The following is a 243,793-nucleotide window of genomic DNA, read 5'->3' as shown; positions in this document are numbered from 1 at the left end:
TGCCTTCGTCAGATCTGACGAAGGCCGGTCCCTCGGCCGAAACGTTATTAAATCTGTTCTCTTTTTTTACCGTGGTCGAAACCATTTTTGTGTGTGTATATATATATATATATATATATATATATATATATATATATATATATATATAGCGAATAAGAATACGAAATGAGTAGCTCGTAGAAATAACACAGAAATAAGGGTTGGCAGTCAAGAAAACCTCGGAAAGCAAAGGGGAGGTTGTGGTAGGTCATTGAAACAGACAAAGAATTTGGAAAGAAAGATAAAAAGTGGAGAAAAAATGCCCGCCAGGTGGGATCCGAACCCACGACCTCGAGAATACCGGTCTGGTGCACAACCTCCCCTTTGCTTTCCGAGGTTTTCTTGACTGCCAACCCTTATATATATATATATATATATATATATATATATATATATATATATATATCCTCTCGCTTTCTTTCTCTTCCTCCCCTCACTTCATCGGAATAACCATGAAGCTTGGCATGTCATGGATTTTTGTGAAATTGAGTACTAGCCTTGTTTTTTGTTCATTTCGTTATGGGTGCCTTTCGTACGTAAAATTCGGCTCCCCGACTCTATTCGCTTGCTGCAGCCGAAACCAGGGCGAGAGCGATCGGCGCGGATGAAAGTACGTGTGTCAGCAAGACTTCAACGTGATGTGCTCACGCAATAGATTCCACCAATGCTCCAATTCATTTGTATTTTTGTCGCGGTGTTGCATTCGCGAAAATTCTGTGGGGTTTTCCGGCCGTTCAAAGTACATATTCTACGTGCTTCTTGGTACAAACACCCTGCTTGCCAGTGTTACGTACAAGTCCAAGGGAAGAAGTTAAGGCTACGCCGTTAAGTTGAACTATTTCGAGCAACTGTGCTGGCTTCATACAGGAAACAGGGCCGCACGTGGCATCAAATGTCAATGCCTTCGCACAGGTTCCTTATTCGCAAAGAGTTTAAAATACGTGAAGGGATGTCAACCTTGAATCTTGAGCTGGGAATCTCTGCTAGCGCTGCTGTTGTAGCTTGCCTGTGTCATGTGGTTTGGATCCCCAGAGTGGATCTGACTTCCGTCGTAGCCTCACCCGCTGGGAAGAAGGCCTCCGTAGAGTTTGTCTAGGTGAGGCGCTCACACCGGCAGGCCCCTGCACCTGGCGTGTATGCTGCCATGCTTCTTTTTCGTACATCTGGCAGTTTTACCCGGCTCCCGTGGTCTGTGCCACGGTTCAGCATTTCATTGAGGCCTGTCCTGCGTCGCCAGACAGTCGGCATAAGTGCCTCCTGCAGTGTGAGCCCACAATAGGGCTCCCACCGGACTACAGTCCTCAGATTTCGGAGCGTCATCACCACCCTCTTATCGCTTTCTTTCGAGAGTCGTGAACCTTAATCTTTAGTTATGCTTTAGAACAAACTTTCGCATTAAAAAAGAAGCTGTATTTCGTCGAAACAAAAAAGATGTTTCACGAAACAGCGGCGTGTTATGGCAATGTAAACAGACGTTTGCACTTGCATAGCTCGAGAGCTGTACTAACTGCCCCACATAGCAGCGCACGCTGTTTTCACCTCGCCGCTCCTTTTTCGGTCGACAAAGTGTATATTTCTTCTTAAATTGAACGTGACCCCAGAGCTGTCCCGTTGTAACGCTAGCACAGTTTTACCAGAAGCAGTTTAGAGTAGGAGTCCAGAACAAGCCTGGATGATGCTCCAAGATGTATGTCTGTTACTTTTGGTAGCAAAATAAACACCGTATTAAAACAAATGCATGCGTACAATGCTTCGTATGGATCCGGATCGGAGCGTGCTATTACCGACTGCAATAACCGCACGCACCAAGGCTGTTGAGCAGAAAGGCGGCCAACAATGTCACCCGAAGTCAGTCCTCAAGCAAACAGGATACGAGACCTATCGGTTTTCTTCATGTAGTAGTTTGTTTACTTCATTTAAATTTGTCTTCTCACCACATATGTAAGCGAACGGACTCCTCACAATCCGGCTGCGATGTTCTAGAAAGGACAAATCTATCGTCCTCACTCGGTTCCCACTCCCCTCTATAGACGAAAACAAACCTCTCCGCGGGCTGATCCAACCACCTCAGTCCCACCCTGTCATTTCCGGTCTGAGCCAGGCGGGGTCCGGAGCACCGGAGCTAAACAAGCAGGTTCCGTCGCCGCCTGCGACACGGCGCCAACCGAGAAGATAACCGTGCCTTCTCCGCTCGAAGACGGACGTAACGGGAACACCTGAGAGGCGTGTACGCAGCCCTGCAGCTTCCATGGCGGCCCAGCCACGGCGGGGCCTCCCCACTCCTCCTTTACGATCTATCAAGGAGCAGGCGGGTAACCCCGAGAGAAAAGAAAAGCAAGAACGTGACTAACCGGTTACCTCGCTTTCTCTTCGTTCACCTTGAGCGGACCCTCCACGCCAGGTGGCTACTCTGGGACGTCGCCTCTCAGGGGAGAGGAAAGCCCTGCACTGCCCTCCACGTCACACTGTTTAAACTGGGTGTAGACTGTACTAATATGCACTTTGATGACGTCTCTCGACCGCGACTTTTAGGAAAAGCGTAAAGGCTGTCATCACGTGACTGAAGCTGCGGAGCCATTATGTGCGGACCTTCCTACCTCGAAGCAGTTTGGTGGGCAGAGACGGCCCGAAGAAGGAAGCCTCATCGTATGCCTTGCGGACGTGCTCGCTTTATTTTACCCTCATTACTAGTCGGGGGCTTTAAAGTGGCGTGGAGAATGGAGATCGTGCCTCTGCAGGTTGGAGCAACGAGAAACAAGATCGAGCTTGGCGTTTCCAAAGTTCAAACGGTGGTGATAAGAATGTTACGTCTGGATGTAGGAATGACTGGATGCCTTCTCGTACTTGTATATGTGTCTCTGCTAAATCAGGGCCGAAGGTAAAAACTTAAATTGTGGTTCGTCCTTTTTTTTTCTTTTTCTTTTAGCCAATGCACACTTTTAACAGCAGAGCTTATTCATTGATTGTAAGTTTCAACGCGCCGACGCAACGCAGATGATGATGCGCGCCGTAGTGGAGGGCTCCGGATTAATTTTGACCACCTGAGGATCTTTAACGTGCGCCGAAATGTCATACACACGGGCGTTTTTGCTTTTGGACTCCATCAGAAAAGCGGCCGCCGCAGCCGGGAATCGAACCCGCGTCCTCGTGCTCAGCAGCACGCCTCAGCCACTGAGCCGCCGAGGCGGGTAACAGCAGAGCTGTTTACGCTTTTAAAAGTGCCGCCACCGAGCGTTCCCAGAAAACTCAGCCCGGCTGAGCGCACATCCACGCGTGCCTCACGAGCGCCCGGTGTCGTCCAGGCTTGCACGTGGGCTTGCGCCACGTGCGGATCTCGCAAAAAATACAAAAAATACCGAGCACACGTGAACGCGCGCCTCGTGAGGAGCGCCCGGCGTCGGCCAGCTTGACCTTCGAAAACACTCTGCCCAGCGTTCGTGCCGTAATCTCTCGTGTGCCCTTCTACTCATCAGTTCACGCGCGTTCGCGCTCCAACTGGGGACCCAAACGCTGAATTGTCGCTGCAGGCGCCGAGTTCGCGAAGCCGGCTGCCGCGGCTTCTAGCGCGTGCTAACGCTGTCCACTTTGGGAGAGATGTGAAAGCCTGCGGTCAAAACGGTCCGGGCCTGCCAGTCATGGAGAATTTTCAGCGGCAAGTTCGGAAATCCATGAGAGGTGCAACAGCCGGGTCTCCGACGAAGGGACAGGGGCCGCCAGCTCTGCTGTTTCTTCCGCCTTGCATCAAAGTGCAAGCTGCGTCTTTTTTTTTTTTTTTTTTTGCGTATGAAGAGATAATGTCTTCATCGGCATTGTCCGAGCTCTGTTACGCGAAAATGTATTCATTGATTCATCAATTTCTTCGAAAAGTTACCGTAACCAGCACCACGCGCAGAAAATTTCACGAGTTATTCAATCGTTTAATTTTCCCTGTTATAAAAGCACTGTCCAGTTTTTGTTAAACGACACACACTTTGTAATGGCATCGGCTTCCCTTGAACACTACAATGCCGTATTTTCTTCGCGTTCAGAGACCATGTGCACGGAAACCCCAAAAGGTATTTTTTTTCCTACTTTTGGGACGGAAAAACTAAGGGGCGTGGGGTGCTAGTTCATTAGGTCATGGCTATAGGTGTGCGCAGTGTAGGTTTAATATTGCTCGCTCAAAAAAAAAATAATAATAATAACACGAGTGACGAAGCTATTAAGTCCCCACCCCATCCTCTTATTTTTGCATTCGCAGCTTGACGAGTGCAGTATTAGCCTACCGAGACGACTTGAACTAGCTTACGTGATTATGCTAGCCATATACTCCGAAAGAATACGTGTTGACCTGCCGCAGCTCTTCCGGGCTCTGTATCATCCATCCAACATTGCGCAACCTGAACCTAAAAAGAAAACCTTTTCTGCGTTTCCGTGCACGGGGTCCCTGAACACGAAGGAACTAGGACACTGAATTCAAAGCTGGTTGTAGCACATCATAGTACGCAAAATGCAATATCGCTTACAATCTCAATGGATGCCGGCTTACGTCAAGCACTGGACGATTGAAATGAAAATTTTGCCTGGAGTTTCACGGGATCAGGTATAACTAACAGATTCGAATTCACTTCAAGCGGCACCAGCTCTTGCTGCTAAAATTATTCCTACCGGCTACGCTACATGAAATTTGGCAGCCTTCATTTCGCTTCCGTGACTTCGACTGGCTGTCCTTGCTTGAGTCACCAGGGTAAGCTGGGTATCCGGGACTCGGCTGGCCAGGAAAGCCCTCCACTGCTCGAAGGTGGGGTCGGGGGGTGATGTCAAATCTGCAATGCGTTGGCATGTGCATACTATGTGGTATAGGGTGCCAAGCTGAAGACAGTAAGCCCAGAGAGAAAATTATTGGGTGGCGAAGATGAGGTGGAGGCGGGTGAGATGGGGGTAGATATTTGTCTGGAGGCGGCGCCAAGCTGTAGCTTCCATTCGGGAGAGGCACCTGTGTGGTGGTGCCATGGCAGGCTGCGGCGAGTGTACCTGTAATGGGCGAAAACTTCTGTGTAGCCACAAGCGTGTGGGTTTGATCTTGGGGTGGGGATGGAAGTTGGGGGGGAAGGGGGGGAGGCGTGTAGAGATTGCCCACCGTGGGGAAGGGCTCGGTGGATCAAATCACGATCCACGATCAAATCACGAGCCGCGGCGTGAGCCGCTTCACTGCCAGGGATGGCGGCGTCTCCATGAGCCCACACGAGGCGGATGTCAAGAGTCGTCGAGCAGTTTTTGAGGATGGGTGGGGCTGATAAAAAGATGCGGCCAATCTGGAAGTTTCGGCAGGCTGTCTGCAAATCGGTGAGAATAGTGACTGCTTCAGGGTAAGAAGTGGCGGCCAGGACAATGTCTATTTCTTCAGCGAAATCGATTGAGGTTGTGGTAGTTGTGGCGGCATTGATGCATTTGCCAGTACGCGTAACTACGCAGGCTACGTGGCCGGCGCGCCCATTGTAGGGTGTAGAATCTGTGTATAGGGTGGTGGGGTCTTTTCCGTATCGCGCAGTAAGGGTTCGAGCACGAGCCGCCCGGCGGCTAAGGTGGTAGTTGGCGTGCATATTGCGAAGGATCGGTGGCACCCGTATGTTCTCTCGCAGGGCTAGAGGGATGCGTTTTTTAAGCAGTGAGGCTGTTTAGCAATTCGTTGATTCCGGCGTTTCACAAAAGTCTGTACAACAGTATAATCACCGGCACCGTCATGGTACAAACCTGTGTCTGGTAGATTAACGGAATTAAAGTCAGTCCTCTACGACCTTTTTTTTATTTATTGCCATATTTTGACACAGCACTTCGACAAAAAAAAACACAATAATGATAAAAAGTGCTAGCCAAAACCTTGCTATCAGAAAGCGGCTAAAGTTGCTTGAGGTTCGTTAGCGTCTCCATCACGGACAGCCACTCCGGAAGGTCAGGCTGAGCCCTCCACACTTCAATCATCAGTCGCAATGGAATCAGCAAAATACTCTTTCGATCGTTTAGCATCAAGGTCATGATGACGTATTGCCATACGTGACTTCCAAAGTACGTGCAGCGCCAGGACCATGACGAGGTCGTGTTGTACCCCGTTGTCACCCTCAATGGGTAGGAACCTGATCCCATGCATGGTGTGTCCAGAGGGAAGTCCGTTTTTAAGGTCCGCTGAAGCACGTCCCAAACACTCGGCTGCGACCGTGAGCTGGTACCCGAGAGTCCAACGGCTTACTCACTAGGCTGTGGCTGAGGGGAGAGGAATCGCGCCACCTGCTCGACACAGAATATGTGACAGGGCACACGTCGCACCTGCGGGCGCCTAGTTTAAGTGTGCGCGTTTCGTTCTTTCGTTCTGCTTCTTCGATCTGCTTCTGCTTCGCCGTTATAGCAACAATGATGGAGTATAGGTCGTTGCGGCAACGAAGAAGAAACAAATCGGCTGCAAAAGTGGACTTCAAACCGTCGTGATGGTCGTGAAGATTGCGTACAGCTTCGCTACCTTCAAGTATTACGTGTTAGTGTGATGTTCCTTCGTTCATTTTTGTTCCATCGGGGGTATCGGGCCGTGTCCTAATGCTGTAAGGACTTGTCGACATGTGGGAGTCAATTGCAGGCGCCGTAGCTGAGGTGAGTGATGGGCTTCTTGCAGCTCTTCCGACGTGTTGTGAACTCCCAAATGTAGTGGTTTTTTGGGTCGCAGTGGCAGTGGGGAGGCCAAGCGCGGTTTTGTACGCTTGGCGAATAATGGTGTTGAACAGCGAACGATGACTGGTCCGCGCAACGTGAGAGGATGTGTCGGCCAAGCAGAGGAGGCCAATGACCGCAAGGTGCCGTGTCCTCGTGGGACGTAAGGGGCTACAGGATCCCAATGAAGGGTGAGGTTGGCCTGGAGGGACTGCGTCCAGCGCTGTTTCTGTAGAAGAGGAAAGAACAAGGTCTGTTGCGATCTTCAGCACTAACATCTGTTTACCGGGCGAACCTTTCCTAAGGCCCCCACACCACTAACAAAATTACGAACAGCAGCCAATCGCTCATTTGATTCCCACTTACTCTGGTTTTAGTATAGTCAAGATGTGGGTTGTTCTGCATCGAGATGGCCTTCCGTCCAACTCAGCGCGCGTAAAATAATTTGCGTGCGCCTCTCTCGTCGCGAGACAGGACGGCAGCTGCATCCGCGCAGTTCGCATGCAGAAGCGTTACCATTGTTCGCAGAGCCGGCTGGCCCTCGATTGCGAGATGCGCCGGAAAGAGGGAAAATGCCGAAGAAGATCGCACCTCCACGAGACCGACGAAACTCGGAAAGAGGGAGGCAAGCGGAAACGCAGTCAACGCCAGGAGGAGCCTGTTCTTTTCCCGCGAAGAGCGCCATCTTTGAAAAAGACACAAACCTGCAGCTCCGAACGCGAACCGGCTCCGAGCGCGGCGGCAGCCTGTCGTCCTCTTTTAACGCTGCCAGCGCCGCCGCCCGGCGGGCCTTTGTGAACAGCTCGCCTCGCGATGGGCAGAGCTCGCGGAGTCGGTCGGCGTTGGAGTTGGTCCCGAGCCTGAGCCAAGCGAAGAAGCTCCGGCGCTGCTCACCGGTCGCCGCGCCAGCCACAGGACGCGCGCGCGTGAACCGCCACCGAAGCAGACGACGTGGTTGCGCTCTCCGCGCGGCCAACAACCAGCCAGCGGGTACCGGCGACGGAGTTGGCAGCGGTGGTCCGGCGGTCATCAACTTGCCTTCGAAATGCATTGACCCGGCTCGGGCGTCAGTCCCTCCGTCGCGGTTGTTGCACCCACTTCCTGCGTCCGCCCGCTCGAGTTTTGAACAAAACTCCGGTGAAAGATTCGGCTCGGGTTCCTCTTCCGCAGTTCCCGAACTGAGTGTGCGCCAAGACAACGACCATCAGCAGGTTTGCTGTGCACCGTCCGTCTCGTACTCGCCCCGGCTGGGGAAATGATGGTAAAACGGAGCTCGACGTTGACGATCTGCGATAGCAACGGAGCAGAGTCAAAGCATCTTGCGTGACAAGTTGTTCACACTTCGCCACTGGGCCTTGTCTGTACCCCCTCCTCTACAAAACAAATCGTAGACGTGTTCTTGTGTGTTATAAGTGCGAACGGTGCTTCTCTGCCACATTACCTACCTTTTGAACAGGAGTTACCCTCTGTCCGCAAAGTGTGGTGTTGCCGCTGTCTTGACAGCAACTTGTGGTTGTTCGCCGCCTTTGGCGAGCAGCTCATTGCGGACTCAGTGCGCGGGAAATTGTATGGCGTCGAGTCCCCGAGTGCTTCTGTCGAACGGTGCGGGCAGCATGGTGGTCTCCCAGGGCAAAGTGCGCTCCGTGAGTCCCTCGAGGGAGGACTCGGGCAACGACTCGGACGGACCAGCTGCCGGGGCCAAGGGAGATGCGACAGGCTCGCCTTACCGCAAGCGCCCCACACTGGAAGACTTTGAGATGATCAAGACGATAGGTAGGTGCGCGTTTGACGAGGCTTCCGAATGCTGCTAGGTTGGCACATTGAAAACTTTCTGCTTCAACAGCGCGCTATCGTAAGTGCAATATCTTAAAAAAATTGTGCAAACGTAGTTATCCTTCTGTTTCGTGCATATCCTGATTGAAAAAAAAGCTTTTTGAGTATGTAAAGAGAGACTTGTGGGCTAGAGAACTCTACCCCACTGAACTCAAGCTATTCGAATTAGTAACCGAACCGTTGTCCAGACCATCTGAGGCCATCAGTTATGTACAAACGTTGTATTACCTAGAGGCCTTATATTCGTAAAGTATTCGTATTCGTATTACCAAGACGCCTTTTCGTATTACCAAGACGCCTTATATTCGTAAAATAGACGCCTTATCCTCGTACGTCTTAGGCTTTCCCCATCCTTCATAAGTCGAAATTCAGAAATACTTTCACACGAGAAATTGCGACACCAGTCCGCTAAAACCAAAACAGAATAGGGGCATATATACTAGCATTCTGCAAGAAGCCTACGATTTTGTTTGCAATGGTACGTTATCATCAGAAATTAAAATTAGCACCCAGCTTCAAAACGATGCTCACCACACGCGCACCAGAGGTCCGGAATGCAAGCGGCACATGCGCAGTTTCTGGACATGGAGGAGACAGCGTGTCAGTTGTGCTGACATATCAAAGTACGCATATATCTTGTTAAAATACATCTAATCTCTTTAACGCACTACAGCTCATTAAGATAATGCACGTGATACATCCATGGAGAAGAGCAGCCGTTTTCACCAATTTTGTCGCAACGACATTGCAACATCTGTGCGCCGATGTTTCTGTTCTGCTGTACCGCGTATGAAGCGTTAGAAGCACCATTCACATAGGATTGCACGTACCAAGCGCTTCCATAAAGTCATGACGTTGCTCAGGGTACCCACCCCACCCGCTGCCTAGCGAAGAATTTTTAAATGTGAGCGTGCCGATCAGAGTAACATGCTCTCTTCAAGAACTCGCGTTTCAGAACCTTTTCCTGGATTTTCCCGGATAAACTAAAAAAAAAAGCATTTAGAATATGTCATTCAGAGTGTCTCTCAACACATCACCACCACGTGGCGATCATTGGCGTAGAGGCGTCGTTCACTTGCCTCGTCTTAGCTAAAGTGAGTGCTTGCAGTGTGATTGGCGGTAATTCAATCTCGTCAGCCTAACTAGCCGCAGTGAAATGTACGAGCATACCCAGAGAAGTTGGTGTGCGCAATGAAATCTGACGCCGTTTTCAAGCAGCGACTAAAATAACGTACGGCGTAACAATCCTTGATTATACTGCATGATTGCGGGATACTTAAAGTGGCAATGTCGTGACGCAATATGTTCCAGAGTTTCCGCTTTAGAATTGTAGCTTCGGCTGCCCTCCAAAGACCTATACATACGCACCGCAGTCAATTCAATTTTGCAGCAGCAAAGCCATTACAACTGCAGCGTCAGCTGAGTTAGCCGGGCCGGCGCTTTACCCTCGATCCCAGCTCGCACGTAAATTCGAAACGACTTTTTGCCCTTTTCTTTCTGTGTCTCGTTTTTAGAAGTTTCTCAGCCGAGATGCGACGGTTGTGGAAGTCTTAAAAGTGGCGCTAATGGATTGCCCACCTCTCCGCGTGACGAGCGCGTGGCCAGCTTGATTGGCCCTCTCGCCGGGCGCATTTCCTTGGAATGAACCAGCCAGCCTGCCTTACACCACTCGTTCAGTTTGGAATGCCGAGCTGGCCGCGGTCAAGGCACAGGCGTTTTACGTTAATTAAGCGTCGTCTTTACATTTCAATGCGTATTCTTGATTAACTAACAACTCCTAACCTCTGTTAGGTACCTGTGTTTTGTCTCGATTGCGCTCAAGGTTTCCTTCGCAATAAAAACTTTACAACCCCTTCCTAAAGAAAGTTGAGAGAAGCGCGGAAGCTATCTAACACAAAACCTGCGTCAAACGTGCGTCAAAGCTTTCGCTAAAAGTGCGTTCAAACTTTGGTGAAAGTGCGTCCAACCGATTGTCGAACTTTCAGAGACCCAAATCGCGAACGAAGAACGAACGCCACGATTTCTCGCGCACTAAGTAAATGCATCTACAGATTATCTAAATGTATGTTACTACGTGGTTTATGAGATAACAGTATACTATTGCACTCCATCTTCGTGATTGATGCGTGTATTCTCTTATCTAGAACCGTTGTTTTTCGCGATTTTTAAAGTAACCGTTTTGACAGAATGGAAGCCCGGTTCCACGCACGCGCCGTGTGTAAAGAGATCTTATCAGAACTCTTCGGTCAACCAACCGGTCTATGGGGAAATTCATTAGCTTTTCTTCGGGACGTCAGCGGTCTCACTAAAAAAAAAAAAAGCTTTCGCTTTAATTAAAAAAAAAAGTTGACGTGTTTGAACTTTCTCACGGATGCTAGCAGCACGAAGATCCTTGCCCCTCTCTTTACAACCTTGTTCATGCACCGTTATTCCATGGGTGCCTTTTGCAACTAAACGGGCCTTATGAGTTAAAACTGGCTTCGGAAATGCTACGTCAAAGAAGCGATTTTAGAAAAACCGGCACAATAAATCTGCCGAGGTCGCCGGAACACGCTTCGCATATAAATGTATAAATACAAAGTACAATCTTAAAAATGTTGACGTGTATGAACCTTTCACCCGTTCTAGAAGCACGATGACCGGTGTCCTCTGTATAAACCCTTATTCATGGGCATTGTTGCTGTTTAGGTGTTTTGGTTTTGTGCTATATCGCTTTCTATGAGGTTTCAAGAATGCTACGACAAAGGAGCGATGCCAGAACAATCGGCGCAATGAACCTCCGGGAGTCGCCGAAATACACTTCGCACATAAAAGTTCAAGCAATGCCTTCTTCCTAACCTTTCCACATGCCGATAGATGGCGAAGAGTAGAAGCGGGACAGCACCTCCCTCCAGTGAACATCAAGCAGTTTGTGTAGATTTTAAAGCACAGCTGCCAGGCACCTGTCATGTTTTTGAATGGAGTCGTAACCAATGTGACTGATAACAGAGGACGTGGGATGAAAAAGAGAACGCGGAGGGTAGCGGGGAATCGGAAAACTGAACGCAAAGAGGAAAACGGAGGAAGCAAGCAGAGGAGAAGCGTCCAATCGTGCTCCGCTTAAGCCCTTATTCGTAGGTTGAGCGACGTCACATCGGCTTCACTGGTGAGAGAGAGAGAGACAAACATTTATTGCTGTAATGAGCAGGATGATGTTCTTAGGTGCTCCACCCAGTGAGAGGCTTCCTTATTCCAAGATGCCTTGGAGCTGGCTGGCCGTCCGGGCCCGTTCCACCAGTCGGGGCTGGTCCGAGAGCTCGGAGCTGGTCAGCTGCTCCACCCACTGCTAATAGGTAGGGTTGGGATTTTCACTGCTGAGGTACGCGTGCCCCGATACCGTAATTGGAAACACAGCGCTTCATGTGCAGAGGCCTCTTCACGGTGGTTATGAGAAGGCGTCAGGGTGATCTGTCACTGTACATACGCGCATGTCTCTCTCAAATTTGCGACATGCCAGTGCATATCGCAAAATTAAAGCACATAAGCAGCTGCGTTCAGATCTAGCATTAGAGAGCATCGTAATCGCCGGGGGTTTTCTTTAAAACTCTCCGTTCCTCCCATTCACGTAGCATTGCAAAGGTATCGGCAGAAATATTCGAGCGTGTCGAATTCAATAGTCCACTCCATTCGCGGCAATGGAAATAGACGGCCCTACAAATGTGCGCCAGTTTGGTTCGCTCACCGGAACGTCAACAGCGATGACACCCGCGCCTGCCAGCTCTCGCCGCAGTTAGGCCGCGTTAGCACACTCGTGCGGGAGGACAAGCACTTATGCCAAGAGTGCAAACTTATTCGAACAGCGTTTTATCGATCAGCGGGTAAACACAGCGCCGACCTTGGCGTTACTTTTGTTGGCCCACATCGTCGCGCTTGCTGGTCGTGCCCCTTCTTCCCCCATCGTCCTCTTTTGTCGCCGCTGCCGCCCCAGGATCGATCGCATCTGTGCCCGCGTCTCCAGGTGATGGGAGACCGCTAAGCCCGCGCGCGTTCGCCCGCTTCACCGCAGAGCATCCAGCGCCGGGTCAAGCACAGCCGCACACCCTCGAAGGTGCACCCGCGCCTCGGGCAGGAGGGGGGAAATTGCGGCCGATAGATTGAGCGCGAGGGGCGGAAGGCAATCGGCAGCAACCATCTTAGGGGAAGTAACGCGGTTTGCCCCCTTCGACATTCCCCGCGTGCGCGAGAGGAGCCGCAATCTTCTCGCTTACTCTAGTTCCGCGCGCCGTATGCGCATAACGTGGGAACATTTCTTCTGGCGCTCGCTCTTGCGCCCACTCGTGCCCTTCATTTGCACCTCCCTGGTTTGCACGCCTTAATGCGGCTGCCCGGTACAACCGGCGAACGAGCGTGCTTGCTGGGGAGGCATCGTTCTAGATTGCGCCGGCTTTTTCTGCCCGGTGCTCGCGCGCCGAGGAGGAGGAGGAGGAGGAAAAAACTTTATTCAAACGCAACATTAAGCGTCGAGAATGTCCCGGGCCAGGTTCACCAACGCCAACTGGTCCGAGAGCTGGTCCGAGGCTAGCCAAGTCCGCCACGTTGAAGGAGGTGGGCGGGGAAAATGTGGGGATTGAATTGCAATAGGAGTTGCAAAGTTTGACTGCGCTAGATTATGCGTCCGTTGTGAGCTTCTACTGCCTAGTCCCGGCTTCTCGAAGAAGCGCGCTAATCCGCTAATTTGGAGGCCCGTGCCTACCAAGTAAAAATGTACTCCCACCTCCTTGCTTAGGCAATGATAAAGTTGTAAGGCTTTGTTTTGTATGTTTAGCTTGGGGTGACCGTTTCGGAAGTGTTCTTCTGAGAGTGTGTCCCCCGTTCGTCCGCTTGCCGGCGCCCTACTGGCGCAAGAGTTTGACTCAAGTTCGGCCTCGAGCGGCGCTCGTTTAAGCTCTGGGATTACGGAGCTGAGGCTTGCGCGTCTGATGAATAGTTAGGAGCACAGGATCCGACATATAGTGCCAGAGATTGCGCAAACTCCATGCTTTCAACTAAAAAGTTCAGCTGGGAGTTGGCTGCACAGCTGTTCTAGTGTCTTTTTGGAGTTTGCGAGCGATAGTATGTTCTTTGCTTACATTTGAGCTCCTGATGGGAGTGCGTGTAGCGTAACGGAGTCAGGCAGTACGGCACGCTGCGCCTGCGGACAACTCGTACACGCACATTGCCGCAGGCGCATTGATCTATGCGACACCCTCTTGGTGTGGTAGGTGTGGAATGGGTTGGCGCAGAAGCTAAAGGAAAGCGGGAATTTTATGTCGTTACGGCACACACACCGTGCCGTTCTAATCATACCCATTGCGATGCCGCTTAAGCCGTCTGGTGTTGCAAGTGGAGCTGCGTTTGAACGTAATTGGCAGGTAGCTGTGCGCTCCCGCAGCAGGTACAAAGTGTCTCTTTGCTTCGCCTGACGGCAGAGACAAACGATGGTCTTCCAATAGGTTGCTCTGGACACTCTTATAACATGAGGAGGCAGTGCGGTGTAACGATACTGCTTCAATGTATCGCCCCATTTTCTTCGTTAAAGCTGAGAGTAAATGAAGTACTACGAAGGTTACCCTGACGCACAAACGAAAGGCCATACAAACATACCAGATTCCTCTCGGGCTCTAAGCAACTTGTTTTGCAGTTCCCCAGAGTGGGTAATCATTTTCGGATCATGTAACGTTTGCTTCGATCAAGCGTCTGGCTGGATTGCGCCACAATGTTGCGCAACGAACGAACGTTGCGCAGCCTAATAGCCCTGTCTACAGCCGGTCGGTTGGTAGTGGTGTTGCTGGATCAGGTGGTGCTAGCCTCGCAAAATATGCTGGAAATTACTCCGACAGAGCGGCCCCTGAAGCGTTAAACACGTGGCTGCTTCAGCATGAGTCCGCGAGTTCAGCGTCCGAAGAAAACTAATCAGGAGGAGTGACACCCCTCTAAGCAAGCAGTATTCAACGCCCGTTTGGGAAGGGGATGGGGTCCAGCGGGGTGTGTGGGGTCGCTAGATTTCGCAGCACGAAAAGCAAGGCCGTTCGCATTGCAGCATGCTCTGGGTAGCCCACCAGGGGGCGTTACACATCTCCTAACATCGCACACGACAACACAGAAGCGATCGCATGAGCGCCGTCTTGAATCGCCACACTGCAGATTTCGCCGACTATGTTTGAATGCAATTGAGTAAACATGCAACTGCTCCGGTTCCGTGCTTTGTGACAAAAATTCTCATGTTAGGGATCACACAGGAAGTTGAAATTGCACACAGAAGCGCTCGTCTGATTACGACCGGGGAATCGAATTTCAGCGCATTCCGGGCCGTCCCATCAGCGGTATCGTCCGGGTTGCTAATTTTTTACGGTCCGCCGATGCCCTGGAAGCAACACGGGCATACGTATGAGGTATAGTGAAAGGAGAGCTGTACGTACAACAACAACAACAAAATTAAACTCAATGAATTGTCAGTCTGATCTATGCGTGTGCACCTACAAATATTATTTGCGCGCGCTTTTGAGCGTGAGCTGCGCTGTGTGCACGAGCCAACTTGAGAGGAGATGCCTGCGAATTATGATCACTTGCTCGCGAGCTTAGACGCTGCGGAATGGGTTCAACACCGAAGGAAAACTTAGTAAACATCATGCAAAACAGGACCCAGGACCCATGCATACCAACACCAAGCTGGCTGGGCCGGTCGGTACGCCCTTTCACTTCACGTCTGCCGTATTTATTTATTTCGGATGTTTTCTGTCGCAGTGCGTATGTGCCAGCCTCTAGAACTGGTCATTATTACCAAGCGCACAACACGCCGACGGTTTGTGCTTGAGCCACGTGCAATAGGAACCCAAGTAGAAAGATCCAGGGGGCGAACGAAGGCCCGAGTTGTAAGCATGGTAATTTTACACGTCGATGCAACCGCGCGGAAACCGTACGCGTAAGAATTAAAAATGAAACTCGGGCGCCTATGAGTATGCGCGCAGCGGCATTTGTGCTGAGTGCACGTGCGTGCGCATACGTGCAGACGCCATACCGATCGCACCTCCCGGCCCAAACGATCCGGGCCGGCAGTCGTAAACAAGAAGGCGTGCGTGCATCCTGCATGCATGCGTTGTGTGTGTACGTAATATCGGTGCTTTGGACTAGTGCTGTGACTTTATGTATACTTATATCCGGATAAAAAAATGGCATGTACCTCGAGGGCAAACGATAGAATTGTGACCCGTATATGTCCTTCGGCATCTTGCAAGCAAGGCTCATTCGCTCGCTTCTTTGTAAACTCGGGAGAGGAAAGCAGGTCAGTGGTATCCGACAATATTGCGCTTTATTTTAATTTTTCTTCCGCTGGGAAGCTGTTAGGCGAACTCGTGCCGCATTTTCGTCCCCTTCATTTGTGCAGTGCCGAGAATAACGAGAATATTCGTTCGTTCATATTTAAAGTACCTCGAACACCGTGTGTCGCGTGCGATCGGCGTAGAGTAGTGCTTAAGTCACTTGTCTGTGATCACCGCGAACCCCAGGGTTCCACTCAGATCTCTGAAACGGTTTTTAAAGAAAAACTGAGGCTGCGCCAGTGATAGGTACCCAAGCGCCGTTTCCCTGTTAGAGACACCGACACCGGCTTTTTCGCTCAGTGGGTGATCTAATGCTCTCGCGTTAAATGAGAACTCCCTACATGGTCCAAACGCCACGCCAGTAGACCAGTGACGTACGTGCGTTATACGCGGGGCGTGCAAAAAAACTGTGCGGAAATTCAGAGGATTTTCTACTGAGGTCCAGCATTCTTAAGCACCGCTTGTCTCATTGCGAGTATTTTATAGCACGATTTGACTATGGGTAACCGACCCGCCGCGGTGGCTCAGTGGCTAAGGCGTTGCGCTGCTGAGCACGAGGTCGCGGGTTCGATTCCCGGCCGCGGCGGCCGCTTTTCTGATGGAGGAGAAAAGCAAAAACGCCCGTGTGTACGAGATTTCGGCGCACGTTAAAGATCCCCAGGTGGTCAAAATTAATCCGGAGCCCTCCACTACGGCGCGCCTCATCGCCTGCGTTGCGTCGGCGCGTTAAACCCCCACAATCAATCAACTATGGGTAACCGAATACCTTAGGTAATTTTATATCTTTTATACTTTTGCTTTGTTTCTTTTGGCCAGCTATGTATATTTACGCTGATATAGCACCAATTCTGCCTATTCTGTACTTTTGTGCAAATGCACGGCGCTGTGCTATTTGTTTGGTTTCAAGACTTTTTACGTTTCCGTCGTTCTTTTTGAGGATCTTTTATTTTTATTTTCCTTTGGGCGGGGGAGGCATATAATATGCACATTTCGGATTTCGTAAGTCCACTTTTACCTTTTTTTTCTATTTTTGTATTTTTGGTTTTTGAAAAAAAATTCGTTCCACCTATTTTTACGCTATCATAACGATCAAATGTGTTACTTCGGCATTTTTTTCTATTTTTTTATATTTTTTGGTTTCTGAAAATTTCGTTCCACCTATCATTACGCTATTATGACGATCAAATTGATTACTTCGGCCCATTATGCATTTTTGTGCAAATGCGGGTCGTTACACAGTTGGGGGTGGAGGGGTGCTGGGCAAATAGTGCCGCGCATTATTGCGAAGTTGGAGGAGAAAGGGCTGGCGCGAACGCGGTGATCCCGAGAACTGCGGGGCGTTTTCCGAGCAGCGCAGCGTGGTCCTGCGGGGCGGCACGCGGCGGCGGTAGCGGCGGCACTATCAGCAGCGAGCGCGCGCCGGCGCGTGCACTGGCGGCCTGCATGCGAGCCGCCCCGCAGTGGTCGCCGGGCCGTTCGCCTCCTCCCGCTATGGTTAGTTATTAAGAGGGAAGGGCAGGGCATTCTTCTCCTCTCGCACGCAGGTCGCCGCCGCACATCACAGACCCGGGCGCGTAATTACGGGCTCAGTCCACCGTCGACGACGACACAAGTAGGCCATCGTTAGGCGCCGAGAGGACGCTTCACCCCGACCCAGCCCTTTTCTCCCAGGCCGCTCCTCGCGCAGACCACCGTAAACAGAAAGAGAACCACGTGGCGGAGCGGACTGACCCCTTTTGCTGCTCGTGCGGTATGCGACGTGCCGAGCAAGGGGCGAGGGAACCTGGAAAGACTGCCTTCCAAGAACCACGTAGTGTCACTAGATAAGGTTACAGAGTATCGACACTCTTTTCTCCTATTTTTCCGTGCCACCGCCGTGATCATTGGTCACTTCGCATCACGTGACACTTGTTTACACTGCGACGGCTCATGGGCGGCGCCATTTTGTTGTTTGTGCGTTTTCTGTCGGTCAACTGTGGTAGTCTCAGCTTGCCCTCGTTGCTCTGCGGCTGTGCGGAACTGGCGTCGTTCCCAACGCGAGTCAAAGATAACGCGCTTCCCAGCATTTCAGCTGCACAAGTATGTCCAAGGATGCCGTTTTGCTGCATCTTCGGCAGTGTTGTTTTACAAACGACCTGGTCGAACTTAGCGGCGAGGCCGTAAAAGGAGCAATCTGGTAACACTGATGAACACCAAAATGGCCACCGCTGCTCACTTGCGTGCCTCAGTGACAGTACTCTGCATCTTATCTAGTGACAGTAGAACCACGTTTACCAATTCGCCAGTTCAACATTTCAGGGGGAAACAGAGTTGTGTTCCTAATGCCTCTACTCCGCAATATGCCGGGGGTTCAAGCTTTATCGTAGTTATCTCAAACCACGAATGATTTTGCATTGATCTGTCATTGCTTCTCAATTTAACCTTTTAACAAACGTTTCTGTGGGGCAGCTTGAAGGCTGAGCGATCGCAAGATGAAAGCACAGCCGACTTTCTCGCAGACCTATAATGTGGAGGGAAAATGGGCTGGGACAAATATCAGTGTAACTGCGATATCAACTGTCAATGTATGCTAATTGTACGTCTTTAGCTTTCACTCAGGACAGGCGGAATTGAACCGATTTGAGCTGCAGCATTCTACTAGAGACTTCGATAATTCGCCGGCCGGCCCGTTCACTGACTGCGCTGTAGTTGTCACCTTACTGACGCCGTCCGGTAGAAAGCACTAGCAATAATTCCAACGCGCTAAGTTTTATGGGTGCGCTGCGCTTGCCTTGCCTTTTCTTCACGCCGGCCCAATTTCTCCCCCAAGGCGCGCACGTCTCCGACCACCAGCGCCCCCACCAGGAGCCGGAACTTTAAACATGCGTGTGATATGAGTGGCTGAACCGCTAATTGGGAGGCCGAACCAGTTACCGGGCGCACCGACCCGTCACAGAAGTGCTGGGCGCGAGGAGGCCGCTGCGGACGGCGCAGCCACCTGAAAAGACCTCGAGTGCGCCACTGAACAAAAATAACGTGCTTTTTAAATTTTCCCTTTCCTCAGCTGTAATTTATTCCCTGTACTACGTATTTTCCTGCTTGCCTTTTTCCTTTTTTTTCTTTTTTTTTTTTTTTGACAAGGCGGCGCACTGCATGAAACATGCCATCTCAACTTTCGAAGGGTGAGACAGACGCGAGTAAAATACCAAGGCTGCACTCGAGCAATATTTTTGGCAAGATTGAAACAGGATAATCCTTCAAGGGTACGTCGACGTGATTGACATCACTGAAAAGAGTTGCGGGCTACAGTGTTCGCAGAAAAGCGGGGCCCTAATGCGGTAATCATTCAGGCAAAGAGTGAGTGAGTGGTTGGGAGGGGGAGGGGACTCTCAGTTTGCAATGCATTTGTGTGTTGCACAAAAGCATTGCACGAAAGTGTGCGCAGAGATCCGTAAATTTTGATGGCCAGCAAACCAAAAAGCAAATGTGGATTCAAGACACCTCCTTCTTTTTTTATATAACGTTTTGGAATAACACCATTTGTAAGTGAGCAACGACTACAGAAAAAATTATCCTTCTAAATAATTTCAATAATTGTATTCTAATTGACTGTCAGCAAAGTGAAATCTCACACTACGTGTCTGCTTTGCAACGCACCTGCAAAATCCGCCACCAGTAGGAGTACTTTTGGAATAATGGCTTTGCTTCTTCGGCCACTGGGCTTTCACGCGTCTTGAACTCTGTGTATAAAGTGCGTCCGTAGTTTTGATCACTCTTTTTACTGGTTAGGACAGAGACCTGTCACCCGCCCGCTGTAAAGGATATAACCGCAAGAACCTCATCTTGATCCCTCAGCTATTCGTGGATTCGTTTGCATCTAAAACAACAAAATTCAGTGGAGAGGTCACCCCTTCATTAAACCTTCGTAAAGCTGCGCACAAGCACTTTATTTGTCTTCTTTTAGCTACTGCACGGTTCTAGTCTTTTTTGTCGATATTCTTTAGACTGTTACAAATAATTGCAATCCGGTCAATTCTTGCCACAGATGGAGTTTGGAATGGGAGGCGGGGTTGTCTACTCATACGCCAGCTTAAAATCGCACAGAAGATTAATATGCGGTCGACTAAGTATGGAGCTCAATGTACCAGGTCATGGAACGAAAAATAAAAGTAGTAAGTTTCCGTTCCGCTTACAACATTTGTTTCGTTAAGAGTTCAACGCAGAAACACTTTCCAACATCGTGTTCTTTACCCGAATCAAACAAGCTGTCGTAACAACTAGGTCTGAAGCATTAGCTAGTGAGTGATAAGAGAGAGAGAGAGAATAAATTTCTTTATTAGCAAAAAAAAAAAAAATTGTGGAGTGGTGTCGGCAGCAGAAGTCTTGATCGTTGTCTATTAACATTGATAGTGGATGCAAACATGAGCGTCTCTTGCGTGATCGCGTCGGACTGCGCCGACCTAGTGGCATTTTCGTGAACACTTCGCTCCACGGGCGGCGCACAGCAGTGCGATGTGTTTTGCCAAGAGAGCTGCCCTTCAGGGAAGGGCAGAAGGACAGGGGCCGGCGCATCACAGTTGCGGTGGTTTTTGTTTTTCCCCGCCGTATACCATCCGATGCTCCTTATCCGCTCTCTCTCTCTCTCTCTCTCTCTCTCTCTCTCTCTCTCTCTCTCTCTCTCTCTCTCTCTCTCTCTCTCTCTCTCTCTCTCTCTCTCTCTCGAGGCCGCGTATACAAAAAATAAGGCGATTCGTCTTTGTCATGGTGAACGTGATTTTTCTCACGATTCCTGCACCTCCATCTGGAGGATAAACAGACAGGAGGGCGGATAGGAACGTGTATGTAGATGCGGAACAGAGATGCGTGCCGTACCGGAGATTCGACCTTCGGAACAAAGGAAAAACGGACGAGGAAGCGGCGGCGATGCTGTGCGCGGTGCTTGGAGTTTGTGCAAACGGTCTATAGCGGCATGTTCTTTTAAGTGCCCTTTGCGATGAAATCCCGGTCATCTATCCCCGTCTGGTGCGGCTGCGCCGGAGATCGAAACGAAGAGAAAAGCGAGACGAGGAAAACGGATCTTAACATAATCTCTCGAAGGGGCTCTTTTTTGTTTTAGTCTTTCCTGTTGCCCGTTTCTCGTCTCACGTGTACCTCGAGGGCCGGATGAAAATAAAAGAAGACAAATTTCCCTTCGCGAGTGACGAAAACGACCGGTAGTCGGTGGGGGCTTACGGTTGTCTCCAGGGCGCCATTAATTAAACCAGTTCGAATCCCTTGGGCCAAGGATACGCCACGATGTAAAACACTTGGGCGACTTATTTGTCTTGGCTGCCGTACGAGGAAGGAAAGCAAGAAGATGCCTCGCTGGGCAATGGAACCTCTCTTCATGCCCTCCTTGTTTCCTCTTCCATTTTTGGGCATCTCTCAAGTGTTGCTCGCAGGATGAAATAATTGCAATACTTCGGCGCCACCAGCCTGTAATTGAAGAAACAATGCTTCAAAGGTGTTGAGATGTCATTGCCAATGAAAAAATAAAGCGGGGGGGGGGGGGGGGGGGGCACAATGGGAATCTCTGAGGTGGTGCACTACTGGCATAGTGCACAGCGAATTCCTCATCCTTAACAGTGACGTAACAAGGGCGACTATGACGGTAGCTATTGAGTTTTTTTATATCACAATGTGGAAAATTTGTTTCCTGCTGCAGCTTCCTTGTTTTCTCTGCCTGTATTTTATAGCCAAATTTATATCCAACTTCACTTTATAACTACAGAAACTTTATGAAGCAATAGGCAGTATGAATTATGAACAGTTTCCCCCAGAACTACATCGAACATTTTGTTAAAGTCATCGCAGAAAGTATCGAGCTGATGTCGTCCACGAGTTGCATCCGGGGCACTGGGCGTATACTGGTAATAATTGTGGCAATTAAGCGACAAGATATAGAACTGCGCTGTTCCGGAAAACGTACGTTGCTAACGCTCTAGACGTTGGCGTTTCGTGCAAAACTGCTTCCAATATTTTTTTTCGTCGAGCGCTAGGGGTGCAATCGACAAGTAGTTTTCGGAATTTCTTTCTACACCAGATCTGGGATCTATAACAACACGTGCAGCTCTCTAAAAGCGTGGAGGTGTAGCGAACCTTGCCTTGCGCGCACCTCTCTGGACAAACCGCTCCAGAAAGAGGAGTTCTCTCTTTTCAAAGCTGCATAACAAAAGAGAAAATATTTCCCGTCTTGAGTCTCATTGCCTTCAATAATAAAGTCTTCAAAATAATGGCATGTTTGATACTCCGAGTTAAAAAGAAAAGAGAAATAATCCTGAGCTCATTAGCTAGTTTTGTTTTTTTAACCGAAAAAATCTTTCGTTTTGTTATTTTTCGTCGCTCAGTTCTCAAGAGCAGCGGGGGCTCACCGAAACTGATGACAGCACAGCTGTCGCTGTCATCATTCTTCCGCAATGCGCTCTTATTCGTGCGCAATGCGATCGTTCACCTGTCAGACGAATATCACGCGATAGAAGAGCGCGGTGGAGCACCGGACGATGCTTTCATATTTTTCGGTTCTCCCACTTATTAGCCTAGTTGACTGTGGATGCAAACTTTTATTTAAAAGGCGACTTAACACCTTAGTCTTGATGCCGCGTGGCTTAATGCGACGGCAGTCTGTTTCCGCTGCCTCGACGTCCTCAATTTGGAGGAGGTCGGGGAAAGAGATCCACGAAAACCACTGGCAAAAAGAAATAGAAAGGACACTTTCGATGTATTGTGAGAAGCGAAAAAAAGCAGATGGAGTGTCTGCTATTACAAACATCGGCGTGTATTAGGGCGTACTTCTTTGAATCGAGCAGACCGGGAGCCCGTACGCTGAAGCCGAAACGAATTATATTATTGCCGGGGGATGTGGGAGCTGTTTCGCGCTATCCTTTTTCCCATCTCCTAACGTCGTTGCTACATCGACGGTCGAATGGGCCGAAGGAAGCGCAGATGTTGATATTTCTCGCTCCACGAGCCTCGTACGGCGCAAGTTATGGAATTCGTTAGAGAAACGGTGGAATAAGGCGTACATTTTCTGCAATTTCGTATTTATTCATTCATCCCTGGGTCTATTTTCGTGCTGCCGCGTAGAATTTATTTATTTAACGTGTAACGAAACACAATGGTTTGATCATTTATGCGGGCGGCCGTGTGGGTTGGACGTGTTCGCTTCGTGAGCGCCAGGCGCGCCATGTGGGCGGGACAGTTTCTTTAGCATATTTCGTGCTCGGCTAAGCAGGACGGAACAAAACTGGCGAGCGTTTCTCGTTTGGTCGTCTTGTTCCTCGTTTCTCGGGCGTGCATGTGAGGGAGAATTATGAACTCGGGCTCCCAGCTTCAGCGTGCGTGATTTGAATTCTTCGCCATCCGCATAACGGGCTGCATCCCGCTACTCGCTGTTCAGCTTGAGCTCACGACAAAGAGAAGAAAAAAGTGGGAAGTGCGGCACAGGGTGAAATTCGGTGAACTGAAACAAGGGCTTTAGCTCGAAGAACCAGGCAGGGAAAACAAGGAATACGCAGCGGGCAACAAAACGTTTACATTGTGACTACGCCGTTTGAGAGCAATTAAGTCGAAAAGCAAAAAAAAAGTGCACCCAATGATCGCGGTAGTACGTGAGTGAGTGAGTGAGTGAGTGAGTGAGTGAGTGAGTGAGTGAGTGAGTGAGTGAGTGAGTGAGTGAGTGAGTGAGTGAGTGAGTGAGTGAGTGAGTGAGTGAGTGAGTGAGTGAGTGAGTGAGTGAGTGAGTGAGTGAGTGAGTGAGTGAGTGAGTGAAGGAGGGAGGGAGGGATAGAGGGAGGGAGGGAAGGAGGGATATAGGGAGGGAGGGAAGGAGGGAGTGCGAAACAGTGACATGTCCATACCACCGACAATGCCGACCTAAAAAGGTCGGCATTTGCTTTGTGAGTTGCGTTCGGTTGTTCCCAGATGTCGCTACACGGAATTTCGGCGAAGCACTCACTGTATACTGAGAAACATTACCCCTAAAATAACAAGCAGTTAATTAAGCCCGAAAGGCAGCCAGAACGGCCTATACAGGCCTTTTAATTGAAACCTCTGTTTTCGCAGCAAGCAAAAAAAAAAAAATGATGCAAAGTGGTATAGCGGAGGCTGCAGGGTAATTTAGGGTAAGTAGCGAACGGCGCCTAGGCTTCTGTCGCTGCCACTGCAACCGGGTCGCAGCCTCGACGTAGCGTTCTAAGTCACGGAGGCGAAATCTGGGCCAACAAACCATCTCGCCGAGTGGCATTTACAGCATCGTGGATTTCTCGAGGAACCCCTTTAAATATTTTTGCCGTGGTTGAACGTGAGTGTGTAAAGTGAAAGCTAAGTTCTCGCGCCACGAGCGTGCAGTGAATGGGCACACAACTGCACCGAATTGCAAAACACAAAATCTGTTCGGCACAGTCAGCGTCAGCAGTCTAGGCAGGAACGCGCGGTGAACTTGTATGCAGCCAGCGCTTCCTTGTATCACTTTATGATGGCATAAACTTTTACCCTTTCTTCCTATCATCCTCAAAGCACCCCCCCCCCCCCCCCCCCCCCACACACACACACACCCCTTCTATAGAAACTATCGAGCGATCAGACGCCTTCACTGTAAACTGCGCGAGGTTTTGCACTTAAAGTTCAGCCAAGGCTTGACCTTGGCTGAGCTTGGTCATATTGACGCTATGAATCATTTTCTAAATTTTTACCATGGAGTAATGGAGCTTTTGATCTAATGAGCCCACGAAGAATCAGGCCGCATGATAGGCTCAGCAAGAGCTGCCCTGTAACAGGAATCATGCCTGCAGCCGGTGAGCCGCTGCGAGGAGCAACGTCTTGCGCTACCAAATGTGCGCGTTCGTAAACGTCTGTCCGTTGCACTGCTTTCGATATGTTGTGCATGTCTCAGAATTTCCATCGATGTTTCGGGGGCTTCTGCTTTAAATTTATCATTTGCATTGACACTTTATGGACCCAAAAATAACATGATACGAGGTGGAACCGAATACGTTGATGTTCGAGCATAAACTTAACAGATATAATTTCACCCTTATTGGGCACTATCGCGACAAAGACAGTGATAAGGCAAGTAGCGGTATGTGCTGCTGTGCGGAAGCGGCGTACGTGTCAGCTGGAGGTGTGCTTCCCGCCTCAATGGCCCGGACATCGTCGGTCGCGGATAAAAGTGCCGCTGAAGACAGTAGACGACGCAGGAGGGAGTGATACTAAAAATATAAGCTTGGTCGCTCTTTTAGCTTCTTGATTCCAGGGCTCACGCTCGCAATGAATACCTTGGGAGGACCAGAAAGGCTTCGGGTGCACGCGCGCTTAATTCGTCGACTATGATCAAAGCAAGCTCTCTAGTTGGAACCAGTTTCTCATTAACCTCGCCCGAAACCCACTGTCTTTGTGGCCGCGCACGTTGGCGATGAGAGCCAATTCCGGTTGTAGCGCGAGATTCACAATCTTATATGCTTTGAGCGTATCTAAAGGCAGCTAAATGAGCCTAACTACGAATTCCCCCTGAAGCGTACGTGCACTGTCACACTGCATAGGGCAGAGTAACGTGGCTGACTTGTTTCTCTTAAAAGCGGGCAGACGGACGAACGCAAAAACGTGATTCTGGCTGTTCAACCTGCCCTCACAAATCAATCGTCTATGGAAAAAAAACTAAAATTGCAAGCTGCCGTCCCTCGAGCTTCTTTTCATCTATGTTTGATTAGTGAGCGGATTAATTGCATTGCAGCGTTTTAGTGGTGCTTGCGGTTAGATTGCAGTAAGGGGCTCCGAAAGCAGTAAAACGTGGAAAAGTGCGCTCGGGGCACTGAAACTCAGCGGGACCAGGTATCATTGCTTGTTGATGCTGGTGCGTTACCACTAACAGACCGTTGTAACGGCACCGCGTGTATAAACCCGAGCAACCGAGCAAACAAACGCCGCATCGCTTCGCCGCTTCATCGTGCGCGGTTTGCTCACTCTCTACGCCTCATAAAGTTTCCCCCAGAAGCAAATAAGGCCAGTCAAAGCTGTAAAATTGGTTTACTGCTCCCGCTCAAAATAACTTCGCTGCACCTCTTTATCTCCTTTTTTACAATACAGCGTCGCGTCCATGTTTCTTTCCTCGACAAAAGATCATTACGTGATTGGTCTATTGTGATGAGTGTGCTGGCGCAATATAGTGGGAGACAGCGCATAGATTAGCAGGTTGCGGTAAGAAAGAGACACAAACACAGTGGGATTTTCCGTCTCCGCCGGTCGTCCTCCATTTAAGGCCTGCTTTTCGTCACATTTTAGTAATTTTGCGGCCTCAGGGAACGCTCAAACCAGAATAGGCAGGCTGTATATTTCCCACTAAGGCGTGCCCTAGCAAACAATCAAATGACTGCTTTGGCCGGTGAATGAGAAACATTTACCGCCTTGAGGGCACGTATGGATGCTGGTTAAGGCACTGGCTCATTATGGTGGTGTCCTACGAATACTGGTAATGGTGGAGATCTGACGCCAGAGACGCCCATCTTACTATGGAGATGCGCCGATGAGGTACCCTCTCTGAGCCATACTTAACCTCTCGCAACGTTACCTTTTCCAATTATGACTCGCGCCACTCTACGGAGTAAGTTATTCTACAACTACTAGTAGCTATTCTACAACTACTACAACTACAAGTTATTCTACAGCTACTAGTAGTTCTAAAATAACTTGTAGAATGACATTCTGGATTCTATAGCGCGTTTATCCCAGCTTTACGGCACAAGGAAAAGAAAAATAAGCTATAAAAGCCTCGCTGTAACATAATCCTAGTGTTTTCGCGTTCAGCTGGCTGTTCGCTCTCGACAAACGAGCCGGTGCTATCGAGTCCGGTTTGAGAGCAGTCATTTGCAATTAGTTCAGTGTTACGCAGTGACCTAGCACCACTGAGGCCCTTTTTTTTCTTTTTCTTTTGCCAAGTGGGTTCGAGGACAGCATGAAGTTCGGCAATGCTGAAATGTCGGTATTTTCGCTACAACTCGCATTCTGTTGAATACTTGTGCCTGAGTGGAAAGTGAAATGGTAGAAACCTTTCAGCGGGCCCAGCCAGAGGGAAATATCTCCGTATGTGCACGTCCGGGATGCGGCTATTCAATGATGCACGAAACACTCCTGCGTGGGTAGTGTATTCCATTTCGGCTTGCTCCCTAATGATCTCGCATGGCGGGATCTCATTATTTAATAATTATCAACGGTACTGAAATGCGTTTTTGTGCTTTTGGCCACAATTACTTCAAATGATGGACTTTTTTGCAACGGTTCTTGAGAAAGAGGGAGTTGTTAAACGAGGCATTTTGCATAGATGTGCATGTTTAAAGAAAACTTGAATCCTTAAAATTACGTCGTATACTGCGCGAAATAAAAGAGGTCACTGGGTTTATTATTTTTTTTCTGAAGCCCTCTCGGAGACGTCTAGTGTATCGTCGAGGAAGTCGGTTCTTTTGAATACACTTTCGGTGAAGTCATTAAATGCTCGGCAAACCCCCGAGACTGAAGATCACGAATGATACGTGTGTGCACTCTGCTGATTGATTGATTGATTGATTGATTGATTGATTGATTGATTGATTGATTGATTGATTGATTGATTGATTGATTGATTGATTGATTGATTGATTGATTGATTGATTGATAAAATTTTACTACAAAGAGCAAGTTCGATGTCAGATAATCTTTTTTAAAAAAAGCACCGCGTACATACACACACACCGCCAACACCCTCATCATCACCACCACCACCAAAACCACCACCACCACCATCATCATCATCATCATCATAATGGCCACTGTAGGGTGAAGGCCTCTAGCATTGACATCCAACTGCTCCTATCTTGGGCTCTGGAAATCCATTCTCTGCCATCATGTTTCTCTACCAGATATGTATGTATGTATGTATGTATGTATGTATGTATGTATGTATGTATGTATGTATGTATGTATGTATGTATGTATGTATGTATGTATGTATGTATGTATGTATGTATGTATGTATGTATGTATGTATGTATGTATGTATGTATGTATAAGAGAGAAAAAAAAGGAGAGGCGTCTGCCTTGATTACCAACATCACCTGTCGTGTGTCTTCTCTGTTACTGGTATTCCGGCACTATGCACCTGTTGTCTCTCCCGCGCGCCGCATTGCCTGTCCACCGTATTTCTGACATTCCGCTTCCTCTTTCTTACCACCCTCTTTCGCCTCGGTCTCCCGCGAATGCATTTCTTTTTACCTCTTTGCGGATCATTATGCGGCGCACAATCCCGCTTTCGAGAACACCACTTCCCGCCTTGCACATTAGCCATCCATGCTTCTATTTCTTTTATTCTTCTCTTTCTCTTGCATTTCCCGTTCCGAGCGCGTCCCTGAGTTCGGCCGAAAGGGGGGTTCCGCCGGCTCATCGCCTTGGCTTCTTCGCCTTGCGCCGGCGTCCGTGACCCAGCAGCGTGACCATTGAAGAGCGAGCGGCTCGCGCGGACGAATCGGCCGTTGTAGCCGCTTTTCGGCGCAAGGGCGTTTTGGCCATAGAGCGCCGAAACAGTGTCACAAGCGCTACGCTGCTAGTGAAAATTGAAAGGGCGTCTATTCGCGTGGAACGGACCATAAAGAGATTGGGGTGAAGTGCCTAGGAAGGCAACCGGCAACCATTATGGTACAAATCTGCACGGAAATGTTTTGGTAAGAGCGTATCGGAGACGAATGCTCGCGTTTGCCAGGGAACCTCAATAATGCCCAGATAGTGCAGCAGACAATATGCTGCGTGCTGTAATGCAGAGTTGGGGTCCTTGGCAAACACCGCAACGGCTGGGATGACAAATGATCAGTAGTCACCATTCTTCGGAAATGACATGAACAACGAGGAACAACGAGGACAAGAAGTACAACGAGGAAAACAAATGATCAGGCGAGAGAGAGCTACGAGAAGCGAGTAATTTTCCTGGGGAAGTAAAACGACCTGTGCAGAGCTCAATTCCGTAACCTTTCGACCTCTTGTTCAGCCCTTCACCGGATCAAGCAGTCGGGAAGGAATTTGAGTGCGCGAAACTAGGAGGAAGACGGCGTGCGATTATTATGCCGTTACGACCGGCTGCGGCCTGCCGTCTCGGAAAAACGCTGCGGCATCGCATAACCGTGGTGCGTTTCCGCCCACTCGTTCAACATGCGCATAACGAGCGGCCATTCAGACGTTTCTGCACATTACGATTCACAGCGCCTTGACCCACATCGGAGCCACAATTAAGTGTTCGCCTGGTGATCATTGCGTGCCCACGATTTCTTGTTGTTTGCTTTCCGCTTTCCTTCTCTCTTCCAAAGTAATGATTAGCTTTTGATGAGTTCCGGGCTAGAAACTAAGAAATATGAGGATCTCCGAAAAAAAAAAAAAGTGAAAAACAGGGGAAGCTTGCACTCATGCGCAAGGCTTGAGTGGCAAAGCTGTAGGTGAACATTGGACTGGCAAAGAGTTAAGTTTCATTGCTTATTCCATAATGCTAGTCGTCGCCGTCGTCGTCGTATGCGTTGTAGAAGTGGTCGTCTCCGCAAGTGGTGGGTGCCAAGTCACTGCGCAGACGCTGCCACGCGAAGGGCTCCTCTACGATACTGAGCGCATGCGCACGACGACACCAAGACTGGCTCTCCCGGGTAGTTTTCTGGAACACCGAACGTACGGCCAGTAATCGCAGCTCCATTGTTAAAAAAAGAAATCAAAAGGGAAGAATAAGAGAAGACGTGGCTGGTACACAGAGAAACCACAACACATGCAGTCAGTAGCGGTCCCAGAGATCGCCCCCCCCCCCAGAGTTTTGGGGGGGGGGGCGATTTTTTTTTTTTGGGGGGGTGGGGGGTGGGGGAGGAGGTGAATAAAGAATCGCTCCCTTCCTTGCGCCAATTCTGCGGAGGTGGTGATAACCATGGAGGCGTGTGCGCGTATGCTGTGCAACCCGCTGGGATTTACCTTCGCGCAAGTGGAATGCTTAAAAAAACTAAAAATAAGAAACTGAGGACCTCTTTGGGGGGGGGGGGGGGGGCGACCGCCCCCTTCGCCCCCCCCTTGGGACCGCCACTGCATGCAGTGAGCGCAATGTATTACCATTGAAGGACTCTGGTATTACATTCATTTAGTTGTCTGTCTGTCTGTCTGTCTGTCTGTTTGTCTGTCTGTCTGTCTGTCTGTCTGTCTGTCTGTCTGTCCATCCGTCCGTCCACCATTACACAAGTCTACGGACGCAGTAACAATAAACGTAGGATTGGGTTTTTTTGTAAAACTGTCCTCACGCGTTAGGGGTATAGCCAGGAACTTAGTTCGGGTGGAAGGGGGCGTATTCGAGAACTTTACAGGAGGAAATAGAGCCATGATATGGATCTACAGAAAAAATTACAAAGTGCTTACAAAGTGCTTTATCATTTTTGGATCTTACCTTGCTTTAGAGAGAAAATGTTTGCCTCTAAGTCTGCGTTCTATAAGTACGATCCTTGTGGCCTTACAGGTGATTTGACTTTCGTTGATGCCAGTTAATGGGGCCGTACACTCTCATCGTCACAGTGGAGTTCTCAACAGTGGCGCAACGATTTCACACGATAACTGCAGCAGTCTGTGTAAAGTAGCGAGCGGTGCACAGTGTTACAGGCTTCCGCAGTGTATACAGGCACAGGCTACGGGCTTCCGTGACGCGTGCATGCTAGATACCATCTCTGCCTACATCTGTATGCATACGTGTATGTAAGCGTCGCAGGAGACGCGCCTAGAAGCTCTCTCTGCCGAACAATGATGGCTTGCGTGCAACGCAGGCCATCATTCACCGACCGAATATGCGTGGGGATCGCGTATGCAGTACAAGAGGAACCGGTCCTGTTGATCCGCGCGTTCCGGTTACACGTCCCGCCCCGTACATGGCCGCTCGTCGTGCCAAGTCGATCGCCTCTTATCCACTGCCGGAGCAACGAGAGCTCCCGACTGTCCTACGTCACGCCCACAGTTAAATAAATTGGATAAAGCTAGCCTCACAAAAATTTTGTTTGTCCCCTGGTGGCTAAGTTGAAGCTCGTGCCGCCATATTACGTTTGAAATTCTAGAATCAGTAATAATTATTATACCATTGCTTAACCCTAACAGCTTGGTGCGAACGCGCAATCAGGGTACCAGCTACAACGTTCCAGACAGAAGGGATAGAAGTGCCAACTGTAGCGCTTTGCCTATTGCATGAAGCATGGCTCCTGACAGCGGGTAATTCACAAATAGAAATTGCAATGTAGTGTGTATTCGTGGGTGGCGCATGTAAATTACGTAAGACACTTCCTCCACCAGACGTCTTTTTTTTAAGACACGCTCTGCCTTCGAGCGCGAACTGTTTGCAGTTATTACTGTCGATTTAGTCCGATCATTTAAGCACGGGGTGTGGCGCCGGACGCCGTCAGTGCTCAGTTTCAACGCGTGCCAGCCGGTTCGTTACGATAAACATCTCTTTGACGTCCTTTGTCTAGCTCAAGCTTCATCATGCTCCCCTTAAGAACAGAGAAATTAGCGACGTTGCTTTCTTTGATTTCAGTGCACAGAGTACTATTCTAAGCATCAACTAATAATGGAACATTTGCCATCGTTGCATAAAACTCACATCTGATTACCTATGACGCGTCATATTCATTGAGAGAAGACTTGGCCAAATAAGGTAATTCCAAGAGGTGATGTTATATAAAGAACAGTGTCCGGATGTATTCCGCCTTTAGCAAGTTTTCAAACTACTATTGCTCGTCATTTGAGCCCTGTACTGGTAGATCTTCTTTCAAATATAGGAGTTTTCAACAGCACTATTCCTAGTCTCACTTTACTATAGCGCTTCTAGGACACCCATTTGCGAAATCATTCTCAAGCCGCAACCTCATAGGAACGAACAGAATAGTGGCAGCCGATCCCTCAAGATGTCGACTTAAGTGTTTCCCGCTATGTGATTTCGCCGGATATATAAAAATGCGCCTACCTTCTTAAGCTGCAGGAAATGTGCCGGTATTAGCGCCCTCCGACGCCATCCAAATAGTATGCTGCACGCTCACCCTCTTTGGTGGGAGAAGAACACTTTCCAGCTTTTGAACCGTCTCGGCACGGCTTCGGCCGACCTCCACACTTGGTGGTGAACTGCTCAAAACTGTCGAACACACGCCACGAGAAGCATCGACTATGACCAGCACATCGAACATCGTTAGGGGAAGCGCAGTAGTCGGATAAACCAGAAAGGAAGTAGACAGGACGGCGCTGCGTACTTTTTTCCTCGTCTATCTGTCTTACCTGCCCCTCAAGATGCTCAACCAATAGCAACTCGCCCAAGTATCGATTCTTCTGCATAACTAGCATGAACTGATCCCTCAGAACAAGCACAGCGGAGTTTTTCCGCTGGTGTTGTGCGCTCATCCCGCACATTCCCTTCGTCAGTGTGAATTAGGCCTTGGTCCGAATCGTATCCACTCCGATTAAATAAGAAAGCCTGCCACATCCCCAATTTGCTCTTAAATCCTTTTTTTTCATTTTTCTTCCCTTCGAATAACTTCACTGCCCAGTCACCGCTACAGTATCGTGCTGACCCATGGAACGGCGCACACGGCTCTCGTCCATCGCTGTTACCCTGCTCGCGGGCTTCGTCTTGTGCGAGGTGTTAATATCCCGTACTCGCGAGGAAAGCGCCTCCGGGCGCCCATCAATGCGGGCAGCGGTGACAGCAGCGGCCTCGGTTAACGTCGCACCCGGGAATCCCGTTACTGCGGGTTCCGTGGCTACAATTGACGATGATGAACGACGGACGGGGGCCGACCATGGCACACTTGCCGCCGCCGCCTTCTGGGTAGGAAGGGAAGGAAGGCATCCAGGGCCGCATCATGATCCGGAGATAAATCGGCCCCGTCTCGTTCCAGTTTGAGCAGCCGACAAGCGTCAGTGTAACATATCTGAAATAGCTGGATGTTTTAAAAAGAAGGATGCCGTAGCGGTAATGGCGACCTTGTATCAGAATGGCGACAGTCGCATTTATTCGCCGTGCACAATTCTCTCGCTGCCGCAGCAAGACCTCCCGTGGCGTCCTTAAACGTCGGGGGATGAAGTTGACATTCCTGGCGTGTGGTCGGCGTGATATAGAAAGATAAATAGCGAGCATGTAGAAACATCATGAGTGGTCGTGACGCAATGTAGTGAGTGCGGTATGAAAAGAACGCCATATTCTTCGGTTCCTTCATAGCCAGCAAGATAACGCTTAAATTGCATGGTAGTCCCTTGAATTTTATTATTCTGCTTCGATCTTTCACAGTAGCAGCAATTCTAGCCTAAGAGATAGAGAGAGATAGATAGATAGATAGATAGATAGAGAGAGAGAGAGAGAGAGAGAGAGAGAGAGAGAGAGAGAGAGAGAGAGAGAGAGAGGAGGAGGAGGAGGAGGAGGAGGAGGAGGAGGAGGAGGAGGAGGAGGAGGAGGAGGAGGAGGAGGAGGAGGAAATTTTGTTTTGTAACCGATATTAAAGAAAAGAAAAGAAAAGAAGAATAGGTGTCATCTTCTTATCTCAGAAAGCCGCGGTCTACCGCTGCTGCTTGGGCCCGGTTGATTAGGAAGTCCTGGTCCTCAAGCCGCGAGCTGCTCAGCCCGCTCTCCCACTGCTCTGGCAAAGAGGACAGTACAGTGTTGGTGGTGGAGGCATTCCCATGCGAGGTGGTATGCATATATTCCCCGGTACGTCACAGGCATGACAGTTGTAGGGGTATGTTGAAGGTGGTGCGTAAATTATTCCCCCAAATGATGAACCTGCCCCATGTATGTGGCCGCTGGGTTACCTCATTGACCGAGGGAGCCACCTGCATGAGGTAGGCAGGCGGTTTCCCAGATAAAGTACACCAGAAACTTCTATTGATGAGGGATGGCTGGTATTGCCATATTTAGTGCGAGGAGAGATGTGTCAGGGCAGGGCTGACCACATTAAAAAGACTCTTGTGGGTTTAAAACAACCCGGAACTGTGTTACAAAAATTGTATATATATATTTTACCAGTTTCCGACCTAAAATCCGTTGGCCCTCACTGGCGTCTTCCGGCCGACTTACACGTAGTTTTTACAAGAGAAAAGCATTTAAAAGACGTGTTTTCCCCTCTTCTTCTCACCCTTTCTCCCCCATTTGCTTATGTCAGCTATAGCGCGCCGCACTGGCAAAACTGCGGAGCAAAATTTACACCCCCTCCTTCCCTTCAAGCGGACTGTTAGCATGTTTCACCCGTACTATTGCGCGTAAACAAAAACTTTTGTTTTTGTTTCGAAGTGGTTGAAAACCATCATTTTAACGTTTGGGTAGTCCACGAAAAATTGTCGTCTTTAAGACTCGGCCTGTACCCGAGCACATTTCGCTAAAAGGCACAGTTAAAATCTGAAGACCCATTTATAATAAATCGATTTAGTAGGGTATGCAGCAATTATTTTCGTGAGGTCGTGTGCACCGTAGTCCCGTACAAGTTATAATGACCCGTTGTATAAGACAGCGATAGGGAATGCTTGTGCGGGATTGCGTGGCGGAGACCGTTAATCCGCCTATGTCGCACGCTGAGTGAAAGAGTTTAACTTGTGGGCTCAAATCAAACTGCCCTATGCTTGGTCATTGTCGCCATTATACATCTTGCCGGGAGAAAAGGGGGGGGGGGGGGGGGGGGGTGCGCGTCATCTACTTGTTCTGGGCTGGATGGAAGCGGAATTACTTTAAAAAGAAAATGAAAGGACTAAAGGCTAAAGGTACCCTTAACTGTCGTTCGGCTAATACCTTAACATATATTGCAATATAAGTCCATTTGTCACAGAGTGGATCCCTAGAGAAGGCAAGCGTTGCACGGGGCGGCAGAAAGTTAGATGGGCAGACGAGATAAAGAAGTTTGCGGGGATAAATCGGTCGCAGTTAGCCCAGGACCGGGGTAATTGGAGATTAATGGGAGAGGCCTTTGCCCTGCAGTGGGAGTAGATATGATGATGATGATGATGATGTCCATTTGTGCGTAGAAGGTGCGATTGAGGAAACACACGTGTTGACTACATTGTTCGATAAGAAATTTCACCGAACGAATATCCAAGCTGGCGGAACAACTTTTTTCTAAGGTATTGTGGTCAGTTCCAAGTAGTATTGTGGTCAGTTCTTAGTACTATCAGAGTCCTTCAATGCTTTTCGACGGTATTAAGGGACTCTGGTACTATTATGAGTTAGCGGACCGGGTACACACACTCCTGGAAACACACACATGAAAACTCACACATATGCATTCGCGCAGACAGACAGACAGACAGACAGACAGACAGACAGACAGACAGACAGACAGACAGACAGACAGACAGACAGACAGACAGACAGACAGACAGACAGACAGACAGACAGACAGACAGACAGACAGACAGACAGACAGACAGACAGACAGACAGACAGACACAAAAAAACACCTGCACCTCCATGTTCCTTTGTCCTGCTTGAAGCGCCCCAATTTTCATTTCAGAGTTATGCACCTACCCGCAAGTCGTACGATCTTACTTTCAAAGCATAAAATCAGGTGCACCGTTTTCTAATTTCATAAACTTGCTGCATAGACTAACTGCTATATATGTGATAGTAGCCGTAAAACGAATTTCTTGCAACGCATTATACCGCTTTAGAAACTTAAAAAAAGCGAGAAGAAAAGCAAAACTTTCTATTACGGTTACAGCGGGCTTGCACTTTTTTTGTACGGTGAATTTATTGCCCGTACAGACGGAAATGCCTGCAAATGTCGCCGTAAAATATCCTGCTATGAAGTGTGCGGGAACACACGCAGATGCGGGAACACGTGTTGGAAGCAGCGGAAACACAGGACCGCTCATTCATATCCTAATCTGCCCCGCGAGCTGCGCCTATAGATGCGGGTGTGCGCGCAAATCAAAAGGAGAGACAGCATGGATGACCAGTACAAGGAAAACGTGGAGGGTTTTGAGAAATGCCCCGTTACACGTGCATAGCGTCTGAGTGCGCCTCCTTGTGCACTCACTGTCAGAACATCAGGGGTTGAAGGGCCTGATTACAGTATATCGTACAGATACTAACGATTTCGCTCTAAGCACGCAACTTGTTTGTAAGGAAGACTCTCTCCGTTTTCTCGTTGTTCACGAGTACGGATTTCTGGGCTAGTTGGTGATGCTTAGACGAAAAATTCATAGCGCATAAAAACAAGGACAGAGAAGAGGAGAGACAACACGGAGCCTCTCCTCTTGTCTCCTCTTGTGTTGTCTCTCCTCTTCTCTGTCCTTGTTTTTATGCGCTATGAATTTCTCGTTGTTGTTTTTTTTTTTACGTCGAAGCTTTCTGTGCTCCACTGATGGCGGTCGATGTCGCTACATAACGCACAGCACGAAAGCCAGCTTTGCAGAATACATTTCACAAAACGATAATGATGATTAGCAAAGGAACATCAAGCTTCTGAAAAATAAATGCTTCTCATGGTCGTAATCGAACCTGGGTCCGCCTCGTTATGAAGAGTCAACGTTCACCCGATTGCGCCGTTACGGCACCCTTTTTATTATTATTATTATTATTATTATTATTATTATTATTATTATTATTATTATTATTATTATTATTATTATTATTATTATTATTATGCCATTCCGACATGGTCGAAATAGTTTGAATTTGTGCTTTGACTTTCACTCAGGTTGCACGGAAGAAAGTCTCGCGTTTTAACCATATTTCTCTTGAGAAAGGGTCTTTAATTGTTCTGGCAAATGGTGCCCGATTCAGAGTAGAAGATCGTTGTTGTCCGGTCAAGAAAATAGCCGCCACTGTTAAGAGAAAATAAATATAAAACGCGTGTGATACGGTGGGATTTAACCCAGGTCGGGGCGTTTATTCCTCCTCCCCCACAGTAGCAGCCCGATTCTCTACCGACTCTGCTATCCCAGCTCGTACCGAGCGGTAGAACAAAAGCTGTTGTTGTTGTTGTTCCTTTCTCCGTAGCACATGTCCACGTGGGGGATTTAACCCGAAAGCCGGAGCTTTGAGGGCCCAATGCCCCGGTTTCACAAAATGGAATTGTTAACGTTAAAGTTGTAGAATAACATGCGCCGCTTGACACCTGAAGGTGATGGTGCTTGAATAGAAGAGGGGCTCACAAGCCGCGCGGAACCCTGATTTGTAATTCACGCAGTAAGACGAAGGAATGAAAGCGAAAAAACAGACGCAAACACGGTGTAACGAAAAAGATCCGGTGGAAGAAATCCGTCCCAAAAGACAAAGGAACGACAGCGAAGAAAGAGACGCAATTGCGCAATTACCGTGTATTTGCGTTACTTACTAACAACATCTTTACTTCTACAGCAGTAAAGAAGTTTTTAATAAGTATCGCCAGGCTTTCGTTATCAAAGCACTTAAGCAAACTTATATGCCCCGAGGAATTTTTTTGAATGTTTCGATGATACCACGTTTATTGTTGAGTTGCTGCAGACTAGTAGGTCGCTGTACTGGCGCGCGTATTCCCTGTGACGTTCAAAGCTCAATATAATTCTGTGGGTTTTACGGGCCCAAGCTGCACCTAGGCAATCAGGCGCGCCCAAGTGGAGGGGATCCGGATTCATGTCGACCACCTGGGGAACTTTAACGTGCGCCGAAATCTCGACTTACCGGAGATCTCGATTTTCACCTCCGTCTGAAAAGCTGCCGCCGCGACCGGGATCGAAGCCGCATCTTTGGCTTATCAGCCTAACGCTTTAGACACTAAGCCACCACGGCTCTTTTTACGGAAGACACAACGCACTAAACCTTGGTCGTACGTTATGAACTACACGGTAAGTCACCTTACCAGCTTCCGACCACCTTGGGACAAAGCGTAAGCGAAATCGCGTTTCTTTGTTCTGATTTCACACATGGAGTATGACCGTGAACGGGGTTCAGCCAAATTTTCACTTTTATGCGGCAATGCTACATCTGGCTATGGATGTGCTGCGGTGATGGGGTATACGGACGAATTAGACGATCGGAGGATGTTTGACATGTCCTGAAATCTCGCAAATACTTTTGCGTTCCTCCTCCATTAGAAATGCAACCCACGAGTCAGGGAATGAAATCCACAACTTCAAGTATAGCAGCATAGCGCCCTTAGAAGAGCACGCAACCGCACTGGTTCACATGGCAAAGAACGTATCCTAAACGTTTTGTGATTCTCTAAAGCACTGCCATTGGGCTGAACAAGTGTACTTTCTTATATTAGCTAAGCGGCTTCGTCGAGAACTGAATGTATTACGTACTGGCCCACAGGAATCCAAATTGGAACTTAACACTCACAAGTTAAACCTCAACTATGAGGACAGAGGTACAGCAAATGGTCATGGAGAAATCTATTTTAGCCAATTATATTGTATACAAAACACGGACCACATTTAAATCTTGGGCTCAGTAGCTATTACAAATTAGCGAAAACCTGAAACAACCTGAAATGAAGGACATATTAATGTCCGTTTTTGAGCGCAAAATAAAACACTACAGTCACTTCATAAATATTTGGCCAGAATGTTCGTGTATTAAACACTGACGTCCTTTTTTAAGAGTCCCTAATGTCATAAAAGCAAATATAAATGGATTATGGGCAGAACAACCACATAGTCGAAGCAGGTCACGTTTTAACCGTGGAAGATTATCCGAAAGGTGCTCTTCGTAAACATGAGTTAGCGCAGCGATTTCGGTGGGTTGGTGTACAGATTCATCTTGCATTACAGCGCAAACGAGCGAGGACACGGGTAACGAGAGACCACACCATCACTGGCCGGTCGCCTCGTTACCTCCATCGTCGTCTGTTTGCGCTGCCATACAGGACCTAGTTATGTGCCCTCAACGACGGGAGTAGGGGGCCATTCATGACGAAACGACTCGTTATTCAACCCTCGAGCCCGCATGTTCATTCCAAAGCCCGGAATGTCCTTGATTTGCAACAATATACTGGGCATCGTCTTTCGGTGTATGCTGGTTGTCACCAACGCTCGTGCTACAGTGAAAAAACTGGTCTTATTTTCAGAGCGACAATTGCAACGGAATGTATTGTTGTCTTTTTCACATATCTTTAGGAACAACTTGTCACATAATTGCAATGGTATCATTTATCTCATTATCGCTAGTTATGCATGGGTGGGTACTTACTTCAATTTTTTGGCTCTCAAATAAACGAAGTCATCTTTCACGAGGTTTATATCTTGCTGCTTGAAATTCCGCTTCATACGACATTTCATCAATCGATGGGCGTTTATTTTGAGTCGAATGAGGAAAAAAGGCGTGAGCAGGGGTTGATTCCGCTCGGTTAGGTCAAGCTAGCGGTGGACACGTACGCTATGGTCATGATTTTAACGTGTGCTGAACTTCAACCGTAATAGGAATTAATTAATAACAGAAAAAATATCTGTGCGCTATTCGGTCATCTTTTATGTGGCAGCGTTCTAGCGTCCTTTAATGCCCTAGAAGAGTACACGTGTTGTTTGTTGCCGGCAGTTTGTGCCAACTGAGCCAGCGCTTTCGCCTGAATAATGTGCTTTAAAAATTTTGGGGTAAAAAAAAATGCCGTTTACGTTCGGGCGTATCTCTATTGGCATCGTAAAATAGTAATACAAACTTCATTGGCGATGACGATGGGATTCGAACCCAGGCGGGCAGAGCCCAATGGATTAGCCGTCCATCGCATTAACCTTTATGGACACTTCACGGCGTAAATCAATTTCCTCGCCACAAAAAGCCAGCTACGGAAGTCCTGTTTTCTTTTAATCATATTTTCAGGGAGAAATCTCCTTCCGAGTAATTTAAAGCAGAGTTTCAAACCCCTTTAATCAGGCCAGGCAGCACGCAATATTTCTAACTCAATGGTCCAACACACGCAGTTAGCGATCTCTTTTAGAAATTAAAAAAAAAAAGCTTCCGACGAGGATGGGATTCGAACCCACGCGGGCAGAGCCCAATGGATTAGCAGTCCATCGCCTTAACCTCTCGGCCAACTCGTCTGCGTGAAATTGGCTCCTGCTGACAGAAAGCCAGTTATAAGCCGGGCTATAGATCGCGAAAATCTGTCTAGGAGTAATCTAAAGCAGAATTTCAAACCCACCTGAAACGGCAATATGCAGTTGAATTATAATACCACTACATGGGCCGGCACATGTAGTTTGAGAACTTCAGAAAAAAAAAGAAACAGTAATAAAAAATTACCGACGAGGATGGGATTCGAACCCACGCGGGCAGAGCCCAATGGATTAGCAGTCCATCGCCTTAACCTCTCGGCCACCTCGTCTGGACGGAGGGAAGAGTTTTGGGCCCGGAGTGGAGTCACGGAGTATTTCCGCATGGAGGCCACCTGCTCGCTAGCTGCGCATTGTTTCTTTCGGCGGAGACATCGATCATGCCGCAACCAGTGCATAAGCCGCGGTCAGGAGAAAGCTCCACGGTTATTCTTATACTTTAGATTGCGCAGGTTTGTTTCCCCCACCCTTGAAATTATTTCCGCTGGCGGCAGACTCGCAGTAATGGAGCTTGAATTAAATTAAAGCAAACCGTCCCAGTGAATGTGGAGAGTTTGCTGAAACTATCGGGGTGATCTGGCGAGCTGCTTTGTGCGGTTGGGCTTAGGTTTGTAATGGCATTTTATTACATTTTCACAGCCGTTGTTCTACGATAGCGCGCACGGTCGTTCGGGCGGTTAGCTTTAATTTTTTCCAGGCCTCGCTTAATTCCCACTCTCGGGCAAACCTACCCGATCCCCCTCGCCCTCAGCTCTTTCCCTCCGTCACTGCGCGGAGCCGTTACGTGGATGTTTTCAAGTCTCCGAAAAGCAAAAACGCCCGTGTGTACGAGATTTCGGCGCACGTTAAAGATCCCCAGGTGGTCAAAATTAATCCGGAGCCCTCCACTACGGCGCGCCTCATCGCCTGCGTTGCGTCGGCGCGTTAAAACCCTACAATCAATCAATTTTCAAGTCTCGCTCCCCCCTCCCCTCTAGCGCTTCGCCGTGCCCTTTCTGCCAGACGGCGTCAACGGGATTTATCATTTTATCCCTGTTATCGCCATTATCCCCGTCCGCGCCGCCGTCCCCACCATTATCGTCATAGACCCAATGTTAGGAAACCAACAGCCACCGTACCAGCGTTTCCCTCCACAGTGGACACCACCGTACGCCTACCATACACTTCCCTTCCGCCCTTTGGCATCCTATCTGCTTGTCGTTCGTGTCTGGTTATAACTTCGGCCAGCAGCGAAAAGCTTTTTCTCATAGTAACTTGATATTGTGTGTGCATGTGTCTGCGGGCGTGTGTAGGGTGGATACATACATACATACATACATACATACATACATACATACATACATACATACATACATACATACATACATACATACATACATACATACATACATACATACATACATACACACTACATACATACATACATGCATACATACATACATACATACATACATACATACATACATACATACATACATACATACATACATACATACATACTTACATACATACATGCAGACAGACAGGGAGAGAGGCAAAACAGACAAAAGAAGATTAAAATAATGCCCTTAACGGCGTTCGCCATTAACTAAGAAACTTCAACAGCAGCTTCCCTGAGACCACCCAGCTTTTCATGCATTTGTTTTATTTATTTATTTATTTATTTATTTATTTATTTATTTATTTATTTATTTATTTATTTATTTGTTTATTTATTTACTGCGAGCCTGAGTGCCGGGCCTTAGGCAGGAGTGGGAATAGAATTTACATTAACCAGGACGCCATATTTGGCCGGATAAATATTAAAAAAACACAACACAGAGAACGCGTACCTACACAGAAATGTACGTGCAGGACACCTTTTAACGCACCACTGCAGAAAATTGGGTCGATAACATCTATTTACAGTTTGAAAAGAACGACATGATGACAAACTTTGCCACGCAAAGAATAAGTCAATAAATAAACGCACATGGAGGCAAGCGTTTCCACATCACAGAAAAAACCGGCAACAATATTCACATCAGAGAGAGCGCCATGCGCCACAACTACGTTTTTAAAAACACGGTTTTGCAGACAAGAGATCCCTACAGCACAAAGAACATAAAAATCTAATACAGCATTTTGCACTCAGCAGTATAAAATATACCCTCAAGGAAGAACAAAGCAACTACAATGAGAGGGAAAGTGAAATTGAGAGTGGTTTCATGAATATTTCAACAGTAGTGCATTCGACTATACTCTGGGGCAGGGAATTCCAACTTGCGACTGTTTGAGGAAAGAAAAAATATTAAATATTATATACATTTGTGCGACAAGAAAAAAAGAATTTCTCGTGATATGAACGCGTCGGGCGCTGGGCGGTCATCTTTGTCTTTATAAAACAAACGGGTACGTTTGTTTTATAACGACAAATGTTTTACAAATAAATAGCATAGGCTTTTTTGTTTTTCAAGAGGAGGTCAATGAGTGGTTTCTTCGTGTCGTGGTAATAGTGGCTCATTTGAGAACAGTTGAAGACACAAGAGACGAAAAAATTGTCAACATTTTTTTCCGCCGCACATGGCACACAACATAAAACCAAGCCTTACACTAATAACAGACACTTAGCGGGCTACGGTTTTTATGGATATATATATTCAGGTGTTCTTCTAGTCCGCATCGGAGCACTAGATACTTCTGATCGGTTTCTGATGGTGTTTACAGCCAGTTCGGCACATTATAATCCCGGACGCGTGCCCTCTTCACGTGCATGTGCGCTGACGCATTGGAGTATTTTTTCGATGTTTTCACTGTTGTTTTTGTTTTATGCTACAACGGTTTCCTGTGTGCGCGCAGAAAGAGGTATTTCCATTAGCCTGTCCGCTGTGCGCGGGCACGGGAGGACGGATTTCGGTTTGCGGCGCCCGTACGTCCCGGAAAGGGGTTGACTACCACGAATTTTGACGGGCTCCCGACCAAGATCTCCGGCTGTGCACCACGACCGATCCAATCTCCTGCGGAGAGGGGCCTCTCGAGAAGCTGAGGTTTCGCTGCGGCGGACATTTCCCATGCGACCGCGGTCGCCGAGGGTCTTTGCCGAGCCGTTCAGTAGGCGTGGACATCCCTGCTATTGCGTCTGGTGCCCGGACTTGATCGGTTTGCTCCTGCGTCTCAACAGTTCCATCGTCCAACGCATGTACACAAAGAAGTGGGCTGGGACGCCGACCCTTGAGAAACAGCCCTCTGTGAAAGGTGCGATAGCTTCAATTAAAGCAAAGGATCTAAAAATACACGAAGCTTTTTCTCGTACATAGAAATGATGAGAGAGTGCAATTAACGTAGCAAGAAGTGGTTTACTTTTTGTGCCATTCACCGGTAATAACTGGTTGGAAGAATTTTTTTTTTCCGTTTTCCATCTTAGAATAAAATGTTCGGAAGCAAACATTTGTGTATTGGTAAGCTTTGACGTACGCCCGTCGGGGCATTCCCATCACCATCGTCATCGTCATAGTCGCCGGAATCATCATCATTATAGTAGTATAAATTACCGCTACCCGCAGCTTGGGTAACATAAAGAGCAAGAATTGCCTGTGATACAAAAAGCACTCTATATGTAGTTTTCAGTACTACTGGCATAAAAAGCCATTTTTTGCGCTTGGACGAACTCATTCTTGTTTCTTTACCTTAATTAAATCACTCTTACGCGGACGCAGAAAAATTTTACATCTACTGCTGTATTAATGACCTATTATTAGAAATCTGCCACCGATACGTGGCAGCCAAGTGCGCTTTTTTTCATCTAATAAGATAAAATTACGTTATTCGCTGGGCTAACCAAAACGCATATTGTTAGGGGTTTGCGTCCGTATAGTGAACGGAATGTCAACGTCCTTCAAATTGCTGGGGAAAAAATGAGCAGAGCAATGGACGACCAAGCAATGAGGGGAAGAACACGGTCCAGGCGATGGTTATTTCTGCCATAAATGGAACTAACCAACTCACCAGCTGCTCCGCTATTTGCTTCCAGACGTCCAACTGGAGTCGTTCTAGTATTAGTAAAATGCTCGGCTGATGCTAGCTGGGGCACCCAATATACGACGCTTCGTACGTTATAATAAAACTTGTTTGCCTTTTATTAAAACACACGACGTCCAAAGCGCCTACACATGCGCATCGTCGCGTGACATATATAGAGCACACTCTGCGCCGCGCGTCCAGCGTTCATCTACCAAGCCTAAGCCTTTGAAACTGCTTCTGCCGCTGAAAGGCGACGAAAGCGGATGCCTGGATCCTGCTGGCTTGCTTCGGCTTAACTTGGATTGGCTTGAATGAAATATTAGACCGATCACAGCGGCGCCATGTGGGTGTCCTTCGACCTTCTGTCCAACGGCTGCTACGTTGGGTTCCAATGCTGAGGGAGCGGCACGGTTCATTGAACCCTGATGGTAAAAGGAACCGTGACCAGCGAGAAAAGTACGTGTGGGATTTGCCGCAGACATGCTTCTTCAGCAAGGAAGAAACGCGGGAGAACACGATACCGAAGGCGAAGAAAAAAGGAGAAGAGAAAATACGAACCACCCAGCTTATGCTGACAAGGGCGGAGTAGGGGCTTCGCGCGGGATTACTAGAAGGGCTTCGGTCATTTTTGTTCCCGTCTGCGCGGAGTATATTATTCGACGTTTAATTACAACCCTCCGGCATTCACTTCACTTCCCCGTATAATCAAAGAGGCATGGTCTGTCTAACGAAAACGCCGGTTCCTAAAGTATCGTGAGATACACCGGTGGCAGCTAAACAAACAAACAAACAAACAAACAAACAAACAAACAAACAAACAAACAAACAAACAAACAAACAAACAAACAAACAAACAAACAAACAAACAAACAAACAAACAAACAAACAAACAAACAAACAAACAAACAAACAAACAAACAAACAAACAAACAAACAAACAAACAAACAAACAAACAAACAAACAAACAAACAAACAAACAAACAAACAAACAAATAAATAAATAAATAAATAAATAAATAAATAAATAAATAAATAAAATTATGTTCATCAAAATTAGTGTCGCTTTGCCTTTGCCATTGCCATTGCCAATGTTTACAAGCGCTGGACCAATACGAGGGACCTAACACAAAGAAGACACACTATGCGCTAAATACACAAAGCGACTCGTGTGTCGTCTTGGGTTTCAGTCTCTCGTCTTTGTTAAACATTGGAAATCGTGAATCAACTCTCCCAAACCGTCATTTTGCTGAGCGCTTCATTCAATAAACACTACGGAAAATCTTATGCGTATTCGTTGTAGGGGCGCAAGTGTGCTTAATTTGGTACATTTGCCCAATTAAGCGGGTCTAAATGGATCTTGTTTTCTCTCTTTAGCGTGCGTGCATCAGACTCAGCACGAATTCCTTCGTTTAAGGCGTTGGGCAATACATCTATCCGAAGAGGAGTTACTCTGTGCTTGGATGCAGAGTATACCCGCCCAGATTTTTTGTGCTGGATCCTTCTAATGCAAGTATGCCTTATAAGGAGGAAATCACGGCTGTTTAAACAGCCGTCGTCAGTGTTGATTTCCGCGTGCGTTGCGGTCTCCAACATCGATATCACAGAAGGCGACGGTAGCCCTTCTATGTTTCTTGAGCGAAACGAATTCGCAAGAAAGATCGTAGTGCCCAAAACGCGACTAGAGAGTGCGCCTTCCCACTCCTATCTCTTCCTTTTCTCCCGCCGCCCTCTCTTTTATCCCCCGAACCCCATTCCCCCAGTGCAGGGTAGCAAACCGGGCTCTACACCTGGTTAACCTCCCGGCCTTTCCGTCCTTTCTTCCTCCTCCTTAAGATTTTAGATTTTCTGATTCGGGAGCACTTGTGGTAGTGCCCCCCTCTCCTTTTTCAGACGATTCGACATTCAGTGAGCAGTGCTCGAAATAGCCCGCTTCCAAAGATGCCCTCGCAAATCAGGCGCGAAACCCGCACATAGTTACCCAAAAAAGAACACCAAGAATCAACGAGTCGCTGGAAGAGGAGTTTGAGGGTAATCGCTGAAGACCCAGTAAATAGGTTGCGACCGATACGTCAGGCCGACCGTGGCCGCACAGCGGCTGTGCCCTTCTCAGTTGGTTTTCTCGGCGCCAGCACGCCTGCTGCGTATCACTGCCGTTGTGTCCGCCTCATTCGGCGTTCACGGCTGTTCACTTCGTCTCCTCTCCGCCTCGTTCCCTTTCATCTGTTCGCGCTTCTTTCTTCTCCGCAAACGACGACCGCACGAGCTGCCCCTAATGGTCTTAACGCTGCGTCGACGCATTAGCGCCGCCTTTGTTTTCCCTCCCGACCCAGCTTGTCGCCCGTTTCTTTGTTTAGCGAGCAGACGACGGCCGCAGCGAGCTATACAGGGAAACTCCGTTAACTGCAGCCTCGGCGCACGATCCGCCGATACTCGCGATCGGGTAGGAACCGCGTTGGCCTCAGTGGTTTTTCAAGAGGCCGTCAAACGACAGGCTGATAGAATGTTGCGCGGGATGTAAGACAATGCTCGAATACAGCAGCACTTCGCGACGTTTGAGTTACCCAACGAAGCAGGAGCCAGGCTTTTGCTTGTAAATAGAGATCTTTCAAAGTCGGCTGCATGGGCCAGTGGGATTCCTCGCGTGTTTTCTTATTTCTCTTCTTTTTTTTTTTTTTTTGCGGTGCAAGCAATTTTGTTAGTCTTTCAGGGGCTGTGTACGTTGAAGTTGAAGTTAAAGGTGAAGTTTATTTTGGCATGTTTTAAAAGTGCGTACAAATAATACTACAGAAGGAGGTCCCGTAGTCAAAAAACTGTCGGAGGGACCTCCTGTGAGAAGGTGCGTAAAAGAACAGCGTTAAAGAGGCAGCAAGTAAACTATACATCAAAAGAAAATGAGAAGGAAAAGGCAGAAAGCAATAGAGTCGATCCCGGATATATCGAACCCGGATATATCGAATTACTGCATATATTGAACAGTGCGAACATCCTCTTGGAAATTCCGTGCAAAAGTACAGCACTTTTGTACGCGTGTATCGTCAAACTCCATACATCGAACGCCGTGATGAAAGTTCGCCTGCAAGTGCGCTTCTCCTGATGGAGGCGTAGGGGATGATGACTATCCGCCCGTCGCACACTTGGGTGGCTGACAATACTTGGCAAGAAGCTCCATGCCTTCAATACCTGCTCGACCTTCTCGATGCGCTAGCACGACCACAGGGTGTGATTGGGAAACCAAGGGGAGGCGTTGCGACCGAGCGGCATGGAGACCGGTGCAGCTTGGTGCGTGTTTCTTTTGTTAGCGGCGGTGTGTCTTCGGAGCCATGGCCGCAGAAAGAATGGAAGAATTCGGACTTAGCAACGAAGGCGGACACCGTAACATGGGTGGAGGCCACTGAAAAGTAGTCCTCGGTTGCAGAGGCGTTTGAAATTCTGAATTCCTCACAGCACGTTTGAGCACGACACTTCGTAGCAAGCTGACGACCTAAGGCGAAGGCAGCGCAGCCCGGAAATTCTGGAGTGTGTCATATGCGTGTTACTACAGCTGGTTCAGAAGGGTGACTTCGTCGCTGCTCTATACGAGAGTTGTGCGGACACAAAAGACGAAGGCGTTGAGTGCATCGAGAGTGAATTAGAGAGCGCTCAACGTTCCCATGCGCCATTCAGGATGCTGCAACAGCACGTGAGTTCGTAAGTATTGACCAAAAGTGTGGCGGATCGCAACTATGTGACGATCGCGGCGTAGATCGTCGTTACCGAAGTAGCCAACCATATTAGCGACCGTGATGACGTTCCCAATCGCCTACGGCAAGCGAGCTTTCGTAATTCGCGGCCTTGCCAGCGCAGTGGACGGCGCCGGGCTTTCTCACTTAAACGCCATTAGTAAGCTGGAGGAAAGTTTGGTGAACTTCCTGACGCAGAATATGCAGCAAGTGAAGCTCACGGACTTTTTTTTTTTTCGACGAGTTTCGTATTTTCCGGGCTTTGAGGGAGAAATGGGTAGCTACTGTTTTCCGCGATCTTGGAAATCTCTCAGTGATGCGCGGAGTTGGCAGATAAGCTTCAGATGGGCACATTTTATATTTCGAATAATCGATATATCGAACTTTTTCGCGATCCCCATGGAGTTCGATATATCCGGGATCGACTGTACATATATGTATACATACGCACACATATATACATCCATTTGTAGGAATACAAACAAATGCACATCAAACACTGCAGTAAAAAAGGATTAGACATAAGAACAGAAACACTGCAAAAAATAGAGCAAGAGCTACAATGAAAACACGTTTATACATTATGCCAAGGTAGATAATAGAAAGCATTGGCGATGTTGGACTTTTCGAAATTTGCAGCTCGGCATAATTCGAGCATTGTGAACAGATGTTATGGGTAACAAATGGTTGAGCGGTGCCGACTTGGTACTGTGGGTGCATTGGGTCGACCACCGCATTTAACTTCCGGTGCGTATACAAGCAAGCGTGTGAGAAACACTCGCACCCAGTCAATTACTACGATCTCTGATGCAAACCTAGGAAAATTTCGCTCAAATTTGGCAAAGAGCCTGTTGCTCTTCGTCGAGTTGAGCGGTTGGATTCGATCAGTAACTTGTGCCAATGACCCGTACGCTTTCGAGACTACCGAATACTTGGCCACTACGTACACGTTGCACTGCACGGACGTGGCGGCCAAGCAAAAATTTCTTCTCTGCAATGCATTAGTGTTTAGAGGTGAAGCCGACTTTGAAAGGATCGGTTTATGCTTAATTTTTGTAAGCTGGCTTTCCTACATTGAGGGTTGCGCAGTGAAGCATGGCCATCCACAGAGGGAGTGTGGTTACAGCCCCACTTTATCCTCTCCGCCGCTGCCGCCTGTTTCCAGTGTCGTGTAAATATACACGAGACGATAAACAGGCGTGTATATAGGTACACACACACACACACACACACACACACACACACACACATATATATATATATATATATATATATATATATATATATATATATATATATATATATATATATATATATATATATATATATATATATATATATATATATATATATATATATTCTTTCTTTCTTTCTATATATTTTTTCTTTCTTTCTCACGTAATTAATAAAAATTAATAATAATGTAACGTCACTAACGGTAAAAAATTGTCTAACCTTCCCCTATGCCTTCTTTGGCGTTGTAGACTGCCGGCATTTCTTTCTGTAAATATATATATATATATATATATATATATATATATATATATATATATATATATATATATATATATATATATATATATATATATATATATATATATATATATATATATATATATATAAAGGCTCAGATTATTTTATTTTTCGCGGTATGTGCCGCCGACATGCGCGTTTTTCTGAACATTTGCTTCGTAGAAACCTGTCTAGGGATGACTATACGGCTTCATGTCATGTTTTGAGCTTTGTTGAAGTTGCGATGATAGAATCCGCCAGCGTCCCAGGTCACCGGTGCAACTATTCTCTCGCCGGATTATGGAACCATTGCGCTCGTTTTGCGAGCTTCGTTTAAGTTCCCCTTATACACCTGTCCCACGGGCACTTTCAATCCGGATTGAAGCGAAGCGTGATTGACTTTTCCAGCGCGCTCGACGCACCGCCGCTGCTACACGGCTCGTTTCGACCCGATTGAGAAGTTAAGCCGCTTCCACTCGCGTACGCCAGACGGCGCCAGAAATGTACTTCACGGCCGGCGTGTGGTGACTTTGTGCGGCCGTAGATATACGTAACTATATTATTGTTACTTCACGCTTTTTTGGGTAAAGTTATTTGATACAATTTGTGGCATTAGTTGAAGTTGTCAACTTCCGTGCCATTAGTCAGCGGAGACGAGGGTATCTCCGCTTTCGTCCGATCGCGCTTGCAGAACGAGGATTGAATTCGAGCGAGACCGGGCCCTATCGCGATTGAAACTGCCGTGTAGCAGCACGCGATCCGGATCGAGCTCGATCCGGATCGACTCAATCGCGTTCGAAAGTGCCCGTGTGACAGGGGTATTACGCAATTTTTCCGCCGTCCGCATATAGCTCAGCTCGTTCAAGTGCCTAAAAATGAGAGAGAGGGGTCACTGACTCCGGTACATGGATGGGCGAGACCCACCTACGCCGTCTCCTGTCATCGGAGTGTGCCTGAGACTAAGCAACAACGAAAAAAAGAAAAAAAGCTGTCACCCGTCGGCTCAACGGACGTCAGCTGAAATTACACACTTCAGTTTGTTTTGAAAGACACGCGTACTAGGCGTAAAAGAAGCAGCAACGGAACCGCCGGCGTCTCGCCCTACAATGTTCGAGCTGTGCCGAAACATAGCTAGCTTTCCGAAAAGCGTGGAACGTTCGTGTGTGCGTGCGCGTGAGGTGGGAATGAATAGGCATCTCTCGCAGCAGGCGAGAAAGTTTGACCACGTCGCTATTTCGGGTCGCAGACAACGCGCATCCGGCGCATCTACTATATTTTAACGCTGCCTTTGTGGGTCGCATACGAACCGGAAGAAGTTGCGTCGGCCTGTTTGACAGCGGACCACGCCTCCCACGACAGTCGAGGTGGAAAGACAATGCCGCGCGTCGCGCTGTTTCGCATGCGTGGGTGTCATGCATGCACGCGAGCGCTTTGCTGCTCTTCGGAGGAGCGCCGTGCGATGTCACGAGTGACGGCGTGCGAGCTATTTCGACATACGATTCTCGCCAGACACGAGCACGCACAAGTCAGGTAATACTTCTATTTAAACAAAACGTACGACCAGACGAGACATGTTTTAAATGGCCGCTATGAATACTTATACTGGAGAGGTCAATGACCTTTAAGCAGGATTTGAGCAGTGTTTGAGCTCCGAGTTTCTTTGAAAGGCGTCAGAGCGATGAAATAATTTTTAGTATCCCTGAATCTGTGCAGTACGCATGGGGGATTCCGTAACTTTCCAAGCTGCAGAGCAGCGCAGTGATAAGGGAGCAGTCGTACGTGTTATGAGCGCGAGCAGAAAATAAGTGAAGCTAATAGAGCTAAACCAAAGTTAGCGTTCGTTAGCTGAAGTAGCAAGTCTTGAACTGTGCTGCAAGTCTTGGACTGTACTGCGTGTGCATTGAATGCACTTGAAATAAAATGTAAAGTGGATCGACCTGTGACAGCTCATCTTCTTCGTCTTCTTCATTGCCTTTTCGCTATAAGCCGCTGTAAGGATATCACAGTATCCGGAGGGGAGGACAAGCAACGACATAAAAGCGTGGTTATATATAGACACGGACATGTATCCCAAATTCCAGTAGAAATAACGTGCATCTCTAGATTCAAAAAAAGAGTGTGTCGAAACAATGAAGTGTCAACTTTGCTGTCTCAAAGCGAATAATGCCGTGATGTCTCAATGTCCACTGTCCAGTGCCAGTTGTCGCATCTTCCACGTAAGGTAGATCCGGCAAGACTCTTCAGGGTAATATATAGCTGGTTTCGGCGTGATTATTTCTCTTTACTTGCTATCGTCATAGAAAGGATTCTTAATTAAGAGTTGGGGCTCGTTTACAAATGGCGGCTTTGTGCGGCGGTCATAACTTCTGGCGACGGGAATTTCGAAACGTGCGCTCAATTGCAGCACCACTCGTTCGCTGAAGCAAACCGCGACGTGCCACGGCGCTCATGCATTGGAGAGCACGGCGGCTCGTCTCCGCGGTAAATGCTCACGCGTACATTGACATGCGCACTCGCAAGCGTCGCATTCAGGAGGCCGGCCCTTTTTAGAAGAGGTCGTGACGCCTGAGATCCGTTCAGGTGGGAAGAGGCCCTGTTGGACAAACTCGACACGGCCGGCTGCATCTGCCTGCACCGCGCCCTATTTCAAGGGTCGGGAAATGGCGCAGAGGGCGCAAGGTTTAGGTGTGTTCGCTCATCGTCAACCGACAGGTTTTTTTTAGAAGCTGTGTTGTTTTGATTACTATTTTAGTTACTTAGGTTAGCTTTAGGTTTTGGAATATTTTGGGCTTGTTGGTTAGGTTGTGTTATGATAGGAATAAGATAAGGTAAGAGGGATTAGGATGGATTAAGATTACGTAAACATTTATTAGTTATTCATAGTAATGCTTAGTAAGGTGGATTGAGAATGGATTAAGAGAGATTAGGATGGATTAAGGTGGATTAATATGGATTTAGGACGGTAAAATTGCATGGCTGCTGTGTCTACGGGTGGACGTGTATATAAAAGGTACTCGTCACAAAAGTAGTCCAGGCTTTCGCCTTCAATGCACGTAAGTAGACTTAAGTTCCCTGAGAAAATTTTCTGCCTTTCTGTAGATGTGCGCAACTTTCAAGCGGTTCTGTGCGGTTGGGCTAACGTGCCAATCCATTCTTTGCAGGCAAACTTCCATTCTTAAGTGGAGTTCAACTGTTAACATTCCTATCTGAGCTACTACTTTATGACCCACGTGCTTAAAAGTCATCGAACACCAATACGAAAAGCTTTATCAAAGTTCAGTACGGCGTACTTTGCATGTTTTAGAGAGATGTCACTTCTGTACTGAAATAATAAAACATGTTTCGCTTGCTAGACTGTTAGCGCCATCTAGTGAAAACTCAATAAACCAAAATACGTTCCTGGTTTATTTTTATCTCAGTAAGGAAGTGGTATATTTATAAAAGAAGCAGACTAGGCCGTCGCAAACATTTCTATGCATTTATAGAACCTTTCGTATCGGTACCCGATGCTTTTTAAGGCCGTGGGTCATGAATTGAATAATTACAAGTACCATAGGAATGGGATCCGGTGAGCCCTCGTTAGACGGCTTAGTCCTTGCACCTTGTCCTGCACCTCTCCAAATACCATGTCAGCAATGCCTCATTGTGCACGATCATCTCTTTCCACTCTTGTCGGAGTTCGGGCTGTGTTACACATCTGTTAACTTTGTCCCGGACACTTTGAGGAGGCCGCTTGGCACATCGGATGTCCTGACTCAGCGGTCATCCCGACGTCCAGCAACTCCCGGCATCCAGAGCGAAGACGTTCTGCTCATTTCATGGATTCCTGGACTAGGGAACCGCTCCCACCTCAGCGGCTCAAATAAACGTCTCTCTCTCTCTCTCTCTCTCTCTCTCTCTCTCTCTCTCTCTCTCTCTCTCTCTCTCTCTCTCTCTCTGAGATAGAGAAGTTGGGTTGGACGTGGACTCACTTCCAGTATCTGGGGCGATTAGTCGATTATCGTCCATCCCCATCGTTTCGTTCCTCCCTCCCTGCGTCGCCTTCGGGACTTTTCAAATTCTCCTAACCCCGGTTTCGCAAAGAACTCGGCGCTCACGTTCGCAATTTATCTCGCTTTCTACACTCTCGCTCTTCTACGCGCACTTGCCTGATTCGATGCCGCGCTGCACTGGTAAAAAAAAAAAATCAGCTTCCTCCTGCAAACAAGTGCAGGCCGAGTGTTCTCGAGCGGCGTTGCGTGGGGGGGGGGGGGGGGGGGGGGGGGGGGGAATTCGCATCTGCTTGCGACGCCACTCCGGAGAGCGGCCCGCAGCGACGGCATCGATTGAGACCGTTGTGCGTCAAGCCGCGCTCGTTTAACGAGGCCAATTAACGGCTCGACGCAGTTACGCCATTTTTTTTTTCCTCCGAGGCTCCGCATCCGACAAAACTGCAGAGCTCCTGTGACGTCAGGTGCACTTAGCTGTCCCCGCAGCCGCACACTTCCCCACACTTCCCTAAGCATCTGTCATGGGAGCTTGGCGTTGCTTGGGGCTGCAAGGAGGAAGTACGAATTGAAAAGGCTGGAGAAGTCGATGAGTTCAGTTGGTGAAAAATACGCCTTTGGTTTCTTGTTCACCTCAGTGAGCAAGCGTGGAAACGGTGGAAATATTCTTAAGGCGTTCAAGAATGGCTGACTTGGTTCGGTCCAGTAAATGGCATAAAACGGTACAACAAGCCTACTTTATGCAATGCGACGCCTTTTAGCATGTGTCTCATACGCCTCCCAACAGTCCTGACCAGAGATGTCAACATTTCAGTCTACGCAGACGACATCTGTATCTGGGCTTCAGGCAGGAACGAACCGTCGAAACATGCGCGCCGCACTCCAGAAGGCATTTCTGTAGATGAGAAAATATCTCAGAGGCTGTGGTCTGATATTTTTCCTGAGAAGTGTACTGCGATAGAATTCACGCGACGTGATGTTTCGCGCTATACACTCACCGTAGAAGGTACTTCAATACCTTATGTCAAGTTCCACAAGTTTCTCGGTGTCACGTTTGACCTTTCAATGTCATAGGCTCCACATATTCGGCGACTGGAAGAGCGGCTTCTGTGTGCTGTGCGCATTCTGTGTATGCTCGGTGGAAATTCCTCGGGCTGTTCTGTATCCTCGCTCTTCCGCCTATTAACGCCCTTTCGTCGGCCTTTTGCGTTACAGCCTGCCGGCCCTACATCAGCCGTCGCCTACAAACCTGAAGGTCAGAGACTCAGTGCGGGCAAGAGCTATGCGCGCCTATGAACATCGATGGATGGAACTCTATGGAGCTACGAAGCTCGGTGTTTTTCCGCCACAGTGCTACAATGCCATGAGGTGTTCCGAACGTCTGTGCGCCATTTCACTCGGTGTCATTTGCATCCTTTGGCAGACATCTCCACACAGCATGTAAGACAAATGCTTGCGGAGCATTTTCAAAGACCTCAAAAGTCGACATTAGCACCGAGAACATTGGCGCCGTGGAAAATAGGCTTCACAATTCCCAGAATCAGCAAAAAGTCTGTCATGCCCGCTGCCGCGCTGAAGTTCTTTGCACTCGATTATATCTGCAGCACTTACAAAGGCTACATACACGTTTATGCTGGTGGCTCGGTTCTCCCGGATTCATCCGCCATTGGCGTGTGGATTCTGTCAGCTCGGAGCATTATAGGGAAAACTAAGCTACGAAGCATGTTCGACTGTTACCGAACTGGCAGCTGCAAGGGCTGCACTTCATTATATAAGCGGACATGATTCCCAGCAATGGGTAATACTCCACGACTTACGTAGCACCTTACAAGCCCTTCAAAAGTTTTCCAACAATTGCAGTCAGCTTTCACGCGAAATTGTCGAAATTGCAGAATGGCAGTACGCGCAGGTCATCACATCATTCTTCAGTGGTTACCTGGTCACTCGGACTTACTAGGCAACATTAGATCCGACGCAGCCGCCAGCTCAGGCCACTTGCTGCGCAAAAGCCCAGCTTCCTTTCTCCGCAAAGGACAGCAACGCCCTTTACGCAGGTGGATTGACTGCACAAACGCTGAAGTGGCAGGACCCTCACCTCGGGTGTCCGCCATGGCCCTCTGCAGGCTATTGACCAGCACTGTTACTTCCACTTTCCACGCGGCCTCTACAAGCGGTGTGAAGGAGTGTTGCACCGACTGCGAAGTTTAAGATAGGTTGGGACGATTCACTCATGTGCCCGACTTGCGCCGTCCGTAAGATTGCAAATCACTTGTTGGGCGTCTGACCTCGATTCGCTGTTGCACGCAAAACTGAGCGACCTCCCTGTCTCGTGTACGTCATGGAGGCAAGCTCGAACTTTGTCACTTTCTTGGGCCTCGGGGCCATTAGTGCTAATTGTACCTTGGGAACAAAAGCCCTGCTCCGGTTCCTGCAAAACTCTGAAGTGGACAAATCCCTGTAGATCATATACAGTGCACATCTGCTAGCACTGCACACGACGAACACAGAGGTGATTGCACGAGGCCCACTTTTAATAGCCAAACTGTGGTCTTCGCCGAGCCCGTTCGGATGCGGTACAGCAAAGTTGCCTCCGATCTTGTAAGTACCTTTGTGACGCAAGGCTGGAGATGGGGGTCTCCGAAGGACTTGAAATAGTCGGCTACTGCCCGCCTGAAGTCGCTCCAGTGATCAGCGAAACCTTAACAGTCGAAGCAAGTGACAACGCATTGCGTGCCATTTGATCATCGGCCTCAATGCCCCTGACGCCAACATGGGATGGAACCACTAAAAACGCGCATTGAAACCCTTGCCGCTGAATTCTTGCACAAGCCGCAAGAAACGCTGACAAATCCTTTTCGTGGGGTCTCACGCTGCAACAGTTGTAGTGTTGCTTTCGAATCAGCCTACAGCTTCCTGCGGCTTGTATGACAAGTTTCCTCAAAGCAGCCGCAACGGCAATGCACTCGGTTTCAGGGGAGTACACTACCGTATCCATGTCGTGCAGCCCAGGAAACTAGCCGGGACTCTGATGCACGGACGTGAGTAAACCTCATTCCTGAGGCGGCTGCGTATCCGCCCTTGTATAGCCACGGTCTGCTGTAAGGACCCTATAGCCACAAGTTTAATATTTCATAATAATATTCTTGTTTTCCTACTCATAGTATCCCCGCGTACTTTTGCCTCTGCCCGACTGGAGCATTTTTCTTGCAACCTAATCTTTCCCTCGTCAGATACGCTGCCCGTTCACATCCTTTGTTTAAGGCTGCACCTGTACACGCGGACATCCGACTCCCGTCCCATGGAGGAAAGGTCTCCTAGCTCAGATTCTGTTCTTTTCCTGTTCAAGCCCGCGCAACCCGAGCCAGAAACGCGACCCAACACGCGCTATTGGAGGCTATTTTTCTCGACGCTTCGCAACACTTCACCCAGCAACAGATCCTCGCTTCGCTTCAGCTCAGCCTTTTCCCCCGGTCGTGCACTCATTCGCTCTTCAAAAAAAAAAAAAAAAAGATGAATAAAGATGGAAACGTTCGTGCATGGTGGAACAAACCGCCCACGGACACCATTTATTTCAGGAGAATGCGAGGGGCGTAGGTCGGGCTTTACCGGCGGCCCGACACAGCGGCAGTGCCAGCAGACGACGTCTTCTTCAGGCCTAAAGCCGAGCCAATTTTGCTTGTTTTCCGTACTTTTCCTACGCTCGTCTGCATGTAGCGCGTCTGCGTCGCTCGCAGTCGCGCGCGGCGCTCAACTGCAATGGGCGTCCGCGCTTTCAGTGTTACTTAGTTCTTTCTTGCCTGCCCTGCCGGCTCCGCTCTCTTGAGCTCTTTCGGGGCTGGTTTCTCTTGCGCCTTCTTTTTTTTTTTTTTTCGGAGTTTCGTCGTTTCGTTTTTGAAGCTTGGCGTCTTGGATCTTCCTTGCCGGTGGTTTCCATCTGCTTGCAGAAACGCTGGACATCTGCTCGTCGCTTCCGGGTGCCAGGTACTATGGGCGAGTGTTGTACGCGTGCGATGAAACACGCGAATAAATATTTCGTTCCGTGCTCTCCGACGAGCTCGCACAGATAAAATTGCATTGCTTGCGCGCGAAAAGGAAATGAAGGGCGTCAGAGGGTAGAAATTGTATTTACAATGTTCACGTTCGTGGGGCTCTAACTGAAAAAGAACGAATGTACTTCGAAAGATCACTGGCGGCTATTCAACGTTCATAGCGCTCGCGGTGGTCGCACGTAACGGCGACTTTTTTTCTAGTGAATGTTCCGCCCTATAAATCATCAAGGGAATGAGTGTTCTTGTTTTAAGAAACAGGAGGAATCTTTTGTTCAATACTTGAGAGTGCTTCATTACATAAGAGCTAATTCTCCGCCAGAATTCTCTCTCGTTGTTTGGGTCAACACTAAAAACTTATCCATTAACGCGGCGCCCACGCACACAGCACGTTCGCAAAGCCGAATAGTCATCGTCACAGAACCGCAAGCCACCTGCATACAATTAATCCTCAATGACCGGCACCAGCGCACAGCCCGGTTCGTCCAAGACGCCCTCGACGACAGCGGGCACCCGTTCCACCAAACCGTGAGTCCTATGCACGAGAGTTTGTGAGGAAACGAGCGGGCACATACGCTTGCCCGAGTGACTGCTTGCAGGGTACCTGACCAGCACCCACCAACCTTAGACGACGGAGAGCCGCTTTCCTTTCGGGCGAAGCGCAAGGTAGACTGGGAAGGTATCATACACTCACAAGGCGGGAGTCCGCCCTGCCATGACAGATGCTAACAGTCTACCCATCAGAAATATTGGCCACCGCTTCCGAAATCTGCCCGACACCCCTATACTTGCTCCTTTTGCGAAGGGTATAGAAACATTTACCGCACGTTATGGGCTTGTGATGGGAACTGTACGTTTACCCGCATCTTCCACCCTACTCAATCATCCCGGGAGGCGGGGCTGCCTGACGGCTACTGGCGTCCAGAGCGGAGAAAACCATTGCCACAACTTCTAAAAAAGCGGCCTTTTTACCAAGGAATCTTGGGAAAAAATAGAGTTAATTCCCTTCGCTCCCTCCTTCCTTCCTTCCTTCCTTCCTTCCTTCCTTCCTTCCTTCCTTCCTTCCTTCCTTCCTTCCTTCCTTCCTTCCTTCCTTTCTTCCTTTCTTTCTTTCATTACCTAGATTGCAGAGGGGCTTTCCGGACGCTTGTCTTTTGTCTGCTCATATTCCTTATCCTTATGACTGAACTTCCTAGGGACAGTTCCGGTCTGAAACTCCTGAACATGATAATGCCGTCCACAGATCACAAGTGGCTCCAATATTTCCCCTTTACTCGTATTCCTGACCTCTCCCAATTGCGCTTTCCAGATGCGAAGGCTCACTTACCCTTCGCGAGTAGACAGGAGCATAGAACAGAAATATGGAGTAAACGGCAATCGATACGTGAAAATAAGTTGGAACTCCCCCCTCCACCCTCCCCCCTCCCAAAAAAAACAAAAAAAAACAAAGAAAAACGCTCGTACTTAGCCAGCGGTGTCTACATGTTTGTACGTTAATACCGCAGACCCCTTGATGCTCGAAAAATTCCCTCTACGGCTCGATTTCTATAAATCGAGACGGAGGTGGAATTACGCTTCATCGTATTGCAAGTTTGCTTTACCACACCCCATAATATTACTTGAACAAATATTGCTGGGTGTGTGTGAAAATCATAACTGTCATGAGGTCAAAAAGAACTCAAGCGGAAAAAAAACTTGGCCGCATTTTCTTGCGAAGACGGAGTGGCGAAAAATTTAGCAGGCTCCTTCATACTCGCCGGCACGTTCCCGAAGGTGGCGGCTGGAAATCCGCCTCTTTCACAACCCCACTGCGCATGCGCAATCCCCTAGCGGCCAAGTCCCTAAGCAGTCCAGTAGGGGCAGCAGACGACATTCCCCACAGCTCCCGCACAAGCGGGAAGGGGTCGTGGTTGTATTTACATCGTTTGATTTTTTGTGTGCGCTCGTTGTGCGCGGAACAATGCCCACAACTTGTGCTGCGTTCCGCTGTAACTCGGAGTGCCGAAAAGGGAACGGTGTCGGCTTCTATCGCTTCCCGTCGGCCGCACGCGATCGGTTACGGCGGCTTGCGTCGCTCGCGTCGGCTCGGGTGATGGGAACTGTAGGCTTAGCATCCTGGCGGATATTTGATCGCTGCTATCTGTGCAACTGCGAATGACAATCCGCAACACAACTTTTCACTACACTATCATACCCTTTCTCGCATGTGGAACTCTATTTAAGTTATAACTGCCGTTTGAGCGATCGGTGACCAAGACATCTGCGTAGCCTGTTTCGATGCTTCCGCGCAGGTATCGCCATCTCTCGGCTGCTCGGCGCACCGCGCGCCGCGGCGAGCGGTCAGCGTAGGCTTGCATCGCGGCAGATATATCTGATCGCCGCTTTTAAAATAAGCCCTGACAACAACCCCTAGCACAATTTTTCACCACACTAACACCTACTTTCTCGCATGTGGAACTTTTTAGCGATCAGATCGATTCAGAAGAGCAGCGACAAGCGAGGTTGCTACCGTGGTCTGCGCCGGTTCGAGCCGCTGAGTGTGCCGAGCTGGCAGGCGCGGCCGGCGTGTGCGCGGACAGTTTCCGAAGGCAGAAAACGCTTCACGATTGCTTGCTTTATCCATTTCTTGCGAACAAACGCGCAGAATCTACAAATTCAGCTCAGCGATCGTCGTAGTTGACCATGGTGCAAAAACTGTGGGCGGAGCGACGCCGACGACGCATCTCATGCGCGCATCGGGCCGTCTCAAATTCACGCGTACGACTAGTGGCGACAGTCGTAACGATCAGTCGCATGCGAATCGCGTGTACCAATCGTACATGTGTCCAGCGCTTAAAGGCATTTTGCGAACTGCCGGCCTTTGTTGAACTGGCGATCGCACTTCATGCCAGACGACTCCAAGTACTGCTCGAGCTGCCACTCGGACGGCACACGGATACGTCCGAGATTTCTCTGCCAGCCCTCGTTCAGTGATAAGAAGCCGCCTGGTATTATGTGATGACCAGGGGCTGTCGTCTTAAGGCGTTAAAACACCAACACAGAAAAAAAAACTTCGGCTGCTCCTCGCCGTAATGTGGGATTGCCGTGCATACAACGAGAACGCAGCCGGAGGAAACGCCGGCAAACCCTACGGCTTCAACTTCCGCTAGGCACGCTAGGTGGCAGCACACCGCAATGAAAGAGGCGGATTGGGAACTCTGAAGATTCGCCGAAAGCACACAAATGACAGCAAGAGCAGCCGAGGGAAATATACCGAGATGAGGATGCCAGGTAAGGAGGGGAATAGCAAAAGCAAGCAAACTGGCGGACAAAGAGGCCACGTGCGCTGTCTTCCACCAGAGAGTCCTTTCGTGAGGTGGCGGCAAGACAGACGTCGTCTCGCCTCGCGGGGGAGTCCTCTCACTCCCGCTCCTCTTCCCTTCCGGCTCCCTTCCACCGACTCAGGTGATTGACGCTCCGCAGCCGCTCTTGGCACAACCCCGCAGGCGCAACCCGCCCTGTTTATTTATCAATTTACGTTTTTCCCTAGGTAGCGTGTTCTCGCTTATTTTTGTTTTCTCCCCCGGAGCGCCCAGTGCCGGCAAAGCCGTGCCGCCGTGTTGCGTCATTTTGTTGCTGAGCGATTGCTTCCAGGGCGGGGGCGTACGTAGGCCTCGTTCAGCGATCTCTGCTTTCGGTGCACGCAGGCAGCGCGTGGTCTTTGAATTCTGGGAACCATCCCGCTGAAACAAGACGCGCGCCCTTTTCTATACCGAGATCCGCTTTTCCTCTACGCTTTTGCTACGCTGTGCTTCACAGTCGGTTTTTCTTTCCCCATTTAATCACTTCTCTGTGTTCATTTCGTCACATTCACGGCACTGTGTGACATTTTCGCGTTTATTCGCCGCCCGAGTGCTATTTATTCTTGCGTGTTTCGTCGCTGCAGGTATGCTCATCTGTGGCCGAACGTTGGCGTAACAAGAAGTTCGTTATGTTCCGGCAGTCGCTTTCGCAAGCGTACGGTTTACCGCTCGTGGGAATGAATGAAACAGGGAACTTGGGACATCACTTATGCGTTGCTCTAAGCGAGCGGGTTTGACGTAGCTTTGAATAAAGCATGCCTACGAGGCGGTGTATGGCCACATCACATTGGCAGTGATCAGATTACGTCGCACACGTAGAGCGAGTTTTTGCAGGTATTATGGTGACAGCTGCGGGAGGAAAGCGGAAGAGGTGAAAGCGACGGGAGAGTAATAGTGTATGATTATTGAGACACTCCTTCCTCACCGTGCTATTGCGGAACCGACCGCTCGATCAACGCCGTGACTACGGTAGCTAATTTTGGGAGAGTTTCGTAGTGATGGTACTGCGGAGCCACTCGTCCGTCAATAATGCCCACGCGCGCCCCACGAAGGAAGTTTCAGTGGTAGGTTTGCCCGAGGGTGCAGGAATTTGTCAGTTGAACACGGTGTTTCAGAAGCAGTTATTGAACGATACACCTTGATTCCAGTTGGAGTTGCCGCTGATTCCAGCTTGATTCCAAGCCGTATATCATTGCAGTAAAACCATCTTGACAGCCGAGCTTGAATTGCAGACATGCAACCTTCGGCGAATAAGATCTTCGGCGAAGTTAAAAGGATTCTTGAAAGAGCAGTTTATGAGGCCAGAACTTCGCAGAACCATTCAATTTGGAAGCATAGTTCTCGCTTGTCAACATTGTTGAGCAAGAAGAAAACGCAGGTATATTTGAGGCAAAACACCAACGCACAACTGGTACTCGCAGTGTTTTTTAATTGAAAATAAATCAGTGCTTGATGTTCGCAATAGAAAATAAAAAAAAATATGCGTCGAAAACAATATTTTGACCCCAAAATGCGATAAGAGCTCGCACGAGCTCAGGACCTCGTGGCAGCGTTCCAAGTTCAAAAGTAACAAAAGATTCCAGTCTAGGGGGCGCGAGCAGCGGAACGCGGGAAAATTGAATTGAATTTGACCTTAGTGTTTATTGGGGGAGAATCGAAAGTGCTGGATGAGCGTGGGAGGTGGGCGGGAGAGAGGATAGAAAAATTTGCGTGGCAGAGGCGACAAAAGACTACCGTCTTTCAACGACATGTGCAGCGAAGTCAGCAGATACGCTGCCAAACTTTTTTTTTTCAGGGCAATATAATCAGTGTGATAAGTAGGAAGACCCTATGGACTTACATTCCCCGCAAGACCCCATGTATCCCCATAAAACGCTACGCATTAAACTTGGTCGGCTTCGCTGCTGTGCGTTTAAGCACTGTTAGAGGACATCTTTCCAGGGGCAGTGTAAGCAGCCTCATATGAAAGTTTGCGTACGGCCTTTCAATAAGAATTTTCATAACGCTCCGTCTATTCCCCAGTAAAGCTACACAGTGAGACCCTGTAAATTCGGCTTCTTTACCAAACAGAAGTGCGTTGCTGGAAATACAATTTCGTATGGGCAATCTCAGCTCTCTGGTGTAAAAGTGTGAAGGCCCTAGAGCCTATTACTATGAGCATTTTATGCTGCAAAATGGTGACACATCGAGAGCTACAGACGGACAGAGTGCGACGTGTCTCCTTGTTGAGTGCACGTGTAAATGCGCTATCATTTAAATGTTTTCGCGCATCCGCTTTCTTCGCTGCAAATGTCGTCGAAAGACGATATTTTTTTCCCACTGCACGTGACACTCTCTTCTCTCTTCTCCTCCCATCCCCCGCACTCCTTCCCTCCTGCTTTGATTTTCCCATAATAAATAAAATTGAGGTTTTGCTCAATTCAATCCTGTTTTCCCGCGTTCGCACTGCCAGCGCGTCATGTTTTGGCACCTGCTGTCTCTTTCGTGCTTGGAGCACCTCGAGCCGACATGTTTTGTTTTAGTGTTTGCTTTTATTTCGCCTGTTCTCCACACCACCTTCAACAAGATTTTTCTAAAATTTGCTGTGGTAATAGCCACCGAATATGCATCCTTAAATAAATGAACACGGATACCTGAAGTTTCGTTTCCACTAAAGCATGTGGACATATATGAGCCACGGCATACTGTTTGGTGCTTTGGAACGGCCTTGGCTATACTCGCCTCGTATTTAAGCCTTCATACACCATGGTACAGTTCAGCGCAGAAGTAGGTAGGAAAAACGTCCCATCCCCGATGAAGATATGCAACTAATACTCGATTTTTGTGAACTTCTTCCGCTTGTAACAAGGTATTGTTCCCCTGCTCAGCGCAAAAATAAATTTTGGGGAGAGAACACAGAATTTCCCACACTCATGTGTTAATGCATTTACCCTTGTGGTTATACCAAATCGCCTTACATTTTTTCAGAGGCTTGACGAAGGTAGAATTCATATTTCAATCAAGATCTTCAATTAAATTAGGTACGTTACAGTTTTGTTCTCGATTTAACCCACAAACATCGCTGTCATAGAGAATACCAGCTTTGTTCTTTTACGTTATTTTACTGACCCCTCTATGCAGTTGAGGTCGACGAACGAAGCTTCTGCAGATGCTGTTAACCTCTCAGAGTAAACGATAAAGAACAGAAACAGACGAGTTTTCTTCCTTTTGTTGCTGTCCATTTCACAGAGAACTTTGAACGATATGCAAGAACATATAGCAAGATTTGGCATTTCTTTTTCCAGGCGCACAGCTTTCGCAAGTTGCCATTTACAGGCAACCAATCCCGGTTTGCTGAACTCGACGACACGTCTTTACAATCCGCCTCAATGGCCTTTACTTAAAACGGTTTAAGTCCCACAGTGAAATAAATGGAAAGCGCTGCGCAGTCGTTTCAACATTGGGGTTCAAAAGCTTTCAAATCGGCCGCCCCTGGAATCGTTTCTCGAGATAACAGTGGGAACGCTAAGCTAGGAACCCATCCAGCGCAACCGACAAATGATGCCACTGTTAGGTAAAGGAACGGCCTCAGAGCGCACCTTTATTTCTCCGTGTCCCTCAACAAAAAAGAGGCAAAATTCACAGAGAAAAACACACTGCCGACCAGACAAGCGAGAGAAAGGCTCAGCGACTGGCAGCGAGGAGATGTCAAATCTGTTACCACCGCCAGCGCACGTCTATCAGGGGCCTTCGACACTTTCCGCCAAGGACGAGTTCTCAGAAGCTGTGACGAACAGTGTGCAAAAATAATAAGAAATGAAGTGAAAAAGACTGAATGCAGTTGTGACGACTCAGGCCAATGTGGCCGTGGAGACGTCTCGTGCGATCGAGGTTGCAGGAATAGAAAATTGGGCGGAGTCCAGAGCCGCCCCCGTGCGTTGCGCAATAGTTGCCTCTCTGGCGACGAAGCGCTTGTTACAATGCCCGAAGCCCTAGAAAACCACGGGCGTAGATAGATGCGCCGTGCGCCCGTTGGGCAAACCGTCCGCTTTCGTTTTGCACGCCGCAAGGGTGAAGGCACGGTTGCGGTCGGCACCGTCGACATGTGGGCGGCAGTACGCGCGCATATTCTCGTCAATATATATATATATATATATATATATATATATATATATATATATATATATATATATATATATATATATATATATATATATATATATATATATATATATATATATATATATATATATATATATAATATATATATATATATATATATATATATATATATATATATATATATATATATATATATATATATATATATATATATATGAAGGTGCATTACTCTTACGTTGTTTCAGAGATTTCGATAGTACGTGGGCTGTGGTCGCAGTCGCACCCACGGTATAAGAAAACAGTAGCGGTGTCACCTGTGATTGAAATGTCGAAGCTCCTCTCTACGAAATTTGGGATTGCGTAAACTCATATATCTACGCTGGCGGGTTTATTTCCAGTGTTTGTTTGGCCAGTGACAGTACATCGGGTGACGAAAGGCAGAGTTTTTCCGCGATAGCGCACTATCCGGGTGGTGAGATTTACGATATGGTTTGGAGAGCTCTGGAAAAAAAACCTTACCATTCCTTCCTAAAGAAAGTTTAGATCAGCCCGAAAGATTTTCTTCAAATCAAAACGGCGTCAAAAGCGCGTCAAAACGTTTGATAACAGTGCGTCGAACATTCGCTAAAAGCGCACCCAATCAACCGTGAAACCTTCAAAGTCCCAAATCACAAATGAAGAACGAATAACCCATGCGATGATTTTTCGCGCACTAAGTAAACGAATCAACGCACGATCTAAAGGTATACCGATGTGTGGTTTATGCGATAAAGGTATACACTATTGCATTCCTTCTTCATGACCGATCTTATTTAGAACCGTACCTTTTTCGAGACTTTCGAATAACCGTGTTGACACAATGCATGCCCCGTTTCACGCACGCGCCGCGTGTCCAAAGATCTTATCAGAGCTTTTCAGTCGACCACCCGGTCTATGTTATGGGGACATGCATTAGTTTTTTTACAGAATTTCTTCGGCCCCACTAAGAAATCGTTCGCTTTAAAATTATACAGGCTGTATCGGGGATGCAGCCGCTGTAGTGGAATCGGATCCCACCAGGCGGGCATTTTTTCTCCACTTTCTTTCTGTCTTTCAAAATTACCTATCTGTTTCAATGACCTACCAGAATTTACCCTTTGCCTTCCGAGGAATTCTTGACTGCCAACCTTTTTTTTCTGTCTTAATTCAACGAGCCCCTCATTGCCCATTCTGATTCGCTACATGTATAGCGAGCGCCTCTCTTCTGGCAGTCTTGGTGCCATACGTAGCTTAAGAGGGCTCAACGCTGGTCGACCACTCTCGACATGTCGTAGACACTCGAGTCACGGCCCGGGGGTTTAAAAGAAGGTCCCCTTCACACTGAGTAGTCGTAGTGGCGCTGGCTACCACCCCCAAGCGCAGGAAACAAAAATACCTAAACATGAATACTGAAGAGAGTGGAGGGAAAAACAGCCCCGCCGGTAGCGTAGTAATCATCGCAGCAGACGCGTATTTTGGAGGTCGTGGGTTCGGATCTCACCCGACGGGCATTTTTTCTCCACTTTCTTCCTGTATTTCAAAATTCTTCATCTGTTTCAATGACCTACCACAAATTACCCTTTGCTTTCCGAGGCATTCTTGACTTCCAACCCTTATTTCTCATTTCTCTCTCTCTTTCTCTCTCTCTCTCTCTCCCTCTCTCTCTCTCTCTCTCTCTCTCTCTCTCTCTCTCTATATATATATATATATATATATATATATATATATATATATAGCGTATGAATGAAGTACGATGGGGCCCGTAAAAAATATACAGTGAAAGAGAAGACTAATGGGTAACGAACGAAAATGTATTAACGTTTCGGCTTCGGAGAAGCCTTCCTCAGAATCGTCAGGTTCTGACGAAGGCTTCTCCGAAGCCGAAACGTTAATACATTTTCGTTCGTTACCCATTAGTCTTCTCTTTCACTGTATGTATATATATATATATATATATATATATATATATATATATATATATATATATATATATATATATATATATATATATATATATATATATATATATATATATATAATGTGTGGGGGAGAGAGAGAGAATGAGAGAGTTAGTAAAGTGTCAGAGGGAAGACCAGCAATACGATAATGTGGAACCACCAGCGGCTACGCGTACGGGTGCACAGCAGAGCCTCTTTAGCCACGTTTCAAGACGAAAATACGAGCTGCGAACCCTTGCACGGATGAAGCGCAGGAGCAACGACCCCGCTGCTGCTGCCGGCAGCCTTCGGGCGGCACGAGCAGCATCGCGTGGAGGTTCGTGCGTGCACAGCGGGCTCAGACAGCCCCAGGAGAGGCGGCCAGGAAAGGGAGGAGGTCGGTGGCGCAGCTGTCCCGAAATAAACAACGTGGACTCCCTTAATTGGGACTCGCGGGAAGCCTTCGCACGTGTCGCTGGATGACGGTCGGCGACGGCTCTTCTCTCTACCTAATATATTGCAGGCGTGACCCGTGGACGTGGCGAATAGTGGTCCTCGCGGCAGCTCACGTCGACCCGATTATACACCCAATAATAAATACCGAGAAATTGTATAATTAGGGCACTCAGAGAAGCGGTTTAGGTACGGCGCCAAGTTCCAGTACAAATATACACGGGCCCAGAGGACTCGTAACCGGTCGTGCGCAGGGTCACGACAGCACTGGACTCCGGACTAGTGACGAGAAAAAACGGGCTTTGTATTACAAGAAAGGACCCGAATGAACTGGGTTCCAGGCCCTTCGTCTTCGTTTCGCTGCCAGAAGACGATTCTACCGCTTCCTTCGTCTTTCCATTGGGAGGAGAAGGAAAAACTTTACTAAGATACAACTTTAAGCGTCGACAATGTCCCGGGCCTGGTTCACCAACGCTAATCGGTCCGTCAAACGGTTCGAGGCTACCCAAGCCCGCCACGTTGAAGGTGGAGGGTGTGGAAAATGGGGGGTCTGAATTTCAATGGCGCAGGAGGAAATACAATGTTCTTGCTCGAACTCCTCATTTGACTGCGGCAGTCAACATAAACCAGGCTCGGTTTCGGCTGCGACCGTGCTTGCTGCAACATAATTACAAGGCTCGTGCACACGGTCTTTCACAATTAAACAACTAGCCTAGCGGCGGTCGCCACACACGCATATATTCTGCATTGTCTACCCCAATTTGAATTAGCTTACGTTCTGCAATGGCCTCCAGGGAACGCTCTCTATTCGCAAAATGTTGCACGCGCTGCGACACCTTAACGACCGCTTAAGAACAAGGGAAAGACTAGTAGAAGCCTAGCACGGACTATGCCCACAGATGACCTCATTCAGGACCTCAGGAACAAATACCTACGACCGGGAAAAAGAGATGCTCCTCCCCTTAATGAAGGTCCGCCTAACCTCGAGTTAGACAAAGACTTCATCTAATCTTGATTATCTTTGATGAAATTTGTAGAACTGATTTGTTAAATTGAAATCGTGTTTTATTTTTGTTTTTCTGTTAGTTATGATTACATCTGTGTTACGTGATCCGTCCTCCATGCCTTGTAACGGCTTCCTGCGCCTTTGTCAAGCTGCTCGAGCAGCTTTTAGCCAGGAAGTCGTCCAGATGCTTCTGGGAATAAACTGAACTGAACATCGAAGTCTACGAGGTCCGAGCCGTCGTTGCAGCCACCAAATGCTCCAGGTCACCAGGGAAAGACTAAATCAGTTTCCCGATCAGCGTACACCTTAATGCAAGTTCTGTGGAAACTCAGGCTCCCTGTATTACGTAGTCAGGGAATGTAACCAAAACCCGGACTTGCCGTCACCTTTCCCTAACCCCAACCTCCAGCAGTGGGAGGCTGCGCTGCCCAGCGAACGCCTCACCGACCGGGTCATGCTGACGGATGGGGGGCAGAACGCGCAAAGATGACACGTGGACTTCTGGACTAAGAAGTGACCCCCACGCATACAAATTCTAAATAAATGTTTTCCTCTCTCGCGTACACGCGCGTAGACGTCAGAGAATCAGTAACGTATACGCACGTACGTTTCGTAAGCGCCTCAGTACTCTCTGACGTATCAGAGGTACGACAAAGTCTCGCCTGTATCATCATCATCGTCGTCGTCGTCGTCATAATTTTCTTATCTCCTGCAGTACAAAGGCCTCTCCAACTGACCTCACCCGGCCGCTAACGCTACGGCGGCGGGTAGCGGGGCGCGACTGGGGAGAGCAAATTCGTCACGGTGGGGTGGATTAGTTCCGGGCGGCCTGCCTTCGCCATGCCCGCTCTTTCCCTCCGCTGAGGGGCAACCTCCTCGCACTCCCCGCGCGCGCATGCGCAGTCCGGTCCCGCTACCAGCTAACCTTAGCGTAGCGTACGGGAGCCGCTATGCTAAAACTCTCTATTTAATCTTCAACAGCGTTGTGGCCCGCTATATCTCTCTACTGCGTGGCTTTCCGGAGAGAGACTGTCGGAACGTTACATAACCGACCTCACGGAGTTTTCCAGTGCTCCCGAAAAATAGTCGGACGTTTCCTGAAACCTTTAGCACTGAAGTAAGCAGTTTCAAATTTTCAAAATTTGTCTTACGTGTTGACCATAACCAAACGTCTCGGTGCACTGAGGGGAAGTTGAAAGCCACGAGAAAAAAAAAATGTTAACAAAAGGCACTTCAGCCTTTGCAGCAGTGTGCTGCCAGATGTTTTGGTATACGCGTGTTAATTTTTTTTTTTTACCTGCGGTATGATCTCATAAGCTGAACGCGTTGCGTGATGCCTACATAAGGAGACAGAATCGTCCCTTTAGCTCACGAAATATCATCATCATCATAATCATAATCACCAGCCTATCTACGCCCACTGCAGGGCAAAAGCCTCTCCCATTAATCTCCAATTATCCCGGTCCTGTGCTAACTGCGACCAGTTTATCCCCGCAAACTTCTTGATCTCATCTGCCCATCTAACTTTTTGCCGCCCCCTGCCACACTTGCCTTCTCTAAGGATCCACTCTGCTACCCTTAATGACCAACGGTTATCTTGCCTTCAACTTAAATTTAGGACGACTCAGCGAGCAATGGAACGGAAGATGATAGGAGTAACATTAAGCGACAAGAATGCAGCGGAGTGAGTCAGGGAACAAACGCGTGTTAAGGACATAGTACAAATTAAGAAGGGCAGGGCATGTAATCAGAAGGCACTAAATATAACTCGTATTTAAAAAATACATACTCCCGTAAATCTGCAACACTATTACTTTGTCACGTTCGCGCACTGGCTTCACACGCGTATGACGTACACTCTTTGTCAAAATTTTCTAGGCCAATCCTAAGCCTTCTCGACCACAAAGAAAACAAAAAATAAGCTTGACCTTTATATGTGATGAAAATGTTTTGCGACACTAAGAAATACACATATTTTCTCTAGCTTTCAAGCATAAAACGTTTCAGCCTCGCTCAGGACGTAAGCTTGTACACGGAATTTTTTTAGGCCTGGGCACTTTCGGCTTGGCCTAGAAAATTTTGACAACGAATGGTTGTGCAGTTATGCTGAACACGACAACTTTCCAACTGCTCAATCGTAACTCCATTTCTATTGACGATAAAAACGTTCCCGCTGGCCAGGAACGCTCCAAGTCTCGTTAACTGTAAGGTGCCCTAGAAAGACTGCTTCAACAACGGATCTTTCGCGTAACGTCGATTTTTTTCCCGATTTCTAGCGAAGCCAAAAGAGCGTACTTTAAATAGCCTTTTATACGTAATAGTCCCCCGACAGCTCACATAAATGCCGCACCGTTTTCTCATTTCTCCCAGTGTCCGAAAAGAGGTGGAAAATGCGTTCGTCCTCTGCCGCAAGATCTCAGAATTGCTGATGTAATCATGGGCGCAATCCCACCAATCTGCCCTTAGGTCTGCGCTGTAACCGCCCATGCCCTTCGCCCTAAAATAAAATGGAACGAAAAAGAACTCCCAGGCAGGATATTTCTTCCTTGGGCAATTGTTTGGGAACGGTCTTGCGCTCGCATTGCCAGGAATATTTTCGCGTTCCACACCTGCATGCCTCCAACCCCGAGCCAGCGTGAGCCTGATGAGGGCTGACGTGTTTGTTTTGCGCGGCAATTTTAAACCTGTTAGTGGCCGCAAACGAAGGCCTATTTATAAGTCAGGCACGGGAGCAGCCTATGAATACCCGAACATTGACGCGTGTCGTTTCGGAAGTCCTCTGACGATGCGAGAAGCTCGCGGTTCATCGGCCAAGCAGAAACCCGATTCCTCGTTCGGAACCCAAGCTCGATGATAAACAACGCTCGTACTGCCCGGTTGACGCAGGCCTCTTATCCCTTGCAGCGCGGGCCGAGGGACAGCGGCTCTTCGAGCGGCCGTTCGGATCCATCCGTTCCTGATTGCATTCTGAAACAGTAGACTCTTTGGTAATGTTTTCGGTCGGCTACGTGCACTGGGTCTTTGAAAACCGAGTAGTAAGGTGCACTTGACGAAGATGTTCAACAAGGAACTTGTCTGGCTGAGTGCAGTGGATGAGTCTTAGGGTTCTATTTCCGGCTGTCTCGCTTGTTTGCGGTTTCGACCCTCGACGGTTTCTATCTACGGAATCGTCGTGATGTTTTCGACGAACGTCACCTTGATGTGGGCCGAAAATAATCAGCTTGATTAGCGGTTGCCCGAAAAGAGAAACGAGAAACGTCTGTTGCACTGTCACTTCAGTCCTATTAACAATATGCATCCAGCCGTTCCATAGCCGCTACATACATACATACATACATACATACATACATACATACATACATACATGCATACATGCATGCATGCATGCATACATACATACATACATACATACATACATACATACATACATACATACATACATACATACATACATACATACATACATACATACATACATACATACATACATACATACATGCATGCATGCATACATACATACATACATACATACATACATACATACATACATACATACATACATACATACATACATACATACATACATACATACATACATACATACATACATACATACATACATACATACATACATACATACATACATACATACATACATACATACATACATACATACATACATACATACATACATACATACATACATACATACATACATACATACATACATACATACATACATACATACATACATACATACATACATACATACATACATACATACATACATACATACATACATACATACATACATACATACATACATACATACATACATACATACATACATACATACATACATACATACATACATACATACATACATACATACATACATACATACATACATACATACATACATACATACATACATACATACATACATACATACATACATACATACATACATGCATGCATGCATGCATGCATGCATGCATGCATGCATGCATGCATGCAGTAGAAGTTTTCATATTTGTCTTGTGTAAAAAAACGCTCACACAGTCGGTTTTTATACCACACCAATATTTTCAGGCGTTGCTCTACGACGCATTGCACCGCAGCTGTCCCGGACGAGGTGGCCGAGAGGTTAAGGCGATGGACTGCTAATCCATTGGGCTCTGCCCGCGTGGGTTCGAATCCCATCCTCGTCGGCAACTTTTTTTCCCCCTGAAAATCGCAAACCGCATGTGCCGTCCCATGTCGTGGGAGTATAATAAAACTGCATGTTTCAGAGGGGTTTGAAACTGCTTTATTGCTCTGAAGAAGATTTTGGAGATCTATGCCTTGATATTAGTGTGAACAGAAAACGGGGCGTCCATAACTGGTTTTTCGTGGCGAGAAGCCGATTTCATCCAGACGAGGTGGCCGAGAGGTTAAGGCGATGGACTGCTAATCCATTGGGCTCTGCCCGCGTGGGTTCGAATCCCATCCTCGTCGTGTTTTCTTTTTCTTGGATTTACACCGCCACGAACAGAGACGGGAAGTAAGCCGAGATCCACAAACGCTAGATTCCAACTGAATTTATATACATTAAAGGATGAGAAGTTATATTTTTCCCTCAAGTATTGTTCAACCTGGGAGAAATGACATAATACCTAGGAACCTTTTAAGAATACATAGGGGATCGATTCGGATTTCGTTTGCTCGTTAGCAGTCGCTGTTCTCCGAAACTACTGCGTGCCTTTTTTTTTTTTTTTTTTTTGGAGAGGCCGTTACCGTGGGTAATCGAAAACAAGTAGCTTGGCCACGTAAAGGTGGCGCGACTCTTGGCACGAAACACTCGGGTATTTCGTTTAAAGAAGTCCACAAAGACATCAATCAATGCGCGCTCTTGCAATTGTCTCTCCATGTGGAAAACGAATCGTAAACACAAAATAAAGAAAAGACGGCGTGACCGAAATTTCGAAGCGATGGTAATCTGCTTACTTTTCGTTGCTACTCTGTGCATTCCAAAACCCATTACCGACGCGCATTTGCAATTTAATTTTTTTTCCCTTTCAAGCGTCTTCTCATTCGTGCTGCCATTGTCTGCGTCTGCATGTTTGCGACCCCTTACATTTGATATGTGTCTGGAAGTTGTATAAAACCAATCTTCACGAAGTATGTAACATAATGCGTTCCTATAAAGCGGTTGGTTGGGCTTCCAACTTGAGCTTAGCGTTTCTTCTGTTTGCGTCATTTTTTTTTTATTACTTCTTCAATATCTCCGCCCGCAATTTTCCTGCCGTGTACACCGGATTCGCGTTTCGAACTTACGTAAAGGCAATCTGCACCAAAATTGGCAGGGCTGTTTGTCCTTTAAAATGGCGGACGATGGAGGGAACTCACGGCAGGTTTTCAGCTATCGACGACAACTGAAGAGCATTACAAAATTCTCCCTAGGCAAGGCATATTTCAAAGTAGCGAAAGACGACGGAGAAGTAACAGAGGGCGGACGACAGGAAAAAAAATTCACCAATTTCCACGAAGGGAATCATTACGAGTGGGCGAAGCACTGGGGATCGTTCGTGGCATCACCCGTGGCATTGCCCACTCGCGCATGTAAATGAGTGACAACGCGTGTGTACAGTATATACAATTCCGATACAATTTAATTTAATCCAATACAATACAATTCAATTCAATCCAATCCAATCCGATCCAATCGAATCCAATCCAATGCTCCTCGCGCATGCCCAACACTGTGTACACGGACGCCAAGCCCCGGACAAAGCCAAGTCCTAACGTGCTTCGCCCCTAAAATTCCACCAATGTCGCCCTCCCCTCCATTTTGGTTCGGCATCATGTATCGCTTCCTAAAATGTGCCATCTTTATACCAAGTAGCTCACTTTTCTGTGCGTTTTGTCAAAACCACCCATTTGTAAATACTGTAGCCCCCTAAGAGAGTACTGAGGAGAGAAAAAGAGCGAGACCGAGAGCGAGAGAGATACAGAGAGCTCTTGGGACAGCCGCACAAGTCTTTTCGTCGGAGGTTTGGGCGCAGAGAGAAGCCGGCGACCGAAGAAGGCTGATCCGTTTTGTCCTTGCAGGCCGCGTATTCGCTTTCCGGATTGACGAGCGCCCTCGCTCGAAACAGGCGCTGTTTGTTTTCGTTGCCGTTTTCATGACGTCTTCGGCGCTCGCCCTCTGGCGTCGGTGACGGATGCGACGCTGGCACACGCACGTCCCCGGTATAGAAAGTGGAAGGCCCCCTCCTCCCTTCCAGCAGGGAAGGGTCCTCCGGTCCGAGCTACTGCAGATTAATCCGCGCGGCGCGCAACTGGATTCTCGGCAAAGCGGATCACGGGGCCCGCAAACATAGGAGCGGCTCCGCGAAGATTTGATTTGCCCCTCGACGGCCAGATTGGAGACAACGCTTGTTGCTCCGTCGGGGGATGCAGAGGAGGGCTCCAAAGCAGGTGGAAAAAGAAAAGTCTTCGCCCCTCATCAGCGGTGCGCACCACCATCGTGCTCATCAAACTCTGCATGAAACTGCGCAAACAAGAACGCAAAAATGTATACTCGAGTGAAATGATAGGAGTGCTGACGACACGGGCAAGCCTTTTTTTAGAGGCCGTCCAGCGGCTTGCGTTCCCATGATATCGGCATCGACGTGGGAACCATACCGAGGAAAACTGAATTTTCTCGCAGCAAAACGCAGGCTGTTACGACGGATGTCAAGGTCTCGTGGCTCTATTCGTCAAAATGCCTGGCTTTCTTTTTATTTTTTACTGTTGCTAATGGGTGCGATTAGATCTGGGACTCATAATAGTACACAGGTGCCCACTGCGTGGCTGAATCGGAAACATGCTCTTTTAGAGAGAGAGAGAGAGAGAGAGAGAGAGAGAGAGAGAGAGAGAGAGAGAGAGAGAGAGAGAGAGAGAGAGAGAGAGAGAGAGAGAGAGAGAGAGAGAGAGAGAGAGAGAGAGAGGAGACGGGCACCAGAATACAGGGTGGCGTGTTTTCTGTCATGAGCGGTCAAGAAATAATTGTGTCTTTTAAATTGCATAGCCGAATACCCTGCTCCGTATACTATAAAAGATTATAATTGAAAGTGGTTTGTTCGAGTCAGATAAGCGCCTCGTGTAATAGTGTGTAGCTGAAAATATTACCTAGCAGGCAACTGACGGATACAGGTTCAACGCTCCGCGGTTAAGCGTGTTGATGCCGAGAGTATTTTTTCAGAGAATCTCCGCAGCCCCATTCATTTCGAGCCCTCCACTCATAGCCAACGTGTAGCTTCAGCGCGTGAATTCCCCAAAATTAGATTTTTTAAAACAGCGAAGCTGTCTACGGCTGGGATCAAAGGAGATCGTCCCCGGTTACAGTCTCCGGCCAACTTCAGCGTGACAAAAAATGATTAAAAAATTAAAAAACGGACCTACGGCCTTTATAGTTTGACATACGGGGGATTATATGGCCCTGAAGAAATGCCTTCGCGGCAATGCATTTGCGTTTAGAGCTGTATCCAACTTTAAGAAGATCGGTGTGAGCCTGGTTTTTGTAAGCTAGCTTTCCCACATTGTGTGTTGCACACTGAAAGCAAGGCCCATTGAGGAACTGGACCCAGGGCCATGGCACCACTCAAACGCCTTTAATTCCACTTCTTCCTCAATGGAAGAAGTGCGGTTACAGCTCCACTTTATACTCCTTTCCGTTGCCGCCGCTTCTTTCCCAAGTCGTGCATACTCTTCGCCACGCGCGGTGTCTCTCTCCCCGCTGACATTGCACAAGGCCGGGCGCTCTTCGGCGACCGCCTGTGCGGCGCACTAGAGCCTGGTAGGTGAAGAGACTGGGAAGGGGTGGTGTGGTAATAAGTATACGTGGGGGGTAGCGGCTGGGGCGTGGCTGCCGGGGCAGTTGTGGGTGAAAGGGCTGGGAAAATGAGGAGCAGGATGGAGCCGTTGTAGTATGATAAGGTTGGAAAAATTGCTAAATGTGGGGTTGTTCGTTGCTGAGTGTGGGGTATAGGTGAAGGAAGAAAAAAATGCATGACGTGTGACGTCATGGTGACGCATAGCGCGAGCGCATGTGATGCTATTGAACGACCTGAAATGCAGTATCTTCCATTGATGACAGCATACCGAAGCTCTCTATGAGAGCTTTAAACAGTGTACAAGCGTGTGTCATTATTCAAAATTGAGGCCTCGAAGAAAATTCAGAGCAGAGCTTCCGTCTCCACGTGGAACTAAGCTTCCCTTCTCAGAATTACTGGCATGGACCGAGAAGTGAAACACTATATCCTTCGCTCACCTCGCTTCGTTTACGCATATTCGTGGAAAATGTTCGCCACTTCTGTCTAGACTGCAAACAGCGGAGTGATGTTGATCACTTAACGTGCACGTAAAAAAAAAAAAAAGAAAACGCCCAAGCACACATAAAAAGAACGACGTCTGCTTACAACTGGGAATAAAGGAAACTAAACAAGGTCATCTCGCCACGAAAGGAACGAGATTGTGATCAAACTTGAAAAAAGAAAGAGTGGGAGGGGGGGACGCCGATACTGTTGCCGTCAGCAACCACCAAAACTTAAAAGTGCGTCGCTTTACGTCACAGAACTTCGGGGCGGCGCTTTCAGCGTAGAAGCAAGACTTCCTTTATCGCAACTTCGGAGCCAGCCGCAACGCTCGGAGCCCGAGCGGAAACGACTTCAGCAAGAAAACCCGCCACGCTAGCAGCCCGTATTCGCCGCGTTCGGTGCCCGCAAAGTGTCTTACAGGTCCAAAAGCGCACGTATTGAAATTCTCGGAAAGCCAACACGAGGTTTTCGCGACAGGGTTAGATGTTGTGTTTTTCTTGAGTTTCTTTTTTGTTAAAGATCACACTTGGCGACCAGCATTTCGATAAAGCGTTCCCGGAAAAGAGAAGGCGTTTTGCTATTGCGGTTTGTTTTTAAAATTTTCCCAGAAGCAGCCGATGGATGATGAAAATTTCCTTTTTTAACTACTCTGACACAGCTCGTTTTATTGGGCTGTAGATTATGCAACACGACAGAATCCGCAGGACATGTGTCAGGCTTCGTTATTTCTCGTAGGCTAGTTTTACGTCGCTTACTTTACCAGGGAGATGTACTAAATGGTCAGGCGGAAGGGGCTAGCTTATGAAAATACTATAAAAAAGCCCCAAAAGAAAAGCTGATTAAATTTGCACCTATAAAAGCTTTATCCCGTCCTTGGCTTAGAAGCACTGTGATGGGTACATTTTGCCACCGCCCTACAGCTGACTAGGTTTTGCGTAGAATCCGTACAAAGGGGGAGTCGGGCCATTCGTTTTAAAGGAGCCATCAAGACAAAATACAAGTTGGGTTCATTAGAAAGACCGCTTAGTCCCAATAACAATGATAGCAATATCATCGCCATCTTCGAACAAAATAACGGAGATATGAAAGAAAGTGTGTGAAGCAGTCGCAACCCGCTAGCCAATTTCCCGCAACTTTTCTATGACGTCACGGAACCTTGTTTGTGCGATTGGCGGCCGCCTAACTGACCTGTCGCGACGACACATGACTGGACGTCTGTAATGGGGCCTTTAGCTCCATTTGACCGCATCACTTGAATGCTAACATGCAGTTAACGCACTGAAAATTATGTTTTATTGTTGGCCCGTATGACATCATTCTTGCTCATAACACGTCACTGTGGCACAAAATTTGAAATTTTTAAATACTTCTCGCTTTTTTTCGTTACAAAAACATCTTTTGTGGCTGTAATGGAGTTGAGTGAGATACTGATTCCTAGTTCTTTCAAATTAAACGAAGTTGTATTTTCTCTTCATGGCTCCTTTAAAGCGAAAGCTTTCTTAGTGGAACCGATGGCATGCTAAAACTAATGCATTTCCCCGTAGACCGGTTGGTCGGCCGAAAAGTTCTGATAAGATCTCCGGTCACACGGCGCGGGCGTGAAACCGGTCTTCCATTGTGTCAAAACTGTTACTTGAATAACAAAAGCTTGATCAGGGCCAGTTGGTTGAACATACTGAATAATTTTGAGGCGCAAACAACGGGCACCAGAAGAAACACGTAGATGCCTTGTCTGTGTCTACGTGTTTCTTCTGGTCTCCGTTGTTTGCGCCTCAAAATTATTCAGTATGTTACTTGAAAATCGCGGAAAATGAACGGTTCTAGATAAGACGATACGCGCATCGATCATGAATAAGGAGTGAAATAGTGTACCTTTATCTTGTACGTTACGTATTGGTATACGTTTAGATCGTGCGTAGATGCGTTCACTTGATGCGCGAAAAATCGTCGCGTGGGTCCGTTCTTCGTTTGCGATTTGGGTCTTTGAAGGTTTCGCGATCAATTGGACGCACTTTTATCGAAGGTTGGACGCAGTTTTAAGGAATGTTTTGACGCACTTTTGACGCAGGTTTGATCGTAGAAAGCTTTAGCGCTCCTCTCAGCTTTCTTTAGGAAGAGATGGTAAAATTTTATCGTTGCGTACTTCTAGCAGTTGCTGACTATTTTTCTTGCTGTTACTGAGGCGAAACCGTAGGAGCGCTGTGCCATCCTCGATGCAAATTAGCCGAATGGCGAGCTATTTTTAGGCCACGACTCGAAGAATTGGAGCAAACGCACGAAAGAGAGAACAACCTTTCGAGCAATTGTTTTCACGTTTGGAGAATGACATGTTTGCGAAGTTACGCTGTAAAGGGGCCGTCGGCCGCGGCGGCTGCTTTTCTGATGGAGGTGAAAAGCAAAAACGCCCGTGTGTACGAGATTTCGGCGCACGATAAAGATCCCCAGGTGGTCAAAATTAATCCGGAGCCCTCCACTACGGCGCGCCTCATCGCCTGCGTTGCGTCGGCGCGTTAAAACCCTACAATCAATCAATCAATATAAAGGGGCCGTGAAGACGCAGTAAAACTTTGTTCAATTCGAAAAAAAAAACAGCCTTTGGTAACTCACTCAGCTCCATTACAACCAGGAAAAACGTTTCAATGCGTAGACTTCTTTGCCGAGTACCCCCGCAGCCAGGATCCAACAGCCAGGACCCTTCATTTCCACAAAAATGCAGATATCGCGGAAGTTCCACCTGTAATCGCTTTGATGGAGTAAATTAAGATAACTGGTCGAACGAAATTCTGAAAAACTAAAAAAAAAGAAAAATGTAAAGTAATTACGGAAAATGGCGAACCCTGTGACGCCCTGCATTTCCCCAATAACGCATATTTCGCGAATGTTCCACTTCGAATCGTTATGATAGCGTAAATGGAGATAATTGGTCGGTCTGGATTTAGAAAAACCAAAAAATGGTTGGGAAAAACTCGCACTCAAGACAAGCGGCATAAGAATGCTACGCATTAGTAGATAATTCTCTGAATTTCTGTAGATTTATTTTAACTAAGAAAACGCATGAAATACCGAAAAACTGTAAAATTTTGCGCCGCAGTGACGTATCATGGGCAGGAGGAATGCAATAGAGGCCAGCACTAAACGCATGGTTATATAGTGTGCTAACTGCCCGTCAGCATTTAAGTGCTACGACGAAACAAAACTCGAGGCCCCACTACAATCGGCCAGTCACGTGTCTTAGCGATGGGTTTGGTCAGCGGCCGCCAACCGCACGAGCAAAATTCTGTGACGTCATAGCGACGTCACAGAGACGTCACAAGTGGCTGGGGAGCCACCAAAGCTTTGTTTTTTTTTCTTTAATATTTTCGCTCTTTGTTTGAGGCTTGCGATGCAACTAGCATTATTGTTATCGAGACAAACCGTTTTTTTTTTTTAATGAACGAATTGTATTTTGTCTTCCTGGCCCCTTCGACAAGCCGGGAGACACGCTTAGCCTTACTGAAACATGTTTTAATTGTAGAGAACTTCAGGGGCTCGCCTTGTCGCCGTAGCTCGCTTGCTGGACCCAGTAGAGCCACACGGCGTCACGTCGTCGCGGCGTAACCCAGAAGCTTTGAAAACCAAGCGGTTTATATAGTCATAAGCGTTCGAAACTCGGGAACCGCTTGCGCTTGTCATACATCTTCCCGTTGTTTAGTGCAAAGAAAACTGCAGGTACATCTAAGGCAAAATTTACGTAATTAACCGGCAGCGCCCGCGTTCATTTAATTCGGAACGCTCGTTTGGTTGGTTTTTAGATAGTAAGCGTAAAAAAGTGGCAGTGCAATGCCGGCACGTGCTGGCGGAAAAGCAAACACACACACACAAAAAAAAACAGTACTCCCGCTGGCGTAGTTTCAGGCAGGGGGCGCGCGAGCACTGGGAAGGCGGGAAATTGCATTGGGAATTGCATTGGGAATTGCATTGGGTGGTAGCAGTGAGCGGATAACGGCGATACAGCCCACTATGGCGAATCACTGCCTTGCACTTCCGACAGCTTTTACATTGAGTGGAACGGCTTTAACTTTTCTTTTAATTTTGGTGATCAAGCAGGCGTGGATTAACTTCACAACGACAACTTCACCTTGGGTGTGAGACCCGGGTGCATCGGACGTCAGTTCTGCGCTTGGTTTCTTCGCACTATTTCATCACTATTTCATCACTATTTCATCATCAACACGCGCGCTTTACTGCAGAAATTAGTGTCTTTCCGCAGTGCCCGCGCCAGACTTGCAAAGTACAAAAATTCGAGCGCCTTTTTCAGGAGGGGCAAAGTGCGTATACTTTCCAAAGCGTGTTTAAACCATGCCACGGAAAATTACACTTTCTTTCTTTGTACTTTTCCGTTCTTCCGACCTAGTCTTGGGTATATTGCGTGAACTGTTTTGTTTGACTCCGCGGGCACTGTATATCTATACTCGCGTGCGATGTAAACGTCCAAATATAACCGTCTTTAAAGCACGGTCTACCCCTGTTTCGTTTGTACTTTTTTTCGTGATAATGTCTACCTTTGTTTCTTATTCTGGCCGCTAAAAAAAAAGGTGGAGCTTTGCGGGAAGCCTGATATGTGCGGAAAGAATAGCCGAACGAAGTCATTTCTTCTGTGCGAGCTTTTCGAAGTCCCTTCCTTTTCCAATGTGTCGTTACGGTGTGCGCAGCCAATCTCCCGCTACACAGCTCCTGGAACCGAATCTCGGCGCTCTTCTGCGCTGTCGTCGTCAACGCCGCCAAGGTCCATTTTCTTTTTCAGATGTTTTTCGCCGCACCGACTGTGTTTGCTCGAAACGGTTCGATTCGCCCCGCACGAATAGCTGCGTATTTTTAGCAAACCGTGCCGCTACACAAAACCGCTTTTGGAGCTTCTCCTAAACGCGAGAAAACTGAGTCCCGGAACGCCTCACAAATGGAGCGGAAATGTACGAGAATGGTAGGTGCAGGGAAGTAAATTAGCAGCACTGAAGTAGTTTTAGTCAAGACAGGTACATATTAGTTCTTCATCTTCTTCTTCATAAAAGTATTCAGGTAGTACTTAGCAAGATGTACACAGCTGTTAATCATCATCATTATTATCATCATCGCTCAAACTTGAGAGGATTAGCCGCAAGCGGGGAAGGATGCTCGGGTATAAACAAGGGCCATAATGGCATAAACGTGGTGTCGTTCTGCAACTCCGTTCACGTTGCGAACTGTCATGGATGACAGTTTGCAGGGGAGGGTGTCAGGTTGTGCCTGCCGGACAATGTTTACGGACGGAAGCAGCGACACAGTATGCTAACTCAGTCGATGCTTCGCATTTAGTAAGTATTTGGGAACATGTTGGGGGCAGCGTAGCAACCTATTCAAATCAAAATTTTGTCGGCTTACCTGATTGCCGATCTTGTATTCTTCGTGTATGAAAAAGTAAACAAGAGAATGGGGCACAATTTTTGTAAACAAAGGTGGACCCCGAATACCTGACTCGCCCTCGTTAATATCGCGTTGCAAAAAAGTTGCTTCCTTATAGGTACGACACGTTCGCGCTCACGTGGGCGCCACCGTTTGTTTTATTGACATGATACAGCACTACGTTCGTTGTCGGGAAGCTGTTTTTCATCGAAGCCCCGGCAATACAGTGGTCTTACGAACTAAACATTAGATGCCAGTTTTGGGCCATTAGAGGAGGTGGCAGAGAAGCAAAATTCTACTGCGTGACATGAGGGCCCGGGAATTTCCGCAGTAGCAGACCACTGTGTCTGGTTCACAAGCTATGTTGCGTTGTGGTGAAAAAAATTTGTTGCTTGTAAGCTTCATCAATACTGGGAAATTACGTCATGCGTTGACCCTCCCGATCCTATAATTTCTAACCCTAAGAAAACATGCGGCAGGATAGCGGGGACTGGTATCACCGCGAGCATTAAGCTACAGTGATGCCAGGCAGCTGATAAGATAGGCGGCAAATGGACAAGCAAAAAAATACTAATTAATGAAGACAAGTAAAAAGAAATAGTACCTCGATGAAAAACGAAGAACAAATTTACTCAAACGTCACCACGAAACGCTCTTCGGTTGGGAAAGGGTGCATTTAATGGCGTTACGTGGCACTACAGCGAAGAGAAGCGCCAGTACGTTTTTTGAAGTCCCTTATCTGTTGATTGATTGATTGATTGATTGATTGATTGATTGATTGATTGATTGATTGATTGATTGATTGATTGATTGATTGATTGATTGATTGATTGATTGATTGATTGATTGATTGATTGTGAGGTTTAATGCGCCTACGCTAGCGATGAGGCGCGCCGTGGTGCAGTGCTCCGGATTAATTTTGACCACCTAAGGATCTTTAACGTGCGCCGAAATCTTGAACACACGGGTGTTTTCGCTCGTCCCTTGTTTGTTGGAGCCCGCGCTCACCGAATGGGAATGTCAAGGAACCGTCGCCCTTTCGGGTTTCTTTACGAGGAACTGTCCCCCTCCAAGCGCTTTTCCTGATCCTTACGTATACTCAAACGTGGAGCTTCGCGCTTTTTGATTTACGCGCTAACCTTCGGCACTCCCACAGGAGCTCTCAATCGGCACACCACTCCTGTGCTGCCCCACGCCACGGCAAGTGTGGCTCGTACCCCCGTCACCGGTGAGGGAGAGTGTCTTCTTCCAGGAACGTCCACTTTTAACGGCGACTCCCGTTGCACGCATGGTGAGAAGTGGCGCGCGGTCCCCGAAGGCTTGAGAAGATACTACCTCGGGACGAGTCGTGCGTCACTGCTGACGTCACACAAGGGCGACGGGATCGGCCCCAGAGCCGCCGACCTGCGGGGCGCGAAAATCAGGTCGAACAGCAGGACGCACGGAAGAGCCGGAGGGAGAGCCGACCTGGATCCATTTTAGAGCTTCAGCCTCCTCTCATCCCCATCGTTGACGCGGGGTTCCCCCCATCGGAGCCTATCGGCCGCCGCCACCGCCGGAGTAGCTGGCGTTCCGAGTCGCTGCCGCTCGGGTCGGTCGCGTGCTGCGCGCCGGGGTCGAGGTCGTGTCGTCTTGAAAGGATGCGAGAGACAAGAGGCCCGGCGTGTTCGACGGGACGCGGGCGCTTGTTGATTCTCGCGCTTGAATGGAGCGAGGACGGGGCGGATCGCGAAGGAGCGACTACGCGCGGTATCCGAAAGGCGATGTCAGAAAAGCGAAGGTCACGTGGTGCCGGTAAGTTGACATTGTAAGAGAGCGAACGCTCTAACGTCCAGAGAAACAGAAAAAAATGCCGCTGCCCACCACGTGTACGCGGTTATCTATATATATCAACGGCGGGTGAAGGCACTGACATCGCTCGTATGTGCACTCGAGCTATGAACGACGCGACGTGGCGACCGGTGGGCATAAACGAGCTGGCGAGCGAGCTTGATTCGCCGAGGTTAGTGTTGGGCACCAGTCAGACGAAAGGTCACGGAATAACAGCGCAGCATTAGCCTGATTGAGGGAAGCCAAGGCGATTGCTAAAGAAAGAGGACGAGCGAAATCAGCTCCGCTGGTGTCTTCAAGAGCAAAGCCGAAAAAATTAGAAATACGACGGGAACAACCCCTCCTCCTTTCGTCCCTTCCCTCCGCATCCCTCTTCCACAAAAGAGAAAGAGAAGGTGCTTGGTCGCTTGTGGATGGCTGTACCAAACGCGTATCAATAGTGAGAACGAACAGTGAAAAAAAAAAACAACAACAAAAAAAAACGAATGACTCAGAATAACTGATGTCAAATGTTCTTGCCATTTCAACTGGAAGCAATCATGCGGTACGCTTACCGAAGTGACTGAAAGAAGGCTGTACATCTCTTTTTTTATTATTTGAGCTGATACTAAGCGTCGTGGTGACCTTGCTCCTGTTACCAGCATTCCGCCATGGCTGCCTTCGCTGCTTCGCAGGGACGGGGTTTTATCACTTGTCTCGCCCCAACATGCCCGGCCTTGCTGCACAGGCATCTAAAAGCCGCCATTGGCAACCCTTACCTTAACTAAAGCGCTAAAACACGCGTTAAGGAAGGTACACGAGTCAGGGCTGTAAGCAATGCATATTATACAATAAAAACAAAGCAAGAGTTTAAAAAATTCAGGGAAGCCTGCACTCGCGCGCAAGACTTGAATGGTGAAACTGTCGCAGGTGAGCAGTGCCGGACACATAGTTAAGTTTCAGTATCGTTGTTTATTGGCATAGTTGCGCTGCCAGTAACCGTCTTCATATGCATCGAAGAGGTCGTCGTCTTCTTCGCGGGGAGTGGTGGAAGCAAAGTAATCCCCAGCATTGTAGACTACCACCAGCTCTTCGTCATCGACTCGAGATAGCGGTGGCGGGATCTGCAAGTCATATCGGGAAGAAGTGGCCCACCCGTATCCTTGTCTCCAATTGTCTAAAATGGCTTCTGGAGAATGCAGTGGCCGCAGTGACCTCACCCAAACGGGGGTCTTCTACGGTACTGAGCGCATGCGCACGACGACACGAGGACGAAAGAACGAGGGCTGTACGCTATGATGCGCTTTTCTCGTTCCGAGCAAGTGTCGCCAAGATTACGGCGAGCGCTGAAGGTTTTTTTTTTTTTTTTTTTTTGCCAACCTTGGGCCAATCTTCCCAAGTGGATATGAGTTCGTGGAGTTCTTTTAACGCGGGAATTAGGGCCAGCAACAATAACTTCGCTGTTAAAAATTATACGAACCGCCGCGGTGGCTCAGTGGATAAGGCGTTGTGCTGCTGAGCACGAGGACGCGGGTTCGATTACCGGCCGTGGCGGCCGCTTTTCTGATGGAGGCGAAAAGCAAGAACACCCGTGTGTACGAGATTTCGACGCACGTTAAAGATCCTCAGGTTGTCAAAATTAATGCGGAGCCCTCCACTACGGCGCGCCTCATCGCCTGCGTTGCGTCGGCGCGTTAAACCTACAATAAATAAATAAAAATTATACGGAACGGAAACGCAAACACACGGACGCTTCGTTTGCTCGAGCGAAGCCCTGGCGAATTGAGCAAGTCGTTCGCCGAGGGAAGGAGCTTTTTTTTTTTTTTAATGTCGAAAGAAAGCAACTTTCGCAAGCTACGTTCAATGAAACGTGACGCAGTAGGGCAGGTCCCCCGTGTTTACAGATACCGTCAACACACGAAAGCTGAAACCTCTATCGATCGCATACAAAGAGCGAATACGCGGATCAGATCCCCACACAGCCGCAACAGCTCGCAACATGCAAAGCGAGAACTCCTGGTCCGAGTATTGTACATCGCGTGGTAGTTATGGCCAAGTCGTGATCAGAGGAAAGAGTAGCGCCAGGAGCGGAATTTCATTTCCTCAACAGTACAAGACAGGTACTTTCGGAGCGATGCAAAGCGTCAATAAAATATAGGGGCAGGCTGCCCAGAGTAGCCTAAGCGACCTAAAACATACCGAACCACCGGTATTTGAAAAATAGAATGTCTACAATCAATTTAGATCACTTTGACGCTAAAAAAATAATTTCGCGGAACAAAAAAAAAGTAGAATTTGGGGGGTTCGACCCAGATTGTTAGACACCACTCCTCAAAGCCTCAAAGTTCAAACGGCGGGTCATTTTTAACATTTGGCTTAAAGAATGTCGCTAGTGTTGAAAGCAATCCAGTGGATGGCACTAGGTTCTTTCAGTTCTGTACCGTCCAGGCAACGGATTGTCGCCGCGTGGCGAAGTCTCGATCGAGAGCCGGGGGCCAAAATTTCATTTTCTCAATAGCATAAAATCGGCTGAGTCCGATGCAGCTAATTTCTCCTGTTCACTAAAGTATTTTTCATCCGCACACTCATCACGTCATAAGACGTATTCGAGCCCCGCTGCGCAAATTCAGTGCGCAAGCTAATCACGTGGCAACGGCTTCCGCTACCTTTGGCGAGCCGGCAAAAATGGCGTGTTCGTAAATTGGTTGCATTCGAATGTATGCAGCACGCTGAACAGCAAGCTCTCTGGTGCTTAGTGGTGTTCTATCACTGAACGACGTCGAGATCACAGCCCCCCCCCGTCGACTAGAACCGTACTCGTGTAGCTCAGGTGTGATTGGTCTGGGATACAGCCTCATATTGCAACGCGTTGTAGCGGCACTGACTTCATTTGGAGGGCACGCCGCTGAAACACAGGAGTGTCCCAACACACCGTGCCTTGAAACTGCGATGGACCGTAAGAGGTGAAACACATCCGACGCGCTATTCGACTCAGGTGCACGTAGTTATTCCCATGAAGGACTCGCTCCTTTCTCCCCTATTTCATCTCTCCCGCCAAACGTTTCTGCTGTGGTGACTTTACCCGCCTTCTTCAAGTGCACGTGCGTGTGTATATATTGTGAGCGTAGGGACGGGACTTCCAGATATTCATCCCCATCCTTGATTAATGTGGATGTCTGAACCTGTTAGCGCATAATTTCTTCATAAACAAACCACTAAAAAAATGCTACACGAAGTGGAGAAACAAAGGCACGAAGAGAGTGTCTTAATCTCGTGCAGTGCCTTAATCACCACTGATGGCACTGCTTTCATCATTATCATCAGCATCTGATCATCATAATCCCCTGGCCCCGCTGCTGAGGAGGTCGGAGCTCGGTTACCGAACAAATGTCTTCTCTCAAAACCCTGTCTTTGAGCGGTTTCCAGCCACTAACGAGCGATCCAATGACGACGATTTATTTCTTCTCCCTCGCCGTCTTCGCTGCGAACAAACGGTCACGTATGCCGAAAAGGAGCCGCCGCGACATCAGGCATAGGAATTATTTCCCTCGATAACTTTTCCTTTCCTTTAGCGGGTTTTTAAAAATGTAGGTGTGGAGGTTCCATAGTTGCGCAAATTAAATATTCCTAAATGTGTGTCTTGTCGCTTTAGGCAGTGAATGAAGATAGCGCAGTGAACATAGAAAAAAATTGAGAGGGGAGAGGGTGAAGAGTGCTGGGCAGGGTTATCAGACATATCCATCCCGACTGGTATGGATATGATCTTTTGCCGGTACGCCTCGTAAATTTTTCCGAACCGCGAACATGCATGTTTCCTTTACTGGCCGCATCTCCACAAAAATTGGCTTCAAAGCAAATCAAACTTCCTTCCCCTGAACTTCTGGAATAAGTTTCACATAATTTTTTTTCTTCGTCAACTCAAAGCGAGCGACCCCATTCGGGCAAGACAGATATACGTCAGGCGATATTTTTCCCGCGAGAGAAAAAGAAGTTGCAACTTAGGAAGTATGACATGTCAACGATGAGCGATATTATGCGTTGGGAGTTCTGCTAAAGAATTATTAAATACTGTCTCAGGAAAACTGGATGGCCACTCAAAAACACTGAACAGACACAAAGCTTATTTTCGTGTTAAAAGAAGTTTGGTTTAACCATTTTTTACACGATTTTTACGCCACATTTATGCCCTAGACAAGGAATGCAGGGGTACCTTTAAAAGGCAACTTTTTAGCGCATGCTAGCTGCTATACTGAAGCGTAACTAAAATTCTGCAATGAGAAAAGTGCTTGACAAAAGTCGTGCGATGATGTAGCGGTACTATGCCACGTCCTCTATCCTTCTTCTCTGTGGTCCCGTACATCTCCACCTTGCCGTTCTTTTTTTTTTTTTTTTTTTGCGATGAAACTAAGCACCGGGTCCTTTTCTTCCTCTTTTTTTCTTCTGCGAGCTGGGACCCCTCTTGGAGAATTCGTACCAGCTCTCATTGCGTAAAGTGCACCCAGCCATTTCCTAAAGCTCCTTCACGTTCATTTAGAAATAAAGAATCCTGTGTGAGAAGCACGCAGCACTGCCTCGTCATCTATTTAATGTTGTGCGTGTGCTTATAAAAGTGTTTTATGAAAATTAAACTCCGCTAAAATGAAGATACGGGAACTATTGAACGGTTCGTTTAGGTTACTGGTGTGTGGTGCTCGTTGCGACTGTCATTGTTGAAAACGCGCACGCAAGCATGCCCCATCCGTCTCTTTCTCCCCTTTCTCTCTCTTTGCCTCTCGTGAGTGAGTGAGTGAGTGAGTGAGTGAGTGAGTGAGTGAGTGAGTGAGTGAGTGAGTGAGTGAGTGAGTGAGTGAGTGAGTGAGTGAGTGAGTGAGTGAGTGAGTGAGTGAGTGAGTGAGTGAGTGAGTGAGTGAGTGAGTGAGTGAGTGAGGATCGGGTCATCCCTGCTTACTGCTATATGCCACGCTATATGTGTGTACAAATGCTATCGCTATAAAAAAGTGGTATGAAAAGTGATGTGGTAGTAATCGATTACTCTAGAGTGATTGTTCGATTAATTTTGCGGCTGTAATTGTAACTGTAACTGGTTATTATATTATTATTATTATTATTATTAGTAGTAGTAGTAGTAGTAGTAGTAGTAGTAGTAGTAGTAGTAGTAGTAGTAGTAATAGTAGTAGTAGTAGTAGTAGTAGTAGTAGTAGTAGTATTTTGAGAAACGTGTAGAACTCGGCCAAAAACACACCCATGCGAGAAAAGGGGCGAATTCTGCCGTGACGACCCCTTTTCACCGCCGTCTGGCGCGGGTTAGTAGGAGGAGTTCGAAACTTGCGGCCGCCGGATGTGACTGACAGGCAAGCACCGGCTTCGGCAGCGGCTATTTTGAGCGTCGCGGCGTCGCGTCCCACGTTGTACGCACAAGGTTTTGTAACCGGCGATCACGTGCTCCCTCACATGAACAGTTACGCTCGCGATGGGCACGTACGGTGCATTGCGAAAAGGGCTCTGGTTGCACGGCCGGCCTTGAAGAGCTAATTGCGGTTTTGCATCAGTGTCAGCGGACGAAAAGGGTGAGGGTTGAGCAAAAAGGAACGAATATAAAGAAAACGTGCCCGCGTAATAAGCGCGCTTACTACAGAGAGAGAGAGAGAGAGAGAGAGAGAGAGAGAGAGAGAGAGAGAGAGAGAGAGAGAGAGAGAGAGAGAGAATAGTCAGTATCATTAAAGACTATTTTCTCTCTCTCTACATTAAGTCTGCGCTTTTCCTACGTAGTTATACCTATTAAACAGAGAGGTAATTTTGGAGTTACCTTGATTTCCTCGTGGTGCATATCGAAAGCAAAAACCAGCAACACAGAAAAACAGCTTACTTTCTCCATCTGTATGATCGTAACGCCTAACATGAGGCTTTCTGCTCCCTCCACTCGATTATTGACGACAAAGGGGCGGATACGAATGTCATGCTTTCTCGTTAAAGGCAAGATGAGCATCCTCCTATAATTCACAAAATGTGATTCAGAGAACGGCGAAACTTTGTTTTCGCACCAGACAACTCAAAGCCCAGTTTAAATTCACAACAGACAACAGAAATACTGCAGAAACCTAACGAGAATTCCTGTCATACGGCAAGAAACTTTGTTGTGACAACAGAGGTTCCGTTGTAACGACAAAGCCATCTGTTGCTACGACACACATTTCTGTCGTAACGAAAAAGTCAATATTCTCAACGACAAACATTCCTGTAGTCACAACGTAACTGCCATTTACGCTACTCTTCACAATGGGCAATGACATTCAAACAAGGTGAAACTACTGATGGACCATCAGGATCAAGACAGGAATCCGGCACGACGGAACAACAAAATAAGGACAGGAATACGACACACGACAGACTATCAGATTCACGACACGACAAGAATACAAGACGACAGTACAACGCACGAAAATACGACAAACTACAGAAATTTTTCTTGTCGTCTTTTTCGCCTGGAAAGGGCTCTTAAGGTATGGCCGTCTGTCACGCCTTCCTCCTATAGCCCCGAACAAACGAAGTCTGTGAAGAGAAAAGCAGACTGCGAATGCTCCTGTGATTTTGTGCCGGTGAAAAGCGAACACAGTTCTGACTTGGGAAGATAAATCGCATAATGAACTGTAAACGTTACGCACTGTGCTGTTCCCAAAAGCAGTCTTCGCAGCTATACTGAAACATGCACTCCTTCAGCGCACATAAACGCAAATCGTAAATTTATTTAAAGCTAGGCCTCATTTTGAATTAGGTAGCATGCATGCTTCCGCAACAATCTACTTAAGGTTAAGTTAGAAATTTTGTTCGATTGGTCAACAGTAACTTGGGTTCGCTCCGATGGGGCTCGCTCCGGTCACATTTCTTTTCATGCCGTACTTACCTGTGCCAGGAATTGTAGAAGGAGGGACACCTTGCGTGTATTGGCCCTTGTTCGTGCCGATAGCACAACGTGTACGGAAAACTACAGCAGATTACGGCTACCCTATTTGCCTTTGCTTCGCTTCCATTATATCTTTCCTTAGACAGCATCACTTAATTAATTACCCCGGAAGGTAGATTAGAGCTCGCGCTGGATCAAATTAAAAACAATAGTAGCGCGGCGCCACTGAAGTTTTAATTCATAATAGAAGGACCTGACTCTTGCGCTTGGCTCCTTCGCTAAACTAATTGTCTTCGCTCAAAGGAACGACCTGAAAAACGACGGAGCCTTGTGCAAATATACGCACTCCGAACGTTTCCCATTTCCCCCTGGGAAACGTCTCGCTAATTATCCAGATGAGTAATGACTTGAGCGACCTGCAATTATTCACATCACAACATGTTTTCCGAGAAACAAGGAACACAGTTCTGAGGTGTATCTCGCTAGAGCATTTGGGGAGTGTTTATTACGGTTTATTCCCCAAGACTTTCCGGAAGTCTCCCAGTGACGGAGGGGGGCAGGCCGCCTCCTGGACCTGCCCAACGCAAGCGCATTATATATAGTAATGCTACCTTTTCTAGTGCGTGCGTGCGTGCGTGCGTGCGTGCGTGCGTGCTTGCGTGTGTGTGTGTGTGTGTGTGTGTGTGTGTGTGAGAGAGAGAGAGAGTAGAGAGAGAGAGAGAGAGAGAGAGAGAGAGAGAGAGAGAGAGAGAGAGAGAGAGAGAGAGAGAGAGAGAGAGACCCAACGCCGCCTGTATAATCATTGACTAACGCGTGAGCGAAAAATGGCCAAACAGCCACTCTCCTGTTGCTCTCTCCTGCCCTTTCCCGCTCCGTAGTCTCCCTGTGTGCTTTAAAGGAGCCATGAAGAGAAAATACAACTTTAATAAATTTGAAAGAACTAGGCTTCAGTAACTCACTCAGCTCCATTAGAGCCACAAAAGATGTCTTTTTAACAAGAAGTATTTAAAAACTTTCAAATTTGGCGCCACAGTGACGTGTTACAAGCAAGAATGATGTCATACGGGCCAACAATAAAACACAATTTTCAGTGCGTTAACTGCACGTTAGCATTCAAGTGATGCGGTCAAATGAAACTAGAGGCCTCATTACAGACGTCCAGTCATGTTGTCGTCGTGACAGGTCAGTTCGGCGGCCGCCAATCGCACAAAAAAGGTTCCGTGACGTCATAGAAAAATTGGGGGAAATTGGCTAAGGGGTAGCGACTGCTTCACACATTTTCTTTCATATCTCCGTTATTTGTTGGAAGATGGCGATGATATTGGTATCATTGTTATCGGGACTAAGCAGTCTTTCTAATAAACCCAACTTGTATTTTGTCTTCATGGCTCCTTTAATGTCCGCCGGCGGGTGCCGCTTCTCGGAAACTATGCAAAATAGTTGAAAGTTTGTTTAGCGTTCCCCAGGCGGCGCCCCTACGCCTTCTTGTTTTCACCATGCCTGTCTGTCTTGGTCTGTCGCGGATAAAACCTCATTTTCCGAGGAGCTAAATCCCTTGTGCTGCCGCAGGCTGATGCCAGCTTTGCGCGCTTATCTACTTGGATCACGGGCCCCGAAATTTTCTGAGTGGGGCATCCCCCCTCTCTGCCCTCCGCATTTCCATCTTGGCCGGGCAGAGTGGCGGAACTCTCAGCAGCTTATCGTTTTGTTTTCTGTAATCTTCTGAAATTTACAAGCACGTGCTATTTTTGGAAAATAACGGTAGAAGTGAGCGCCTGAACAAAAAATGTGCACACAATTTTTTCTTCCCTAAATCGTCCAGAGAGAAAAATATCAGTAAAATAATGGCTGGAAAAATATCAGTAAAATAATGGCTGGAAAAATGGAAAAATATCGTTTTTCTATTCTCTCTTTGTCTACCCGACAATTAATAGGTTCTTACTCTATTTCAGTTCAGCCTCCATCAGTTATCTTTGGAAAAATGCAGCAAGTATGAAGCGGGTGACACGTTAAATGAGATCCCCGGTGTGCCCCAGAACTAGCGCCCCGTCGCGGCTAAGATGTGAGCGAAACGCCTCTTGAAACCCAACAGACAAGCTGACAGAAACACGTCGTAGAAGTGGGTGCAGCGTTCGCCACTTACGAGCAGTGACGTAAGACGAGATGTCCGCCGGCACGCGCCACGTAGCGGATGAGTGCCTGAACTAAGCGTCCCTACCCTTCCCATTGAAAAGCGCGTGACGCGTTAGGGAAGGTTTATACAGGCGGCGTTGGTGGACCAAACATGTATCTAAACCACAAGAAGTGTCAGGTGGTGTTTAGCATGCCTGCAACAAAGTGGTCGTCGCTCATAGGAGCAAATATTTGAGATTACTCGGAAGAATGCAGCAAGACATCTGTATTGCTCGTAAAAAAATATTTTGTCCGCCGCACGACGCAAAACTTCGTAGATTTCAGCACTTGCGCTAACCACAATAAAACCAAAGTATGTTCTTATATTCAATGGGTCAGACCGCTTGCACTCGCGAACAGAGCTTTGCTTTCAAATCGCCCAATGCACGCTGTTGATGCAGAGTTGAAAGTTGAAAAACACTTCAGAGGACAAGTGCAAGCGCAGCTGGTGCAGACGAACCTGATAACTTCCCGTTATTTCCACGCTTGCTGAAACGCTGTTCGAGGATCCACTCAGAGAGGATTCAAATGCCACAAGGTGGAACGTCTGTAGTGGAAACCCACTGTAGTATTAGCAGAGGCGCTTACAGTCGAACTTTAGCTAAGAAAAGCAACTTGCACCAATCCTCGTAACTCATGTGCATCGATGAGTTACGAGCTTAACTGATAGCGTGACTCATTCATGGAGGATGTACAAGGACTCGGATAAAGCAGCGAGGGTATTGCAGCAGCAGTGGCACGATGAGGTCAACAGTCCGGCTCCAACGTTCTTTCTCCGGTGTAGTCAAATAATTACGGAGAAACAGGTTGCATTTTATGCAGCGGAGCTTTAACCTGCCTCATTTATGTTTAAGGTGAATAGACGGCGCGTGATTACGAGGCGCAGTTAGCGGCCGTTCACCAAGCGGTCGCGAACTGCTTTTCAAGTTGCAACAATTTAAGCTCGAGAATTCACACATGCGTGTTCTGCATGCGGCAGTTACGAAATTATGGAATTGTTCTGCGGCATTATGAAAAGGAGGCCTAAAGGAAGCAACGTTGTAAGGGCATGGAAAGATAAGAAAGTAGGAGACGGAAATAAAAAGGAGCGATAAGGTAGCCAGGAGAAAGGCAAGAAGAGCAGTCGTTGGAGCGGCAGGTGAAAGCGCGCAGTCCTGTTAATGCGAACGCATTGTACGGCCACGCGTTTCATAGCGCGCTCTGCGAAGACCACTCTGCGCGCCAGAATACGTACTCTACAGCGGATCCCTTGAAAGCATTGAAGGACTCTGTTTACAGCTATGGACCCTGAAGCGTCTACATTGTCAGCGGCCGCAACCTCGGCCGAAGCTAAAAGTGAACCCGCGGCCAGTACACCGCTGATACTCTGCAGCAAAACCCGAAAACAATACTCTCAGCGCAAAAAAACTGCAATCTGCAATCACCGGCGTTTCATATTCACAACTCATAAGAAGTGCTTAGCTGTCCTCGGAATATTTCGCGCAAGAACTAGAGAAAAGCCTTGGCATATCTGCTGTAGTGCACTCGGCGACCGTGAGTCAAATTGCTCTTGCGATTTAAAATGAACATATTGTAAGCGTAAGCGTGAGTACTCGCATCGCTTTATCGCCCCCTCCCCCCTCCTCCTCCACCTGCACACCATGCCCGAGGGCCGCGCACTAAACAACTCAGTGTCAAGTGATAAAAAAAAAAAATCGGTGTCCCGGAATAGAGGCGGCCTCTTTCAGTAAAGGCGTCATAAAAAGCGCTATGACGCAATAGTCCACTTCATGGACGCCATGTGCACTTGACATCTACCTCTTCCGCTCCTCCTCCCCTCCCATCTCCTCCCCTTCCCTTCTGCGAAGCTCTTGCTCACGGTCTTTTTTCACTTTCCGCCGGTCAGTTTGTATTGGCTCGTCGCGAAATTTCGTCCCCCGGAGCGCCGTGCGTCCGCGGGGCAGCGCGCGCGCAGTGGTGGCCGGTCCAGCGAATCGCTGGCGCTCGACCAACGAAAATAGCTGGGAGTCGGTCTGCGGAGCAGTTATTTCGGTGCCCCCTTATGAGGGACCGGCGCGGCTGCCTGCTATTTTTGCCGCCATATTGTTCGGCCCCGCGTGCGGCCGCACTCTGTTTATTGTCGCCCGGCCGCCGGCTCAGCAGGCAGGAACGCTTATCCCGCGCATAAACCAGCGTGATTTACTGGCGCGACACACGAGGAGGGTTGCACCGACGCGCGTGCGTGCGGGAGTGCGCCTGCCCAGGCGACCTGGTGTTGCGAGTGCATTGACAAAACATCTCGCGCTGAGAGCAGTCGGCTGTCGATTTACGGTTGCACCTACTGCGCGCTCCCTATCCCTGCTAAGGCCAAACTAGGCTGCAGTTTATGTACAAATACAGTGACATTCTGTTCGAGTGTCACACACGCACATAAAGTGCACCCACCTCCGTTCGCCCTCACAGAAAAGCAAAAAAAGTAGAAAACGGGACGTGGGGAGAGAGGAGAAACTCGAAATAGATTTAGTACCTTTTACCGGTCCTATTTCCGCCTGCGCACGCTCAGTGGGAAGCCGGGTGCTCCGCGCACGTGGAGCTGTGTTTCCGCTCTGCTCATCCTGCTCAAGGGAGACGCAAAGGATGCTGAGCTAAAGCACTCCAGTGATAAAGCTGGCACAACACAAACACGGTAATAGTTTTCTTGACTACGTGTAGAGAGGCGTTATGCTGTCAGAGACAGCAAAGATACACGAGCATTCGTTTTGGGTGTTCAGAGAGGTCAGGGCACCCCCAAAATGTCGTTATTTCACCTATTGTCCCTCTCTTTTGGGTACCCGTATCACGCGTGGCTGACAGGTGGGCGGTCGGCTCGGTTGCGAATAGGAGATGCATCTAGAGCATTCGGAGGACATGCAGGTAGTCGACACGACGTTGGAATGAACGAAAAATAATGAATGAATGAATGAATGAATGAATGAATGAATGAATGAATGAATGAAATAGTTAATCAACAACAGCTGCCGCTGTTAGGGCACCCGCCAGGTGGAGAGGATCCTCAGTTCCTGGATCCCCTGGCTGTTTTTGGCTGCGTTCACCAGGTCAAGCTGGATCGCAGGGTGCCTGCTGTCTAACCGCACCCTCCACTGTTGAATGGAGGGAAACGAACTAACAAAGCAGAAAACAGCCGGGTGACATCCTGTAAAACAGTCGCTGGAGAAACAGGTCGACTAGCCAAAGGTGACAACTGTACCAGCGAATGAAACGTGTGCGACGAATGCTGTCTTTACCCTCATCAGTTGGCTGCAGAGAAGCGAGCATAGATGCGAACGTAGTATCAATGAACATCTGTTGACATGAGGTTGAGGATAAAGGGCGTATTCGGCTCCTTAGTCCAGGAGACCGCGAGATGTTCTTTTTTTATTGAGTAATATTCTTCGGTGACTTCTCCCAAAAATCTCTCCAGCCGTGCGTCCGACTGTCTGTCTGTGCGTCCGTAAAGCGTGACACGATGTGCTCCATATGTATGCATGGGCCATATGGGGTACTTGTTAAAACACCATGGAGTCTGATTAGTAAAAGGCATTTATTTCAAGGATGCGTACGCGTACGCTCTTTGTGACAGTTCCCACTCGAGAGTTTCTACAAATTTTGTCTCACCATCTCTCTCTCTCTCTCTCTCTCTCTCTCTCTCTCTCTCTCTCTCTCTCTCTCTCTCTCTCTCTCTCTCTCTCTCTCTCTCTCTCTCTCTCTCTCTCTCTCTCTCTCTCTCTCTCTCTCTCTCTCTCTCTCTCTCTCTCTCTCTCTCTCTGTAGTGTGCGGCCAGTCAGTGGGATGCAGTTGTTCAGTGATATTCCCCTCCGCCTTTCCGCGCCTGTGCACATGCTTCATCCTTCTACTATTTTCAGAACTAAGATTCGAGTAAGCAAGGGAGCCAACAAGCGTGCGCTGAATTGGCACGAAGCATTCGGACAGCCAATTTGGCTCTTGAAGTCATGTTGGGTGCCTCTGGAACGCAGTTGATTATGACATAACAACTCGCCTGGGTATATTTTTAGTATGTTTGCTTCATCACAGTCCTGCTTCTCTTTCACAAACACACACACACACAATTTTTGTAAGCATGATAGAACGGCTTGTTTGCTTGTAAGCATATGTCCTCCCAACAGCGAAGCAGGGAAACTATATTTAATTTCCGCGTGAACGTCGCTAAATGGCGTCTTATATGTCATAAAAGCGGACATTAGCAGGCTTTCGCTTTAGGAACACCATTTTAAATACCAAAGATGCGCTGGAATTCCGTACCCGAAAAGAAGAATAAGTTGCGGTGGTTTTAAGACCTCTCGTGTCCGCCCTACTGGTATACAATGAAGTTCACGCTAGCGTGCACAGGCTCTTATTCGCGGCCGGGCTTGCCTTTGCGCCAAGCTTCAACGTTGCTTACATCAGCATCAAACCTGAGCCACCGCAGCCATAGAGTTTCATACTAATACATACTAGAGGTAAATCTGGCGCCACTGTCTAGGGGAGCCGCGCTTCAGCGAGCGTTCCGTCATGTACCGGCCAGGCACGTTCCACTTGTCCTTGGCATGGCTCATGAGCAGGCTTAAAAGTTGGCTTTGGCTGCAAAAAAGCCACAATATTACTGCAGAAGGTTCATGAAATTTGTTTTGTAATTAAAAAATTGAACCTCCAAAAAGATTAATTTGTCAGTGATTATTTAAAAGCTTTATGTACGATGAACAAGAAAAAATGTTAACTTTTTTTGTTGATTTTGGCTTTGAGACAAAAAAGAAGCCATAAGGCTAGCTAAGCCAAGTAGGCGAGGAATATCGCTAGCGGCAATGGCACCGCCCAAGGCGGCCCGCGACTGCAGCGACAGATTTCCCTCTAGTAGATATTAGTATGAAACTCTATGACCGCAGCTGGTGATCCCGAATTGCTGTAGTGCCTGCAGACTTACGATCCGTTCTCCTCTGACAGGCACGGAAAAAGGAGCGAATACTCGCTACGGCTAAGAATGGCGGCTCATGCAGCTCAGCAACCGCCGGCCAGAAAGAAAACGTCGGCGAATTTAAGACAGAGAACCTGCAGGCTCACAAACCGAGCACTTGTCATCCATTTTAAATACACAACTGCCTGCGTGGCATCAGTTGCTTGCAAACATCACGGAGTCTTGCCAGGAAGAGTAGCAGGTGGGTTTAGTTTTCGGAAGGACTCAGCTCCGAGTTTAATCTCGACGGAGAACGTTTGTTTGCACGTTGGGCTGCTCGCGCAACGGAGAGGTGATTTTTTTTTTTTTTTTTTTTTTTTTGTGCTCTCGGCGGCTGCTGCTGGCTTGGTTGCCCCCGGAGTCGAGGAGAACACAGGGCCCGCTTTTGTTCCGCGCTCTCTTTGAAGAGGGCGCGCTTCCGGGCTCGGGACAGGTTTATTTTGAAGCGGGACACCCGAGCCAGCGGGTTCCCGTGCTCGTCGGACGAAAACTGCACCAAAATAAAGGCAAGACTAGTCGGGCCGTTTTGCTCGCGCACAGAACGTGCTCCGCGATGGAGCACTTTCGGAAATTATTATGAGGAAGTGAGGTTTTCTGAGAGAAAGGAAAACTAATTTTGTAGGGTATTTTACGACAGAATAACAAAATAAAAAAAAGGCCAGGACACCGGAACGAAATAAACTTTCCAGTAGCGGGTATTTTTATACGAAACGTTCTTAGAATAAAAGTCCAACCATTAGTAGGGGCGCTGGGAGTGAGGCCCCACCCACTGAACCTCAGCTGAACCACCTGTGTAACAAAAAGCCTAATAATGCACGTATTAGCTCAGACCGGGGGAATGGAGGACTCGTGGGAGAGGAGAGGGAACGTCGTATAACCAATTCGTTCCGCTGATTGGCCAGTCAAGGCACAAACATTATACAGTCACGCCAAGCCGGCTCTGATTGGTCAATTGGCCAGCGTGACACCACGAACTCAATGCTGATTGGTCAGCCAGGAATATTCACCTCTTTTTTTGAATACTGTCTCTGTTATCTCACACGGCTTAGTGCTGGTGAGGATCAATCTGCAATAATCTGTGGAACATGATTGGAAATAAGACTCTCAGCGTCATATTGGGTAATGCGAATACCTGACTCGCTTTTTGTTGGCAGCTTTAGGAGAAGCTGCAAAACAAACGCGGACTGTATACCTGTCTGAGTTGTCCAACAGAACTTCAAAACAGCTTGCGCTGACAGCCATAGAAATGCTGTGTTCACAGGTCTCTGATCGTCACTGAATGTGTTTTCTTCGCGCGGACAAGCTGTGACAGTTACACTTATTTAAAACGTGCAAGAGTTGATCTGTGCGCTACGAAACCGGCGAGCATCATATAGCACGCCTTATGTCAATGCCTGTCACAGCAGCGGCGTTGCGGCGCTTATTTATTTCGTTCGACGAGGATGACGAAATGCGCTGAGGAGACAAGTTCGTCCGTCAGTTTGATCTCACCCGTGACTTCGGTCCAGCATTCCCGGCGTTGACGCCGGTAACAAAATTAGCAGTGGCTTAGCTCGGCTATGCCAGGATATACGTAGCGTGAGCTAAGATTCAGCTGGTTATTCTTAGGTTTCCTGGTGGTCTAGGATTAGCTGATTATCATGCTTACTGCCTCTAAAATGATTCAATCCAATCTAATTTAATCCAATCCAATCCAGTCGCGGCGGCGGCGGCTCCGGCGTGCCAGCTGTGCGCCGTGAGACGTCACGTACTGCTCCTCGCGCATGCGCACCACGGCTCTCCAGTAGCCACGCGAAACTGTTCAACCTCGGCGAGTGTAGCTCATGCTACAAAACCATTTCACGGCTGCCCTGTCGCTGCCGCCGTCGATGAGGACAATCAACGGCCGCATTGAATTACCTCCGCAGCGTGTGGCCCTGCCGAGTGTCGCGCATGGCCAATGACCTTATTCAGTGGGACTGTGCGGCCGAAATGGGCGGGTAGGGGAGTTGAACGCGAGCGGCGCATAACAATGAGTGCTCCCTGAAAGCGAGACATTACGGATGAGTGAAAGCGCTGGCTTTAACACGTCGCTGGCAGGTGAGACAGCGTGAGAAACGAGAGCGGGGATCCAAAATATGGCCCTTCACTTACAGCTGCCCAATCATTTCGAACATCCCATTTTCAGCATGACACTGCAGATTCTATTATTCCTAAAAGTGACCAAAACGGCTATAGCATTTCCTGAGATCAGCTGGCGCGAAAAAAAAAATAACTTTGGTTGACTCCTCTATCATAGGAATCGGTAAAACACGAAAGTGAAAAGTGCAGCGAAATCTGCAGCTGAGCATGATTTCCGGTTCAGCGGCTGTCTTGTGGCTGTGCTTGGCGAGTGACGTCCTGCTGGTGGGTCGCTTCGGCAAAGGTGTGCTGGCGTCATTTCCTTGACGGATATGACGGGAGTGAAATCTTGGTGTGTCCCGGCATAAAACACTTTCGTGATAAAATATAAAACCCGAAAACGAACTACCCAAGGTATAGCATACTCTTTAGTGCTAAAGGTTGCTTCCCCGCAAGAAGACCCAGTATGCAGGGGTGCACCTTTTACAGGCCGCTTGCTTCGTTGTACTGGCGTCACTTCCGTGACGGATATGACGTAAGTAAAATCTTCGTGAATCCCGGAATAAAACATTTTCGTGTTAATAAAAATAAACATATGGAAATGGTTGGTTTGAGCTACGCAGTGAGATTTCTACGACTTTTAGGACACAGGAGAACAGCCCCGCCCATACACCTTCCCCCATGTACTCCGGACCAAAAAATCTCTTGTAAAAAATTCCAAAGGTTCCCTTATAGCACCCGCAGTTTTCCCATCAAAGCCTCTGGCGAGGACGTCGCGTCACCGCTTCTGACGCTTATCAATGCTGCCTACCCGCCGGAAGATCGTCCGTTAGAATGGGCCTGCGTGCCTGGTTTCGTAAGAGGAGATTTTGCCAAACCACTACCCTGGCGGCGCTGATGGCGTGCCACGTGCGGAGCTTTCAGCCGGGTGCAATAAACCCGTGCTCGCCGGTCAGCAAACACGCTCGTCGGGGCTGTCGCGTGTGTGAGCAGCAGACACAGGGGCCCGTATAAATAGGCCAGCTATGCCGCAGCACGCGCTCAGCTGGCAACAAGTGGCCCGCGGCACCTCCCACGCTATGCTATACGCACGCCAGGAGAGCGTGGCGTGGGCCTTGTCTTCCGGACAACTGGCAGGAAGACAATTTGTTTACGCCCGGCGTCGCTCTCTCTCCACAGCGTTAGTGCATGCGCGGTGCTCTTAATCAGGGCGATACGATAGTCGACTGGCGCCCCTGCCAAGTAAATGCCTCCCTTCGCTTTCCCGCTCCCATCTCATGCTGTTCCTCTCTCGTCTCGTTCCTCCCAAGATAACACACCAGAGGTTTGCTCAAGTCATTTTAAATTTTCCGCGCTCCACTGCTCCAAGTCCTGTGTCTCGATGCCTGCGCTGCCGTACAGCGGAGACTCGCGTGAATTGAAGCACCCTACTGCAACTTTTATAGAACCACGTTGCCCTACTCCACGTGCATTACAAGCGGAATCTTTCGTTGCTATTGCCGTTTGATTTCTTAAATGCCGCCAGGAGGTAGCGCTGGCAACAGCAGGTGACGGTTGTCTGCCGTTATGTAGTATTTCATTTGCTATCGCAAAAACCAAGCATCCGTGATTTTTTTTAATAAAGGAACACTGCAAATATCACTCACGCATTGATTTGCTGCCTTATATTTGCGTAAGGGTTTAATCTTGCTCAGCAATGTTGACAAGTATGAACATTGACACCGGACTTAGATGTTTAGATTTGGCTGAGGGTATATAAGACTATTGCGCAGTTTCTGTTTCACTTTGGTCGGGTGGCTGAATCGAGTCACATACAGACAGACAGACAGACCAAAATTTCTGCGTTAAGTTGCCCAAGAAAGATCGTCGTCTTTAAAAGTATAGTTCAGCTTGCACCCGGAGGACCAGCGACGCCTGATAAACCGGACCACACAGGCTGAGGAAGCGCACAGTTTCCTGAACTGAAGATATCACCCACATTTATTTATATTTTTTTTTGCTCAATACAACCTCCGAGATGTGGCTCGGTAGTGGTTATAGCAAAATGTTTCAGTAGCCGATAGCACTACGTGCGCGTGCTTACCGTGGTTTTCTCCCAGAGATGTTGTCCCGTTTTAGGTTCAAAGATTTATTGAACGACAAAAAGAAATATGAGAAATTGTAAAGAAATATTTTAGTCAAAATACTCAAGGTTCATTGACACAGACCGAGGTATTTATTGTAGAAAAAAATAATAAGAGAGTGCGGACCATACACGGGTGCCGGACGGCTGCGGGGCACGGGAAGGGAAGGGCTGTAGTCCGCTCCCGGTCCGCCGTCGTGCTCCGGAGTAGCTTGATATGCCTCTGTCGCACTTGATTCAGATATGAGTCAACTGCGTCACCGGGGGAGTAGATTTTGCTTTATCTAGCAAAGTCTATTTCTCCGGTGACGGATGTTTCGTAACCGTGATCCGGTTTCTCGTGATATTACCATGAAGGCGTTTCCCCCGACCCTTGTTTCACTAAAGTGTTTTCAAGTTAGTTTCTATAAACAACTGGGATAGGTAAAACAGCCGCAAAAGCACTTCCACCAACCAAAACTTGTCAGCTTTCAAAACAGAATTTACGGACTACAGACTGAAAAAAAATATGGTATTTTTAAATACTTTGTACCCTGTTACATCGCCGTGCGCCCGCTACCTGTGGCCGCACGCACGCCCTCTGAAAACGTAGCGAATTCTTAGAAGATAGTAGTTCTAATTATAACTATTGTGTTTTTCATTCTAAAGTAAAAGCTTCATCGTGGACGTATTAATTATGCTTTGAAAAACGGCGCATCTTGTACTAGTGTTTCAAGGCTGGAGAAACAGCTGAGCTGGGGCTCTATCTAGCTTCTTCCGATTTTGCGAAGTTTTGCTAGGCTTTGCTAATTTGTATTACATTTTGCGATGTTCTTGCTAGGCTAGGCTAAGTGTGGCGAAGACAAGTGTAGCCGGACTTTACAAGGCCGTTCCGAACTAACAGCGGATCCCGGGGGGGGGAGAAGCTATAGATCAACCCCCAACTCCGCTGTTTCTCCAGCCTTGCACCACAAGTGCAAGCTGAGCCGATTTTTTTTTTTTGGCGCTTTAGTAGCCCAAGAAAAACTATCACCTTTAAAGTGGTATAATAAGGGGTGCGCATATAGACACCCTCTGTCCTCACACTCGAGCAGGCGCGAAAGCCGGCTTCACTGCTACAATACTATATCTGCGGTGGTGCACCCCTTACAAGCGGCGCAGTCTCTCTTTTTTCTTTTTTTTTTTTTTTTGCTTACGTCACCGGATTAACGGCTTAAACAGCTCCGCTGTTAAAATTCCGAGGGTGGGACACATTGGTCAAGCAGTCACTGTGTAACTTGTCCCAGCACGCTGAAGATAGACCGCTTCCGTTAGAAAGAGCCGTTCAAATCGCTGCTGTCAGCCTTCACTGCTCTATTCGTGGCAGTCGCATTTGTTTGCTACTACGACAGAGGGAACCGCGGCCATAAGCTCTCGCGTCTTTTCGATTTACCTCGGGGCGCGATAAGGTATGAAACGGGTCACGAACGACGCTCTTTACTGGTCGGTACCACAACCCCGCGCGCGCGCGTCGAGAAGCGCTGCTTCGCTGGCGGCTGGCGGGTGGTGATTAATGGCCGGCTCTCCTCCAAGCGCCCCGTCACCTCGGCGGTGGGTGGAGCCGGCTGCCCTTTGAACCCGGGGCAGCAACAACGTGCCGCACGCGGCACCCGTGCATCGATTTTCCGAGACGCTCGGCGGAATGCCGAACCCGCGTGGGCCTCCGAGACGCGTCGCCGTCGCCGCAGCGTGCCGCTACAGACGCGTCATGCACTCACGGCGCCGGGTAATGCGAAGCTGACGGTATTTTCCTGGGCTGGTGAACACAAGGCGCGCTAATTAGCGTGGTGCAGGGCAACGAATAATAGAAGCATAGTCAGAGTGGTTAAATTTGCAGTCGCGTTCACCATGCTCTAAGTGAGGGATTCCGCCTGACGGAGGAATAGATCAACCATTCCCTTTCGTAGCCGCTGCCGTGGGAAAACAGCGTGACTCATGCGTTAATTGCGACCAAATTCGTGACAAGGGAGAGATGGCAGACGTAATGAGTGATCGGCCGTATAAATTAAATATTCGAGCACTGGAAGCACGTGCGGAAGGACGGATGACGAATGAAGGTCTCCTTTTGAAGGATGAAGAATGGTCCCCCTTTAGCCTTCGTCCTTAGCACAGGTCTGCAAAGAGATTATTACCATCGTGAAACAAAGAGATTATCACCGTCGTGATTACCATCATCAGCGTTATCTAGCGAACTCCCATTCCTCGGCGCCAGTTGCATTTGCTGACGCCGTGTGTGTCGTAGTGAACGTCGGAACGTAATTGCCTTAGCTGACGTCATGGTCAACGCCTTTCTATTCTGGGCCCGTGCGTGGTTTTTCCTTCCGCCTTAAAACGGAAAGAAGCCACAGCCGTTCCTCGGAAATCAAGCCCGAGTTCGCAGTGCGTGTGTGAAACCAACGCACTCGTCGCCAATATTGGTGGAGCGAAGGGGTCCAAATTGGTTCGTTACACGCCTCCGCAGACCCATTCCTTCTGCGCTGTTTCTCTCCCGCGGCTGTTCCGGCCGGGAAGTGTCTTAAGGTGTTTGTCCGCCCGCCTCCCTCTCCCCTGACGTACCGGCAGAGGACAAGGAACCGCGGGGGCGCCGCTTGTTGTCCGTTTTGTTTTCCAGCTGTAGACGAATCGGCCCCCGAGCCAACCCCGTTTTGAGCCTCGCCTGCGGAGTCAGCCTTTCCTATTTTCCTCCCCTCTAGCGTGGGGAGCAGTGATGGGAAACGAAACATGGCGGAGCGTGCGGCGGTAAAAGAAAAGTCTGCCTCGACGGCCTCGAAAGAGAGAAGTTTCGAACCAGAACGGAAACAGGCAGGCGAGAGTGACGATATATTCTTTTTCCGGTAGTCGTAAACACACAACGACCTGTCGCGGCGTCAGCTGGCATAGGCCGCAAGGGCTGGAGAGGAAAACAAGCTAGATAAAAAATTTTAAAAAAAGCTACGTGAGGAGGAGAACGTAACGGCAAGAAAGCGGCCATCTACGAAACACAGACTCTTTGGAGCAATCTTGCGCCATTACAGCCCATTGGTTAACGTGTTCTGCGTATGAATATAACGCTTGAGGGGAAAATTTTCGCACTGCATGTTCTTGCGCACCCGCACACTCGCTGCTTTGAAAACCCTTTTAGCATTACTTTGACGCAAGCTTCAAAGTCATCAAATAACTCGGAGCATGTTCAGAAGCGAAAAGGGAACGGCACGTGCTTTGCAGTACTACTTTGAAGGCGCATTTAGATTACAAGCGCTCAACTGTCATGATATAACCCGCACTAAGTTGCAAATGAAGTGGGTAATTTGACCCATAACTCGAATCAAATAGTTTTTTGTTGCGATAAGCTTGAGCACCTAAAAGTTCTTTCTGTTTGCAAAATCCCTCCCAAAGGTCTCAGACGAAGAGTTCTTTGTCATACAAAGTCGTTAACTTGTAATAAAAACTTGTATTAGATCGGCACTTTGTTTGCTGTAAAGCTTTCACAAGGGGGCCAGGCACCAACCGGTTAAAACCAAAAGGCTCAAATTCAATGCACCAAGTTGAGCGTGATTCAGCGATAACCTGTGGTACCTAAACACCGCGAAATTGATGGCTTTGAGTGATTAGATTCACGGAAGTGCACGACGCGCGGTTATTTCAATGGGAGCAACGATTACCACAGCCGGTGGTCGTGGCATGCGCTCGGCAAACAGGGCCACCCGGGAGGGTGTGAATGGAGAGGCGTTGTTCCACGGCTGAAATATTCCTCCTCTCTTTCTGCCCCTCTCCGCAGGTACGGGCACGTTCGGGCGCGTGTGCCTGTGTCGCGACGGGAGCGGCGCCTTCCACGCCATGAAGATCCTGGAGATCTCGGACGTGATTCGGCTCAAGCAGGTGGAGCACGTCAAGAACGAGAAGGCCATCCTGCTACAAGTGCAGCACCCTTTCATCATACGCATGTGAGTACGCGAAAGAAGGCGACACACACGGAAACGGGTCGTTCGAACCATAGAGTTTCATGCTATACTATATACTAGTATTAAACTTCATGGCTCGAACAGCGTCCCAAGTCTTTAGCTGGGCTTAACCCTAAGTCTGTGCTCAGCTTTCTTCGCCATCGGTGTGGCTATGTCCGGCGCGGAGTCGGAGGACGAGGTTACTTAACGCGAGTACGCCTCCGCTAGCGACGTTTTTGACAGCAGTGCTGTTTCAGCTTTTATACTTCATTCCACCAGCTACTTGCAGCACTGTGGAGGCTAAATTGTTGTCAACAGTCCACCCACTGAACTCACAGTGAAGGGGGCCTTGAAGGACATTTCCTTCTCCCCTCTCGGCAGCTAGAACCGCAAGGCCCCGGCGCCTTTTGTCGCTTTCTTCACGGTGAGTTAGGCGCCCTCAGTGGGCGGACTGTTGACATCAATGTAGCCTCCAAAGTACTGCGCGTAGTTTGTGGAATGAACTATTATAGTTCCGCCGTCGAGCGTTACCTGAAAAAAAAAAAAAATGCCGAGTGCTCGTGAGCATGCGCTTCGTGATGAGCGCCCGGCTTCGGGCAGCTCGACCTTCGAGAACACTCTGCCCAGCGTTGGTGGCGTGACCTCTCGCGTGCTGTTCTCCTCGCAAGTTCACGTGCATTCGCGCCTGAAGTGGGGAGCACAGGCGCCCAATTCGCGAAGCCGGTTGCCACCGGTTCTAACGCGTGCTAACGCGGTCCACTTTCCGAGAGATGTGAAAGCTTGCTGACAAAGCGATTCGGGCCTGCCAGTCATGGAGAACTTTCACTAGCAAGTTCGGAAATCCGTGCGGGGTGCAACAGGCGGGTCTCCGACGAAAGGAGTGGGGCCGCCAGCTCTGCTGTTTCTCCAGCACTCGCACCACTAGTGCAAGCGGCGCCTAGTGTTTTTTTTTCGGAGTAAACAATAAATAAATAAATAAATAAATAAATAAATAAATAAATAAATAAATAAATAAATAAATAAATAAATAAATAAATAAATAAATAAATAAATAAATAAATAAATAAATAAATAAATAAATAAATAAATAAATAAATAAATAAATAAATAAATAAATAAATAAATAAATAAATAAATAAATAAATAAATAAATAAATAAATAAATAAATAAAAGTTGTGAAATAAATGAAGTAATTTATTGTTCGAGCAAATGCAAACAGCAAGAGCCAGCGGATGATAACAAGTTGACAACAAGTCTAAGTCAGCCAGGATCAGTGTTAAGGGAATCAAAAGGCAAACTGCACCCCAGACTCTCAGGATTCGGAAGCAGGCAAGGTCTATGGTTGTGTTGCCAAGTGTTGCTGGCTCGGCTAGCTGGGTGGTGGATGCACTCGATACGCTTTCACTTCGTTGCATTACATAGCTCTTACTTCTATTTTGCTTAGCGCGCCAATAAAACGGACCAAAGCGTGTCCTTTGTGACACTTTACCCGCCCGATGGCTTTCATTTATCGAACAAGCTGAGGCAAAAAGACGCCCATTCCATGTTTCCAAGCACACCTAAAGTATACACGGCTTGCACACCCGCGCACACGCAAACGGAAAGGACAGAAAAAGCAGAAATTCTTTTGGTCTATGTGATCCGAGTTCTCTGTAAAATATTCGCAGAAGCATGGAGAGATCAGCAGGCGCTTTTTTTATATTTATTCTTCTCGCAGGAGAGTTCTTGCAGGAAGGCGCATGTATTGCTTGGTGGCCCAAGAAAAGGATTGCCTTGCTAGTCAAAGAAAAAGCGATAAAGTGTTGTCACTCCAATTACTCTCCCAACACAGGGGGCAACAGAAAATGCAAGAAAGCTCTCCTCGGCCGCTTCATTCGGCCACGTGTCGTATACGGGAATAGAAAAGCGGCAGCTTTTTTTCCTCGCGGTTCGGTGAAAGCGCGAATAACAAGCGCGGACTAAACAGGGTTCTCCCGCGATCTGCGTCCCGAGCTCAGTAACAGGTCGACCAACGGCCGGACCTAGTTCATGGAACCGGAGGAGGACGAATTCACGAAGTAACAGGCAGATTGACCTTTGCTGGATGCAAGCGTGGGCCGCGGCCACACGGACAACCAGCGTCGTTTTTCACAGATGCGTGGGTGGGCTCGACGATACGGCAACTCCCAGCACGGCGCCAAACCGGCTGGGGAAGTGCTATTCCCACCTCATCAGTAATTTACCTTCGGAGGACAGTACCATGTTGCGCGTTGAGTTAGCGAATAATATGAATGTTATCGTAAGTAGTAAGCGTAAATGCTCTGCGCGTAGTAGCAATTAGCGAGGCGTTGATGGGCTGTTCGCATGATCCTGTCACCCCTTCATTCACTGTGTGTCTCCCGGGTGAGCTGTAGCGTAATATAGACGTAATAACAAGCCAACGAACCCACGATCTTCATAAAGAATTCGCGCAGTAATTTACGCGCTGCGCAGCATCATTTCTTTTTTTTTTTAAATTCAAACAACCTGTACGGGCTGAAGCGTCCCTGGATGGAAGCCTTACACTAAAGATCTGCGTTTATCCATCCGTAGCTAGTATACTGACTTATTTAACTCATCAATGGAGTCTGTAGACGCCTATGCCACCTTGAGACTTGCCATCGCCCTGTGAATGGCCCTTTTAGCTCCCACACCGTGGCTCTCATTCTTTTCTACCTGACCCGCATTTTATTTATTCACCAGCATTCTTTCTTTTTCTTCCCTTACCCATGCGTGGTGTTATTTCTGAATGAAGTTGCCGCCCTGTACTGAGATGAGCGAGGAGCTTCATTCCACGGAGCCTAATGAAACAATACGCAAAAGGGGCTGTTTTCTGCTCCATCAAACAAAATTGCTTACGGCAAGATATCAGCTTGAGGTTTCAGTATTTTGTGGTGTGACACGCGTATAGCGGTAAAAGAATTCATGATCGAAGAAAACAAAATGGCGGAAACTCTCATGTGGGAATTGTTTTGGACCCCTGCTACACTTGCGTCCGAATGTCATTCGAACCGAACGCCATTTGACTCAAATGCCATTCGAATGCCATTCGAATGCCGTTCAGAATCCGCCATGCTGCACAACAATTTCGATGGCATTTGAAAGCTTTAGCAATCGCTCGCCGTGCTGCGTGGCGCTGCGGCTGTAGAGTTCTGTTTTTACTCAATAATGCAACAATCAAATTTAGCAGCAGTCCTTGGCATTAGAATGGTATCAAATTATAAATAACTTAACCTCTGACCCAGTTTTTTGGTTAATTCTGAATCGCAATCGAGGTTTTTTGTGCTGTTTTGTGCTGTCTGGCCACACTGGTTTGTCGCTTGCTCGCACTGGTGCTGACAGTGTGGATTAATTACATCTTGATATCACGGTTTAAGTGGACGAGAAGTAAACAAAGTCCCACAATTAAGAATATTTTGTTTGTTTTACGTACGCCATTAACGTATTTGTTTATGCTGACTTGGAACGCTGTGCGTGAGAGTGCAAGAAATGGCGTTTGAGAGCCCCAAATGTCTTTCGGGGTGCTCATTTGGCTCGAATGGCATTTCAAAACCCAGTGGAGCAGCACAACTTCGCGTTTGAGTCAAATCACGTTTGGTTCAAATGACATTCGGAGGCTAGTGTAGCAGGGGTATTACGCTGCGTAACAATTATTCACAAAAGCCTAATTTAAGGTGTACCTTTGCGCACATCTTAAAAGTACACCTTTGCATATGTATGCCTAGGAGTCCCTAGGCCCTAGCGCCTAGGACTTGTTATTACACCTCATATGGTACTTGTATAATTATAGAGCGCATCGCGTTGCGCATTACGGACGCACGGACGGGATCTAGGTAAGTGGTAAGGAAAAGCTTATGCATGGAAAGGACGGAAATACGGCCAAACTCTTCCAAACTCGCGCTCAAAAGACGTTAAGCTTCAAAAAAAAAAAGAAGAAGATCCCTATGCATCCTATTAGCAACACGAAGTTGTCGTGCAACGGAAATTTCCTGCCCCCTATTCCATAGCAGGCGAACAACCGGCAAATAACCTTTTAAATTTATACCTTAAAACCGCAGCCTTTTTGCTTCTGGCCCATGCCAGCCGCGTTAAATGGCTAAGTATCAGTGCGCTGCGTGATTAGGTTCCGCTAGCATCTTTATAGAACTGACATGTTCATACTAGAGAGGGAAACGAAACTTAGACAAAGCAACGTGTACTTTTTGTCCGAATTTCGCTCTTTAGACAATTACCATGGCACCTACATCAGACAATTTCACCCGCCTTACAAGACATGCAGGGTTACTAGAGAGGCGTTGATTATTAGTGGTCTCACAACGCGTGTAACTAAAATGAGCAGCGCCACTCATGAAATACAGACGCTGTCAAGGAAAATACACCTAAGCAACGTCAGTTTCATCAAGATTCAAAGAGTTTCTTCCGCAGGCCTACTCAGCCAGCAGAAAGAAAGATCATAGCGGAGAATTGCCGATTGCTTAGAAATTGGAAAACATTTAGCTGTATTTGTGACCATAACACAACACGTCGGCCGTTTCGCGCAGTTCCAGGGAACTTCATTGCTTGACATAAATAGCAATGTGCTTTGCCTCTCAGAAATGCACCGGTCCGAAGCAACACTGGACGTTTGCATCCATAATATGGAAGCAACGCACAAACGATAAGCACAGAACGACAGAGAGAAGAAACGAAAAAAAAAAACAACTCAATCTTCCGCGAAGTGGATACTGCGTGCAACGCAATATATAGAACACTTGGGAATGCGACCGAGGCGTGCCATCCAATCGTGGTGAAAGCGTAGGCACGAGCCGAGGTCGCTGTCTTCCTGGACTGTGCGCCGGGTTAGCAAGCAAAAGAATTTAGAATAAAATGTATATAGTACGTAACGGGTAGTTGCCGGCACAAAGTGCTTCCCAAAATCTTTCTCGTGCATTTTTTTAGCACCTTGAAATGTTTGTGGGGCTTTGTTACCCTGGTTTATTGAATGGATTGTAACATTTGAGAGCTTGCACGTCTCTCCAAGCTTGTGTAACATGCAGAAGCAAAAAACAAAAATAGTAGACAGAGCATCCATGTCAAATTCGCTGTGTGCGGCTCGTGAAAAGTGCCTGTAAAATTCAAAGATATTTTCTTCACCCAAGGATTTAAAATAGCGCGCGATAATAATAATGTATTCTGAGTTTGTGTACCGGCCGTAAAACGCGCGGCCTTTTAAGATTCCATTACGTTCTAAGTTTTTCGTTTTAGTGTTCAAGCCTCGCCCTTGGTTCTCGGAGTCAAATTCGTCAAAGGTGCTGTAAACATCTGCGTTCGAACGCTACGTCAATAATCGTTCGCGCTTGCCGATACCTAAGGACAGTCTTCAGAGTTTGGTTTCACCACTTAGCGCGTTGGCGTGAGGGGAAAATAAATCAATGACAAAATCATCGTGGTGTGGCTAACTGCATAAAAAAAAAAGAAACCATGTATACTTAGGGGCGATAATTTGCTGCTTAACTCTACTGGAAAACAACAAATTCGTTGAACCGACCGTAGTACTCTAAACAAGTTTTCGACGTATACTTTTACAATATATTCATTCTTTCTAGAAATCGATATTTGACTAACGCCTGCGTCGTTTTTATATCGAAAGCAGTCCTATCTAAATGAGAGTTTTGTACATTGGCGCCGGCCTGTCAGCAAGAAAATAAAATATGCACCGCGCCAAAACTAACTCTTCAGTGAAAGTAAACCGTGGAGCAAAGCCAGCAATGCCCTCTTATGCACAGGATGATGTGACAACCATGTTCGTGCTTTCGCACACGATCTGAACTTGTCGCTTACGTGACTTTGCAGAGTTGCGCTAGAGGCTATATCACAAGGACGATGCAAGATCAATGGTGTGAACAGTCTCCACAACCGACAAGAGGTAGGGGGGGGGGGGGGGGGGATTTTTGATGGCATACGTGAAAACAGCGATAAATGACGTCACTTACGGAAAAGATGACGCCCCAGCGGGTGACGCCACCGCGCGTGACGTCAGTGCATCGCACTGAAGCATTGGTGGGTGCGTAAGCAGTGGACGTGCGGCCGAATAGAGGCAGAGACGAGCAGAAAAGGCACGAACACGCCATGGAAAAACGGCAGGCAGATCGGTGGTACGATTGTGTACGGTATAACAATAGGATTTCTGTCATTGAAGCAATTCCAAAACGGTGTCATTACCATGTAAGTGATTGCACGAACAGAGTAGCTTTTCATTGCGTATACGTCTAATAAACGGGTGTTGGTTGACAGCTGTCGCTGAAGCCATTTTTTACTTAGCAACGTTTCGGTCACATTTTTTTGTTTTGTTATGTTGTTATCAGGGGGCTTAATAATCCGCCGAAACATTTCGTCAGAATGGCTGGATATGAGCATCTTGAAACACTGGCGAGAAGTCGCACTCAAGGTGCGAGCTTCAGCGGAGGGCCGCTGATGTCTCGGCAAGAGCACGTTAATTGAGACACCGGCCGGTACAACCGACACGTGGTCCCCTGCGCGTGAGACGGCTGAAGCGAATGCTGCGCGCCCTTCCCGCAGGTCCTGGACCCACCACGACGCCACGTGCCTGTACATGCTATTCGAGTACGTGTCCGGAGGCGAGCTGTTCACGTACCTGCGCAACGCCGGTCGCTTCACGTCGGCCACGGGCGCCTTCTACGCGGCCGAGATCGTGCTGGCGCTGGAGTACCTGCACCGGATGCACGTCGTCTACCGGGACCTCAAGCCGGAGAACCTGCTGCTCGACCGGGAGGGGCACCTCAAGATCACCGACTTCGGCTTCGCCAAGAAGCTGCACGACAGGTGAGCCGCGCGCTCTTTTTACCTCTCGATCCCTCCCGCCTTGTTTCTTGTAACGACTGCATTGACTTGGCTCGATTTTAAAGCTGATAGCGGAGAAAATGATGTGTTAGAGTGCGAATTTGTTTTTATTTTTCTCATCTGGCTAGTAGCGCCTGTGGAGGCCACACACTGCACTCCCGTATCCTGCACCTTTTCGCACTGAAAAAAAGAGAAGAAAACGCATGTCCTCTGCCGCCAAACTCCTATACTCGTACTTAGTGTTTCTTATTTCTGTTTTAAAGCGCATGTATGTACTTTTTATATTTTTACCGTATGCTTTTTCCGTTACGTCGACAAGGCTCAAATCTGCTCACGTACATAGCGTGAGACTTCGGGACCATGAATTGCCTGTGGTATCGCAGGGATCCATCCGGGTGCACGAGAGACTTAAGTGCAGGCTCACTGATATCTGGCTCACTGGTGTTCTGGCGCCTAGGGCGATGTAAACTAAAAGTTCCAGCGAATGAGGTTAGCTTGTGCGCCATCTTGATAAGAGAGAGAGAGAGAGAGAGAGAGAGAGAGAGAGAGAGAGAGAGAGAGAGAGAGAGAGAGAGAGAGAGAGAGAGAGAGAGAGAGAGAGAGATTAAACTCTATTAAAATGATCCTGTCTTCAGTTTGAGAAGTTCGCGGTCGTTAAAAGAAGAACAGCATGAGCAAAAACTGTGGGAACTCCGTTGTGCGAATTCTCACATTGTGCGTAAGTATTCTTTCCTTGAGTTCATCTTCGAACTTACATCTCTACGTATGTTTGGCTTTGTGGCCTTAGGGGCTCGGGCCTTTTGTTAAAGAGCCTCTTATCAAGGACCCTTTTTCTTTTAAAGACGTCGCAGGGCCTTTTAAAAATAACCGATAGGGCTCGTGTATACGTACGAACAAACAGATAAACAGACGGACTTCCATATTCCTGGAGAGAGTCGCCTGAGAGTTTTAAGAGAACAGTGTTTAGCCGTTTGGGAGTCACAAACGTAAGAATACTTACGCATTGAAAAGCAGCACTAGGCTTTATTTGGTACGTTCTATTGTCGGATAAGCGCAGCTGAGAAGGTATTCCCATGACTATCATGACATTTATTGTGCAGAAGAACGGCCCCGAAAAGTATGTAATACGTTTCTCCGCCTGATTATAGAGCCCATGTCACATTCGGGCGCTGCCCATATCTCTGATCGATTCCTCTAAGCGATCGTTCCTCTCGCATATCGTGCGTCCCAGCGACTGGCCGGTGCTGTTGACGGTGCCATGGCCTGGCGGAGAAACGAGCCAGTCGCCGCCGCGAGAGATTGCCGTAAGGAGGGCATCCTCAGAGTCACTTAGGTGAATCTGTCCCCCCCACCCCAGACAGAGATAGAGTAGATTGCAGTGAGGGTGTGTGACACAACGCACGGAGCGCGGGTCCGCGTAACCCCCTTTTCACTCTTTTATCTTTCCTTCCTTCCTCGGCCATTGTACGCGCAAAACAGGACGTGGACGCTGTGCGGCACTCCCGAGTACCTGGCGCCTGAGATAATACAGAGCAAAGGTCACAACCGCGCCGTCGACTGGTGGGCTCTTGGTGTCCTCATATACGAGATGCTGGCCGGGTACGTCACAACGTCTTGCTCGTTCCTCGTTTCCATTTTGGCCATTTTTGTGTGTTGCCGCAGCCCACGATCATAATTACAATCAACCAAATGATCATTATGATTTCGTCTTTCAGCTACGTTCTCCTGAAACAGTGCCTAAAGATAATGGTTCTGGAGGCAGAGCCAAGCAGACAAACATGCTAGAGCGATATTTCCAACGTACAAGACGTTATTGCTGGAGCACGTGGCGTGTTCTAAAGCAAAGCTGACGCGTTTGTCGCCACCCCCCACACCTCCGCGGACGGTCCATCCACTATCCCAACAAGCGTTTCTGCTGGCCGCCTGTAAAGCGTGCTTTTCTGTACAGATGGAGTGTCTGAGTGAAGAGCCGACAACCAGGGTTAAGAAGACGTGGGGTGTATCCAATACTGGGAATTCCCCCGGCGCATAGGAAGAAAACAAAGGATTTATATTAACCAGTTGTGCGATTTGTCACCTTCATTATCTCAGTGCCGTACCTCCTCCCGCTGGCACGTGCTCAGACGTGCTCGGGCGGCCCATGCGCCATCACAACAAATATTTGGCTGCCGCCTGTAAAGCGCGCTTTTTTGTAAGAATTGCATGTACAAGTGAAAAGCTGACGTAAAGAATTAAGGATACTCGGCAAGTGCCCTATCCTATGAATTACCGCCTACGTATAGGAAGAAAAGCCCGGCACACATTCATCACACTCGGATATCAGTCAGACGAGTGATTCAGCACCTGCACGTCCACACTGGCATACCTCCTCCCATTAGCACGTGCTAAAAGCTTGCAACCTCATCTTTTAAGGAGGCACCGACTGACGCGGCGGCGTTTTTGTCATCTGCAGTGTGGGTAGGACAAATGTAGAGATCAGTAAGTCTCAAGGTAGGGAATGCCATACACGCCGCGAGGACAGGAAACGTCTCATTGATCAAAGTATTCGTAGCTGTACCGCTCCAGCTGCGTTGTTAACGACGCCCATCTAAAACGACTGGCTCGTCAGCATCCAGAATATAATATTGTGCCTACGAAGCAGAAAGGCAGTTGCAGGCGCATTAAAAAACAAAACATATTTAGAGAATTGACAGTTTTGTGTCGTGCCGCCAAAAAGAAAAAAAAACGACAGTGTTTCCAGTATGGTAAACGAAAGCGTAAAGGACGATCTACGGGGTGTTAAGCCTTCAAATTTCCCATACTTAGCGTCCAATCTTGCTTTCAAGTTGAAATTAAACGACAGTTTCAAAATCACCGATGAAAAATTTAAATATTATATTTATGACGTAACCATCAGCGGCGCTGGTAAATTGTCGCATGCGTCAGCACAAATATGATGACAATTGTTTCCTTAGAAGAACTGCCAGGTGGGCATGTTGGTATACGTCCATGATTGGAAAAGCGCTATACAAAAACAAACAGGAAGCAAGAAACACAAAACGAAGCGCTTCTTTTTGCGTTTCTTGCTCCGTCTTCATTTTTGTAAAGCGCGTTTCCTATGATGAATTGTTTTCTCTTTCGTTCAAACCATTTCCAAACGAATCCTTTCGTTGGCGCATGCTAATGAATACGGCGTGTGCACTCACTCTTCCTTTTTAAATTTCGCGCCTTCCTTTTTGTGTCGTTTATTTAATTAAACACACTGCTTGGCTGGATCCAGAAGCGGAATTGGTTGCTTTAGCATAAAATAAAGAATAAAAAGTACTTGGGTGCAGCTAAAAACATTAGTGCTGGGTGCGAGGAAATGAAGGGTAACTACAAAGGAATCAAAGTAATGCCGAGCGAGGAATTGCGAGAAATCATAAGCGGTTTCGACTGGCACAGCGAAAACTTGCTTAAAGATAAAACACTTTCCGGAGAAAGGAGGTTTAATAAGGATACTGGAAATGGCGTTGGTCTGTGTGGAGTTTTCTGCGTTTTGAGTTTCTCATAAGTTCTTTCAGGTTCATACGTATTGTGATCATGGTTGTGTTCGTGAAAGGGTTTAGGATTGTGTTTGGGCGTTCTGTGTAGACATTAAAGGCATTTCCTCTAATTTTTCCGTGTGCGATCATGTAGTAAAACATGCGTTACTAAGAAAGAACAATATAAAAAGCTATCAGACCTGGTGGCGTAAATGAGAATATCTCTACTGTCTTGTTTTCTTAGGTACCCACCGTACTTCGACGACAACCCCTTCGCCATCTATGAGAAAATTTTGGCTGGAAAGGTGGAATGGCCAAGACACATAGATCCCGTTGCAAAGTGAGTTATCTTTCTCAACCGAGGCAAGGCAGGTCACGTCGGAATCTGCTGCACTGACCGCGGAAATAGCGAGTGCTCATACGCATGCATTGTGCTCAATTCTTTTTTGCTGTTTTCGGTTCATGGGTAGCGCAGCTTAGTTACGCCCGAACGAGTTCTAAGAGATTTGAATAAAGCTATGTTGAACTTGTGCCATAATTAGCTTTTTTCTCTCGACATAAGGTCGACACAGAAAAGTTGAATATCATTGAGGAAACCTACGTTGAAGCGCCGTAACCCGGTAATAAGCAGTAAATTAGCCGGTCATTACAAAGGCAACTTCACGTGCTCATGCGTTGGGCTCGCATTACGTAATTAGTTGCAAGCTGGAATTCGCCTTATCTGCATTTCACATTCCGTCAGAACAGCAATGTACATGCGTACCTCTGGCACTTTTACTCGAAGCATGAAGTTGGCGTGGTGTCTATGACACTGTTGGGCCCAAAACGAGTACGCGGTTTTGTTTTACGAACACGGCTAGCGTGTTATAATATGTCCAAATAAACATAAAAGGGTGAGAGATTTTTGTTCGCTTTAATGAAGGCCAGTAAACAAAGTGAATCCGTACAACTCTTTTCCGTACCCTACACTGAATGTTTGGGTTTGCCGTTCATACTATAAGTATTTCTCGCAATGCTTACTACAATAGTTGTGCTCTTGTCTGCGCTTGTGTCCCAGTGCCACGTGTCGTGGTTCTTCCGCCGAAATAGATACTGGGCACGTTAGGAATAGGCGTTCTCTGGATTCCGGCGATTTCGAAGCACGTGCTTATTCTAATACTTTTATTATTCGGAGGCAGGAGCTTACTGATTGGCCCGAAAACTGACAGGCACGGTAGCGCCTCCGTGGTTATCTACGCATCGCGGACACTGCTTTGTCAAGCTGTCCTTGTCAAGTTGCTCCACAGCTTTTAACCGGGGAACCGTCCAGAATTCATACCTGTAAAATTAAGATTTGATTTGATTTGCTCCTGTGCTCGCTGCCTGTTTAACGTCCATTTGGAGGACGCGTTATCTGCATGTCACACCATCGCGAGCCGGAAAAAGTGCCTGTGAAGCAAGCCTTCGTTATACAAGTTTGTTGCGTGGGCGTACTGAATTACGTTAGGGTCACTAGATAAGATACAGAGTACCGTCACTGAGGCACCCAAGTGAGCAACGGCGGCCATCTTGTTGTTAATCAGTGTAGCCAAATTGCCGCTTCTGCGGCATCACCGCTGACTTGGACGAGGTCATTTGTTAACAACACTATCAAAGATGCAGCAAAACACCATCTTTGGGCCCACTTCTTCAGCTGAAATGCTGTGAAGCGCGTTATCTCTGATTCGCATTCGGAACGACCCCAGTCGCGTGCAGCCGCTGAGCAGGGAGGACGAGCTGAGACTGCCACAGTTGACAGACAGAAAATGCATAAACAACAAAATGGCGGCGCCCATGAACCGTCGCAGTGTAAGCAAGTGTCACATGATGCGTACTGGCCAATGATCACGGCGGTAGCACGGAACAATAGGAGAAAAGAGTGTCTATACTCTGTAACCTTATCTAGTGACACCAAATTACGTAACTCGCACGGCATTCCCTGTTATCCACGGGTTCACCCTAGTCCTGCTTTCTGTTTTATCGCAATTCTATAACGCATGACAGCTCAGGTGGCGTCCGAGCACAGCGACGGGAGTCAGAGATGAGGCTTATCACGGCTCAGAGGAGCGTGATTACTCGGCCTGCCAGAATTAAACCGCTTAGTCGACTGGTCTGTTTTGTTTTTCTTCGTTTTTCTTATTTTTATTTATTCGTTTTAAAATCATGAAGAGGCAAAAACAATGAACCGATTTTACTTCTTGTTTGTAAGTGGAGTGTCTTGACGTCGACATTGAAAGGAGGACAGAAGTTGACAACAACTTGTGTGGGGCTTTTTCGGCGTTGTAGGAAGTCGCTTTTTATTTTTACAGCTTTTCTATCTCCCGTTGCAAGCAGCCTCACATTTAAAGGTCACATAAAGCCTTAAAACCAACAAGCTAAGAATAAGGTACGTGCTTTACCGGACATCTGGAAGAGCTTGTCGCCGTGCTTGCTGTTGATGCATTGAGTAGTTCCCTATCTTCGTGTTTTTCCTTTAAGTCTCGCGTATTTGCATGCCTGCAGAATCGGGGCGCTTGAATTGCCTTAAGCAACGAAAAAACAGGAAAATGCTGGGCTCCGGGGCCGAGTTAATTAAGGTTCCGAGTAATGACGGCCATGAATAAAGTGCTTCTGGCTACGGTTTTACGTCTCGGCGATAATTAAGGAGTGATTAGTATTTGCAACTTCCCCTTTTCAGAGACCTGATAAAAAAGCTGCTGGTGAACGACCGGACGAAAAGGCTCGGAAGCATGAAGGTAATTAAGAACGCGCTTTCATTATTAAATATGCGCTCTGCATTTAAAAATGCGATTAATAGTGGCTTCCAGAATAATTTTACAGCGAAGCTGTTAGCCTCTGAGCGGTCGGAAAACTTCGTGTCACAAACAAAAAAACCGAGGCAGGACCGAGCAGTTCTCGCCTAAGACGCCGAGCGCGTGCGTCAGGTTTGTCAGGCATACATCATAGAGCTCAGTATTCATTAGCAAACACGACACAAGCATCAAAACTGCATTATGAATGATAGGGCGCCTGTGAACAATGGCACTCCCCCGCCATGTGTTCCTGGTAAAGATAACGTTTGTAGATTATGTTTGAAGGCTGGGCAGGACTAGTGTCACTAAATAGAGCAGTTCTTGCCCAAGACTCAGAGTGCATGCGCCAGGCTAGGCAGGACCCATCATTTGCCGCCAGAGAAGCCGAGCGCATGTGACAAGCGCGCCGAGACGACGAGAAACATTTCATACCCTGCCCCATCAGCATTTGTAGTGGTTTACAACAGCTTCGCTGGACATCCACTTTCGCAGAGCGGGGTCACGACCATTTTATTATCATTCTTTTTGGCATTGCCACAAGTAAAGGGAACGTACACAGTTAATAGCGACCACCTTGAAGCTGCTTACGTTGATTCACGTATTTTTAAGTGATTATTAACTGTTGGGTAATCATAATCACGACAGCTGCAATGGCCTCAAAGTAAATGTGACGGCGGCGCACACTATTGCTCAGGTCATGGAGCGGCACTCTTCTGCGTTGCCTAAATCCTTCTTGCCTCGAAGCCACATCTGGGATCTAGGCCATATTTCGCGAGGACTGTTTTTACGGTGACCACGCGGCACGCACCGCGATGTCCGTTTTCCAGTGGGGAGCCCGACGGATGGGGGAAAATTGAGATACCGCCGCCACAAAACGCTCGACTACTAGACACAAACGTTTTCCCTTTAAAAGAGGAAGACAGCGCCTGCCTTTCGTTTTCGGCTACAACGGCATGTAATCTCCCGTTGCTCGGACGTCGCCATTCCCGTCTCCCGTTTCAGAATGGCGCCGAGGACGTCAAGCGACACCGGTGGTTCAAGGGAACGAACTGGGACGACGTCCTTGAAAAGAAACTGAAGGTAAGTTGAGAGGCTTTGAGTTCAAAGCTATGTGAGGGTGCTTGGGACATACATACGAGATCTAAAAGAAGATTATAAAAGGGAAAGAAAACGTAAGCCATAAACGCCTCTTTTGTCGCGAGTTCAACGTTTTGCGAATTAAACCAAAAGCAAAAATCAGGAAAATTTCGCAAATGCTCAATTCCGCAGGTATTAAGGAAGGAAGGAATAAAGGTAAAGGAAAGGCAGGAATGTCAACCAGGCTGTGGCCTAGTTTGCTATCCTGCACGCGGGGAAGGGGAACAGTGGGGGAAAAAAAAAGATGAAAGCAGTAAAAGCAGGGGAAGGTAAGGATAGAGCGTAAAGAGGTGCGGCCAGCGTTACGACACTATAGACGATGGAGTTCATTGACTTCATAGAGAGCAGTCTTTTGCACAGCAGTCTTCGGTGCAAGTTCGTTCGTTGTTTTTAGGAAGCACAGGAGCGCTTTTGTCGCTTTGTGCGTAGATGACGGAGAAGGCCAGTGGCCCAGGATTTTCTCCTCAGAAAATGGCCGCCGAGAATCGAGCTTCCGTACAGTTTAGGAGAGTTGCCTTCTTGCCAATGAAAAAATGGTAATAAATTTCGCAACATATAACGCCATAGAAAAAGAAATGTTGGTAAAATTCGTTTTACTGCACTCTTGTAGCCTTTAGGTTCGTGAAAATTTGTTATCTGCTTTCTTGAAAGCCAGGCTAGGCCATGATGGACCGTACGCCTACTTTAAGTGTCCGCCAGAGTGCGGAAAGGGGCGGGGAGCGAAGCCGACCTGAAGAAAGGCTACCGTGACCGCGCACAACTCACACGCGGCTGTAGAGAGTATGAAACACGTTGTGGAGTAGCCAACAGTTGCAGGCATGCTACTGGTTGTCGAGACTTTATGTGCGTTCCGCAAGTGCGATTTTTCCCGCATATCGCAGTCTTGTAATTGCCAAACGCGACAAGGTTTTGAGCTTTGCAGTCCCGCGAGGAGCTGTAAGGGCGAATTTTCATTCTATTTTTGGTCGCTATGAAATAAGAGCGCAAGAATACTTCTGTATTTTTTTAAGCGATGGCCCATCGCTCAACTTCTTCGCTAAATTCTTTTTCACCAGAGGACGGTGAATAAAAAATACGCGAAAATTCGGCCATCGCGAAAAATAAGTGGTTTACAGCGATTATTGGCTACCATCCACAACAGCAGAATGCGGACACCTGTACAAAATGTCGGGTACGGGCACTGGGCTAGTCGCATATGAGTGACAGAATAGCTTTATTACGGAAGATTAAGTTATTAGCTGCGCGAGCCGTAGAAAAATTAAGTTCTATAGGTATTTGAAGTGCACAGGTGTCATGAAGATCAATCCCGAAACGTTTCTGCAAGGATTATGTATGCAATATGCCGATTAAAGCTATACATTTTCGTAAATTTGGGCTACACTATACAAAAGTAAAGAAAACACTGGACATCTTTTTTTCTGGCCCAGGCTTCGTTAAACCCAAACAGTATTTTTAACCAAATCGTGCGAGCTTTACGGTCATAGTTTACACATAGCTACTAACACCATGCATGCGGGTATTTAAAAAAAACAGTTCGTCGGTGCCTTTAAACAAAAACAAGGTTTATTGCAACAGCGCTCTGTATCATTTTTTCGTCAAAAAACCGGAAAGAAATAAAAAATAGCAAATTTTATATTTTCGTAAAGTACCTAAAAACGTTGTTTGGCTTAAACCCTGCGATAGAGAAAGCGCTAAAAATACTAGGAGTTACGTAAACACCGTTTCGGTGAAAATGAAATGCGCTAGACAAACCGCTGGCTTTATCCGCGCTCAAATTACAATCGGAGGCCACCCTAATAAGCGTTAAGTTCACATTACGCCACAATTTAAAGTCGCGTTAAAGTGTTTTTCCCGCAAAAAGAAAACAATGTTATTGAGCAGACGTCTTTTGTAAGGCCTCGCGCATAGAGGTGTCATGTAAGGACAAAACTTCATCGGTGCCTGTAGTCCCATCTGGGGAAAAGGTGGTTTGTGTATGCGGACGAAACCCCATGTAACGCATTGCTAAAAACGCGTTGTGATAGGGGCCTGACACTTCTTGAGTTTATAAATAAAAAATAAATAAATATTTAAATAAATAAATAACTTGTTTATTTATTTATATTGCAATGAAACGACGTTTATGTAATTATCGGTGCCCAAAAGCCTGAGCCGCCAACTGTTGCACCACATGTTTAACCCTCTTTTGACATCACTTCTAATCCCTTCTTCTCTCTTCTTCTCCTCTCTCTACCTATCTTTCCCTTCTTGCACGGGACGTGGTGTAACCCTCTCTCCGTCCGCACTTGGCCACGGGTTCCTCTCACGGCGCTGGCTGCCTCCGACTTCACTGGCCTTGACGCATGCCGGTCGCGCTCTGCAGCCGCCCATAGTGCCCAAGGTGTCGCACGAAGGAGACACGGGGAACTTCGACGACTACCCAGAACGGGACGGCGGTCTCAAGAAGCGACCGACGTCGTCTACGTCGTCGTTCAGCGAGAAAGACGTGGAGACGTTCGACGACTTCTGAGAAGGCCGCTGAGAGAACGAGGCGTTTCCATTCGCTCGCAGCTGTCGCGAAGAATGGCCGGGCGACGTCCGGCGATTAAGTTAGGGAGGAACGAAGGCGACAACGCGCTCTCTCCGAAAAACGTGGTCGCAGTGCGTCGCTCGAACGTCGACAGAGCGTGTCGCCTCGGTCATCGATTGGACACGGCGACAGTCCTGCTATATTGCAGTGGGTGGCCGCGCGCTGGTAACGGTACTGTCCGGAAACTACTCCGCCTGTCCACGAAGATCTTCACGCAGACGCTGCGGCCGGAGCTTGGTGTCACGACAGCATGCGGGAAACAAAGTTTTTTTATTATTATTATTATTACCTTTGCTTGCAAGTTTTGCTGTCTTCAGCCTGAGGATGACTGTGCGAAGTAGGAACAATGCTGCTCTGCCTGCGCTGTGTCCGGTGTCAATCGCGTCGTGCTCGAGTGTTCAGTGATTGTAGACACTGCTTTCTCTAGCTTCGCGAGCCGCCGTTTTGATTGCACTGCACGGGGAATGCGTGGTGAACTGGCCACTTGCGGCTGCGTTGCTCTTGATGAAACTGGTGGGGCTCGTATTTTTGAACGCGCTCGACTCGAGCCTGCCTTCTATGGCTGCTATATATGTTATCAACGCAGGCTGTCGTGGCCGCTCAGAGGTAAACAACGTACGAAATGGCCACTGTCTGAAAAATTGTTGCATCTGTGACAAGCTCATATTAGTCTAGTCACTATAGAGTTGTTCCTGTACTCTAGTCTGTAGCGTTGCTGCTCATTTTGGAAGTCACGATGGCTTTAGATGTGTTGTGTACTCATGTCGTAAAAGGCATTCTGTTCGACGCTACGTAGCTACTCTTGAGAAGGCATTTTCGCAAATTAGAGTGCAGGTTCTATTTTAAGAGAGTTCTACCACGCAACTGTGCCGGTTGGCAACATTTTGGGGGCTTTGAGGCCAAACTGTGTGTTCGGCGGAAAGCCCCCTTGAAAATCCGAGAGTTTCTTCGCAAAAGTGCTTTTGCTGCGGCTTTTCTGATGACAAGCGTAGCAGCGCCAAACTAAGACCATAGCGAGAGGCCCTCTTAAAAATTTATGCCGCTTGTTAGTCCCAGCAGGGTCATATAGTTATGTAGAAAAAGGGCTACAGATAATCAAGTAGAGTACCTTAAGAAGCGGTAATATCAGGGACCACGAGAAACAGGAACTGATTGCAGGTTAAATATCCAAGCCGCTTTACACACAAGGTGAAAAAAAACAGTCATTCTGCATTGAATTACTAACCCGAACAAAGTGTGCGACTACTTCAATGCGAACGATACAAGTTGGCGTTGCTTCATACGCCCGTACGCTTTTCTTACATATCGATTGCTTCGTGGTTTGCCCTAAGAGCAATTTCAAAAAAATATCGCAACACTGACGTGTTGACGTTAATCACGCACTGAAAAAAAGCGCAAAAGAAAGATAAGTCGTAAGCGGTCCATTTCTGCTTATAAACAAGCTACATGCATTCATTGTACACACTGCATAATTATACACAGTACCGTTGATGCCTATTGGCTTTCCCAGGGGAGCCTTATACTGATGTACAAGAACGAACACTCCTCGGGCTTTCGCTCCAGCATTTACAGCTAGCCAGCTATACGGCGTAATCACAGTAGCTGAAGGACATAGGCACGTGCCATTCATCGAACAGGGTCTTACGAGCCGCTATTTTTGTACGCGATAGTGCGCGCCACGCTACGAGGCGAACGTGTATGCCTCGCGATTTGAAGGAATATATCATGGTATACACGAGCCTGCCGCGATATTGATGAGCGGTACGACAGTCCTCTTTCCCCGATACAATCAGACATTTCAATACTCACTCAGTTGTTGTGAACATGCCAAGCAAACAGTCGGACCACCAAGTTGGGGTAAAGCCTCTTTTTAATGGAATAAACAAACAAACAAAAAAGCTTTCTGCGGAGAGTCGCTTGCACACAGCGCATACAAACGTGCTAAAGCAAACGTGCTGAAGCAAGTTGGTGCCAAACTGAGGATGTAAGAGAGCACGTTGAAATCTTGCCACATATACAACTTCTCGATGTCCGTATAGTCGTTGAGTTGTTTTCACGACTGACTACACGCCTCAGGTGCGAGATATTATTGTGACACACAACGCAGTGGCTGATCACTCCTGCTGGTTACGCGAGTAAGCGTGCTGCTGTCACGAAATTTCAAGCTTCTCTACCGTTCGGAATTCTTTTTATATTGGGATGCGCCTTTCGGTACATTCGTCTCAGTCCAGGCCCACAATCAAGCAGCTTTGCTGATGCTCCTGAAAGGTCTCAACGTGGTCGTCATATCAAGAGGTTTTTTTCCATGACACTTGCCGGAGAAATAGTGGGCTTTTCTTGTCGCCTCCACCACTTATCAAACATTTGTTACTTACTGCCCGTTATTTGTATTCGGGTCAATCGAGAGTGGGTGCGCGCGATCACACATTTAGGGTTTACGTAGCGTTGGTAGAACATAAGGTAAAGTTTTCTTCGACCACAATTTAAAGGGAAGCTAAACGGAGTTAAAATATAATATTTTCGATCAAGCTTACACACAATTTATTTGATGGCTTGAAGGTATATAGCGCGAAATCAAGCAGCAAAGAGCTCGTGACCTTTCTTCCTTTTCAAGCTATTGGCGGCTCATACTCCTACGTATCGTAGCACGGCAATCATAAAGAGTAAATTTTACGCAGTGACTGTAAGCACATTACGAGGGTAAATTGCCTGGAAAGCGAAGCTTAAGCAAAAGGTCAAGCGAAACGTGCGCACTCGATGGAAAAAAAATTGCGGATCTTTATATTTGTTACATAATCTCGCATTGGACGTTCGTAACCTAATCACAATTGAATAATATCGCCGACAACCTTCTGTCACAGTGAACTATTTAAACGCATTTTCCGCACATCAAATAACGAGTCAGAGCGCGAGATTTATTCCAAGGCACGCCAAACGTCGTAATTCTTAAGACTTTGCGAAGCAGAGAAGACGTACGCAATGTGACCTAAATAGACGCGTCCGGAGGGCCGAGTTCTCGCCAGCCCGATCGGCCCAGGTGGGATGACGGCTATCGGTGGACACAGATTTTTATTACAGCAGTGCCCTCTTACGTAAGCAACTCACAAAAGGGGGCCTACAAGGCGTCAGATCACACCGACGCTACAAACTGAAAGGTCAAAGGTCGCAGGAGAAACGATATTGGGCGCTGTGACCTAGTCAACGTGCCTCTCGAAATTCTCGATGTCAGGTCACTGGGCCGATTTTATGGAGGAGGAAACGCTTTCAGTGCCAGTCACTTTGTATAAACGGCTATGGCCACTACTTGTATACGCTTCTAAATGTTGTGTATTGTGCTACACTTTCAAAAATAAAAAAAGAACCGAACGCCTCGCTCGAGTTTGGTGGACGTGGCGTACGCGTCAGTATATTGTGTTTTGAAACCGGTTTCCTGTGGATAGAAGTAGTCTGTTTTCAGTTCAAGCGAGAAAAAAAAACGATGTGATAATAAAAGCGCCGTCGCTACTCGCCTCGTGCGGCAGCGAGGAGAAAGTTGGTCGTTGTTTCTTTATTTATTGACATCGTAGCGGCTTTTCTGAAGCTTCGAGCAAAGGACGCGAGTGACCGAGGCTTTGCAAGGACAAGGTGAGACGACGCACTCTACGAAGAAGAGCAGAAATCTTCCAATGTGATCAAAAAGCATGCGGGGATTCTTTTAGCTTTTTTTTCCCTACCATGTGCAAGCCATGTGATCGGTGAATGCGGGCTTCTTCCACTAACTGGTTACCAGTACAATGATAGTTACTTAACACACTCGAACGGCATGACTTGCATGGTTGCTCTGTGTCACGCCCGAGAACACACTGTATTACGTCATTTCATGTGGTGCCTTGCCAATGTCATGAAGAATTTGCCAGTTTTGATTACTATATAGTCGGGTACAACTTAAGAACGACAACGTAAGTTGCCTCTGCGCCTCATCACCGTAGCCACAGGTTCCTCCAAGCGGCGCGAAAAGTGCATAACTACGAATAATTTGAACGTGGCACGAGTAGTTTTTGTGATTCTTTCGGAGTTAATAGGCTTATAAACCACGCCAGCGACGACAAGCAACTTCCGTGGAAAAAAGACGATGTCACGCAGTAGGCACAACCTTCTTTCAAAACGTGCGCGCGTTGACATCCGGGTCCATCGCTTCATCGGAGTGATACACTACATTAGCTATTGCGCTATTGCCGTCCTTAACTTGCACTCGAGTGTAAAAGAAGAACTTAGCTATACGAAAGCACAGGCGGAACAGCGCACTTCCGGCTATGGTTTTGTATAGTACGGTAAACATTTATGCCTCGCACTATAAACTCACTAAGGAGCCGTTCGGGTAAGTGTAGCTGGTCGATACTAGGACGCAGACCTTGAGATATGCGAACATATAGCCACCAGCCATGCGCCTGGGCGATGAGTGACGAACAGTGGTTCACCGCAATAGCATTTATATTTATAAGAGACGAGTAATGCAGAGAGTGGGGCGCTGGTGAGTGTTTGCTTATGCGTTTGTGATGAGATTTGGCGATGCGTTGCTTACACGTGCGCGCGTACCAACGAAGGAGCTGTCCAAACACTCGCAGGCAGCACGCGTGCGCTGTGTTTCTTGCACCCTGGTCTCTCGCAGCCCCCCATCGTGCCGCGGGTGGCCCACGAAGGAGACACCCGCTACTTCGACCGCTGCCCGGAGAGCAAGGCGGTACCCAGCGAGCACGGACTGACGCCGAAAGAGCTGGCACTCTTCGAAGACTTCTAAACGCTCGCGACAACCCATGACTAGTAAATGTCGCCGCAAGCGTCAAGGGGCGGGGAAGGGTATCGTGTCTTTGCTGCTTTACAGAGGATTTTTTTTTTTTTCAGCACAATGTTCCATGCCACGGCTAGCCTCTGCTCCAAAAATCCCACCCCCTTAGATCACTAGCTGGTGAATGCTCGGGGTTAAGTGGCTTTGATACCCTAAGATGCGTCCTAATGGCATTATTTGCAAGGCGATGTTGATATAAAACCCAGGAGGTTGAAGCAGTTGGTGTCACATCAAGCAGAAATTATAGATTTGAGACAAGGCTAGCAGATTGCTATGCTACTTTTTAAAGCGTGCGATATAAACATTTTGTACGAGGTCCGTCGGCTAGACAGTTAATCTTTACGTGTGAGGCTAAACGGTGAAAAAACAGCGGCGCATACATTTATATTCACTTCTATGATAACTGAATGCTTAAAACATCTGCGAAGTGAGTTATCAGTGCACCTCATTTCCTCGTTTGACGCTTGTAAATGTCCGACCGGAACGTGAGCCCTCCATGTTGCTGGAAAGGTCACGTCGCTAGAGTGTTCCCCTGCCTGACGGAAAACCTACAAGAGCCAACAAAAAACACTACATTCATGAGGACCAAATAAATGTGTATTACGAACGTGACAAGTTGAACTTCGAAATAAATGATGAAACACGGCGCCGACGGTCGCTATATCGGTGCAGTGGCTAGTACGGTACAAATCACTGTGTCTCAAGGTTGCAATAAAAAACAAAAAAACAAAAAAACAAATACGCGACCACTTAACACACCAAATAAAAATGGCGATAAAATACCATTTGGCCCAGGTTGAAAGGGCTCGTTGGCAAAGGTGCAGTCAGCGATGAAGAAATCGTGAAAGCAAAAATACGCCGAGTGGAACGCAGTCTCCGTATTTGGTTCTTCTTATAGAACCAGGATGATGACGTCGATCGGACAAAATTAAGAATGAGGTATCTACACTTTACTCTTGTCGATTTTTATACCTAATATATTACATTTTCGGGAACCGACATTTAAAGACGTCTGTGTTCAAGTCCGTAATTTCGCGTTCCCGTTTCATCTATTGCTGGCTGTACATGCCCCTAGTGTTGGCGTGTCTGGGCGACGCGTCGTACGAGTGTCTCATGTCTCATTGCACGGACACGTAGAACATGCACATTTTAACAAAGACAATTTACGTTGCAATGAGGTATCTTGGCTTATCATAAGCAGTTAAGCTACTACAATGTTCTCTTTACCAAGGTCCAAGACACCGACATCATTTTTTTCCAGCAGCTTTAAGCAGGCAACCAGCACATGCAAGAAAATCGCGTCGTTTATTTTCGCAATATGCTACTTCCGGCGAGTTGTTTGGACAGTGCAGTAAGGAGCAGATAGACGACGCAGAGGAGGCTGAAAAGCCTAAGCGTACAGAACGCACTGAAACGCACACTTCAAGTGTAAACCGAAAGTTTAAAGGCGATGGCACTAAACAACTAAGGAAGGTAAATCCCACAAACCCTCCGAGTGATCGATGCGATATTAAGTATCCAAACACGCCTCGGTTAAGAAAACGAACTCAGCTGGCGACTTCGCGTCAAATATATCAATTCCGAATCATATTTAAGCTGGTACATACGACGCAGTTCGAACGACATTCGCTGTGAGCAAACTTTCGGCTATCTTCTGTGTACGTGTGCTGTATAGTCGAAGATGAGGCGTTGGCATGTGACAGCACGCGAAGAAGTTATAGCGGGAAACTATTCTCGGACACCGGTAAGTATAATGAATACAGAAAATGAGACACACGTCGAAAGAGGAATGGTTTAAGGAGTACTGACACCAAAGTTTTATGTTAATGACCTGGCGACCCCGAAACAGCACTTTAAGTACTTGAGCTCGCGATAATTAATTACACTGAAGTGCCTGAAAATCGTTCGTTTTGGTTTCCCGCGCTTCCAGCCCGGAAGGCGCGTCTGACAGAACCACGGAATGACGTCACTGTTTTGTGCGTACGTCAAAACACTGCAAAGGCCGGAGGAGGCACTGTTTCGATCACCCCGCCGCCGGAGCTAAGCGGATGAGCTGCCTGAAGGCGTTAGGCCTACCATCGAGGCGGAAATTTGATGACCGCTTTCATTAAAAGACCTGATGGCGGCTTCTGCTGCGATTCTGGGCTTTATTATCGGCTCCTTTCCCGCGCGTGGAACTTAATTTTTGGCAAGAGTGCCTTTCTGAGCAGCGGTTATGCCTGTAGCTCTGCCTATGTGTATCAGTTCGTGCGCCAGCGCCAATCGCCGCTCGCCGGGCCGCGCGCGTTAAGCGACGTCACGAGTTTCTGACGAGCGTTGGAGGCAGACGGCTACGTCACTCCTTTTCCGTTGACAGAGTGATGTCGCGCTGATGTCCGTTTGCTGCGCACCGCTCTACGTGCTAGCCGTTCCGTCGGCGCGATAAATCAGATCAAATTGAAGTATGTTCCACGCGTCGCAGGGCGCTCATATTTCAGCCATGATATTCTGTTGAGCAAAGGAAGAGAACTGTGTAATAATAGGAACACCAAAAATTGGTGTCAGTACCCCTTTAAAGGAGCCATGAAGAGAAAACACAAGTTTGGTTCATTCAAAAGATTGTCTCGTTAGAATCATACTGACACCACTTTTAACGTAAACTTCGCTCAAATAAGCTACATAATTAGGAAAAACGGGAATGGTCATGCGACCCACCAGCTCATTTCCCGCAACAGAACCTATGTCGTCACATGAGCTAAGCTCTGCGATTGGCGGAGGCTGGCAGAAGCAGACGCAAATTAGGTAGAACTTACAAACTAGACGAACGAGCGATTTGCGCTTAAATTTAGGGCACATTCTTTACAAAGCAATAAGAATGATGGGACAAACAGTGGAAGTTACGAAATCACATGTAAACATAGAAGTACTGATGCGTTCGTACTGCGCACAGCATGCTTGGTTTCGCTGCACAGCACTACGGGGCTTGGGGTTGTCTCAGACGACACTGGCCGATTGACGCAAGCAACGGTGTCTTACGTGACCCCGTTTGTCGAGCGAGCACTGTTTCAGGGAACGAATATTTTCTCCCAGAACAAAAACAAGCCAGGTTTAAATCCGGGCAAAAACAAACCAAACGCTTGCCACGGTATGGTGGCGCCATCTAGGTTACGGAACGTAAAGAAACGCGGGAACAAACCAACACCGCTGTACAGGGTGGAGACAAACTTTGAACGGTCCCGTGCCGCCGCAATTGGGCCAACGGGCTAGACGCGTTATATTTTTCGTTTCCCACGAGACCTAGCAACGCGAAACAGACAATAGAGAGTTTTAGCATAGCGTGCTCCGTCCGCTAACGCTACGGTGGCGGGTAGCGGGGCGCGCCTGGGGAGAGCAAATTCGTCACGGTGGGGTGGATTAGTTCCGCGCGGCCTGCCTTCACCATGCCCGCTCTTTCCCTCCGCTGAGGGGCAACCTCCTCGCACTCCCCGCGCGCGCATGCGCAGTCCGGTCCCGCTACCCGCTAAACTTAGCGTAGCGTACGGGAGCCGCTATGCTAAAACTCTCTAATATGATTCAAACTTCTTCAGTAAACCGCGTTGCGGCGATAATTTTAGCGCGGTTTTGACACAATGACTTGCTTCGGCGGCGAGCGAGCAACCGAAAATGGCGGCGCCAGCGTATACGTGTCTCTACCCTGTACGGCGGATGCGTGAATGAAGGTACTCTAGGCTGCAGAGCTAGCAGAGCGGTCAGTTTCAGTGATGTCACTTGGGACCACGAAAACGCACGATTGAGCGGGAAAATCAAAATTTTAACCTAAATTGTTTAATTTCTCAGTGAATAAAGCGCCGTTTGTATCCGGACAAGCGCTGGGGGCACTATAAAACACGAAATCTTTCGAATAAAACCAACTTGCATTTTCTCTTCATGGCTCCTTTAATGACCAACGGTTATCTTGCCTTCGCATTACATGCCCTGCCCACGTCCATTTCTTTTTCTTAATCTCTACTAATATGTTCTTAACACGTGTTTGTTCCCTGACCCACTCCGCTCTCTTCTTGTCCTTTAATGTTACACCTAACATCTTCCGTTCCATTGCGCGCTGAGTTGTCCTCAATTTAAGTTGAACCCTCTTGGTGAGCCCCCAAGTTTCTGCCCCGTAATTGAGTACCGGTAAGATGCAGCTGTCATACACTTTCTTCTTAAAAGACAATGGTAGGCTGCCATTGATTATCTGAGAATGCCTGCCGAATGCACTCTACCCCATTCTTATCTTTCGAATTATCTCTGCCTCATGGTTGGGATCCGGGGTCACAACTTGACCTAAGTAGATATATTTGCTTACTACTTCCACGGCCTCCCCACCTATCTGAAACCGCTGTGCTGTCCCGAGATTATTGATCATTACTTTAGTTTTCTGCATATTAATTTTCAGGCCCACGGTTCTACTCTGTTTGTCCAGTGCGGTAAGCATGCTTTGCAATTCTTACCCCGGGTTACTTAACGGTGGCGTAGAGGTAGAGCATCCGCCTCACGTGCAGAAGGACCGTGGTTTGAATCCATGTGCTAGACAATTCCCACCGGATTAAAAAAAAAACGCGTATTGATGGAATTGCAGAATGGGGCTTGTGGTGCGGCCTGACCCCGGAGACCATTGCTGGTAACGCACTCCCTCACCAGAGCAGGATTGGCCACCCTAGTGTAGTAACGGCCACATCCTCCCATGAATACGCCAATTCGAGATTTCAGCGCACGTCAAAGATTCCCAGGTGGTCAAAATTAATCCGGAACCCTCCTCTACGGCGCGCCTCATCGCCTGCGTTGCGTCGGCGCGTTAAACCCTACAATCAATCAATCAATCAATCAATCAATCAATCAATCAATCAATCAATCAATCAATCAATCAAGAACAGCCTTGTAAAATCCGGCTAAACTTGGCCTCACCCCTCAGCACTTAGCCTAGCCCAGCAAGAACATTGCAAAACCTAACAAAACTCACCAAAGCCCAGCAAAATTTAGCAAAACTTAGCAACACCAGAAGAAGCTAGGTCAACCACCAGATTCACTGTTTTTTTGCAACTGCACACCATCTCACACCCTTTCAACACCCTACAGAAAGCCAAGCGTGTTGCAGTCGGTAAACACCCTTTTCGCCACAGAAATATAGTATTCTTAATTTTAAAAGTTCAAATTGATGTTTCGCGTGCCAAAGCTAAACTTGGGCAATGAGGCGCACCATGGAAACGAGCGAACATTGCACGGGAATAGTTTTTTTTTTCCTTTTGAACATTCCTTACGAGGTGGAGAGGAAGGTGTGAGGGGATCTCTTGTACTTCGCAGTGTGATTATACATGCATGCATGGTGTTAATCAATCAAGAACTGAACACCTTTTCCACAACCTTTCAACACCCTATGAACAACTAAGGGTCTTGAAGTTTTTTTTCAACACAAAAAGGATGTGCAGCTACGAAAAGGGTGTCGAGATTAAAAAAGAAGGGTGTAATGACCTCTTAACACCCTTTTTCCACTTGTGCTACACCCTTTTTGGACAAAAAGGGTGTAAAAAAGTTTAGTGTGTTCCTTTGGAAATGGAGATATCTCCCAGCAAGTTTGAACAGTAACCGTTCACTATAACATTTTAACTCCATTTTAATGTTGCGCGCACGAGAAAGTTCGAAACGAATACCATTTCGCAATCGGTATCAGCGTGACAACATCTACTACTAGGACCCCAAGCCAGAAGCTGGGGTCTTCTTATAACCCCCCACGACGACATGGATTCCCAGGTGCAGTTTCTTTTCTCCATGGGTGGAGAGACCACGGCCAGTCTGGGCGCGCGAGCGAACGTGCATGAGCGCGCGCGCGTCCGCACCGGCAGTGGTGCGACGAGAACGGTGACGTCACGAGCGTCCTCCTGTCATGGCTGCCGCCTAGCTAGGTGTTCGTTTAGTCGAAACCGAAACTGACAGAGATAAACGAGGCTGTTAATAATTATTTACGCTGCTGTCGACCATCCAATGTGCCATTTTGTCATTAGTAACATCGTAGGCACCGATAGCGACGAAAAAAACTAAACAGGGAAATTTCGTGTCATATACTCCTTTCAAAAAGGGGCTCTGAATTTTTACGCGCCGAAGCTGCTCTTGAGCAACGCCGCCACTTGAGTCATCGATATCTCGACACACAGGCGTTCTTGTTTATTTATTTTTTATTTTCTGATAGGGGAGAGAAACGAGAATGCCCAGACACCCGTGTGGCCGAGTTTACAGTGCATGCGGTGGTCGGGCGGCAACTCGTTGATACGTTACAGGCAGACAGACCAAACCAAAATTTTCGCGTTTGATTGGTTAACCCTAGAATGTCGTGCACTACGAACCGCGCTGGAATAAAACCGGAATCTTTAGGGTCACTCCCGACAACGATCGCGGGAGAGCCTTCACGAGGCGGGGAAAATATCCCTGGATCCCCCGGGGAACACGCCCGGGGATTCAACGTCCTCTTGAACTCCCGTCTTATGCCGGCAGCGGAGCTCATTCACAGCTCACACCCGCGTGGCACGCAGCTTTGTCAAAGTTACGCGAAACTTTCTCGATAAATCCGCATTCCATTCCCAAAATCAGGCCTGCATGCGAAGTCACGGAGCACGTACTAATCGCAAGAACAGTTGCCGCGATTCTACGCGCGCCTTTCACTCGAGCACTCTGGTGGCGCAAATATCGCGTCCTTGGATGATCGTACTTCAACGCGAGGGGCCTCCAGCGGCGACGAATATCGCAGGCTTGGGCGATTTGGAATACGGCTGGTGTCCTTCCACAACATGGTGAAATTTCAATGGGCCGTGATTTATTGCGGAAGGCGTAGTGCGTGCGTGCTGTCCAGCTGTGCTGCTACGTTTCCTCGCCGCAGAGACCTGCGCTATTCTGCCAAGGATATCATTTTACACCTTGCTGTACGCTCGCATGGGCTGAACGGATTGAGGCTCCCCACAGTATGAAAGCCAGTTAAGTATATTTTAATGCATAGCATTCTTTACCGACTGCCTCACCCCCAGCCAGATGACCCTGCATTTCCACAAAAATGCATATTTGGCGAAAGTAACACTTGTAATCGTTATAACAGAGTAAATGGCGTTGATTGGCCTGACGGAATTTAAAAAAAAATAAGAAAAATAGAAAAAAATATATATTTCACAAAAATGATCAGACAGAATAAAAAATAAGCATCTCATACATCTTCCTCCAAAACCGAATAATAAGCGAAAAAAGACCGCAAAAGAACGGTGGAAATTTTTATAAAAATAGCGTGAATGGACAATCTCTCCAGTATACGTCTTTCATCTTCAGGGGAAAAAAAACATAATAAGCGAAGTAAAGACACTTTATCGCTATAATGGTATATATTTACATCATTGACGAAAAGAAACCAAAGAAGAGTAAAAAAATTTCAACGTCTTTCGCTACTCACCAATTGCACCAATTGCCATATTTGGCTGTAAAAAACTCACTCTAGACAGGCAACATAACTGTGCTACGCATCAGTAGAAAATTCTCTGAATTTCTGCATATTTTTTTTTCTAGAATGGCTTCCCTTTTAGTTCTCACGCATTGTTTCTTTTTAGTAAAAGATAATATACTTGCGAATCACAAAAGTTGTAAGAAAAAAAAACGGGCCAGCTCTAAAATCCTAATCAGCTCGCTTTAATTAGGCGATGAACTTCTAATCGAGAAACAAGAAACGCTGTCCACAGAATAAAATCACCCCAGTCACCCCAGTTGTGAAGGGTCTCCGGCTAAATTTTTAGTGCTACCTACCTTTAAAAGAAGAATGTCTGTGTGAACTGCCAGGAAAGTTCAGTATGCTCAAAAGGCTTGGCATTAAAGAAAGCAGAAGGATGCGCTCTGTGCACGCACATCAGGGTACATGGCTCGCGGTAATGTAGTAACCAAGCGCTTACCAGAAAAAAGCAGTGGCCATTGAGCTTCATGCCTTCCCAAGGTACCGGCCCCCTTAGGCCTTTCCCAAATCGTAGGACTTCTCAGCACGTTCATACAAAGCTGCACAAATCAATAAAGACTGCACGCGAATATCCGGGCCTTGAAGAACCTGTGGTTATTGGGTATCAACTTTTATGTGTAGCTGTCTATCACGCTGTATCACGCTCATGAGAAGCGCTGGGCGTTGCACGAGGCCTACGCAGATCGCAGCCGCAACACTGCTGCGGTGAGCTGGCTGACGCTGCATAGTATTGGCGCTCCAGCACAGGAAAGTCGAGCAGATAAAATGTGCGCGCGTCTGAAGCATCAAAGACGCCTGAAGCCTATGCACGTGCGAACAAACGCTGAAGAAACGATAGTTAAGCGCGAGCGCCGATAGGGGGAGAGTGTACGATATATTACGGCGGGAACGAAAGAGAAAGGGTGATGCAAGCAGGCGCCAGACCTGCGCAACGCGGGAGCGCATAGAATGCTTGGCTCGCCGCAAGGGTGACGGTAACTGTGTTAGCGCACGGACTCCGCGACCAGAAACTAAGGTGCAGACAGATCGGTGAAAACGGCAATAGGTGCGGGCAGAAAATGGCCGCTTGCTTGGCTGCCAATGTCGTCGAAAGACGGTAGTCTTCTGCCGCCCCTCCTTCTCATCTCCCCCCTCCTTCCATGAGGAATGCAATGGAGGTCTGTTCAATTTTTCCCGCGTCCGCACTGCTTGCCTGCCATCTGAAGAGACGCTTTTTTTTTTCTTTTGCGCTTGGCACAGCTCGAGCTCCGCTCTAATCTCGCCTCTCCTCGGCAGTCCTTGACGCTTTTTTAACACGAAAGTGTTTTATTCGGGGATTCACGAAGATTTCACTTACGTCATATCCGTCACGGAAATGACACAGTACGACGAAGCAAGAAACCTGTAAAGGGTGCACCCCTGCACACAGGGTCTTCTTGCGGGGAAGCAACCTTTAGTACTAAAGAGTACGTTATAGTTAGGGTTGTTCGTTTTTGGGTTTTATATTTTAACACAAAAGTGTTTGATGCCGGAATTCACCAAGATTTCACCGACGTCAAATCCATCACGAAAATGAGGCCAGAACACCTTTGCCGAAGCGACCCGTCAGCAGGACGTCGCTCGCCAAGTGCACCAAGACAGCCGCCGATCCGCAAATCGTGCTCAGCTGCAGATTACACTGCACATTTCACTTTCGTGTTTTACTGATTGCTATGACAGATGAATCAACCAGTTTTTTTACTTACCATCACAAAAACTCGCTCCATTTGTATTTTCAATTACAAGGCATGCTGCTCTCTGTTGAGTACTCTAGTTTTGCCTCAGATATGCCTGGTGTTTTATTTGTGCTGATCTATACTCGCATATATGAGGCCTGCCACCAGTTTTAAGTTAGGAAAGGCTTTGCCGGTATATACTCAGCGTTCAAGCATTCTTTCAGCTATTCGGTGGCCAGGCTGTTGAATTAAGAAACAAACCAAAATTTTTGCACTCAGGTAGCCCAATAAAAACTGTCACATTGAAAACCGAGGCAACGAGTAAGTGATGTTGCACAGTGCAAAAGCAGCGCACAGCACATTGAAGGTCATCGTGAAGCTGGGGCATAGCCAAGGTTTTTTTTTTTCGTGTCAGAACGACCCCCAAAATTTCCTTAGCGGTGCACTCTCGCCTCTCCCGCTCATTTCGGCCTTTTTTTCGTCCACGCTGTTCACACTAATCGGTTTATTAATATGTAAAAAACACAAAAAATTGCGCCCATCGGGGTACTCGAGTAAATGAGTAGCATAGGGGGTGGGTGTATTGCGTTAACGTTTAGTGTTTGGGGAGTTGGTGGTAGTGAATGCGTTGTATCAGCAGATTCTTGACGTAGTTTGAATGAGTCAAGGATATAAGGCGCGTTCGTAGCATCCCATTCTGTGTCGGCTTTGTGGCGCAGTGGGTAGAGCACCATGTACTGCCCGCAGGGTCGAGGGATCGAAACCAGGCGCCGGATAGATAATTTTTTTTTATATAGTGTAGGGGGAGGGGTGCGGACTACGACTACGGACGTCAACGCGGGTGACATCGTGAGTTACTGAAATGCTCTACATTTAATAAGAAATTGAAAATGAAATGATGTCAGCGCACAGGCTATCTTTCCTTTTAGGTTTGCTTTTTCTCAGGGGCACAACACCCCCGAAAATTATTGCTGGCTACACTACTGCCGTGAAGGTGTGAATAGGGCTTACATGTGGTCTCAAGCACACACACTAAAGACAGGCAAGAACCATTTGGGCCTAGCAAATGAACAAAATTATGAACAAAATTACACATGCTTATGCACATGGAATGCATCTACATCAGATTGCGCTGTAATTTTTCAGCTCTCCCCAAATTCCCTACACCGCACGGCCGCATGTGTTACAGCAATCTATTAAAACAAAAGCTTTCTTAAAGGGATTGAGGGAGACCTGTAAAAAAAAAAAGAATAATGCATTTCCCCATAGACCGGTTGGTCGACTGAAAAGCTCTGGTAAGATCTCAGGACACACGGCACATGCGTGAAACCAAACTTCCATCGTGTCAAAACGGTTACTTCAAAACAGAGAAAAAGGATTGGTTCTAGATGAGACAATACACACATCGATCACGAAGGAGTACCGTAATATACCTTTATCTCATGAACCCCATATTGGTATACATATAGACTGTTCGTAGATGCAGTTACTTAATGCGCGAGAAATTGCATAGGTCCATTCTTCATTTGAGATTTGGGTCTTTGAAGGTTAGACCATCGATTGCGTGCACTTTCAGCGAAGGTTTTGATAGACTGTTGAAGTATTTTTGATGCGAAAAAGCTTTTTAGAAACAGATTGTAAACGTTTTGTAAACATAGGTGGTGCCCCTCACTTCAAGTGCAGGTACACATGGGGTTACATGACTGACACTTCTGAATGCAGTGGTACCAAAATATGTACGTAACATCGTTTCCATCTGCAGAATTGGCTTTGCTGCACAGCATACTTGTTAATGGGGAGGTAGCTGTAACCAAGGGCTTCACCAGCTGTTCAATTAGCAGCTTCTGAAAAATGTGCCTACATAAAATCACGATGTGGTCTTCGGAGGCTCATCAAAGTCTCCCTGTGGGAACAAACGAGATCTTTCCCCCTTCCCCTTGGCCTTTGCATTTTTTTTGTTGAAAGGCCAGGCAAAGGTGTACTGTCAAAATCCCTGCCAACGCCATCGTGTCACACCAACTCGGAATTCAATTGCGGTTGCAACCTGGCACTGAAGTGGAGCACATATCAAGTACATTATGTGTATTTTATCGTCAAACATGTGAGCAGCATGCATAACCATCGCCGATTTTTCGCAGTGGCTCAGTGGCCAAGGTGCTGCGAAACTGAGTGCAAGGACGCGGGTTCGATCCTGGCTGTGGTGGCACCAATGCTGTCAAGGGGCCAAGCAGACAAAGCGCAAGTTTGTTTCATTTGAAAGACTGCCTCGTTAGAACCCTAATGACACCACTTTTAATGTAAGCTTTGCTCAAATAAGCTACATAATTAGGAAAAAAGGGAACGGACATGCAACCCACTAGCTCATTTCCCGCAACAGAACCTAGGATGTCATATGCCCAGCTGTGTGATTGGGCGAGGCCAGCAAAAGGAAACGCAAATTAGGCAGGGCATATAAGCTTGCTGAACGAGCTATTTGCATTTAATTGTAGGGCACATTCTTTTTATAGCAGTAAGAATTGTGGGGTGAACAACTGAAGTAATGAACGAACAGGTGAACACCGAAGCAACTAGTGTGGCACTTTGCCGGCTGACACTGCCTAACAGTTGTCGGACGCGTTGGACTTGTCGGACACAACACTAACCAACTGACATAATTGGCATGGTCACTTACATGGCCATGTTTGTCGACTTAGAGCTTGCATTTTAGGAATTGCATTAGTGTGAACCCTAGTAAAAATACGGCGTGTACCGAAGTCCAGTCAGAAGCAAAGTGCGAACTCTGGCACTTCATGGGTATTGCAGCACCATCTGTGAAAGTGGGCAATAAACAAGATAGCCAAACGGCCGTCTGTGAGATGGGACCAGCCCTGGTTAGCAGGCAATCTTCTTTTTAAGGCCCTGCTCTGGATGCATCATTGCCAATGTCAGGAAAACACACGATTTGGCAGGATAATTTAAATTTCGGCTTAAAATGTCTAATTTCTCAGTGAATAAAGCATCATTTGCTACCAGAAAAGAACTGAGGGCACTATAAAATACTAAATCTTCGAAATAAAACAATGCCCGTGCCAAGATTTCTGCACTAAAAACATTCCTCAATACTACTAAATAAAAAAAATATTGAAAAAGTCCATCATGTCATGCCAAAATTCATTCCTTACCATGAAAATTTCTATTTTGTATCACTGTGCATTGATGTAGTTCAACGACGCCATGCCACCTAGATTGGAAAAGGTAAATCCTGACCATACATCACATGCATACATCACGTGCTCCAAATAAGTTTCTGAAAAGGAAAGGAAATCTACATTATGATGGTCCTAACACAAATTAATGCTAGCATTGGCCTGGAAACAAGTAAAAGTGGCGAGAATAAAATGATGAGATGACCTGAGTATCCAGTTGTGTTGAGCACATTCCCACAGCACTGCAAGGGGTCCGCTCTAATTTTGTCCTGAAAAGCAGTGCAATGGTGCTTCGAGAAACTGACATTACCCAAGCAGATACTCGAAAAATGCAAATGATGCAAACAAAGGTGAAAAATGGGCAACTAAATGGTAGTTGATTGTACGATCATTTAGACAAATGGGGTTCATAAGAAGCCTCGAATATTATTATTTTTGCACATAGGCCTGTTGGTTTTCTGTTTTTAGATTCAGCCCCACACTGCCTAGGATGTTTCTAAAACACATGAATTATCACTGCCAAGAATTTAGGACAAGAAACGAAACTGATGTAACGTTTTTTATCACATATGCGTTGTTACAACACGTGACCTGGGGTTCAAAAATACTTGCCTAAGTAAGGAGAGCACATCAGAACACCAGCACCGTTACCTTAATATTGACCCCAATTATTGTTTGTACAAGAAAACCGGTTTTACGACAACAAAGGAAGAGACAATAAGCTCAACAAACAATGAGCACAAATTATCATACTCTCACAGCATACGAATTCGTGACCATGAGATACTAAGTTGGCGAAACAATCAAGCATACCTCAACGCTGGTGCTTTCTTAGCGAAATAGTACTAATAAATTCACCTCGCAGCAACTTGCATCACAATTTTCGTATCACATAAATAAAGGGTTGTAACCCAAAAAAGACATTTCAGATCACACATGGCGTCGGTCAGGCGCGACGTTTTTTGCAGAATTCCAACTTCACAGGTGTGTACATGAAAGCACGTCGCTTGCAATTAAACAGACGTCAAATATTATCCATGCAATCCACATGTGCACTTAATCTCAAGATAGGCTTAACTCTCAAGCTTTGTTTGAATGCAAACTGCAATACTGCAATGCAAAAAAACACCACTGTACACTGCTGTAAAATGGCAAAGAGGCCCAACAAGATGAGAAGTCCTGGTTAATGAATATAAAGGCAAATAAAAAGTCCCGGTCAGTGGATACTGTAAAAAAAAAAAAAAAAAAGCAGTTGGGCACACTCCAAAATTATGCAACCTTCCATAGTGAAAACTGTTGTACAGCAGAACCTTTAAATTTCGCCGCCCTATTTTTGTTGCACCTTGAACACGAATAAAATAAAGGGTCTTAAAAGTAAGGCTGCTCTGTGCAGAGGTTAGTTTGCAGCTAAATTAAAATGTAATCTACACTAAGCAAACTGTCTCTGAAAATTACTGTCCTCAAGGTTTGTGCAAACAGAAAAAGAAAAAGAAAATAAACGCAACAGTTGTCAATCATAAGGGTTAAAAAAATGCAGATGAAAATTTCGCATTATGCAGAAATGACATTAACTAATTTGCATACATGAGAGTTATTGTGTTGAATAAAATAAATGCATTACACAAGAAACTACAATGCACGCAATTATTCAGCCCTTCATGAGCATTGCATGCCACAGTGGCCTGTGGCACATGAATAACACATTCCGTGCAGCTCTGAGGCATGTCCGGTAAGAGATTTTAAAGGTTTTCTGATGTATAGAATATTTTCCTGTTATTTCGAGCAAGGTGACCAATGGGAAGAGTGGCAAGTTAGGCCTTTTACTTAATGCTGCAGACTGCTCGACAACCAACATACACTGTGCTTATGTGCCCTTCACATAAGAATGTGCAGTAGATTTCGCACTAGAATGCAAACTTTTCATATAAATGTGCATTATTTAAGGGTTCTGGACTGCGATACGAATTTTTCACAAATGACTTGAGAAGACAAACCAAACATTCTTCAACACAACATGGAACATGAAAATCTCTTCAAATTTCTCTTCACACTTCTCCTCTGCACCTGGAAAATGGAATCTGTCACAGAGCTGAAGCAACGTGTTTTCCAATCCAAAGGCTGTCAGCCGCCTGCCTCGTACTCTTCATGATGGAAGCAGCGGTGCCATAAGCACTTGCAAAACATCAACATACCACAAAGTAGCTTAAAAAAAGGGCTTAAGCATACTTAATTTTTAAATGCATCAGTATCAAAGAATACAAAAAAAGGGACAGAATGAAATTCCACAGGTACCTTCACAGTTATCACCACTGAAGAGGACATCACTGAGAATTAGAATAACTTGGAAGACAGGCCATGCTGAGCCTCCAATACAACTGGAGCATCGAAGCTGCAACAAATGCGGATAATTTCAGCAAATTTTCTCCTGGTCCGCAGTCATTACACAAAAAAACATACCCCAAGCCCCTGTGCCCCGGAACTTTACCCAATGATTGTTTGACCTCAATCACCTGCAAATGTTGCAGTTTCAGTGTCCCAGTTAAATACGTTGCACTCGTGTTTCATTTGACGTATACCTTACAAGCACTGCAGATATGACCACACACTTAAAAGGCAGCCCTTCTTGTATATACACATAATTTTACTGGCTTTGAAAAAGTCCCTCCACCACAGTAACTCCCATCACAGGTATTCTCGTGCTTCTTTGCTGCTTATTTTGCATGCAGAAGAAGACAGAGGCGCAGAAATAAATGCTCCGACTGGTGAAAAAAAGCACAAACACAACACAGGCATTGTTGACAACTGAGAATGTTGCAGCAGCTGGAATCAGAGGGGAATGTTGCCGTGCTTCTTTTTCGGGTTCTTTAGCTTCTTGGTCTGCAGCAAATCCAGGTCCTTACAAATCTTCCGGCGCGTGCTGTGCGGTTCGATGATGTCATCAACGAATCCTGTGGGGAAATGCACACACGTTGTGTCATCACAACTGCCTCGACAGCAGCCACCGAAATTGATACAGGGCAGATAAAGCAGTGAAACCCATGTCTGAATTTCTTAATTTCACAAACGAGGGGTGCACCATTGCCATCGAGGGCATGAAGGCTTGCTCCCACAATACGGCCGACCAGGTAGCTTTCTCTCTCTCTCTGGCGACGTGTGTCATGTCCACCGCATACTGTATACCGTATTTATTCGATTATATGGCGAGGGTGCAGTTTGCGTGTGCACACACGCACACACACACGTGCACACACACACGCGCACGCACATGCACACGCACGCACACACACACACACGCACGTACTGAGCTTCAAATATAAGGTGGGGTATGACTGAGACTACGGATTTTCGAGAAAAAAAACCCTCGCTTTATATTCGAAAAAATACAATACTTTTTTTTTTTGGCAAACCACTCGTGCACACCACACCCTTACTCTCAGTGGCAGCTTTAGTTCTGCCGTCAGGGTTCGTACAAACTTCAAAGGCAAAAAATTCAAGGGTTTCCAAGGACTTTCAAGGATCAGAAAATACATTTTGAAGGACCCCATCAAATGTTTCATCTGGGATTATTTATACTGCTAATTTTTCAACACAAAGCAAAAGTTGCCTGCTGCACAATGTTTAAGAACATAAGACACTCTAATTTAAAGAGCTTATGCCTGCTGTCTTCATGTTATTATAGCTTTTTAGCGGTGAGCCTCCCACTGATGAAATGTCAAACATTTTCCCTCATGGTTTGCCTTTTATGAAATTCGGGGTCGTTGGGCCTAAGGAACCCCCCTCTTTATACAGGTCCTTGCTCAGCGCCGACCACTGAAAGGTGCACTTCCAAGGTTTGACAAGCTTCAACTATGTCCACATCCACCATTTGTTGCGTAAAATCAGATGCAAAAGCAGCATGTGAGGCACAGCAAACAAACAATGAGAGTGTGTCCACAGGCTACGATGGAAGAAAGATGCTGGATGACAGAACCCGGATTCCATTGGATTATTTAACAACATGGAATTGTATTGAGAGGTACCTGCTCCCAATGCTGCCTCATGCTAATAAAAAATCCACTGAATGTAATTTTGCATGCTACACTTAAACTTGATTGGTATACGCCTCGAGCGCGGCCTGTAGGGGCGCCACTGAAATCCCCCTAGCGGCCCGTTTCAAAAGCAGACGCGGGAGTCCCCAGCCCGCTCCCCCCTGTCGCCGTTCCTTTTGGGGCTTGTTCAAGACAGCGATTTACCGTTTGTCCGCGTTCGAAATACCGAATAACGTGGAGCAGGCACTCTGTTTGCAAGCGTGGTGTGTTCACGAGAGCATAAACGTTTATGACGCGATCTTAGTGAGATCTATGTGAGCGCCGGGTGTGTGTCACAGGCCGGCGTCCCGAAGCCAGCATTTGCATGCAGCTTAGCAATTCCGCTGCCCTGAAATTTAGTGGCAGTGTCTCCGTAAGCATTGTTTCCTCCGATGGTCATGTTGCGGCCATACACACTATGATGTAAATCGACTTTGTGCACTTACAAAATCCAGCGGAGCACTCATACCTGTCAGCACGCAAGTTACGCCTGCCAATATCACATATCAGATATTGATCAGTACCATGAACAAGCCAATGCGGCATAAATTTCAGAAACGGTACCGAAGAAGTACGATGGATAATGCAAAATTACACTCCGGAGTCAGCACACGACGACAAATTTAATGCTGTGTCGTCTTGTGCCGAGCCGAGGTGAGCGCTCGCAAAGATTCATCTGTTACATTTATCCTCCACGAGAAGCGCGAAGATGGGCTTATAGATTAATCCGCGTCCGTGACCAAACTCTTCGAAACATCGTCATATGACACAGAAAGACTGCAGAATCTAGCATAAACCGAAATCAGAGACCCTTATCAGATACGACACTCTTCCAACGAGCCCGTCTGTACGAGATTTCGGCGCACGTTAAGGATCTCCAGGTGGTCAAAATTAATCCGGAGCCCTCCACTACCGCGTGCCTCCGTCTCAGTTGCGTCGGCACGTTAAAACCTGCAATCAATCAATCAACTCTTGTTAACTGCCTACCCTGTATTCTTCGAAAAATGCGTCGGCCGAGTGATCAGCCGTTCGTTGAAGGCGAAAAACAAACGAAAAGTGAACACGCAGCTTGTGTGTGTGATTACTAAAACGTTCATTCGTTGATTTCGCCCCGAATTTGTAAACAACGATAGTTGAGCGTCCTCCTCCTCCTCCTCCTCCTCCTCCTCCTCTCCTCCTCCTCCTCCTCCTCCTCCTCCTCCTCCTCCTCCCCCCCCCCCCCCCCCCCCCCCCCTTCCAACCCATGTCTAGCCAAATAGTGCGTTTCGCATCTAGTTGGTCTGGTGAATACTACCTTGCTCAAACAAACGTCTTTAGCATTTCAGAGGCTGCACTCGTTTTTTTTTTTTTTATTCCTGTACTACTATTCTATTTATTCCTGACTTGCACACCATTCATTTTCCCGTGGTTTCATTAACATATACCTTGGTTCTTACTATAAGGCATGAGTGGGCACATATCTGACAATGCACAGCCTTTGAGTGTACTTAACATTTTCGCGTGGCTTATATTCGCATAAAAGACACAAGTTTTTGTCAGCTATTGGGTTATCACATCCCCGAAACATATTTTTCTACGATGTACATATTCGAAGCAAAGCCGTATTTGTTGTCTGCGCTGCAAAACGAACCAACCTCTTACAGTGCCAATATCAGGTCTAAACAAGGCGACAATAAATAGAATACACTTGTGCTGACGTGTTCGAAGGTGACCTCGGTGATATGCTGCTGCCGTCGCCGGCGCCCGCAAGAGCGGCCAAGAAGCGCGCAGAACCGCCTCCCCGGGTAGCTCTTGTTGGCGTTAGAGCGCTCTACCAAGATGCAGCTGTTTTTTTAAGTGCCCTAAACGTGCAGTTAGCTTACAGACGTCACCATAACAAGTTGTTTAGTGCGCGGAAAGGCAAAGAGAAGCGAAAGAGAACTAAAACACTGCATGACCGCCTATCAGCCACGCAGCGCTAATCCCGCAGACGCCGCGGAGAAGCCGAGGCAGGCGGCGCAGCGATCGCGAATCTCGAGGCGTATACATCATTTTTACTGAAGTTAAAACTTGAAATAAATGACAAAAACTTTGAATTTTTGAAAAGACACAGCCACTCATTATGACCGCGAAAAAATCAAGGATTTTCAAGGACCGTAAAAAAATTCCAGGTCTTTCAGGGCCTTGAAAATGACACTGTCAAATTCAAGAGTTTTCAAGGTTTTTCAAGGACCTGTGCTAACCTGTATATACAGCTCAGAAGAGTATGCCCTATCCGGCATTTTCAGCTGCCTTATGAACTAAGACAATGATGTCCCACTGGTTTTCACTCCAGCCCGAGTCAAAATTAGAATTTTCACCTGTTTCAAGGTTAACATTTCATGATCATGATTATCAGTTAAATGACACAAGCCAACAGAGGGCAAAAAGCGCCAAGGATAAATAAACAAACAGATAAAAGTGTTCTGAATGAAACCCATGAAATGAAAGGTTTAAAAACAACCGAGATAGCCAGTGTATAGGGTCAGGCTGTATTTATGAAGGATATAAAATAAGCTGTAAAACTTTAATTTCAGAGAAATGGTTAAAAACACGCTAAAAGAAAGCATGGGATCAACTGCTAAAAAGAATGATAAATGTAGTAAAATATTGTGTCGGTACTACAATTCTGGAAAATCCCTCGGTCGTGTCGAGTGCCCTGTATTTAATTAGTGTGTCAATAGTAGATAAGCCCACTCCCCACCTGCTGCACAAGGGTCTTGAAGATCCAGTGAGCAGGTGCGAGCGTGTTGCACGCATGTGTCCTATACGTAGCCTACCGAAGGCCACTTCAATGTCGTGTCGGTCAGTTGTAAATCGTCCCGAGCGTGGTCTCAATATTGAGAGACGACGGTTGGCGTGGCCGTTTATTCCAACGGTCGGGCTCAGGAAGAAGATCAAGCGGTGATGATGATTATTTACAGGTGATGATGATGCCGAGCCCATCGGGGCTAGCACTGATGATAGTGGGTGATTACAAAGAAGCGCCGGTAACATAACCCAAAGTACTGGGAGCGTAGTCACTGGGTCTCACAATATGTGTTGTTTGCTGTCTGTCTGTACCATTCTTGCTGCAATAGTTATAGCATATGTGGTTTCATGTCCACATATGGGACTTGTGGTAGTGGTGCATCTACTTTTGCTTTGTTCACCCATGCTTAAAACAGGTTAGACCTGCTTGCTATGAGACATATTTCGAGTGTGTGTCATCAATGGCGCCGCAGCGAATTTGCGACGAGTATGGTACAAGGGAAATTGAGCGCACCCTTTTAGTGAGAAAATGCGTTCAAAGCACCTAAAGAAAAAGAAGTTAACATGTACTCTAGGCATTTTTGGCTTTACGCTGATAAAGCAATTAAGACAGGTTTATACCCCTCTTCAGTGTTCTCTTGAGGAGCACGAGGTCGCGGGTTCATTTCCCGGCCGTGGCGCCCGCTTTTCTGATGGAGGCGAAAAGCAAAAACGTCCGTGCATACGAGATTTTGCCGCACGTTAAAGATCCCCAGGTGGTCCAAATTAACCCAGAGACCCCCACTACGCCGCGCCTCACCGCCTGCGTTGCGTCGGCGCGTTAAAGGAGCCATGAAGACAAAACACAAGTTTGGTTCATTCGAAAGGTTGCCTCGTTACAATCATACTGACACCACTTTTAACGTACTCTTCACTCAAATAAGCTATATAATTAGGGAAAAAGGGAATGGCCATGCGACCCACTAGCTGATTTCCCGCAACAGAACCTATGATGTCATACCAGACAGCTCTGCGATTGGCAGAGGGCGGCGAAAGCAAACATAATTTAGGCAGAGCTTATAAGCTTGCTGAACGAGCTATTTGCGCTTAATGCAATGCATATCCATTTTACAGCAGTAAGAATGGTGCGCTAAACAACAAAAGTTACGAAAATACACGTAAACATAGAGGTACCGATGCGCACTGCTGTTGGTACTGGGCACACTATGCTTGTTTTAGCTGCACAGCAGTCCGGCGCTTTGGAGTTGCCTTACACGACGCTGGCTAATTGGGGTAAGCGACATTGCCTTACGTGACCCTGTTTGAATAGCATACCCATGTTTCACAAAGCGATTACTTTCTACCGTAACAAAAACAAGCCAGGTGTAAATACGGTCAAAAACAAAGCAACGGCGGAGTGCTGAGTATGCTAGCGCCACCTGGGAGGTTTGGCGGCAGCAAGGCTGCAGAGCCGAATGGCGCAGTGGAAGTTTGTTTGTGTACGCGTCGTTATGACTTCATTGTAGACGTAACCAAAACACACGATTTGGCGGGAGAATCAAATTTTTAACCTAAATTAATTAATTTCTCAGTGAATACGGCATAATTTGCTGCCACGCAAGAGCTGGGGACGCCATTGCCGCGAACCATGCATTTTGTTTGTTTATTTGTGTTTTGCTTTTGCTGCCCGGCTGCGCTGGTCTGCGTTATCGGTGTTGTCTGCCTGCCAAGGGAGGCGCGTCTTTCGTTCTTTCCTTCTGTGCCGCATGTGTTATCTTTTCTGATAGGGAGGGCGTTCCGAACTACCAGAACAGCCTAGAATAATTTTCGTTGATCTACAGTGTTCTGTAGATCAACCCCTACCGGAACCCCTACCCTCCCAGGTTCACGAACGCGGGGCTAAATCGTGACAGATACAAATCGATGGTTCGAGAAACACTCGCGCCGAAAGATAAAAGCCTGCAGAGCAGACGCCGCGGGATTCGAATCGCCGACGCCAGTCTATGCGCGTCACTTTGTTGACTGCTGTTTCGCCGCCTGTGTATTCTTTGAGTTGTTAGGGGAGCACAAGTTCGCTCCAATAAACTTGATTTTCTTCCAAGACAGGTGCGTCGTCTTTGGCTTCGTGACACTATAAAACACGAAATCTTTTGAATAAAACAAACTTGTATATTGTCTTCATGGCTCCTTTAAACCCTACAATCAATCAATCAATTGAATGTATAAGGTCACCAACACACCTCCCCCTCCCCCCTCTCCCACTACTGCCACCTTCCTCATTTTTGCGCGATTTTTCAAAAGAGCAAAATATAAACTAAGAAAAATGCTACACTTTTATAAAATTCTAGCAAAGTTTCTTAGCTGCTAGAGCTAACAAGGGACACTTATTAAAAATGTGCAGATTGAAAAATGCCGTGAACGGAGTTGAGAGCCTTCACCCGGTCACTCACTCACTTTGACTCTACAAGAATGAAGCTTTCGAAGAAGGCAAGTGGCTCTCTGGAAAGCCGTGAATATTGGGAGAAAAATATTAAGGCCATTTCTTATCCACCCCCACCAACTGGGTGACAGAGAAACAGTCAAAAGTAAGAAAACATGAAATTCAAGCTCTTCTGTAGACACACTGACATGTTGCTGGGATAGCTGGCATTTGCTCAATATAGGCACACTTTAGGCCAAAAGGTGTACACTGACAAGGAAGAGCACAGGGCTTCTATGGCTATGGTGTGTGCCACGCATCAAAGGAAGATGTGCAGCAACACACACAAGGCAGTTGTGTGCACATAATCAGCTTGGTGCATATGGAAGGCTCGGGCTGCAGGTTATCCCCTGCAAAACTCAACAGTGGTTGTCCACATTTACGGCTTGAAAATATAACGACCATGCAGCTAGGGAGTCCTGGGCAGAGTACGTGACGGCCTCTCACCTCGCACGGCGGCCGGGAAAGGGTTGCCGAACTTGCGGATGTACGCCTCCTCGTACTTGGCGACGTCCTTCTTGCCCCGGTAGAGGATGGAGACGGCCCCCTTGGCCCCCATGACGGCCACCTCCGCCGTGGGCCAGGCATAGTTGGTGTCCCCCCGGAGGTGCTTGGAGCTCATCACGTCGTAGGCACCGCCATAGGCCTGCACACACGGGCAACAGCCACCGAGCACTCGCTCCCACGGACACACCAACGCGGGCCTCAAAGTGGGCCAAGGAAAACTCTCTGCACTGCAATTACAGACAGTGCTTCAAGCAATTTAATGCTAAAAAATCGCGAGCCATGCTTAATTTTAGCACAAGACATACAGGTGGCAATGAATTCATGTGAAAGGTATGTGCAAATTTTATTTATCTTAAGTGTTGATGGAAGTTACTCCTAATTAAAGAAGACAACGCATACAGCTGCAGCTGTTTTCTGCTGGGCATTAATATGTTGAAGAGAGAGCTGGCGCTGGTGTCTCGGCAAGCAGTGCTTCAATGAGCTTGCCGCCGTGTTCCGAAAGGACTCACTTCATTTCTACTCGGCATGGCTTGACAATGGGCTCAAAAGTTGCCTGTGGCTGCAAAAACTATAATTATTGTTGTTAAGAGACTACTCAAGCTTTTTAAATAAAAATATAGCTAATAAAGATTTCTTTAACAAAAAATTTTAAAAGCTTCGTGCAACCTGAACGAAAAAAAAAAAAAATGTTGCCCCTGTTGTTGCCCTTGTCAGCTGATGCCAAACAACACTTCCAGCTGTTACAACGGTTCCCACAGTGTCACGCGACTGCAGAGAGAGATTTTCCTTCAGAATACATTAGTGCGGAACTCGTATATAGCTTCAACTAGATGTACCAAAGCTTCGTAGCCACGACTGGAGGTTTGCCAACCCAATCACACAAGTGGGGTGCAATATTGGCAACAATTATGTGCGTTGCTTTGCGTCAACAACAAAACTGACAGAACTGCGGCCCCCAAGGCTCCATTTGCTGCCCCATTCTTTTTAACTTAATAATGTCACCCAAAAAGTTACGGAGCACACGGTGCCACCTCAGTTTGTTGACAATTTAACCCTTCATCCTGTTGTCACTGAAACATGGCAATAAGCTTTAATAAAACAATGACGCTACTTCCTCTGGGCACCGATAACAATTCAAATGTATTTTTCAAACAGCTGGTCATCATATACTACTCTGAAGCATCTTGTATCTTTGCAGTGTCTATAGGTTGTATTCACTGGTGCGGCATGCATACAGGCAACCATGTGTGTGCACCGTCGCTGGTTACATCAGGCTCCGCCAGATAGCGGTATTTGTCGCTTCTTAGCACATGACGAATGCAAAGTAATGCTTCGACTCTAATTTGAGTGTGATTAATAATATATCTGTTGATACCACCGTTGAGAACTGGGTTGAAACGATGCAGATGAGGCACGCTGGTGTTTGTTTTTTCTGCGAAGTGCGGGTGCAGTGGCACAAGCTGCGCCATGACTATGCCGAAGAGGCACGGACATTGCCGTTTCTAGTGTTGCCAAGCGAAAAAATTGACAGCTAAACTTTTCAGTGAATACCATCTATATACAGGCCATGTGCAGTGGTTCCTTGACATTTTACGGCCATGTTCACTAGAGGCGCAAACGACTATTCCTAGTGCAACTTCCCCACAGATAATCACCTTTCTCACGCTTGTAACTTCTAAGTCGGGTTTATGCCCACACACACACACACAGCAAACAGCACGGCTAATGCAGATGGCTAAGGCAGGCAATACCCCCTCCCTTACCCCTCTCAGACACCTAGACCGGTCAGTGCTAAAAACTTCTCCACACCAAACCTACACCTTGCCAGTGAAATGCACTGAAGTTGAAGGGTTATGGATTAATCTGGACTACTTGGGGATTTTTAAGGCATGCCAGAATCTCACACACACTACTGTTCTGGTTTTGTTGTCTTGATCAGAACTTTCAAGGCTGCAGAAAAAGGACAAAACTTACCTTCCTGGTGATGACAGTTATCTTGGGCACAGTAGCTTCAGCATAGGCATACAAAAGCTTGGCACCATGCCTTATGATGCCTCCATACTCCTGTGAAGTGCCTTTTGGAGAGTACAAGAAAAGAGAAAAAACAAGTGAACCTCACTCACATATCGTGCCAACAAGAGTGCACTGAACAGGCAGTGACTATGAGTGATTACACTTCCGTTGCAACCACTAATCCTTCGTTGATACGCAACATGATGGCAGTTTGGTGTGATTATGAAATGTGCGCTTCCCACTTGTAGAAAAATGAACAACAAAAAAGCCTTGCGACAAATAATGAATTTGGCAAATCTGCAGACTAAATGATGCAGTGGTCACCATCGGCACACATATGAAAGCAAAGCCCATATGTCCACATATTCAAGATTGTTTAGTACGTTAAACATTTTCCAGTACAGAGGTTTCCAGGAATTTGACAATCTCAGCTTGACTGCTTGCGATGGTAAGTAATCAAAAGGAGTGCCCTGTTTGCAAGCCGCTGGACTGAACTTTGTGAATACGCCACCTTTAAACCTTTAAACGGACAAACCTGTTGTTCGTTACTGCGTGCATGGGGATGAATTCCCTGTGGTTAGGTTTCAGAAAGACAAGGCACCAAGATGGTCACCAGCCATAGCAACTACAATATGAGTAACAACCGTAAATGGAACTGACAATATGCTGAAATACAATAAAGCCTGAAGTTGCCGCTGTGACAGGTTTAAGTAGCAGCATGACCGTCAAGGTAAAAGCATTCGCAACATACAACAGAAAAACGTTTGCCATAACAGAACAGATATTACATACATTGCTACTCATGTGCCTGATTGGATATTATAAAGTGATAAATATGTAGTTGGGTTTCATGAACATTAGAGCTGCCATTTAACGTTTATGTGTCATCAGTGAGCCAGGGTATCATGATACCGTAGAGCTATACCTTCAGTGGCACTCGAGAGCTGTGTTTCCAAATGTGTACAGCTTCCCTAGCAATTCAACTCGCAGTGAGAGGCGTGGCGCACTGTTCCTTCTATTTTTTCACCTTGAAATACATAGTATTGGTGAACTTATTATATAGCTATATTAAAATTGTATAATTGGGTCAGAATACTAAACTGAATTAGGCCGTAATAATTATCTCCACACCGAGTCCGTGAAGCACAATTATTCCACCCAATAATAGAGTCAAAGGCCAATGTAAAAATGTCAATGTCACACGGTCATTTAAGCTCTCTTTCACAATCTAGTTTGCCATTTGGACCAGACAGCAGTTTTGTTTTTTTTAACTAGTTTTTTTTCCTTGTGTGGCAGCAATTCTTAAACCTCAAGCAAAAACACGAGAGCTCCATAATTGTGAAAAAGAATGGCTGCTTCCACACACGATCATGAATGCTGCAAACTTCACATTTAAGCTGCACCTACACTCCATTTCTGCAATGACGTTAGCAGCAGTGACTGTGGCTTGTGCCAAATTGTCAGACTTCGGATCCGAGAGAGACAATGACAGGGCCAGCCCGTAACATTAGCAGCAGCCAACTAGTTGGTTCAGCTTTCATTGTTTGCCCTGTTTTGCGTTCCTCAGTGGCCGGTTCGGCTGTTTTACCTACGTGAAGAAATTATTCCTCTATTGAATAAACAGTCTACATAGCAGGACTCTCGTCCGAGTTAGTTGTTCATGTTCATGAAAAAAAGGAGCAGCGCGAACGAAACAGGACCGAGGAATAGAGACACGTAGAACACAAACGGGCACTGACTACCAACTGTTTATTTTCGAGTGTACAAGCAAATTTAAACCAAGAAAACTGAACAAAAGGTTTCTAAAGTAAGAAGATATGGACGGCAAAAGAAAAAAAAAACATGATCATTAAGTTTTTGATTCATGATCCTTGTGACTGTTTGATAAAGAGATCCAATTTTTAGACGGGTTCTTGTAATCAGACTTGTTGATCATGTTTTTTTATGCCGTCCATATCTTCGAAACTTGTTTTGTTAAGATTTCTCAGTTTAAATTTGTTTGTACACTCTAAAAATAAACAATTGGTAGTCAGCGCCCGTTTGTGTTCTACGTGTTTCTATTCCTCGGTCCTGTTTCGTTCGCGCTGTCCTTTTTTTTCAGTCTACATAACTCGGGTGCAATTAGCAAAGATTGTTTTGGCCAACAAGGAATCCGGTCGTCTCCCCAATGAAGCTCTGCAGCAGCCTATGTCATCTGTCAAGGAATTCATGAGAAACCGCTTTGCCCATGTCACAGTACCACACTGAGATTGCAGCGTTCTGGCTGGCAGTGCAATGGCAAGCACTGCCCCATGTCATAATAGTACTACACTGGGAATGCGTTGTTCTGGATGGCAACACAGCAACGGCGCGGTCACAAGATCCAGGCTACTGCTAGAATTGGATCAATCTTGGGGCAAAGGCGTTGCTATCGGCAACCGGGGGCAAAGGAGATGAGCACGACCAAAAAAGGTGAACCAAGAAGCAAAATGAAACCCGGCAGTGAAGCCACCGAAAGAAACAAAGAAATGTAACGTTCATTGCTCCACGAGCGAGTAAGCAGAACACGTGCAGACTGAGACCGGTTGTGTTGCCATAAGCACCAACTGCTTGAGGGCACAGTCCCAAATCGGCCGACCCGTGGCTTGGTGCATACACGCCTCATATGATACAGGCATGAGCCAGGCAAGCTACAAAGGTGGAGGCAGGGTGCACTGCATTTGAGCGGACGTGGAGGGCATTCATCCTCTGCGTACGCCTCGGCAAGAGATCGTTACGATTCTAAGCCATGCTGGCAGGCTTATCTGACGCATTTTACAGCCGACAATGGCAGAAGCGCAGTATGCCAATTACTGAGATATTGAAAATGCCCAGCCAATGCTAACATCGGCTACCAAGCATGTTGTTTCACAGAATTGAAATCGAAACTGGTCTGAATGCTAATTTTGGACATCATCTAATCAGCACTGCATCTCGTATGCCCGTCACTGGTGTTAGTTGTAGCGGCCACCGCAAATGTCGCATGTTATTATTTCTTCTTTCAGGCCTTATAAATTAAATACACTTTATCAACCGGATAAACGATGAACCGTGTTTACTTGAACCAGTCTATGCAATGCAAACAAAAACAGAAGTTTGGCAAATTCAGTTCCGTGTCCCTTTCAGTTTGTGAACAATGTTTGTTATTTCTGTTGCTTTGCATAGCATTGTAAATAGTGACACTATTTGTACTTTTCTCTCGTTTGTTGTATTTCTCATACCATAGTGAGAGTGCATGCTAAAGCTGGTTTCCTGCGGGGACTGTACAGTCACAACGGGAACAGATTGGCACAAACGACTCATGAACGGCGCAGAAAAATCGTGGCACGCGGCGCTATTGCTCCTCAGCATGCCTACAGCGATAGTGCCGAGCACATTCCATTTTTGTAAGATGGGGTGGTCGGCAGAACAGCTTACATTTGAAATGATAGCTTGCCCATTGCTTATCGGTAAAATCATGTTCCAACATTGCGGCGAATGTGAGTTCATTTCTGCTTGTAGCTGGCGTTGCGAGCAGCGGTATTTTCTTTATAGTAGTTTATTGCAGGGCCAACAGCAGGATGGGCTGCTTTCTGCCAGCTACCCCTCTCTTGAAACATATAATGTGCTTGCCACTCACTATAGGCATGCTCGGGAACAATAGAGCCGCGTGTCGCGATTTTTCTGCTCCAGTCATGAGTTACTTGAGTCCATCTTTTTCCGTTGCAACTGTACATTGGCCGTGCTTTCTTTGCCTGGCTGTGACATAAAGATCGCTTTCTTGCCATTTCAAAACCTGCCTTACTATGCTGCTAACAGCGAAAGCTGCGCATTAAAGGCCAAACAATTCTGTCACAGCTTGATCAGTGGAGGACTTTGTTCACAGCGAACAAGCTGCAGCTTTGCAGCCTGGACAACAATTTTTGCTGAACTATGGGCTACTGAGTGGACAAAAATCTGAACACTTCAGAACTGTTCTCATTTTTTTTTCCTTCGAGAGAATGATGTGCTCAACCTTTTCACAAGGTTTGATAAACATCTGGTACTTTGCAGTTTACCATTTGTATTTAAAGGTCATTGCACTGCAATTTTACCTCAGGAGGAGGAGGAGGAATAAACTTTATTTCAATATTAGTTTTTGTAGTAGTGGCAATGGGAGGTCTTCTCAGTCCAGAAGTCCCTGAGCGGTCGCTGCCAGGTGGGCCCTTTCAACCAGCCGAAGCTGATAGCCGGGGCCCGGGCTGGCTAGCATGCCTTCCCACTGCTCATCGTTGGGGGAGGGAGTAGGGGGGAGGGATGGTGTGTGGGAGCACGCCCAAATCATATGATACAGTGTGCAGGGTTGGGGACAGTACTTGCAGGTGGCGGAGTAGGAGGTGGGATGAATGGCGTAGTGGAGGGTGCCGTGCGGGTAGGTGTTGGTTTGAAGGCGGCGGTACGTGGTGGCTTCTTCCTTAGTCACCTTGTCGTGGGGTGGGGGAAAGATGCGGCGTTCGAGGCGGTAATGTTCGAGGATGTCGTTGAATTTTTGAGGCACAGAATGGTGGACTTCCGACGGTGATGCTGGAGTGTTGGAGGGGAACGCCCGGTAGATATGCGCGCGGGCGGCAGCATGAGCCGCCTCATTCCCCTCCAGAGACTCATGTCCCGGGGTCCAGAGAATGTAGAGGTAAGGAGGGTTAGGGATGGACTGTAGGATGCGGAGGGCTAAGGGAGCTATGTGACCGGCGGCGTAATGGCGACAGGCAGCTTGCGAATCTGTGACGATGGTGATTATGTCTTGAGATGTAGTGGCTGCGAGGGCTATTGCGATTTCTTCTGCAGTTGTGGAGTCGTTGCCAATTACTGATGCGGAAGCCAATTCAATTCTTCGGTGGTCTACTGTTGAAATTGCGAAGGCTGGTTTATCGGCATATTTGGCGGCGTCAACGTAGCGGGTTTCTCGTGGCTTGACTTGAAGCATCTTGCGAAGCATTCGAATCCGGGCTTGTCGGCGACCCTGGTTATGAAGGGGGTGCATACTCTTGGGTATTGGGGCGACGGAGAGGCAATCGCGCAGTTCCAGAGGGATGCGTTGGCGGGGGTGATGGGTGGCAGGTAGTGGGTAGCCGAGGCGACGGAGGAGGTGACAGCCAGTGTGTGAAAGCTTGAGCCGTTCGATCTGGTTGACATGATGTGCCTCTCGAAGTTCGTCCCAGGTGTTATGAAGTCCCATCTGTAGTAATTTGGCAATGGAAGTTGTCGGTGGTAGCCCTAGTGCTAATTTATAGGCTTGCCGGATGATTATATCGAGTTTTTGTATTTCACTATTTTTGAGAGCCAAATATGGAGTTCCGTATGTGATGCGGCTAATTAGGAGGGCTTGAATTAGGCGCACAAGGTCATTTTCTTTCAGTCCTTGTCGACGATTAGCAATGCGTTTGATGAGGTGCGTGATTTGCAATAGCGTTCCTTGTAATTTATGAATAGTAGAAATGCCTACGCCGTCTGATTGGATAGTAAGTCCCAGAACACGAATTGAAGGGGTGGTTAGGATGGGAGCGCCATGTAGGCTTAATTGTGGGTCTGGGAGGGGTTGTCGTTTACGGCCTTGCTTGCGTTTTTGGAGGACGAGAAGGGCAGATTTTTCTGGTGCACAATTGAGGCCACGGGCTGTAAGGTAGTTGTCGGTGGTGTTAATGGCTTCTTGGAGGGCGTCTTGCCGTTCCCCAATCGAACCCCCTGTGGTCCAAATAGTCAGATCGTCTGCATAAAGTGCGTGTTGTATGTGTGGAATTTGTTGTAGAAGTGGCGGAAGTTGTAGCAGGGCAAGATTAAAGAGGAGTGGGGAAATGACTGACCCCTGGGCTGTACCACGCGGTCGGGCACGAAAGGAGACTGATCGGATGGGGCCGAGGTTGAGGTTGGCAGTGCGATCGGTAAGAAAATTTTGTATGTAATTGTATGTACGTGTGCCGCAGTTAGTTAATTGGAGTCCTTCAAGTATAGCCTGATGTGATACATTGTCAAAGGCGCCTTTAATGTCCAGAGCTAGGATAGCGCATTTGGTTTGTGAGCTCAGCGGTGTAAGGACTTCGTCTTTTAGCTGTAACAGGACGTCTTGCGAGGATAGGTGTGCGCGGAAGCCAAACATGGTATGAGGAAGTAAGCTGTTTTCTTCGAGGTACGCTGTGAGTCAATTATTAACTAGGTGTTCATATAACTTGCCTACACAAGATGTTAAAGATATGGGACGAAGATTTTCTAGGGTGACTGGCTTCCCGGGCTTCGGTATGAGCGTGATTTCGGCATGTTTCCATTGAGGGGGCAGATAGTTGGTTGTCCAGCAATGATTAAAATAGTCAAGAAGTGCGGCTGTGCATTCGGGGTTGAGGTTACGGAGTAGTTTGTTGTGTATTCGGTCTTTGCCTGGTGTGGTGTTACGAGTGAGGTTGCTGATGGCGATGGTGAGTTCAATGAGAGTGAAGGGGGCGTCAAGGTCGGGATTGTCTTTTCCTTGGTAGTTGCGAGGTGGAATGTTTGGTGGTTGTGTTGCGTGGTCTGCGTATTGTGTGAGGAGTTGCGCGTGTAGCTGAGTTTCAGTGAGGTGGTGATTGTGGATCAGGCGACGGATGGTGTGGCCGGTGTCTGCTTTGCTGGGCTTAGTACCCAGCATGGAGCGGAGGATGTTCCATGTAGACTTAATGCTGAGAGTTCCTTGAAGGCGGTTGCAAAATTGTGCCCAGTTTTGTTTGTGTAAGGTGCGAGCATAGTCGGCTGCCTGTTGTGTGATGTTGGCGATGCGTGTTTTGAGTTTTTTGTTGTGTTTTTGTTTTTCCAGCGGCGGATAAGCCCTCGGCGGGCATCCCACAGATGTAGAAGATGCATGTCTACCGAAGGGTGATCTTCTGTTATAGCTAAAGTACGGGTGTGGGCTTCGACAGCTTTGAGGATATCTTGGGTCCATGTTTCAATGTCTTCAATTGTGGTGGGGAGAGGGGAGTCACGAAAGGATTTCCAGTCTGTGAGTTTAGCATGGCCGATTTTTTGAGAAATGCGGGTGTGATTGATGTTGAATTCAATGATATAATGATCACTGCCTAAGGTTTCGTCGAGGCGCGTCCAAGTGGCTCGTGGTATGTTGTGAGTGTATGTGAGGTCGGGGGTGGAATCCCGTGCCATGCTGTTGCCTATGCGGGTGGGGTATGAGGGGTCGGTCCAGAGCGTGGGGTGCGCTTGTTGGGCGGCGTCGTGCATTTGCGCTCCTTTTTTACTTGTTTTGGGATAACCCCATGCAGTATGAGGGGCTTTAAAGTCGCCGAGAAGGACTAGGCGGTGATGTTTCGTCGTAGCTTTAACTTTCCGAAGGATGGAATTTATAGAAGCTAGGGAGTGCTGCGGGGGACTGTAGATATTAAGAATAAAGAGACTGGTGAGAGTTTTTTTAGGCGGGATGAGTCCAATAAAGGTATATTGCCAATTAATGGGAAGGGTGTGTGCTTGTGCAGTGAATGATTTATGAACGAGTATGGCGGTGCGAGGCTGATGGGAATGTGTATACGTGATGTAATTACGAAGTGATACGTGAGGTGTTTCCGTTTCTTGTAAAGCAATCACATCGGGAGAGTGAAGTTGACTTAGATGGGTCAGGGAGGGCTGCTTGTTTTTATACGTACGACAATTCCACTGCCAAATAGTCAGTCCTGAGGGAGATGGGTGGGACGCTGGAGGCCTGGTAGACATGTTAGATGAGAGGCTCAGGCTGGCTGGATGGTGGGGTGACCTGAGAAGTAGTCGCCTTGGCTTTTTTATGGGGAGCGGGCATGGTTTTCTCCAAGTGTACGATGCGTTCGGCCTGTTCCTGGGTGGCTGGTGTTATTTCAGAAATGATGTGCTCGAGGTTGGTTAGGCGGGCAGCCAGGGGTTCAAGGAGGCGGGCAACGGTTTCGGTAACGGTTGTCACGATGGTGGATTGAATGGTGGCCATGAAGGACGCTTGTGTTTGAGTTAGTTTTTCTTCGAGGTCACGGTATTTTTTGTCGCAGTCGGTATGGGAAGGAGCTGACGCTGACGGTAAAGGGTCTGGTTCCGGGAGGGCGGTTGGCGGTGTGGAGGGGGTGTAAGGGAGGTGGGAGAGGTTTTGTTTGGACGGTAGCAGATTTGGGCGCGGGGGGTTGGTAGATAGTGTGGAGGAGGGGTGAGGCGGTAGAGTAAAGGGCGTGGGAGGGCGTACATTTTGTTCTAACAGTTCGTGGACAGTTTTTTCAAGAGACAGGATTCGTTCTTTTAATTCTGCGTTTTCCTTGAGAAGAGCGAGTTCTGCGGGGGATGGGGAGTTGGAGGGCAGGGGGGGAAAGAGGTCTTGATCAATGGGTGTTTGTGCGGGAAAGCGGTCATGAGCAGTGGGAAATTGTTTGGCAACGCTAGCCCAGCTCACCCTGGAATTGAATGCTGTAGTGGCGGTGTTGGCCCGTGATGTTTGCACGTTCGTGGGTGGCGGGGGAGGCGATCGGTACGTCTGGTTGGTGCGAGCGTGAACTGGCGGCGGTGGCGGGCGGAGTCGGCGACGGCAGTCCTTGCTGGCAGTAGGATGGGGGAGCCCACACAGTTGGCATTGTGGGTTGCAGATGTGGTTGACGGAGGGATTTTTAACATGGCAAGTGGAACAGATGCGCGTGTCGGGGTTTGGGCATACGTCGCGGCGATGACCCAGGTCACCGCAAAGCGTGCATAGCTGGACGGTGTGACGGAAAGGGCGGCAGCGGGTGAAATTGCCGTACGCGCGTATGTAGAAGGGCACTCGTTGTCCGCCAAAGGTAATGACAGCCGACGTGGTGGAGCCTAGGAGTCATGCATGTAGGATTGGTGCATCGTCCGAGGCGAAAATATTGGGCAGGTCGGCGTTGGTTGTTGTCGGTTCCAATTCATGTATGACACCCCGAGTGGTGCCGGGTGGAGGTTTCAAGTATGGCTGGAGGTCGTAAGTAATGTGGTTGAGTTGGATGTGAGTGGTGGCGCTCAACGCGAGGGCGCATGCTTCGTCGGCTGTGCTGGCGATCATGAGGTTTTGCCGGGTCTGCACTTGTACGATCACAAATTGCTGGAACGTGGTGGGTTCAATGCCGCTAGCGGCTTGTAGGCCGTTCGTGATGACTCGATCGGTCCAGGCAGAGAGGTTCAAGCTGGTTCGTGGGCGGTAGACGATTTTATAGTCGTTTTCTGGTAGTCGAGGTAGGCCGGGTGGTTTTGCATTGCGGTGTTGCGGAGCTTGGGCCAGTTGAGCCTTTTTAGCTTTTCGATCAGAGATAATTTGTTGCCAGGGGCCTGGCGGAAAGATTGTACGGCCGCTGTTTGTGTCGAATTCCATGTCATCATGATAGTCAGAAATGCCAGGGGTGTGATCGGTGACAACATTAGTCAGGGCTGCTGGAAATGCATTTACGCCGGCACTCACGGTGGCTGGAGTGGTCTGTGCCACGGGACTCGCCGTGTGGGATGTCATTACTTCTGCGGTCGTCGGAGCCGTAGCAGTTGATGGTGGTGGAGGAACGCAGGGCAGTAGAGCAGAAGTGTTCTCAGCGATAGATGTTGCTTGCGGTGAGTCAGCCATGACAGTGTTGATTGATTGATTGTGGGGGTTTAACGCGCCGACGCAACGCAGGCGATGAGGCGCGCCGTAGTGGAGGGCTCCGGATTAATTTTGACCACCTGGGGATCTTTAACGTGCGCCGAAATCTCGTACACACGGGCGTTTTTGCTTTTCGCCTCCATCAGAAAAGCGGCCGCCGCGGCCGGGAATCGAACCCGCGACCTCGTGCTCTGCCCATGACAGTGTCTTGGTCGTCGCTTTCCTGGTCAGTAGTCGGTGCCCCTGGTGGTGTCCGGTATCGGACCGTTCCAGGTGACTTGACCTGTTTGATGAGGCACTTTTCGTGCAAATCGGAGGCGTACTTGCGGAGAAATGGGTCTCCAAAGCGAGAGCCCATGCGACGTACGTGTTGCCGGCGCGGCTCTTCGTCTTCTTTTTTCAATTTAATTTTACCTCAGCTAAATTTATTTTGAATGGACAGTACGTGCAACCAAACCAACTGGGACATGACTGATAGCCCCGTGAAATGTATTGGTAATCAGTTAGAAGCCTTTAAAATAGCTCCGCCGCAGACGATGCTGCACGTACCAGCAGACGGCACAAAAAGCCATGAAACGGAAGTGATATAACAGCCAGCCAGAGGCTTGGCCCTTTGGCTAGCCAGGGGAACCGGTTGAACGCCGCTGGGCACACTTCTTCAAGGGCCGTCGTCGGCTGCAGCATCACTTTTCAATTTCAGAATCGGAAATTTTCACTGGTTGTTCGCGCCGTGCAGCCGTGTATTTCAGCTGTCATATTTTGTATCTTGCAGTCTTTTTAGGCGGACTATGCGGAAATAGGTTTTTCAAAAGGTCAAAATATTCAGTGCAGTTGGAATTTAAATCATTCGTGGTAACAGTTGTACAGTCTAATCCCGCTACAACGAAGTCCGCTTCAACGAAATTTCCGTTTCAACGAAATATTTCCAATTCCCCGTCAGCTAGCCATAGAAGTCAATGCAACAAAGTCCTCGCCACAATGAACCATTTGTCTGGCTTGTTTTCGCTTCAACGAAATTTTCGATGAATTGGGCTGGGTTTGAACAATTATTTTACAATAAAATAAGCATAGCGCCAGCTATCTGTAACTTTTTAAACATTCAGGACGCTTAGTTTCACTGAAAACATGCGCGGTGCGCCCACACCGCCACCCCCCCAAAAAAAAAAACTCATAGGCGGACGCCATTGTTTGATGGTGATAACGATGTGGCTGGCTGTCTTTACATGAGGCACAGGCCCGGTTCGCCAAGCCGGAGCTACAGCCAATCTGTATCCAATTGAAATCGCACGAATGTGCTCCGCTGCTGGCGCGGCGGCGTCATGTATGCGTTGTGACTCGTGAGCAGCTGTCCTTGCCGTTTTCCTTCTACCATTCTTCATAGCCAAGAGCACAAATCATGTTTGCGTGTTTGGTCTTGAAGCCAAGTCATCCTATCAGTCGCGAGCGCGCGGTCATGTTTAATGCAAGTGCGCGCGTCTTGCCTGCCAAGGTCAGTAGCTGCCGTGCCCTGTCAGAGGATAAGATAACGTCACTGATCCTGCCACAAGCGAGAGGGGGCCTTCCGACGCCCTAGCAGATATCTGCAAGTAATCACCTCGGTGGGCACACTTTGTTGTGCAGCAATACGTTTTGCGCCTGCATTTCTTCACCCCCCTCCATAACGTGTTCTTTGCGTGCAGAGAACACAGATTGTTATCCGAATAAACATGACGTTACTGCGCGTCACTCCTTTTTCTAAACATTGTTTTTGCTTTGCTGCCAATGATGCGGAAACATACAGGGCTGATTTTCGGGCCTTTCCGTGGTGTGTTGGGGCGGATTTCGCCTCAACGAATTTTCACTTCAACGATAATTTTTCGCCCGTCCTGTCAATTTCGTTGTAGCGGGATTCGACTGTATCACATTTACAAAGGCATACCGTAGCTTCGTTTTCATATTTCATAACATTTTCAGTCCGATAGTTTGTGCGCAAAAATGTTGAGAAAAAAAAAAGGTGTTTTTTGCATGGCAGGAAAACAGTTAAAAAATACCCAATTACCTGGAAGGAACCCTGGGACATCCACAAATGTGATGATAGGAATGTTGAATGCATCGCAGAAGCGAACGAACCTCGCTCCCTTCGTAGAAGAGTTGATGTCCAGGCATCCTGCAAAATTTGCAAGGTTAGCATCAGAATTACAGACGTCACATTATGTACTAACAAATGTGGTTTCAACATCTCAAAACGCGACACTGTAAACACAACAGCTACGCCTGAAAGAAATTTTCAGGCTGTTTGTGTTTAAAATCACTTGGCTTGAAACATGAGCTCGGTGAAGGACTGCTGGTAATGCCAAACGCCCACTTTTAAGGACCAACAAAAACAATGAGACCAAGCTAGTGCTTAGGAAACGCTTAACTTGCCCTTGCACTAGCAACCAAAGGCTGCTGCTCGGCTTGGCAGAGATACCACATTAATACACCGTTGCACGTAGCCAGCCCCACCAACGGCGACCCACAAGATACAATACATGTACAAAGCCATGATGAGCACATACAAGTCACTGGTGGTTGACACACTGTTTAGGAGTTTCGGTGCATGTCACTGGTAATAACATGACAGCAATGAAATCATGTTTGTTTTCCTTTTGTCTTGCATTTCTCGTGCGCTGCCTCTGTATTTCCACCTGGCGTGTAGCTCTCTGAGTGTTACTGCCTAGTGGTTTTCTTTTGCATGCTCCATACTTTGCTGAACACATGTCAAATTTTTTTACATTTCCCTGCACAGCAAGAAATTGGAGAGAATATATTATGTGGTTCTTTACTTACAACTTTGTAACAACCAATTCGCCCCCTTATATGCAAATGGTTCGAACATGCATATCGAGCACTTGCCCTAGGGAAAAATTAATGCAATCATCATACTTGATTGGTGGTCATGCCTTAACTAGCTTGTCTTTTGCTGCAGTAGTAAATAAATGCATTCGTTCCGTTAACAATATAGAACAAAAATTTGCTGCATATTTAAGGGCCATTGTTTACCCATGTCATACATTTTGGGTAAGTTCCTTTATAACCAAGTTCCTCAACCACTCGTAGGGATCAAAGGGGGCCTAACTAGGGTTTTGAAGGCTGCGATTTTACACTCGCTGTCGTCGGAGTACTATCCAAGGAACATCCTCCCACAAAAATAGTTTGGAAGTGTTATGTATAGCCTGTATTCAATAGCGAGGCACGCATGCAGGCAACCATGTGAGTGCGCCATCACTGGTTACGTCGGGCTCTGCGAGATGGCGGTACTTGTCCGTGCTAAGCGCATGATATGGGTTGGACATTCCAAGCTCTAGCCCGCCGAACGTAAAGTAATGCCTCGACTCCAATGTGAGTGCGATTAATAACAACTCTGTTGACACCACCGTTGAGAATCGGGTTGAAACGGAGCCGATGACGAACGCCGGTGTTATATTTTTCATCGGCGTGTGGCCGCAGTGGCACAAGCCGCGCCATGTCCGTGGCGCTTCGGCCATGTCTGTGGCCATTTCAGTGTTGCCAAATGATGAAATCGACAGCCAAACTTTTCAATGAATACCACCTATAAGCCGGGCTATTGTGCTCACTAAAAAAGGGCCAGTCATAAGGCCTGGGGCTTTCGCTGTGTCCTTGCTCCTCAAAGCACTGCGGATGCTACGAGATCACCAGCTCGGAGCAAGACCACCCAGAGACACCTATATATGAGATACACGCAGTCATTGGTTCTGCTGGTTGCCCCAGTTCGGTTGCCCCAGTTCATTGGTTGCCCCAGTTGGCCTTGCGCCATAAACATCCAACCATCATCATCATCATCGGTTCCGCTGGATGGTAAGTCAAGCTTTTCTTTTTTTTTTTTTTTTTTTCAGCGGCCGACGCACATGCTCCACCTGCTACTTGTTCAGCGTGGGCACTGCCAGTCACTGCTTCTCACGCTGGCTGAGCTGGCAATGACACATTATATAGTTTTCGAATAAAGGAACCGAGTGTTTCGGGGCCAGGTAGGAAGTGGGAAGGCGAAAGAGGAGGGGGGGGGGGGGGGGGGGGAGGGGGAGTACAACCGGTCGCTCGGCAATTTTTGAAGATTTCCACCAACAACTAGTTGCCCGCTTGCATATCTTACATGCGGCACTATTTCACCGAACCGGTTCACGTAGAAGCCTTAGAATCGATGTAGTTATTCGATGATTGCCTTCACAAGCCACCGCAACAACGAAGCCAAGATAAATTTGTCAACACATTAACATCCCCTTTCACAAATGTGTAAACAGGTTTTCGCCAATAATGTAATTCTGGCCAGGGGCATTGGAACAGTAGGAGAAGGGGTTGCGATGGCTCCCCCTCTTTTACTCATGGGGTAAAACGACTCCCCCAGTCAAGGGTCAAGGGGCACATGAAGACTGCTGCTGAGCCCCAGACGGCTCCAGAAAGCTAGGTTTATTTGCAGAAGGCAAAATGCTTAAGGATCGGACAACATTCAGGTAAAACCCCAGTGGTGCTGGTCACTAATTAAGCGACATAATTCGCCATTATGAATGGCCCCAATAAAAAAAAAATAGTGATTTTGACGTTCCCCGTCTTCAGAAGACATATAGTTGAAAGGTCTTCGTAAAAGCATTTCACAAGCTAAGCTTCCATCTCAAATATTTGATGCCTGCGGTATCAATAAAAATTAAAGCCGTTCCACTCAATGTGAATACTGTCGGAAGTGCAGAGCAGTTATTCGCCATTATGGTCTGTACCGCCGCTATCCACTCACTGCTACCACCCCATGCAATCCAAATTTCCAACCTTTGCAGTGCTCATGCGCTCCCTGCCTGAAACTGCGCCAGCTGAAGTTCTGTTCTTCTTGTGCTTGCTTTAATTTCGTGTGTTGGAGCTGTTTACGTGATTTCGAACGCGTAATTTTTTTCTTGTGCGGCTGGAGCCTTTCTGCATCATTTCGAACGAGCCATTTTTTTTTGCACGGCTGGAGCCTTTCTGCTGCATTTCGAACGCACCATTTTCTTCTTGTGCGTGGATCATTTGTGCGTCATTTTGAACGCTCCATTTTTTTCTTGCGTGGCCACTTTTTTCGCTTACTATCGTAAAAACCAAACCAACGAGCGTTCCTAACTAACTGAACGCGGGCGCTACCGGTTAATTACGTATACTTTGCCTCAAATGTACCTATAGTTTTCTTTGCGCTAAACAACGGGGGATGCAGGACAAGCGCCAGCGGTTCACGAGTTTCGAACACTTATGACTATATAAACCGCTTGGCTTTCGAAGCCTCTGTGGGACGGCGCGACGACAGCGCTACAACGGAACGCCCTGTCGCTCTACTTGGGTCCAGCGAGTGAGCTACGACGACAAGGCTAGCGCATAAAGTGCTGTGAACTTAAAATGATGTACAGTATATTCACTTTGCCTTTCGCATCAGGCTCATACTATCATTACACTAGCCAGCTTTATCGGACAGTATGACTAATATCTCTTTAGGCAAACCAGCTCGCATTTCTTAGGAAACCCCGGTTCCATAAACGGCTTGCACCAATTGCATAATTACTGTCACTCTGACAAGCAGAGATATTAGCAGTGCGGCTATACATTACGAAATATGAATGCGTCCGTATCGTATACCACTGGAATTTTTGTAATATACAGGCACAGCAAACAATCAAATAATTGGCACAAAATTAAAACAAAGATCCACTGTGCATACGTGTACTCCAATAATAAAATACATATGATGCAATTTTGAATTCCCCCAAATATTACCGCGACCATTACAAATTCATAACATTGACCTCACGAGCCCTTTTAACGCATAGCAAACTTCTTTCCGCAACTGATCTGTGTTAAATCTGTTGCTTTGGCTTTGTCAATACTCCTCGTGTAAGCCTTCAATCAGCAGCATAACGTGCTTGTCTGGTAGTATGTTCGCGGTTAGGTGGCATGTAATATATAAATGTGCATGAAGTGTGTATTTCTTTTGCTAATTATTATTTTTTCATTTGTTTATCTGTATACTGCCTTCCTGCATTGATAAATAAAAGTGGCATAGAATCGTGCGTGCTACCATTGCCCCGTGTAGAGGGCGCAGTCACCGTGAAGTTCCTAATTGTCTTTTAAAGCGAAGCTTTCTATGCCTCACTGATGGCGTCATTCCTCGGGCCTAACACACTGTAGGAGAGCCAGCTTTACACAACAGGTTTCACAAATCGATCATTATGTTAAGTGAAAGCACATCAAGCGCTTCAAAAAAAGAAGAAGAAGCGCTTCTCGTGTTTGGAATCGAACCTGGGTCCCTTGCGATATGAAGCCGATGTCTATCCCATTGCACCATTCTTACTCAGACAAAGTTTCACTTTAAGGGGACACACTGGTCTTAAACCAAAAAAGTTGATTTTTAAAGTTATGATGATAAAAATTGGGGGCCACATGTGGTTTTTCATCCTGACTGTAGATATAAATTTGTTGATGTGTAAAACGGCTAATTCAAATTTATGTGAATTTTTTTATTTGATTTTTTGGCAGCATTTGTAAAAAACTGCTGGAGGGATGCAGCTGAATAAGGTGCCAGTGAACTGTGCACAAATCAAGGAGTGCAATAAGACTAACATTATCATTCTGTCTGGTCTAGACGACCGTTTGAAGTTTGGGCCTCGAAGGCAAAAACGGTTTTTCAGGTTGCCACCCTTAAAGCCCAAACTTCAAACGGTCGTAACTTCTGCTACAGACCAGACAGAATGATAATGTTAGCCTTACTGCACTCCTTGATTTGTGCACAGTTCACCGGCACCTTGTTCAGCTGCATCCCTCCATACTGTAAAAAATCAAATATAAAAATCCAAATAAATTTGAATATAGCCGTTTTACACATCAAAAAATTTTATATCTACAATCAGGATGAAAAACTACATGTGGCCCCCAATTTGTATTATCATAACTTTAAAAATAAACTTTTTTGGTTTAAGACCACTGTGTCCCCTTAACTCTGGCAGCATGGAAGAAAGCTTCGCATTTTAACCATCCTTGATTTTTATATTTTTTTACTGCACTCCCTAGCACCTGTGATGATGAATGAATATTTGATTGGGTTTGATTTGGTTTTTGTTGGTGGCTTGATGGTACTTTACTTACGTATACTATTAATTGTAGCGCCACTGTACAGCCTGCGAAGAAGTACGTAAATAAAATAAATGAGCATGATAATATTTAAATAACAATAATAATGATGATGATTATGCGTATGGTAGCATATTTTTCGCTCCCCCAGGGAAAAAATAGTCCCGACGCCACTGGTTCTGGCAGTCGGCGACAAGTTTTATCTGCTGCGGCGTATGTCGATTCGTGTTTGCATGTAGTCCACCGCACAGGTAGATGCTTGCAGCAGTCGCAAGCGAAGCTCTGTTTCCACCCGCAGAAGATGCTTCACGCTTTTGAGGGTTATCTTTTTCTTGTAAACGACGCACCTTACCAAGCTCATGTGACAGATGGCGGAGATCGACATTCCTCTCTACAAAGATATGCTGCCTGAAGGAGAGTTTGCACAGACAGCCACCCGAACCGCCTAAATCACCAGCAGCTTCCACAGGAGCCGGAATCGGGGATAGGGTGCAGCATTTGGCGGCTGCAGCATAGAGGCTGCGCCACATCTCCACGCATGTGGGGATTTGACGTCAGTGTTGGCAAAATGGCAGTAAGGATACGCAGGAAAACAAGGAAAGAAAGGTAGATATCTTTTGCACGTTTGTGCAGGCGCTGCATTATGCAGAGGTGTAATATTTGTTTTATGTTGTTGTGAATGTGCAGTCTAACGATAATGAATTGCGACCTTAGAAAGCCTATTCAGGGCCCCTTTAGAACTCTTATGAAGCTGGCATTTAGCTAGACAAAAATGTCTACCTGTCATTTCGTGCACTCACTAAAACTACGCAGTTTCAGTGTCGTGACTTACCGGCTGCCGATTTCGGGTTATTTCCTACGATGCCAACTGTCTGACCATTCATTCGACCAAAGCCCACGATGATGTTCTTTGCATACATCGGCATAATTTCGAAGAAGTCCCGGTCGTCCACGACCTGCACAATAGAAATTAATCAGGAGAAAGGAAATAATGTGCGAGAACGTGCACCATCAAAACTGCCCCCCCCCCAAACTACTTCCCATCTCACTAATAAGGATGACAGTAGTGCCACAAAATACAATAGGTATGACCAATTAGCTCAGACAAAGGCAAGGTACGAAAAGTCTGAAGTACTGTTAAGCAGCAAGCAACACACTGTATATGGCAAAAGTTAAAGAATGTGGTATACAGGGTGGGCTACAAAGCATTTGCCAGCTCATACACTCAATCTCAAAGTGGTTACACTTGTGACAGCCTCCACAGACTGTCAGCTGGACGAGCCGCTAAACGTTTGCTGTGAAGGATAATACAGTGAAAACATTACAAAACCCAGAAAACTAAAAATTGGCTGACAGTTTGGCTGTGCCAACCACAGAATACCTTGCCAAAATGGCCTCCATTCCTTCCATTGAAGCATTGTGATGCAGCACCACAGGCATGTGCTGTCTTTTCCTCCTTCTCTTAACTGCTATGGCCAATCACCCTTGTTAGGCCAGATGTTTTGACGCCTAAAGTTTGCCTTAACCACCTGCTGACCACTGTCAACTTCACTGTGCCTCAAGCTGCAGGTTTCAATTGAAAATGCCAGGCTGGCACATGCCCACATTCTTCATACCCACTGAGCGGCCAGGAGTTCAAAAATTAAAAATGCTTGGGGTGTACCGCGCCAAAGCTACACGCGGGCAATGAGGCACAGTGCAGTGAAGGGCTCTGGATTAATTTTGACCACCTGAGGATAGTTAACACATGCCGAAATCTCAACGCATGGCGTTTCCGCTTTTCACCTCCATCTGAAAAGCCGCCACCGCAGCCGGGATCGAACCGATGTCCTTGGGCTCAGCAGTACAATGCCTTAGCCACTGCGCCACTGGGTTCCACCAGCAGTTCAGCTGGCTCCTTAGCAATGGTGCTGTCACTGCTGGGGCAGGTAGGTGGAGCAGCTAGCTACCTTACGGCTGCTGAAGTTCACTACAAGGTCTAAGAATTCTTGAACTTACGTCTTGGATGACATCCAGCATGTTGTAGGCCGCTGTCGACTCCAGAGGCACCACGCTGTTTAGGCTGGGAACAAGCCGATCCCTGCACAACACAAATGCTACTGCTAAGGCAAGTACTGGTAACTACACGCAACGCTTGTATGACGACGGGGCCTGCCTTAAGAGGGAAAACAATCCCCAGGCACCTTGGTGCTTTTCAGAATACAATAAATCCTCACTAATTCAGCCCCCATTAATTCAGAGCGTTCCTACTCCCTTTTTTCAAAAATGTACATTGCCCTATGGTTACGGACGCGCCTTATTTCGGCGTAAATATATGGGCGCACTATTAATTCGGACCAACGCCTTCTCATGTGAGCCGCCAAGCACCATCCTTTGCTCACTCCCTCTCGCCCCCTTGCAGTAGGGAGGATGCCAGCACACACTGCGGCCAGTAAACAGCCCTACTGGAAACACCCGCGGCAGGCCGTACTGCGTAAGAAACTGCAGATGCTCTCGCTGTTCAGGAATATTTCTGCTATATTGCCCCATGCATTACTCTTGCTATGCACTGGTTGTCGCTAGTTCCAAAACTTGTTCTCTCTGCCCAGGTATTTGCCAAAAGACAAAACAGCATCCCCCACTTTTTCACAAAGCAAAGGTACACATAAAAGAATTGTAAATGAGTTGTTTTTGTCGTTCATTCAAGAATTCGACATTCGGACAATTCGTACATTTTTTTTTTACTTGCTTGAGATCCGAATTAACGAGCTTTCACTGCACACAAATGAAAATCGCCCCGCATGTTTAATGCAAAAAGGAGCCAGGGGTTGTCAGGTCCAAATTCTCATTTCTTTAACCCTTTCAGGGTCAATGATGTACATGTACGTTCCTGTCACTTGGCATGAGCTACCACCCTGCAAGAATACGTGAAATTTCTTTCTTGCGCCGATGGCTCTTCTTTTCTTTTTTTTATGCTTTACTACAGCGGTGTGGTGGCTATCGCTTGCGCATCCTGTCATGTGAAGGTGTGCAGCGGCTGGTTTCGGTTTTGTCCTCCGTTCCCGCTTCTTGCACCCGCATAACTGATGCACTTCTCCCCCTTGTGCCTGCGAAACTTTTTTAAAGATTTTGTTGCATTCCTCACGAATAAACCACGTGCATGCAACAACACAAACGATTTCTTTGCCACTTTATGGTCACTCTAAAAATATCATGACTATTTTTTTCTCAAAATAGATTTGTCTGAAGAATTCAAAATCAGCAATAAAAATCGGCCCTGGGGGGTCGATATTTGGCAAAAAAATTTGACCCTCAAAGGGTTAAGCAGTGATAACCGAATTTATTGAACAAGCATGATGTTAGAATGCTTGTGCATTTACAGGCAAAGCCATTTTTAACCCTTCGCGGTCCGTTGTCGGCCCCTGCCTGAAAATGCAACACGGCCGTAGTGGTTCACCGTCGGGGTATGTCCGCCTTACGTGTTCCAAGGCTAACTTCTGCAATTTCTCTCACTGCCATGCACCCACATTCTTTGTATACATGATGCACCATCTTTTGAGGGATAAGTGAACTTTGTTGAAGTTTTCTTCTTTTTGCACTAGGGTGCCGCACAATGTTCGGCACGGGCCTTCGGGATTCCAGAGCATTTTCCCGTGCGCGCTGCTCGCCGAGAAGCAGGTCGGTTTCTCACCGCGAGTGTTCTACAGTGGTGCACTTAGCGAAAGTGATGATGACTTCAGTGAGGAGGAGAATTACGTGCCTACACCAGGTAGTGATGACAGTGATTCGACAGAAGTGAGTGACGAAGACTACGACGGCGGTGGTGACAGCACCGTGCGGATCATTACTCTACGAGCTACGCATTTTGTCAGAAGACAATCCTGGCACCTAGAGGTTTCTATTGTCAATAGTTTTGTTTGGAGGTGCACACAGCTGCAGAAGCGTGGCGAGAGAAAGCAGCGAAACCTGCAGTACCACCGCAACCTCATCCAACAGCTAGTGGGTGATCTGAGGGCTCGAGACAAAAAGTGGGACCTGTCTGCCCGTATGGAGTGCGAGGAAAGCTAGATCAGACAAGCCGTATTCTCTACAAGCTCTCAGGCCAAAGCAGCAAGGACTGTGCTGTTTGTAGCGATAGAAAAACAAAATGAGGCAGGAGAGAAACTGTTTTTTTTCTGCAAAACCTGCAGCAACAGCCCTCACTTGCACCCAGGAGAATGGGTGTCTGAGTAGGTGAAGCTCTAAGTGCCAATATAGAACAATTTCAAACATTGGCCTAGAAAAATTTCCCATACAAAAAAAAAAAAAGTTGCAATCATTACAATTTAAGATAGTTACGTTATCAAATGGAGGTACATTAACTCTTTCGTTACTGCGAGAAAATTGACCAATTTTTAGGGGTCCAAGAAAACATTTTTTTTCTGCTAAAAAAATGGGTTAGGCACTAATTACAGGAACACAAAATGCAGATTATTTAACGGCCTTTCCAATGACACCAGTTTTTTAAACGTTTTCATATATCATAGTTGCGAAAAAAATATCAAATCAAAATTTTTGTCAAAATGTAAAAAAATGATAAAAAAGGAGTTGTGCACAACAAACCACCGGTAGTACATAGAAAAAAAATTAGAATATACATTTTGTAGGGAAACTTTTCAAAAACACGCCCTAGAAAAAATGTCGACGTGCACAGAACAGTTTTTCAGATATAGGTAGAAAAAAATGTTACCACGCGTGGTGCCCGTGTCATGCGGCGACGCCCAACCTCCAATTCAAAATGTGCAATTTCGGGTGGTTCAATGGAAGAAATCTGGCGGTTTCACAATAGCAGAGGCACCAATTTGCCCTCACATAACGTAAAAACATCTTGTCAAAGACTGACTTTGCATTTACAGCCAGCACAATATTTGGGACAAGCACGCGATGCGGAAAAACATGCATGAAGTTGAAAACGCAACTCCGTGGTTGATGCTTGTTGACGTTCACGGTCACTTATCTCTCAAAACATAAAGTTGAGCTTTATTATCATCTTCTGACTTGCAATTGTAGCCTTGCTTGCAGGAATGAGGTGCGATGCGCTAGAATCGTGACCTGGAAACTTTGGCCGTGTAGCTGTTGCGCGATAAAAAAGATCTGAACAACGAGCCACCTCCATTGCAGTGCCACCTAACATTTTTGAAATGAAACAGTACAAAAACTTATCAGAGACTCCGTCCGAATAGACCGTTCAACTAAGCAGCAACACTAGACCCCCGGAGATACCCTCGTATAGAAACGAAATGGGAAGGCAAACAGGTGGCAGTGTGTAAGGCCGGTTTGAAGCGCTGTCCTCGTCGGAACAGATATCTGGCGACTGGGTGTGATCTTTTGACTTGCATCTAAAGTTATTATCGCAGAAATCGGGTTAGGGTTCAGTGAAATCAGGAGCAGCATGCTTTGTTCGAGGATCAGTCGTAGATGCTCAAGGCGCCATGGCGGGTAGCCTTGAAGTTGGGTAACTGCGTAGTAGCGCTAAATATAAATTTCGCGATGCAGAAACGAAACCGAAACTGTTGTAAACTGTTCGCGAATGGTCCTGGGGTAAGTAGAACTACCACACAAATTAGAACAATGTGCGCAAAGGCAATAAAACTGCCTAAAATCATAAAGTAGCTTTGCAAACAGGCACTGTGTGACATTTATCAGCCGATTTCTGGGATTATTACTGTCAGAGTGCAGACCTGACCATTGAAAATCGTTTGCTGGTTATCATTCATACCCTGATAACAAAAAACAAACGCTGATGCAGAATAATTACAAGTGGCACACATTCTTCGTTGGTAGCAGTGACGCACGATGACCACGCCCCTTTTCCGCATCCTTGCGATTCAAACACGTGTCAAAAATCATGTTTTTGTTGCAAAAATGAAAACAAAACTGATTTTGAAAGGCAATTTTCTGGTCTAACTCCAAAAAGCTTTACTTGCTCGAGCAACTCCTGGAACGCTATAAAAAAGCGCTCCCAAAGTATAGTTCAAATGGAACGATTTAGAATAGGCCCCTTAAAGAAAGAGTTAAGGGGGGACGTGGCTTTCAAAATCTGCTTTCTTATTTCTTTGTGGATTTCGGTAAAAATTGGCACAGCAACTGGAAATGCTTCTGTGACACTACCATAAAAATTTCAAACTGATATTGCAAAAACTTTATTTATAGAATTTTCTTTCTGCTCACCTACCGAGCTTCAGAGACTTACACTCCTGCCACACGGGCACTTTCAATCACGATTGAAGTGAATCGTGATCGAGTTTTCGAGCGCACCCAATGCTCTGCCGCTGCTACATGGCCCGTTTCAATCGCGATTGAGAAGTTTCACCGGTTGCCCTCGTGTACACCAGATGGCGCCAACAGCGTACTTGCGGCCGGCGTCTGGTAACTTCGCCGTGGTCATAGGTATACGTACTATGCAAATGTTACCGCACGCTTATTTGGGTCAAGTTATTTGACACAATTTGGGGCGGTAGGTGAAGTTGTCACCTTCTGTGCCATTACTCAGCGGGGAGGAGAGTATCGCCGCTTTCGTTTGACCGCGCTTGAGAAACCAGGATTGAGTTCGAGCGGGATCGAGCTCGATCGCGATTGGAACTGCCGTGTAGCAGTGCCCGAACCGGTCGAGCTCGATCCGGATCAACTCAATCGCGATTGAAAGTGCCCGTGTGACAGGGGTATTACATAATGTGCAGAAAACTTGTTCGAAGTGTTTTGCATTTCCAAAAAGAGCGGACGAGGTCATGACACTTGGATCCTTTTATTTACAACACAATTTTTTGAGTTTTCATTTGAATGTACAGCAGGCAAGTACACTGTGAACGACTGAACAAAAAATTCACAAAGAGCAAAGTTAGAAAACCAAAACTGTCACAACCTGAACTGTTTATGAAATTATGTTGCGAAAAAAAAAAAAAAAAAACTGAATCGCTATAGACTCAGCGGTCACGAACAAATCGCCGGAACAAGCGGCTTAAGTGGCAAGAAAAAAAGTTTCGAGAAGTTCACGAGGATGGCTTGGTGGGCTATACGACACACGAGGAAGAGAAGACAACGCTTGTCCTGTCTTCTCTTTCTTGTGCATCATCATCTTCATGCGCTGTTAACCCCTTCAAGTTTCGAAAAAACAGCTTCCAAAGTTGCAACACAAGTTTCAACCATCAAAAGGCACCGGGGTTGTAGTCTTTTGTGCCCTTTCGCACACGGCGCTTATTGGGTGCCTTGCCTCGGAGCTGGAGTGCTTTTGAAGCCTTTTTTTCCCCTCGAGGCATCCTTTTCAGCTACTCTGCGAAGAGCATGTTGCCCAGTTTGGAGACCCAGTGATGTACAATACTCTGCGTAAGCATGGCAGGTTCCAGCATTGTACTTGCAGACTGCCTCATTGACCACTGTCTCTGTTGCACTCAACGAAGCATTTTCGTCTTTTGACACCAGGGACCAGATCACCGAATGAAGACTGTCAGCAACGTTCTGGGTCTTCTCTCCCAGGCAATGGCTGGGAAGCTGTACCTTATGCCTCAGAAAGCTGTTGGTAAACAGGCAGCAAGGAGTTGGCAGCATACCTAACGAGCTGGGTGTGGGGGTGGAGGCTTCCCCTGCGCTTCTGCAGCCCGGTATCGGAACCAACTCTGCGCTCCTTGTAGGCAAAGTCCATGGCGTGGTTGTTCATTTGTTGACATGACGTGATAAAATGTTGCCATCAGGGCCTTCTGCATTTCTTCTACGGTGTCGTGCTCATGCAAGGCCATGCCATAGTAGGTGGTAAATTTTTTTATCAGGTCTTGTGTCAGGCCGCCGCTGCCACAAATGGGTTGTCCCTTCTCTCTTTTTGTGACCACACCACACAGCGACAAATTCATTCTTTTTTTTTTTTTACATGATTGATACAGTCTCCCTTCGTAAACCAGATAAATCCATAGGTCTCATCTTGGCAAAGTGCCAGGTAGGTCCTGCAGTTGCCGTCACAAACAATGTTCGTGTGCTTCTCAAACCCATGCTTCTCAAGTGATCTTATGAACAGAATTAGGTCAGCTTCTACCTCTATTCTGCCAGACTTCACATCAGTGTTATTTTGGCAGGTGTGCGATGCCTTCCAGGTGTCGTAGCTGTCATCTCCTTCTTTAGGGCCTAGGGTGCATCCACGGCACCGATTTGAGAGGACGGCACAGTCAAGGACCAGTCCTGTGTAAAACTGTGCCGACACCGATGTGGGGCATGTGGCCATGTTCCATCATAAGCCATGTCCCATCGCAGACCACCGTAATGTTGTGGTTGAAAGGAGGGTCCATCTCTTGGTAAACCTCACGCACAGCTGCCGCAGCATCAGAAAACACGTTTTCAACAGCTGATTCACTGGCGGGTCGAAACTCTGATTTCAGATGTCTCTGGAAAGTTTTGTGGTGCAAGCCTCTATGAGAGACATTCCTCACAGACCAGAAGTGTGACAGAGCTGTCGCTCCTTTTCCTATGCATCTTACAGCTTGCATAGCTCTCACGTCGACATCCAAAATTCTGCAGTCTTCTATACGTGGTGAAGACCACTCCTTGCCGTGTCAGCAGCATCCGAGCTGCCAACCCCTGCTTTGTGCCAAGATGAACTGAAAGTCCTGGTTGGGAGCACTGCTGGCACTGGAAATTCCTGAGAAGGGAGTTTAGGGCCACAACTTGCACAACAAGAAACTCGTCCGCTAGCTCTGCACTGGCAAGTGCTGCACCTCACCTGTAAGTTCCATTTTCCACGCAGTCGCCGGTGTGGAACTTAGCTTAGCTTGAACTTTCGCGGCGACTTCCCGCGCTTCTTTTGATGATACAAAACGGGGCTGAGAAGTGCCTGAATGGTCCACCCAGAGCTTGTGAACGGCACGGAGACATCACCCGAAGTGTCCAAATCAGACCCCAAGATATGTGCGCTGCGACGACTTGTTGCTTCCAGAGCTGTGGAGCGTCATGCGGAAAGGTCATCACTTTGCCCAGTGCTCGTGAACGGTCTGAAGGCATCGCCCAAAGTGTCAAGATGAGACCCCGCGATACGTGTGCAGAGCCGATACGATCCAGAGCCGCGGAGCAAGGTGCGGAAAATTCGTGACGACGCCTGGTGCTCGTAGATGGCACGGAGACAACACTCAAAGTGCTGAGATGAGACCCCAAGATACGCGCGCTGCGATGACTTGTTGCTATTGCAGCAGCGGAGAGCTGCACGGCAAGGTCATCACTGCTCCAGGTGCTCGTGGACAACGTACTGACATCATCGCTCGAAGTTCCGAGATGAGAATCCGTCACGTGCGCGATGCGACTTGTTGCTTTTGAAGATGCGGAGCGCCGTGCAAAAGGGTCATCACTGCCCCTCGAGCTCGCACATGTTTTGGCCGCGCAAGAAGTGCTCAACAGCGGCTCTTCAATAGCGTCACTGGCTGTCATAGCTGCGCACGAAGAACTCGCCTGCGCATCCGTAATCCTGTCGGTCGGCTGCACGGCAGAAGTTCTTGAAGCAGTCGACCTCTTCGCCGTCGGTGATTTTCGCTTACGAGTGCCATAAGAGGTCGAGGTCTTGTACTTGAGATGTCACTGACCCATGGTCGGAAAAATCCGCTTCAAAACAATACAGTGCGCGTGCTGACGAACATGGCGAGCATGTAATACTTGATTCAAAGTTTCGCCTCGCAGCACGTGACGACCACAGCGATTGGAGATAGGAGGTGTGCGCATAGCAGACAGCGGATCCACCAAGGAGACCAATAACGTGTCACACTGCAGTCATGTAACGGGTGCCGCCAATCAGGGCCCACCTGGCGGCCTCCAAACTTTTGCTTTTTATGTGTTTACTTTTGCTCGGAGAGACCACTGAAGTGGGAAATTTGGAGTCGGAGAAATGCGCTTTCTATTTAGACCAATATGGCCACACTCCACTGCGTGCTGAAAAACGCCGTTTTTTCGCAACTCGGAAGAAACTTTTCACTACCCTCGATGAGCAAAACAGTGATTGAGGGTACTTCTAAAGGGTTTTCGGCCTAAAAAATTTGTATTTATATAGAAGATTAGTTGTAGAATACGATAAAAATATTTTCAGAAAATGAATTTTTTGGCCCATTTTCGAGAGTTGAAAGCCGCGTCCCCCCTCAATGGCCCCCTTTCTTTGGAGGTTACGGCAGTGTCAACGGCTGTGTCACACAGTTGAGAGATGAAATTTCACAGCAAGCGGAAGGCGCATTCTTGCAGCTGGCCCTCACCAGGGGTCGAAGCACTTCCGAACAGGCGGCCCACTCTTGTTGTTCATCGGGATGAAGTCGTAGAAGCGGCGCAACTCCATCATGGCGTCCACGTCGTTCTCAAACGCCTTGTGGGCCACACCTGTATACGAAACCAAACAGAACACGGCCAGTTGACATGAGAGACCACTGTGGCAGCATAGAATCAATGCCGGGGTAAGTCTGGACTTGAATTTGCAATTGAACAATAAAGATGAGAGCAAACACACATCAAGTCAACCCTCCAAACTATGATGAAATGGCCCGTACACATTCTATTACAGCAAAGCCGGAATGTTTTGTGTACGCTGACAACAAAAATGCAAGTGCGATCCACCTCAATCCATCGCGCATCCTCACATTGGTGAGGAGTGGGTGAAATGGCACTGTCCCTCCAGAAGTGAGGAGTTGTGGTTCCACATTAGATACGGGAGAAGAATGGCCATCATGACCACCATCATAACGGACACATCTTTTACAATGTGTTCATTGAAATGTTGCAATTGTGCAATAGAATGATCGTCAGCTTTGTTGGACCATCATTTAAACAGAGGTCAAAGTGAACCATTTTTATTTTGTACAGTACCTACTGTTGTTTCAATTCCAAGACAAGCTTGCAATTTGAAATGCCGTTTTCACCGCCGCCCAGTACAGTATCCCAGCTAGCACCCTCTCAACAATTTTGAGGTCGGCAAAGAGCACCAAGTTCGTGAAAAGGTGCCCTTTCAGCATCGCTTTGGTCTTTGAAAAGTGCCAAAGGGCAAAAGGGATACTTAAGTTATGTTTGTGAATACGAAAGTGGGGGGGGGGGAGTGCAGAGTAGTGACTAAGTTCGTGGAAAAACAGCAGGTGCAAATCACACAGTTTTTCACTGTAAGCTCACCATCCCTGGTGTTTAGTATTTTCGTTTTGTTTCTGCTTCATTCATGTGAGCCTTAACTAGAAACCTGCATGTAATAAAAAATTACGAACTTTTGTCAAGTTCGCCATATTTAGGCTTAACTGCTTCCGGCCACCGTTGCTTCATTTTACAAAGATCACTTCCAAAAATCAGTGTCACCAGCTACTTGCGCACTTTCAATGCAGAGAAATTGTGCATAACTTCATAGCTCATAATTTTTAAACTAGTGTGCAATACAAACAACCATAAATTGCTATGCACATGTGAACAGAGATTTTTGCTTTTGAAATGAAAATGTAAAGAATATGAAGAGGACAATACAAAGAGGACAAGCACAAGCCAGTGGCGAACGTGTTGTGTACGTAGAACAAGAACTATTCTCTTACCCGATGTGACCGTATGCGTCTTGGCTCCACCAAGCTCCTCTTGGGTGACGTCCTCATTGGTAACAGCCTGGCAATAAAAAAAGTACACTGCAGATCAGTGGTGGGCCGGTGGCGATGTAAAAAAGACAGGACCAAGTCCCTTCAAGACAATATTTTCATTTTGACGAAAAGTGAACGAGATGCTCACACTCGCTTTAGCCTAGTTGTTTTTTTTTCTTTAGCTGATTGTTATAAATGACTGCCATCGATGCAGCACTAAAAACTCTGCTGTAAAACGAGATAGAATTTACTGCTGACAGGGCAGTGTCCCTGTGAGCAGTGAATTGCTACCAGTGATCCTGATTTCACATCGTCTGTCGTCTGCTGTGCCAGGTTACCCTGCTTTCCGAAAGAAGGCTCACGATTCCTTGTTCATGCTTGTAGCTGAACAGCGTCTGCAGTGAACAATCTCATGACACCATGTCACAAGCACAGACACGCACGCACAGAATAATGAAAGTAAAATGAGAACAAAGCAACAAACGTGAACATAAAATGGTGCGCCTTATTTTGGAAAGAAGGGTAACTTGGCACAGCAGACGACAGACAATCTGAAACCAGGATGAGTGGAATTGACACCGATGAACCGCGGGAATACTTTATTATCATTCGTATGAGCTCTTATGTACCTATTTGGACAAAATAGGTTTGCTGATCGTCTGCTACCTTATTTGGCTCCTTCCTACCGTGAATTGCCATCGCGTGTTTCATACTGCTTACGCCAGGTGGTGCCGTCGTTCCAAGATCAGCTTGCATGTCCAAATTGGCTGCAATTTTCTCATAGGCGAAGATCATTTATTTTCTAAGTACTATCGTCATAACCTGTGTCAAACAAAACAGACCACAAATTGCGACCTTCATGTGAAATTTGAGCACGAACACAGCAGCAGTTCACTCAGGAAAAATTTTTAGACTTCCATTTATTGATGTAACACCCTGCATAGCTTAAAGCCATGCTCGTGGTTTGTAAGACCAAGCAGCGGCGTCTCATGCGGGAAAAATAAATACATAAATGAAGATTTTACCTTTGTCTTTAAGTGGCGCTTGTTTGAGTGATGATAAACAAAGAATGACTGGAAGCATAGGTCAGCACGCTTACTCACTAGTGCGATCACACACACCCCCGTCACCACTCATGAGTGTGCAGTGAGTGAGCCTCGCCGTTGTCCTGGACTGGCGAGTATGAGTGCGAGTGAGTGCAAGCCCCACGCGCAGTGAGCCTTACTCACTATTCGTGAGTGCGAGAGCAACTCGTCGTGAGCCTCGCTCCCCACTCATGAGTGCACTCGTGCTACTCGCGCCATTTGCAGGGGCTTACTGCAGTGAGCGCCACTATTGCACTTGTACTCGCTGTTGGCTATTCGTCGCAGGAGCCGCTCGCTGTGATGGTTGTTAATGGCGGTATTGCTTTTAGCTTCGGAAATATGTCGTCACTGAGCTCCTGCTATGGGGCCCTCTAGAATCAATTCGCTGGTGGAGTGTTGATTTAAGGATACGATTTGGATGGCCTTCTGACGCCGTAATGCATAACTCGTGGAGGGTCTGCTGCACGCACTCGCATGTGAGGGGAGACGACGAGTGGTGAGCGCGTGCGCGAGTGAGTGCGAGTAGTGACGGCGAGCGGTGTGCATGAGCATAAGCGAGTACGTGCGGACACGGCAAGCGGTGAGCGTGAACGCAAGTGGGTGCGAGTGGTGCAGGGCGCGTAGCGAGCGTGAGTGCGAGTGGTAAGGGCAACTGGTGAGCGTGAGTGAGTGCGCGAGAAAAAATATATTTTTCTGTGCAAGTGTGAGTGAGTGGCGCCCAGTCTTGCCGAGGTACAATTGGAAGGTAACTAGAGATACGGTTAAATTGGCGTATGTTTTGTCTATAGTGCAGTACTGCTTGTAGTGCGGATCTTTGCGGCTCCCACGACATATGTTATAAGTAGCCAACACTGTATTATTATTTTTTTTTGGCATTGTTAGTACATTGGGAATAAATGAAGACACGTACCTTTACAACATCAGGGCCAGTGATGAAGAGGTACGAAGTGTCCTGTGGGGGAAGAAAAAACAGTGAGACTTGCGAGAAGGCTTATTGAGACCCCTTGTTGCCAAGTACAGAAGCAGACAATGTGATAACACCAGCCATAGCTGAGTGAATTGTCTTCCCAATGTCAGAAGAGCTCCCACTTTACCCCGTTTAATGAACGGCCGCCTTTAGAGTTGTGCCTCAAAGCATACAGTATGCTTTGGAGCAACCACAACCATGGCCACATGAAATGCTATAAAAGCACCCGCTGGCAAGTTGAAAGCAAAAACTTGGCTAGCATCCCTGGTAGCCATGGTGGGTCTATGACAAATAAAATAATGTGCAGAAGTCATTACCAATAACCAAATTATTATAACCTTGACACACCAAATTACATTTGTGCTATAAAATACAGGGCTGTTCCAGATTAAGTCAACCACATGCAGGTCTCTTGTGCCCATCAAATTACGGGAGTGCATTATTTAACCAAGAATATATCCCTCAATTCCTCAAGCCAGGAGAATGACCATACAATCTCTCAAGCATGTGCATTATTACCTTGGCACACACCATCCAGGGATTCTGGCATGCGGCTTTCGTTTTCCAGACATAGCAGCCACAGAGTGCTGTAAGGGGGCTGATAAACCCCTTTTTAAGTGATCCCAGCCTCAGGGCAACAGATCACTCGTCGAACAACTCTGATCTTGATTAAAATGGCTTGCTTGGCACAATTCAATTGAGTAGTCTGACAGCTCTCCCCTTAATTCTACTACAAAGGCCTTGAGCCTCCCTGTTCAACAATGGGGCTTTCAATCAATCAATCGATTCTTAAAAGCGTGGGCCTCCATTAACCTGAAAAAATAAAGGGGGATGCTTAGAACTTCCTAAATATGTAAAGGAGAAAGCCCAGTTGGACATTCGGCTGATCTGCTCTTGAAAGTTCTGGAATTTATGGCCACACCTGTTCCCACTTGGCCAGCCGCCAGGACTGCACTTTGCGAAGACCATGCTCGCTTGCCATTGCCAGGGGCCTTATGTTCACTCCCGTCAGTGCCTTCATGTTTCAAGGTGACTTGTATTGCACGTGCTTCAGTGGCCTGCTTTCCTTTTGTCCCTTTAGTGCTGCTGTTTCCCTTGGGAAGCGTGTGCTGATCGCTCTTCCTCAGAGTCTTCCGACCGTCCTCCTGCACTATTTTTTTCCCTTTCCTAGCATGAGATACCCAACTTGTGTTTGCTCCAACCACAACTTACACTTTTTTCTGTACCACCAATTTTCTGTACCTTACCGTGCACGTGCTTGGAATAGACATTTACGGCACACCCCACCCCGCACTCCCCAAAAAAGAAGCAGTCTAATCGGCCAACTGAGAATAAGCTCTCGTTGTGGTATCATTAAACAGTAAAAATTTTGCGCAGCCACAAAGGTATGCTGTCCCACTCCACATGCACTGTCTGCTGTTAATCTTAATTGTCGCTGCAAAACTGATGCTTCAGCTATCTCAATGGGAAGTTCACCACCAACCGGTCCATTTACAACCAACACTCTTCCCCTGTACAGCAATCATCTCACTTGCAGAAAAGCAGCTCTACGCGACACTACTATCACCTCCTCCACCACATTGGGGGATGGCAGGTGTTTGTTGAGCAGTGAAAAATACAAGCCGTTTTTTTTTTTTTTTTGGAAAGGTCGTGGCACTTTGCTTCGCACTACTGGCTAAGGGAAGGATTAGCTCCAGCAGATTATCCCGGCACAATGCGCAGTGAGTACGCACCACCCCAGTTGAGTACCAACCTCTGCAACCTCCACGGCGGCCGCTTTTCTGATGAAGACGAAAATCAAAAACACCCGCGTGTACGAGATTTCGGCACAAATTAAAGATCCCCAGGAGGTCAAAATTAATCCGGAGCCCTCCACTGCGACACGCTTCATCGTCTGCATTGCGTCGGCGCATTAATCCCCACAATCAATCAAATCAAATCAATCAACCAACCATCAACGGCAAATCCCAAGTGATTTCAAACGGGAATTCGGTCTGCTGCTGCAAGTCTAAATTATTGCACCACTCAACATGGGCAATCTGTCCACAACTCTTTTCATGCCGAGTTTTGTGCACAAAGCGCTCCCACATGGCTACCGCCCTACCTCACCGACACAACAGCATGGTGCACGTGCACTCGAGACATGGCTTCAGCACAGGTAAGGAACCCACCACAAGGCTGCACTTGCGGAGAGTCACTTTATCCCTAAATGAGCAGGAAACAAAGAGCCTGGGAAACATGGGAAGGTAGCTTTTCTGCCCAAATTCTTATTTGAAAATGACAAACCACCCCGCTGGTGTAATGAGAAGAAACGCATGTTAGTACTGCGCTCAGAGTGGATTATAGGTCTCGCAAAACACATGAAAAGTCTGAAATGTAGTGTGCTTGGTCATAGGTGCAAGCCAGCTACAATGCTTTTGAATCGAAAACATTCCTGGTACATTGATAGTGCAATTGTTCATTTTTCTGTTAAGCGGTCCTTACCTTCACCATGAAGATGAAGTCCGTGATGGCAGGAGAGTAGACGGCCCCACCAGCGCAGGGACCCATGATGACCGAGATTTGAGGCACAACACCCGACGACAGAACGTTCCGCTCAAAGATGTCGGCATAGCCGGCCAGGGACTCTACACCTTCCTGGATCCTCGCTCCACCAGAGTCGTTGAGTCCAATCACTGGAGCCCCAACCAGCATGGCTTGGTCCATGACCTAACGAAGAACAGTACAAAGTGAAAAGAATTGACAACAGAAGTGAATTATTTATACTAAGACCTTTAAGGAATGGCAGCTGTGCTTTCAAGTGATCACAAAAGAGCTAAAAACACAGTAGGATTGTCATACATGGCAGTATGCTGCAGCAGCTGGTGATGGGGTACCAAAAGCCGTATGAAAGGGAACTTTTACTTGCAGTGAGAACTTTCCTTACAGGGAACTTCTTAGTTCTCTCATGAAGTATTGTACCTGTGCACAGGGCCGTACCCAGACATTTTTTTCTGGGGCGGGTTATGAATTTTGGGAAGGGGGTAGTTTTGCTGAAAGCAACAGTAAGTATTGTTTACGTGCTGCCTGGAAAAGATTTCGGGAGGGGTTCGAACCCCCAAACCCCCCCTCTGGGTACGGCCCTGCCTGTGCATCCTTTATAGATGTCCTCAAAGAGCGCTACACATCTCTCGATTTCACCACATCAGTGATGGCTACAGAGTCTAATGCTTTTTTAGAAAGCTGTGTCTAAAGGTACTTTGGACATATGTGGATCACAGGGAACATCAGACGTGCCAAGCTGGTATATTCTGAACAGTTTAAAGATGTTTCAGGCCCCCCCGTACACCTCACGGAAAAGTAATCCATTGATTTTTACCCAGCCGGCCACGCCGTTTCAACTCAGTGACTAGCCACAGCCACTGTTAATTATGTAATTACTATTCCTTGCTCTGACTTGCCTTTAGCCCCTGGGATCCTGCTACGTCCAACGTACCCTTAAACGGTGATAGAATCCCAATCCAGGGTACGTCTGACATGCCTTCAGCCTATGGGATTAGGGTGCATCTGACACACGTTTAGAGACTTCGTTGCAGTCTATAAATGCCAGATGCGGAGGTTTACAGAGCAGATTTTGATTCTATGGTTGATGGCATGAATATGACCTGTTGAAAAGGAACCAATTGTTAGGTTTGAAAAAATACTGTTACGAGGTACATTTAATAGCCTGATTCGCACGTAAATCCCGTATGAATGACAGTGAATTTTTTATGCCCATGCGGCCAGCAACAATTACGAACATTGACAGTAGGCTCTGTGCTTCTTCGCGTAAGTACATAAATAAATAAACCTTACCTTGCATATCTTTTTGGCATGGACACTAGAAAGACTTCCGCCGAATACTGTGAAATCCTGTAAAGTGCGCAATCATGAGAGTCAACCAGATAAGGCATCTCGAAAAGCCAAATAAAAAGTACACACTGACCTGGCTAAAAACAAATACTTGACGACCGTGAATCTCGCCGTGCCCTGTCACGACGCTATCACCGGAGAACTGAAAAAGAACAGGACGAACGCATATAACAGATTCTGGGTAAACGAACCAGCAAACGAACGACCAACCTTTTGATTCTCCATTCCGAAATCACTGCATGTGTGTTCCATAAACATGTCATATTCTACAAATGTTCCCGGGTCGAGCAAGATTGACAGACGTTCCCGGGCCGTCAGCTTCCCCTGCGCGGGAAACATGTGAAACAGAAGGCGTCACCAGTGCGTATTTTGCAGCTGCAGTGCGCTGCTGCTTCCTACCTTATCATGCTGGCTCTTGATGCGCTTCTGTCCGCCACCCAGCAGGGCTGCTTTTCGTTTTTCGTCGATTTCCTCCTTGACGCGCAGAGTGTTCGCAACTGTACTGGAGCAGGGACGAAGTGACATGCCGGAAACACGAAGGGTCCCAGCGAAGAACTTGGGGAGAATGCGACATGCTGTCGTGGAAGCTAACAGAGCAGACATGACGGCGTTTCGTGTGCCGCACAGCCAGCGCGCGAACTCTCAAATGTCTCTTTCGGGTTGCGGAACAGGTGTAAGACACGGCAGAAGTTATCCACGCTTGCCAAAGCGCTCAGACAGACAGAAAGCGCGAGCTTAGCTACAGTAGCTTAGCTGGCCCAATGAGCACCCACAAACAAATAAAAAACAACCAACAGCCGTAGCCAGTCGCGAACTTAGCCAGTTCAAGCCGAAGCCAAACCGTTTCCTTCGTGTTGGTGGCGCTGCGACAAGCATTTATTATGTTGCAGTTAGAGCAGTTAGAGCTTTATTTTACATGAACAATAGAAAATAATATACAAAATGATGTTTCTAAGGAGGAAAAAAAGGCTTTTATACCAGTGGACGGGAAGATGACAGAAGCAACAGAACGGGGTGAGGAGATTGCCCGAAAAAAGAAGTGGAAGAAGGTTGTTGCTGTGCTTTGAAACAAGGAAGGCAGTGAGGCGCAGAAAAAGGAAGGACAAGCGCGGGTTTTTAACATGACAATGTTTTATTCCCGGATACACCAAGATTTCGCTGACGTCATATCCGTCACGGAAATTACGCCAACGCCAGTATGTACAACGAAGCAAGCGGCCTGTAAAGGGTGCACCCCTGCACACATGGTCTTCTTGCAGGGAAGCAGCCTTTAGTAATAAAGAGTACGTTATAGGGTTGTTCATTTTCGGGTTTTATATTTTACACAAAGTGTTTTATGCCAGAATACACCGGCATTTCACTGACGTCATATCCGTCTCGGAAATGGCGCCGGTACACCTTTGCCGAAGCGACCCGCCAGCAGGACGTCGCTCGCCAAGTACACCCACAAGACAGCTGCCGACCCGCAAATCATGCTCAGCTGCAGATTTCGCTGCGCATTTTACTTTCGTGTTTTACCGATTCCTATGACAGAGGAATCAACCACAGTTTTTTGCTCCTCGTCCTTAATTATGTTGCGCTGCTGACATGCTTCGCTGCACTAACAACTAACTAGCCTTGTTATCGATGGCAGTTGGCCAAGTTTTAATCGGCCGAGTCAACTCCCGGAATACCCGAACTCGCAAAGTGAACGGTAAACTGCAGTTTCTTTTTTGATAATAATAATTTGGTGTTAGCTGTGCAAAACGTGCCCAAACACAAAATGATGTTTGCGGAGCATTGCACGTATTAGTAACGAAATAGAAGAATAAAGCTCCGCAAAGTTAAATCTGAATGAAGCGTTCTCTCTCTGTGCTGCTTGTTCGCGCTGAGTTGATTTTTTTCAGCGGCTGCCTATTCTCCCGTAATGTCTATCATCTAAATAAGCATGGCTGCATCGTGGTTATTTTGTTGTAACCGCTGCGGGTAGCATCGTCAGCGAAAGGTCGTAGCTGGGGTTGTACACTGCGTGCAGCAGCAATTTTTTTTTTAGATGTGCACAAGCTCGGGCCTACCCGAAAGCCCGGGCCCCGTCCTCGGGCCGCGCTCATACGCTGGTCTGGATGACATTTTGTCCGTCCACGGGCCGGGTCCAAGCCGCAGGGGTTTTTTTTAGCGCCATACGAGAAGTATGTCCTCTGCCAAAATTCGCCCAGAATATTTAGATAGCAAACAGATTGCATTAATCCTATATGAAACAGCCCTATTTGCGAAATTTCCTAAACGGAACGCTTCGCTGACACAGTTTACAATTGAGGGCGGCAATATTTTCGGGAGCAACAGAACATTCTGAGGGGGATTGGCTGACCAGAAAGCTTGCATGCGCTTGGCCTTTTTCTTCGCATAAGGGCAGAGTAAAGCGTCCTGAAAAAAAAAAAATCAAAGAAAGCCAGCTTGCAACGGTGCAAGGCGGACGTCACAGGAGAGCTGTGTTCGTCACACTGAGCTGAACACTACGAGCTCCATATAAGTCACTCAGAACCATTTACCCCGTGTATATATGTGGCGCTCGTCAGCAGAAGACCAAATCGAATGCAAAGTAAAGTATATGAGTGCTTTATTTGTACAGTGCCCACTTCAGTATTCGTATACTTCGTCGTAAGTATTCGTTTTCAGTATTCGTGTCTTCGTCGAGCGCTCCCTCACCGTTAAAGACCTGCACTACTTCATGTCTTGCAGCGTTTGGGGATCCTGGCGCCCTAGCCGCCCGAGCCATTGCGCGATCGCTAGGTTTGTTCCATTGCGCGGCGCTTTTCCCCCTCTCTCCTCGAAATGCCGGCTCGTCTCGGCGCCACTGTGTAGAGCCGAGCCGTCTTCTCAAACTCCTGCCTGAGGTGAAGGCTGCAGCGACCGTTGCGGTGATAAAACACTGTCACGCAGCGGGGGCTCCGCCCTGGTGTTGGAGCTAACCTCACCTCATTGGCCCGTTTGAACGATTCACGAACCCCACCCTCGCCGGGACGCGAACGGGCGCCCGGTCAGGAGGACAGCCGAAGGTACGTAACTATTTTCCTCACCGCCCGGTCGCAGCCCTTTTGCGCCGGCTCTAAGCCCGCAAGCCCTTCCGGCTGCCGGCCCGTGCCTTGGGTTGATCCTCAGTCCGTTCGCTCACATATTAGCCGTCGATCACGCCGTACGGTACGGGCCAGGAAATGGAAGGACGGTGTCTTTCTATTGCGAGCCCATCGGCCAGTACCCCAGATTTTGCCCTTATAGCTGAGCCCACCGGTTCAGCGCGCCGATGACGCGCACACTTGCGCGTGGCGCCAGGTCGCCCATCGCCCCTTTTCACCCACGGGGATGTTGAAATGTAACTGAGGGGGTTGGAGCAAATAAACGCCTTCTTCTGATGTACTACACTGGGCATATTCCTTTGTCGCCCCCTACTCCACCTAATACCTTCTTCTGTAAACGGGAGAGTCGGAAGTGGACCTGGAGGAGCCCGAATGGGAAGCACAAAAATGAAATAGACTTCATATTATGCGATAATCCTGGCGTCGTGCAGGATGTGGAAGTGCTCGGAAGGGTAAGGTGTAGTGACCACCGTATGGTAAGATCTCGAATTAAGCTAGATTTGAGGAGGGACCGCAACAAGCTAGTACGAAAGAAGCCGATAAATGAGCTAACAGTAAGACGTAAAGTAGAAGAATTCAGGATCGCGCTGCAGAACCGATATTCCGCCCTTAACGAGGAAGCCGAGCCTACGACACAGGAAGCAAGCAACAACCTTACACGCATTATCACGGAGTGTGCAGTAGAAGTCGGGGGCACTATGGCTAGACAGGATACTGGTAAACTTACACAGGAGACGAAAGATCTAATCAGGAAACGGCAAACCATGAGAATCTCTACCGCAGCTGACAGAATATAATTAGCCGAGCTCTCGAAGTTAATCAATAAGCATATGACAGCTGACATACGGAAGTATAATATGGAGAAGATCGAATACGCTGTAAAGAACGGAGGTAGCCTGAAAGCAGTGAAGAGGCGTCTTGGCGCGGGGAAAAATCAGATGTATGCACTTAAAGATAAGCAAGGCAATGTCATCACAAATAGGGATAAAATAGTCACAGTGGCCGAGGAGTTCTATAGGGACCTGTACAGTAGCCGGGACATCCAGGATAATGCCGAACGAGACAGTAGTTCAGACGAGATAGACATCCCACCAGTAACGACCGAAGAAGTAAGGAAGGCTTTGAAAGAAATGAAAGGGGGCGAAGCACCTGGTGAGGATCAGATAACAGCAGACCTCTTGAAGGACGGCGGAGAAATTGTACTTGAAAAACTGGCAAACCTGTATACGCAATGCCTAATGACCGCAAGTGTACCGGAATCTTGGAAGAACGCGAACATCATCCTAATCCATAAGAAAGGCGACATGAAGCACTTCAAAAATTACAGGCCGATCAGCTTACTGTCAGTCGTCTACAAGGTATTTACCAAGGTAATCGCTAACAGAATTTCTGCAACCTTAGATTTCTGTCAACCTAAAGGACAAGCAGGGTTCCGTAAAGATTATTCCACAATGGACCATATTCACACGATCAATCAAGTGATAGAGAAGTGCGCTGAGTATACCGAACCCCTATATATAGCCTTCCTAGATTATGAGACAGAATTTGACTCGGTGGAAACCATAGCAGTCATTCAGGCACTACGGAACCCGGGGACAGATGAGCATTGTGTAAGAATACTAGAGGATATCTAAAATGGGTCCACAGCTATCATCATCCTCCATAAGGAGAGCAGTAAAATACCTATAAGGAAGGGTGTCAGACAAGGAGACACAATCTCTCCGATGATATTCACAGCATGTTTACAAGAAGTATTCAGAACGTTGGATTGGGAACAGGTGGGAGTAAGGGTTAATGGAGAATACCTCAGTAACCCCAGATTTGCTGATGACGTTGCCTTGCTAAGTAACTCGGGGACGAATTGCAAAGCATGCTTTCCGCACTGGGCGAACAGAGTAGAACCGTGGGCCTGAAAATTAATATGAAGATAACTAAAGTAATGATGAATAACCTCGGGACAGCACAGCAGTTTGAGATAGGTGGCGAGGCAGTGGAATTGGTAAGCGAATATATCTACTTAGGCCAAGTTGTGACCCCGGATCCCAACCATGAGGCAGAGATAATTAGAAGGATCAGAATGGGGTGAGGTGCATATGGCAGACATTCTCAGATAATGAATAGCAGCCTACCATTGTCGCTGAAGAAGAAAGTGTATGACAGCTGCATCTTACCGGTACTCACCTACGGGGCAGAAACTTGGAGGCTCACTAAGAGGGTTCAACTTAAATTGAGAACGACTCAGCGGGCAATGGAGCGGAAAATGATAGGTGTAACATTAAGGGGCAAGAAGAGAGCGGAGGGGGTCAGGGAGCAAACTGGTGTTAAAGACATATTAGTAGAAATTAAGAAGAAGAAATGGACGTGGGCAGGGCATGTAATGCGAAGGCAAGATAACCGCTGGTCATTAAGGGTAACAGAGTGGATCCCTAGAGAAGGCAAGCGTTGCAGGGGGCGGCAGAAAGTTAGATGGGCAGATGAGATCAAGAAGTTTGCGGGGATAAATTGGTCACAGTTGGCACAGGACCGAGGTAATTGGAGAATAATGGGAGAGGCTTTTGCCCTGCAGTGGGCGTAGATAGGCTGGTGATGATGATGATGATGATGATGACTCCACCTGCCCAACAGAGGCGGTGTTGAGCTGGCGCGATGGCGTCTCAGTTCCGTGAGCGTTCTCAAATAGCTCGAACCCGCGGTGGTTCCTCGCAATGTGCATGAGTGCATGCCTTGTGCAGTGCTAGAGTGGTGTATATTGTGAGGTAGAGACCACAAGCGTGAGCTACACTGGCCTAGGTTGAGCAGTTTCGCCCGTGCTGCGCATGCGCTAGGAGCAGTGACGTCACACGGCGCACAGAACGTTGCTCGCTGCCCGGCGTCTCTTACACAACCCACGCGCCCAGTGTCTTCGCCGACCTCCGTTCCGCACGTGGCGGCCCGGTCCATGCGAGCGGTGGCCGGGTGAGGAACCGATGGATCGTGTGTCGCAGCAACACCGTCGTGCGCCTGTGAAACCAGCTTAGCTCTGGGGTGATTGGTTACGCTGCGACGGAGCCGCTTGATAAATATACATGTGTCGAATAATGCGTATACCATGTGTGTGTCGTTGAAGCAGCAGTAAGCATGATAATCAAGCTAATCCTAGACAACCAGGAAAGCTAAGAATAACCAGCTGAACCTCAGCTCACGCTACTTATATCGTGGCAAGCCGAGCTAAGCCACTGCTATTTTTTTTCTGAGCGATTGCATTCTCGCCTGGCAGCGCGGTGCGTTTCCTGACAAGCAAGCCGCCTCTTCCTTAGTCGTCCGGATCTTCTTTGGTTTCCCCATCCCCAATGAAGGCGGCACAGAGTCGGAGGGAGTTCTGTCGCCGCCGCCGCAGCGCCTTCGAGTTTTATGAGCGCAGGTGGTTGCTCCCAGCAACACCGAGAGAGTGGCGTCAGGAGCAGACGACAGCCGTTTTGTCGGCGACGCTGTTTGATGAAACGCTGATTGGTACGTGAGCTCGGTATTTTTTTCTTTTCTTTTTGCGAGTTCCTCACGTGGCGCAAGCCCCCGCGCAAGCCTGGATACGCATCCGATACTAGGTGGGGGATTGGGCGATTCGTCGCCAATCCCCCACCTAGTCTCAGTATGCATCCAGGCTATCCCCCACGTGGGTACGTGCCGCCAGGCGCTCTCACGAGACGCAAAGCTCATTCTTTTGTTCCAACCTCTACTTCCGAATTTTTTAAAAGTTTATAATTTGTAGTTTTGTGTAGCGGGTGCATTAGTACTTCTTACGTCCGATTCCTGCTGGCCATCCCCAATGTGGGTACGTGCACGCGGCATTTTCTTGGTATTTTTTTCTGCGTATGGACGGCGCAACCAAGAGCTTAAACAGCCCTTCTGTTAAAAAATGCGTTTAACCACCTCGGCGGCTGGAGAAGATTCTGCATGCAAAACACTTTTTTTTTAATTGGACTCGCTTGCGGGCATCGAGACGACGATTTGCGTCCATTAGTGAATTATATGTTGGCACAGGAAAATAATGTTTTGTTACTTGGAAGCAGTATTCACCCACAGGAAACTAAATTTACGGAAGACAGAGACAAATCAGCGGGCGAATTTCGGCTGAGTGCGCTTTAAAACATTTTTTTTCTCTCGCTGTCACAGGCCACTGTTTTCCCTCACTCTTCTTACGGCCAATTCCCCTCCGTCATCTTCCCAAAATGTCCAATCCTCATTCTAACCTCACCTTCGCGTCACCACTGGAGGGTGAGGCCAAATGAGAATGAGAGCATCCTCGTGGGTGAATGCTCTTGTAATTGATCTTCACGTAAAATTGGATTTTCGCAAGGAATATTTCGAAATGCTACGTTCTTTACATTACACGTGTTAACTGCAGAACATTACGGTGGCGGAAAGTATTAATTTAATTATTGCCGGCCTACGTCTGTGTTGTAAACATTTTCGCGGAAGTATTGGCGGGAGAGTGCGCGGTACAGATAAACAAGTTTACTGGTTCATTTTTAAACGTTGAATTTGCTCTTGAGTTGGTAGGGGATTTTAGTCCAGGGCTCCTGTGTCTTTCATTGCTTTGCTAGTTGCTCTCCTAGAACACCAGCGGTCGGTACGCTAACGGGCCTGAGCTGGACGGCGTGGCCTCCCATTGCTGTGAGGCTGGGTTTAGGTTCTTTTGAGCTCCTCTAATATCTTGGCAGTCCACCTGTGGTATAGGGATGCGCAGTGGTTACTGAGGGGGTGGTTGTTGTAAGCGTTTTAGATGCGGCGCATCTCTTGCTCTGAGGCATGTCCCTCCTGCGTCGTCGTCGTCGGCGGCGGCGGCATCCGTCCGCAGCCCTCCTCCGTTCGCCTCTCCCACAGCTGTGTGCAACACTCTCACTCCGGCTTAGCATAACGACAGCTGGCGCGCTTGGTTGGCGCGCGCTTCGCCGCGTTAACGCTGCGTTAAAGGGACACTGAAGTGAATTTGTCAAGCTCCCGTTTTTGCTTGCACTGCGTAGACTGGCTTAAATTAGCACACTTTTCATCGTTTTTACGATTGACAAATCGGTAATTATTTTACAAAGCGCGAAAGAAGAAAAACTACCATGCGCGGTTTGCGGCGGCCGCACCAACTAAAGCTGTGACGTTAGGAGGAGCGGGCACCGTGATTGGACGATGCCCAAGGTGAGCAACCAAACAAGTTTCGGTTTCGGTTCTGTAAAACACAACCGGTGGCGTTGTTGGATGGGCATTCTCAATAACTCAGTAATCATCGTACCGCGCTTCTGCCATGTTGTCAGCTGTAAAAATGCGTAAAGATAAGCCTCCTAGGACGGCTTGGAATCGTAGCATTCACTAGCCGAAACCTACGCAGTGCATGAACGCCCTCCGCGTACCCGCAGACGCCAATATGTCATGCGCTTTTCCCCCATATTTGGAGCTTGCCTCCCTCATGCCTGTATCGTAAAAAGCGTGTTCGCACCAGGCCAAGGGTCTGTTCATTCTGGCCTGTGCCCACTGCCTGCAAGCAGTCGGTGCTTATGGCAACAGCACGCCAACGAGAACTCGCTAGCGCGCCAGTGCCAGCCTGCGCGCGTTTTGTGAACTAGTTCGTGGAGCTATGAACGTTGCGGCCCAAAAAAAGGTGAACTCAATATAGAAAACATCGGCGGAAAACGAAAAAGTTAACTTACAGAAAAAAAAAGTACGTACCCGCGGGGATTCGAACTCCTGACTTGCAAAATACATGCGGTGGCATATCTAGCACCCCAAACCACTCGGCCGCGAAGCGCGCTCCTCGTGCCTTGATAATATAGGGTATATATTGTACAACCAGTTTACACTTTTATTTAGTTTTGGCATTTCAAGCAGCTTAGGTGACTATTTGTTGTATTGCGCTCGTGCAGTAAGCGTCGCCCGAGTTTCCACAATAGCTCACGTCTAGCAATTGCATTTCGTAGACGGAAAAGCGTTCGCAGATGCGTAGTCGTGCTGCTGACCGCTGTGCTTGTTCGCCCAACGCAAAAAAGTGTTTCCCGCACCCTAGTTTTACCGCACCCTAGTTTCCCGCACCCTGTACGGTAAAAATATCAGTTGATTTTATTTCCTTAGTACCTATATTGACTTCGCTGACTCTTCTCCCGCCTTCAAGAGGCCTTATATTTTCCTACTGGCGTACCAGTCAGCGAAGCGTCGCATGTGCGCTTGTGCAGCGCTTCTGTGAAGCGACCTTGACTTGGAGCTAGATACAGTGTACAAACTAACCAAGTAAAGAAAGGCAGATTATACCATTCACAAACGTGTCCTGGCTTCGTTTCAACTGAGCGAACGAATTGCGACGACCCGTCGGCGGCCGGCGGACGAAACGCTGGGCCGACTGACTGTCTGAAGGCAGGGGACACAGAACAGGGCAGGGGAGCCGTGCAGTAGCGCAGCCAATTGCGAGCTCGGCTCCTCTCGACGTCACACGAAAACGCCGCAGAAAATGGGCGAGCGTAAAGAGAGGAGGACAGCATTTTCGAATTAATTTTTCTACTAAATAAAATCGCGTAAACGCGCCCAGGGTGGTCGAAACATGGTCTGGGGACTCCGGACTACAATTTGCGCAAGTAATCCCGCAATGTTTACATATCACTTGCAGTGTCCCTTTAACAGCTGCTCCGGTGCGCATGTGCGCGCATGCGCGACTCTCCTCCCCGGTCTGATGATCTGATTGTGGGGTTTAACGCGCCGACGCAACGCAGGCGATGAGGCACGCCGTAGTGGAGGGCTCCGGATTAATTTTGACCACCTGGGGATCTTTATCGTGCGCCGAAATCTCGTACACACGGGCGTTTTTGCTTTCCGCCTCCATCAGAAAAGCGGCCGCCGCGGCCGGGAATCGAACCCGCGACCTCGTGCTCAGCAGCGCAACGCCTTAGCCACTGAGCCACCGCGGCGGGTCCCTCCGCGGTCTCCTCTCCTTCAACCCAATGGAAACGTCAATTGAACCCCCAGATGCGCCGCATCACACCAGGGTTCCCTCGCGGGGAGATGGAGGCAATTTTTATTTAAAAGGACCACTTGGAGGGCATTCGTTGGGTTGATAGAATCCGGGGTGGATTGCGTGTAGGCTACTAATTATCATCATCATCATCAGCTTGTTTGTGTGCACTAAAGAATGAAGGCCTCCCCCAAAGATTTCCAGCCTCCTGTATTGTGCTTTTGTCGAGTGCATTTCTTGCCCCCGAATTTTCTTAGTTCAACTTTCCATCGAATACTCGCTCTTCCCTACTTCGTTCGCGGTGCATTGGTAGCCATCTCATTCGGCGGATGGTCCAGCTGTATTCCTTCATCCACAATGCATGACCTGCCAATCACTTTAATTCCTTCGTTCCTTCATTCATTCATTCATTCATTCAGTTATTTCACTTCATTTGAACTAGAATGTCTCCTACCCGAATGTGGTCAGTAACCCGGCTGTTTATTCCTTATCCAAGGGTTAACCCAGGCTCGCTGAGCTGATCCAAGTTTTGTTTCGAAGTACCTTCTAAGACCCTCAGAATCTGCACCGTGTGTCATAATCGGGAGTATGCACTGGTTACATACAAACACAAAATAATAGAAAAATATAGACATATAGCAAAAGCGTAACAAATATAAATATATATAAGAACACAGAACAAGAAGAGGTTATAGACCAGTTTTTGTAGTGACAGCTAGATGTAGGTTACTATCGAACATTTGCTAAGCCCAGGTCATATTATTTCTGCACCTACTTTCTTTCCCATGATTTGCACCATTACAAATGATGTGCCAAAGACAGTTTATCGCTACTACTTGTTACAGCTAGTGTGTAATTACTTATTTTGAAATAGCGTGTTTAACAGATAGTCTAACTGTATACGTATCTTGAAATTGTTTGTGTTAATTTTTAGCCCCACAGCAAAGCTTTACGAGTAGTGCTCCCGACGTACGCCTCTTGCAGAAGTCTTTGCGGGACTGACTGATATAAGGTTTTCTACAAATATAAAATATCAAGTACGCCTAATTGATCCGTAGTCCCGACCTTTTCCAATTGAGATTTTTGAGCCCCATCTCCTGGGAAATCTCTAAATAATTTATGAGATGTTGCGTCTCCCTGTCTGGCTTAGTCTTCTTAGTCACAATCACGTAATCAGCCAGTTACCTGGTTGATTTCATGAATGTGATGTATTGTTGAGAAGCCCTTCCTAAGGCCGGCTTGCTCCTTTGGTTGTTAAATTAAAGAGTATCACTTATTGCATTGAGTATTTTTCCGATGGAGGCGACAAGCAAAAACTCCCGCGTGTTTGAGATTTCGGCGCACGTTAAGAATCCCCAGGTGGTCAAAATTAATCCGGATCCCTCCACTATTGGCGCGCCTCATCGCCTGTGTTGCATCGGCGTGTTAAACCCCACAATCAATCTATCAATCGCATTAAGTACTACCTTTGTAAGTAACTTATACACAACTTAGACTAGGCTAATGGGCCTGCAATTTTTAAGCTCTTTGCCGTATTCTCCTTGTGAATTAGGGTTATAGTTTCGCATTTTTCACGCCTTTGGCACCTTCGAGGTCCTAAGACAGTTCGAGAACAATACCAGTGAGTTTTCCCAGCATAGTGTCTCCACCATGGTGCGGGAGGTCGGCTGTAATCCCGTCATCTCCTGGGGCTTTGCCTTTTTTCATCCGTTTTACGGCCGTTTCCCACCTCTTCCTTGGTTATGGCTGGAACATGTGCAACCGGGCGGCAGTCGGATTTAGGACCGTTTTCATTATGCGCACAATTTTTTCTAAACTTTCTCCGCTACTTTTACTACACCGTCCATGTTGTTTGTTGCATAGTCCTTTTCACCCATGAGCGGTCTATAATGATGTGAAGAAAAGTGTTCACATGTGACGTCGCTTACACGCTTGCCCCGGGATTTGTAAGGTAATAAAAGAAAGCAATGGCCCAGTCTTTGATGTTCGAGGATATTACTCAGGTACATGTCTAAGAGGGAGGAGAGAAGGTGGTGGTGGTGGTGGTGGCCCATAAAGTGGAAAGGAACGCGGGCTGCTTCAGATGGCTGAATACATCTTCTTTCTTTCTTCTTTTGCGACCCTAAAACGATGCACCGGTCGATCAGCCAACCCGCCAAAAAACCGCTCTATAAGCGGTATTACGCTTCGGCCCGCCGCATTACAAGCGGTAAGCTTATGCATTGAGTTCTATGGGAGGCCTACCGGTGGCCCGGAAAACCGGCGTTATATCCGCACTATCAGCAGCTACGTTATAAGTGGTCTACACTGTAATTTGTTGTCTTAAATTTTGCGGTTTTCACTAGAACGACCTTTCAGAATAACGAGCAATTTGCCGCGGCCCCCTGAAGTTCGTTATACCGAGATTTCACTGTATCTATAGTTTTATATCTATATATATCAATATCTATCTCGACTTTTACCGGACATTGAGCCCTGTAAATCCCAGCCTCCTTCCCCCCAAAAGCTGGTATTTTACGGCAGAAGAAGAAATGCCCACGGTTACCTTAATGACCATAAGCAGTACGGAGTCTTCGGTGAGTATGCACAAATATACCAAATGCATCAAAAGCCGCTCCTGGCTAGCGTTTCCCCTCAACCCCCCCCCCCCTCCTCAAGTATGAAAAAAAAAAAAAAGAAGAGCGATTTCGTTTTCCGCCCTCGTATGCTCCATACCTTTCATAGCTTCCCTCCTTTTCCCACTTCCTTCTGAAGTAATTCATACCTGGGGAGACATATGAGGATGCCTGCAAAGGTTCGAATCACCTCCTTGATCGCCTCCTTCCTTGGGGCGCTGTGTCGACACACACCAGCAAAATTTAATGTTATCAAGCGTGACCTATAGTATACGGTGCGTCCAGACCCTGATTTTTCCCCCTGCAAATATTAGCCCGATGCATTTACGCCCGCCCCTTCATCGATGCCTCCAAAAATAAACGTAACAGCCATAATGCACCGCACGCCGACGCCCGGCCGAGAGAAACCACACAGCGGCGATGCGGTGTAGCCATCGCCTAGACGGGGTATCGCAACGCGCGCATGAGCCCGTCCATCCAGAGGCTGCGCAAACTCGGCCTCCGTGAGTATGGATCGCGACGGATACATGCAAGGCGTTTTAGCGCGCGCGCCAAACTGCCCGTTTGGCGGCACACGGCCGGCAAACAACGGCGGGACGCCTTAGAGACATCGCTGAGGTCTCCTTCATTGGCGCTCTCGATGGGCTATACGCATGCGTAGGTCGTTACTGGGGCACGCCAAGCGTGGAGCGGACGCTCTCAGCGTGTGCTGGCAGCACTCCTGCTCGCGAGGAGGGAACGACACGGCAAAGTCAACATAATCACCGAGCTCTCGTTGGCCTCTCTTTACCGACGTAGCACCTAACAAAGCTGGTGCCCGGCACCGTGATATCTCTTTGGGGGAGCGTGTCTCGCACTTGGAGGCTTGTGCCGATAGAAGAACACTCCATTGCTCCGTCGGGCGGTTAGTACGGAATTCGCTGAATTCCTCACTGTTATCCGCACCGAATCACTTTGGTCAGGAGAGTGTGATTCTCAGAAAGAATGGTGAACGTATCTGTAGGTACACACAGCTACTAAACGTTTTCAAATAGATTAAGCAAGGCTCATGGGAGACCGGCCGACTAGAGCCGAAATGGAAACACGCCCGCATTGCGCCAGTTCTAAAGCCAGGGAAAATTCCAACGGCCATAGAGTCTTACCGTCCCATAGCCCTCCTGAGCTGTGTCGGCAAACTGATGGAGAAGATGGTGCTGTATCGCTTGGACTGAGATTTGACAGTCAGAAATGTATACCCGCCATAGATGTCTGGCTTCCGCAAGGGCCGCAGCAGCATCGATAATGGCATTGCCCTTGCAACCAGCATAAAACAAGCTAAGTATCGGCGGAACATCATCATTGCCGTGTTCCTGGACATCAAATCAGCCTATGACTGCGTAGCGCATGATGCTATTCGCTCGGCGATGAAGTCTTCAGGAATAGGAGGCCGCATGTATGCATGGCTATCAGACTATCTCTCCGATAGGTATGTATACATGTCAACACACAGCGGCGACTCAGCACTGTACAGAGTGACTCGAGGTGTTCCCCAGGGCGGGGTGATAAGCCCCACGCTGTTCAACATCTCCATTATAGGCCTGGAAAAATGCTTGCCGCAGTCGGTTGAAATCTCCTTGTACGCGGACGACATTTGCATATGGAGCTCTGGCCGAAACAGACGTGTGCTGCGGTCGAGACTGCAGCGAGCAATCAACCCCATTGTATCGTTCTTGGCAGCCCGAGGAATGGAAATTTCGGCAAGCAAATGTGCTGCGTTGGCGTTTACGAAGCGGGACCTCGCGCACTACCGGCTCACTGTTGGCGGTACTGACATCCCATACCTTCCCAGCTATAGGTTTCTGGGGGTGACATTCGACAGGTCACTCACCTGGTCACCTCGTGTCCGCCATCTCAAGGAGAAGCTTACCTCAATCGCCCGTATATTCAGCATGCTCTCCAGAAACTCCGGCGGTTGCTCCGTTAACTCTCTCCTTCGGCTCTACGAAGCGCTGTGCGTTGGCCTCATACGCTACAGCATCGCCATTTTGGTCCCTCTTTCTAAAGGAACTATCAAGGCTCTAGAGTCCATGCAAGCACAGATCTTGAGGACTTGCATTGGTGTTCCGAAAACTACATCTACTGTTGGAACATTGACGGAATGCCGACGTCTGTCACCCTTGGCTCTCGGCACGCCGGAGCTTCTCCGCGTGCGACTGCGTATTGTGGCCAGGCATGTGCCCACCCTTTAGCGCCAAGTTCAGTCTCTGAAGTGTGCGACTTCCTGCCGCAGCATTACCAGCCGCCATCACTTCATCTCCACCCGCCCTGGATGTTCCCGCCCATGAAAATAGTGACCACGGTGCCCGGAATTACACGCAAGTAGCATATTCCACCTGCCGCTCTACGGTTTTTTGCTCTTGAATATATGTACAACACATACGGAGGTCATACACATCTGTACACTGATGGATCGGTGTCATCCACATCATCCACTGTCGCAGTGTGGATACCTTCGTCCCGCACCACCCTCAGTGCCATGCTCAGCCACAAAACACCATCTACGGCCACCGAACTTGCAGCTCTGCGGATGGCCTTGGCTCACATCATCGAGCAGCCGGCACGCGCGTGGGCCATCTTCACGGAATCTCGGGCTGCACTGCAATGTCTGGCGTCTTTCCCCAAAGATCAGCTTGTGCTTGATGTACAAGCTTTACATCTTCAAGCTCTGCAAGCGCACCATCAAATAGCACTTCAGTGGCTCCCTGCCCATTGCGGGATAACTGGAAATGTGAAGGCGGACGTTGCAGCATCCAAAGCGCATGACCAACGCGGATCAAAAATACCGGTGCCATTTTCTCGCAAAGATGCTTCAGCCCTTGCATCTAGTGTGGCATGGAGCATGCAGCGATCGCTTTGGGCAGACGCATCCCGCCATTACGCGCCCCTCTACTCTATCGACCCGCATTGTAATTTTAAGATGCCACCGGGACTATCCAAGCATGATGAAGCAGTATACTGCACCGCATGCGGTTGAACGTCGCCTACACGCGATACTAGTGCTACAAAATCAATCAGCCCTCCTCGCCTCTGTGCCCACAGTGTGGTGTGCGTGAAGACCTCCAACACCTAATATGTGACTGTGTGCGCCTTACTACACAAAGAGTGTCTCTCGCAGTGTCCCTGGGCCGGCCGCTGTCCGCAAAACTAGAACTGAGGGACGTATTAGGTCCTTGGAACTCTTCCAAACGTGTCGCTCGTGCAACGAAAGCCTTATTGACATACCTAAAAGTCACAAGTCTTGATCAGACTTTGTAATTAGTTAAAATAATATGTATTCCTCTTCATCATTATAATTATCATCGTCATCGCATTCATCTGGCGTAGCAAGCCAGGCATCTTAGCTGGGCTGACATCGCCAGTTTTCATTAAAGACTGTTCTCTCTCTCTCTCTCTCATCCTGACCTTCCCGTGACCTTTCGGACCGTACACCCGCTCCCACTGTATTAGTGACTAGGCGTATTTATGAGTCCTCTCCACTTTTGGAGCATTCGCTAAGTGAAACACCAATCCACCTTCTCAAAAGTTAACATAAATTGCCTTATAATGCCGCGGGACTCTATAGGTGTCACTAGTCTCAAAAGAAAGCTAATATAATCCCAATTGACAAGAACGGTTATGTCGAAGAGTTTAAGAATTACAAATACCGCCAGATTTCTTGTTACAGGGTACAAGTTGTCTACCAAGGATAACCCCACAGGTGACACCACAAGATTTTCAATAACTGAGAGAGCATTCCGGATTTAGGAAAAACTATTCAACAATGGATCAAATTTATGTCATTAATGAGATGGTAATTGAGAAATCTGTGGAATATAATAAACAATTTACATGACATTTATAGACTACGAAAAGGCTTCATTCAACAAGCCCGGCCTCACTAGCGGAAGCATTGAAACTCCAGGCAATAGAAGACACTTACATAGGGCTCTTGGAGTACACACATGAAGGGGGCACACAGGCAGGATAATCTTTTATCAGAAAAAGTGAAAGTGGCATATCAGGACCGGCACCAGACGAGGGGACATTTTTTAATCCCTTTCCTAAAGTATTTGAGAAGCTTGATTTGGAGAAGTCAGGGATGCGAGTAAACGGAGTATACTTAAGCGCCTTGAGGTTTGCGAACAATATTGCCTTCTTCAGTAAGTATGGATAGCATCCGCAAGGAATGCTGAAGGAACTGTACTGAGAAAGCTCCGTCGTAAAACTACATATTAGATGCGACTGCATGTCATTCACTCGCCTTGTCCCTGCATCCGGCGTCGGCGTTGTTGTCGGCGTCCGCCCCTCCCCCATTCTCCTCGATGCGTGAGCTGCGCTCTCCGCCGTTCACCCCCTCTCCTCTCCGATAGCGAACACTCTCTCGCGAGGGACATTGGATTGGATTCGATTGAATTGGCTTGGATTGGCTTGACTTGGCTTGGCTTGGATTTGGATTGGATTGGATTAAAGTGGATTGTGTTGCATCATAGCCGCGGCAGACGCACTGGCGCCGGCGCGTCCCCTCACCGTTATGCGCGCTATAAAACGCGGTGCCTGCACCGCTCCGCTCCATCGTTCCAGCGCCGTTCCTCCGCTGTCCAACGCTGCAACGTGAACCCCCTATGCGTCGCATCTACACAGGGGTTCCCGCTTCCCACGAGAGGAGGTGGGAGTTTTATTACTAAATGAAGGCTAAAGTGATATCCGACGTGCAGGAAGCCTCGAACTTGTCCTAGGTAATTCAATGCTCGAAAAAGTGGGTGAATATCCGCCACTTCAAGAATTTGCACCTCAGTTGTCACGTTATAGGCATCTCAGTTTTCAAGTTTGCCCCCAGCAGCAGCGGGATTGGCTCCTGTCGCTCCTTTAGTTGCCACCAGTATTGGCGATTCGGCGCCGTCATTCCCAGTTTATCCTTTTTGCCGTCTACTCGGCTGTGAGCTAACGCTACACTTCATTTTACAACGCCTACAGGCGGTGGCGGGATGAGACGCGCTTCGACTTGACGTCCCCCTACCAACTAGGTCTGCAGCGGTGCGAGCGCGGTGCCGTCGCAGTCGTGCCGCTTATGGCCCGGCTGACGTCCCCCCTTTCCGCACGTGCTCTGTCGTTCTATGTTCTGTCTGTCGCTCGTTGTAGGCAGACCAATGGCGAAAAATATTTCCCAAAATTACTCATGAATGGCTCACGAAAAAACTCCCAAGCATTTCCCCGAGGGTGAACATGGTTAAGTGCGAATGCACGGGGTGATGCTATGAGGGGGAGTAAGGTTAAAATCCGTTGGCATTCGCCCGTGAGCGCGCGCGAGCCGACCCACGGAGGTCTGGCAGTTGCCGCGCCGAGCGCGCCGAGCCAGGTGGCTGAGAGAGGAGGCGAGCGCAAGGGGAGAGGGACAGCGGCGCACGGCAGCTGCAGCCGAGCGATGGGGAGAGGAGAGAGTGCGACGTCACGGTGGAGAGAGAGGCGCGCGGCAGCTGCTGGGAAGAGGAGGCGCGCTGTGACGTCATACCATGACGTCAAGGCGCGAGGAGCGGTGCGGGGAGCGGCGCGCACCCGCGCAGCCACGGCGAGGAGGCGGAGCGAGCGCGGTCACGTGGTGAAGTGACGTCACCGCGCCGTTGCTACCGACGCTCCTCTCCGCTCCACGCCGTTGCTAGGGAGAGGAGGACTGCGGACGCCGCCGCCGCCGCCGCCGCCGCCGCCGCCGCCGCCGGCGGTGGAAGGTTTGGGGTCGCTTATAAAGTGCATTCGCACTTAAAAAAAAGGTTCTTTCTTATCCTTTTGGAGCAGAAGCATGAATACTTGCTAAGAAGTTCCAAAAGAAGTTTATTTCGGCCCACCGGGCCACAAAGAGAAAAATAGTAGAAGTAGGGCTTAAAGATAGGAAATGAGTGTCTTGGCATTGGGAACAAACTCGGGTGTAAGACATCATAGCTGAAATTAAAGAAAGAACTGTGCTTTGGCTTGTTGATTTTATGTTGGGAACTGACAAGCGGTGGACAATCCGGGTAGCAACAGAGTGGCTACAGAGAGACGGGGTAACTAGATGGAGGGATGCAATAATAAAATCATACGGCAAAGAAGGGACTCGGGTGCTCAGGATAAGAGCGGTAGGAAATCTATGAAAGGGGCCTTCGTACTGGAATGGAGACAAATAGTCTGGTGATGGGGATGGTTTGCGTAACGCCTACGAACCCGCTCTAAACACACGACGAGCTGTGCAAGCAACGGGGGATATGACTGTAAACTTCCTGCACCCACGGAGTGACGTTTTTGTAAACATGCGGATCACATAGACCAAAATATCGCGTCTGTGTATCGCACGCCGATCAGATTTAGCTATAGAAGCCCCAAAACAGACCGGGCAGAAATTCCGAAGCTTACTTAACTACCCTTGCCGGAGCTTCATCCCACGCCGAAGTAATGCGAACAATGTATGCGTAGGGAGGCTCGCATCGCGCGAGCACGCTTCTTTGCCTTTTCCCGAACCAGGAAATGGACACGCACAATGCGAACAATGGGGAGAGCAGGGCGACTGGACGTTCCCGCTCGTTTCTCCTTATCTCCTCTCGTGGGCGTCCACGCGACCGAAAACATCGCCGTGTATACGCGCAGGGGCAGGCAACCATTTGTCAGCGAGAGCACGAGCGAAGCGCCGGAGGCCTAGCTGACATCTATTGACGACGAAACAAGATTTAGGCATCTGCGGGCCGTCCTTTTCCTTTTTCCCCCGCCCCTGAAAAATCGGAAAACGCGGGTTTGGGGAACATTCTTCACCCCCTATCTCACAGCACCGAGGCCAGCCTTTCTCGGGAGTCGGAACGGCCGGCGCGCGCTCACTGGCGCGTTTTTCGAGTGGTTGGAAGTGCATGCACAACGGGCGAGTGTAGGTTGTGAAATATGGTGATACTGACTCGCCCCGAAGATCGCTTGTGTGTGCTCTGTGGCCGGAAGACCGGGAGAAGAGGCCCCCCTTCCCCAAGCGGTTTTATTAGCAAATAACCGTTCTTCCTTCTGAAAAATGGCTCGGCCCCGCGCTTCTGGGGAAAAGGAGAGACTGTATGGTGACGGTCCTCTCTTTAAAACTGGCAGCTCCATTGATCTCCGCCTCCTTGGCGCACGGCCTGTGCGTGTTCGCGTTATAGACATCGAGTGAATTCCGCGTGTGGGTATTCAGTGCCCGCCGTATGCGCCCTCCAAGACGTCCGAAGGAGGAGGGCGAAGGCTGAGCAAAAGGATCGGAGACGATTTGCGTCTGAGCGCTAGGTAGTGGGATCCACTCCATGTGCACGGTCATTGAGTTTCATACTAATATACAGGGTGATAAAAATTAAACCAACAGTTTTTTTTTTCAAATTAGGTGCTTAGACTTACGTAAAAATCCCCTCTACAGAGAAATTACGAGCACAAGGGGACACATAATGAAGTGGTAATTATTGATTTCGGTGGCCTAATTAACTAACATTGAATAATTAACTTTTCAGCGGCTGCAGTAAGCAGGGATGTTTGTATTGAAAAAGTTAGACTCAGTCGTGTTTCTACGCAGTTTCATTTGGTAGCATTCTTCTAGTCCATCCGTACTCCGAGATATCGAACTGCGAAGTTTAATTGCCGTTCGCATGATTACGCATGCTAGACAGTGAACACCGGCGCAGAGCCCCTTTCTTTTGTTCTGTGTTTCAAAAGTGATTCCGACTACTGCAGATTGTGATAACACTAGCCGAGACTGAAAGGGTGCTAGTTATCACTTTTTCCTATGCCTGCACCCCGTTGTGAAATTTAACACCGTGCACAGCAGGCACGACACAAAAGGGAGGAGCTTTGAGCCGGTCCTGACGGTCTTGCATGCGTAATCATGCGAACGCCAATTTAACTTCGCAGTTCAGTATCTCAGAGTACGGATGCGCTAGAAGAATTCTGCCAAATGAAACTGCGTAGAAACACGACTGTGTCTATCTTTTCAATACAAACATGCCTGCTTACTGCAGCCGCTAAAAAAAGTTAATTATTCAATTTTAGTTAATTAAGCCCCCGACATCAATAGTTACTACCTCAATCTGTGTCCCCCTTGGCGCAAAACCTCACGGTAGAGGTGGTGTTCACGTACATTTAAGCGCCTAATTAAAAAAAAAACTTATCGACCTAACTTTGATTACCCTGTATACTACAGGGAAATATATCGCTGCAATTGCGTGCTTTAGTAGACGCTGCCGTAGCAGTTATCAACGTTTGTATCCTACTTGGCTTGGCAATTCACATGGCTTCTTTCAGCTCTTGAAGCCAATATAAACAAAGAAATGGCTCCGATCCACGCTGTGAAGGTGGCTGTAAAGCAAAGCTGTGAACGACTCCCACAACATTTCCACATGCGACGTCACTTGAAATCAGAAACGTGGCTCTCGAAAGAGTGAAACCAAAGATGAAACCAAAGGCGTTACCTGGGATGCGCGGTGGCGCCGTCCCGAACGCAGCAGCGTCGGCCACGGCCGAGCTCCAGCGGCAGATGCCGCCGCTGTAGCCCGGCCGTGCGTCGGAAGAACGAAAACGGAGAGGAGCGTCGTTCGAAGGGTGAGACAGCGGAGCCTAGCCATCTTGATGTGGTAGCTCGGGGCTACACTACCGCACGACACATGCGCAGACGCCGAAACAATCCGGCATGTGAGCTTCATGATTCCCATTTATACAAATTTAAACTAAATAGTTTCGTAAGTTTGAGAATTGCGAGAAAGCTGACAGAAATTTTACAACCGCTATTTCTCAGAACCAGTTGCTCCATTCGTCTTTTGTAATTCCTGTTAAAACACAACCGAACTGGTATTCAGCAATTTAGAAAACGGAGTCCCATTCGTGACAAGCAGTGAGCAAAAGTTGGTGTTTCACTAGCGCCCAGGTTTCTCTAGCGTTCTCTAGCGTCAGTACGTGGTCTCTACATTTTTTCCCCTCCCTGCAAACCAATCCTTAACGTATCTTTGCCACACGACCACTTAATTCCGCCGCGTCCGGGTTACTTGGGAGGTGCTGTCGAACAAGTTATTCAAGCCGTGCGAAGTAAACGCGCAATGGATGCGAAGCTGCGCCAAAACAGGCCCAACCTTGTCGCTAAAGCAGACGGCAAAGCCAACGGAAGGGTCCCGCCGACGCGCCCGCCTGGGCGTCCGCAGCGCGAGCTGTCTTGTTCTCCCCCCTTGAGGCGCGGACGCACGTGAATTGTTTTCTTGGTATTTTTTTGCGAGAGCCATGCTCAAGCGTGGACGACGCCGGGCGCTCCTCGGAAAGCGCGTGTTCACGTTCGCGGTCAACAGTGGGAGTCACTGTGTCCCAGTGTTTTGATGACACCGCACACCGCACACATTACGGCCAACAAGAACAGCGTCGCTGTTAAAATGGTAATGTTTTTTTCTCGCTTGTCTTGCATGAAGTTTCCAAAGGACCCCTGACAAATAAATCGGCGTGAGGGTAAGGTTCGAAATCAAGGATAGCCCCTGGCAGTTCTTCGCCTAAGTGATATCGTTGATATATTGAGGTCCGCGTTCAGGGTCATAAATCGTGTTGCAGCAAGGGCTAGAGAGGGAGGCATGGATGCGTATAGCGTCGCTGTGTACGCTGCCAACAATTGGTATGCGACCTTGGGAATGTGCTCCGCAGTGATAATCCATATGCGGCGCTGCTCTAAATGTGTTTTTCTATGCTCCCCACAAGATTTCTTGTGTTTTCCCTCTCACAAGGCCACCCGAGCAGCGGTGGCTTTTCGAACTGCAAAGGCCATCAACTTTAGTATCATTGAACCGCGGTCGCCACACTATCAGCCAAGTGCGCTATAACCACATCGCTGGGACGGTACTACGCCAAAATGGAACGAGGTGTAGCCTGATGCGTGCGTCGTGACAGGTGAACGTGATGGCACGTGATTCGAACAGGTTCCCGCGGAGGAGAGCTCTGACTATGCGGAAGCTGCTGTAAGAATTGACGTCAAAAGATGAGTAAACAATAGTGAAGAAAGAGACGCAAACATAGCAGCAAAAAAGTCATTGATAACCACTAGGCTTTCGCCTTCATAGCACGTAAACAGACTTAAGTTTCCGAAGAATTTTTGTATTCTCGGCGCCGTAATCTACCGGGAGGACAGCTTGTTTTAACACTTAAATTTCACTTCAGCAGGTAGAGGAGATGAATCGGGCGTTACTGTAAGGAGAGCAACCTTTCACGAGTAATAACCGAAATGTTTTACTCACTCCCTTTCTGGTGTCAAAGCTCCTGAAAGGGGCATTCTTTCTCCAGAAGAAGTGAGTGGGTAAAGAACGAAAAGAAGTGCATTAATGCATTTCGCCAACGCCACGTACAGCCTCCCAAATTTTTAATAATATAGCAGGAGCGACGACCGATCGGCCTGTCAGCGCCTTATCACGGTGTTCACCGGCAAATTAGGCGAGAGTACGCGCACGCGCATAGAACTATCTGCTGTGTGGAGCGTAGTCTGCTCCGCTGTTCTCCTCAGGGAACTCACCCCCTGGGTTTCTTATCTTGCAAGGCCGTATCGCTCCGCCAAAGGTACATGGGGCCCAATTTTTATTTTTATCAGATTTTTTATTTATCGCGTTATATCAGGCAGCGGCCTGAGGCCATTCCGGCCAGAAAACTGGTCCTATTCTACTTTTAGTAGTCCTATTCTAAACTGGTCCTATTCTACTATTCGACTTCTCATTTCCTGTGGTCGGCCCACGCCCACAGGAAATGAGAAGTCGTACTGGGTGTATGGTAGGTTGGGTAGTTGTGAGGGTACGTAGTGGGGGATATATGATGAAGAATAGGGCTGTTGAATTATGTTTGCCTCTGGAGTCTGCACCATAGCCGGCCGTCGCGAGTGTTGAGGGAGGGGTGATTCGGTGGGTAATGGCTGCGGCTCTAACTGTAGTGGTGGAGTATATCGGTGTAGCGACTTGGAATTGGGAAGGTTGGAGGGAAGTGCTGCTGCGTCGCCTGCCCCCGACGGGAATGCCCGGAGTAGGATATCGCGGGCAGCGGCATGAACCGCCTCGTTTCCTGGGAGTGAGGCATGATCAGGGGTCGACACGATTTGGATGTGGGGAAGGGTCTGTGCATATCTGGAGAAGCTTGAGGGCGGGAGATTAAATGCATTCGGTCAGAAAGTACCGGCAAGCTTGCTGCGAGTCGGTAAGGATAGTTACATAGCCGGTAGCAGCTACAGCGAGGGCCATAGCTGTCTCTTCGGCGGTAGCGGTGTTGGTATCGGCGACGGTGGCGGATGTCAGGATAGAGCCTTGGAAATTGAGGGCAACCATCGCCTGGACTTCTCGGTGCGAGAAGGTTGCCACGTCCGTGTATCGGGTGTCGGGGTTTTTCGAGTATTCTTGAGACGAACGTGCGCTTGTCTTCGACCGACGTTGTAAGTAGGGTGCATATGGCGCGGAATAGGTGAGACTTTGATGTGGGTCCGGATTTGCGGGGGCAAGGGGTGGGGGGGGGGGGGGGGGGGGTACATGCGTTGGGGTACCCCCAACGGAAAAGTTTTATTAGAGCGAAAGCCTTGTCTTTCACTCGACATTCAATCGTCCTTGGCGTCCACGCCTATCGGGTAGTAAACAAAAGCGCGTGCCATGGAACGCTTCGCGCTTGACACGTGGATTCCGGGAAGCGTGGAGAGTTGGTACACGGGAGCGCAGCACGGACGGGAGCGGACAGAAGCAACTGGTAACATGAAAACAAGACGGGGAAAATATTCGTTCTGTAATCGACGTTCGCCAGAAGAGAAAGAATTCTACAGTGGAAAGGTTCCACAGCAGATAGGCCTTGAACAGGCTTGTGATTTTATTATTCTGCAGGTAAGTGTAGCAAAAGCTTTTCCAATGCCTTCTCGGCCAATCCTCCCCATCAATACGCCAGCAAAAAGAAAAAAAAAGGGTATGTCTGCCGTCCACGATTCATTGTACCCGTATGCCTTGTACGCTCCTCTGCCCCTCAACAAAATTGCCTCCAAGGACACTATATATGCGTATGTTAAAATAAATAAATAAATAAATAAATAAATAAATAAATAAATAAATAAATAAATAAATAAATTCATACAAATGCGGTGCACACAGACAGTCCGCCCAGTCACTGCGGGCACGGTACTCACAGGTCGAACACGGTTGCTTCCAAATTTATCAAATGTACGAAACATTTCGGTGTTTCGTACATGCTACTGCAAATGGGGTGGAACGAAATTACGTCGATTGAATATTCTGGTTAAAATCAGCTTCCGCCCGTCCCTACGTGTCGCCAGAGCTGCAGCGTTCGAGAGGCGACCAAGGCAGGCAGTCGAGAGAATCTACCCTCTGCTATTTAATTTGCCCGCACTAATGCTCCGTGTCTGGCGAAAAGAGGTGGAAGCAAAAAGCGGAAATTTCTCCTGTACGAAGATATTTGCGGCTGGCAGTATTCACAGGAGCTGATTATCAACGGGAGAGCAAAAATGCGCAGAGAAAAACGCACAAGAATGTTTGCTGACGCACATTTTGCTTATACTTATTGCGGTGGCTATTTTGTTAGTGGCCGGGCTGTTTCCTGACAGACACCTTGCAGGTGTTCTTGTAGAAATTGCGCAGTTCTGCACATGAAGAACAAAGACAAACGCATTACTTTCACTGCAACACCACAAGTGACAATAAATAGTTTTAAGAAGCACTTAAGAGTTGTCCTTTTCAGAAGTGCATCGGTTGATAATGTCGCTTATCACAGCCTGAGCAACAATGATGGTAAAAGGAGGCAAGGCTGGACATCCAGAAAGCTTCATCGTTAGCCTCGATGCATGAATGTAAGGCATAAAGGCTTAGCCATCATGCCTAATGAGTCTGTTTGTATGGTCACTCACTGCACAGCAGGTTAAAAACCAGTTGGCCCTGCCGAGTATTTATATGCCGAGAAAAGCAGAAGCAAAAAGGTAAAAACAAAGAAACATTTTTAGCAAGCAATCACTGGTATATTCGATTTTGCACTTATTGCGCGGTGTGGCTGTCGCTGCGTGTAAGGACAGCAACATAGCATTTACCCAGTGCGCTGAGCGTAATGTGTACTGCACGTTCCAGCATCCACTCTTGCTGTTCGTGTGACAACTTGTCGTTAGTGTTGTGGTTGGTACCGCGCTTTTCAGGGAAAAAAATCATTAAGAAATGCTTAATTAGCGTTGTAGGTCGATACAACGGTGTACGCGACGTTTTATCAAAGCGGGTACAATACCGGAATGACACATGTATTAACAAAAAATAGTGAGATGTCAAACGTGATGGCACACTACAAATTTTCCTCGGCACGGTTGTCCTCGATTTGAGACGGCAAGCCAAACACAATTAACCCAAGAGGATAGCATTCAGGAGCTGGATTGTCACTTTTGGCAATGCTTCGGCTGATATTTCGTTAAGTAATTCCTAGCAGGACTTGACACATAATTATTGGAGAAAAAAAAACGACGACATATGGACTGGAAGACGGCAGCATGCGCCGGCAGAAACAAGAGCAAGACAGTTACCCTGTCCGAGATGTCACCTCGCCGTTAATTTCGCCCTTGTGTTCGGGACACTTATTAATTTTGCCCGCTCTCGCAAGTTGTCGAAGGCTGTCCGAGTCGCGAATGCCGGATCGCCATACAGACATTCACGCGCGGTACAGTCGTCGGAGTAAATTTTTCCTTGACATCGCACATGCCTAAAATTAATTTCGACAGAAACTCGTGCTGTGTTCGATGCTGTTAGAAATGCGACTCTTCTAATACTTAATTTCGAATGAAAAAAAGTGAAGCTGATTGATGAAGCTTGTACCTTTGCAAGGACGATACGTGGCATTTATTCTTATTTCGTGGGAATAGTTTAAATCGAGAAAGTTATAATAAGCATTAAAGCGGTTGTTAAAAAACAAAAAAAGAAATCTTTGGGCACAGCGCACAAGGTTGCTTATTCTAGAAAGACGTTGCGGCCCTCCAAACATACAGTAGCCGATCGTTTTTTTTTTACTCCCAAAATTCGGACTTTCTGGATATTCCGGACTTTTCCGAGGAACCGCCACTGGTTCCATAGGAGTAATGTATATGAAAAACCGATATTTCGGACAAAATAAAGCAAAAAGTTCGATTCGATGTTCCGGATAAACTTCACGCGACCGAGCCACGGTGCGACTTCAGGACGACGCCGTGTTGAATCTTAAGCCATTTGGTTCCCTTCGGATTGCATGGGGATTGGCTTCCCTCCCGCCGGGGTAACCAACTTTGATCTTGTTGCCGCAGTGGACAGCAACACAGTGTTGTGAGCAGAGCTAACTGATGATGAGATCGTGTGCCAAATCACCGCGCTACCGCAAACCGACTTTGACTCCGATTAAGACACTCCCGCCAACCCACAACAGTCAGTGCAAGACATTACCAACGCTTTGGCGTTGTTGTCTAATCTTTACGAAGAAAACGTGACGCTTGCAGAGATGCAAGCACACGTTCTCACACGAAGGAGGACTTTAAGGCAAGAAACTATTCGCGACTTCTTCAGTTCAATTTAAATTAAATAAAGTTTGTCTTTGCGACTCGCGATTACTTCGGACTGCTCTTTTATTGGACTATTTTTCGTTCCCCTTCAAGTTCGAAAAATCGGTCGGCTACTGTATCGGTCATTGCGGTGTTGGAGAAATTCAACAAATTTGGAATTTTCACTCGCCGAAGCTACACTTGTTCTGTGAGGCGAAACGTAGGGAAGGGAACGGATTAATATCGACCACCCGGGGTCTTTAACGTGCGCTGAAATCCCGACACACGGGCGTTTTCGCTATTCGGCTCCATCAGAAAAATGGCCGCCTAGGCTGGGATCGAGCCGTCAACTTTGCGCTCAGCAGCACAACGCTTTACCCACTGAACCGCCACGGGGGGTAACGCTGCATGAGGCGTTGGAGCGAAGATGCAAAAAAGATCGGACAGCGGAACTACCAGCACGAGTCTTCTTGCTTGTTTTTTCTTCCTGATTCCTGTGAACTGAGTGGGAATGCGAATGATATTGGTGTATGCAGAAATTACGTGTAAGCTGTCCGCCTGAATCACGCATCCAGGCACGGTTCATCTCGATACCTCCGGGAATACAGGCAGGCAGTTATCGCTTACCCAAGGAAGGTGTGGCATAGGCAGGGCAGTGAAGGGCAATCCCATCGCGCACCGTGATTTTATCCTTGCGTAATTGCGGGACGTAAATGGGATGAGAAGCGTTTAGGAAACGCAAAAATAACACGTACCTTTCCTCCGTCCCCTGCTTGTCATTTCAAAATAAAGCAGAAGAAAGCCGCATACTGCCCGTGTTCCCTAATAATCAGGAATCCCCAAGTCCCACGAAGCACGTTGAAATAAAAAAATGGCGCAGCTATAGTGGTGCGAGGCTGGAGAAACAGCAGAGCCAGCGGCCCCTCTCTCTTCGTCGTAGACCCGGCTGTTGCACCTCATATGGGTTTCCGAACTTGCCGCTGAAAGCTCTCCATGACTGGCAGTGCCGGATTGTCTTGTCCGCAGGCTTTCACATCTCACCAAAAGTGGGGCGCGTTAGCAAGCGCTAAAACCTGCGGCAACCGGTTTCTCGAGCTCGGCGTCTGCAGCGCGAACTCGGCGTCTGTGCTCCCCACTTCAGGCGTGAACGCACGTGAACTGGTGAGGCTAACAGCGCGCGAGAGGTCGCACCACGATCTCTGGACAGCGTGTTCTGGAAGGTCGAGATGGCCGCCACCGGGCGCTCCTCACGAGGCACACGCTCACGTGCACTTGGTATTTTTCCTCGTTTTTTTTTTTTTGTGGTAACGCTCGATAGCGGAACTAAAAGCTTAAACAGCTGTGGTGTTAAAACTAGCAGGAGACAAAGGAGTGTCGAAAAAAAAAATGCAACATTGGAGCTGTATTTATTTGATTACCTTCTTGAGATAAAAAGCTACCGTCATGGATCACTGGCCAAATTTTCGTGGGGGATAATATAAGCTAAGCGTAAGCAAAAATAGTGCAGTTCGACTGGCCATGTGTTGTGGAGCAGATTTGTTAAGTGATACGTGATAAATTCTCTGATAACTTACTTTTTGGGCGGAAAGTCTTTCAGCGGTATCCTTCACACCTTCAAAAGCTTGTGCCTTCGTTCGTGGGGGCTTGTGTGGACAGTTTCAAGGCAGGTGATAAATGTAGGGCCAAAACATTGGCCGTGCATGCAATCGAATGCTGACTGACCCCGTCGTTTCGGAAGCTGAAATATTGACACTGTGCTACAACTATCTCAGAGGAGCATCAAAATCCAAACACTGCTTCGCTACGTTTCTGCACTTATAGACGTGCTTGAAGTGATAATTTTGTGTACCATTCACACGTATTCCGAAGCCTCACCTCTAAAAAAATACTGCTTCGCCACCGCGCGTCATTAAAACAAGACGTATTTGCTTTTACTTTTTTCACATACGGCAGAACATCGTGTCGTCAGTGCAGTGAAACACACAGGCTTAATATAAACCAGCTCGCAGAAAACATTCATTTGTCGAAGTGAAGCCTTGTTTGGTAGGTGATAGCGGAGTAACGAGTAACGCTTTAGCACCGAAATTTTTGTTGAGTCCTTATTTTGATGTATCGAGCTCCTATAAAGCCGTGGCCAATTTAATAGCTCGAGAACATAATTAAGAGCTATTCACAACAGATTGAAAGCATTTTCTTCGCTTTCTGTTAAACACCAGGTTCTTGTCATTTTTTCTGCCGCTTGCATAAATTAGCGTACAAACCTTTATAATGACTCAGAAGAACTTCACTAAAAGCAGGCTGATCACTTATTGAAAACAACGAACAAAATATTCGCATATCTGCAGCCCACATATGATACCACGATTGAGACAGCCCAGGATGGCGTGGTTAATGCAGTTGTTTAACGCATATTTTCAGTAAACGGTAACGCGCTAAACGGTTAATGTTATGCCTAAAATCGAGTGCCCATATTTTTTCTGTGGTTTATGGGCTTCTAGACGGAGATACACAAAACTGTTTTCTGTTTTTAGATAGCTGTTCTGACTAAAGAATGTAAATATACACTCTCGTACTGTGAGGGTTACCTAAATGTATATTATGTTGGAAGCAGGGTCGAAACAATTTCAGCTTTACGTGCTCCTACATAGACACACGTTTGTTACCAAACGTGATAATGGTTCTAACCAGCATTACTGTTACCACTGAACCTCATATAAACATACTGATTGTCTGTCGCTCAAAATGTAGCTCAAAAAATGACAGCTGTGCTTCTTTTCGGCCGCGGATGCTTTTGTTTTGTTTTGTTTTTCTTAAGGGGAAGATAGGGTTCTATCAAGCTACCGTAAATGCTCTTTAAGCTTTTTCTACATTAAAAGAGCTCTTGCACCAAATTTCACGCGTTGGGAGAAGTAAATTCAAATTAAAATTCAAATTTCAAAGGAAACAACAAACTGGGAAACAAACAGCCAAACAGCCTAACATACGAACATTACTGAAATTTGTTATTAGAGCACATTACCGGTAAAAAAAAAGGTTAGTGCAAGAACAGCGCAGGGTTTCTAAAAATAAACTCCGGACGCCACAATGCAGACGTCTGTACCATGTTTTGCGCGCACGAGAGCCCGGCCTGTCGCAAGCAGGCTCTGGCGGATAGCTGCCGAAGAACTGAATAATTAAGACTGGCAGTGAGCTCGACGTATGCTCGTAAATATTTGCAGAGCTTTACGTTTCTCATTACGTGATTCGTACAAATGATCTGAAGCTGGCGCCGTCACTGCGCCTCACCGAGAAGGAACGGTGGCGGTTACTGCAATATTTATGTTAGCGATGATGCCGCACCCTTCAATTTTGTATGCACTTTTTTACGCTATGTTCCCTCTATTCATTTCTAATGCTAGTTGGCAATCGCTGATCTGAATAAATATATTTAAATTATTTTTATTTTATACTGATGGGGTGTATATTGCGTTACCTAATCCTTCCAAAATCGTTGCTGGGAGTCAAAAGACGGCTTAGAGACGTTTGTCCCGAAACGTGGCATCCACGTGCCGCTGTATCATGTTGTATGCTAGCAAATATATTTCATTGTAAGCAGGAGGCTAAGGATGCGTAGGCCATTATCAGCAGTCGATACCAGTGCTGCTACCTCTATCCATTCAAATTCCGATTCGGTAATTGCCTTTTAGTGGGATCTCGTTCCCTGGAGGAATTACGATGCTGAATCAGTTCCCAAGATAGATGGACCACTCAATTCTGTTGATTTAAATCCACCCATTTCATTCCCAACAGGGGAGACTGTTACTCAACACAGAAATAGCTCTTCTTAACAGTGTCGTGATGCAACTTTTGACAGATCTGAGTCTGACTGCTCACAATGAGTCGAGAAGCGCGGGTGCGTTGGTTCCTCATAGAGACAAGAGCCGCACGCTAGCGCCGCTCCTCTAACTGAAGAATACAAGCCTATAATAGCGAGAGAGAGAGAGAATGCTCTTTAATGCGAACTGGTGAGGTCAGCCCTGCTAGGGACAAGGCTTGCTACACCAGATGGGGGGTGACTACGTTAGTGAGCGGTGCATATCAGACATCAGGGTTACAGCAGGAAGAAGACAAACATGAAGCGTTAAAAAAATGAAAAAAAGGACAAGAAAACAAGAGATTGCTGCCAACAGAGTCCGGACAAAAAAATACAATTGAAAAGAAAATCGTTAATGGAAACGCTGAAGCAAAATGAAAAGTAAACGACGGGAAAAAAGTAGCAACACCAACCCAAGAAAAATAAATAGATGAACGCCACAGTGCGAAAGAGAAGATATCGTGACACACTTGCTCTGTCTCTGATCTAGAGAGATTTGTCCAGTTCAGTCTCTCGTAGGAACTGGAGCAGAACTTTTGTACCTAAGGTACTGTCACCACTATTGGCCCAGGGCCCAAGAAAATGAAAAAGTTCAAGGCTGCCTCCATGACGTACACGAGAGAGGGAGCTCGCTGCAGTTTTTCGCGCAGCAGCGTATCGAGGGCAGACGCACAGCAAGTGATTTACAGTCTCGCGCACACCGCAAGTCCGGCACAGGGGGGAATCTTCCCAACCAATCTTAAACTTAAAACTCCGAGTAAACGCCACATTCAGGCGATAGCGAGACTGCTATTGAAGTGTTCAGAAATAACAAGACGACAATGGCATTTACGGATCCAAGTGCACACAGGGTATGAACGGGCACAGTACATTACAAAGTCCCCGTTATGGGCTCTGTCGCGGCCGGCATGTGACGACTGTGTTTCAATCGTGCATGGTTATATGTTCGTACTAGAGTGAACTTATCAGTAGTATGGCTACTGTCAACAGAGAAGTTTGACCAACCACATTGTGTTCAAATCCAGAGAGTGACCGTTTTAGCCTTTAGGAGCCCTCTCGTTTTATTTCAGGCCCATGTTTCTCTTCCAAATGCTGTTTGAAAATTTTTGTTCGGTACTCCTAGGCATGTACTTATCTTCCCCCATGCAGTCTCGGGGCACTCCACTAAGTCTCCAGGAGAGACAATGAAAAAAAAAAAAAAAGGCCTTATTTACATTCTGCAACTCAAGCATCTGTGAAACCACTTATACATAACTGCCAATAATTAAAAAGCAAGCAAGCATAAAGTGTCGAAGTGTTACGTAATTAACGTGGCGTAGCTGAATAATTATTCAGTAGCCAAACGCGCTTTGGTGCCTTAATTACGCGTTTATGAAAGAAGTGCGCATACGGCAGCAAGGCAAGCGCCGAAAGCGCCTGCGTTTAAGTTCCCTGAAGGACTGGGTTGCGAGGTGGTGGTTCCCATGAGATCTATTGAGGTTCAAGTGGCAACTGTGAGTCGGATTACCCTTCGAAAGGAGAGGGCTACTTGCGGCGAGCACGATGTGCTTTTGAAGACCCCCCGGGGGATCTCTTAATGGCGCTGCTGTGCGAGGGTTGCTCCTCTGATCCTGATCTCTCCCGCCATTCGTCTACCGAGAAAGGTCAGAACTCTAAGACGAAACGCAAAGTTGCGCAGTTTGGAAGGTAGCAAAAAGTAGGTGGAACCAATACGAACTAGAAAAAAAAAGAAAGAAGTCTCGGGCACTTATGGGGTCTGAAGGCGAAAGCGATTATCAAATACTTATACCCTGGTGCATCCTGCTTACGTCTCTTTTTTCGCTCTCATTCCTTCGTATTTTGGTGCCAGTTACTCCGACAAACAGACTGGACTTCACACAGCCAGAGCTCACCGCGGCTCACGGGGGCCTGTTCTACTGACGTGCCATCATGTTCACGAGTCACGCGGCACGCACCTGGCTAGTTCTGGAAAGTTTTGGCTAGTTCTGTGCTAGCTAGGTGCTAGCACCTGGCTAGCACTTGGCTAGTTTCCCCTCTGGCCGCAGTGTTAATGCAAGCGGCGTCTGCTCTGGGAACAAATAGCAAAAAAAAAGGTCGCCATCCCGCCCTGCGAAAGTGGATGTCCAGCAAAGCTGTTTTAAACCACTACAGATGGTGATGAAGGAGGGTATGGAATGTTTCTCGTCGTCTCGACGGGCTTGTCGGTTGCTCTCGGCTAGTGTCACTAGATAATTGGTACAGAGTATAGGACTGGCCAAAAAAACCTCCAGAGTTCTCCGTAAACGTGGAAACACTTGCTCGAAACGAGAAAGAGTCCAGCGTTCGCTGTAATTGTGGTAACCCTTGCTCGGAACGAAAAAGACGTCGTAGCGTACGCCCCTCCAAGGTGATGTCCAATGATTGTCACCTAAAAAAATGAAAGAAGCTCACACTTATAGTAACAGCGATGGAGTAGAGGTCCTTGTGGCATTGAAGAAGAAGCAAATCGGCTGCAATCGTGGAAACCTTCGGGGTGGTCGTGCAGGTTGCGTACAGCTTCGCTACCTTCAAGTCTTACGCATTAGTGTGAGCTCCCTTCATTTTTTTCGTTATGTAAAAGTTTTTACACATCGCAATATAACATGTAGGGAAGCACTGCACTGAAAGAAATAAAAAGCTCGCGTAGTTGACAAAGCGTTATTTTGTCTCCTTTTTTCCTTTCTTCACAATTATTCCGCAAGTATCATTTTTCGCTTAAGCGAATTGGCCGGTTCATTCGAAGTTGTATTCGTTCCCTGCTCCCCCCTCCTACCCCCTCCCACTCTTTTTGTGCAAGGTGCCTTTTTAAGCCTTCACATGCGTTAGTTACGCTTTTTTTTAAATCCTTGCACTCACTGACTATTTGAAGTGCTTGTAGACTTGAACGTAATCAGGTTCCTTTTTTAAAGCCGGAGCTCTACGACGCACATCTTTCAAGGTCATTCATCATGTCGCAATGACCTTTAGCCGCGGGCGCGCAAGCTGCGCGTTTCTTATCGCTTCACTTGCTCGGAGCTTTGCCGCTTTGGTATCACTTGACTAGGCGAGAGTGAAACCGCTGCTTGGACTGCGCCTTATCGCGTAGCGACGGCTGGGTCCTCCATTCGTGTGGTTCAGCACAAGCGAAACACATGAGTGGTTGAATGTTTAACCACTGATATATGAAAATACTGCGCCGACTGAGTTTACAGTAGCGAATACTAGAGGGATCCACGATGCACTCCCAAAAAGGCGCTGTTTGCATGCTGCATTGCCGGCGCTTGGTCTCCCAGTATCGCCATCGATGGCGCACCGGCTGAGCTGCCCGTGCGGGCCCTTCAGCGCAAACGAAAGGATGAATCTAATCCTCCAGTTGTTATAGCTGGAAGGAAGAAGAAGAAGAAGAAGAAGAAGAAGAAGAAGAAGAAGAAGAAAGGAAGGAAAGGCCGGGAGGTTAACCAAGTGTAGAGCCCGGTTTGCTACCCGGCACTGGGGGAATGGGGCTCAGGGAATAAAAGGGCGGGAGAAGAGGGAGAGGTAGGAGTGGGAAAGCGGCTAGTTCTGTGCTAGCTAGGTGCTAGCACCTGGCTAGCACTTGGCTAGTTTCCTCTCTGGCCGCAGTGTTAATGCAAGCGGCGTCTGCTCTGGGAACAAATAGCAAAAAAAAAGGTCGCCATCCCGCCCTGCGAAAGTGGATGTCCAGCAAAGCTGTTTTAAACCACTACAGATGGTGATGAAGGAGGGTATGGAATGTTTCTCGTCGTCTCGACGGGCTTGTCGGTTGCTCTCGGCTAGTGTCACTAGATAATTGGTACAGAGTATAGGACTGGCCAAAAAAACCTCCAGAGTTCTCCGTAAACGTGGAAACACTTGCTCGAAACGAGAAAGAGTCCAGCGTTCGCTGTAATTGTGGTAACCCTTGCTCGGAACGAAAAAGACGTCGTAGCGTACGCCCCTCCAAGGTGATGTCCAATGATTGTCACCTAAAAAAATGAAAGAAGCTCACACTTATAGTAACAGCGATGGAGTAGAGGTCCTTGTGGCATTGAAGAAGAAGCAAATCGGCTGCAATCGTGGAAACCTTCGGGGTGGTCGTGCAGGTTGCGTACAGCTTCGCTACCTTCAAGTCTTACGCATTAGTGTGAGCTCCCTTCATTTTTTTCGTTATGTAAAAGTTTTTACACATCGCAATATAACATGTAGGGAAGCACTGCACTGAAAGAAATAAAAAGCTCGCGTAGTTGACAAAGCGTTATTTTGTCTCCTTTTTTCCTTTCTTCACAATTATTCCTCAAGTATCATTTTTCGCTTAAGCGAATTGGCCGGTTCATTCGAAGTTGTATTCGTTCCCTGCTCCCCCCTCCTACCCCCTCCCACTCTTTTTGTGCAAGGTGCCTTTTTAAGCCTTCACATGCGTTAGTTACGCTTTTTTTTAAATCCTTGCACTCACTGACTATTTGAAGTGCTTGTAGACTTGAACGTAATCAGGTTCCTTTTTTAAAGCCGGAGCTCTACGACGCACATCTTTCAAGGTCATTCATCATGTCGCAATGACCTTTAGCCGCGGGCGCGCAAGCTGCGCGTTTCTTATCGCTTCACTTGCTCGGAGCTTTGCCGCTTTGGTATCACTTGACTAGGCGAGAGTGAAACCGCTGCTTGGACTGCGCCTTATCGCGTAGCGACGGCTGGGTCCTCCATTCGTGTGGTTCAGCACAAGCGAAACACATGAGTGGTTGAATGTTTAACCACTGATATATGAAAATACTGCGCCGACTGAGTTTACAGTAGCGAATACTAGAGGGATCCACGATGCACTCCCAAAAAGGCGCTGTTTGCATGCTGCTTTGCCGGCGCTTGGTCTCCCAGTATCGCCATCGATGGCGCACCGGCTGAGCTGCCCGTGCGGGCCCTTCAGCGCAAACGAAAGGATGAATCTAATCCTCCAGTTGTTATAGCTGGAAGGAAGAAGAAGAAGAAGAAGAAGAAGAAGAAGAAGAAAGGAAGGAAAGGCCGGGAGGTTAACCAAGTGTAGAGCCCGGTTTGCTACCCGGCACTGGGGGAATGGGGCTCAGGGAATAAAAGGGCGGGAGAAGAGGGAGAGGTAGGAGTGGGAAAGCGCGCACTCTAGTCCCGTTTCGGGCACTATAGTCTTTAACACAAGTTCGTTTCACTCAGGAAACGTAAAAGGGCTTTCGTCGCCTTCTGCGAGGTCGATGGTAAAGACCGATGACTTTACAGTTTCCACTGTAAATGACCGATTGTCCAATCGGCTGAGCGCGGTGGCAAGTACGCTCCTCTTATCGAGTATTCGGGGCAGCGACACAGCACATGTTCTATAGTCTCTTCCGCCCCACAGGCGTCACAGTGGGCGCTGCTGGCCATCCCGATGAGGAAGGAGTATAGGCTTCCGTGAAGGCCACTCCCAACCACAGTCTACAAAGTAAAGTTGACTGAGGTCGAGACAGCCCATATGGAGTACGGCGCTGACGAAGAGGATCCTGAATATACAGACGGGGATTCGAGAAGTCCGGTGTGTTCCATTGCTGTATGGTAATCCTGCGTGCAAAGGAGCGAAGTGTCCTGGCGCCATCGGTCCTTGAAAGCGGAAGCAGAATGGTGCGGTCACTTTCATGGCCTGTACGGGCAGCTACATCCGCCAACACGTTACCGATGACTCCGTAGTGACCTGGAAGCCACTGGAATATTACGTCATGGCCGGCTGTGATGGCTTGATGGAATTTTTCTCTTATCACTGTCACCAGTTGGTGTAGGGGGCCGTAGCGCAGGGCTGCGCGTAAGCTCTGTAAGGCAGCCTTGGAATCCGAGAAGATCGCCCAATTTTGAGGAGTAGCTCCGATGACATGATCAAGAGCCTCACGAATGGCTGCAAGTTCTGTAGCTGTCGAGCTGGTGGTGTGGCCAACACGGAATCAAGTTGTGGCAAAATCTGCTGGCACAAACACCGCACCTGCCGAACTGGATGACGTTACTGAGCCATCCGTGTACACATGTTTCCGGTCGTTGTACCGTTCATGAAGTAACAGCAGCGTAAGCTGTTGAAGGGCCAATGGTGACAAGTCGGCTTTTTGTTTCGAATTATCGGAACTATAGCGGAAGAACGACGCAATCGAGACCGGGGCCATGGCTGCCCTTCGCGGGGACGATAACTTTAATGACAGGGGTGCTTTCATGATGATTATGGTGAACAGCGCATACCCAGCGGGAGATTTAACATCCTCCCGCGCCCAAAATAATCGATGGTTGAACACTGAATCCGCAATCCTAACACTGGTTTTCGGTCCGTAGTCAGCCCTTGCGAAGCGGTCTTCGAATTTGTCACCTTTTCTGTTTCCATCGATGCATGCACCATCGCGCAGCCTTCAGCACACCCTGGTGGCGCCAAGGCGTAGCGTATGACAACCAACCTGGGCGAATAGCTCCCTCAAGCGTTTTCAGTCCCGTAGGTTTGTATAAACTGTAGTAAAGGTGGTGTCGGGCAATTCTCAAATTTTTGGTGTAGCCGTAGAGTGGTCTTCCCCAATCAGTATGTCGGCTGCCTCGAGTTTTCCTTTCGGTCTTTTCTACTTCTGAGAAGCGCGCTTTCGTGCTGGGTGTCAGAGTACTATGCGGCTCCACTGCTTCTTGACCACATCTCGCGGTTTCTTGCCACTCACAAGCAGTGAACAGCAAGGTTTCTTCTGCCGTTTCAATTTCAGTTCGATAAAACGACTGCGATTCGCTCGTGACTGCAGCCTTTTCAACTACTTCGGTAGGAGCTGGTCGGGTCTTAAGTAGTTCCGATAAGGATTCACCCTTCATGAATTCGGGAACAAAGATGTTCTGAAACCCAAACTGTGGAGTATCTAGCCTTTCTTTCCCGTCCTTAAACGCATGTTTTTCGTCTTCCATTTGGACGGAAGAAGCCGAGTTTTCCTTGCCTGTTGCACGCGTATCCTCATGGTCTTCACCCTTGCCTTTTGTTGAGACACTCGACGCTGCCTCGGTGTTGGGTCGCACCTGCAAGTTCGTGTGTTCAGCCTCTTGGTATGGAGCATCCTGCGTACGGAGACTTGCGAGACGTTACCGGGAAAATTGTTGTTGATAGTCTTCTCCTTCTCTGGTAGGAACAAGAATCGCTTCCCCGCGTCGCACGTCGCGTTGTCTTCTTTCACCACCAGATCGTCTTCTTGCACCACCTTCATGGAGATGTTATCCTTCGACGGACCTCCTGGCCTCACGCTGTCGATGTCAGAAGAATCCCTTTGTTCACGGGTTGCCGGCTCGAAATGGTTCCCAGACCCTTGCCATTCACGTGTCTCACCGTTAAATGTTTCATCCTTGACCTTTTGCACTACAATTGGCAAGGTCGCTGCCCGTGAGCGGACGAGAGTCACCTCGATGGGTTGTCGGGAGAACGCTGTTGGCCACAATGGTCAGTGGTCGAGGGAAAGTTGGCCTGTTAGGAGTGGCGTTGGTGGTGCCTATCATGCCGGATGCCTTTGAGACCTTCAAGGCATTGCGGAGCCGGTTGAGGGCGCGGCATATACTTCCTCGGTACGCCAAGGTCTCGAAGTATTCACGCTCGACTTCCTCATGGTCAAGAATATCAATAATTGTCTGGTCTATCTCGTAAATTGTGGCATCTTTGCTCTCAAGCAGATCAATGGTCGCTTGCAAGTCGTGCAGAGATGGAGACGGGGCTTCCAGAAGCTCATTCGCTGCCTTGAGAAGTCTTTCAGTAGCTACGCGAAAGATGCGTTGCTGCCGGCGCAGCTTATCTATTCGACACTTACTGTCCGTCGTCTCTGTACGGTCTGGGCCAACCATGCCGACCTCCGGCTGAGGGCGGGGTGATCAGCAGAAACAGCAGTCAACGGAACGGGGTTCTGGGTACCTCAAGCCGGAGGGGACGTCGGTAGTCTCCTTCGTCGTGTGCGGTCATCCTCCCGGGTTTAGCGGCACCAGAAAATGTCAACGGAGGAACGACGCAAGGCAGACCTGGGCCGTGGCTGCCCTTAGCGGGGATGATAGATTTACTGACAGGGGTGCTTTCATGATGATTATGGTGAAGAGCGCATACCCAGCGGGAGATTTAACAGGAACACTGAAACGAATCTCAGGTTGTGCCAGGCACCACAACGTGGAGGACGGTGTTGCCGCAGGGGCGTAGCTTGGAGGGATTCCAGCCCTGTGCGTTGTGATAATGGCTGAAAAAGTAGATCGTGGTCTTTTTTGAGGAAGCTGCGCCAGATGGTCAGAAGGCAGCCTCGTGAGGAGCCTGATGTACAGGCGTAGTGTTTCAGTAGCCACGTGCGTTGCTATTGGGTGTTCCTGAGCGATGCAAATGGTGCCCACTGTTGATGCACAACGCGGCAAACCAAGACACGTACGCAGAGCCTGCGCTTGGACGCTCTGTATTAATCGCAGGTTAGTGGTGCAAGTGTTGGAAATTGCTGGCAAGCAGTAACGGAAGGCGCCTAAAAAAAGTGCGGAGTACAGTTGCAGCATTACTCTTACCGACGTTCCCCACGTCTTTCCAGCAAGAAATCTGAATATGGGCGCAATGGTGGTAAGTTTCTTCTTAAGGAAAGACACATGTGCACTCCAGGAAATGTCCCTGTCGATGATAACGCCAAGAAATTTGTGATGCCTGGAGTAGGGAACCAACCTCCCATTGATCTTTATAGAATATGGAAACATGGGCTTGCGGGTAAATACAACCAGCGCGATCCTGTCACCCGAGATACTCAGACCTTGTTGTCGCAGGTAAGATCGCGTTACATTGGCCACCGGAGTGGAAAGTAAGCCGTCTGGTCCCCTTACTCAAGCCTGGCAAATCTCCGCTTTACCTTCCATCATATCATCCAATTGCCCTGGCAAACTGCCTTTGCAAGGTCATGGAAAGAATGATACTCACGCGGCTGCAGTGGTACCTCGAATACAACAATATATACCCTGAAGTTATGGCTAGTTTTCGGCGCGGGCGTTCCTCCATAGACTGCGTGGTGGACTTGGTAACGTTTGCACAGCAGGAAAAAAGTCGCAAACGCATTTCAGCAGCCCTCTTCCTTGACGTTAAGGGCGCCTATGACAACGTCGTTCATGAGGCTATTGTAGACGCCCTGGAGCACATCGGACTTGGTGGGCGAGTTTACCGATGGATAGAAAGCTTCCTGTCCGGAAGGTATTTTTATGTCATGACAGAGGATGGCCCGACATCACAGCACTTTATTCAACGTGGTGTTCCTCAAGGTGCGGTGCTAAGTCCAACGCTTTTCAACCTAGTGATCGTCAAATTTGTGCACGCTCTCCCCAAGAATGTCTGCGTCTCCATTTATGGCGACGACATTTGCCTCTGGGCTTCGGGGGTCAACCGACCACAGCTAAGGGCACGACTTCAAATAGCTAGAAGGCATGCTGCGAAATCTTAAGCGCAGGAAGATTTTCAGGAAACCCTCTGTACACAGCCGTTGCTTTCGCTCATGATAATTAGGCTTAGAAGTGTTGAACCTGAGCCATTATCTTGCACCTGGCCGCCTGAAGTAGGTGGGACTGGGTTATAGAAATTACTATTCATGACCATGCGTTGTTGTTTTAACACGAGTGTTTTATGCCGGGGTACGGCAACATCTCACCGACGTCATATCCGTCACGGAAATGACGTCGCCAGAAAAAGTGCAATTGACGAGGCGGCGCCCGGATTCGAGCCTACGAACTCTCTCGCCGCAATGGGAGGTACGAGGTGCCCTGCCAACTGGCTATGGACTCAGACGTAAACAGCTCTATGAACGCGCCTTATATCCTTCTCTATGGCTCATTCAGATGGTGCTGGCCTCTAGAAGAAGCGGAGCGAAGTAGCGCACCATCACGCGAATGAGCGCCGACAGTTGGCGTCTCTATGCCAGCGCCTTCGTGTACGGGGGACGTGCGTGAATTGAGGCACCCTCCACTGTTTACTGGTTTGAGTGTGATGGCTCCTTGTAAGTAAACTTGCATTAAGCGCCACTGAAAGGCAACGTCTCTGACGGGTGATTGTCGCGTTCGTAATTGCTTTGGTGCGACGAGAGACACGCTAGCGGGAAGCGGAACGCGGTCACGCGTTCACGGTCCAAACCACGAACTGTGCCTATCGCACTCCACAAGCACAGCTGGTCGCAACGCAACCGTCTGCCGTACACGCCACGGAGCAGAAAATGGTCGCACCTTTGCCGAAGCGACCCACCAGCAGGACGTCGCTCGCCAAGCACACCCACAAGACAGTTCCCGGCACGCAAATCGTGCTCCTTTCGCTGCAGATTTCGTTGCAAATTTCACTTCCGTGTTTTGCGGATTCCTACGACAGAGGAATCAACCACAGTTTTTGAAGTCTCGGACGCACGCACTAATCGAATTGGTCTGCTGTCAGTGGGGACACGCACCCAACAGCCGACCTAAAGCTCTTGCCTCCAGCCTTCGCAACGTGGACTTCGTCGCTACTTCTGAGGTAGGAATCTTCGGGGCTGTTTTTCTGTACGTCCTGTAAATGTAGGATATCGCTAGCCGTGAAGTGCCACAGCTTTGTAGAGCTTCGAAGAAAGCCGCAGAAGGAAGAAATATGAGAGGAAAAGGCCGTTGCAAAATGGCAAGGAATAACAAAAGAAAGTGAACGAAGGAGGCAGGGAAACGAAAAATTGAATTCTACAAAGTAATTATTTCACGGTAATGTTCTATACGCGAGTAATAACGTGCTTCTTGAGGACGTAAGGTATACTTCAGCCACTAATAATTTTTTTTTCAGCGCTTGATAACCTCGCGTCCGAATAAAAAAAAATCGCTAAAATCGGGTACCGAGTTTTTTTCCCTCCATGCCTCGGCGGGAGGGTAGCAAACAATTACGCGGCGCATTAACCTTCCTTAATGCGTTCTTCTCCACGTGTCGAGTAAAAAATTTAAAAACTCAACGGGCGGGCCGAAGGACTGAAATAACAGCAACGGGAATGAACGCCAACATCCCTCCATCCCGTTTTCTGAAGGAAGCGAAGCTAAACGCGATAATGGACTAATATAGTACGCAACACTTGGGTCTAGTACGCTGTTCGACTTGTGCGTTCGTTCGCAAGGAACCGTTCTGGTAGATATACCGACTTAGGCTTGATAAATTGCTGAATAGATGGGAAAAGCAAGAACTCAGTTCAATCCGGTTATAGATTTACGACACGTGCCTAAGGCGTAACCCGTTTGAAAAAGTGGAGAGAGAATTTGTTCGAGCTTGTTTCGATAGCTCCCAAATCGCTGCTTCCGTCTCCTTTCGCTTTCTTCAGTTGCCATGCTACGGCTCCACAGCGTCTGCTGTTTGTAAGAGTTTTTGGACATTTGTGTCACTTGGTAACAGTTAATTCAAACATCGTCGCCTCGGACGACGATTGATTTGATTGATTACGAGGTTTAACGCACCGACGCTACACAGCTGATGAGGCGCGCCGTATAGTGGAGGGCACCGGCTTAATTTTGACCAGCTGGGAATTTTTAACGTGCGACGAAATCTCGAACATACGGATGCTTTGTTGACGATGGATTGACGAAGTAGCTCAGGCAGTGACGACAACGCGTAAAAGCAGCTGAATCGATCTGGCGTTGACTTGACGGAACGTGGGATCTGTTCTGCAGGTAAACGCAATGGCGACTAGCTTCGCAGACTCGGAGCGCTGATAGCCACTGCTTCAATGACTATGCAGACATCGTCTACGCCCTCCGAGACGAGTCTTTCTCCGCATTGTTACAGGGGTGTTCCTATATTTTTGAAGGTAGGGGGCAGCGCAACAAACGGGACGAAGTGGAGATAAGACAAACACAAGTGCTTTGTCATCCTTTGTTGCGCTGCCCCCTACCTTCAAATTTATGTACCAACCGGCTCAAGCTTCAACTCTTCTGGTGTTCTTATACTGCACTGTAAAGTGAGTCAATGTGAAAAGTGTAAAAAAAAAACACCTCTTAGTTAAGCAGTTTTCATATCCTTTCTGAAAACCCGTCACAAATGATCTTCCAGATCCCCACAGAAAGAGTGCTGCCACATCCAGCGTTGCGTTTCAACGTTTCGACGTGCTGGAAATCGCAACAAACCACCTGTGATCAGGCGACAATTTCTCCGTCGGTTTCTTCCTGAAGATTGTTACGTAGGCATCTGCCATTTGTAGTGGAGTGATCAGAATCTTCAGAAATGAAGCGATAAGGAATAAACTGCTCGGGTCCGCAGCGACAGCCCGGCTCATGCCCTGCCTGCTCGCGCGCCTGTTTATTGACTATCCTCAACGTGTGTCCTGTAATAAAAAAACACATGTGGGACGCACTGAAAGAGAGGTTCGCATGATCACAAAACTTGGATATTAAATAGTATTGAGAGAGAAAGAGAGAGAATAAATATTTTTTTATTTATCGAGCAGAGGCTGATGTGTGGCCCTCGCACCACGGAATGCATCCATAGTCAGCGATGCCTTGACTTCAGCTGGCCGTCCGTGCTCGGGCCACCCCCTTGAGCTGGATATCTGGGTCTGGGCTGGCCAGGGAAGCCCTCCACTGCTCGAAGGTGAGGTGTGAGGTTGGAATGTGGGGCCAAGTCAGGAGTACGTTGGCACTCCGATATTATATATATATATATATATGGTAGAGGATTCCAGGGTGGGTACAGTAAGCACAGAGGGCAGGTTGTTGAGTGGGGAAGATAAGGCGAAGGTGGGTGGGGGGTGGGTAGGTATTCGTCTGGAGCCGCCGCCAAGTTGTAGCTTCCTCTCTAGAGAGGCGCCAGTGCGGTGGTGGGAGGCTGCGGCGAGTTTGCTTGTAATTGGCGAGAGTCTCTGTGTAGCCACTTAGCGGGTGGGGTTGATCTTAAGGGGGTAGACATTGGTCACCGTCGGCAATGGCTCGGTGAATGAAATCCCGAGCCGCAGCATCAGCCGCTTCATTGCCGGGAATAGTGGCGTGTCCAGGAGCTCAGACGATGCGGATATGAGGAGTTGTGGAGCAGGGTTTGACGATGAGTAGGGCTGATAATGAATTGCGCCCAATTTGGGAGTTTCGGCAGGCTGTCTGCGAATCGATGAGGATAGTAACTGGTTGAGAGCGGGAAGTGGCGGCCAGGGCAATTGCTATTTCTTCAGCGGCATCGATGAAGTTGAGGTAGTAGTGGCGGCATTGATGCATTGGCCAATATGCGTAACTACACAGGCTACGGGGCCGGCGCACCCACGGTAGGGTGTAGCATTTGTGTATAAGGCGGTGGGGTCGTTCCCGTATCGCGCAGTAAGGGCGAGAGCAGCCCGGCGGCCAATGTGGTAGTTGGCGGCGTGTATATTGCGAGGGATTGGGCCCATTCGGATGCCAGCTCGCAGGGCTATGGGGATGCGTTTTTTTGTTCCCTCGGGGATATCGGGCGGTGTTCTAATGATGTAAGGACTTGTCGACCCCTGGGAGTCAATTGCAGGCGCCGTAGTTGAGTTGAATGACGGGCTTCTTGCAGCTCTTTCCACGTGTTATGAATGGCCAAAGCCAGTAGTTTTTGGGTCGCAGTGACAGTGGGGAGGCCAAGAGCAGTTTTGTAGGCTTGGCGAATCATGCTGTTGAGCCGAACCTTTGCTTTTGTTTTGGGAGCGAGGTATGGGGCTCCGTAGGTAATGCGGCTAATAAGCAAAGCTTGCACTATCTGTAGGGTATCTTCCTCTTCAAGGCCTCGACGGCGGTGGGAGATGTGTTGCAGAAGTATTGAACTTTATTGCTGAGTGAAGACGATTTTCTTGCTGTCCCGGGTGGGTGGTGCCGCTTGAACTGGATGCCGTAAGTCCTAGCAGTCCGCCTAGCCCTGTCCACCTGCCGAAGTTGGTCTTCAAGGTAGGGTTGACCAGCTAATGCTCTCACTGCTCCTTTGTTCATCTGGTAACGAGCGGTTCGTCGCCGGCCGCACCCTCCCACATGATGTGGTACAGGCTGTATGGAACCAAGAAGTACTTGCATTAGAAGTCCCAGTTTGCCGGGTATATGAGATGTTGGATGCTGTGTCATACACTGCGTTAAACCTTGCGTTAAACACTGATGTTTCACGGCCGAGTTGTTTACTGCTAGAATTCCGCGAATTTTCGTTCTGCATACCCAAAAATTAAGATGCCGAATTTGACGCAAGATTGTTCAATTATAAGCAAGAGTTTATAGCTAAGTCCCATCACTTGGACATGCATTATGAGTAGATTAGTTAATAGGCACCATTTTTAAGAACAGTAGACTCTCAGCAAGGCTATAAAGATTTCTGAAACATTTTCCGCTGCGTTCCAAGCGCTCGCGTGTCTAGTTTTCTCTGGTGCCTCGAGGAGGCGTTCCCGTCGTCAAGACAAGTTGCCGTTCTATATTTTGAATTTCTTTCCCCCTTCTTTCGTCATAATGGGGGAGGCCGCGTGTTGTCCGAACTCCAGCTTCGCTGGTCATCCACCTTCGCGGATTGCAATGAATCATTATTTTTTTCTCAAACACCATTGGAGCAAAAATATTGTGAACGAAATCAATAGGCAAGAAGTAGAAAGTAAACATTCGCTGAGCCGCAAAATTCACACAGTAACATTTGCGTATCACCCACATGCCTGGATCGTCCACATGCCTTTATTAATTCTCTTATTTTTACTGCATTGCTGTGGCGGCAAACCCTGTCCTAAAAGGCGACAAGCCTTTCCAAAACCTACCTATACCGTTTCATTTGTATTAACATAGCTCAAGCAGAAAACAACCAAGTTTGATTTGGTAAGATACTGCCAGCAGTTTTATTTCCCTAAAAAAACCTTGCAAAAATTAACATTGAAAATCTAAAGAAAGCGGTTACGTGTAAGCTTTTCACTAGACGTATGGGCGAAGTTATTTTCCCGGGGATGCGTTTCCAACAGAGCGTGGGAGCGTATGGGATTTGACCTTTCTATCCGAAGTTTCAACTATCATCCCGAAGCGCTGAGCTCTTACTTGGCGACTTAGTTATCAAAAAAGATTGCTGGGGCGCAAAAAAAGCCCTTGCTTATATAATAAAAGCGAATGGTTCGTGAGGGAGGTGGTCGTTGATTGCAGAGGCTGGGCCGGTAACTCGGTATCCAACCTTTTAAACTACGACGAGTGCACTGCGGCTAAGCCTTTCTTCATATAAAAAAAAAGTAAATTACAACTTCACGGGAGGAGATCAACCGAAAACATGAAGTTAAGAAAGAATTCGAGTAGAAAGTTTTATTGAAAAAGGAAGTAAGGACGTATCCGTGGGCATGCGTGTGGACATAAGAAACATGTATTATTCATCACTCCATGCTGAACCAGTAACTAGTCCCGGAAGCTCAATAGATCCGCACTGTGTTATCGCTTTCCAAAACCAGACCGGGCTCTTTTGAAGTCACAGCTTTTATTATTTTATCTGATATCCTCTTTTTTAATGTGAGAAAGTGAAGTACATATCCTTACTTGTTATTGTTCTTATTCTTCTTCTGCTTCTTCATGAAACATACCCACTGAAGGAGATTGGCCATGGCTAGAGTTCGGTCTAATTAGTAAAAATGTGTTCTTTAGGCGGAGGGTAGTGGGGTTGTGGTTTGTGGGAAAGAAAAAGGAAAGGAAGTGCACTAGGGATATGTTTGAACTCGTCAGTGAGCTCCCCTGCATACAACCCAGTGCAGGGGAACGGAAGTAGAGGGGGAGTGAAAGGATAAAGTAGAGAGAGAGAGAGAGAGAGAGAGAGAGAGAGAGAGAGAGAGAGAGAGAGAGAGAGAGAGAGAGAGAGAGAGAGAGAGAGAGAGAGAGAGAGAGAGAGAGAGAGAGAGAGAGAGAGATGTATAAAGAGAGGATAAAGAATAAGAGATATGGCTATCAGTCTGGGCGCACCAGTCAGTCACTGCAGTGCGGGCTACAGCCGCTGCGTGAAGCCGGTCGTGTTCAGGTAGTGGAGCAGATGGACGAAGACTTCCCGTTGGCTTGCCGCAGGCAACTTCGCGAACAGTAGGTCCTCCATGCCAGCGCTGGGAAGGCCTGGAGCGCTCGGTGGAATTTTGCTCTCGGCGCCGCGTGGTGGGGGCAGAAGTCTGCAGAGTAGGGGACCCACAGTCTCCGGTTCAGAACAGTCCGCACATGTAGGGGTGTCTTTGCACCCGTGTCGGTGCAGGCGCGCCGCCACATTGCAGCAGTCGAGCCGCATGCGGAGCAGCAGGCAGCGGGCGTTCCTGCTGATGCGTGCAGGCAGCGGCCGCGGCGCCAGTCCACTCACAGCCCGAGGGTCGGGGTGCATCGTCTCCTCCACGCGGGCCAGGACGGTGCGGGCCTGCCGCCTGCGGATGGGCTAATTTTTTCTGCGTTATCAGTGAGTTATGCTTTCCGACAACCTAAAACAAAATAAAAAAAAATTCTGCTTTGGTAGGAACAAAGGCTCTTTAGATTTTTCACCCTGGTCGAGGATTTCGAAATTCTGATTTACTCTGCCAAAGTGGCGCTGGCTACCACCCTTAAGCGTCAGATACAGTTTTAGTAAATAGAAATACCCAAGAAAGTGAAGGAGAACATAGTCGCCCAGATAGCCGAATTGATGAGACATTCGAGACCACATCGAAAGGCGTGGGTTCGGTCCCCACTCTGGACGCGTGTTTTTCTTCCTTTCTTTCTTTCTTACGCAAAAAAATGTTACCTTTACCACGGCCGCTCGATGGAAACTAGACCTAGGTTTCCATCGAGCGGCCGTGCCTTTACTAACGGTAGTAAACAAAATCATACCCCTATGTTTCCTGTGGCGTTGTAAACTGCCGTACGATCCTTATATATATATATATATATATATATATATATATATATATATATATATATATATATATATATATATATATATATATATATATATATATATATATATATATATATATATATATATATATATATATATAAGGGTTGGCAGTCAAGAAAACCTCGGAAAGCGAAGGGGAGAATGTGGGAGGTCATTGAAACAGATAAAGAATTTGGAAAGACAGAAAGAAAGTGAAACAAAAATGCCTGCCGGGTGGGGTCCGAACCCACGACCTCCAGAATACCGGTCTGGTGCGATGACCCCTACGCTACCGGCGGGGCTATTTCCCCCTCCACTTTCTGGGGTATTTATGTTAAGGTATTTTTGTTTCCTTCGCTTGAGGGTGGTAGTAGCCGGCGCCACTCTGACTGCACGGGGAGAAGGGAACCTTCTTTTCAACCCCCGGGGCGTGACTCGAACGTCTACAGCCTGTCATGAGCGGTTAACTGGCGGGAAAACCCTCTCATGCTACCTTGGCATCAAGGCTGCCAGAACCGAGGCCCTCGCTAGGCTTTCGCAGAGTAATGTGGTTGGAAAATGGGGGGCTCCTTGAGGAAATACGGAAAGAAAGGCCAGCAGTCTACAACACCAAAGGAGGCATAGGGGAATGGTTAGGGTTTTTGTTATTACCTTTAGTCAAGTTAACATTTTTCATTTATCTAAGAAAAAAAAGAATGAAAGAAAAACACGCTTCAAGAGTGGGGACCGAACCCACGCCTTCCGATCAGAAGGCGTGGGTTCGGGTTCGGTATCCACTCTTGCCGCGTGTAACTGACGCAATAATTTGTTCATCCCCATGCCTTTTTGCCTGTAAAGGGTGCACTTAGAGCATGGGGTGAAGCCAACCTAGAGATATTTACTAATTTGTTAAACAGTATGGTCGAAAATGTACAAGCATAGTACGAAAATACAAGATATCAATAAATTACGATGTATACAGACAGGACTACAAAGTGCAGTAAAAAAATGCATTGCTAGCAAAACGTAAGACGAGAAAGCACATTTAGGCGTGATATTGCACGTGCAATAACAGCTAAGGAGAGTTGTGCGAAGTTGCTTATAGTGTTCTAAAAAAAGAGAATTTATTAAATGTTGCCACTCAGATATGAATCTCACTCGGCCAAAATGTTTGCGGCGAGAGGGCGTAGCTGCGCCCTTGTTTGTATGCAGCTAAATGGAAGTACCTATTTTTGAAAAGTAAATCATATTTCAAAGAAAAATCTGTGGACCATTGCTTTTCACTCTGCGGGGTGCTCAAAACATCAGTGCGAAACATTTTTGATGCTCTGTCTTGGTATCTTTGAAGTCTGCAAGTAAACTGAATCTTTTCGCTTTCACTGGTATGGCTGCCAACCTTGTTGGGGACCCCATATAATAATTGAAGGAAAGCTCTTTAGTTTTGTTTAGTTTTAGTTCAGGCTTAGCGAGTTGGTTGATGTTCTCAATGTATGTTTAAATAATAAAACTTTTTAAGTGCAAAACAAAAACCCATTTTCTTGAAATGGGTGCCAAATTAAGCTGAGACATAATTGCTATTCCCAAGCACGTGTGTTTCTCCATTTGTTGAGTAATGTTGTTTCACATGGTGTAAACAAATTTTAGCCTATATGCTTTCGTACTAATACCTAAGCGTACAGTCTCACCAAAATTCCTCGCATTTCCCGTTTCTGGCATCATCTGCTAACAGGTTTAGATTAACGCTGCCCACAGTTTGATCACATTGTCAGGCTACAGTTCTAAAACGTACATAATTATCCAAGTTTCAAGTTTCAAGTTTATTCACTTTCCAAATGTGGAAAGTGCAGCAAGAGCTAAAGGCTACAGCCTGACAGAGGCTCGCAAGTAATTCTTTAATGAACTAAGCAAGATGGCTTCAACCAACTCATAAACGTGAACAGTAAGTCGAGTTGGGCTTGACGCCAGTATTTGAGGTACACTTCAACGAACGTCTAAATATTTAAAGCAAAATCCATCAGCGTCTGCATGCTCCATTTGACAATACTTCTCAATTTTCAATTTGTGGATAAACGATGATATCTTTCATCTTAGTATAGCTAACATGAAGAACACCATCGAAATGCGAATCAACCACTAGAGGTGTCATAACTTTAAAGGGACCCTGCTACACGTTTTTCAACTTTTTTTGAAATCTTAAAGTCTTGCAGAACGTAGTCACCCAACACAACCTATATTAGGGGGTCGCAAAGTACCCCAGCCAAAAATTACTGGTCTATGCCCATCAGATAACTTGTAAACTCGCTCAAAAGATTTTTCTCTCTTCACTGGTCTTGACGTTCTACAACGGCTCCAATTACGTCACTAAGGCAGTGTAGCGGCTGTTGGCCGGTTTTCCTTCAGTTGCAGCAATGAACGCTTTTCGATAGCAACTTAAAAATAAAGCCACAAAAACAAAGCGGTAACGGAAGGCGTATCTGGTGTGACGAGCAAATCACGCAGTGCCGCTCCATGCTGGCGATAACTATAGCTTTCGCAGTGGCTCCAGACGCGAAGCAAAGAGTGAAAGCGCTTATCGAAAATGTTGCACGGTACCTTGAAGTATCAGCGAAAGTTGCGATTATTTCTGTATGTGTGCGCGTGTGCTGCGTCTGCGCGTGTATGCGTGCGTGCGTACGCGTGTTCATGTGCACGGGTCTTCTTGGGCGTCTTTACCAGGCTTTGTGCATGTAGGTGTGTACATTTGTAGCTGCACCGACGCTGCTGCACCCACAGTGGCGTCAAAGGCAGGCGCAGCAATGTAACACCTTCCATTTTATGCAAGCACATATTGAGAAAGGATAAAGGGCAAAAAATAACTCAAATACAGAAGTGAATGATAAACAGAAAAAAGGCTTTTACAGCCGCACCAAACATAGAGAACGAAAGTAAAAACAAAAGAGAGACTACGTCTGCACCAAATTTTAAATCAGAATGAGAAATGGCAAGGTGAGGCTGACAATAATATACCATGGGGAAATGCAGCGACGTTCTTAGGAATTGAGAGTGCTCGCTTCGGATGGTAAACAGAGAGGGACTGATGGGGTGCGGCGAGTGCGATGGGAGAGTGGAAAAAGAGCACCGGGAAAGCGTACGAAAGTCAAGCGAGAGAATCGGGATCAGGGAAGAAGCAGGGAGGAATAGCTCGGGAAGGAAAGGAGGACCGGGAAGAGACGGGGCACATTTGCGCTCGTGCCAGTTTAGTTTAGTGAGTGCCGACGGACGGTTAATAGGCGGCGCATAGAAGGTCGTGCGGCTTGCTTGCGAAGCGACTGGGCTCCTCTTCGCCCGAGGATCTCGCCGCCGCAGCGGTGGCGGGGAAGCCAGCAACCGAGCACGCACGCGCGCGTGGCGGGAAAGCGGGCTTTACGGGCCCTCAGCTGAAAGCCGCGCGCCGCTCCCAAATGGCCTCCGCGTGACTCGGCCAGGAAATATACTCGCGCCTCGAGAACGGCGTTGCTCGTTGCGAGGGACTGGCCCGGCAAGAGACGACGAGAGAAAAAGGGGGGAGGTCGTCGGGAGCGGCGAGTGCTGAGCTCAGAAAAATGGCTTGCATCATCACGCTGTGAAGAGCCCCGAATACGGCACGACGCTTTTCTCGCGAGGGGCGCGAAAAGCGCTTTGAACGGTTCTCTCTCGGAGTGTTTTTTTGGAGGTGCGATATTAAGTTGGCGCTTGTGCTGCCGCGGAACACTTGACTTGAAACGCTGACGATGGCCTGATCACCGAGTCACGTATGAGGACGTCGGCGGGATGATAAGACTTTTAACGGCTAACTGCGCAATCAGCGCCCTATAAGAATTGGACAAAGAAAACATCGAGGGCCACGAAGGAAGCCATTAAGGAACACTGTTTTTAGCTTGCGTTTCTAAATCCGAAGAACGGCCAAAAAATGAAGATTGTTGCTCTCTGTCTTTTGAAACAGCTCATTCATTTTCTCACGACGAGCAAATGCGAGTACCTTACGGTCCTTTCGCCCTTGTCATTTCAACAACTTCGCCTTGGGAGTTGTGATTAAACACGAACGCCAGAACTTGCAGTTGACACTTAAAGTGCAAAGTGCGTCATCACTTTACCAACTGGTTGCACAATTTAACCGCAAACATCGCAATATAAAGTAATGAGGATTGGCGCAGTTAGTCTGTTCCTTGCATTTATGATGCTGATTATACTTGTTTTGTAGGGCCGAAAATGACAGATGTTATGAGTGCCGTGCCTGTTATCTAGCCCATGAGAGGTGCACGAACATGCTTATGCAGCTGACACCAAACCGTGGCAATTCTCTCCTACCATACCCTGTGCGATGCATCTGGCGTTAAATAACCGCATTTCTCGGGAGGTGCAACAAAAACTGGCCTGTTTAGGTAATGAGCGCTGTTAAAATGATTGGGAAACTCTCGTTTATTAAGAACAATGGTTAGTGGTGCCTACAACCGTAATATAATTCCCTAGCATTCTATTAACCTCTGGAATGTATCTTGAAGGTATACCACGAAAAACAAACTCATATTTTGTTAAGCTGGATAGTGCAGACGCATTACACAATGCATTGCAGTAGAGCTCCGCTACACGAGTCCGGGCAGAGTAAATTGCCCCCTGTAATAAACGATCGCACCGGTCTCGATTGAATTTGTGGGCCTCTTACGCAAAGATCCACAATATTGAAGAAAAAGTGCATTCGACAAGTTAGTCATAGCTAGTACCGGGAGCTGTGGCGATGGTTTCAGCAGTGATATTGTTGACGTGCAATGGCATTTAACCGGACAATTTAGGCGAATATTTGCTTCAACTGTCGTTTCCACGTAGTTAAAAGTTTCACGCTTACTGAATACGCTGGAGCGATTAGATGTACGGCAATGCTAAAAATCAACGCTGGACAGTTAATCCCGCACGGACTTTTGATTTTCAGAAAGAAAGTTTTCAAGGAATAAAACAAGAAGATCAAGGGCGCCTAACGCGCTCCCATGAAGCGTTAACTTGAGTTTATTTTAATTATCTTGGAAAGAGCTGAATCCTGCTGATGCCAGAAAAATCCAGTGAGAGCGGTTGATGAGGCCCTGAGACACTACCCGGAAGTACAACGAACGCTTATTACGCCCAACGTTTTCGGATCCACGCAATAAATGGTTCTTGTGCTTATTGTGAACGTTGCAGAAAAAGGAGAAGTTCTAGTCAGTGTCCGAGCAATTCTGGTGGCTAAGATAAGTGTTTGGAAGCACGGAAGTAACGGGCATTGGAGTTCAGCCGCAGTACGGTCACTGCAGTGAGGCCGGTGGACGACCCCTGGAGCGCAACCAGGTGACTCAGCTGCACTGTGGTGCCGCGCGAAGTTCACCGCTTTGGGGTCACTGAACCCACACCAAAGTGAGCATCGTACGACACCGCCAGCCGTCCCGCCTTCGCCGCAGCCCTGCTCATTGATCAGCCTCAGTTGACAGCATTTATTAAACATTTGTATAAAAGCAGGACACTGACTAATGTTGAAACAAAATTGGCGTTTCGGGATCCGTACGGATCCCGAAACGTCAAAACGTCAATTGCTTGCTGGCGCATACGCCAGCAAGCAAGCCCAAGGGTGACTTGCTTAATGTGAAGGATCGTCTCCCTCGGCAACGTTTCCCTGGTGTGGTGTACAAAATCCCATGCGCCGACTGCGAATCGGTGTACATTGGTGAAAGCGGAAATTTCTGCCGGCGTCTTAAACAGCACAAAAATGACGTCACCAAGGGCCACACCGTGGCGAATGCACTTGCAGAGCATGCCGAGAAGATGGACCACAAGATAAACTGGGACCACGCGCGCATCATAGCCACGGGAAAGAATTTCGCAACGAGGCTCAATCCCGAATCACTAATAATTCAGACAACAAGCAACACAATCAACAGATCCTCTGGCACGCTAAACCACGTGTACTCCTGAACATTACGTCATGCGCTCAACGACACTTAGGAGCCTGCTGCTAAGCCATCAATCCATTGTAAACAAGGGATCCGCACGGATCCCGAAACGTCAATTTTGTTGCAAGATTGGTCAGTGTCTTGCTTTACCTGACCAGATGGCATTCCGCCGAACTCTCGACTACATTTATTAAACACTGCTTACAATTTGTCGTTCCTATATTGGCTGTGCCTGCTTGATTGTCGGTTCAGAACATATTCATTTCTTCGCTATAGCTGAAACACATGTATTGTCCAGATCCCGATATCTTGTGTGCGGCCCAGCTCTGAAGAAAATGAGGGGAGGGCGGTAAAATTAGTGGGTTGAATTTCACACAGATAAGAGTGCCGCTTTTGACCACTTTCTGTTAAGACAATCTTTCTGAACCCTTGCACGCTCTGGCTAAATGAACTATTTTTACAACAGTTGCCTGCCCAGTTTAGTTGTATATAAAACCGGAACTCGAGCCTTTATGAAGTGTTGTCGCACTCCATACAACATTCTGGAACATTCTATATAATTTTCTTCCCACGAAAAGTATCTCCTAATTTTTGACCATGTTTCTTGTATTATAAATGTTATACTCGATCAACTTTTCTGGGGAGCTTTCACAGGGCCCATTCTAGGAGCGATCGAACAGGTACGTTCATTTTCAATTTATTTTTGATCTTTTTATGAGTTCTGTGCCCAGCAGTTGATAGCCAAAAAAGAGCAATTTTTCCCTAATGCCGTACTCCTTAAAAATTGTAGACGTGTTGCGAATGACGCCCTGCTTCCGGCGGATGCAGGTCTATCTAACTGTATTCGCGCAAAGAAATGCACAAGAATAGTGTTTAATAATTTGTTTCAAACCTAAAACATAGTAACAGTAGCATACATGCAGCAAACATTGCATTCTGCAACGAAGAAACCGTAATAAATATTTCACTGGTCGAGTTTGAATGCGCAAGCCTTCTAGTCACACTGGGTGTCAAGGCAAGTAACAAAGCCAGTCACATTAAGTCACACCGGGTGTCAATGCAAGTAAAACAAGCCTAGCAAACTGCCGCGATAGGGTGGCCCCTTAAAGGCCATACTCGCGTTATCACGGGACTGTTCCGATATTTTTACAACTTAAATGAGCTCGCTATGGGGCGCGTTAAACCCAACAATAAATCTAGAAAATTTGAACTTGCTGGGTTCAGTGGTTTAGGCTGAGTGCATGATGATGAATCAGTAAGTCAGTCTGCTACACCAGCGTACGTTTGTCACTATAGCTACAGGTGACCGACGTGACTCGCTTGTTTATGCGAGGCCAAATAGGGTGAACTTCTATTTGCGTTATAAACAGTCGCAAGCTCAACCGTTCTAATGAAATTTCGTGACGTCGAGAGAGGTTACTATTTCCAACTGATTTCCGAAGTGACAGTTCACTAACAGACGTGGCCCCAATCTCGCCCTCCGCTCGTGCTTCTCTCTCATACAGATGGACGGTCACTTTAGCTCCAGAAGGTGTGCAGAGAAAAAGGTGGCGGGGCCGACAGAAACCAGGTAGAAAGCCAAAGCGGGACGAGAACAGGAGCCAAACTGGGGTAGAAACGTGCCCCGAGCTGCATTCGAGTGCCCCAAGAGATAAGTGTGGCGCCCGGTGTACGTGCGCAAGGTGCAGAGGTGGCAGGAACGAGACGGGAAGAAAAGGAGGGCGCAACGAAAATCACGAAAACGTATCGACCGAGGCCTGAGAAAGGCGGCCATGGGTGCGCAAAAGCAGAGCAACAGAACAAAAGGCTCAAGAAAGTTGACTTGACGGAAGGTGCAGGGTTTTTTGAAGAGAGCAAAGCACAGACAGGCGAATAGGTCGGCCTGATGGTATGGTGCTGTGTAGCCGCCTGTAAGGGGAGAGCGCCAGAGGGCCGATGGGATCCGAGAAAATTGCAGTGCAGAGGTTGAAGGTAAGGTAGCCAAAGGAGAAGAAAAACGCGCGTAGAATGCTCCGCGAATTCCAACAAACAAGCGGCGGCTGTCGCGATAGGGCGAACTCTGACCGAACGAGAGCAAGAAATACGTCGTGGGGCAGCGAAGACGCGGAGGTGAGGCCAGGTGAACGAGCGAGCGCTTTAACCGACTCCATTCCACCATCACCGACCGGAGATGCTATAAAGAAGGTCATTTGCGATTAAGCACTTTCTTTCTGCTCCAATCTCGTCTCTTCGCTCTAGTGGCCTCGCTGGCGACCACGAATAACGCGACGGCGGCAAGGCGAGCTCCTTCGCGCCGCGACGCTGACTCTTTTAGAGTAGGCTGGTTAAAAAACAAGCAAGGGAACTTTAGCCCCCGCGGGTGCATTGTAGGTGACCGTAACGCAGGCTAAATGTCGTTAGATGGGGAGTTATGGAGGAGGAGGAGGAGGGTATGGAGATAGCGGCGGAAAGAAAGATGGGTAAATAATTAGGTTTCTCAAATATAACCCAGTGTTTCTTTAAAAGGCAACAAAGTAAAAAAAAACGGCAGGGGTAAAACAATAAGGCATTAAATGGAGCTTAGATCTCTATTGGTATGCAGTAATTTTCAAAAGCAGAGCTGATTAGTCTTTTAGTCCCGCCGTTTAGCGTTACCAGACACTATCATCATCGGCGAAGTGGAGAGGATGAAAATGCTATGCCAAATAGTGCGAGGGAAAGTGCCGAGGAGGCAAGGAGCCCACGAGCAGGGGTTGGGGGTGCGCGCCTCAAGTAGAAAAATGTGATGCAATTTAACCCGCAAGCTTTACGTCATGAAACCGGCAACGTGACCACTGGGCGACCCCATGGTCGTCGGCAGGATTTTGTCTTGAGAGGGGCAAACCCTTTGCATTGCGGAGGGGGGGGGGGGGGGGGGAGGGCAGGGGGAAGGGGCCATTGTTATGGTGTGTCTCAGGGGGGGGAGGGGTGAATGGGGGGAACATGTCCCTTTTTCGCACCCCCCGGACGACGCACACAGGGTCACCGGAAGGCCCGAGGTGTATGTGATAACAGAGGCGGAGAAAATAACATGTGCAGCCAATTGAAAAAAAGAAAAAAAGTTGTTTTAGCACGCAGTGCGCAACACCCACAAGGAAAGATGGCCAGATAGGAATTCTCGCAAGTATCACGGCCAAATGGGCTAATTTTTAAGCGTAAGAAAAAAAAACTTAATAACGAATTTAGGCGACTATATCGTACAAAAACCATTCCATCTCGCCTTCCCAGACCGCTTCATTACGAGACGGGAAGGCAATTGCACAAATCGGTTTGGGAGGCTGGAAATACATAATGAAAGAGCGAAAAGAGACAAATTAGCCCCGAAATTAACCACAACAGAACATCATTAAAACACCGCCACCGCAAGACACAAAAAGGGACGAACCAGGGGAAAAAACGCTTCCCGTGGTTGGAACCTAACCTGAGTCCCTCGCGTTCTGAAACCGGCTTCTATGCGATTGCGTTCGGGGCGTGACCTCTCGTGGGCTGTTCTCCTCGCCAGTTCACGTGCATTCGTGCCTGAAATGGGGAGCACACACGCCAAGCTCGCGCTACAGACGCCGAGCTCGCGAAGCCGGTTGCCGCAGGTTCTAGCGCGCGCTAACGCGGTGCACTTTGGGAGAGATGGGAAAACCTGCGGACGAGACGATCCGGGCCTGCTAGGGAATGGAGAACTTCCAGCGGCAAGTTCTGAAATCCATGTGACGGGCAACAGCCAGGTCTCCGATGAAGGGAGAGGGGTCGCCAGCTCTGCTGCTTCTCCAGCCTTGTACATACTACTAATGCAAGCTGTGTCAATTGTTTTTTTTTCTTCACGCAGCCATCAATGGTAGTTCAAGTTTGGGTTTAGCGTGACACCACTACACCTGACCACAAGGCGCACAATACTGGGCAGCTGTGGGTTTATCTAGACTACCTAGGTCTCTTAAACGTGCACTAAATCTGAGCAGTCGGCTGTTTTTGTTTTTTCCCGCCTCCATCAGAAAAACTGCGGCCGTGGTCAGGAGCTATTCCGCGTCCTAGCCATAAATGTACGCACTCCCGTTCATTGGGTAAATTTTATGG

At 47.7% G+C, this 243,793-nt stretch overlaps 2 protein-coding genes and 4 non-coding genes across 9 annotated transcripts; 3 read left to right on the top strand and 3 right to left on the bottom strand.

Moving 5' to 3' along the window:
- The first annotated feature begins 7,535 nt into the window (after positions 1 to 7,535).
- Positions 7,536 to 128,075, top strand: Pka-c3 (Protein kinase, cAMP-dependent, catalytic subunit 3). Of its 4 annotated transcripts, none has more exons than XM_077700615.1 (9): positions 7,536 to 8,490; positions 105,648 to 105,813; positions 112,388 to 112,651; positions 113,901 to 114,002; positions 114,149 to 114,268; positions 116,417 to 116,512; positions 118,868 to 118,925; positions 119,985 to 120,062; positions 127,337 to 128,075. In XM_077700615.1, exons 1-9 carry the CDS (start codon positions 8,286 to 8,288, stop codon positions 127,463 to 127,465), a joined length of 1,218 nt encoding a protein of 405 aa, XP_077556741.1. In that variant the 5' UTR covers positions 7,536 to 8,285; the 3' UTR covers positions 127,466 to 128,075. The 4 variants fall into 4 exon arrangements, with proteins under 4 accessions (XP_077556741.1, XP_077556743.1, XP_077556740.1 ...); XM_077700614.1 differs by lacking the exon at positions 127,337 to 128,075 and adding an exon at positions 122,482 to 126,223 and having other exon boundaries at positions 7,542 to 8,490; XM_077700617.1 differs by lacking the exon at positions 113,901 to 114,002 and having other exon boundaries at positions 7,541 to 8,490; positions 127,337 to 128,071.
- Trnas-gcu (transfer RNA serine (anticodon GCU)) lies at positions 39,833 to 39,914 on the bottom strand. Its single transcript has one exon. It is a non-coding gene; the product is annotated as a tRNA-Ser (tRNA).
- Positions 40,117 to 40,198, bottom strand: Trnas-gcu (transfer RNA serine (anticodon GCU)). Its single transcript has one exon. It is a non-coding gene; the product is annotated as a tRNA-Ser (tRNA).
- Trnas-gcu (transfer RNA serine (anticodon GCU)) lies at positions 72,175 to 72,256 on the top strand. Its single transcript has one exon. It is a non-coding gene; the product is annotated as a tRNA-Ser (tRNA).
- On the top strand, positions 72,461 to 72,542 carry Trnas-gcu (transfer RNA serine (anticodon GCU)). The gene has a single exon. It is a non-coding gene; the product is annotated as a tRNA-Ser (tRNA).
- A 12,358-nt stretch (positions 128,076 to 140,433) lies between the features above and the next one.
- Positions 140,434 to 186,705, bottom strand: LOC144170679 (propionyl-CoA carboxylase beta chain, mitochondrial-like). Its single transcript, XM_077700613.1, has 14 exons — positions 186,337 to 186,705; positions 186,148 to 186,261; positions 186,011 to 186,079; positions 185,881 to 185,937; positions 184,531 to 184,755; positions 181,990 to 182,031; positions 179,956 to 180,022; positions 178,651 to 178,771; positions 170,420 to 170,501; positions 169,254 to 169,377; positions 163,344 to 163,451; positions 151,663 to 151,763; positions 149,629 to 149,827; positions 140,434 to 142,835 (listed from the first exon to the last, which is right to left on the bottom strand). Exons 1-14 carry the CDS (start codon positions 186,538 to 186,540, stop codon positions 142,714 to 142,716), a joined length of 1,635 nt encoding a protein of 544 aa, XP_077556739.1. The 5' UTR covers positions 186,541 to 186,705; the 3' UTR covers positions 140,434 to 142,713.
- Positions 186,706 to 243,793: the final 57,088 nt, after the last annotated feature.

Source organism: Haemaphysalis longicornis, unplaced genomic scaffold, assembly GCF_048455015.1.
Source record: "Haemaphysalis longicornis isolate Haplotype H1 unplaced genomic scaffold, Haemaphysalis longicornis Haplotype H1 scaffold_2, whole genome shotgun sequence".
Lineage (NCBI taxonomy): Eukaryota > Metazoa > Arthropoda > Arachnida > Ixodida > Ixodidae > Haemaphysalis > Haemaphysalis longicornis.
The sequence above is the reverse complement of the archived record's forward strand: the minus strand, read 5'-3'. Positions and strand labels throughout refer to the sequence as shown.

Bases quoted from the DNA above. Each gene is read 5' to 3' on its own strand.
- Pka-c3 (XM_077700614.1), top strand. From the start codon at position 8,286: ATGGCGTCGAGTCCCCGAGTGCTTCTGTCGAACGGTGCGGGCAGCATG. The intron at 105,814-112,387 runs GTGAGTACGCGA...CCCTTCCCGCAG, and splicing joins CACCCTTTCATCATACGCAT to GTCCTGGACCCACCACGACG. The intron at 114,003-114,148 runs GTGAATCTGTCC...CGCGCAAAACAG, and splicing joins GCATCCTCAGAGTCACTTAG to GACGTGGACGCTGTGCGGCA.
- LOC144170679 (XM_077700613.1), bottom strand. From the start codon at position 186,540: ATGTCTGCTCTGTTAGCTTCCACGACAGCATGTCGCATTCTCCCCAAG. The intron at 163,452-169,253 runs GTAAGTCACGAC...CAAATTTTGCAG, and splicing joins TAACCCGAAATCGGCAGCCG to GATGCCTGGACATCAACTCT. The intron at 149,828-151,662 runs GTAAGTTTTGTC...CCGTGTGTGCAG, and splicing joins TAACTGTCATCACCAGGAAG to GCCTATGGCGGTGCCTACGA.